Source organism: Cloeon dipterum, chromosome 4, assembly GCF_949628265.1.
Source record: "Cloeon dipterum chromosome 4, ieCloDipt1.1, whole genome shotgun sequence".
Taxonomy (NCBI): domain Eukaryota; kingdom Metazoa; phylum Arthropoda; class Insecta; order Ephemeroptera; family Baetidae; genus Cloeon; species Cloeon dipterum.
This window is the reverse complement of record NC_088789.1, coordinates 35,934,115-36,213,462: the sequence shown is the minus strand read 5'-3', so window position 1 is coordinate 36,213,462 and position 279,348 is coordinate 35,934,115. Positions and strand designations below refer to the sequence as shown.

The 279,348-nt window shown below is 39.3% G+C and overlaps 27 protein-coding genes, 5 long non-coding RNA genes and 1 other non-coding gene across 44 annotated transcripts; 19 read left to right on the top strand and 14 right to left on the bottom strand.

Moving 5' to 3' along the window:
• Positions 1-51,075: 51,075 nt before the first annotated feature.
• On the bottom strand, positions 51,076-56,246 carry LOC135943904 (spore coat protein SP96-like). Its single transcript, XM_065490574.1, has 3 exons — positions 56,194-56,246; positions 55,760-55,881; positions 51,076-51,533 (listed from the first exon to the last, which is right to left on the bottom strand). The coding sequence occupies exons 1-3, from the start codon at positions 56,244-56,246 to the stop codon at positions 51,076-51,078; spliced, it is 633 nt and encodes a 210-aa protein (XP_065346646.1).
• A 16,614-nt stretch (positions 56,247-72,860) lies between these two features.
• Positions 72,861-75,080, bottom strand: prtp (pretaporter). The gene is made up of 7 exons (XM_065491411.1): positions 74,837-75,080; positions 74,637-74,777; positions 74,476-74,578; positions 74,273-74,410; positions 74,049-74,204; positions 73,137-73,469; positions 72,861-73,082 (listed from the first exon to the last, which is right to left on the bottom strand). The coding sequence occupies exons 1-7, from the start codon at positions 74,974-74,976 to the stop codon at positions 72,948-72,950; spliced, it is 1,146 nt and encodes a 381-aa protein (XP_065347483.1). The 5' UTR covers positions 74,977-75,080; the 3' UTR covers positions 72,861-72,947.
• Positions 75,081-75,671: 591 nt separating this feature from the next.
• On the top strand, positions 75,672-80,505 carry LOC135944440 (rho GTPase-activating protein 44-like). Of its 2 annotated transcripts, none has more exons than XM_065491406.1 (14): positions 75,672-76,019; positions 76,119-76,269; positions 76,340-76,413; positions 76,466-76,654; positions 76,720-76,822; positions 77,198-77,348; positions 77,403-77,552; positions 77,885-78,062; positions 78,118-78,321; positions 78,482-78,561; positions 78,621-78,888; positions 79,048-79,381; positions 79,506-79,767; positions 79,829-80,505. In XM_065491406.1, the coding sequence occupies exons 1-14, from the start codon at positions 75,967-75,969 to the stop codon at positions 79,924-79,926; spliced, it is 2,295 nt and encodes a 764-aa protein (XP_065347478.1). In that variant the 5' UTR covers positions 75,672-75,966; the 3' UTR covers positions 79,927-80,505. The 2 variants fall into 2 exon arrangements, with proteins under 2 accessions (XP_065347478.1, XP_065347479.1); XM_065491407.1 differs by having other exon boundaries at positions 75,673-76,019; positions 78,621-78,855.
• A 20-nt stretch (positions 80,506-80,525) lies between these two features.
• Positions 80,526-83,047, bottom strand: LOC135944441 (FAD-dependent oxidoreductase domain-containing protein 1-like). Of its 3 annotated transcripts, none has more exons than XM_065491409.1 (8): positions 82,834-83,047; positions 82,580-82,773; positions 82,241-82,520; positions 81,837-82,066; positions 81,504-81,783; positions 81,151-81,296; positions 81,013-81,099; positions 80,526-80,947 (listed from the first exon to the last, which is right to left on the bottom strand). In XM_065491409.1, the coding sequence occupies exons 2-8, from the start codon at positions 82,678-82,680 to the stop codon at positions 80,536-80,538; spliced, it is 1,536 nt and encodes a 511-aa protein (XP_065347481.1). In that variant the 5' UTR covers positions 82,681-82,773; positions 82,834-83,047; the 3' UTR covers positions 80,526-80,535. The 3 variants fall into 3 exon arrangements, with proteins under 3 accessions (XP_065347481.1, XP_065347480.1, XP_065347482.1); XM_065491408.1 differs by having other exon boundaries at positions 82,846-83,047; XM_065491410.1 differs by having other exon boundaries at positions 82,580-82,681; positions 82,846-83,047.
• Positions 83,048-83,251: 204 nt separating this feature from the next.
• Positions 83,252-90,011, top strand: cnn (centrosomin). Of its 3 annotated transcripts, none has more exons than XM_065491405.1 (8): positions 83,252-83,415; positions 85,103-85,164; positions 85,654-85,862; positions 85,918-86,304; positions 86,719-86,934; positions 87,003-87,434; positions 88,135-88,459; positions 88,911-90,011. In XM_065491405.1, the coding sequence occupies exons 1-8, from the start codon at positions 83,363-83,365 to the stop codon at positions 89,834-89,836; spliced, it is 2,610 nt and encodes an 869-aa protein (XP_065347477.1). In that variant the 5' UTR covers positions 83,252-83,362; the 3' UTR covers positions 89,837-90,011. The 3 variants fall into 3 exon arrangements, with proteins under 3 accessions (XP_065347477.1, XP_065347475.1, XP_065347476.1); XM_065491403.1 differs by lacking the exon at positions 83,252-83,415 and adding an exon at positions 83,785-84,054; XM_065491404.1 differs by lacking the exon at positions 83,252-83,415 and adding an exon at positions 83,786-84,054 and having other exon boundaries at positions 88,926-90,011.
• Positions 90,012-90,377: 366 nt separating this feature from the next.
• Positions 90,378-139,819, top strand: LOC135943903 (zinc finger protein ush-like). Its single transcript, XM_065490573.1, has 17 exons — positions 90,378-90,662; positions 129,527-129,799; positions 130,015-130,362; positions 131,533-131,954; positions 132,070-132,372; positions 133,181-133,483; positions 133,876-134,406; positions 134,640-135,116; positions 137,079-137,174; positions 137,259-137,348; positions 137,403-137,482; positions 137,701-137,867; positions 137,918-138,360; positions 138,742-139,254; positions 139,310-139,502; positions 139,556-139,617; positions 139,671-139,819. Exons 1-17 carry the CDS (start codon positions 90,623-90,625, stop codon positions 139,722-139,724), a joined length of 4,395 nt encoding a protein of 1,464 aa, XP_065346645.1. The 5' UTR covers positions 90,378-90,622; the 3' UTR covers positions 139,725-139,819.
• Positions 139,820-140,089: 270 nt separating this feature from the next.
• Positions 140,090-146,325, top strand: LOC135944499 (angiomotin-like). Of its 3 annotated transcripts, none has more exons than XM_065491492.1 (9): positions 140,090-140,278; positions 140,344-140,489; positions 140,545-140,675; positions 140,736-141,264; positions 141,316-141,465; positions 142,612-142,975; positions 143,038-143,547; positions 143,641-143,852; positions 144,989-146,325. In XM_065491492.1, the coding sequence occupies exons 1-9, from the start codon at positions 140,236-140,238 to the stop codon at positions 145,448-145,450; spliced, it is 2,547 nt and encodes an 848-aa protein (XP_065347564.1). In that variant the 5' UTR covers positions 140,090-140,235; the 3' UTR covers positions 145,451-146,325. The 3 variants fall into 3 exon arrangements, with proteins under 3 accessions (XP_065347564.1, XP_065347565.1, XP_065347566.1); XM_065491493.1 differs by having other exon boundaries at positions 140,091-140,278; positions 140,347-140,489; XM_065491494.1 differs by having other exon boundaries at positions 140,092-140,278; positions 145,011-145,206.
• Positions 146,326-146,785: 460 nt separating this feature from the next.
• On the top strand, positions 146,786-147,618 carry LOC135942587 (anaphase-promoting complex subunit 15-like). 2 transcript variants are annotated; one of them, XM_065488770.1, is made up of 5 exons: positions 146,786-146,941; positions 146,995-147,094; positions 147,147-147,206; positions 147,263-147,403; positions 147,460-147,618. In XM_065488770.1, the coding sequence occupies exons 1-5, from the start codon at positions 146,916-146,918 to the stop codon at positions 147,469-147,471; spliced, it is 339 nt and encodes a 112-aa protein (XP_065344842.1). In that variant the 5' UTR covers positions 146,786-146,915; the 3' UTR covers positions 147,472-147,618. The 2 variants fall into 2 exon arrangements, with proteins under 2 accessions (XP_065344842.1, XP_065344841.1); XM_065488769.1 differs by having other exon boundaries at positions 147,260-147,403.
• Positions 147,619-148,171: 553 nt separating this feature from the next.
• On the top strand, positions 148,172-152,867 carry APC7 (anaphase-promoting complex subunit 7). Its single transcript, XM_065487545.1, has 8 exons — positions 148,172-148,318; positions 148,383-148,599; positions 148,669-148,850; positions 150,055-150,560; positions 151,001-151,304; positions 151,476-151,750; positions 151,814-151,991; positions 152,069-152,867. Exons 1-8 carry the CDS (start codon positions 148,250-148,252, stop codon positions 152,108-152,110), a joined length of 1,773 nt encoding a protein of 590 aa, XP_065343617.1. The 5' UTR covers positions 148,172-148,249; the 3' UTR covers positions 152,111-152,867.
• On the bottom strand, positions 152,245-156,006 carry LOC135941811 (uncharacterized). The gene is made up of 4 exons (XM_065487548.1): positions 155,827-156,006; positions 154,952-155,179; positions 153,836-154,128; positions 152,245-152,572 (listed from the first exon to the last, which is right to left on the bottom strand). Exons 1-4 carry the CDS (start codon positions 155,866-155,868, stop codon positions 152,245-152,247), a joined length of 891 nt encoding a protein of 296 aa, XP_065343620.1. The 5' UTR covers positions 155,869-156,006.
• Positions 156,007-156,833: 827 nt separating this feature from the next.
• On the top strand, positions 156,834-165,145 carry AdSL (adenylosuccinate lyase). The gene is made up of 9 exons (XM_065487546.1): positions 156,834-157,067; positions 162,361-162,564; positions 162,622-162,746; positions 163,633-163,790; positions 163,845-163,996; positions 164,054-164,271; positions 164,445-164,625; positions 164,684-164,860; positions 164,925-165,145. The coding sequence occupies exons 1-9, from the start codon at positions 156,942-156,944 to the stop codon at positions 165,012-165,014; spliced, it is 1,431 nt and encodes a 476-aa protein (XP_065343618.1). The 5' UTR covers positions 156,834-156,941; the 3' UTR covers positions 165,015-165,145.
• LOC135941813 (uncharacterized) lies at positions 157,312-158,442 on the bottom strand. Its single transcript, XM_065487550.1, has 3 exons — positions 158,291-158,442; positions 157,800-157,970; positions 157,312-157,679 (listed from the first exon to the last, which is right to left on the bottom strand). Exons 1-3 carry the CDS (start codon positions 158,357-158,359, stop codon positions 157,434-157,436), a joined length of 486 nt encoding a protein of 161 aa, XP_065343622.1. The 5' UTR covers positions 158,360-158,442; the 3' UTR covers positions 157,312-157,433.
• LOC135941812 (uncharacterized) lies at positions 158,522-159,944 on the bottom strand. Its single transcript, XM_065487549.1, has 4 exons — positions 159,689-159,944; positions 159,566-159,632; positions 159,345-159,515; positions 158,522-158,877 (listed from the first exon to the last, which is right to left on the bottom strand). Exons 1-4 carry the CDS (start codon positions 159,802-159,804, stop codon positions 158,554-158,556), a joined length of 678 nt encoding a protein of 225 aa, XP_065343621.1. The 5' UTR covers positions 159,805-159,944; the 3' UTR covers positions 158,522-158,553.
• Positions 160,277-161,779, bottom strand: LOC135941814 (uncharacterized). The gene is made up of 4 exons (XM_065487551.1): positions 161,652-161,779; positions 160,972-161,048; positions 160,747-160,905; positions 160,277-160,557 (listed from the first exon to the last, which is right to left on the bottom strand). Exons 1-4 carry the CDS (start codon positions 161,668-161,670, stop codon positions 160,381-160,383), a joined length of 432 nt encoding a protein of 143 aa, XP_065343623.1. The 5' UTR covers positions 161,671-161,779; the 3' UTR covers positions 160,277-160,380.
• A 2,506-nt stretch (positions 165,146-167,651) lies between the features above and the next one.
• Positions 167,652-172,436, top strand: LOC135942229 (uncharacterized). Its single transcript, XM_065488241.1, has 10 exons — positions 167,652-167,678; positions 167,736-167,814; positions 167,874-168,079; positions 168,143-168,324; positions 168,382-168,517; positions 168,581-168,806; positions 168,860-169,116; positions 169,172-169,380; positions 169,451-169,514; positions 169,577-172,436. The coding sequence occupies exons 1-10, from the start codon at positions 167,657-167,659 to the stop codon at positions 172,393-172,395; spliced, it is 4,200 nt and encodes a 1,399-aa protein (XP_065344313.1). The 5' UTR covers positions 167,652-167,656; the 3' UTR covers positions 172,396-172,436.
• Positions 172,437-175,541: 3,105 nt separating this feature from the next.
• LOC135942228 (uncharacterized) lies at positions 175,542-182,358 on the top strand. Its single transcript, XM_065488240.1, has 9 exons — positions 175,542-175,714; positions 175,772-176,010; positions 176,065-176,243; positions 176,300-176,438; positions 176,492-176,723; positions 176,773-177,026; positions 177,075-177,298; positions 177,348-177,432; positions 177,493-182,358. The coding sequence occupies exons 1-9, from the start codon at positions 175,551-175,553 to the stop codon at positions 182,184-182,186; spliced, it is 6,210 nt and encodes a 2,069-aa protein (XP_065344312.1). The 5' UTR covers positions 175,542-175,550; the 3' UTR covers positions 182,187-182,358.
• Positions 182,359-183,452: 1,094 nt separating this feature from the next.
• Positions 183,453-183,853, top strand: LOC135941919 (uncharacterized). Its single transcript, XR_010575029.1, has 3 exons — positions 183,453-183,544; positions 183,596-183,723; positions 183,792-183,853. It is a non-coding gene; the product is annotated as an uncharacterized LOC135941919 (long non-coding RNA).
• Positions 183,854-184,503: 650 nt separating this feature from the next.
• LOC135943914 (uncharacterized) lies at positions 184,504-185,696 on the top strand. Its single transcript, XM_065490584.1, has 5 exons — positions 184,504-184,707; positions 184,766-185,043; positions 185,099-185,132; positions 185,190-185,254; positions 185,304-185,696. Exons 1-5 carry the CDS (start codon positions 184,650-184,652, stop codon positions 185,442-185,444), a joined length of 576 nt encoding a protein of 191 aa, XP_065346656.1. The 5' UTR covers positions 184,504-184,649; the 3' UTR covers positions 185,445-185,696.
• A 1,064-nt stretch (positions 185,697-186,760) lies between these two features.
• LOC135943438 (uncharacterized) lies at positions 186,761-188,243 on the top strand. The gene is made up of 8 exons (XM_065489968.1): positions 186,761-186,823; positions 186,880-187,000; positions 187,055-187,164; positions 187,217-187,291; positions 187,347-187,383; positions 187,444-187,511; positions 187,577-187,673; positions 187,869-188,243. The coding sequence occupies exons 2-8, from the start codon at positions 186,913-186,915 to the stop codon at positions 188,141-188,143; spliced, it is 750 nt and encodes a 249-aa protein (XP_065346040.1). The 5' UTR covers positions 186,761-186,823; positions 186,880-186,912; the 3' UTR covers positions 188,144-188,243.
• A 3,159-nt stretch (positions 188,244-191,402) lies between these two features.
• Positions 191,403-191,877, top strand: LOC135942496 (uncharacterized). The gene is made up of 3 exons (XR_010575098.1): positions 191,403-191,529; positions 191,581-191,708; positions 191,778-191,877. It is a non-coding gene; the product is annotated as an uncharacterized LOC135942496 (long non-coding RNA).
• Positions 191,878-191,934: 57 nt separating this feature from the next.
• LOC135942067 (uncharacterized) lies at positions 191,935-192,482 on the top strand. Its single transcript, XR_010575044.1, has 3 exons — positions 191,935-192,296; positions 192,358-192,405; positions 192,455-192,482. It is a non-coding gene; the product is annotated as an uncharacterized LOC135942067 (long non-coding RNA).
• A 961-nt stretch (positions 192,483-193,443) lies between these two features.
• LOC135943204 (uncharacterized) lies at positions 193,444-196,240 on the top strand. Its single transcript, XM_065489660.1, has 14 exons — positions 193,444-193,742; positions 193,870-193,935; positions 193,993-194,026; positions 194,083-194,150; positions 194,198-194,300; positions 194,352-194,648; positions 194,706-194,770; positions 194,820-194,855; positions 194,912-195,032; positions 195,087-195,324; positions 195,380-195,416; positions 195,481-195,548; positions 195,614-195,710; positions 195,907-196,240. The coding sequence occupies exons 4-10, from the start codon at positions 194,148-194,150 to the stop codon at positions 195,239-195,241; spliced, it is 780 nt and encodes a 259-aa protein (XP_065345732.1). The 5' UTR covers positions 193,444-193,742; positions 193,870-193,935; positions 193,993-194,026; positions 194,083-194,147; the 3' UTR covers positions 195,242-195,324; positions 195,380-195,416; positions 195,481-195,548; positions 195,614-195,710; positions 195,907-196,240.
• A 5,610-nt stretch (positions 196,241-201,850) lies between these two features.
• On the bottom strand, positions 201,851-205,229 carry LOC135943370 (uncharacterized). Its single transcript, XM_065489867.1, has 3 exons — positions 202,962-205,229; positions 202,566-202,776; positions 201,851-202,396 (listed from the first exon to the last, which is right to left on the bottom strand). The coding sequence occupies exon 1, from the start codon at positions 205,059-205,061 to the stop codon at positions 202,965-202,967; it is 2,097 nt and encodes a 698-aa protein (XP_065345939.1). The 5' UTR covers positions 205,062-205,229; the 3' UTR covers positions 201,851-202,396; positions 202,566-202,776; positions 202,962-202,964.
• LOC135943902 (uncharacterized) lies at positions 205,189-208,734 on the bottom strand. The gene is made up of 9 exons (XM_065490571.1): positions 208,542-208,734; positions 207,525-207,804; positions 207,049-207,228; positions 206,752-206,985; positions 206,599-206,694; positions 206,301-206,542; positions 206,059-206,245; positions 205,604-205,739; positions 205,189-205,234 (listed from the first exon to the last, which is right to left on the bottom strand). Exons 2-9 carry the CDS (start codon positions 207,787-207,789, stop codon positions 205,189-205,191), a joined length of 1,386 nt encoding a protein of 461 aa, XP_065346643.1. The 5' UTR covers positions 207,790-207,804; positions 208,542-208,734.
• A 1,913-nt stretch (positions 208,735-210,647) lies between these two features.
• On the top strand, positions 210,648-211,317 carry LOC135943901 (histidine-rich glycoprotein-like; the record flags this gene model as incomplete). Its single annotated transcript, XM_065490570.1, has 2 exons — positions 210,648-211,115; positions 211,176-211,317. A coding segment is annotated over one exon (393 nt), but the record flags the coding sequence as incomplete, so codon positions are not given.
• A 663-nt stretch (positions 211,318-211,980) lies between these two features.
• Positions 211,981-220,305, bottom strand: LOC135942249 (uncharacterized). 2 transcript variants are annotated; one of them, XM_065488270.1, is made up of 11 exons: positions 220,183-220,305; positions 215,402-215,636; positions 215,266-215,356; positions 215,010-215,215; positions 214,790-214,962; positions 214,593-214,728; positions 214,305-214,533; positions 214,000-214,250; positions 213,700-213,935; positions 213,556-213,643; positions 211,981-213,506 (listed from the first exon to the last, which is right to left on the bottom strand). In XM_065488270.1, the coding sequence occupies exons 2-11, from the start codon at positions 215,421-215,423 to the stop codon at positions 212,338-212,340; spliced, it is 2,601 nt and encodes an 866-aa protein (XP_065344342.1). In that variant the 5' UTR covers positions 215,424-215,636; positions 220,183-220,305; the 3' UTR covers positions 211,981-212,337. The 2 variants fall into 2 exon arrangements, with proteins under 2 accessions (XP_065344342.1, XP_065344341.1); XM_065488269.1 differs by lacking the exon at positions 220,183-220,305 and having other exon boundaries at positions 215,402-216,067.
• LOC135943900 (uncharacterized) lies at positions 216,831-277,910 on the top strand. The gene is made up of 6 exons (XM_065490569.1): positions 216,831-216,860; positions 217,648-217,826; positions 218,612-218,660; positions 225,174-225,207; positions 252,869-252,902; positions 277,825-277,910. Exons 1-6 carry the CDS (start codon positions 216,831-216,833, stop codon positions 277,889-277,891), a joined length of 393 nt encoding a protein of 130 aa, XP_065346641.1. The 3' UTR covers positions 277,892-277,910.
• On the bottom strand, positions 226,602-230,792 carry LOC135942227 (uncharacterized). Its single transcript, XM_065488239.1, has 7 exons — positions 230,647-230,792; positions 230,453-230,588; positions 230,171-230,396; positions 229,861-230,120; positions 229,589-229,806; positions 229,455-229,533; positions 226,602-229,393 (listed from the first exon to the last, which is right to left on the bottom strand). The coding sequence occupies exons 2-7, from the start codon at positions 230,487-230,489 to the stop codon at positions 226,602-226,604; spliced, it is 3,612 nt and encodes a 1,203-aa protein (XP_065344311.1). The 5' UTR covers positions 230,490-230,588; positions 230,647-230,792.
• Positions 230,961-239,978, bottom strand: LOC135944329 (uncharacterized). Of its 2 annotated transcripts, none has more exons than XR_010575314.1 (5): positions 239,890-239,978; positions 231,814-231,906; positions 231,271-231,334; positions 231,139-231,217; positions 230,961-231,089 (listed from the first exon to the last, which is right to left on the bottom strand). It is a non-coding gene; the product is annotated as an uncharacterized LOC135944329 (long non-coding RNA). The 2 variants fall into 2 exon arrangements; XR_010575313.1 differs by lacking the exon at positions 239,890-239,978 and adding an exon at positions 232,977-233,502.
• On the top strand, positions 240,344-240,462 carry LOC135944824 (5S ribosomal RNA). Its single transcript, XR_010575370.1, has one exon. It is a non-coding gene; the product is annotated as a 5S ribosomal RNA (ribosomal RNA).
• On the top strand, positions 241,450-243,415 carry LOC135943624 (uncharacterized). Of its 2 annotated transcripts, none has more exons than XM_065490266.1 (5): positions 241,450-241,656; positions 241,992-242,075; positions 242,132-242,257; positions 242,667-242,852; positions 243,082-243,415. In XM_065490266.1, the coding sequence occupies exons 3-5, from the start codon at positions 242,204-242,206 to the stop codon at positions 243,202-243,204; spliced, it is 363 nt and encodes a 120-aa protein (XP_065346338.1). In that variant the 5' UTR covers positions 241,450-241,656; positions 241,992-242,075; positions 242,132-242,203; the 3' UTR covers positions 243,205-243,415. The 2 variants fall into 2 exon arrangements, with proteins under 2 accessions (XP_065346338.1, XP_065346337.1); XM_065490265.1 differs by having other exon boundaries at positions 242,667-242,903.
• On the bottom strand, positions 243,767-246,067 carry LOC135942252 (uncharacterized). The gene is made up of 3 exons (XR_010575066.1): positions 244,920-246,067; positions 244,681-244,859; positions 243,767-244,279 (listed from the first exon to the last, which is right to left on the bottom strand). It is a non-coding gene; the product is annotated as an uncharacterized LOC135942252 (long non-coding RNA).
• Positions 258,089-258,758, bottom strand: LOC135942226 (uncharacterized; the record flags this gene model as incomplete). The annotated part of the gene is made up of 3 exons (XM_065488238.1): positions 258,089-258,318; positions 258,382-258,517; positions 258,576-258,758. Coding segments are annotated over 3 exons (549 nt in total), but the record flags the coding sequence as incomplete, so codon positions are not given.
• Positions 277,911-279,348: the final 1,438 nt, after the last annotated feature.

Genomic DNA, 279,348 nt, shown 5'->3' with positions numbered 1-279,348 from the left:
AATAATTAAAGTGAATTTAAAAGTGGAGACGCGACAAAATCCTGAGAAAATACATTTTAATTAATAATTTAAAAAAAGTTAAATTAATTAATGAATAAATAAATTATTTAATTAATTAATAAATAAATAATTATTAAATAAATATTCCATGAAGTGAATTAAAGAGTGAAGACGCGACAAAACCCTGAGAAAATACATTTTAATTAATAATTTAAAAAAAGTTAAATAAATAAATGAATAAATAAATTATTTAATTAATTAATAAATAAATAATTATTAAATAAATATTCCATGAAGTGAATTAAAGAGTGACGACGCCACAAAACCCTGAGAAAATACTTTTTTATTAATATTTTTAAAAAATTAATAAATATATTAATTAATTAATAAATATTTAAATTAATCAATAAATTATTAAATAAAGAAATGAATAAATAAACAATCCATGAAGTGAATTTATTAATATTATAATAAATAAATAAATATTTAATAAAAATATATAAATATATGAATAAATATATAAATAATTAAATTAAAAAATTAATTAATTAATAAACATATAAATAAATAAATATTCTATGAAGTGAATTAAATAGAGAAGACGCGATAAAACCCTGACAAAATACTTTTTTAATAATAATTTTAATAATTAAATTATTTTCAGTCGTCCTCTAAGTGAATTAAAGAGAGAAGACGCGACAAAACCCTGAGAAAATACTTTTTAATTAATAATTTTAATAAATTTATGAATTGCAGTCGTCCTTGAAGTGAATTAAAGTGTGAAGACGCAACAAAACCCTGAGAAATACATTTTTACTTATATTAAAAAAAAAATAAATAAATAAATGTATAAATTAATAAATAAATAAATAAATTAATTAATAATTAATAAATAAATATTCCATGAAGTGAATTAAAGAGAGAAGACGCGACAAAACGCTGAGAAAATATTTTTTAACTAATATTTATAAAAACAAATAAATTATTTAATTAATTAATAAATAAATAATTATTTAATAAATATTCCATGAAGTGAATTAAAGAGAGAATACGCGACAAAACGTTGAGAAAATACTTTTTACCTAATATTTTTAAAAAACAAATCAAATTTAAAGCGTCCTTGAAGTGAATTAAAGAGTGAAGAAGCGACAAAACCCTGAGAAAATACTTTTTAATTAGCAATTTTAATAAATTTATGAATTTCAGTCGTCCTTGAAGTGAATTTAAGAGTGAAGACGCGACAAAACCCTGAGAAAATAAATTTTAACACTTGAGTTCCGCTAATTTCAAAATTCTAATTTTTATTATTTTAATTTTTGAGGATCCTAATTGGTTCAAATTTGCTATAGACTGACAAAATAATATTAAGAATAATAACAAAAAAACGTTGAGAAAATACTTTTTACCTAATATTTTTAAAAAACAAATCAAATTTAAAGCGTCCTTGAAGTGAATTAAAGAGTGAAGACGCGACAAAACCCTGAGAAAATACTTTTTAATTAGCAATTTTAATAAATTTGAATTTCAGTCGTCCTTGAAGTGAATTTAAGAGTGAAGACGCGACAAAACCCTGAGAAAATACATTTTAACTAATATTTTAAAAAAATTTTATAAATGAATGAATGAATGAATTAATTAATTAATTAATAAATAAATAAATAATTAAATAAATAAATATATAAATAAAAAAAGTGAATTAAAGAGTGAAGACGTGACAAAACCATGAGAAAATACTTTTTAATTAATAATTTTCATAAATTTATGAACTGCAGTCGTCCTTGAAGTGAATTAAAGAGTGAAGACGCGACAAAACCCTGAGAAAATACATTTTAATTAATAATTTAAAAAAAGTTAAATAAACAAATGAAGAAATAAATTATTTAATTAATTAATAAATAAATAATTATTAAATAAATATTCCATGAAGTGCATTAAAGAGTGACGACGCGACAAAACCCTGAGAAAATACTTTTTTATTAATATTTTTAAAAAATTAATAAATATATTAATTAATTAATAAATATGTAAATTAATCAATAAATTAATAAATAAATAAATAAAAATTCCATGAGTGGAATTAATTAATATTATAAAAAATAAATAAATAAATATTTAATAAAAATATATAAATAAATGAATAAATATATGAATAATTAAATTAAAAAATTAATTAATTAATAAACATATAAATAAATAAATAAATAAATATTCCATGAAGTGAATTAAAGAGTGACGACGCGACAAAACCCTGACAAAATAATCTTTAATTAATAATTTTAATAAATAAATTAATTTTCAGTCGTCCATGAAGTGAATTAAAGAGTGAAGACGACAACACCCTGGAAAATAGATTTTAACTAATATTTAAAAAAATAAATGAATAGATAATTAAATTAATTAATTAATTAATTAATAAATAATAAATAAATATTCCATGAAGTGAATTAAAGAGATAAGACGCGACTAAACCCTGAGAAAATACATTTTATTTAATATTTCAAAAAAAAAATAAATAAATAAATGAAAAAATAAATAAATAAATTAATTTTGAAATATTTTATAAATAAATTAATTAATTAAATAAATAAATATTCCTTGAAGTGAATTAAAGAGTGAAGACGCGATAAAACCCTTAGAAAATACATTTTGACTTATACTTAAAAATAAATGAATAAATAAATAAATAAATTAATTAATTAATTAATAATTAATAAATAAATATTCCATGAAGTGAATTAAAGAGAGAAGACGCAACAATACGCTGAGAAAATACTTTTTATTTAATAATTTTAATAAATTTATGAATTTCAGTTGTCCTTGAAGTGAATTAAAGAGTGAAGACGCAACAAAACCTTGAGAAAATACATTTTGACTTATAATTAAAAAAAATAAATAAATGAATAAATAAATCAATAAATTAATTAATTAATTAATTAATAAATATTCCATGAAGTGAATTAAAGAGAGAAGACGCGACAAAACGGTGAGAAAATACTTTTTAATTAATCTTTTACAAAAACAAATCAAATTTCAAGAGTCCTTGAAGTGAATTAATGAGTGAAGACGCGACAAAACCCTTAAAAAATACATTTTAATTAATAACTATTATAAATTTATTAATTGCAATCGTTCTTAAAGTGAATTAAAGAGTGAAGACGCGACAAAACCTTGAGAAAATACTTTTTAATTAATTATTTTAATAAATTTTTGAATTGTAGTCGTCCTTGAAGTGAATTAAAGATTGAAGATGCTACAAAACCCTGAAAAAATACATTTTAACTAATATTTAAAAATAAATAAATAAATTAATGAATAAATAAATAAATTAATAAACATAAATAAATAAAAAAATAAATTAATTAATTAATTAATCAATAAATAAATAATAAATAAATATTCAATGAAGTGAATTAAAGAAGGACGCGACAAAACCCTGAGAAAATACTTTTTTATTAATTTTTTTAAAAAATAAATTAATAAATAAATAAATTATAATCCAGGAAGTGAATTAAAGAGAGAAGTCGCGACAAAACCCTGAGAAAATACTTTTTTTATTAATTTTTTAAAAAATAAATTAATAAATAAATAAATTAATAATCCAGGAAGTGAATTAAAGAGAGAAGTCGCGACAAAACCCTGAGAAAATACTTTTTTATTAATTTTTTTAAAAAATAAATAAATAAATAAATAAATTAATTAATAATCCAGGAAGTGAATTAAAGAGAGAAGTCGCGACAAAACCCTGAGAAAATACTTTTTTATTAATTTTTTTAAAAAATAAATAAATAAATAAATAAATTAATTAATAATCCAGGAAGTGAATTAAAGAGAGAAGTCGCGACAAAACCCTGAGAAAATACTTTTTTATTAATTTTTTTAAAAAATAAATTAATAAATAAATAAATTAATAATCCAGGAAGTGAATTAAAGAGAGAAGTCGCGACAAAACCCTGAAAAAATACTTTTTTATTAATTATTTAAAAAATAAATTAATAAATAAATAAATTAATAATCCAGGAAGTGAATTAAAGAGAGAAGTCGCGACAAAATCCTGAGAAAATACTTTTCTATTAATTTTTTAAAAAATAAATTAATAAATAAATAAATTAATAATCCAGGAAGTGAATGAAAGAGAGAAGTCGCGACAAAACCCTGAGAAAATACATTTTAATTTATAATTTTAATAAATTTATGAATTTCATTCGTCCTTGAAGTGAATTAAAGAGTGAACTCGCGACAAAACCCTGAAAAAATAATTTAAACTAAGATTTTAAAAATAAATAAATAAATTAATAAAAATAAATAAATAAATAAATTAATAAATAAATAAATAAATAAAATAATTAATTATAAATAAATAATTAATAAATAAATATTCAATGAAGTGAATTAAAGAAGGACGCGACAAAACCCTGAGAAAATACTTTTTTATTAATTTTTTTAAAAAATAAATTAATAAATAAATAAATTAATAATCCAGGAAGTGAATTAAAGAGAGAAGTCGCGACAAAACCCTGAGAAAATACTTTTATATTAATTTTAAAAAAAATAAATTAATAAATAAATAAATTAATAATCCAGGAAGTGAATTAAAGAGTAAAACGCGACAAAACCCATTTGAAAAAATACATTTTAACTAATATTAAAAATATAAAAATAAAAATAATGAATTTATAAATAAATTAATAAAAATAAATAAATAAATAAATAAATAAATTAATTAATGAATAAATAATTAATAAATAAATATTCAATGAAGTGAATTAAAGAAGGACGCGACAAAACCCTGAGAAAATACTTTTTTATTAATTTTTTTAAAAAATAAATTAATAAATAAATAAATTAATAATCCAGGAAGTGAATTAAAGAGAGAAGTCGCGACAAAATCCTGAGAAAATACTTTTCTATTAATTTTTTAAAAAATAAATTAATAAATAAATAAATTAATAATCCAGGAAGTGAATGAAAGAGAGAAGTCGCGACAAAACCCTGAGAAAATACATTTTAATTTATAATTTTAATAAATTTATGAATTTCATTCGTCCTTGAAGTGAATTAAAGAGTGAAGTCGCGACAAAATAATTTTACCTAAGATTTTAAAAATAAATAAATTAATAAAAATAAATAAATTAATAAATAAATAAATAAATAAAATAATAATTTATAAATAAATAATTAATAAATAAATATTCAATGAAGTGAATTAAAGAAGGACGCGACAAAACCCTGAGAAAATACTTTTTTATTAATTTTTTTTAAAAAATAAATTAATAAATAAATAAATTATAATCCAGGAAGTGAATTAAAGAGAGAAGTCGCGACAAAACCCTGAGAAAATACTTTTTTTATTAATTTTTTAAAAAATAAATTAATAAATAAATAAATTAATAATCCAGGAAGTGAATTAAAGAGAGAAGTCGCGACAAAACCCTGAGAAAATACTTTTTTATTAATTTTTTTAAAAAATAAATAAATAAATAAATAAATTAATTAATAATCCAGGAAGTGAATTAAAGAGAGAAGTCGCGACAAAACCCTGAGAAAATACTTTTTTATTAATTTTTTTAAAAAATAAATTAATAAATAAATAAATTAATAATCCAGGAAGTGAATTAAAGAGAGAAGTCGCGACAAAACCCTGAAAAAATACTTTTTTATTAATTATTTAAAAAATAAATTAATAAATAAATAAATTAATAATCCAGGAAGTGAATTAAAGAGAGAAGTCGCGACAAAATCCTGAGAAAATACTTTTCTATTAATTTTTTAAAAAATAAATTAATAAATAAATAAATTAATAATCCAGGAAGTGAATGAAAGAGAGAAGTCGCGACAAAACCCTGAGAAAATACATTTTAATTTATAATTTTAATAAATTTATGAATTTCATTCGTCCTTGAAGTGAATTAAAGAGTGAACTCGCGACAAAACCCTGAAAAAATAATTTAAACTAAGATTTTAAAAATAAATAAATAAATTAATAAAAATAAATAAATAAATAAATTAATAAATAAATAAATAAATAAAATAATTAATTATAAATAAATAATTAATAAATAAATATTCAATGAAGTGAATTAAAGAAGGACGCGACAAAACCCTGAGAAAATACTTTTTTATTAATTTTTTTAAAAAATAAATTAATAAATAAATAAATTAATAATCCAGGAAGTGAATTAAAGAGAGAAGTCGCGACAAAACCCTGAGAAAATACTTTTATATTAATTTTAAAAAAAATAAATTAATAAATAAATAAATTAATAATCCAGGAAGTGAATTAAAGAGTAAAACGCGACAAAACCCATTTGAAAAAATACATTTTAACTAATATTAAAAATATAAAAATAAAAATAATGAATTTATAAATAAATTAATAAAAATAAATAAATAAATAAATAAATAAATTAATTAATGAATAAATAATTAATAAATAAATATTCAATGAAGTGAATTAAAGAAGGACGCGACAAAACCCTGAGAAAATACTTTTTTATTAATTTTTTTAAAAAATAAATTAATAAATAAATAAATTAATAATCCAGGAAGTGAATTAAAGAGAGAAGTCGCGACAAAATCCTGAGAAAATACTTTTCTATTAATTTTTTAAAAAATAAATTAATAAATAAATAAATTAATAATCCAGGAAGTGAATGAAAGAGAGAAGTCGCGACAAAACCCTGAGAAAATACATTTTAATTTATAATTTTAATAAATTTATGAATTTCATTCGTCCTTGAAGTGAATTAAAGAGTGAAGTCGCGACAAAATAATTTTACCTAAGATTTTAAAAATAAATAAATTAATAAAAATAAATAAATTAATAAATAAATAAATAAATAAAATAATTAATTATAAATAAATAATTAATAAATAAATATTCAATGAAGTGAATTAAAGAAGGACGCGACAAAACCCTGAGAAAATACTTTTTTATTAATTTTTTTTAAAAAATAAATTAATAAATAAATAAATTATAATCCAGGAAGTGAATTAAAGAGAGAAGTCGCGACAAAACCCTGAGAAAATACTTTTTTATTAATTTTTATAAAAATAAATTAATAAATAAATAAATTAATAAACCAGGAAGTGAATTAAAGAGAGAAGTCGCGACAAAACCCTGAGATAATACTTTTTTATTAATTTTTTTAAAAAATAAATTAATAAATAAATAAATTAATAATCCAGGAAGTGAATTAAAGAGAGAAGTCGCGACAAAACCCTGAAAAAATACTTTTTTATTAATTTTTTTAAAAAATAAATTAATAAATAAATAAATTAATAATCCAGGAAGTGAATTAAAGAGAGAAGTCGCGACAAAACCCTGAGAAAATGCTTTTTTAATTATTTTTTTAAAAAATAAATTAATAAATAAATAAATTAATAATCCAGGAAGTGAATTTTAGAGAGAAGTCGCGACAAAACCCTGAGAAAATGCTTTTTTAATTATTTTTTTAAAAAATAAATTAATAAATAAATAAATTAATAATCCAGGAAGTGAATTTTAGAGAGAAGTCGCGACAAAACCCTGAGAAAATACTTTTTTATTAATTTTTTTAAAAAATAAATTAATAAATAAATAAAAATAATAATCCAGGAAGTAAATTAAAGAGAGAAGTCGCGACAAAACCCTGAGAAAATACTTTTTTATTAATTTTTTTAAAAAATAAATTAATAAAAAAATAAATTAATAATCCAGGAAGTGAATTAAAGAGAGAAGTCGCGACAAAACCCTGAAAAAATACTTTTATATTAATTTTTTTAAAAATAAATTAATAAATAAATAAATTAATAATCCAGGAAGTGAATTAAAGAGAGAAGTCGCGACAAAACCCTGAGATAATACTTTTTTTATTAATTTTTTTAAAAATAAATTAATAAATAAATAAATTAATAATCCAGGAAGTGAATTAAAGAGAGAAGTCGCGACAAAACCCTGAGATAATACTTTTTTATTAATTTTTTTAAAAAATAAATTAATAAATAAATAAATTAATAATCCAGGAAGTGAATTAAAGAGAGAAGTCGCGACAAAACCCTGAGAAAATACTTTTTTATTAATTTTTTAAAAAATAAATTAATAAATAAATAAATTAATAATCCAGGCAGTGAATTAAAGAGAGAAGTCGCGAAAAAACCCTGTGAAAATACTTTTTTATTAATTTTTTTAAAAAGAAATTAATAAATAAATAAATTAATATTCCAGGAAGCGAATTAAAGAGTGAAGTCGCGACAAAACCCTGAAAAAATACATTTTAACTAATATTTTAAAAATAAATCAATAAATTAATAAAAAATAAATAAATAAATAAATAAATAAATTAATTAATAAATAAATAAATAAAATAATTAATTATAAATAAATAAATAATAAATAAATAATCAATGAAGTGAATTAAAGAAGGACGCGACAAAACCCTGAGAAAATACTTTTTTATTAATTTTTTTAAAAAATAAATAAATAAATAAATAAATTAATAATCCAGAAAGTGAATTAAAGAGTGAAGACGCGACAAAACCCTGAGAAAATACATTTTAATTTATAATTTTAATAAATTTATGAATTTCATTCGTCCTTGAAGTGAATTAAAGAGTGAAATCACGACAAAACCCTGAAAAAATACATTTTAACTAATATTTTAAAAATAAATAAATAAATTAATGAATAAATAAATAAATTAATAAAAATAAATAAATAAATAAATTAATTAATTAATAAATAAATAATTAATAAATGAATATTCAATGAAGTGAATTAAAGAAGGACGCGACAAAACCCTGAGAAAATACTTTTTTATTAATTTTTTTAAAAAATAAATTAATAAATAAATAAATTAATAATCCAGGAAGTGAATTAAAGAGAGAAGTCGCGACAAAACCCTGAGAAAATACATTTTAATTTATAATTTTAATAAATTTATGAATTTCATTCGTCCTTGAAGTGAATTAAAGAGTGAAGTCGCGACAAAATAATTTTACCTAAGATTTTAAAAATAAATAAATTAATAAAAATAAATAAATTAATAAATAAATAAATAAATAAAATAATTAATTATAAATAAATAATTAATAAATAAATATTCAATGAAGTGAATTAAAGAAGGACGCGACAAAACCCTGAGAAAATACTTTTTTATTAATTTTTTTTAAAAAATAAATTAATAAATAAATAAATTATAATCCAGGAAGTGAATTAAAGAGAGAAGTCGCGACAAAACCCTGAGAAAATACTTTTTTATTAATTTTTATAAAAATAAATTAATAAATAAATAAATTAATAAACCAGGAAGTGAATTAAAGAGAGAAGTCGCGACAAAACCCTGAGATAATACTTTTTTATTAATTTTTTTAAAAAATAAATTAATAAATAAATAAATTAATAATCCAGGAAGTGAATTAAAGAGAGAAGTCGCGACAAAACCCTGAAAAAATACTTTTTTATTAATTTTTTTAAAAAATAAATTAATAAATAAATAAATTAATAATCCAGGAAGTGAATTAAAGAGAGAAGTCGCGACAAAACCCTGAGAAAATGCTTTTTTAATTATTTTCCTACTATATATTAAAAAAACAAGGAAATCTCGGAAATCGAACTCGGGATGACGACGGGGCGAGGTCGGGGAGGTCGCGGCGAGCCTTTTCTCAAATGGGCGCGGGGGCGCCGGACGCCCCCGAGGGGGCGGAAACCGCCCCCGAAGAAACTTTCGTCTACCGATCCGGACGAAATTCGGCACGCGGGTCCGGGGCAACCCCCGGAGGCCGCCGCGCGGGCGCGTTCGCCCCGCAAAAGTCCGCGGGGCGCCCGGGAGCCCCGCGAAGGAGGCGCACCCGCGGGGCGGGTCGGCGGATCGGCGCGAGATTCTCGGGGGCGACGGAGGCGGCCGAGGCGAGCCGGACGAGCATACGGACCCGGGGTCGCCGGGCGCGGGATGGGGGCGCGGCGGGGCCCCGAAGTCGCCGCACCCGGGGGTGGCCGCGGAACGGCCGCGCCGATCGGGCCGAAATTCTGTGGGTACGTTCGGCGGCCGCCCCGGAGGCCGCCGCGCGGGCGCGTTCGCCCCGCGAAAGTCCGCGGGGCGCCCGGGAGCCCCGCGAACGAGGGGCGCCCGCGGGGAGGGTCGGCGGATCGGCGCGAAATTCGCGGGGGTGGAAGAGGCGGCCGAGCCGAGCAAGACGAGCATAGGGACCCGGGGTCGCCGGGCGCGGGATGGGGGCGCGGCGGTGCCCCGAAGTCGGCGCCCCCGGATGTGGCTTTGGAAAGGCCGCGCCGATCGGGCCGAAATTTGCGCGGGCCGCGGCGCGCGGGTCGCGGAGTCGGGCGCCGTCGTCGCGGAAGCCCGTGAAAGCCTGATGGCGCTCGGGAGCCCCGCGAACGAGGGGCAACCGCGGCGAGGGTCACCGGATCAAGGCGAGTTTCGCGAAGGTGGCGGAGGCGGCCGAGGCGAGCACGGAGAACCGGAGTCGGAAATTGCGGGAAAGGGGCGCGGCGGGGCCCCGAAGTCGCCGCTCCCGGGGGTGGCTTCGGGAACGGCCGCGCCGATAGGGTTGCCATAACCCCAGAGTTTGCCAATAAGTTTTGTCTGGCACCCGAGTCGGGCGGCCGCATCCTCGTAGCTACCCCCAACTGGAGTCAGTTGCCCCCCTAGGGTTGCCACTCTCCCATCAGACGCCTAACACTTAAGTCTGCCACGCCTCCTAGGGTTGCCACATGTCATAGAGGTTGCCAAAACTCAATGTGGCCGCCAACCCTAGGGTTGCCGCACGCCGTAGAGACTGCCCAAACTCAAGGCGGCCGACCACTATAGGGTTGCCACACGCTGTAGGGACTCCCAAAAATCAAGGCGGCCGCCCACCCTAGGGTTGCCACTCTCCCGTCAGACGCCTAACACTTAAGTCTTCCACGCCTCTTAGGGTTGCCAGACAACATCGGGACGACCAAAACTAAAGGCGGTCGCGTACTCTAGCGTTGCCAGACACCACAGGACCGGCCACAACTTAAGTCGGCCGCGCTTCATAGGGTTGCCACACGCTATAGTGACGGCCAAACTCAATGCGGCAAAGACTCCTAGGGTTGCCACACGCCATAGGGACGGCCCAAACCCCAAGCAGCCGTGAACCCTAGGGTTGCCACACGCCGTAGAGACTGCCCGAACTCAAGGCGGCCGACCACTCTAGGGTTGCCAGACACCACACGACCGGCCCCAACTTTAGTCAGCCGCCCTTCCTAGGGTTGCCGCACGCCGTAGTGACGGCAAAAACTCAAGGCGGCCGCGCACTCTAGGGTTGCCAGACACAACACGGCCGGACCCAACTTAAGTCGGCCGCGCTCCCAAAGGTTGCCGCACGCCACGGGGACGGCCTGAACTTATGGCGGTCTCGCTCCCTAGGGTTGCCGCACGCAGTGGGGACCACTCGAAGTCGAGGCGGCCGCGCACCCTAGGGTTGCCACCTGTCACGGGGACGCCCCGAACTCGAGGTGGCCTCGCTCCCTAGGGTTGCCGCACGTCACGGGGACGCCCGCAACTCGAGGCGGCCGTGCACCCCGGAGTTGCCGGGGGGCGAATCCTCGGTCGCGCGGAAAAAGTCGAGACGTATAGGGGATGTGAAATTACCATATTCTAGTTTTAAAAAATAAATTAATAAATAAATAAATTAATAATCCAGGAAGTGAATTTTAGAGAGAAGTCGCGACAAAACCCTGAGAAAATGCTTTTTTAATTATTTTTTTAAAAAATAAATTAATAAATAAATAAATTAATAATCCAGGAAGTGAATTTTAGAGAGAAGTCGCGACAAAACCCTGAGAAAATACTTTTTTATTAATTTTTTTAAAAAATAAATTAATAAATAAATAAAAATAATAATCCAGGAAGTAAATTAAAGAGAGAAGTCGCGACAAAACCCTGAGAAAATACTTTTTTATTAATTTTTTTAAAAAATAAATTAATAAAAAAATAAATTAATAATCCAGGAAGTGAATTAAAGAGAGAAGTCGCGACAAAACCCTGAAAAAATACTTTTATATTAATTTTTTTAAAAATAAATTAATAAATAAATAAATTAATAATCCAGGAAGTGAATTAAAGAGAGAAGTCGCGACAAAACCCTGAGATAATACTTTTTTTATTAATTTTTTTAAAAATAAATTAATAAATAAATAAATTAATAATCCAGGAAGTGAATTAAAGAGAGAAGTCGCGACAAAACCCTGAGATAATACTTTTTTATTAATTTTTTTAAAAAATAAATTAATAAATAAATAAATTAATAATCCAGGAAGTGAATTAAAGAGAGAAGTCGCGACAAAACCCTGAGAAAATACTTTTTTATTAATTTTTTAAAAAATAAATTAATAAATAAATAAATTAATAATCCAGGCAGTGAATTAAAGAGAGAAGTCGCGAAAAAACCCTGTGAAAATACTTTTTTATTAATTTTTTTAAAAAGAAATTAATAAATAAATAAATTAATATTCCAGGAAGCGAATTAAAGAGTGAAGTCGCGACAAAACCCTGAAAAAATACATTTTAACTAATATTTTAAAAATAAATCAATAAATTAATAAAAAATAAATAAATAAATAAATAAATAAATTAATTAATAAATAAATAAATAAAATAATTAATTATAAATAAATAAATAATAAATAAATAATCAATGAAGTGAATTAAAGAAGGACGCGACAAAACCCTGAGAAAATACTTTTTTATTAATTTTTTTAAAAAATAAATAAATAAATAAATAAATTAATAATCCAGAAAGTGAATTAAAGAGTGAAGACGCGACAAAACCCTGAGAAAATACATTTTAATTTATAATTTTAATAAATTTATGAATTTCATTCGTCCTTGAAGTGAATTAAAGAGTGAAATCACGACAAAACCCTGAAAAAATACATTTTAACTAATATTTTAAAAATAAATAAATAAATTAATGAATAAATAAATAAATTAATAAAAATAAATAAATAAATAAATTAATTAATTAATAAATAAATAATTAATAAATGAATATTCAATGAAGTGAATTAAAGAAGGACGCGACAAAACCCTGAGAAAATACTTTTTTATTAATTTTTTTAAAAAATAAATTAATAAATAAATAAATTAATAATCCAGGAAGTGAATTAAAGAGAGAAGTCGCGACAAAACCCTGAAAAAATACTTTTATATTAATTTTTTAAAAAATAAATTAATAAAAAAATAAATTAATATTCCAGGAAGTGAATTAAAGAGAGAAGTCGCGACAAAACCCTGAGAAAATACTTTTTTATTAATTTTTTTAAAAAATAAATTAATTAATAAATAAATTAATAATCCAGGAAGTGAATGAAAGAGAGAAGTCGCGACAAAACCCTGAGAAAATACTTTTTTATTTAATTGTTAAAAAATATATTAATAAATAAATAAATTAATAATCCAGGAAGTGAATTAAAGAGAGAAGTCGCGACAAAACCCTGAGAAAATGCTTTTTTAATTATTTTTTTAAAAAATAAATTAATAAATAAATAAATTAATAATCTAGGAAGTGAATTTAAGAGAGAAGTCGCGACAAAACCCTGAGATAATACTTTTTTATAAATTTTTTTAAAAAATAAATTAATAAATAAATAAATTAATAATCCAGGAAGTAAATTAAATAGAGAAGTCGCGACAAAACCCTGGGAAAATACTTTTTTATTTAAATTTTAAAAAATAAATTAATAAATAAATAAATTAATATTCCAGGAAGTGAATTAAAGAGTGAAGACGCGACAAAACCCTGAGAAAATACATTTTGATTTATAATTTTAATAAATTTATGAATTTCATTCGTCCTTGAAGTGAATTAAAGAGTGAAGTCACGACAAAACCCTGAAAAAATACATTTTAACTAATATTTTAAAAATAAATAAATAAATTAATGAATAAATAAATAAATTAATAAAAATAAATAAATAAATAAATAAATAAATAAATAAATAAATTAATTAATTAATATATAAATAATTAATAAATAAATATTCAATGAAGTGAATTAAAGAAGGACGTGACAAAACCCTAAGAAAATACTTTTTTATAAATTTTTTTAAAAAATAAATTAATAAATAAATAAATTATAATCCAGGAAGTGAATTAAAGAGAGAAGTCGCAACAAAACCCTGAGAAAATACTTTTTTATTAATTTTTTAAAAAATAAATTAATAAATAAATAAATTAATAATCCAGGAAGTGAATTAAAGAGAGAAGTCGCAACAAAACCCTGAAAAAATACTTTTTTATTAATTTTTTTAAAAAATAAATTAATAAATAAATTAATTAATAATCCAGGAAGTGAATTAAAGAGAGAAGTCGCGACAAAACCCTGAGAAAATACTTTTCTATTAATTTTTTAAAAAATAAATTAATAAATAAATAAATTAATAATCCAGGAAGTGAATTAAAGTGAGAAGTCGCGACAAAACCCTGAGAAAATACTTTTTTATTAATTTTTTAAAAAATTAATTAAAAAATAAATAAATTAATAATCCAGGAAGTGAATTAAAGAGAGAAGTCGCGACAAAACCCTGAGAAAATACTTTTTTATTAATTTTTTAAAAAATAAATTAATAAATAAATAAATTAATAATCCAGGAAGTGAATTAAAGAGAGAAGTCGCGACAAAACCCTGAGATAATACTTTTTTATTAATTTTTTTAAAAAATAAATTAATAAATAAATAAATTAATAATCCAGGAAGTAAATTAAAGAGAGAAGTCGCGACAAAACCCTGAGAAAATACTTTTTTATTTAATTTTTAAAAAATAAATTAATAAATAAATAAATTAATATTCCAGGAAGTGAATTAAAGAGTGAAGACGCGACAAAACCCTGAGAAAATACATTTTAATTTATAATTTTAATAAATTTATGAATTTCATTCGTCCTTGAAGTGAATTAAAGAGTGAAGTCACGACAAAACCCTGAAAAAATACATTTTAACTAATATTTTAAAAATAAATAAATAAATTAATGAATAAATAAATAAATTAATAAAAATAAATAAATAAATAAATAAATAAATAAATAAATTAATTATTTAATATATAAATAATTAATAAATAAATATTCAAATGAAGTGAATTAAAGAAGGACGTGACAAAACCCTGAGAAAATACTTTTTTATTAATTTTTTTAAAAAATAAATTAATAAATAAATAAATTATAATCCAGGAAGTGAATTAAAGAGAGAAGTCGCAACAAAACCCTGAGAAAATACTTTTTTATTAATTTTTTAAAAAATAAATTAATAAATAAATAAATTAATAATCCAGGAAGTGAATTAAAGAGAGAAGTCGCGACAAAACCCTGAAAAAATACTTTTTTATTAATTTTTTTAAAAATAAATTAATAAATAAATAAATTAATAATCCTGGAAGTGAATTAAAGAGAGAAGTCGAAACAAAACCCTGAGAAAATACTTTTTTATTTAATTTTTAAAATATATATTAATAAATAAATAAATTAATAATCCAGGAAGTGAATTAAATAGAGAAGTCGCGACAAAACCCTGAGAAAATACTTTTCTATTAATTTTTTAAAAAATAAATTAATAAATAAATAAATTAATAATCCAGGAAGTGAATTAAAGTGAGAAGTCGCGACAAAACCCTGAGAAAATACTTTTTTATTAATTTTTTAAAAAATTAATTAAAAAATAAATAAATTAATAATCCAGGAAGTGAATTAAAGAGAGAAGTCGCGACAAAACCCTGAGAAAATACTTTTTTATTAATTTTTAAAAAAATAAATTAATAAATAAATAAATTAATAATCCAGGAAGTGAATTAAAGAGAGAAGTCGCGACAAAACCCTGAGAAAATACTTTTTTATTAATTTTTTAAAAAATAAATTAAAAAATAAATAAATTAATAATCCAGGAAGTGAATTAAAGAGAGAAGTCGCGACAAAACCCTGAGAAAATACTTTTTTATTTAATTTTTAAAAAATAAATTAATAAATAAATAAATTAATATTCCAGGAAGTGAATTAAAGAGTGAAGACGCGACAAAACCCTGAAAAAATACATTTTAACTAATATTTTAAAAATAAATAAATAAATTAATGAATAAATAAATAAATTAATAAAAATAAATAAATAAATAAATTAATTAATTAATAAATAAATAATTAATAAATGAATATTCAATGAAGTGAATTAAAGAAGGACGCGACAAAACCCTGAGAAAATACTTTTTTATTAATTTTTTTAAAAAATAAATTAATAAATAAATAAATTAATAATCCAGGAAGTGAATTAAAGAGAGAAGTCGCGACAAAACCCTGAAAAAATACTTTTATATTAATTTTTTAAAAAATAAATTAATAAAAAAATAAATTAATATTCCAGGAAGTGAATTAAAGAGAGAAGTCGCGACAAAATCCTGAAAAAATGCTTTTTTATTAATTTTTTTAAAAAATAAATTAATAAATAAATAAATTAATAATCCAGGAAGTGAATTAAAGAGAGAAGTCGCGACAAAACCCTGAGAAAATACATTTTAATTTATAATTTTAATAAATTTATGAATTTCATTCGTCCTTGAAGTGAATTAAAGAGTGAAGTCACGACAAAACCCTGAAAAAATACATTTTAACTTATATTTTAAAAATAAATAAATAAATTAATGAATAAAAAAATAAATTAATAAAAATAAATAAATAAATAAATAAATTAATTAATTAATATAGAAATAATTAATAAATAAATATTCAATGAAGTGAATTAAAGAAGGACGTGACAAAACCCTGAGAAAATACTTTTTTATTAATTTTTTTAAAAAATAAATAAATTAATAAATAAATTAATAATCCAGGAAGTGAATTAAAGAGAGAAGTCGCGACAAAACCCTGAGAAAATACTTTTTTATTAATTTTTTAAAAAATAAATTAATAAATAAATAAATTAATAATCCAGGAAGTGAATTAAAGAGAGAAGTCGCGACAAAACCCTGAGAAAATACTTTTTTATTTAATTTTTAAAATATATATTAATAAATAAATAAATTAATAATCCAGGAAGTGAATTAAATAGAGAAGTCGCGACAAAACCCTGAGAAAATACTTTTCTATTAATTTTTTAAAAAATAAATTAATAAATAAATAAATTAATAATCCAGGAAGTGAATTAAAGTGAGAAGTCGCGACAAAACCCTGAGAAAATACATTTTAATTTATAATTTTAATAAATTTATGAATTTCATTCGTCCTTGAAGTGAATTAAAGAGTGAAGTCACGACAAAACCCTGAAAAAATACATTTTAACTAATATTTTAAAAATAAATAAATAAATTAATGAATAAATAAATAAATTAATCAAAATAAATAAATAAATAAATAAATAAATAAATAAATAAATTAATTAATTAATATATAAATAATTAATAAATAAATATTCAATGAAGTGAATTAAAGAAAGACGTGACAAAACCCTGAGAAAATACTTTTTTATTAATTTTTTTAAAAAATAAATTAATAAATAAATAAATTATAATCCAGGAAGTGAATTAAAGAGAGAAGTCGCAACAAAACCCTGAGAAAATACTTTTTTATTAATTTTTTTAAAAAATAAATAAATTAATAAATAAATTAATAATCCAGGAAGTGAATTAAAGAGAGAAGTCGCGACAAAACCCTGAGACAATACTTTTTTATTAATTTTTTTAAAAAATAAATTAATAAATAAATAAATTAATAATCCAGGAAGTGAATTAAAGAGAGAAGTCGCGACAAAACCCTGAGAAAATACTTTTTTATTAATTTTTTTAAAAAATAAATAAATAAATTAATAATCCAGGAAGTGAATTAAAGAGAGAAGTCGCAACAAAACCCTGAGAAAATACTTTTTTATTAATTTTTTAAAAAATAAATTAATCAATAAATAAATTAATAATCCAGGAAGTGAATTAAAGAGAGAAGTCGCGAAAAAACCATGTGAAAATACTTTTTTATTAATTTTTTTAAAAAGAAATTAATAAATAAATAAATTAATATTCCAGGAAGCGAATTAAAGAGTGAAGTCGCGACAAAACCCTGAAAAAATACATTTTAACTAATATTTTAAAAATAAATCATTAAATTAATAAAAAATAAATAAATAAATAAATAAATTAATTAATTAATAAATAAATAAATAAAATAATAAATTATAAATAAATAAATAATAAATAAATAATCAATGAAGTGAATTAAAGAAGGACGCGACAAAACCCTGAGAAAATACTTTTTTATTAATTTTTTTTAAAAATAAATAAATAAATAAATAAATTAATAATCCAGAAAGTGAATTAAAGAGTGAAGACGCGACAAACCCTGATAAAATACTTTTTAATTAATAATTTTAATAAATTTATTAATTTCAGTCGTCCTTGAAATGAATTAAAGAGTGAAGACGCGAAAAAACCCTGAGAAAATACAATTTAATTTATAATTTTAATAAATTTATTAATTTCAGTCGTCCTTGAAGTGAATTAAAGAGTGAAACGCGACAAAACCCTGAGAAAATACATTTTAACTAATATATTTAAAAAACATAAATCAATAAATGAATAAATAAATATATAAATAAATTAATAAATTAATAAATAAATGATAAATAAATATTCCATGAAGTGAATTAAAGAGAGAAGACGCGACTAAACCCTGAGAAAATACATATTTACTAATATTTAAAAAAATAAATAAATAAATAAATAAATAAATAAATTAATTAATTAATTCATTAATAATTAAATAATAAATAAATATTCCTTGAAGTGAATTAAAGAGTGAAGACGTGACAAAACCCTGAGAAAATACATTTTAACTAATATTTTAAAAAAATATAAATAAATGAATAAAATAATTAATAATAAATTAATTAATTAATAAATAAATAAATAAATAAATAAATAATAAATAAATATTCCTTGAAGTGAATTAAAGAGAGAAGAAGCGACAAAACCCTGAGAAAAAACATTTTAACTAATATTTATAAAAAATAAATAAATGAATAAATTAATTAATTAATAAATAAATAACTAAATAAATAAATATTCCATGAAGTGAATTAAAGAGAGAAGACGCGACAAAACCCTGGAAAATACATTTTAACTAATATTTAAAAAATGAATAAATAAATAATTTATTTAATAAATAAATAAATAAATAAATAAATAATAAATTATTGTTCCATGAAGTGAATTAAAGAGAGAAGACGCGACAAAACCCTGAGAAAATATATTTTAACTAATATATTTAAAAAACATAAATCAATAAATGAATAAATAACTAAATAAATTAATTAATTAATTAATAAATTAATTAATTAATAATTAATTAAAAAAATAAATATTCCATGAAGTGAATTAAAGAGTGAAAACGCGACAATACGCTGAGAAAATACTTTTTAATTAATAATTTTAATAAATTTATGAATTTCAGTCGTCCTTGAAGTGAATTAAAGAGTAAAGACGTGACAAAACCATGGAAAATACATTTTAACTAATATTTAAAAAAATAAATGAATAAATAAATAAATCAATAAATTAATTAATTGATTAAATAATAAATAAATAATAAATAAATATTCCTTGAAGTGAATTAAAGAGTGAAGACGCGACAAAACCCTGGAAAATACTTTTTTATTAATTTTTTAAAAAATAAATTAATCAATAAATAAATTAATAATCCAGGAAGTGAATTAAAGAGAGAAGTCGCAACAAAACCCTGAGAAAATACTTTTTTATTAATTTTTTAAAAAATAAATTAATCAATAAATAAATTAATAATCCAGGAAGTGAATTAAAGAGAGAAGTCGCGAAAAAACCATGTGAAAATACTTTTTTATTAATTTTTTTAAAAAGAAATTAATAAATAAATAAATTAATATTCCAGGAAGCGAATTAAAGAGTGAAGTCGCGACAAAACCCTGAAAAAATACATTTTAACTAATATTTTAAAAATAAATCATTAAATTAATAAAAAATAAATAAATAAATAAATAAATTAATTAATTAATAAATAAATAAATAAAATAATAAATTATAAATAAATAAATAATAAATAAATAATCAATGAAGTGAATTAAAGAAGGACGCGACAAAACCCTGAGAAAATACTTTTTTATTAATTTTTTTTAAAAATAAATAAATAAATAAATAAATTAATAATCCAGAAAGTGAATTAAAGAGTGAAGACGCGACAAACCCTGATAAAATACTTTTTAATTAATAATTTTAATAAATTTATTAATTTCAGTCGTCCTTGAAATGAATTAAAGAGTGAAGACGCGAAAAAACCCTGAGAAAATACAATTTAATTTATAATTTTAATAAATTTATTAATTTCAGTCGTCCTTGAAGTGAATTAAAGAGTGAAACGCGACAAAACCCTGAGAAAATACATTTTAACTAATATATTTAAAAAACATAAATCAATAAATGAATAAATAAATATATAAATAAATTAATAAATTAATAAATAAATGATAAATAAATATTCCATGAAGTGAATTAAAGAGAGAAGACGCGACTAAACCCTGAGAAAATACATATTTACTAATATTTAAAAAAATAAATAAATAAATAAATAAATAAATAAATTAATTAATTAATTCATTAATAATTAAATAATAAATAAATATTCCTTGAAGTGAATTAAAGAGTGAAGACGTGACAAAACCCTGAGAAAATACATTTTAACTAATATTTTAAAAAAATATAAATAAATGAATAAAATAATTAATAATAAATTAATTAATTAATAAATAAATAAATAAATAAATAAATAATAAATAAATATTCCTTGAAGTGAATTAAAGAGAGAAGAAGCGACAAAACCCTGAGAAAAAACATTTTAACTAATATTTATAAAAAATAAATAAATGAATAAATTAATTAATTAATAAATAAATAACTAAATAAATAAATATTCCATGAAGTGAATTAAAGAGAGAAGACGCGACAAAACCCTGGAAAATACATTTTAACTTATATTTAAAAAATGAATAAATAAATAATTTATTTAATAAATAAATAAATAAATAAATAAATAATAAATTATTGTTCCATGAAGTGAATTAAAGAGAGATGACGCGACAAAACCCTGAGAAAATATATTTTAACTAATATATTTAAAAAACATAAATCAATAAATGAATAAATAACTAAATAAATTAATTAATTAATTAATAAATTAATTAATTAATAATTAATTAAAAAAATAAATATTCCATGAAGTGAATTAAAGAGTGAAAACGCGACAATACGCTGAGAAAATACTTTTTAATTAATAATTTTAATAAATTTATGAATTTCAGTCGTCCTTGAAGTGAATTAAAGAGTAAAGACGTGACAAAACCATGGAAAATACATTTTAACTAATATTTAAAAAAATAAATGAATAAATAAATAAATCAATAAATTAATTAATTGATTAAATAATAAATAAATAATAAATAAATATTCCTTGAAGTGAATTAAAGAGTGAAGACGCGACAAAACCCTGGAAAATACATTTTAACTAATATTTAAAAAAATAAATGAAAAAATAAATAAATCAATAAATTAATTAATTGATTAATTAATAAATAAATAATAAATAAATATTCCATGAAGTGAATTAAAGAGAGAAGACGCGACAAAACCCTGAGAAAATACATTTTAATGAATAATTTTAATAAATTTATTAATTTCAGTCGTCCTTCAAGTGAATTAAAGAGTGAAGACGCGACAAACCCCTGAGAAAATACATTTTGACTAATATTTTTTAAAAAAAATAAATAAATGAATAAATCATTTAATTAATTAATTAATAAATTAATAAATTAATTAATAAATAAATAATTAGTAAATAAATATTACCTGAAGTGAATTAATGAGAGAAGACGCGACAATACGCTGAGAAAATACTTTTTAATTAATAATTTTAATAAATTAATTATTTTCAGTCGTCCATGAAGTGAATTAAAGATTGAAGACGCGAAAAAACCCTGAGAAAATACATTTTAATTAATAATTTTAATAAATTTATTAATTTCAGTCGTCCTTGAAGTGAATTAAAGAGTGAAACGCGACAAAACCCTGAGAAAATACATTTTAACTAATATATTTAAAAAACATAAATCAATAAATGAATAAATAAATATATAAATAAATTAATAAATTAATAAATTAATAAATAAATAATAAACAAATATTCCATGAAGTGAATTAAAGAGAGAAGACGCGACAAAACCCTGAGAAAATACATTTTAAATAATATTTAAAAAAAATATAAATAAATGAATAAATAATTAAATTAATTAATTAATTAATAAATAATTAATGAATTAAATAAATAAATATTCCATGAAGTGAATTTAAGAGAGAAGACGCGTCAAAACCCTGAGAAAATACATTTTAACAAATATATTTAAAAAACATAAATCAATTAATGAATAAATAAATATATAAATAAATTAATTAATTAATAAATTAATAAATAAATGATAAATAATTATTCCATGAAGTGAATTAAAGAGAGAAGACGCGACTAAACCCTGAGAAAATACATATTTACTAATATTTAAAAAAATAAATGAATAAATAAATAAATAAATAAATTAATTAATTAATTAATTAATAATTAAATAATAAATAAATATTCCTTGAAGTGAATTAAAGAGTGAAGACGCGACAAAACCCTGAGAAAATACATTTTAACTAATATTTAAAAATAATAAATAAATGAATAAATTAATTAATTAATAAATAAATAATTAACTAATAAATATTACATGAAGTGAATTAATGAGAGAAGACGCGACAATACGCTGAGAAAATACTTTTTAATTGATAATTTTAATAAATTTATGATTTTCAGTTGTTTTTGAAGTGAATTAAAGAGTGAAGACGCGACAAAACCCTGACAAAATACTTTTTAATTAATAATTTCAATAAATTAATTATTTTCAGTCGTCCATGAAGTGAATTAAAGATTGAAGACGCGACAAAACCCTGAGAAAATACATTTTAACTAATATTTAAAAAACATAAATCAATAAAAGAATAAATAATTATATAAATTAATTAATTAATTAATTAATTAAGAAATAAATAATAAATAAATATTCCTTGAAGTGAATTAAAGAGTGAAGAGGGGACAAAACCCTGAGAAAATACATATTTACTAATATTTAAAAAAATTAATGAATAAATAATTAATTAAATTAATTAATTAATTAATAAATCAATAAATAAATAAATAAATAAATAATAAATTAATATTCCATGAAGTGAATTAAAGAGAGAAGACGCGACTAAACCCTGAGAAAATACATATTTACTAATATTTAAAAAAATAAATGAATAAATACATAAATAAATTAATTAATTAATAAATAAATAATAAATAAATATTCTTTGAAGTGAATTAAAGAGTGAAGACGCGACAAAACTCTGGAAAATACATTTTAACTAATATTTAAAAATAAATAAATAAATAAATTAATTAATTAATTAATTAATAAATAAATATTACCTGAAATGAATTAATGAGAGAAGACGCGACAAAACCCTGAGAAAATACATTTTAACTAATATTTAAAAAAAATAAATAAATGAATAAATTAATTAATTAATAAATTAATAAATTAATTAATAAATAAATAATTAGTAAATAAATATTACCTGAAGTGAATTAATGAGAGAAGACGCGACAATACGCTGAGAAAATACTTTTTAATTAATAATTTTAATAAATTTATGAATTTCAGTTGTCCTTGGAATGAATTAAAGAGTGAAGACGCGACAAAACCCTGACAAAATTAATGAATAAATAATTAATTAAATTAATTAATTAATTAATAAATCAATAAATAAATAAATAATAAATTAATATTCCATGAAGTGAATTAAAGAGAGAAGACGCGACTAAACCCTGAGAAAATACATATTTACTAATATTTAAAAAAATAAATGAATAAATACATAAATAAATTAATTAATTAATAAATAAATAATAAATAAATATTCTTTGAAGTGAATTAAAGAGTGAAGACGCGACAAAACTCTGGAAAATACATTTTAACTAATATTTAAAAATAAATAAATAAATAAATTAATTAATTAATTAATTAATAAATAAATATTACCTGAAATGAATTAATGAGAGAAGACGCGACAAAACCCTGAGAAAATACATTTTAATGAATAATTTTAATAAATTTATTAATTTCAGTCGTCCTTCAAGTGAATTAAAGAGTGAAGACGCGACAAACCCCTGAGAAAATACATTTTGACTAATATTTTTTAAAAAAAATAAATAAATGATTAAATCATTTAATTAATTAATTAATAAATTAATAAATTAATTAATAAATAAATAATTAGTAAATAAATATTACCTGAAGTGAATTAATGAGAGAAGACGCGACAATACGCTGAGAAAATACTTTTTAATTAATAATTTTAATAAATTAATTATTTTCAGTCGTCCATGAAGTGAATTAAAGATTGAAGACGCGAAAAAACCCTGAGAAAATACATTTTAATTAATAATTTTAATAAATTTATTAATTTCAGTCGTCCTTGAAGTGAATTAAAGAGTGAAACGCGACAAAACCCTGAGAAAATACATTTTAACTAATATATTTAAAAAACATAAATCAATAAATGAATAAATAAATATATAAATAAATTAATAAATTAATAAATTAATAAATAAATAATAAACAAATATTCCATGAAGTGAATTAAAGAGAGAAGACGCGACAAAACCCTGAGAAAATACATTTTAAATAATATTTAAAAAAAATATAAATAAATGAATAAATAATTAAATTAATTAATTAATTAATAAATAATTAATGAATTAAATAAATAAATATTCCATGAAGTGAATTTAAGAGAGAAGACGCGTCAAAACCCTGAGAAAATACATTTTAACAAATATATTTAAAAAACATAAATCAATTAATGAATAAATAAATATATAAATAAATTAATTAATTAATAAATTAATAAATAAATGATAAATAATTATTCCATGAAGTGAATTAAAGAGAGAAGACGCGACTAAACCCTGAGAAAATACATATTTACTAATATTTAAAAAAATAAATGAATAAATAAATAAATAAATAAATTAATTAATTAATTAATTAATAATTAAATAATAAATAAATATTCCTTGAAGTGAATTAAAGAGTGAAGACGCGACAAAACCCTGAGAAAATACATTTTAACTAATATTTAAAAATAATAAATAAATGAATAAATTAATTAATTAATAAATAAATAATTAACTAATAAATATTACATGAAGTGAATTAATGAGAGAAGACGCGACAATACGCTGAGAAAATACTTTTTAATTGATAATTTTAATAAATTTATGATTTTCAGTTGTTTTTGAAGTGAATTAAAGAGTGAAGACGCGACAAAACCCTGACAAAATACTTTTTAATTAATAATTTCAATAAATTAATTATTTTCAGTCGTCCATGAAGTGAATTAAAGATTGAAGACGCGACAAAACCCTGAGAAAATACATTTTAACTAATATTTAAAAAACATAAATCAATAAAAGAATAAATAATTATATAAATTAATTAATTAATTAATTAATTAAGAAATAAATAATAAATAAATATTCCTTGAAGTGAATTAAAGAGTGAAGACGCGACAAAACCCTGAGAAAATACATTTTAACTAATATTTAAAAATAATAAATAAATGAATAAATTAATTAATTAATAAATAAATAATTAACTAATAAATATTACATGAAGTGAATTAATGAGAGAAGACGCGACAATACGCTGAGAAAATACTTTTTAATTGATAATTTTAATAAATTTATGATTTTCAGTTGTTTTTGAAGTGAATTAAAGAGTGAAGACGCGACAAAACCCTGACAAAATACTTTTTAATTAATAATTTCAATAAATTAATTATTTTCAGTCGTCCATGAAGTGAATTAAAGATTGAAGACGCGACAAAACCCTGAGAAAATACATTTTAACTAATATTTAAAAAACATAAATCAATAAAAGAATAAATAATTATATAAATTAATTAATTAATTAATTAATTAAGAAATAAATAATAAATAAATATTCCTTGAAGTGAATTAAAGAGTGAAGAGGGGACAAAACCCTGAGAAAATACATATTTACTAATATTTAAAAAAATTAATGAATAAATAATTAATTAAATTAATTAATTAATTAATAAATCAATAAATAAATAAATAAATAAATAATAAATTAATATTCCATGAAGTGAATTAAAGAGAGAAGACGCGACTAAACCCTGAGAAAATACATATTTACTAATATTTAAAAAAATAAATGAATAAATACATAAATAAATTAATTAATTAATAAATAAATAATAAATAAATATTCTTTGAAGTGAATTAAAGAGTGAAGACGCGACAAAACTCTGGAAAATACATTTTAACTAATATTTAAAAATAAATAAATAAATAAATTAATTAATTAATTAATTAATAAATAAATATTACCTGAAATGAATTAATGAGAGAAGACGCGACAAAACCCTGAGAAAATACATTTTAACTAATATTTAAAAAAAATAAATAAATGAATAAATTAATTAATTAATAAATTAATAAATTAATTAATAAATAAATAATTAGTAAATAAATATTACCTGAAGTGAATTAATGAGAGAAGACGCGACAATACGCTGAGAAAATACTTTTTAATTAATAATTTTAATAAATTTATGAATTTCAGTTGTCCTTGGAATGAATTAAAGAGTGAAGACGCGACAAAACCCTGACAAAATACATTTTAACTAATATTTAAAAAAAAATAAATAAAAGAATAAATTAATTATTTAATTAATTAATTAATTAATTAATAAATAATTAATAAATGAATATTCCTTGAAGTGAATTAAAGAGTGAAGACGCGACAAAACCCTGAGAAAATACATTTTAACTAATATTTAAAAAAAAAAAATAAATGAATAAATTAATTAATTAATTTATTTATTTATTAATTAATTAAAAAATAATTAATAAATAAATATTACATGAAATGAATTAATGAGCGAAGACGCGACAATACGCTGAGAAAATACTTTTTAATTAATAATTTTAATAAATTTATGAATTTCAGCTGTCCTTGAAGTGAATTAAAGAGTGAAGACGCGACGAAACCCTGAGAAAATACATTATTTTAACTAATATAAAAAAAAAATAAATAAATGAATAAATAAATTAATTAATTAATTAATAAATTAATTATTTAATTAATTAAAAAATAATTAATAAATAAATATTACATGAAGTGAATTAATGAGAGAAGACGCGACAATACGCTGAGAAAATACTTTTTAATTAATAATTTTAATAAATTTATGAATTTCAGTTGTCCTTGGAATGAATTAAAGAGTGAAGACGTGACAAAACCCTGACAAAATACATTTTAACTAATATTTAAAAAAAAATAAATAAAAGAATAAATTAATTATTTAATTAATTAATTAATTAATTAATTAATAATTAATAAATGAATATTGCTTGAAGTGAATTAAAGAGTGAAGACGCGACAAAATCCTGAGAAAATACATTTTAACTAATATTTAAAAAAAAATAAATAAATGAATAAATTAATTAATTAATTTATTAATTAATTAAAAAATAATTAATAAATAAATATTACATGAAGTGAATTAATGAGCGAAGACGCGACAATACGCTGAAAAAATACTTTTTAATTAATAATTTTAATAAATTTATGAATTCGAGTTGTCCTTAAAGTGAATTAAAGAGTGAAGACGCGACAAAACCCTGAGAAAATACATTTTAACTAATATTTTTAAAAAAAAAATAAATAAATGAATAAATTAATTAATTAATTAATTATTAATTAATTTATAAATTAATTAATTAATTAATTAATTAAGTAATTAATTAATTAATAAATAATAAAAAAATATTACATGAAGTGAATTAAAGAGTGAAGACGCGACAAAACCCTGAGAAAATACATTTTAACTAATATATTTAAAAAACATAAATCAATAAATGAATAAATAAATATATAAATAAATTAATTAATTAATAAATTAATAAATAAATGATAAATAAATATTAAATGAAGTGAATTAAAGAGAGAAGACGCGACTAAACCCTGAGAAACTACATATTTACTAATATTTAAAAAAATAAATGATGAAATAAATTAATTAATTAATTAATAAATAAATAAATAAATAATAAATAAATATTCCATGAAGTGAATTAAAGAGTGAAGACGCGACAAAACCCTGGAAAATACATTTTAACCAATATTTAAAAAATGAATAAATAAATTAATTAATTAATTAATTAATTAATTAATTAATAAATAAATAAATAGTAAATAAATATTCCATGAAGTGAATTAAAGAGAGAAGACGCGACAAAACCCTGAGAAAATACATTTTAACTAATATTTAAAAAAAAATAAATAAAAGAATAAATTAATTAATTAATTAAATAATAAATTAATTAATTAATTAATTAAAAAATAATTAATAAATAAATATTACATGAAGTGAATTAATGAGAGAAGACGCGACAATACGCTGAGAAAATACTTTCTAATTAATAATTTTAATAAATTTATGAATTTCAGTTGTCCTTGAAGTGAATTAAAGAGTGAAGACGCGACAAAACCCTGACAAAATACATTTTAACTAATATATTTAAAAAACATAAATCAATAAATGAATAAATAAATATATAAATAAATTAATAAATTAATAAATAAATGATAAATAAATATTCCATGAAGTGAATTAAAGAGAGAAGACGCGACTAAACCCTGAGAAAATACATATTTACTAATATTTAAAAAAATAAATAAATAAATAAATAAATAAATTAATTAATTAATTAATAATTAAATAATAAATAAATATTCCTTGAAGTGAATTAAAGAGTGAAGACGTGACAAAACCCTGAGAAAATACATTTTAACTAATATTTTAAAAAAATATAAATAAATGAATAAAATAATTAATAATAAATTAATTAATTAATTAACAAATAAATAAATAAATAATAAATAAATATTCCTTGAAGTGAATTAAAGAGAGAAGACGCGACAAAACCCTGAGAAAAAACATTTTAACTAATATTAATAAAAAATAAATAAATGAATAAATTAATTAATTAATAAATAAATAATTAAATAAATAAATATTCCATGAAGTGAATTAAAGAGAGAAGACGCGACAAAACCCTGAGAAAATATATTTTAACTAATATATTTAAAAAACATAAATCAATAAATGAATAAATAACTAAATAAATTAATTAATTAATTAATTAATTAATAATTAATTAAAAAAATAAATATTCCATGAAGTGAATTAAAGAGTGAAAACGCGACAATACGCTGAGAAAATACTTTTTAATTAATAATTTTAATAAATTTATGAATTTCTGTCGTCCTTGAAGTGAATTAAAGAGTGAAGACGTGACAAAACCCTGGAAAATACATTTTAACTAATATTTAAAAAAATAAATGAATAAATAAATATATAAATAAATTAATAAATAAATGAAAAATAAATATTCCATGAAGTGAATTAAAGAGAGAAGACGCGACTAAACCCTGAGAAAATACATATTTACTAATATTTAAAAAAATAAATGAATAAATAAATAAATAAATAAATTAATTAATTAATAAATTAATAATTAAATAATAAATAAATATTGCTTGAAGTGAATTAAAGAGTGAAGACGCGACAAAACCCTGAGAAAATACATTTTAACTAATATAAAAAAAAAATAAATAAATGAATAAATAAATTAATTTATTAATTAATAAATTAATTAATTAATTAATTAAAAAATAATTAATAAATAAATATTACATGAAGTGAATTAATGAGAGAAGACGCGACAATACGCTGAGAAAATACTTTTTAATTAAAAATTTTAATAAATTTATGAATTTCAGTTGTCCTTGAAGTGAATTAAAGAGTGAAGACGCGACAAAACCCTGAGAAAATACATTTTAACTAATATTTTTAAAAAAAAAAATAAATAAATGAATAAATTAATTAATTAATAAATAAATAATTAAATAAATAAATATTCCATGAAGTGAATTAAAGAGAGAAGACGCGACAAAACCCTGGAAAATACATTTTAACTAATATTTAAAAAATGAATAAATAAATAATTTATTTAATAAATAAATAAATAAATAAATAATAAATTATTATTCCATGAAGTGAATTAAAGAGAGAAGACGCGACAAAACCCTGAGAAAATATATTTTAACTAATATATTTAAAAAACATAAATCAATAAATGAATAAATAACTAAATAAATTAATTAATTAATTAATAATTAATTAAAAAAATAAATATTGCATGAAGTGAATTAAAGAGTGAAAACGCGACAATACGCTGAGAAAATACTTTTTAATTAATAATTTTAATAAATTTATGAATTTCAGTCGTCCTTGAAGTGAATTAAAGAGTGAAGACGTGACAAAACCCTGGAAAATACATTTTAACTAATATTTAAAAAAATAAATGAATAAATAAATAAATCAATAAATTAATTAATTGATTAATTAATAATTAAATAATAAATAAATATTCCTTGAAGTGAATTAAAGAGTGAAGACGTGACAAAACCCTGAGAAAATACATTTTAACTAATATTTAAAAAAAAAATAAATAAATGAATAAAATAATTAATAAAAAATTAATTAATTAATTAATAAATAAATAAATAAATAAATAATAAATATTCCTTGAAGTGAATTAAAGAGAGAAGACGCGAGAAAACCCTGAGAAAAAACATTTTAACTAATATTTATAAAAAATAAATAAATGAATAAATTAATTAATTAATAAATAAATAATTAAATAAATAAATATTCCATGAAGTGAATTAAAGAGAGAAGACGCGACAAAACCCTGGAATATACATTTTAACTAATATTTAAAAAATAGATAAATAAATAAATTAATTAATTAATTATTAAATAAATAATAAATAAATATTCCATGAAGTGAATTAAAGAGAGAAGACTCGACAAAACCCTGAGAAAATACATTTTAATGAATAATTTTAATAAATTTATTAATTTCAGTCGTCCTTGAAATGAATTAAAGAGTGAAGACGCGAAAAAACCCTGAGAAAATACATTTTAATTAATAATTTCAATAAATTTATTAATTTCAGTCTTCCTTGAAGTGAATTAAAGAGTGAAACGCGACAAAACCCTGAGAAAATACATTTTAACTAATATATTTAAAAAACATAAATCAATAAATGAATAAATAAATATATAAATAAATTAATTAATTAATAAATTAATAAATAAATGATAAATAAATATTCCATGAAGTGAATTAAAGAGATAAAGACGCGACTAAACCCTGAGAAAATACATATTTACTAATATTTAAAAAAAAAAATAAATGAATAAATTAATTAATTAATAAATTAATTAATTAATTAATTAATAAATAATTAATAAATAAATATTACATGAAGTTAATTAATGAGAGAAGACGCGACAATACGCTGAGAAAATACTTTATAATTAATAATTTTAATAAATTTATGAATTTCAGTTGTCCTTGGAATGAATTAAAGAGTGAAGACGCGACAAAACCCTGACAAAATACTTTTTAATTAATAATTTCAATAAATTAATTATTTTCAGTCGTCCATGAAGTGAGTTAAAGAGTCAAGATGCGACAAAACCCTGAGAAAATGCTTTTTAATTAAAAATTTTAATAAATGAATTAATTTCAGTCATCCTTGAAGTGAATTAAAGAGTGAAGACGCGACAAAAACCTGAGAAAATAGTCTATAATTATTAATTTTAATAAATTTATTAATTTCAGTCGTCCTTGAAGTGAATTAAAGAGTGAAGACCCGACAAAACGCTGAGAAAACACATTTTAACTAATATTTAAAAAAAAATAAATGAATAAATTAATTAATTAATTATTAAATAAATAATTAATAAATAAATATTACCTGAAGTGAATTAATGAGAGAAGACGCGACAATACGCTGAGAAAATACTTTTTAATTAATAATTTCAATAAATTAATTATTTTCAATCGTCCATGAAGTGAATTAAAGATTGAAGACGCGACAAAACCCTGGAAAATATATTTTAACTAATATTTAAAAAATAAATAAATTAATTAATTAATTTATTAATTAATAAATGAATAAATAAATAATAAATTAATATTCCATGAAGTGAATTAAAAAGAGAAGACTTGACAAAACCCTGAGAAAATACATTTTAATGAATAATTTTAATAAATTTATTAATTTCAGTCGTCCTTCAAGTGAATTAAAGAGTGAAGACGTGACAAAACCCTGAGAAAATACATTTTAATTAATAATTTTAATAAATTTATGAATTTCAGTCGTCCTTGAAGTGAATTAAAGAGAGAAGACGCGTCAAAACCCTGAGAAAATACTTTTTAATTAATATTTAAAAAAAATAAATAAATGAATCAATAAATTAATTATTCAATAAATAAATAATTAATAAATAAATATTACATGAAGTGAATTAATGAGAGAAGACGCGACAATACGCTGAGAAAATACTTTCTAATTAATAATTTTAATAAATTTAAGAATTTCAGTTGTCCTTGAAGTGAATTAAAGAGTGAAGACGTGACAAAACCCTGGAAAATACATTTTAACCAATATTTAAAAAAATAAATGAATAAATAAATAAATCAATAAATTAATTAATTGATTAATTAATAAATAAATAATAAATAAATATTCCTTGAAGTGAATTAAAGAGTGAAGACGCGACAAAACCCTAAAAAAATACATTATTTTAACTAATATTTAAAAAATAGATAAATAAATAAATTAATTAATTAATTAACAAATAAATAAATAAATAATAAATAAATATTCCTTGAAGTGAATTAAAGAGAGAAGACGCGACAAAACCCTGAGAAAAAACATTTTAACTAATATTTATAAAAAATAAATAAATGAATAAATTAATTAATTAATAAATAAATAATTAAATAAATAAATATTCCATGAAGTGAATTAAAGAGAGAAGACGCGACAAAACCCTGGAAAATACATTTTAACTAATATTTAAAAAATGAATAAATAAATAATTTATTTAATAAATAAATAAATAAATAAATAATAAATTATTATTCCATGAAGTGAATTAAAGAGAGAAGACGCGACAAAACCCTGAGAAAATATATTTTAACTAATATTTAAAAAACATAAATCAATAAATAAATTAATTAATTAATAAATTAATAAATTAATTAATAAATAAATAATTAGTAAATAAATATTACCTGAAGTGAATTAATGAGAGAAGACGCGACAATACGCTGAGAAAATACTTTTTAATTAATAATTTTAATAAATTTATGAATTTCAGTTGTCCTTGGAATGAATTAAAGAGTGAAGACGCGACAAAACCCTGACAAAATTAATGAATAAATAATTAATTAAATTAATTAATTAATTAATAAATCAATAAATAAATAAATAAATAAATAATAAATTAATATTCCATGAAGTGAATTAAAGAGAGAAGACGCGACTAAACCCTGAGAAAATACATATTTACTAATATTTAAAAAAATAAATGAATAAATACATAAATAAATTAATTAATTAATAAATAAATAATAAATAAATATTCTTTGAAGTGAATTAAAGAGTGAAGACGCGACAAAACTCTGGAAAATACATTTTAACTAATATTTAAAAATAAATAAATAAATAAATTAATTAATTAATTAATTAATAAATAAATATTACCTGAAATGAATTAATGAGAGAAGACGCGACAAAACCCTGAGAAAATACATTTTAACTAATATTTAAAAAAAATAAATAAATGAATAAATTAATTAATTAATAAATTAATAAATTAATTAATAAATAAATAATTAGTAAATAAATACTACCTGAAGTGAATTAATGAGAGAAGACGCGACAATACGCTGAGAAAATACTTTTTAATTAATAATTTTAATAAATTTATGAATTTCAGTTGTCCTTGGAATGAATTAAAGAGTGAAGACGCGACAAAACCCTGACAAAATACATTTTAACTAATATTTAAAAAAAAATAAATAAAAGAATAAATTAATTATTTAATTAATTAATTAATTAATTAATAAATAATTAATAAATGAATATTCCTTGAAGTGAATTAAAGAGTGAAGACGTGACAAAACCCTGGAAAATACATTTTAACCAATATTTAAAAAAATAAATGAATAAATAAATAAATCAATAAATTAATTAATTGATTAATTAATAAATAAATAATAAATAAATATTCCTTGAAGTGAATTAAAGAGTGAAGACGCGACAAAACCCTGGAAAATACATTTTAACTAATATTTAAAAAATAGATAAATAAATAAATTAATTAATTAATTATTAAATAAATAATAAATAAATATTCCATGAAGTAAATTAAAGAGAGAAGACGCGACAAAACCATGGAAAATACATTTTAACTAATATTTAAAAAAATAAATGAATAAATAAATAAATCAATAAATTAATTAATTGATTAATTAATAAATAAATAATAAATAAATATTCCTTGAAGTGAATTAAAGAGTGAAGACGCGACAAAACCCTGGAAAATACATTTTAACTAATATTTAAAAAAATAAATGAATAAATAAATAAATCAATAAATAAATTAATTAATTAATTATTAATTAAATAATAAATAAATATTCCATGAAGTGAATTAAAGAGAGAAGACGCGACAAAACCCTGAGAAAATACATTTTAATGAATAATTTTAATAAATTTATTAATTTCAGTCGTCCTTCAAGTGAATTAAAGAGTGAAGACGCGACAAAACCCTGAGAAAATACATTTTGACTAATATTTTTTTAAAAAAAATAAATAAATGAATAAATTAATGAATTAATAAATTAATTAATAAATAAATAATTAGTAAATAAATATTACCTGAAGTGAATTAATGAGAGAAGACGCGACAATACGCTGAGAAAATACTTTTTAATTAATAATTTTAATAAATTAATTATTTTCAGTCGTCCATGAAGTGAATTAAAGATTGAAGACGCGAAAAAACCCTGAGAAAATACATTTTAATTAATAATTTTAATAAATTTATTAATTTCAGTCGTCCTTGAAGTGAATTAAAGAGTGAAACGCGACAAAACCCTGAGAAAATACATTTTAACTAATATATTTAAAAATAGATAAATAAATAAATTAATTAATTAATTATTTAATAAATAATAAACAAATATTCCATGAAGTGAATTAAAGAGAGAAGACGCGACAAAACCCTGAGAAAATACATTTTAATGAATAATTTTAATAAATTTATTAATTTCAGTCGTCCTTCAAGTGAATTAAAGAGTGAAGACGCGACAAAACCTTGAGAAAATACATATTACCTAATATATTTAAAAAACATAAATCAATAAATGAATAAATAAATAAATTAATTAATTAATTAATTTTTAAATAATTTAATAAATAAATAAATAAATATTCCTTGAAGTGAATTAAAGAGTGAAGTAGCGACAAAACCCTGAGAAAATACATTTTAACTCATATTTAAAAAAAATATAAATAAATGAATAAATAAATAAATAAATTAATTAATTAATTAATTAATAAATAATTAATGAATTAAATAAATAAATATTCCATGAAGTGAATTTAAGAGAGAAGACGCGTCAAAACCCTGAGAAAATACTTTTTAATTAATAATTTTAATAAATTTATGAATTTCAGTCTACCTTGAAGTGAATTAAAGAGTGAAGACTTGACAAAACCCTGAGAAAATACATTTTAACAAATATATTTAAAAAACATAAATCAATAAAAGAATAAATTAATTATTTAATTAATTAATTAATTAATTAATAAATAATTAATAAATGAATGTTCCTTGAAGTGAATTAAAGAGTGAAGACGCGAAAAACCCCTGAGAAAATACATTTTAACTAATATTTAAAAAAAAAATAAATAAATGAATAAATTAATTAATTAATTAATTTATTAATTAATTAAAAAATAATTAATAAATAAATATTACATGAAGTGAATTAATGAGCGAAGACGCGACAATACGCTGAGAAAATACTTTTTAATTAATAATTTTAATAAATTTATGAAATCGAGTTGTCCTTGAAGTGAATTAAAGAGTGAAGACGCGACAAAACCCTGAGAAAATACATTTTAACTAATATATTTAAAAAACATAAATCAATAAATGAATAAATAAATATATAAATAAATTAATAAATAAATGATAAATAATTATTCCATGAAGTGAATTAAAGAGAGAAGACGCGACTAAACCCTGAGAAAATACATATTTACTAATATTTAAAAAAATAAATGAATAAATAAATAAATAAATAAATTAATTAATTAATTAATTAATAATTAAATAATAAATAAATATTCCTTGAAGTGAATTAAAGAGTGAAGACGCGACAAAACCCTGAGAAAATACATTTTAACTAATATTTAAAAAAAATAAATAAATGAATAAATTAATTAATTAATTAAGTAATTAATTAATAAATAATTAATAAATAAATATTACATGAAGTGAATTAATGAGAGAAGACGCGACAATACGCTGAGAAAATACTTTTTAATTTTAATAAATTTATGAATTTCAGTTATCCTTGACGTGAATTAAAGAGTGAAGACGCGACAAAACCCTGACAAAATATTTTTATTTAATAATTTCAATAAATTAATTATTTTCAGTCGTCCATGAAGTGAATTAAAGATTGAAGACGCGACAAAACCCTGAGAAAATACATTTTAACTAATATATTTAAAAAACATAAATCAATAAATGAATAAATAAATATATAAATAAATTAATTAATTAATAAATTAATAATTAAATGATATATAAATATTCCATGGAGTGAATTAAAGAGAGAAGACGCGACTAAACCCAGAGAAAATACATATTTACTAATATTTAAAAAAAAATGAATAAATAAATAAATAATTAATTAATAAATAAATAAATAAATAATAAATAAATATTCCTTGAAGTGAATTAAAGAGTGAAGACGCTACAAAACCCTGAGAAAATACATTTTAACTAATATTTAAAAAAAAATAAATGAATAAATAAATTAATTAATTAATTAATTAAGAAATAAATAATAAATAAATATTCCTTGAAGTGAATTAAAGAGTGAAGAGGGGACAAAACCCTGAGAAAATACATATTTACTAATATTTAAAAAAATTAATGAATAAATAAATAATTAAATTAATTAATTAATTAATTAATAAATCAATAAATAAATAAATATATAATAAATTAATATTCCATGAAGTGAATTAAAGAGTGAAGACGAGACAAAACGCTGAAAAAATACAATTTAATTAATAATTTTAACAAATTTATTAATTTCAGTCGTCCTTGAAGTGAGTTTAAGAGTCAAGATGCGACAAAACCCTGAGAAAATACTTTTTAATTAAAAATTTTAATAAATGAATTAATTTCAGTCGTCCTTGAAGTGAATTAAAGAGTGAAGACCCGACAAAACGCTGAGAAAACACATTTTAACTAATATTTAAAAAGAATTAATAAATGACCCGACAAAACCCTGAGAAAATACATTTTAATTTATATTTAAAATAATAAATAAATGAATAAATAAATTAATTAAAAATTAATAAATTTATTAATTATTTCATTAATAGTAAACTAACTTATTAATTAATTAATAAATAAATAAATTAAATAACTAATTAATAAATAAATAACAAATTAATTAAATAAATATATAAATAAATATTCCATGAAGTGAATTAAAGTGAAAAAACGCGACAAAACGCTAAGAAAATACATTTAACTAATATTTAAAAAAAATTAATAAATTAATGAATAAATAAATAAATTAGTTAATTAATAAATTAATAAATAAATCATTAATTAATTAAATAAATAAATATATATAAATATTCCATGAAGGGAATTAAAGTGAGAAAACGCGACAAAACGCTAATAAAATACATTTTAAGTAATGATTTTAATAAATTTATTAATTTTCAGTCGTCCATGAATTGAATTAAAGAGTGAGGATGCGACAAAACCCTGAGAAAATACTTTTTAATTAACAATTTTAATTAATTTATTAATTTCAGTCGTCCTTGAAGTGAATTAAAGAGTGAAGACCCGACAAAACGCTGAGAAAACACATTTTAACTAATATTTAAAAAAAATTAATAAATAAATGAATAAATACATAAATTAATTAATAAATAAATGAATAAATTAATGAATTAATTAATAAATAAATATTTAATTAATTAATTAAAATAATAAATAAATATTCCTTGAAGTGAATTAAAGAGTGAAGACGCGACAAAACCCTGGAAAATACATTTTAACTAATATTTATAAAATGAATAAATTAATTAATTAATTAATAAATAAATAATAAATAAATATTACATGAAGTGAATTATTGAGAGGAGACGCGACAATACGCTTAGAAAATACTTTTTAGTTAATAATTTTAATAAATTTATGAATTTCAGCTGTCCTTGAAGTGAATTAAAGAGTGAAGACGCTACAAAACCCTGAGAAAATACATTTTAACTAATATTTAAAAAAAAATAAATGAATAAATTAATTAATTAATTAATTAATTAAGAAATAAATAATAAATAAATATTCCTTGAAGTGAATTAAAGAGTGAAGAGGGGACAAAACCCTGAGAAAATACATATTTACTAATATTTAAAAAAATTAATGAATAAATAAATAATTAAATTAATTAATTAATTAATTAATTAATTAATAAATCAATAAATAAATAAATATATAATAAATTAATATTCCATGAAGTGAATTAAAGAGTGAAGACGAGACAAAACGCTGAAAAAATACAATTTAATTAATAATTTTAACAAATTTATTAATTTCAGTCGTCCTTGAAGTGAGTTTAAGAGTCAAGATGCGACAAAACCCTGAGAAAATACTTTTTAATTAAAAATTTTAATAAATGAATTAATTTCAGTCATCCTTGAAGTGAATTAAAGAGTGAAGACGCGACAAAACCCTGAGAAAATAGTCTGTAATTAATAATTTTAATAAATTTATTAATTTCAGTCGTCCTTGAAGTGAATTAAAGAGTGAAGACCCAACAAAACGCTGAGAAAACACATTTTAACTAATATTTAAAAAAAATTAATAAATGACCCGACAAAACCCTGAGAAAATACATTTTAATTTATATTTAAAAAAAATAAATAAATAATAAATAAATTAATTAAAAATTAATAAATTTATTAATCATTTCATTAATAGTAAACTAACTTATTAATTAATTAATAAATAAATAAATTAAATAAATAATTAATAAATAAATAACAAATTATATAAATAAATATATAAATAAATATTCCATGAAGTGAATTAAAGTGAGAAAACGTGACAAAACGCTAATAAAATACATTTTAAGTAATGATTTTAATAAATTTATTAATTTTCAGTCGTCCATGAATTGAATTGAATAGTGAGGATGCGACAAAACCCTGAGAAAATACTTTTTAATTAATAATTTTAATATATTTATTAATTTCAGTCGTCCTTGAAGTGAATTAAAGAGTGAAGACCCGACAAAACGCTGAGAAAACACATTTTAACTAATATTTAAAAAAAAATTAATAAATAAATGAATAAATACATAAATTAATTAATAAATATGAATAAATTAATGAATTAATTAATAAATAAATGAATAAATTAATGAATTAATTAATAAATAAATATTTAATTAATTAATTAAAATAATAAATAAATATTCCATGAAGTGAATTAAAGTGAGAAAACGCGACAAAACGCTAAGAAAATACATTTAACTAATATTAAAAAAAAAAATAATAAATGAATGATTAAATAAATAAATTAATTAATAAATAAATAAATAATTAATTAATTAAATAAATAAATATTCCATGAAGTGAAATAAAGACGCGACAAAACGCTGGTAAAATACATTTTAATTAATAATTTTAAAAAAAATTTTAATTTCAGTCGTCCTTGAAGTAAATTAAAGAGTGAAGACGTGACAAAATCCTGAGAAAATAAATTTTAACTAATATTTAAAAAAAATTAAATAAATGAATAAATAAATAAATAAATTAATTAATTAATAAATAATTAAATAATTCATTATTAAAATTAATATATAAATAAATATTTCATGAAGTGAATTAAATAGAGAAGACGCAACAAAACGCTGACAAAATACTCTTTAATTAAAAATTTTAATAAATTTAATAATTTCAGTCGTCCTTGAAGTGAATTAAAGAGTGAAGATGCGACAAAACCATCAGAAAATACTCTTTAATTAAGAATTTTAATAAATTTATTAATTTCAGTCGTCCTTGAAGTGAATTAAAGAGTGAAGACCCGACAAAACGCTGAGAAAATACATTTTAACTAATATTTAAAAAAAATTAATAAATTAATGAATAAATAAATAAATTAGTTAATTAATAAATTAATAAATAAATCATTAATTAATTAAATAAATAAATATATATAAATATTCCATGAAGGGAATTAAAGTGAGAAAACGCGACAAAACGCTAATAAAATACATTTTAAGTAATGATTTTAATAAATTTATTAATTTTCAGTCGTCCATGAATTGAATTAAAGAGTGAGGATGCGACAAAACCCTGAGAAAATACTTTTTAATTAATAATTTTAATTAATTTATTAATTTCAGTCGTCTTTGAAGTGAAGTAAAGAGTGAAGACCCGACAAAACGCTGAGAAAACACATTTTAACAAATATTTAAAAAAAATTAATAAATAAATGAATAAATACATAAATTAATTAATAAATAAATGAATAAATTAATGAATTAATTAATAAATAAATATTTAATTAATTAATTAAAATAATAAATAAATATTCCATGAAGTGAATTAAAGTGAGAAAACGCGACAAAACGCTGAGAAAATACATTTAACTAATATTTAAAAAAAAATAATAAATAAATGATTAAATAAATAAATTAATTAATAAATAAATAAATAATTAATTAATTAAATAAATAAATATTCCATGAAGTGAAATAAAGACGCGACAAAACGCTGGGAAAATACATTTTAATTAATAATTTTAAAAAAATTTTAATTTCAGTCGTCCTTGAAGTAAATTAAAGAGTGAAGACGCGACAAAATCCTGAGAAAATAAATTTTAACTAATATTTAAAAAAAATTAATAAATTAATGAATAAATAAATAAATTAGTTAATTAATAAATTAATAAATAAATCATTAATTAATTAAATAAATAAATATATATAAATATTCCATGAAGGGAATTAAAGTGAGAAAACGCGACAAAACGCTAATAAAATACATTTTAAGTAATGATTTTAATAAATTTATTAATTTTCAGTCGTCCATGAATTGAATTAAAGAGTGAGGATGCGACAAAACCCTGAGAAAATACTTTTTAATTAATAATTTTAATTAATTTATTAATTTCAGTCGTCTTTGAAGTGAATTAAAGAGTGAAGACCCGACAAAACGCTGAGAAAACACATTTTAACTAATATTTCAAAAAAAATTAAAAAATAAATGAATAAATACATAAATTAATTAATAAATAAATGAATAAATAAATTAATTAATTAATAAATAAATATTTAATTAATTAATTAAAATAATAAATAAATATTCCATGAAGTGAATTAAAGTGAGAAGACCCGACAAAACCCTGAGAAAATACATTTTAATTTATATTTAAAAAAAATAAATAAATGAATAAATAAATTAATTAAAAATTAATAAATTTATTAATTATTTCATTAATAGTAAACTAACTTATTAATTAATTAATAAATAAATAAATTAAATAAATAATTAATAAATAAATAACAAATTAATTAAATAAATATATCAATAAATATTCCATGAAGTGAATTAAAGTGAAAAAACGCGACAAAACGCTAAGAAAATACATTTTAAGTAATGATTTTAATAAATTTATTAATTTTCAGTCGTCCATGAATTGAATTAAAGAGTGAGGATGCGACAAAACCCTGAGAAAATACTTTTTAATTAATAATTTTAATATATTTATTAATTTCAGTCGTCCTTGAAGTGAATTAAAGAGTGAAGACCCGACAAAACGCTGAGAAAACACATTTTAACTAATATTTAAAAAAAAATTAATAAATAAATGAATAAATACATAAATTAATAATAAATATGAATAAATTAATGAATTAATTAATAAATAAATGAATAAATTAATGAATTAATTAATAAATAAATATTTAATTAATTAATTAAAATAATAAATAAATATTCCATGAAGTGAATTAAAGTGAGAAAACGCGACAAAACGCTAAGAAAATACATTTAACTAATATTTAAAAAAAAAATAATAAATAAATGATTAAATAAATAAATTAATTAATAAATAAATAAATAATTAATTAATTAAATAAATAAATATTCCATGAAGTGAAATACAGACGCGACAAAACGCTGGTAAAATACATTTTAATTAATAATTTTAAAAAAATTTATTTTTCAGTCGTCATTGAAGTAAATTAAAGAGTGAAGACGTGACAAAATCCTGAGAAAATACATTTAACTAATATTTAAAAAAAATTAAATAAATGAATAAATAAATAAATAAATTAATTAATTAATAAATAATTAAATAATTCATTATTAAAATTAATATATAAATAAATATTTCATGAAGTGAATTAAATAGAGAAGACGCAACAAAACGCTGACAAAATACTCTTTAATTAAAAATTTTAATAAATTTAATAATTTCAGTCGTCCTTGAAGTGAATTAAAGAGTGAAGATGCGACAAAACCATCAGAAAATACTCTTTAATTAAGAATTTTAATAAATTTATTAATTTCAGTCGTCCTTGAAGTGAATTAAAGAGTGAAGACCCGACAAAACGCTGAGAAAATACATTTTAACTAATATTTAAAAAAATTAATAAATTAATGAATAAATAAATAAATTAGTTAATAAATAAATAAATAATTAATTAATTAAATAAATATATATTCCATGAAGTGAAATAAAGACGCGACAAAACGCTGGGAAAATACATTTTAATTAATAATTTTAAAAAAAATTTAATTTCAGTCGTCCTTGAAGTAAATTAAAGAGTGTAGACGCGACAAAATTCTGAGAAAATAAATTTTAACTAATATTTAAAAAAAAATTAAATAAATGAATAAATAAATAAATAAATTAATTAATAAATAAATAATTCATTATTAAAATTAAAATATAAATAAATATTCCATGAAGTGAATTAAATAGAGAAGACGCAACAAAACGCTGAGAAAACACTCTTTAATTAAAAATTTTAATAAATTTAATAATTTCAGTCGTCCTTGAAGTGAATTAAAGAGTGAAGACCCGACAAAACGCTGAGAAAATACATTTTAACTAATATTTAAAAAAAAATTAATTAATAAATGAATAAATAAATAATTAATTAATTCATTAAATGAATAAATAAACATTCTAAGAAGTGAATAAAACTGAGAAAATGCGACAAAACGCTGAGAAAATACATTTAACTAATATTTAAAAAAAAATAATAAATTAATGAATAAATAAATAAATTAGTTAATTAATAAATTAATAAATAAATCATTAATTAATTAAATAAATAAATATATATAAATATTCCATGAAGGGAAATAAAGTGAGAAAACGTGACAAAACGCTAATAAAATACATTTTAAGTAATGATTTTAATAAATTTATTAATTTTCAGTCGTCCATGAATTGAATTAAAGAGTGAGGATGCGACAAAACCCTGAGAAAATACTTTTTAATTAATAATTTTAATATATTTATTAATTTCAGTCGTCCTTGAAGTGAATTAAAGAGTGAAGACCCGACAAAACGCTGAGAAAACACATTTTAACTAATATTTAAAAAAAAATTAATAAATAAATGAATAAATACATAAATTAATAATAAATATGAATTAATTAATAAATAAATGAATAAATTAATGAATTAATTAATAAATAAATATTTAATTAATTAATTAAAATAATAAATAAATATTCCATGAAGTGAATTAAAGTGAGAAAACGCGACAAAACGCTAAGAAAATACATTTAACTAATATTAAAAAAAAAATAATAAATAAATGATTAAATAAATAAATTAATTAATAAATAAATAAATAATTAATTAATTAAATAAATAAATATTCCATGAAGTGAAATAAAGACGCGACAAAACGCTGGTAAAATACATTTTAATTAATAATTTTAAAAAAAATTTATTTTTCAGTCGTCCTTGAAGTAAATTAAAGAGTGAAGACGTGACAAAATCCTGAGAAAATACATTTAACTAATATTTAAAAAAAATTAAATAAATGAATAAATAAATAAATAAATTAATTAATTAATAAATAATTAAATAATTCATTATTAAAATTAATATATAAATAAATATTTCATGAAGTGAATTAAATAGAGAAGACGCAACAAAACGCTGACAAAATACTCTTTAATTAAAAATTTTAATAAATTTAATAATTTCAGTCGTCCTTGAAGTGAATTAAAGAGTGAAGATGCGACAAAACCATCAGAAAATACTCTTTAATTAAGAATTTTAATAAATTTATTAATTTCAGTCGTCCTTGAAGTGAATTAAAGAGTGAAGACCCGACAAAACGCTGAGAAAATACATTTTAACTAATATTTAAAAAAAATTAATAAATTAATGAATAAATAAATAAATTAGCTAATAAATAAATAAATAATTCATTAATTAAATAAATATATATTCCATGAAGTGAAATAAAGACGCGACAAAACGCTGGGAAAATACATTTTAATTAATAATTTTAAAAAAATTTTAATTTCAGTCGTCCTTGAAGTAAATTAAAGAGTGTAGACGCGACAAAATTCTGAAAAAAATTTTAACTAATATTTAAAAAAAAAATTAAATAAATGAATAAATAAATAAATAAATTAATTAATAAATAAATAATTCATTATTAAAATTAAAATATAAATAAATATTCCATGAAGTGAATTAAATAGAGAAGACGCAACAAAACGCTGAGAAAACACTCTTTAATTAAAAATTTTAATAAATTTAATAATTTCAGTCGTCCTTGAAGTGAATTAAAGAGTGAAGACCCGACAAAACGCTGAGAAAATACATTTTAACTAATATTTAAAAAAAAATTAATTAATAAATGAATAAATAAATAATTAATTAATTCATTAAATGAATAAATAAACATTCTAAGAAGTGAATAAAACTGAGAAAATGCGACAAAACGCTGAGAAAATACATTTAACTAATATTTAAAAAAAAATAATAAATTAATGAATAAATAAATAAATTAGTTAATTAATAAATTAATAAATAAATCATTAATTAATTAAATAAATAAATATATATAAATATTCCATGAAGGGAATTAAAGTGAGAAAACGTGACAAAACGCTAATAAAATACATTTTAAGTAATGATTTTAATAAATTTATTAATTTTCAGTCGTCCATGAATTGAATTAAAGAGTGAGGATGCGACAAAACCCTGAGAAAATACTTTTTAATTAATAATTTTAATATATTTATTAATTTCAGTCGTCCTTGAAGTGAATTAAAGAGTGAAGACCCGACAAAACGCTGAGAAAACACATTTTAACTAATATTTAAAAAAAAATTAATAAATAAATGAATAAATACATAAATTAATAATAAATATGAATAAATTAATGAATTAATTAATAAATAAATGAATAAATTAATGAATTAATTAATAAATAAATATTTAATTAATTAATTAAAATAATAAATAAATATTCCATGAAGTGAATTAAAGTGAGAAAACGCGACAAAACGCTAAGAAAATACATTTAACTAATATTTAAAAAAAAAATAATAAATAAATGATTAAATAAATAAATTAATTAATAAATAAATAAATAATTAATTAATTAAATAAATAAATATTCCATGAAGTGAAATAAAGACGCGACAAAACGCTGGTAAAATACATTTTAATTAATAATTTTAAAAAAAATTTATTTTTCAGTCGTCCTTGAAGTAAATTAAAGAGTGAAGACGTGACAAAATCCTGAGAAAATAAATTTTAACTAATATTTAAAAAAAATTAAATAAATGAATAAATAAATAAATAAATTAATTAATTAATAAATAATTAAATAATTCATTATTAAAATTAATATATAAATAAATATTTCATGAAGTGAATTAAATAGAGAAGACGCAACAAAACGCTGACAAAATACTCTTTAATTAAAAATTTTAATAAATTTAATAATTTCAGTCGTCCTTGAAGTGAATTAAAGAGTGAAGATGCGACAAAACCATCAGAAAATACTCTTTAATTAAGAATTTTAATAAATTTATTAATTTCAGTCGTCCTTGAAGTGAATTAAAGAGTGAAGACCCGACAAAACGCTGAGAAAATACATTTTAACTAATATTTAAAAAAAATTAATAAATTAATGAATAAATAAATAAATTAGTTAATAAATAAATAAATAATTAATTAATTAAATAAATATATATTCCATGAAGTGAAATAAAGACGCGACAAAACGCTGGGAAAATACATTTTAATTAATAATTTTAAAAAAATTTTAATTTCAGTCGTCCTTGAAGTAAATTAAAGAGTGTAGACGCGACAAAATTCTGAGAAAATAAATTTTAACTAATATTTAAAAAAAAATTAAATAAATGAATAAATAAATAAATAAATTAATTAATAAATAAATAATTCATTATTAAAATTAAAATATAAATAAATATTCCATGAAGTGAATTAAATAGAGAAGACGCAACAAAACGCTGAGAAAACACTCTTTAATTAAAAATTTTAATAAATTTAATAATTTCAGTCGTCCTTGAAGTGAATTAAAGAGTGAAGACCCGACAAAACGCTGAGAAAATACATTTTAACTAATATTTAAAAAAAAATTAATTAATAAATGAATAAATAAATAATTAATTAATTCATTAAATGAATAAATAAACATTCTAAGAAGTGAATAAAACTGAGAAAATGCGACAAAACGCTGAGAAAATACATTTAACTAATATTTAAAAAAAATAATAAATTAATGAATAAATAAATAAATTAGTTAATTAATAAATTAATAAATAAATCATTAATTAATTAAATAAATAAATATATATAAATATTCCATGAAGGGAATTAAAGTGAGAAAACGTGACAAAACGCTAATAAAATACATTTTAAGTAATGATTTTAATAAATTTATTAATTTTCAGTCGTCCATGAATTGAATTAAAGAGTGAGGATGCGACAAAACCCTGAGAAAATACTTTTTAATTAATAATTTTAATATATTTATTAATTTCAGTCGTCCTTGAAGTGAATTAAAGAGTGAAGACCCGACAAAACGCTGAGAAAATACATTTTAACTAATATTTAAAAAAAAATTAAATAAATGAATAAATAAATAAATAAATTAATTAATAAATAAATAATTCATTATTAAAATTAAAATATAAATAAATATTCCATGAAGTGAATTAAATAGAGAAGACGCAACAAAACGCTGAGAAAACACTCTTTAATTAAAAATTTTAATAAATTTAATAATTTCAGTCGTCCTTGAAGTGAATTAAAGAGTGAAGACCCGACAAAACGCTGAGAAAATACATTTTAACTAATATTTAAAAAAAAATTAATAAATAAATGAATAAATACATAAATTAATTAATAAATATGAATAAATTAATGAATTAAATAATAAATAAATGAATAAATTAATGAATTAATTATTAAATAAATATTTAATTAATTAATTAAAATAATAAATAAATATTCCATGAAGTGAATTAAAGTGAGAAAACGCGACAAAACGCTAAGAAAATACATTTAACTAATATTTAAAAAAAAATAATAAATAAATGATTAAATAAATAAATTAATTAATAAATAAATAAATAATTAATTAATTAAATAAATAAATATTCCATGAAGTGAAATAAAGACGCGACAAAACGCTGGTAAAATACATTTTAATTAATAATTTTAAAAAAAATTTATTTTTCAGTCGTCCTTGAAGTAAATTAAAGAGTGAAGACGTGACAAAATCCTGAGAAAATACATTTAACTAATATTTAAAAAAAATTAAATAAATGAATAAATAAATAAATAAATTAATTAATTAATAAATAATTAAATAATTCATTATTAAAATTAATATATAAATAAATATTTCATGAAGTGAATTAAATAGAGAAGACGCAACAAAACGCTGACAAAATACTCTTTAATTAAAAATTTTAATAAATTTAATAATTTCAGTCGTCCTTGAAGTGAATTAAAGAGTGAAGATGCGACAAAACCATCAGAAAATACTCTTTAATTAAGAATTTTAATAAATTTATTAATTTCAGTCGTCCTTGAAGTGAATTAAAGAGTGAAGACCCGACAAAACGCTGAGAAAATACATTTTAACTAATATTTAAAAAAAATTAATAAATTAATGAATAAATACATAAATTAATTAATAAATAAATGAATAAATTAATGAATTAATTAATAAATAAATATTTAATTAATTAATTAAAATAATAAATAAATATTCCATGAAGTGAATTAAAGTGAGAAAACGCGACAAAACGCTGAGAAAATACATTTAACTAATATTTAAAAAAAATTAATAAATAAATGATTAAATAAATTAATTAATTAATAAATAAATAATTAATTAATTAATTAAATAAATAAATATTCCATGAAGTGAAATAAAGACGCGACAAAACGCTGGGAAAATACATTTTAATTAATAATTTTAAAAAAATTTTAATTTCAGTCGTCCTTGAAGTAAATTAAAGAGTGAAGACGCGACAAAATCCTGAGAAAATAAATTTTAACTAATATTTAAAAAAAATTAATAAATTAATGAATAAATAAATAAATTAGTTAATTAATAAATTAATAAATAAATCATTAATTAATTAAATAAATAAATATATATAAATATTCCATGAAGGGAATTAAAGTGAGAAAACGCGACAAAACGCTAATAAAATACATTTTAAGTAATGATTTTAATAAATTTATTAATTTTCAGTCGTCCATGAATTGAATTAAAGAGTGAGGATGCTACAAAACCCTGAGAAAATACTTTTTAATTAATAATTTTAATTAATTTATTAATTTCAGTCGTCTTTGAAGTGAATTAAAGAGTGAAGACCCGACAAAACGCTGAGAAAACACATTTTAACTAATATTTAAAAAAAATTAATAAATAAATGAATAAATACATAAATTAATTAATAAATAAATGAATAAATTAATGAATTAATTAATAAATAAATATTTAATTAATTAATTAAAATAATAAATAAATATTCCATGAAGTCAATTAAAGTGGGAAGACCCGAAAAAACCCTGAGAAAATACATTTTTATCATATTTAAAAAAAATAAAAAATAAATAAATAAATGAATAAATAAATAAATAAATAAATTAAAAATTAATAAATTTATTAATTATTTCATTAATATTAAATTAACGAATTAATTAATTAATAAATAAATAAATAATTAATTAAATAAATATATAAATAAATATTCCATGAAGTGAATGAAAGTGAGAAAACGCGACAAAACGCTGAGAAAATACATTTAACTAATATTTAAAATTAATAAATTAATGATTAAATAAATAAATTATTTAATAAATAAATTATTAAATAAATCATTAATTAATTAAATAAATAAAAATATATAAATATTCCATGAATGGAATTAAAGGGAGAAAACGCGACAAAACGCTAATAAAATTCATTTTAATTAATGATTTTAATAAATTAATTAATTTTCAGTCGTCCATGAATTGAATTAAAGAGTGAAGATGCGACAAAACCCTGGGAAAATACTTTTTAATTAATATTTTTAAAAATATATTAATTTTCAGTCGTATAGTAAGTGAATAAAAGAGTGAAGGCGCGATAAAAACCAAAGAAAATACTTTTTAATTAATTTTTTTAATAAATTAATTAATTTTAAGAGATCCAATAAGTGAATTAAAGAGCGAAGACGCGACAAAAACCTGGGAAAATACTTTTTAATTGATATTTTTAAAATTAAATTTATTTTCAGTCGGCCTTGAACTGAATTAAATAGTGAAAACGCGAAGAAACCCAAAGAAAATACTTTTTAAATAATATTTTTAGTATATAAATTCATTTTCAGTCGGCCTTGAAGTGAATTAAAGAGTTAAGACGCGAAGAAACCCTAAGAAAATAATTTTTAAATAATATTTTTAATAAATAAATTTATTTTCAGTAGTCCATGAAGTGAACTAAAGAGCGAAGGCGCGACAAAACACTTTTCGTGATTTGGAAAGTAATAAAATGTCATAACCGGAGATTTCAGATGAAATGAGATGTTGAAAAGAATTTAAAGTGATATGGAGCATTCTATGTGCGATTACGGCGAAGAGATGATGAAGTGAAAATTGCACTTGACAGAAACACCAAAAAAATTTCAACAGAACTATAATTTTCCGAATTTTTATTAACATTAACCTTATTTTTTAAAATATATTTTATTTATTAATGAATTTTTATTTGTATTATATTAATTTTGAAAATAATTATTTTTATTTATTAAATTTCAGCTTAATAAGATTCATGCCTTAGAAATTAAATATATTGAGTTTAAAGTAAATTTAATCGCTTCAAATGGTTATAAGAATTAGATAAATATTTTTTAGTGCGATTTATTGATTAGTTCCGAAATTATTAACAGCTATTGATTTTAATTTAATTAAACACATTTTAAAGTTTTTAAATTTAAATTTCTTTACTTTAAGATAAAATTTAACAGGTTTTTCGTGGTTTAAAAAAAATTTTAAAACGAATTTGAATGTAATGAAAAATATAATCTAATTTATGGTTATTTTTATGATTCGTTGAAAAGATTTGTAAACCAGATGAAGATGTTGGGCTAAATGAATAAAAAGAGCTGCTCTCCCATAGGCTATGATGGATCTGGAGGACTTGGAGGACGCGAGGGACTGGACTGGCGGACTGGTGGACTGAAGGAAGGAGAGGAATAGGAGCAGCGAAGACGGACCCGAAGACCACGGAGACGGAAGGAGCGGATCAACAAGGCGCAGCAGGCTCTGGCGAAGACCAGGTCGGACGCCGGCGAGCAGCTGCCGAGCGCGGCGGCGGCGGTGGAGGCGGCGGCGGATGCGGAGGGAGCGGTGGTGGAGGCGGTGGTGGAGGTGGCCGTGGAGGTGGCCGTGGAGGCGGTCGAGGAGGCGGCCGAGGTGTTGGCGGCGAAGACGGTGGCGGAGAGAGCGGCGGAGGGAGCGGTGTTGGAGGCGGGGGTGGCGGAGAGGGCAGTCTGAGGCGTTGGGAGAGGTGAGGTGGTGACGGCTGCTTGTGGCAGGCGTAGAGTCGCGTGAGCAGCGAGGAAGGAAGCTGCTGAAGCTGTGTCGCGTGCGGCAGCGTTAAAGTTACAATTAAAAGATAGGCCATTGGAAACGCTGCTTGCGCACCTGCATCGATTTTATTATTGTTTTTCCCTCTGGTGCTGGTAAGATTGATGCGAAAAAATTATCAAAAATAAATATCTCATCGAAAATTTGCCTTTTTGTTCGTTTCGAAAAAGGTTTGCCCAACCAAAATGATAAAAGGATAAAATACAAATAAAAAAAAACTATGAAATGTGCATGAATAGCAAACAAATCCAATTCCCTTTTGTTTTCTTTGCTGTTAAAAAAGGAGAATCATTGGAAATATCGCATTATATTTCTAGCGCTTGGAAATTTTTCTTTTCTTAATAAATATTAATGCGGTTAAACTAAATATTTTACGCAAAGAAATGTAAACTGTCATTCACGTCAGGAAAATGCTCCATTTCTGGTAGACTCGCTCATCATTGCTCTCTCGTCGGTTCCAAATATTTTGCAATGAAAAAAACTGCAAACTAAATAGAGCACGGAATAAAGTTTGCAGAAGCGTTGGCCGAAGTCGCAACTCGGTGTCGGCTGACCGACGGGAAAGAGAGTTTGCCTGCAGCGCGTTTATACGCAGCGCACGACACAAAATCGGCTTCTGCTATTATAAATCAAAATAGAGCAATAGATTTGGGCCAAACAATCAATTCTGTTCGAGGTGTAGCAGTCGTTCGTGCAAAGGTTTGGCGGCGATTTCAGCGGCGAAGGCAAATCCGAGGAGCAGGAAGGCGAAGGCGCCGGCTACTTCTCGTCGGCGACGGCGCGGTAGTCGGCCATGTCGCCGAATTTGCGCACGTCTCGCGCCTGCCACTGCTGCCACAACGCAAACGACGCAATTCCCCGCTCGTGGCTCGCTGCAGCGGCATTCCGGTCGAAGGGAAACAGATTCAAATTTAATTTAAATTATATATCTTTAATTTTATGATCCCTTGTCTTCATTACAAACTCTAGATAGTATTCAGGTTTGCTTTTTAATTTGATGCCTCGTTTCATTGGCACTAATTATTCTAAACTGGTTCTAATTTAAGCAAACGCAAAAAAAATCTTGATAATTTGGTGTGCGTTAATAGATATCGTGAAAGAGAAGAGAAAAGAAAATGTTTCGACGAGCAGGTCATCTTTAAATTGAAAATCCTTCCACGGTCCAGCAATGTTCAGTCCGAGATGAATATCTTTGCTCATTAAGTAGCGGACCGAAACTGACAACTGCCTTGCTGCAAGAGCTTAGAGCGCAAGGTGGAAGAGAGTCCAGAGCACGTGTCTCTATTTTTAACGTGCGACAGCGACAAGAGAAACACGACGCAGTCTCCCGCCGAGGCAAAACTGACGCGTGTTATGCAACCGGCGAAACACGCGTGCTGCCCGGCACAACAAACAACTCGCTCTTCACATTCGTGCACATTCATATTCAGCGCTGACAAACTAAAATTTATCCCGCTTACCCTCATTTGTTGTCAGTGACGTCACAATCACAACAATAAAAAGGAGCTGCGTGTCTATTTATCTCAAACACCCAAAAATGCAGTCAACAAACCAACAATTAATCTGTTTCATAGTCACCGCGAACTTGAGTGTTCGTTTGTTGGCAGAAAGAATTTTAGAATTCGGTCTGTACGTTTCAACGCGCCGACTTCCTACGCTTCCCCGGCGCCCCTGAAGGACAGTTTGGCCTCCGTGGGCGTGACGTCGGGCGTTAGGGATCGAGCCCGCTGACGAATCAGGTCAGGAGAGTTTTAAACCGCTTCTTTAACTTCTTTCTCGCGCTCTTCGTACCTCGCGTGACTCGATTTAACGCTAATTTTGCGTTATGCTCTCATTGGTTCGGTGCCAATCTGGTATTCGTAATAATCTTCGTCAATGTCAATAAAAGAATATTTAATCATTGAGGATTAAATAGTTGCGGATTATTATTAAAAATTTCTTTCCTCTCCTTGAAAATACTGTAAAAGCACATTTTAAACAAATTTTTAATTGCCGATGATAAGATGAACACAAACAAGCGGCGCGGCCGCGACTCGCAATGATTAGCAAGCGCCCCGCGGCGCTGCTTCGGCCTTTGCCTCCCGAGCGAGCGTGAACGCCGAAATTCGGCGCCGCCGCTGATATTCACCGCATGTGTCAGTTCAAATGCGTGCAACAAATACAATGTGTCGGTGCCGCCGCCACTCCAGCTGATCACAATCTCGAAAAATCATTTGTCACTGTCGTGTTTGGACGAGTCGTGTGATTTAGCAACACACCAAACCGGTAAAATTGCGCAACGTTCAACAAACAGCCAAATTTTCATTGTCGAATTGATTGTTGACCTTTTCTTGCAACAAGGAAATTCGCGTTTGGTTGTTGAAAGTTGCGCAATTTTACCGGGACCAGGACGTAACATTTTTTTTTACACTAAAAAGTCTCTTGCGGAATTAGCTCTCTTTTTAAGTAAAAAAAACGTCAAATAATATATTCACAGCTCTATCGTCAACATTAGAATCATTAATAATCACTACTATATACAGAAGAATTTTCATATCTGCTAACAAAGGTATTTGTTTTCGGCATTATGTGATGCTAAAAATTAGTAAAACCGCAAAGTAACTGCAAGTTAATTAATACTATTTAGTTAATTTATCACCACAAATTTAATTAAGATGATTTAGGTCCGCAAACTTAGAGCATATTTTCAAATAAATTGCTGGCCGCGCGATTTAAAGAAAAACATAATTTTTCACGATATACTTGTACAGCCAATTTCATTTTGGAGGCCGTGTGTGCAGCGGTGGCGGTCAATCAGCGAGGAAGCAGGCGCTTCTTTTTAATTAATTTTGGCAATAAATTGAATTGGCGCGGAGTGAAAATGCTCCGGTTTTATGGCCGCTGATTGCGAGAGCGGAGCGAAAACGAAATTTCAGCCTCGCCTCAGCGCAAGGTGAGCGCGCCGCCGAGGCGTCAAGTGAGAAAAAAAGCAGCTAGCTGACCAGGCCCGTTATTATATGTAAATCCTCCCCGGCCCATTCACAATCGAAAACGCACTTTATAAAGCGAGAAAAAAGTTTTGTACAGGAATGAATTAAATTTAGGATGCATCCTTTCCACTATCCAGACCGCAAAACTGAAGCCGTTTCATTTTGGAAAACACCCGTGGGAATAATAAAGAGCTGCCCACGCGGGTGCGTGTGTATTTTATTTTATTATTTTTTTCTTTTAACGCGGCGCACGCGAGTGAGTGTGTTTTGCGCCGATAGCAGAAAAGTAATTAACCGTGCGAGCAAAAGCAACAGAAGCCGAGACTCACTCCCACGCCAAAACAAGTGGAAACACACTCGAAACGCGCCTTCGAAAACTCAACAAGTGACACCGCAGTGCATGCCCGCTTGCAGATAAAATCAAAATTAATTGAAAAGCCCTTTCAACGTTTAAACCCAGATTTATTTTGCTGTTCATTTGAGTTAAAACAAGTGTCAATTTAAATCGGTAGAAATAATTTAAATAATTCGCAAAAATGCGCTCTTAACGAGGGAAAACGAACGAAATTTGCATTTGATTAAAAATAATCAAAAAGCAGAGGAGCAGTAAAGAAGGCTATTTATTGGTGTGTCGTGCTAGATGCAATTTAATTAAATTGTTTGTGAATTTGGACGGGCGGAAAGCGTTGACACCTTGCGAAAAGAGCGGCTGTTTGCTGCTGCTGCTGCACACGTGGCACGCACACGCACTTATTATATACTTAATTGCCCCGACAAGCCTTTTCTTTCATCGCATATTTAAACATATTTATTTCTTTACTCCTACTCTTTTTATGATAAATTGTTTCGTAACAAATTGAGCGTCTCCAGGAGTAAGTAATTTACATGAGACACGGTGTGGCGGCAAATTGACAGCTCTGAGAGCACGCGAAGTAATTGAGCAGCGCGCGAGTGAGCGCTTATTGCACTGAATTTACTCTCCTTACTGCCAGCAGAGTGCCAAGTGCTAACAATAAGTGCCAGTCGCCAACAAAACGCATTTGTGCCAGCCGACAAAGAATATCTCGTCGGCTGGACTGTAATTTTAACAAAACAATTTAATTAAAATTAACCTCGAGATAAAAATTATGTCATCCCAATTATTTTAATATCTTTTTTGCCAGCTGCCTCCGGCTGCACTCGCAGCTAATCCCGGCTCTTCTTGTCGAACAGATCAAGGAGCTAGCAGGTTAACAGGTCCAGTTACATGGCACCATGTGGCGATTCGCAGAGTCCTTGCGCGCGCCTTCGCCAGCTGCTGCACCTTCATCCTCGTCCTGCTTGCCGACTTGCTCGGGGCATTGTGGTCTTGAGGGCGCATCGCTCCAGCTAACAAGCAAGCGATCTTCGCGTGGAGCAGTTGGACGAGCAGGGCGCGAGTTGCAGGTGATGCTGCACGCCACCTCGCTCGCTCAGCTCCGCCTCCAGCTGCCGCTCCGCCTCCGCGCCTCGCTCTGCCGCACTGCAACGTGCTCGCTGTGATTCCCGAGCTCCTTCAGCCGACCGGCTGCTCCACGGCGACCCACCTGGCCTTCGCCAGGGCGCTCATCTCGGCCAGGCTGCGCCTCGTTGATCTGCTCCGTCGCGTGCTGCCGCTGCTCCACTCATTCCTTCTAATCCAAAACTCGTCCTCCAGGTCACCTCTGCGATCCTCTCCGGTCCCTCGTCTCGTCGTCCAAGTCCTCCAGATCCATGCCAGCATACAAGAAAGCAGCTCTATTTATTAATTTAGCCCGATATCTTAATCTAGTTCATGAATCCATTAAAAATACAAAAAATACGTTGCAAAACAAGAATTTTACCTTTATATTCAAACTCTTAAAAATTATTTCAAGGAAATTGCGGTTAAATTGAAATAAATAGTAAAAATAATAAATTAGCAGTATTAAAATCGAATATAATTTAATAAAATTAACTGCAGTAAATTTATTCGGAACTAAACATTAATTAGAACCAAAAATTATTTATTTAATTCTCGCATGACCATTTAAAACAATGTAATTTTCTTTCAATTCAATCAATTTTAATCCTAATACATCTATATTATTCAGCTTAAATTTAATAAATAAAAACATAAATGTTCAATATTAATATTAATAGATAAAAAATTCATTAATATACTAAATAAATATTTAAATATATTATGTTTACTATTATAACTAATATTATGAAAACTTGAGATCCTTTGTTAATTTTATTAATTTTAAGCGCAATTTTTATTTTACTAACTATTTGTCGTAATTGCACCAAAAGTGCTCTACGGTACCATTTTAAATTTTTGCATCATCAACTTTCATCCGAAACTAAAGTTACATAATTTTATTACCTATAGGCTAAAATACGTTTGTCTCCATTTTGAAAGCTCCAAATGATCAAAACAATAACAACGTCTAAAACCCATATGTAGTCCAGAGGAGATTGAGAACAGTCTAGCAGTGGATAGATCTTGAAATTCTGATTGTTAAAACCTGAAACTAGGAATTGCTAAAATCACCAAAAATGAAAAAATGGATTTCTTTCTCGCGTTTTTCGTAATTTTGAACCTCCAAATCTCGGGTTGTGAGCATTTCAATTGCAAAATATACCTACCAATGGACTCGCCTCAATCTCCCCTGAGCAGCAGAAGGGTTAAGGAGATGCTAACGCTCATAATGCATTTCAACCCCATTGCTTCAATATCGTTAATAAGCGACAACCGCTCACTGTTGCATCTTTAATGCTGTATGACAACTTGTGGATGGAGAGCACACACACCCCTAAATCCTTCAGCTACTTAGAGATGGTAGAGGCGAGTGCAACGATGGCTGGTTTCTGCAATTCTGATACCCGGAACCCGAGATTTGGAAGCATTAAGTTAATAAAACGCGCGAAAATCAAGCAATTGTGTAGTTTTCGTGATTTTGGCAACTTCAGATATTAACAATCATAATTTAAAAAACTGTCGACCGCTAAACTGCTCTGAATTTCCTTTGGAGCACAGCTTAGTGGTGTGTTTTGGCGTTGTAATTAATATTGTCCAAACAATTTGGAGCTTTCAATATGGAGACAAATGTAATTTCACCTGAGTAATAAAATTTTAAATTTTGAGTTTCGGATGAAAATGGACCCAGAAAAAATTATAAATGATGCCAAAGCACATTTTTATGCAATTATGGCGAAGAGCTAATAAAAAATTGCTCTCATAAGAAACTCCAAAATATGTTTCAACAGGATTATCTTATTTCTAATTAATATTAACATTCAACATTTATTTAAAGATAATTTTATTTTTATAATTTTTTTTAAATTAATATTAATGTAGAACACATTTATTTTCTTTATTTAATTTCATATAAATAATAATCATGCCTTAGAATTTAAATATATATTGAATTCTAATAAATTTAATTATTTCAAATGGTTATGAGCAATGTATAAATATTTTTTTCAACGATTTAGTGGTTAGTTCCGATATAATTAACAGCTATTGATTTAAATTTATTAATCGACATTTACACATTTTTTAATTTGAATTTCTTTATTAAAGAATAAAATTTAACAGGTTTTCTTTGTTAATTAAAATTTTTAAAGCGAATTTGAATGGAATGAAAAATTTTATTTAATTTAGCGTAATTGTTATGATTTGTTGAGAAGATTTGTGAACTAGATGAAGATGTCGGGCTAAATGAATAAAAGGAGCTGCTTTCCCATAGGCTAGTATGGATCTGGAGGACGCGAGGGACTGGACTGGAGGTGGAGGACTGGCGGACTGAAGGAAGGACAGGAGCAACGAAGAGACCGACCCGAAGACCCCGGAGACGGACGGAGCGGATCAACGAGGCGCAGCAGGCTCTGGCGAAGACCAGGTCGGACGCCGCCGAGCAGCCGTCGAGCGTGGCGGCGGTGGAGGCGGCGGCGGCGTTGGAAGCGGAGGCGGAGGGAGCGATGGTGGCGGCGGAGGGAGCAGTGGAGGCGGCGGTGGTTGCGGCGGTTTCGGCGGCGGCGGAGGGTGCGGCGGTTTCGGCGGCGGCGGAGGGTGCGGCGGTTTCGGCGGTGGCGGAGGTGGCGGCGGCGGAGGTGGCGGCTGCGGTGGAGATGGCGGCTGCGGTGGAGATGGCGGCGGCGGTGGCGGAAGTGGCGGAAGTGGCGGCGGATGGTGCGACAGTTTCGGCGGCGTCGGAGGCGGCGGAGATGGCGGCGGCGGAGGGTGCGGCAGTTTCGGCGGCGCCGGAAATGACGGCGGAGGTGGCGGCAGCGGGCCACGAACGGCAGCTGGAGGCAGTAACGGCGTGCCGCGTGCGGCACCTTTGCGTTTTTAATTAAAAAGCAGGCCGATCGAGACGCTGCTTGCACACCAGCATCGATTTTGCACCGATTTTTATTAATTTTTTCCCTCTGGTGCATATGTAAGATTCCGGCGGAAATATGAATAAAAATAAATATCTCATCGAAAATTTGCCTTTTGGTTTGGTTCGAAAAAGGTTTGCCCAACCAAAATGATACAAGGATAAAATACAAATAAATAAAACTATGAAATGTGCATGAATAGCAAACAAATCCAATTCCCTTTTGTTTTCTTTGCTGTTAAAAAAGGAGAATCATTGGAAATATCGCATTATACGCTCGTTACTTTGTAAGCCCTCCCCGGCCCATTGACAGTCGAAAACGCACTTAATAAAAGGGGAAAAAGATTTTTGTAAAGGAATTAATTCAATTTAGGTACATCCAGACCGCACAACTGGAGCCGTTTCATTTTATTTACGAGGAGTTATAATTCGTGACATCGGGCGCGCGCTTTCGAGAGATAATGAAAAGAGGAAAACACCCGTGGGAATAATCAAGAGCTGCCTACGCGAGTGCGTGTGTATTTTATTTTTTCTTTTAACGCGGCGCACGCGAGTGTGTCTTGCGCTAGCAGAAAAGTGATAACTGTGCGAGTAAAAGCAAAAAAAGCCGAGACTCGCTCTCACGCCAAAACAAGTAGAAACACACTCGAAACGCGCCTTCGAACACTCAACAAGTGACATCAGTGAATGACCACTTGCAGATGAAATCAAAATTAATTGAAAAGCCCTTTCAACGTTCAAACCCAGATTTATTTTGCTGTTCATTTGTATTAGAAACAAAATATCAATTTAAATCGTGAGAAATAATTTAAATAATTCGCAAAAATACGGATGCTGGACGCTCTTAACGAGGGAAAACGGACCAAATTTCCATTTGATTAAAAAGATTAAAAAACAGAGGAGCAGTAAAGGCCATTTATTGGTGTGTCGTGCCAGATGGAATTTAATTAAGCTTTTTGTGAATTTGGACGGGCGGTTAATTATGAAAATGCGAAAAGAGCGGCTGCCTGGTGCTGCACGCGTGGGACGCACACACTTATATATTTCTTAATTGCCCCGAAGTCGCTTCCCTCTTTCGCGAACCGAGAAAATATCGTGCTTCCACACGACTTAATTTCACATCAGACGACGCCAATTAATGTGAAAGTGACAGATTAAAGCAAATTAAATGCATTTTTCAACTTGAAAATATTAATTTGCAGTGACTGCGAAAGTTTGAATTAAAAATGATTCATCAAGGGTCCGCCACGATGAATATTTTTGATTAAATTTGTTCTGTGGAACGAACAAACAATTGTAACGAGAGGAGTTGGAAAGCCGTTCAATAATTGGTGGGAACGTTTCATGAATGGTTCTCGTTGAAAACTGAAAGTAGCGTTGTTTGGCAAAATGCATCATCTTGGCGCGCGCACTTCGGATTTCGCCAGCTCATGCAATGCAAAATGGTTACCACCCGCCCGCGCCAGCATTTTGCGCTAAGCGAGACCTCTGCGCCAGTGCACGGCTGCGTCCAAAGGGCAACCCCATTTCCTGACCTTTTCCGCACTCGAATCGAACCGAGACGACGATTGCGATTCGTGAAAATTGTTCTGTCCAGAGTGACGCAGAAGAGAGCCGGCTGAAGTACACGGCCCTGGCCATATTTCTAAAAAGCCGCAGGTTGCTGCCATTTTGCACAATTTTCTACCTGGAAAAGCAATAGAAAATCGAAATTAAACACACTGCGGCAACTGCATGGCGAGAGAAGAAAAAACTTGTTAATTAAAAGACTCACACGGCTTTAATCATCCAGCATTAATTATTATGCGCGAGAGGGCCTCTCGAATACAACAAATAAGTAATTGCGCGGTCACTGCAACTCGCGTGTGTGCATTTTAAGTACTCGCACGACACGCCCACGTGCCGATTTTAATTTTAAAACTGGCTGCAACGCCTTTTGAAAATCCGCTCATATGCTGCAACAGGTTTCCGTGGGCGAGATTAGAAAGTGCAAAAATCAAAAAAATAAAATAAAATTGAATATTTTCTCGCGTTTTTGGAAAATTTACTTATTTTTGGACTCGCCTCAATTTCCCCTTAAGAGCAGAAGGGTTTAGTGGATGCTAACACTCATCCCTTTCATGCCATTGTCACAATTTCGATAATAAGCGACTACCGTTCCTGGCGCCGCTCACTGTTGCATCTTTAAAACTGTATGCCAACTTGTGGATATGGAGAGCAAACACCCCTTAACCCGCTAGCTACTTAGAGGTGGTCGAGGTGAGTGCAACGGTGGATGGTTTCTAATATTCTGATGCTTACAACTCGAGATTTGGAGGTGGACATATTAAAAAAATCGATTTTTAATTTTAAATTTCGTAATTTTTCATACTCCAAAACTCGGGTTTTAAGGATCAGAATATAAAAAACTAAAGACCGTTGCACTCGTCTTGAATTGCTCTAACCAACAGATTGGTTTTAGGGAGCTTGCTCTCAACACATAAGATGTCACACAGCTCGAAATATGCAAAACAAGGAGCGGCGACAGGAGCGGCGGTCGCTTATTATTAAAAATGTGGCATTGGGGTTGAGGGATGAGTTTGAGCGCCTTTTAAACCCTCCTACGGGTCAGTGGAGACTGATAGATGACTCCAACGGAAGTAAGATTTGGCAATTAAGATGCTCAGATCCCGAGATTTAGAGGTTCAAAGTTTAAACAAAACGCTCAAAAATCAAGCAATTTATTTAACTTTCCGTGATTTTTACAATTCCTAATCTCGGGTTTTAAAAACCAGAATTTCAAAAACTACCCACCACCAGGCTGTTCTCAATCTCCTCTGGAGCGCAGATGTGTTTTTTGACGTTATAATTAATCTTGTTTTAATAACTTGGAGATTTCAAATTTCATGGAGACGAACGTAATTTCGCCTAAGGTAATAACATGTCTTACCCGGCGATTTCAGATGAAATAAGATATTTAAAAAAAATTAAAGTCACATAGAGCACTTTTAATGCGATTACGGCAAAGGGTTAATAAACTTAAAATTGCACTTAACAGAAACACTGAAAAAGATTCCAACAGGATTATAATTTTTTCAAATTAATATTAATATTAAACATTTTATTTGAAAATATTTTTTATTTCTTAATGAATTTTTTATCTATTTATATTAATATTGGAGAAATTTTATTTATTTAAAAAATTTCAGCAATATATTAATTAAGCCTCAGAATTTAAGTAAATTTAGTTCAAAGGAAATTTAATTGTTTCAAATTGTTATCAGAAATGAATAAATATTTTTTTGTTCGCTTTAATATTTAGTTCCTAAATTATTAACAACTATAGATTTTAATATTTTTACGAAATTTAAAAATTTTTAATTGAAATTTCTTTACTTTATAATAAAATTTAACAAGATTTTCTTTGTTTTAAAAATTTTTTGAAGCGAATTTGCATTTAATGAAAAATTTATTCTAATTTATTGTAATTGTTATGATTGTTTGAATCAATTTGTGAACTAGATGAAGATGTCGGGCTAAATGAATAAAAGGAGCTGCTTTCCCATAGGCTAGAATGGAACTGGATCTGGAGGACTTGGAGGACGCGAGGGACTGGACCGGCCTGGAGGTGGAGGTGGAGGTGGAGGACTGGCGGACTGAAGGAGGAACAGGAGCAACGAAGACGGACGGGAAGACCCTGGAGGTGGACCGAGCAGATCAACAAGGGAACAAGGTCGGACGCGGCTGAGCAGCTGTCGAGCGCGGCGGCGACGAGTTCGTGGCAGCTGGCGGCGGCGGTGGCGGCGGTTGCTGCGGTGGCGGCGGTTGCTGCGGTGGCGGCGGTTGCTGCGGTGGCGGCGGTGGCGGCGGTTGCTGCGGTGGCGGTGGTTGCTGCGGCGGCGGCGGCGGCGGCGGTGGCGGTGGCGGTGGCGGTGGCGGCGGCGGCGGCGGTGGCGGTGGCGGTGGCGGTGGCGGCGGCGGCGGTGGCGGCGGCGGTGGCGGTTGCTGCGGTGGCGGTGGCGGCGGTTGCTGCGTTGGCGGCGGTTGCTGCGGTGGCGGTGGTTGCGGCGGCGGTTGCTGCGGCGGCGGCGGTTGCGAGGGCGGCGGCGGCGATTAATTGATTCGGCTTTTGCGTTTGGCGGAAGGACGAAAGAGGCGAGTGAATGGAGCTGTGTCACACTTGGCCTCTGTCGGTCGAGTGGCGACTGGCGATCTTCCAATGGCGGGAGCAGGTGCTCAACGGCCGCGCCGCGCAGACACGACCGCTTATCTCGACGCATTGATCGCGCGCGCACCAGACGACTTTGTTTCTTCTGTCTGGTTTCCCGTGGCCCCCGCCTGCGATGCCCAGCTAATTTTTTCGCGCAATTTGCGATCCAACGACGACGTCGCTCTTAGAACTTGGCCTGAACAAAAGCATTTCATTATTTCGTTGCTCGCGCAGATTAAATGGAATGAAAGGGATCGGTAGCGCGCGACACAATGAACGTGATGAATTCAAAGTGAAATTGTGTGCGACGGCCCCGAGGGAGCGCATCTGCCGGCATTACCAGTCGTCGGCACACGCCTTTTTGCGATAGCCAAATTAAATCGGCGGCCGGCCGGCGGATTTTGTCAGCGCGCAGGTGTAGGGCACGCGTGAAACCTGATGATGCGGCCGGCGGACGGGCGAGCGAATTGCCATTTAAATAGGCCTCTTTGGGGCAAAAGGTAGCGCTGGAGCTCTGCGTGACAAATCGCTCCTCCGGCCTCGGCCATCGGCGCCCATTGGCATAATGCAGCAGAGACACGACGAGCCGATAAAAATGGCTGATACGCCATGCCCACCGCGCGCGCACATGCTCTCGATGGCTCCTCTCCGCTCCGCTTCGTCCGTTATACCGCACATACGCTTTGCAATAAAGTGTAATTTAGAGGAAGAGTAAAAAATAGGCTAATGCGGTGATTGCGAGGAAGCATCTTTTTGTACTTAAACTACAGGTTTTATTGATCGACGGTCGGTAATTTCCAAAAATAAAACAGATGTGAGAAATATAAATTACGGCAAAGATATTTTTTGCTCGTGAAATTGGGCCATAGCGCGAGGTTGGGCGCTCGGATTTCCTAAAAATGAACAGGGCCTTGACAGCGCCATATCAGCGTTCGCTGTCGATATAAATATACAACTGAGTGAGTGAAACACGAGCCGACGAAAAGCCATGCTGCGCCAATTGGATCTAAAAATCGCTGCCTTGCAAATAAAGTCAGAAAAGGACATTTGTAAAGCAAGCGTTTAGCCAGCGCCAAAATTAATTTCTTTTTCTTTTGCAATTTATGCACCGAATTTGATTTTTAATAATGAGCTCAATGTCAGTGAACAGCGCCGGTGGAATTGATCATTGATTGGATATTTACAGGACATCAATGATCATAGCAACCGTAATTATTATTTTTGGCCGTAGCTATAGCAGTCCACTGAATTTATTGTTTTTGGAATCTAGAAAAAATTCAACTCCACAATATGTATTACAATAAAATCTAGACCAAAGTGACAATAAAATTTCCAATTTCTCGTCGTTGTCCAACGGTGTACAAATTATGAGCTATAAATTCTGTAAAAGGCGATGAAACAGATGATTTCTCTATAGAGCTCACCCCGCTTGAATAAATTATTGCTGAAAATTTTAACAGCACTCATCCAGACAAATTTTAGTTCTACCAAATAAAAAGATCGTGATTAGTAAACGTTGGAATGGTTATAATGCAATATTGGCTCCAGCCGGCAACGTATTGCTGGTCGGCGGCGGCTTCAAAGGGCTTGCGGTTTTGCATGTTGCGACACGCACGCACTCTGGCGCGTTTGACAGTCGGGCCTCGTTTTGCACTCCCGGTCCCAGGCAGAGGGCTCGGCAAATGCAGTTCCCACGCACTGAAAACACCATTAAATTATTCCTTATATTCATTTCTAACCTTCAAACAAATTTGAACCAATTTGCATTATCCAAAATCAAAATATTAAAAATTAGAATTTTGAAAATAGCCGAACTCGAAAATTTAAAATTCTTAGGGCAATTACTGGATTAGAGTCATGCTTGCAAACTGTATTAAATTATTTTAAATATTATTTTCTAACATTCCAGCAAATTTGAACCTATTTGCGTGCTCAAAAAATAAAAATATTAAAAATTAGAATTTTGAAATCGGCCGAACTCGAAAATTTAAAATTGTTAAGGCAATTACTGGATTAGAGACATGCTTGCAAACTCTATTAAATTATTTCTAATATTAATTTCTAAGTTTCCAGCAAATTTGAACCTATTTGCGTGCTCCGAAATAAAAATATTCAAAATTAGAATTTTGAAATCGGCCAAACTCGAAAATTAAAAATTCTTAAGGCAATTACTGGATTAGAGACATGCTTGCAAACTCTATTAAATTATTTCTAATATTAATTTCTAAGTTTCCAGCAAATTTGAACCTATTTGCGTGCTCCAAAATAAAAATATTAAAAATTTGAATTTTGAAATCGCTCGAACTCGAAAATTTAAAATTCTTAAGGCAATTACTGGATTAAATAATTTCTTGCAAACTCTGATTAGTTATTCCCTATATTAATTTCTAACTTTTCAGCAAATTTGAACCTATTTGCGTGCTCCAAAATAAAAATATTAAAAATTTGAATTTTGAAATCAGCCGAACTCGAAAATTTAAAATTGTTAAGGCAATTACTGGATTAGAGACATGCTTGCCAACTTTATTAAATTATTTCTAATATTAATTTCTAACTTTCCAGCGAATTTGATCCAATTTGCATGCTTCAAAATAAAAATATTAAAATTAGAATTTTGAAATCAGCCGAACTCGAAAATTTAAAATTGTTAAGGCAATTACTGGATAAAAGACATGCTTGCAAACTTTATTAAATTATTTCTAATATTAATTTCTAAGTTTCCAGCAAATTTGAACCTCTTTGCGTGCTCCAAAATAAAAATATTAAAAATTTGAATTTTGAAATCAGCCGAACTCGAAAATTTAAAATTGTTAAGGCAATTACTGGATTAGAGACATGCTTGCAAACTCTATTAAATTATTTCTAATATTAATTTCTACGTTTCCAGCAAATTTGAACCTATTTGCGTGCTCCAAAATAAAAATATTAAAAATTAGAATTTTGAAATCAGCCGAACTCGAAAATTTAAAATTCTTAGGGCAATTACTGGATTAGAGTAATTCTTTCAAACAGTATTAAATCATTTTAAATACCAATTTCTACGTTTCCAGCAAATTTAAACCTATTTGCGTGCTCCAAAACAAAAATATTAAAAATTGGAATTTTGAAATCAGCCGAACTCGAAAATTTAAAATTCTTAAGGCAATTACTGGATTAAATAATTTCTTGCAAACTCTGATTAGTTATTCCCTATATTAATTTCTAACTTTTCAGCAAATTTGAACCTATTTGCGTGCTCCAAAATAAAAATATTAAAAATTTGAATTTTGAAATCAGCCGAACTCGAAAATTTAAAATTGTTAAGGATATTACTGGATTAGAGACATGCTTGCAAACTCTATTAAATTATTTCTAATATTAATTTCTAAGTTTCCAGCAAATTTGAACCTATTTGCGTGCTCCAAAATAAAAATATTAAAAATTGGAATTTTGAAATCAGCCAAACTCGAAAATTTAAAATTGTTAAGGCAATTACTGGATTAGAGACATGCTTGCCAACTTTATTAAATTATTTCGAATATTAATTTCTAACTTTCCAGCGAATTTGATCCAATTTGCATGCTTCAAAATAAAAATATTAAAATTAGAATTTTGAAATCAGCCGAACTCGAAAATTTAAAATTGTTAAGGCAATTACTGGATTAAATAATTTCTTGCAAACTCTATTAAATTATTTCTAATATTAATTTCTACGTTTCCAGCAAATTTGAACCTATTTGCGTGCTCCAAAATAAAAATATTAAAAATTTGAATTTTGAAATCAGCCGAACTCGAAAATTTAAAATTGTTAAGACAATTACTGGATTAGAGACATGCTTGCAAACTCTATTAAATTATTTCTAATATTAATTTCTAAGTTTCCAGCAAATTTGAACCTATTTGCGTGCTCCAAAATAAAAATATTAAAAATTGGAATTTTGAAATCGGCCAAACTCGAAAATTTAAAATTGTTAAGGCAATTACTGGATTAGAGACATGCTTGCCAACTTTATTAAATTATTTCGAATATTAATTTCTAACTTTCCAGCGAATTTGATCCAATTTGCATGCTTCAAAATAAAAATATTAAAATTAGAATTTTGAAATCAGCCGAACTCGAAAATTTAAAATTGTTAAGGCAATTACTGGATAAAAGACATGCTTGCAAACTTTATTAAATTATTTCTAATATTAATTTCTAAGTTTCCAGCAAATTTGAACCTATTTGCGTGCTCCAAAATAAAAATATTAAAAATTTGAATTTTGAAATCAGCCGAACTCGAAAATTTAAAATTGTTAAGACAATTACTGGATTAGAGACATGCTTGCAAACTCTATTAAATTATTTCTAATATTAATTTATACGTTTCCAGAAAATTTGAACCTATTTGCGTGCTCCAAAATAAAAATATTAAAAATTAGAATTTTGAAATTGGCCGAACTCGAAAATTTAAAATTCTTAGGGCAATTACTGGATTAGAGTAATTCTTTCAAACAGTATTAAATCATTTTAAATACCAATTTCTACGTTTCCAGCAAATTTAAACCTATTTGCGTGCTCCAAAACAAAAATATTAAAAATTGGAATTTTGAAATCGCTCGAACTCGAAAATTTAAAATTCTTAAGGCAATTACTGGATTAAATAATTTCTTGCAAACTCTGATTAGTTATTCCCTATATTAATTTCTAACTTTTCAGCAAATTTGAACCTATTTGCGTGCTCCAAAATAAAAATATTAAAAATTTGAATTTTGAAATCAGCCGAACTCGAAAATTTAAAATTGTTAAGGCAATTACTGGATTAGAGACATGCTTGCAAACTCTATTAAATTATTTCTAATATTAATTTCTACGTTTACAGCAAATTTGAACCTATTTGCGTGCTCCAAAATAAAAATATTAAAAATTTGAATTTTGAAATCAGCCGAACTCGAAAATTTAAAATTGTTAAGGCAATTACTGGATTAGAGACATGCTTGCAAACTCTATTAAATTATTTCTAATATTAATTTCTAACTTTCCAGCAAATTTGAACCTATTTGCGTGCTCCAAAATAAAAATATTCAAAATTAGAATTTTGAAATCGGCCGAACTCGAAAATTAAAAATTCTTAAGGCAATTACTGGATTAGAGACATGATTGCAAACTCTATTAAATTATTTCTAATATTAATTTCTACGTTTCCAGCAAATTTGAACCTATTTGCGTGCTCCAAAATAAAAATATTCAAAATTAGAATTTTGAAATCGGCCAAACTCGAAAATTAAAAATTCTTAAGGCAATTACTGGATTAGAGACATGCTTGCAAACTCTATTAAAATATTTCTAATATTAATTTCTAACTTTCCAGCGAATTTGATCCAATTTGCATGCTTCAAAATAAAAATATTCAAAATTTGAATTTTGAAATCAGCCGAACTCGAAAATTTAAAATTGTTAAGGCAATTACTGGATTAGAGACATGCTTGTAAACTCTATTAAATTATTTCTAATATTAATTTCTACGTTTCCAGCAAATTTGAACCTATTTGCGTGCTCCAAAATAAAAATATTAAAAATTTGAATTTTGAAATCAGCCGAACTCGAAAATTTAAAATTGTTAAGGCAATTACTGGATTAGAGACATGCTTGCAAACTCTATTAAATTATTTCTAATATTAATTTCTAACTTTCCAGCAAATTTGAACCTATTTGCGTGCTCCAAAATAAAAATATTCAAAATTAGAATTTTGAAATCGGCCGAACTCGAAAATTTAAAATTCTTAAGGCAATTACTGGATTAAATAATTTCTTGCAAACTCTGATTAGTTATTCCTTATATTAATTTCTAACTTTTCAGCAAATTTGAACCTATTTGCGTGCTCCAAAATAAAAATATTAAAAATTGGAATTTTGAAATCAGCCGAACTCGAAAATTTAAAATTGTTAAGGCAATTACTGGATTAGAGACATGCTTGCCAACTTTATTAAATTATTTCTAATATTAATTTCTAACTTTCCAGCGAATTTGATCCAATTTGCATGCTTCAAAATAAAAATATTAAAATTAGAATTTTGAAATTGGCCGAACTCGAAAATTTAAAATTCTTAGAGCAATTACTGGATTAGAGTAATTCTTTCAAACAGTATTAAATCATTTTAAATACCAATTTTTACGTTTCCAGCAAATTTAAACCTATTTGCGTGCTCCAAAACAAAAATATTAAAAATTGGAATTTTGAAATCGCTCGAACTCGAAAATTTAAAATTCTTAAGGCAATTACTGGATTAAATAATTTCTTGCAAACTCTGATTAGTTATTCCCTATATTAATTTCTAACTTTTCAGCAAATTTGAACCTATTTGCGTGCTCCAAAATAAAAATATTAAAAATTTGAATTTTGAAATCAGCCGAACTCGAAAATTTAAAATTGTTAAGGCAATTACTGGATTAGAGACATGCTTGCAAACTCTATTAAATTATTTCTAATATTAATTTCTACGTTTCCAGCAAATTTGAACCTATTTGCTTGCTCCAAAATAAAAATATTAAAAAATAGAATTTTGAAATTGGCCGAACTCGAAAATTTAAAATTCTTAAGGCAATTACTGGATTAGAGACATGCTTGCAAACTCTATTAAATTATTTCTAATATTAATTTCTAACTTTCCAGCAAATTTGAACCTATTTGCGTGCTCCAAAATAAAAATATTCAAAATTAGAATTTTGAAATCGGCCGAACTCGAAAATTAAAAATTCTTAAGGCAATTACTGGATTAGAGACATGATTGCAAACTCTATTAAATTATTTCTAATATTAATTTCTACGTTTCCAGCAAATTTGAACCTATTTGCGTGCTCCAAAATAAAAATATTAAAAATTGGAATTTTGAAATCAGCCGAACTTGAAAATTTAAAATTGTTAAGGCAATTACTGGATTAGAGACATGCTTGCAAACTCTATTAAAATATTTCTAATATTAATTTCTAAGTTTCCAGCAAATTTGAACCTATTTGCGTGCTCCAAAATAAAAATATTCAAAATTAGAATTTTGAAATCGGCCGAACTCGAAAATTAAAAATTCTTAAGGCAATTACTGGATTAGAGACATGATTGCAAACTCTATTAAATTATTTCTAATATTAATTTCTAAGTTTCCAGCAAATTTGAACCTATTTGCGTGCTCCAAAATAAAAATATTAAAAATTTGAATTTTGAAATCAGCCGAACTCGAAAATTTAAAATTGTTAAGGCAATTACTGGATTAGAGACATGATTGCAAACTCTATTAAATTATTTCTAATATTAATGTCTAAGTTTCCAGCAAATTTGAACCTATTTGCGTGCTCCAAAATAAAAATATTAAAAATTGAAATTTTGAAATCGGCCGAACTTGAAAATTCAAAATTCTTAGGGCAATTACTGGATTAGAGTAATTCTTTCAAACAGTATTAAATTATTTTAAATACCAATTTCTACGTTTCCAGCAAATTTAAACCTATTTGCGTGCTCCAAAACAAAAATATTAAAAATTGGAATTTTGAAATCGCTCGAACTCGAAAATTTAAAATTCTTAAGGCAATTACTGGATTAAATAATTTCTTGCAAACTCTGATTAGTTATTCCTTATATTAATTTCTAACTTTTCAGCAAATTTGAACCTATTTGCGTGCTCCAAAATAAAAATATTAAAAATTGGAATTTTGAAATCAGCCGAACTCGAAAATTTAAAATTGTTAAGGCAATTACTGGATTAGAGACATGCTTGCAAACTCTATTAAATTATTTCTAATATTAATTTCTACGTTTCCAGCAAATTTGAACCTAGTTGCGTGCTCCAAAATAAAAATATTAAAAATTGGAATTTTGAAATCGGCCGATTTTGGAAATTTAAAATTCTTAGGGCAATTACTGGATTAGAGTTATTCTTTCAAACAGTATTAAATTATTTTAAATACCAATTTCTACGATTCCAGCAAATTTAAACCTATTTGCGTGCTCCAAAACAAAAATATTAAAAATTAGAATTTTGAAATCGCTCGAACTCGAGAATTTAAAATTCTTAAGGCAATTAAGAGAGAGCAAAAAAAAAATTACTGGATTAAAGTCATGCTCGCGAACTCTATTAAATTATTTCTTTAATTTTTTTCTAACTTCCCAGCGAATTTGAACCAATTTGCGTGCTCCAAAATCAAAATATGAAAAATTAGAATTTTGAAATCGGTCGAAGTCGTAAATTTAAAATTCTTAGGGCACTTATTGGATTAGAGTCAAGCTTGGAAACATTATTAAATTATTTTAAATACTAATTTCTAACTTTCAAGCAAGTTTGGACCAATTTACATGCTCAAAAATCAAAATCTTAAAAATTAGAATTTTGAAAAAGGCCGAACTCGAAAATTTAAAATTGTTAGGGCAATTACTGGATTAGAGACATGCTTGCAAACTCTATTAAATTATTTTAAATACCAATTTCTACGTTTCCAGCAAATTTGAAACAATTTTCATGCTCCAAAATAAAAATATTAAATATTTGAATTTTGAAATCGGCCGATTTTGGAAATTTAAAATTCTTAGGGCAATTACTGGATTAGAGTATTTCTTTCAAACAGTATTAAATTATTTTAAATACCAATTTCTTCGTTTCCAGCAAATTTGAACCTATTTGCGTGCTCCAAAATAAAAATATTAAAAATTAAAATTTTGAAATCAGTCGAACTCGAAAATTTTAAATTCTTAAGGCAATTACTGGATTAAAGTCATGCTTGCAAACTCTATTAAATTATTTCTTATAATAATTTCTAACTTTCCAGCGAATTTGAACCAATTTGCATGCTTCAAATTCAAAAAATTAAAAATTAGAATTTTGAAATTGTTTAAAGTTTAAGGACAATACTGGATTTAAACCGTGCTTGGAAACGCTATCAACGCATTCTAAATATTAATTTCTAAAATTCCAGCAAATTTGAACCATTTGAACCGGCCCTTAATTGTGGAAAGAGCGACCTTAAACACGGAGAGCGGAAAGGGTTGCAGTCGGTGGAGGTGTTGGTCCGCGGTGAGCTGACACAGGGTGCTGGGTGCGTGTCGGTGGCCGCGTGGCGGGGCAGCCCGTCCTACACCACACCAGCTGCTCGGAGGAAACGGCCAGGCCGAACGGCTCGAAGAAGCCTTTGTCCAGCCGGTGCTTGCTGTTGTACTCGGCCGGCGGCCACTCGAGCCCTGCCCAGCGCTGCACAGCAAACCAACAGCAGCAGACACGCAGCCATCTTAATGCGCTTTTCAATTCGCTGCGAGAATAATGTGTAACAAAAAATACACCTGAGATGTTCTGCCAGCGGTGGCTGGCCGGCCGGCAGTGCACTGACACTAAGGCGCAAGAATAAAAACCGGTCGTGTCTTTCCTGAAAAATGTCATTGTATGTGCTATACATTATCCCAGGCACGGACTGCCGCTAGCAGTGCACAATTTTTTAATCTTATATAAATATAGCTTTTTTGGCATCAATGTTGAGATTAATGATTGCCGATAGATTAGTAAATTCGAATCTTCCAATTTTATTTTTACACCTTTATTTTTGCAGTCACAAGTGCGACAGCGTCCGCCAAAAAAGACGGAGCGAGTGTGGACCAGTCCGGCCCTGCCTACTGTTTGTGATTCATGTGAAAACTAATATTCAGGCTGAACCGAGAAATAAAAAAGCAGGGAATGGCGCAATTTATAAATGCTGCAATGATTAAGGGTGCATCACATTTAGACGCCAAAATTATCTGTCCTCGTTCTTTGTCTTCAACGTGTCCGATTCGGTTTGAAAAGATCAAAAGCCGAGACATAAAAAGAGCACAGAAAAAAAACCGATTTATTCAGTTTGGAAAAGAAAACATCACAAAAATCAGCACTCGAATGTCTGCGCTTGAAGTTACAGCTCGTCTTTTTGCTTTGCGCTGGCGTGTTTGGTTACGAAGTTGTACAAATCGTCAAGCGACCTCGAGCCATTGTACTCTTCTACCTTGTCGCCGTCCTTGTAAATGAACACGGTGGGAAAGCCGTTGACCTGTCGACAAAATTTTTAGCCTACACGAATCGTGTGGAAAGAAAGGTCGCTCACCTTCTGAGCGGAACACAGGTCCTTGTTCTCGTCGAGGGTGCAGTCGACCTTGGCGATGCGGACGTCAGGCTTGTCCCTGAACTTGGCGGCCAGCTCGTCCCAGGTGGGCGCCAGGCGCTTGCAGTGTCCGCACCACGGCGCGAAGAACTTGACGAGCGCCACGCCGGACGCGACGCCAGCCTCGAACGACTCGCCCGAGAGGCTGGCCACCGGCGACGCCTCCTCGGTTGCCGCCTCCGCTCCCGCGCCTTCCGCCTCCGCGCCGCTCGCGGCCCGCTGCAGCACGAACTGACGCAGCTCCTCCAGCGTACGCGCCCCCTGGTACTTTTCAGTCTGTCCGAAACATTCGGGACGCACGCACGGCATTAGATTACATTCATATTTATTATTTGAGCATGCTTTGCACGGCCGGATTGCCAAACGATCAGACCCGTTGCGTTTGTAAATATCCCCTTTTTTATGATCCGCATGCCAAAGTTAGGATAATTGAGGCTAAATTATATCTGCGCATGCGTCATGTGTCGTGTTTTGTAGCAGAGCAACGCGTCGACCAATCACATGCGCCGGCTCTCTAGCGAGCATCACTAGAGTGTAAGGAAAGGAGAGTAGATACTATCAGGCGACGATGGCATCAGAGCTGATACTCTACTAGTCCTTTCCTTACACTCCTCTTTTTAGAGTGATGCTCGTTATAAGGGGGCCTAGAGAGCATCTGATTGGTCGCCGCGCTGCTCTACTACAAAACACGACACTTGACGTATGCGCAGTATTAATTTAGCCTCAATTAGCCTTAACTAACGCAACGGGTCTAATCTTGTCACCACTATCATTATCGTGTAGCTAAAAACGATCAGCATTAACATGAACTATCAAAACGTAAAAAGGAGCAGTGCAAATCAGGGTGCTTGGTACCTTTTTGCCGTCCTCGATCCACAGCATGGTGGGGTAGCCCTTGACCTCGAACTCGATGCAGACGTCGCGGAGGATGGTGCAGTCAACCTTTCCGACGGTCACGGCCAGCGACTCGTCGAGGCTCTGCGCCAGCTCCTCCCAGGTCGGCGCCAGTTTCTGCCCGCGCGAGCATTTTATTAGTTTTCAAACGGGGCGGGAAGCAAGGGTGTTGGACGGAGGCTAACCTGGCAGTGGCCGCACCACGGCGCGAAGAACTTGACAAAGTGCTTGCCTGAGCGGACGCGCTGGTGGAACGTGTCCTTGGTGTAGTCGACGAGCCGCTCCTGCTGGCCGCCGCCCGGCGCAGCCTGCTCCTCCTCCTCCTGCAACCCACCACCACTTTCTCTTTATTTCTCTTTTCTCAACACCCTGATTCGCGAATCCTCACCGTGCGGCCGATCTGCTCGAAGACGAAAGACCTGAGCGAGCTCAGGTCTCTGGAGCCGCGGAACTTGAGCCCGTCGGTCTCGCCCTTCTTGAAGAACTTGAGCCTTGCAATGCATTCCGTGTTAATTCGATTTTTTCCAAATTGTAAGGGTATGCACTCACGTGGGGTAGCCGGTGACGTCGTTCTCGGAGCACAGGGCCGTCTCCAGGGTGCAGTCGACCTTGGCCACGACGGCCTCCTCGGCGCTCAGCTTGGCCGCCAGCTCGTTCCAGGCCGGCGCAAGGCGCTTGCAGTGCTCGCACCTTTCCAAATTTTCCCAAAAAAGTTGCCGGCATTCGAAAATCAAAAAATAAATAGTCACCAGGGCGCGAAGAACATGACGAAGTGGTTCGCCTTGGGCACCTCCTTCTTGAACGCGTCAGTCGTGTACGAGACCGACTCGCCGGCGGCCACAACGGCCACGGCCGCCCACAAGCACACGCACGCCAGGCCACGCATCATTGCTGGAAAAGATTCGCGGCCGCCGCTTCCACTCGCACTCGAGACAAGTCAATCGCAATCGTGCCTGCAGCCCCGCCAGCTGATCGGATCGGCCATGCCGGTCAATTCGACCGCCTGCCGTGCTAACCGGTTTTTTAGAATCACAAAGAGATCAATAATTATCATTTAACTGATTCGTTTTGCTTTTCTCGTAATCGAAACAGTGCTGTCACTCATTTCTGTGATTCAATTTGTGGGAATAATACGCCAAATTACAAATTAAAATAGAAGTTAACACACAAAATGTACCGGTATTCGAAGCAAACAACTGACTGATTCATTTTATTTCACTGTTCATTGCAATAATCTGCGCAGAGCCGCAGAATGATCAAAACGGACAAGGCTTTAGGTACAGACATGAAATTCAAATCTTGCTAAAAAAAAAATGAAAAAAATCACGCAAGAGCCTCTCGCTATCAGCGCGTCTCCTCTTTCCAGCGACGACGTTTGGTCGTGAGCAGGTCGTGAGTCAGTGCCAGTGCTGCCACCACCAGGGATGGGCAGCATGCGTCACCTCTCGGAATGAGCACCACCGACACCGGTTGAGCGTATCAGCGTACCGGTTTGGTGTTTGGGCGATTAGCCTGGCAGCAGGTGGTGCCGCTTGTCCCGGTTATTGAAATGAACCGGTTGTTGACGGCCAGGGCAGTGAGCACCGCAACAGCAGCTGGCTGGCTGTTGTCTGGCACTAAGCACCGTTCGTTTCGTTTTTCGTGCTGCACCACTCGAGCAGCAGTTTGTTTTCGTTTGGGCCGGCCGCCGCAGTGGTCGGAGGGAGGCAGGAGCGCGCCCCCCGCAGGCCCCGAGACCCCAGGCCGCCCCCTGAGCCGCCGATTCGCTCGGTCTCGGCCCGATTTTGCCGCCTTTCCATGAGTGTCGACGCGGAGCGAATCTCCATTGCTGTTTGTCGGACGCAAGGTCGCTGCTGACTCGACTGCTCTCGCCACTAACATGAAGAAGCAATTCTTCCGCGTCAAGCAGCTCGCCGACCAGACCTTCTCCAGGTGAATATAATTTTTTTTGCGTCCCTGGAGGCTCTGCCAGCAGGAATTTGGGGGACCTAAAATGAAATTTGACTATAATCGTGGGCGTGGTGTTTGCAGGGCGGGCAAGACGGAACTGCTGTCGGACGATCTGCAGGAGATCGACAAGCACGTCGAGTTCCTGAAGAACGCGTGCATCAACTACAGCAAGAAGCTGAGCGCCTACCTGCTCGGCCAGGGCGCCGACGACGCCTCCAAGGAAAAGAGACTGGTACGTGTCCACTTGCTCGCGCAGCCGCTTTTGATTACATTAATTCATATTTTGTATTTTGTGTTGACAGAAAAAATGCCCCGAGTACCAGCTGGGCCAGGCGATGAAGGAGAGCGCCGCCTGCGACGACGCCTTCATGCTCAAGTATTTCCATTCAATTTAATTGTAATTTGAAATTTTAATGCGCGCGGCGCAGAAACATTTTGGAAAAGTGCGGCGCGATCGAGGTGACGCTGGCGCACACGTACGTCGAAATGGACCTGCAGGTGGAGCAGAGCGTGGTCAACCCTCTGCAGGGCGTGATCGACAACGACATTCCCAGCATCGTCAAGCACAAACGCAACCTGGCCAAGCTGGTGCTCGACATGGACGCCGCCAGAACCAGGTTTCGTTGAGCCGAAACGCGGCCGGTTCGAGTTGTCAAATAAAATCTGCTTGCAATTTGCACAGGTACCAGACGGCCGTGAAGCACAGCAACAACATGCCCGGCGCCAAAATCGAGTCGATGCGCGAGGAAATGGAGGAGGCGCAGTCCAAAGTCGACCAGTGCCGGGTCAGCGAAATAATTTTTCTTTTTCCGCTCTAATTTCGATAATAACCAACAAGTGATGACGTACTTTCCCCCTTTTTTTTAAATAAAATTTTGCAGTGGCAAAGATTTCCTTGTTCCTTGAAATTAATTTGCTCTGCTATTTGGAGATCGAGACCAGGCCGCCACTTATCAAATTATAGATTATTTCTTGATAATTGGAATAAAATAGCACGGAAATTGCACCCAATCCTTATCAGTTGGCGCTTGGAATTTTTGACGTTTTTTCCTCTGAAATAATCGACGGTTTTTAGAGCAGAAATATTGGTTTTAGATGGTTTCTGTTTTTCGAACCAACGCAGAGAAATAAAAAAATTAATTGCAATGCAATTTGGTCAGGACCTGCTGGCGACTGAGATGTACCAGTTGATCTCGAAAGAGGCGGAAATCACGAAATACATCGCCGAGCACATCAACATCCAGAAGGCCTACCACGAGCGGGCGCTGCGCTACCTGGAGGAGGCCACCTCCGTGCTCGAGGGAGACCTGGGTTCGCAAATTGTCCTCCCAGAGGCGACAAAGAAATAAAATTGTCGGTTGGCAGGCGACAACGTGATGCGGCCCGTGTTCGGCGAGGCGCTCGAGGAGCATTTGCGCGTCAACAAACGCAAAATCGCGTGGCCCATCGAGCTCTGCGTCTGCTCCCTGCTCATCCTCGGCATGGAGGAGGAGGGACTCTTCAGGGTCGCTGGAGGTCAGTTTTTACCTATTCATTGCAGCTAATTTTTGATGAATTTAATGCAGAAATTTACAATTTTTTTTTTAAAATGTTTCTTCAAACCAAATTGCGTTAAAATTCCACGAAGCATTTCCAGAACCAATTAAAACGCCTCCAGTTCACTCGCTAGTTTTTTCTCGACCTTTAATTTCCCATCTATCATCAAAACTAAATTAGAGACCACAGAAAATCCAACAAAAATTCGTATGAAATAAAGACGACGGGGTATTTTCAAGAAAAAACCGTACAGAAAGCAGCTGTCACCATTATTTTGACAGTTAAAAGATAAAAATAAATTGGGAACGCAGGCGCGTCGAAGGTGCGTCGGATGCGGATGAGCCTGGACGCGAACCTGCTTTCTCTGGAGGGTAGTCTGAGCTACAACGACCCTGCGGTGGTGGCTGGCGCACTCAAGTCGTACCTCCGGGAGCTGCCAGAGCCGCTGATGACCTTCAAGCTGTACACCAACTGGCTCAACGCATCCAAGTGCGTGCTCTCGGCCTCAAAATTTGCATTTAATCGATACAATTAAATTTGAAAGGGTGCCGGTGGCGGAGGAACGCGTGCGGGCCCTCAAGGAGGTGGTGGAGCTGCTTCCCGAGGCCAACAGGGACAACCTCACCTACCTGATCAAGTTCCTGGCAACGCTGTGCAAGAACCAGGAGGTCAACAAGATGAATCCGCAGAACGTGGCCATCGTGCTGGCGCCGAACCTCATCTGGAGCCAGCAGGACGCCGGCAACGGGTACGATTTTCAACCAGTTTCGATTCGTGCAGGCATTGCCGGAGGACTCATTTTTTATTCAGCCAGTTTATTTTTTAACTCACCAGAAAATGGCTTATAAAAAATTGAGGCTAAACGAAACCTATTGTAGGGAAAACCTGAATTTGCTTGTCATTCGCAGGCTGAACATGAGCACGGCCAACGTGCACAGCTTCATCGTGGACCAGCTAGTCAGTCACGCCGAAGACTTATTCCCTGGAGGCGAGTGTCCTGTCCTTTGCGCTGCTCGTAATTTGAAATTGATAATTTTGCTGATTCAGAAATGGATTTCTTCGTGACGATCGCTAAGCCGGAGCCGCTTGATATGAGCGTGGCGCCAGGCGGCGGCCGGCAGACCAACGGCAGCGGCTCCAAGTCGTCGTCCTCGGACCAGGGCCACTCGCGCAACAGCAGCGCCGACACGCTGCTCATCACGAGCACGCCAGACCCGGCCGCCGTGGCGGCCGCCGCCATCAAACGCGCCCACTCCAACAGCAGCCTCACCGACCACAGCAGGTCCCGCTTCAAAAATCTCGACGCCACCTCACCGTACAGTTTTTTCAGTTTTTTTTTTCTTTTGTCGGGTGAATAGGGGAATTTGTGTCTTTTCTCATGTTTTTTTTCTCAAGTGCGACGGTGCTGGTGTATCTCTGTTCTTTCTACTCTTTATTTTTGTTTTGAGCCTGGATTTAATGTGTTTGGATGCAGTCCGCCGGCGAGTCCGAAGCCGCTGCTGCGTCGGAAGAACAAGCAGGCGCCGGTGCCGCCGACGCCGACACCGGGGGCGGCGACGCAGGCGGCCAAGGCAGAGAAGGCAGAGCGGCCGCCGCGGCCCGCGCAGGCGCCCACGCCCAAGGAGAAGCCCAAGGAGAAGGCCAAGAGCGTGGAGGAGCGGCCGCCGCTCAAGGAAATCTGCCCGCCCAAGCCGACGCAGCGCCACAGCGCCGAGCTCGGCGCCGACAACAACGAGAAGCCCGCCGTCGCCCAAAAGCCCCGCTTCCCCATCGCCGCGCCCAGGACCATCCTCAACGACGATGAAAAGGTGCGTTTTAAATAAACCAGGGCATTCGTTTAAATTAAATTAGTGGCACGAAAATTAATTGAAAGTTGTAGCTCTATTTTATTTGTTAATTTAAGTTAAAACAGCAAGCGTGTGTATGTCGCAGGTGCGGCCGGTGATTGCTGAGAGACCTGCGATTCCTGAGCGGCCGGCGTCGCTGCGGGAGTCGTTCCGCGCCAAGAGCTCGGAGCCGGTGGACGACGCGCCTTCTCCGATCTCGCAAGGCGCCGCCCGCTTCTCGCCACCCGCGACTGATCCTCCCTGCCTTGCAGAGGGAAAGGGCGCGGACTTGGAGGCGCGCAGGCATAGCGACAACCACCTGTCCGCCTCCGAGTCGACCGACGACGAGATCCTCGAGCCCGAAAGAGGTATTTTCGTTTCATCGTAAAATTAAATTTGTGGCTTATGCGTTGATTGTTGTTGGGACAGGCAAGGGCGGGTCGTTCCGCGTAAGCAAAATCGCCCGTCCGACGCCGCCACCGCCGCCGCCGCCGAGCAAGACGGCGGCCGACAGCACCGACTTGTAGCGAAAAGTGCCTCTCAGCGCCGGAACAAAAACGACTTGTGATCAACTCTTGCTTTCAGTGATGGAGTCAGTCGTCACGGTTTCAGTTTTCCTTCCAACGATCGGTACAACAATAATTTTTGAATCGGATTTTTTGTGCCTTACGAGAGAGTGAGAGAGAAAGAGAGAGGAGCTTTCCTTGGTTCTTGCACAAAACCCTCCTGACACACACGCGAAACAAAGAAACGAGAGCAGAATCTTGTGTGATAATTCCTAAGTTGCGCTTGGCAAAGTTTAACGCTGTTGTAAGAGTGCAGAAATTTATAAATAAATAAGTATATTCATATTTAGATTGTAATAGAAGCTAGTGCCTAATCAAAAAGACAAGAAATTTGCTGGCAAACGAAAAGAAACTGCCTTGGAAGAAGCGTATTCGTATTTTTAGTCTTGTTGAGTCGCTTAACATATCCTAATAATTTATGTTTCTCCTCCGCGCGTCCGACTGCCTCAAATCCACAGCATTTTAACCTTTGTAAAATAATTAATTCCTCGACTTGCACCAGACGAAATAAAATAAAACACGCCGCGTTTATTATCACGACTGAGCCTTTTATTTTTTGCTGCTGCTGCGTCACACTATGTTGTGCTCGAGCACTCGCTCGTCCAGCAGCACGCGGTCGAACGCGAACCGCGACAAATCGATCGTGCTGAGCTTGCCTTCGATCAGCATCTCCATCACGGCCTGGCCCACGGCCGGCGCCTGCTGCAGACCGTGTCCGCTGAATCCGGTGGCGAAGGTGAGGTTGTAGTAGTAGGGGTGCGGGCCGACGATGCCGTTCTGGTCGAAGGTGTTGTAGTCGTAGTGGCCGGCCCACGCGCTCTTCACCTTGAGCTTCTGCATGGCCGGGATGCGGTGCGCCAGCTGCGGCCACACGTGCGCCTCGAAGAACTCTGGGTCCACGTCAAAGTCGGCCGTCGACGGCTCGGGCACGCCCTCCGGAGGCGAACGGCCGCAAATGTAGTGCCCGCCGTAGCCCTCGCGCCTGCGACGGGACATTTGGTTCATTCTTGACTGACACTCAAGGCGAAAAAATAAACCTTGTTTTACCTGACGTAGGTGCCGGTGGGGTCGATGACGAAGGGCAGGTCGACGCCAGGGCCGTCAGGGCAGTGCACGTTGAACACGTACCGCTTCCTGACAACAAATTAATCAGAGTTGCGGAGGGTGAAAGGGCGGCCAACTGACCTGGGCACGACGGGCAGGGGGAAGGCGAGCATGTCGTCGCCGCTGCCGATGTTGGCCATGGCGGCGATCTCGCCAGAGCTGGCGCCGCTCGCCAGCACGCAGTGTCCGAAGCTGATGGTGCGCCTCTCGCTGTCTGCCAGCCGCACCTGCCAATTTTTTTTATTTTTAATTTAAGGAAGGAAAGAAATTGGCAAACAATTTTGACGAAACTTGGTTCGCACACAAAATGTGATGGCGGGATTTGTAATTTTTTATTATTTCTAGTGTTCGTTTTCACTCCTTGTGTCAGAAATAAGAAATCTGTTTATTCGTTATCAAAAATTTTGCCAAAGTAATAAAGGCTCGACACTGACGACGAGTTTGTCGAGGCGCTGGTAGGGTTTGGAGTTGTCGGCGCCGGCGATGAGCACGTCCGGCTGCTCGCGCGTCTCGAAGCCGACGGCCTCGCCCTGCACGTAGTGGGCGCCGAGCGCGATGGCCTTGGTCCTGAGCGCGTTGAGCAGCGACCACGGGTCGAACCAGCCCTCGTTCTCCAGGCCGAGGCAGCCCAGCGCCACGTCACTCGTGTTCAGCCAGGGAAAACGCGCCTTCAGCTGCTCGCGCGTCAGCAGCACGTTCTTCACGCCCAGATCCCTGCCGAAACAAATTATTATTTTCCCACAGAATACAAATTAAAACACAATTACAGCTGGAGGTCGTGGTTGGCGGCGAGCTGCTCGGCGCCCTCTTCGGTGGCGAGGAAAAGGTAGCCCGTCGGATGGAACTGCACGTCAGGCGGGTCGAGGCCCTCGACGGCGCACCGCTTCGGCAGCTGCCGCAGAAACTCGGCGCCGAACCGAGACATCTGCACGTTCTCCGCCAGCGAAAACTGCTGCCGCAATCCGCCGCACGACAACGTCGTCGCCGCCCTCTTGTACTAAAAATATTTTATTTAATTTTTAAAGGAATAACGCAGGCACTCGTTTTCGGCTCATCAATTTGATTTCATTTGAACGAAACAAATTAAACCATATTTCAGGTCAGTTTCCTCTTGTGTTTTCGTAGCTAGACAAAGATATAATTATAAAATTGAAATGCGAGCAGCGCGTACCGTGGGGTCCTTTTCGAGGATGGTGACGTTCATGGAGCCGGGGAAGTTCTCGAGCAGAAAAAATGCGATTGAGCAGCCGACGACGCCGCCGCCGATGATGAGGACGTCGCAGTGCGACTGCCACGAATAAAAGTGGTGCGGCTCGTCGATGTCCCTGGTCGGCGACGTGAAAAGCGGCTCCAAGCCGAAAAAGTCGCCGATCTGCTTGCGCAGCCGCACGATGTCCCTCTTCAGCACGCTGGCCGCCCGCTTCACAGGGTCGAAGCCATCCTCGCCCGGCCTGCCGACCAAAAATGCATCAAAACGCCATGTTCGATCAAAGTTGCGCGTCGTTCTCACAGGTTGGTGGCGTAGGCCTTCCTCAGGGAGGCCGGCTGCCGCGCCTCGAGCAGCTTTCTGCCCTTCAGCACGGCCTGGAAGGTGCCCCTGCTCAGCCGCATCCTTTGCAATAGAATAATAGCGGTTAAAAGAGGTCCTCCGCAACGGACACGAACTGATTGGCTCAATTAGCGGTCATTCGGGTCACCACTCCTCTGAAATTGCCCATCCAGGATCAATAAAATCAAATTCGTTTGGTGCAAAACATTTATTACATATGTATCTACTTTCGATTTTTCGGCGATTGACGGTGCTGTACGCTGTAAATCGGCGCTGATCACCCTTTATTGCAGTGCTCGCGAGTAATGTGCACGAATTTTCTTAATTTATAGTTACGTAGTAGACTCCTCTCATCACAGTTTTTAAATTAATAAAAAAAATACTACGCATTTAAAGGGACGACCATGTGTTTTTGTTGTTGTTGCGAGTACTGTCACGCCCTTTTTCATCTCTTCGAGGATTGAATCCCTCTAGCGAGTAGATGAATAACTAAAAACAGCTGTGCCTGTTGCGCACTCCGCAAGAAGAAGAGTAAACAGAAGCTGGTGCTGCCTCCAGCGGCGGCAAGAGTTTTCACTGTCAACTCATGCTCCACGACGCGCGCGAATTTCAAACGAGCGGCTCCCGTTGCGAGTTGCGAGTGCGAGCGAAGCCTGTAACCGACCGCCCGGCCGACCCGCTGATTTTCGCCCATTTATCGTTATTTTTGAATGGAGTAAGGTGTGAGGAGGACCAAATAGCACCATGGAAGCTATCGCCGAGGAGGTCGAGCTCAATTCCTTCTTGGAAGCCGACAGGTGAGCCTCTTTTTCCCTTTTCCGCTGCGGCCACCTGATAAAGGTCGCCGCCCCTGTTGATTTCGGTTTTGATTTTCCGTGAAATTTGGTCGAAATTATTTGTGTATCCGATGATTAATTATTTATTAATCTAATTTAGTTAATTTTACAGCGTTAAACTGAGTACGGACTGTTTTTTTCTAGCTATGTACATTTTCCCATCGCGTTGTATCGTTATTTATTGTACGTGTTGACACTGGTCTCGGATATCTCGTTTCTCGTTTGCGCTGCTGCTCACGGGAGCTGGCAGCTGTCGTTGGCGGGGTTGGAGGGGTTGTGGGTCGTCGAGGGGCGCATGCGCAGGGCGGCTGGTGGCGCAGCAGATTCATCTCGCAGTGGAGCGGACGGATGCTCGGCGAGCGGCAGCATTCAGCCTCGTCGTGTCGTCCATCAGACTGCGTGTGTTTGTGCGTCGGTAAGAAAGACTAAAGGGATGCAGCAGCCGCGTCTCGGGGGCGCGTTGTGACGGGGTGCTCGCGGCCAGGGGATGGCGATGGCCAGTAGACGCAGTTTGTCGCCGCCGGCGCGCCGCAGCCTCGCGCCCTTTCTCAAGCGCAGCCCCTCGATGGACCCGCAGCACAAGCCCCTGCTGCCCTACTGGTGAGCCACCCTCCAACCCCCAACCCGTGACGTCACTAGGGAAAACCTGCCCCCGCTTGTAAACATTATTGGGATCGCTTGCAACACGCGCGCCGCTTTTGGCTTTTGGCGCCGTCTCACACGATCTGACCTTTCGCGTTGCTCTTTCTATTTCCTTTTATTTATTTATTTACTTCTTGGCAAACACAAGGCACGCGCGCGTTTTCGTTTCTCGCCGGCTCTATTAATTGGGCAATTAATTGGGGCGCGCCGCGCCCTCGGGCCTGTCGCGGCTCATTAATCCGCTGGATGATTTAGGCAGCGCCCTTTGCCATTGTTTCCGCTCGGATAATTGAAATAATTTTGAGATTATTCTGGGAGCGGGCCTTTTGCCAAGGTGCACCCTGCGCCCGTCCGCCCGCTTGCGACCCCGACGCTGCTCTTTGCCTCTGCTGTGTCGGAGTGACGTCATTACGCGAATCAAGTGCGTCCTTGCTGCCCATTGACGAGGCAACTAACAAGCGCGGCTCCTTCTTCCCGGCCGCGCAGCAGCAGCAGCAGCAGCCAGCGAAACGCGTCAAACACTAATTTGCCGTGTTTGAGCCGAAAGCAGCAGCAAACAAGATAAGAGCCGCAGCCAGCGAGCTCGCGCGCGGCGCAGGAAATTTAATTTGGACGCGTGACAGAAAAGAAGAAAAGGGTCCGACACCGAAATAAACGCGCGGCGCTATCAAAAATAGCAGCCATCCTCTTTTCTCTCGATTTCCATTCCATTTCCACATCCACCCACGTGTTTCTATTATAATTAGTGCCATGTCGAAGACGAGCAGCTGCTGCTTCCGCTGTCGGCTCGATTTCTCTTCTCCTCTTCTTCTACTCAAGGGTGTTTTTCCAAGTAAATCTGCGCCGCGAAAGAATGCAATTGGGTTGAATGAAAAGAAGCGCCCGCCACGCTGGTGTAGTTTTACTCTGTGTTGTTTTTGCAAGGCCGATTCGCACGATTCTCTTACTCTCGGCAATAAAGCAAAGCGAAACTCAACGCCGCGCGCAATTTGTTGTCTTGTTGCAGCACCAGCCCGAGCCAGCTCGAGAGCATCGTCTTCGACGCAGAGGAAACTTCAGACAGCCCGCGTCAGTTGCTCAATTCAGTTTTTATTCTACGCACTCTTATTTTACAACTCGCCTCAATACGTTTACCTGGCTTTTTTATAATTATTTCAAGAAAGAAAAAATGGAAAATACCTGAGTTAAATCCATTTTATTTATTATTGCTTTTTCTGGATTTTCATGAAAATTTAAATTAATCTGTATTAATCTGTAAATTAAATCTGTATATCAATTTTATGGCTCCAAATTAATGCAGTTAAAGAGATAACATCAATTTTGGCACCATTTTCACTGCATTAATGTTTTTTATAATTTCTGGCAATCTAAAGAAAATTGCAATATTTTATATTTTTGTTTTTCACGAATCACGTGTTGCTTTGTGCCACATTTTGGCAAAGTGTCTTGACTGATTATGCGACTCGAAATTCGATCTGCTGCATCGATCGGGATGCCGTAGGAATTTCGAGCTGTTTACTCGGGGATTAACGCGAACAATATTATGCAAACACGCAGTGTCGGAGCTGCTGCAGAGTCGCCAGGCGGGGCCCAGCGGCGGCATGAGCGGCCGCACCGTCAAGCAGTACGAGGAGGAGATGCGCGTGCTCAAGAAGGACAACTTCAACCTCAAGCTGCGCATCTACTTCCTCGAGGAGCGCATGCAGAAGCTCGGCAGGCCGCTCGGCGACGCCGACGGCGCCGAGAAGAAGCTCATCGAGCTCAAGGTGCGCGCCGAAAAGACTAATTTAAAAAAAAATAATTAATTCGAATCGGGTGCAGGTGCAAATGGAAACGCTGCGTCGCGAGATGCAGGCGAAGCAGGCGTTGCTGGCGCAGGCGGGCAAGGCCATCGAGATGATGGAGGAGCAGCACAAGGCCGAGCTGCACAAGCTGCGCCGAGAGCTGGCCGCCGCCGCCGCCGCGCCCAAGCCCGCCGAGAACTCGATGGCGCTCTACGCCGACGCCTTCGACCTGCCGGCCTCCTTCCTCATGCCGCCCCCGCCGCCTCCGCCCGCGGCCGCCCCCAGGACCAGGCCGCACGAAGCCGAACTCGCCGAGCTGCAGCAGCGCCTGCAAGACCTCGCGCAACAACTCGACGCTAGCCAGGAGCGCGAGCGCCGCCTCAACGACGCCCTCGACTCCAGGACGCCCGAGATTCAGATCAAGGTCGGCCCTCTTACCCTTCAAACTAATTTTCATTTGTTCGAAACTATTAAAAAAAAAATCTTGAACGTCTGCTAAAAATCATTTTAATGGAAATATTCTGGTTCTACGATATAGTTTGTATTTTTCGCTTAAAATAGGAATAGTCAAGGCAGGTTTTGTTTAATCATTATGACATTTGTTGCATTACACCTTATTTATCTTCAGGAAAAACACCTATTTTTTATTCTTTACTGCCTGGAAATGTGAGCTATTATTTTGTCTAAATTTTCTGAATTGATTTTCCTCCATTTACGTTATAAAATACTCTTAATCAATTTATATCATCCTATTTTAAAAGTGTCAAATAAAAAGCTTCCGCAAATTGTGTTGATTCTGCTGCTAAAAAAAACAAACCTGTAAAAATGTTGTTTTTAGATCGAGGAGCTGTGTCAGAAGGACAAACTCCTGGAGGACCAGCGGAAGATCATCGTCGAGATCCAGATAAAGCTGGACGAAAAGCAGAAGGAGCTGGAGGAGCTGCGGCAGTCGCTGGACACGCAGCACTCGGCCGTGGACAGGCTGGAGGCGGACAAACAGCAGCTGCAGCAGCGGCTCCTCGAGGCCGACGAGAAGCTGGAAAAGTCGGTCAAGGTACGCGCCTCCTTTAAAGTTGCCGTTTTCGCCGTTTGACATTGGAATTGGGAATTGGGGTGTTGCAGGTGGTGCAGACGCTGGTGTCGCGCAACCAAGAGCTGGCGGCGCGCGCGGCGGGCGCCGACCAAATCGGCGCCATGCAGCACGACGAGACGGAGCACCTGTGGCGCGAACTGGACGAACGCCGGCGCCAGGTGGAGCAGCTGAGCCGCGAGAAGGCGGCCCTGGAGGCGAGGAGGGAGCGGCTGCCCCCGGAGGTGGGCCTCATGCTGGCCCGCCTCGACGAGCTGGCCGCCTTCCTGGCCGCCCTGCTGCGCCGGCCGCACCTGATCGCCAGCTTTTCGGCCGCCAACCGCTCCTCCCTCCTCCAGCTGCTCGACCAGAGCCGCTCCCTCGACGCCTCCGCCTTGTCCGCCTCCGCCGCCCCCGACGACTCGCTCCTCGACCATATCCACAAGTTCCTCGACGCGCCGGAACACTCGGAATTCATTCACGAGGCAAGTTTCATCATACTAAATTGAGAACGGAGGCTTTATCACTGCAAAATGTCTTCAGAAATTCAACTTTCGCATCCTCTTTGAACTTTGAATAGATTAAAGGCAAAATCAAGCTGAATAAAACGAAATTCTAGGCCGAAACGCGCGAAAATCTGATTTTTGGGATTGAAACTAGGTTTTGCTGCGCTCGTTGAGTGGAATCGGACGATAAAAAATCTGGCTGCGTGAACTATTGGTTAGAATTCAATCCAACGGTTTCTCCAAAGCAATTTTTCGTGAATTGTTCAAACATACGGAGCACCATTTCAATTTCTATTTCAAAAATTGCCAATTTCGTGTCCAAAGGCGGCAACCGATGGCAGATGGCACCAAAGTAAATTTGAAGTTTTCTGCTCTCAATTTGCACAGCAAATACTGATTCATTTCTTCTCTGCATTCTTTGTGTAAAAATATTTATTGATTCAGCCAGTTGTAGCAGAAATTTTAAAGAACAGTCTACCAAGACAAAAGTATCGTGGTTTTGCTTTACCGATTTCGGTTTTCAGCACGTTGGTTTTCAATTTTATACGTTTCAAATGCTTATAGAAGTATGTAGTGTTATTTCCTCTAAATTGTCCAACAAGTGTATTTTTTTCTGAGCCACTGATTCCACTGTAGATTCCTAGCATTATTTATTAATGATTGAATGAATGAATTGCAGATGGAGAGCCAGTTGGAGCGGACGACGACGGATTTGTGCGCGGTGAGCGTGAGCGAGGAGCTGGACTCTGGCAAGGAAATGGAGCTGGCGCGGTGGAGCCTGGAGAAGGGCCGAACGTCGAACAAACCGCCGCGGCCGCCGCGCAAGCACGAGCTGGAGCAGGAGGAGGAGGAGCAGCCCAATCTGTCAGAGTCAGAGGCCTGGTCCGAGCCGGACCGCACCGTCTCGCTCGCGCGCATCGGCCTGCCCGAGAACAAGACGCCCGTCAACCAGACCGTCTCGTCGCCAAACTCCTCCGAGCTTGAGCACTCGCCCCGCACCCCAGGTATTTGCAACGCTGATACTATAAGAGAGCTTCAACTTGTTTGGCCTCTACTTGCAGCTTAAAGTTGTTTTATCGCGTTAAAATTGCGAATAAGAAGGCACAACTCGGAGAAAACAGTTCAATTCTTTGCTCCAGCGCAAATTTAATGTTACTGCGATTTTGAATCGATAGATTATCTCTCTAGCTGCAAGTAGGAACATAATAGAGGGCGATACGGTTCCAACACTCATCTCTCCTTGCTCCTTAAAGTCTCTACTCTTAATTCAAAGAAATTTAATATCATCTGCCGATCACACAATGTTTGCACCAATTTCTGAACTTTTTACTAACCACTTCCAAATCAAATGAAATATGGAGTTTTCCCGTAAAATTCAGGAAATATTGAACAAAGAGTGTAGAAAAAGTGGACTCGCTGATCGAAAATAATGTAAACCCCTGTTTTTACTAATAGAAATGGTGGTTGCAGGCAAGAAAGCGTCGTACAAGAAGCTGGTGCAGCGGCTGCACGCGACGGAGCAGATCATCGAGGCGCTGCAGGCCGAGCTGAGCGCGCACAAGGCCCTGGCCAAGACCGAGCAGCCGGTGGGGCAGGAGGCGGCGCTGGAATCGCAGCGGGCGCGACTGGAAGTGGTGGTGCGGCAGAGCGAGGCGACGCGGCAGCAGCTGGAGGCGGCGGCGAGGGGCGAGGCGGGCGCCGACGCCGAGCGGCAGCTGGCGGAGGCGGAGGGCCGCGTGCGGCAGCTCGAGGCCGAGCTGAGCGAGCGGGACGGCGTGCAGCGCCACCTGCAGCTCGTGCAGCTCGAGACGCAGGAGGCGCTGGCCACCATGGAGGCGGCCAGGGCGGCCATGCACGACGAACTGGTGCACACGAGGCTCGCCTGCCAGCAGCTGGAGCGACGCGCGCTCGACGCCACCGGCAAGTGCCAACGGCTGGAGCAAGCCTCCAAGCAGGACATGCAGCGCTGCCAGCAGCTGGCCAAGCAGGTCGAGGAGGCGGAGGTGCAGTGCCGCGCGCTGACGCAGCAGGTGCAGCAGCTCGAGGCGGCGCGCGCCTCCGACAGCGACGAGCACTCTGCCAGCCGGCACACGCTGTCTTCGCCGGACCTGGGCATAGAGAGCGACACCGGCCGCAGCGGCGGCGGAGGTGGAGGCGGCGGCGGCGGCGACGAGCGCAGCCGACTCAATCAGGAGAACTGGCAGCTCAAGCAGAAGCTGGCCGAGAGCCAACGCATCATGGAACGCTGCCTCGAGGCGCTCAACAAAAAGAACCGCGACCGGCTGCGCGTGCAGGCCTCCATGGAGAAGCAGCTGCTGCGCACAGAGGAGGTGCTTCTCAAGGCCTCGCACAACCTCAAACTGCTGCCCAAGTCGCCCTGACCCCGACCGCCGCCACCACGTTTTCAATTTGTGATAATAAGCAAAGAGACAATATTTGCCGCCAACAGACTTTGTGTATATAGAATGTATTTCGACTTTCACCTTGCGTGTGTGTATCAGTAAAAACTGGTTTTTAACGAAATAGCAACCTTTTTCTAGTATTTTGCCACCCAAATCGTGCATTTTAATTTCTACTAGCCTTCCAGCAGTGACACTGCATCATTTTTATCGATCAAAATTGCCATAAACTATCGCTAGAATCCGCGAATTTCTCGAAATCTCGTGTCTGCTGCCCCTGCCCACACATTGGGAGAACCGAAAAGATAAACAAAAGTGCCACACCCCCTTGATCGCGACCTTTGTTTACGTCTCACGCCAAGAATTTTAACTTTGGTGACGAGTCGGGGAATTCGACGCCGCGATCGGCTTCGAATCAACTCGAGAGAGAAAAAGAATCATCGAAATCCTCCTTATCAGATCATTTAGCGGCAAAATTCCTCGCGAATTCGCTCTCATTGAGCGAAATCGGTAAAGTGGGCGTGCCGCTTGGCGACTGGGAGCGCTCGGTGGCGGCGCCAGCGGCAGTAGCGTGAAGCACGGAGCGGACGGAGTGTCGCGGATGAGAAAGGCCAGTCGGCGGCTGGCGGAGCGCGAGGACAGCAGCCGCAGCAGCGCTGACACACTCAGCTGGGCGCCGCACGCGTGTTCTTGTGTCCCGTCGGACGACGACGACAGCGATGCGGCAGCGATAAGCCCCGAGACACGGCCACCACCCGACACGGCGACATGTCCCGCCGCAAGCAGAGCAACCCCAAGCCCCTCAAGAGTGAGTACTCGTGTCTTTTAATTTTCCATTTTTAATTAATTTCGTCCGCGCGTATTCACACATTCACTGACAACGACAACGATTGGATTGTTTTTTTTTCTCTCTCTCTCTCTCTCTTTCTCGGGAAAGAGAGATAGAGATTACGCGATTGTTTGCAGCTGGAGGTTGTTATATAAAATAATGCGAACGCACTGGTTGCGTTGCACCCACACTGCGATGCGATAAAGTGTCCGGCCGGCCGGCCTGCCGCGCCGTGGGTGATAAGCGCCGGGCCGATTGGCGGCGATAAGCACTGGCAGGAAGTGAGCCGCAGATTAGGACAAGGCGCAAGAGTCGACATTTAATTTATCGCGCGCTGCCTCGAGATTGGGAATCGGGCGTCTCGCACTCACATCCCTTTCCGTCCCTCTTCCGTTCTCACGACGCACGCTGAGCTTTTTTTCCGATACGGCTCCGGAAAATTCACGCATTGTTGGCCAATTTGCATTATTGTTGCTTATCGCTGGCTGTGGTAATTAACGCCGAGATAAGTTTAGTTGCGACGCGCAGCAGAAAGAGGAAACTGAAGGAGCGCGCGCGTGATAACAATATTTGCCTCGTCGCAGCCGCAAGGCGCTTATCAGATTGTATGCATAATTTTTTTTCCGCGTGTTAATTGAGTCCTTTTTCGAGTTTGTTTCTCGGTGTGACTGGGCTGCGGGGTCGAGGCCTGGGAGCCGTGCAGCAGGCGAAAGAGGCGAATAATTAATTTGAGCCGCGCGCGCGGAGCGAGCTTAATCTTCGGATCTGGAAAGCAGCTTTTCGAGAGAGAAACGAAACTTGTCACTTTGAACGAACACGGCGACTGGCTCATATCTCATCTTGATTCATTAAACGCGGCGCGGCAATATATTATGTCCACCTTTACTTTACCACGCCACGCCACGCATAATCACGCGGCCATCGATGATTTCACACACACACTCTCAAAAGCTGGCACTCGAACCGAGCAAAATAAAAACGCCGGGCAGACAACTGTAAAGTCGCGGAATGCAAACGAGAAACACCTTTTTCCACAAAGCCAATCGCCAGCAAACACACACACACACACACACACTCTCGCTCCCCGTAATTATCGCGATCGAGCTGCCTGCGAAGTGTCATTCAAACTGCATCTCCGGCAAATGCACATTTTTTAGTAAAAATGTGCATTTTATTCAAATCTAGATCGTCCAACCGGAGGAATTTCGTGAAGTGCGAATTGAACTCTATAATTATTTCAAAAGATTATGCAAGTCTGATTGCCGACACACTTCTTGTCTTGCTGCTGCTCCGAAGACGCGATTTCAGCGATTTGACGCTGGCGAGCTCGTTCGATTTTGAATTTGCGGCGATTTGGTCGACGGGGATTGTTCGGAGAAATTGTTGTCGCGGTTGTGTGGGCAGTGCGAAAGAAAGAAATCAAGATTGGGCCGAGCGAGGACAAGCTGCGAATGAATTTATCTGCTCTCTTATTCTTTTCTCTCGCTGGCTCGCTCGTCTGCTTTTAATCGAAAATGGAGCGAGTCAATTTGTCAGCCGCGCGAAGATTGCGGATTAAAAAAGGCTGGCTCGGCACGCTATTAACTACTTAATCACTTAGAATTTATCTGCGGACACAGTTCGTCCATTAATTTGCGCCCGATTTTCGCAACAAATTAATCCGCGCGCCGGCCGGCCGGGGCGAAATTTCAAATCGAATCGAATCCGAATCGAACGAAGCGAAAGGCACAGGGAGGGAGTGGGAAGCGGAGGAGTGTCCTGGCCCTGGCTGCTGTTCCCAGGTCTCAGGTGCTGCGATACGATCGGCCTGCAATAAATAAAGGTGGCAAGTGCACGGTAGTTGCAGCGATGACATCGAGAGGCGGTGTTTGTGCATTTGCGTGTCACAGCTTGGGCGGAGTTTCCTCCGAGCGCACATCTCGCGCGCCCACTCCCCTGCACCACACAGCCTCCGCCGCGCGCGATCAAATAAATAAATTCGCTTCGCACTTTGATACCGAATCATGCATTCTAGGGTTGCATGTCCTTTTACCACTGGCAGGGCAGGCCAGGCCAGGCCAGACGAAAGTCTCATCAATTTGAGGTCGGAGGCGACAACAAGTAACGGATAATTACATCAAATAACCCCGATACTGTTTGTTTTAACTTTGCTTTTTCCAACCTGCAGCAGGATGAAACAAATTTCTCGCTCGGCAATCGCGTCGATAAGGATTTGCATGGGGGCTGCTTGCGGATAATTTCGCAAGCGCGCGGCGTGTCATGTGGGCTGCGCTCGCGATAACCACCGCCGAGACTCGCTTCCTTTCGCAAGTCAAAACAAAAAGTGCGAAAATGCAGCCTCGATTATCGGCTCGCTCGCTCGGTCAGCCGCCGCGCGTTGCGAGAGAAGCGAATTCCTGCGCCGTGTGTCACTCGCCGCAATTATTGCGCCTCTCTCTTTCTCTCTTATCCTCTTATCCTCTCTCCTTACAATAAACCGATATTGTGTGTACTATATTTATTATTTTACTTGCCCGCAAAGTGCATCTGGGGCGAGAAACGGCGGTGGTTGTGCGCAATTCGATTCGTGCCACCTGTTGCTCTCGCTGCTCTCGTCGTCGCCGCGCTGCTTTCGGCGCGACCGCCGCGCCCAAATTACCGATTAACCGGAAGCGATTTCGTCTTCGCACCGCGGCCTGATTGTTTTCCAAACGGCCCGCCGACGCAGACAAAACTGCAATTTCTTGCGAGCAAATTATTTTTCCGATGCGCGCGCGCGCGAAAGGTCAATTTATTTCGAAATTACCTTTTAACCTGTTTGAAAGCTGCGCTCTATCGCAGTTGAACGATCGCTGCAATCGACACGCGATTTAATATGCGCGTGTATCTAAGAAAAGGCAATTAATGAGCGAGCGCGGAGGGGATCGAAAAAGCGACCTTTGGACGTGTCCGATAAGCGCGCGCCATCCGAGAACCCTGATGGCCACGACGAAGTGACCAGCGCGACCTTTCCGCACGCACCTGCGCCTTTTTCTTTCTTTGTTTCTTTTTTTTCAACCGAGCCCAGATATTGACTCACCGCGCGCGATGCTAATCACGCAAACAACTCCTGTGTTTACGCTCGACATTCAAACTAATCGCGGCACTCGAATTTGTTCAGCTTAACCTTTCAATGTCCCACCTGAAGCTTTTTGCTGCTCTTTGCAGTTTTAAAAAAAGGTAAATTAATTTAAAAAATAAACCAAAGCTAAAATTGTCAAGTATCCTGATTTATATTTCGCAAAATCTCTTTATTTATGAAATAATAAGTTAAATTGAAAAATTTAAGTCCCGCCGGCATCGCAAGTCAAGAGAGAAAGCCAATAACGTGATGGAAAGGTTTTTTCTCTCTTCGTTGTTTTTGGCGTTGCGGAGGAAAAGTGTCTTTCTTTCTTTCTCTCGTCTCGCATGTGTGTGTTATTTGCATGTGCGCGGGGAATCGATCGCGCGCGCGGCGTGGAAATTGCTTGTTTATTGTCGTGTCGAGAGAGCAGCGAGTGTGTGTGTGTGTTTGCTTTTTTCTCCTTTCTTTGTGCAGGCTCGATCCATTCGGCTCGAACGGAGCATGGGCGTATTTTGCATCTCGATAGCGTACTTAGCATTGCGTTGAAATTATCGCTTCATTCTCGTCTCTTATAGCCAAAGCTTTGAATGGCGCGGCCGAGAGCGAGAGAGAGAAAGAAAGAGAGAGAGAAAACTATTCATCATGCGTCCGCGCCCACCGACAAACGCGCGCGCGCGCGCATCTTGATCACACGCCAACAATGCACACACACACATACAACAATCAACGGCCACCATTTCTCTTTTCTCGCTGCTCGCCACGGGAAAACAAATAAAAACTACTTTTCACACCTCCTTAAAGGCCGCAATAAACACGAAATAAATAAATGTTGGCTCCTTGCCAAAACTGCGTCCGTTGAAATAATATATAAACGTATATAGTTTGCCTTAATAATAATCACAATTTTATCAGGACCGGATTCACGTGTTTTCGAGGCAGATTCTCCTCAAAAAATGTTCAGATTTTGATTGATTCTTTAGTTTTGATCAATTCGATCTGAATTTGTCAATAGGTAATGATAAAAAATTAAAAAAAAGATCCGATCGATGACAAGCACCTTAACAAATTTGTTAAAATATTATTGGCTAAAAAAAGGTTGCCGGACTGATTTAATTTATGCTTTTTGCAATTGTCTTCTGTACCAGTTTCGATTTGATCTGGGTTAAGTTTTACAAATAGTGATCCGTTTGCAACACGCGCTTGCTGGGCTGCGCTGGAGGCGGCGACGGAGAGGAGGCTGCCGGCGGCCGGCGTTTGTGATTCACGCCGCGTGTTGCGCCGCGCGCATTTACATAAACACATTGTCAGCTATGAGAGCGCGTGGAGAGTGGAGAGAGAGTGCGGAGAGTATGCTTGGAATTGCGAACACGCGTTTAACGCGCTCTCGGATCCCATTTCCTCCGACTTCCTCCTCTATTTTCCCATTTTCGCATTTCTCTTTCTGACATCGCGTCGAATCAAATGATTATTAAAAGCCGGCGCGCACAATGTGCATGCGAGTCTTTTCCGGAATTGCTCGCTCGCAACGACAGATAATAAATAAATAAATAAATAAATATGAGAATACAAAACGCGCGCAGCCCCTGCTCTGCTCCCCAACGACGACGACGACGACGGCGCCGACGACGACGCGTTTATCAATTCTCCAAAGCGAGCAGCGGCGCACAATGCGCGCATTCAATCCGCACAGCCATCTCAAAATTAGCGAACGAATCGATTTTGACTCGCTCTCGCGACCATAACTTGAAATTTATACTTTTTGCTTTTCAAATTTTAGAGGAATTTGGGACACCCTTTACAATAAAAAAGATCAGAAAAGAAAATAATTATTTCTTTGCAGTGCTTTTCGTCCTGAATTAATTATAAAAAATTGGCGCTTTGAAATTGTTCAAAATAAATCATGTAGATAATAAACCTTTGCCGGATCTGAAACTTGTCCGACATCGACTTCAATTCTTTAAGCCCCGAAGCGGTTGATTTATATACTTGAAATTTATATACAAAAAATCATTGACGGATTTGTCAGGTGTCGGAAATAGAGAACGTCGAAAAGGATATTTTTTTCAATTTTTGAAGTTCCTTTTCAGTCCACTAATTAAAAATGATTTTCAGCCAAATCTATATTGGAGTTCGTCAATTTCCGATCCAATTCCAATTTAATTTAACATTTTTAAAAACTTGGTGAAGCACAGACACGCGTGCTTTGTGTTTTCCCATTTCCACGATAACCGTCCGTTTTATTATGCTGGTGTGTCACTTAATATTTTGACCAGGCACTCGTGGGGAAACATTAAGGGATGCGGAGTTCATTTTGAATGTATCTCGATTGTGAGGAGGCCGGCGGCCGGGGTGATGGATGACCGCGTGTCTTCCCTCATTTCCTGGGTGATGCCGAGAGCAGAAATAAGAGAGTCGAACGGAATTGTGGGCTGCTTTCAATAAAGCGAGTGCACGCCGAATCGAGATTATTTATTTTATTAATTTCGGCGGCGCAGGGGTCAACTAGCTGGGCTGTGTAGCCGCGCGCTCGCTCGGCAATAAATTCAGGGCTCCTCCTTTTCTCGATTTTGTTTGCTGATAAGCGCGCAGCACTCACGTGAACTCATATTTCAGCGATTCCTCTTCTCGGCTCTCGGCTCTGAGCAGCGTCGTTAAACGACGAGAGAAATCGCAGTTTAATGCCCGGATCGGGTTTGTCCGAAATTAATTAGAAACACAAAAACAAAATATCGGGTTTCCTGCAATTCCTGCGCCGCTCGGCCCTTCGCAAATTACAATTCAAACTTTAATTTCCTTACCGCGACTCATTGCCCGCGAGGCAAATGTACGTACTTTTCGCAATTTTTATTTATATTCGCCTGGCAACCGGCAAGGGCGTCTCTGCAGTGCGACCTTTGGCCGGCGTCGCGTTTAGTTTAGGTGTGTCGGCGTCGGCGTCGGCTGGTTGAATGCGAGAGCCGAGAGAAACGAAATAATTTGTGCATAAATCTGCGCGGCGGTGCACTCGAGGTGAAAGATCACGATGCAAACGGTCATTTGTATTCACGCTCGCGCCTCTGCGGCGGCGAATTAATATCCGAACGCCATTTTTCATCTGTCACTGCGCAGCACACACACACACATTATCGAGAGTGCCGACGAGACGACTCTCGGCGAGAATGTGTGCGAAAGCCAGCCGAGCGAGCCGATCGGCCCGTGTTTCGAATAAATTTGCATGCCGAAAAACAAACCCCGTTATCGCACGCGCGCGCCTCTCGCCCTCGCGCGCAAAAAGGAAATGAAACAGCACAAAGCATGGCACACAGAAAAGCATCTTTCTCGCCTGCCTGCCTGCGCGCTGACAACTCCAAACTTATTTTGCTCTTTGTCGCAAACGCAGATCACGAAACAATGTTTCTCCTCGCGTCTATCCGCGACAAAACTTTTGATATTTATGCGCCAAGCATTTCTTCAATTCTAATTTTAACTCTTTGCATAAGATTTGTGTAGCTCATGGCTTTTCTAAAATGCTATCTTAATCGGTTAGGAAATTAGAAAAATTCAGAGATAGAATTAGGGGTTTGAAATTTTTAATATTTGGAGCAAACAATTGCAACTCTTTTGATTTGAACCTGGTTTTTTTCTAAATAAATTAGGCGAAGCCGAAATTTGCGAAAAAAATATTCGATAGTCCTTTTTGATTTTTGACTGCTGCAGTAGGCTAAAAGCGATAAAAGACATTCAACATGCGAAAGTTGTTTTTTTATTAGCCTATAGCAAAAAAATCGTGCTTGGCTTTTTGCGTACTTAATTATTTGAGAAGTTAATTTAAGTGCTTGAATTTTAATTTAGAGCATTCCGAATTTGTCGCAGAACACAAAAGCGCCAAAACTGTTCGATTTTTCGTGAATCAAGATTTATAAGAATGATTAATTAATTGAGTCGAATCATTTATAAACGTATTCTTGCCTGTTTTAATTCTTAAATCGTGTGAATGAGCGCAGTTGTGTGCTAATAGGGAAAGAAGCGAGCGGTCAGCAAAACTGGGGAAATGCGATCGCGAGCGGGATTAATTGATTGGCCGTTTTGCGGGCGCAGGTGTGTTTTCCGTAATTAGAACGGCGTTGAGAATCGCGGGCACTGATCTGCAGGGAGAGAGAATAAGAGAGAGGCCAAGATTAATGTGAAAGAGTGCTCGACGCGCGGCTTATCGCGCCGAAATCGCGGAGAGCCAATGTGCAGAAAAACAATCCGCGCAGAGCAGCGCTGCTCTCACAAAAGTAATGATGTATCTCGAAATTGTATCTGACGCGCGTTTGTGTGTGTGTGTGTGTGTGTTTGCCCCGGCCGTCGAAATGAGACTGAAAAAGGCGCATTGTTTCGGCGCGCAGCCATAAAACGATCAATCAGCCGCGCGCGATCGGCTAATGGGCGCGCGAATCAAATCGCCTGCCAACTGCCAAACGCTCGTTAATTGGCCAAAAGTGCCAACTCACCCCGAGCCAAAATCAAGGCCTCGCGCCCGCGTGTTTATTCAAATTTGACACTTCCCAAGCAATTAGAACGCGCATTGACGCAAAGGAATTAATTAATAATCTTTTTCCGCGCAGATTTGCCGCGCAAACGAGTGAAATAAAATTGTCCAGTTCATTAACACTAAAACTTTAATGTCGGCCAAAAATGCGCAGAAAGTTTGTTATTTATTTTAAATTTAAAAAATGCACAAACGACACGTCTCTTGAAAAGTATCCATCGGAATATTTGCAGAAAAGTTTGAATTTCGGGTGGAGAGGAAATGTGTTTATCCCGGAAAATTATTGCAATGGGTTTGATTGCATGTCAAATTCTGAATTTTGAGGTTTTGGCGAATACAAATTTTGGAAAAAATCACCGAGCCAAAATAATTGGAAAATATCCAAATGTCCGAACACCGGAGGGGTTCCAACTAAAGAAATTCCATTTTATAAACGGCGAGCGAGATACAAATTGAACGTTCAAAAGTTGAGTTATTACCTCTGTGGACCGATGCAATTTATATTAATTTGAATAAAAGGAATACATAAAAGCGATGGCATCATTTCTCGCTGGATCGGAATGCGGAGCGAAGAAAAATGGAAAAGGGCATAATTGAATGTGTCGGTGCTGGGTTGTGCGCGCGTTGATTTTCGAATTGATGAGCTGTTGAAGCGGGCGCGACGTGTGCACGTGTGAAGCGCGTAATGGGCCGGCCGGCAGCCGCAGGTGGTCCGACGCCCCGCTCGCCTCGCCGCCACCTGATTGATGGCTCGTACCGTCGGGAGTCGGGACACTGCGCCAAAATCGGACAGCACGCGACTCGGGACCAAATTATTCAAATAAGCCGCGTCACACACGAGCCAACCGACGTTTACTTTTTTATTGCACAAAGTTCGCGGAAAGCCGAATTCGGAGCGGCTGTCACGCGATCTCGCCGTGCTCAATTTCGCATTCAAACAACCCCTTTGACTCAGTTGCTTACAAATTATTGGGGGTAATTGCGACGTAAAGTCTTTATTATTTTAAGGGCTGCCAGTTTTTCTCGTAGTTGCGCGGGCCATAAATGCGACGCCCGAATTAAACTCGATATTCGAAACGCCATTTTTTCCAAGTTTTCGGACAGATTTGACGTCGCTCCGACTTTGACGCGAATTGGAGGGTTGGGTCGATGGTTGCGCGCGGTTGGAATCGGCGCGTCGGACAATAAATTAGAGCCTTTTTATCTTTTAATAGGTGTTTGCGGCTAGGGAAAAAAGCGGGCTGGCGGTCAGTTTGCAGTGTTCAGAGTGTGTTCAGTGCAGTGGAGAGCGAAGATAGAAGAGCGAGGCTGGCGCACGAACGATTAGCCGAAAAGAATGAGTGGCCGGCGCATCACCTCTCGCCGCGATAACACGCGCGAATAATGGAGTCAAAAATATAATGCCGCCCTCACATATTCATTCATCTGGCGCCTATCGCGCGCGCACCACCACCGCCACCACCGCACCGACTTTGCTCTTTTTCCGCCTCAATTAATCTGCTAAGACCGCCGATAGATGCGCGCCCGATTGGACCGCGGCCAGTATCCGCTCTCGTCCCTTTTTTTCGCCACAAACACACGCGGGCCCGAAAAAAACGCTCACCCTTATCGCCCTCGCATCCCAAATCATGGCCAACTCGGCTAAAAAAAATGAGAATAAATTGCTTCAATGGAGCTCGTCAAAACATTTTAATATTTTTAAACAAATTAGAGGAGTCGTTGCTTTTTGTTGGATATATATAAGTCCAAAAATAAAAAAGTCTTATGACAAATATCTCTTTGAATGATGTTAAAAAGGTATTTTTAAATATAGGCTGCTGAATGCAAACCCTAAAGAAGAAAAGCAATATTTAATATACTGTCAGTTTTGAAAAGGGACAGAATAAATATATCAGTTTAAAAAGATTATTTTTCAACCCTAAAATTTTGAGCAAATTTAAAATGATTTATACATGAATATTGATTTTATATTTTTTCCAGAAAAAAATGTGTTGGACACACAGTCATGCGCTGGACTTGCTGTGTAGTGATACAAAAATTTATATCTTTAAAAAAAGATTCGGGATTTTTAAAGTCCCACTGAAATTTGTACAGGTTTTGGCCTTCATTGAAATATATTCCTGATCTCCTCGCGCATTTTGATTCTAAAGATAAGAAAATTTTGTGTAGTTAAACTCCTGTAAAAATAATAGGGCATTGTTTCAATTGTAGAATTATTTAAATTTGCTAAAATGTGAAAGTAAATTGTGAGCAGCAACCAAAATTGAAGCTTAGAGTCGGCTGTGCATGCTTCTCGATGTTTGAAAAGATGTGTCCTCGAATTTAATCTCTGCTCGATCAAAACATTAAGTTTTATTTTGAAGAGCACGAGAGGCCGCGCATGCATTAATTTAAACTGGAAGACAATTTTCGATTTGGAAATTCGTGCCGCGCGGCTGTATTGGAGTTTTGATAAAGCAGTCGAAGCAGAGGATGCGGAGGCTTGAAACACATGAATTAAAAGACGAATCGGATCGATTGCATTTAAATTTTGTGTCGCGCGCGCGAGAGAGAAGAGAAGAGAGAGAGAGAGAGAGAGAGAGAGAGAGAGAGAGAGAGAGCTAATGGAGCGCGATAAATAAATCGGGTGGCCGCGTGGTTATCGCCGCTTTTATATTTTAAAGCGGCTTTTTGTCCAGCGCGCAGTAAATTTATTCATTTTGCGGCCGGCAAACTTTGGAATAATTAGCGCGCCGGCCGCCTTGAGACTCTCGCTTATCGGGCGCCTATCTTTTGTATTTTCCCTGCACCGCGCGCGTACAGCTGTTTACTGCCGACCTACGGACGGCCGGCCGGCCGGCCGGGGGTGTCTTATCGCTCGCCCCGCCGCATATGCATACGCCGTCACGCAGCACCCCCGATCCGCGACCGATTACCGTGCGCGCAAATAATGCCTCGGCCGGTGTGCAGTACTTCTTGTCGATTATTATTTTTTCTGTAAAGTCTCTCTGTCTTATTGTTTTAATTATTCACACGGCATTTTATTTTCTAATCTCTGCTTAAAAATCTTTCGATATTAAAAATCTGGCTTCTCGGCGAGTCCAATTGTGTCGAAAACTCACTCACTCTGCGCTGACAATGCGAAACGGTTAATTTTTTTTATTCCGAGTTTCAATCCAATTTTGCGCTTGCGAGAATTTGAATAATCTGCTCTCTGGGGAAACGCTAATTAATTACGGAGAAATTATAATATGCAAATGCGCGGTGTGAGAAAGCAGGAAGTCGTGGGAGACTCGGCCGGCGTCAACCGGCACATTTTTCATAATTTTTGTACAAATAAAAAGAGCAAACACACGGACGCTGCTACGGGAACTGGCGCTGAGCAAAAAGTCAGGGTCAAATAATTTCATCGAAGAAGCTAATTGAAAGCAATTAAGCGCAAATTGATTTTGAAACTTTGTCTCGACATGCAACGTCTTTTGGCTCTCTCGTCGCTCTTTGTGGAAAAGGCAGATCGCATCTCTCACAGAGATCTGTTGGCGCTCAGCTCAGCACACCGAATCGAACACGCAAATTCCGCGCGCGCTCTCGCGATGATTTATTAACGCTTTATTCGCTCGCTCGGCGCGCGGGCATAAATTTTTCAATAAAAAGATGGCCGCTCGGCGTTGCGCTGCAGAAAAGAGCGAGCGAGCGCATCTATCTTGTAAATCGGCCGGCGAAAAGCAGCAAGAAAATCAAAAAAGCTTTTCAATGCGCGCATTATCGTGGCAAACTTTCAGCGCGCGCTTCCGACGATTTTTCACCCGCGCGCACACCCAGCACCGATACAAACTTTTCTTTCTTCCTTCGCCTAGCTCTCTTTCTCAGGTGCGGCAAACTCCGCCGCTTCATCCTGCGAAACGGCCCTCCCTCTAACTGCAATATTAAGATCGCAAAACCAACTTACCTTTAAATCATTCCGTTCGTAATTCTGCCGATCAAGTTTAAAAATGGACTACAAAATGACCTTTAAACAGTCGTTAAATTGTTTGTTGGATCAAACAATAGGGATATATATGGCAGAGATTAATATAGGATACGAAAACCACAGATTCTGTTACCCTTATTTTTGAGTTGCATTAACTATACCAAGCAATATGGAATATATTCTGTATAAATTGACTGAACAATCACTCAGCGGGAAATTTAAAAATAATCTTTCTGCTGTTGAGCAATAATGAAAAATTACAATAATTCAAACCGCCGACGATTGGTGGCTGCCAACAAAAAGCTCCTATGCCGCTACATTAATAGTCTGGGGGTCATAAAATAGAAGTTTGGAAAGCCAAAATAAAATTAACTGGACCGACTTTGAATCGCCGTAATTAATCCAGCACATTGGTGTTGCACTATAGTATACGGTGCTGAGCGTTTGTGCTCCAGATCAACCGCATATTAGTTGTCAACCAACAAAAATAAAATATTTTGCCAAACTATATTCCTCTGTTGCACGGGAATTGTCGAACGCATTGTTCGCAGACAAGGGCAAATGGAAAAGAGCGTGAAAAATGCAACAGAGCGCGTTTGAAATTATTTTTGGTCTGAAATTTACATGACTTTTTACTCATTTTTGTCTTTGAATTGAAATTATGGAAACTCAATCGCGAACGAATATAACCCTTGTCAACTGAGGCAAACCTTGTTTTTTGTTAATTACTTGAGCGCAGAATTCGGCGTTTCTTGTTCTTTCGCGTGCGGGCCCTACGCGGACGCGGTTACTGCTTCACATCCGCAGAATTTTTCAATTTTCAGCTCATTTTGCCGGCCAAGGGGAAGATCTCTAGATACTTCCTCACTCCACACATAGGATTGAGTAGTGGCTCTCAGGCGAAATTATTGCGGCCGCTGACACAAACGGGGATAAAACTCGCAAAATTCTTCAAGCTGGCGCGATGCGGTTCATTGTTGACTGGGGCTGATGACTATGCATACGAAAATTCTTGCGCTCAAACGGTTATTACCTTTAATTGTCTCGTTGTAGCTCATCAGCATTGTTGCAGGTTTGAATTTCGGCCTAGTTTAACCCGAAAAATTATTGAACAGAGCTTGCTGGTGTCCGGCGAATTCTCATCTTGAAATCTTGAAATTGGCTTGGCTGCGTTACGGTCTCGTGTCACCAATTTGCGGGATGAGAGAATTGAAATGCTATGAAGACCGATGAATGCGCTACTAAACTAAACGGCTCACGTCAGCACCGAGTGGCTGACAGGCGAAAACTGAATTCCTATTTGAAAATCGTCTTTCTGCTGTTAAGCGCAATAATGCAAAATTTCAATAATAATTCAAACCGCAGACAATTGTTGGCTCGCAACAAAAAGCAGGACCGCGCTCCTTTATCGCGCTACAGATCAAAATAAAAATGATTTCTAAAAACTCAAATTTTGAATTATTCTATAGAAGAATATTTGGACTTGATGCGCCCTTTGTTGGTTTTTAGCTCTTTGTTGGAAACGTCAAAAAATTATTCTTCAGCAATTAAAGAGGATTGACATTGCAAAATCCTGGAAAATGCTTGTTGGGAATGCACGAACTCATCCCTTTTAGGATTCAGTTGAAGCCGAAATTGAGCTAAATATTTTTCAGAAAAGTAGCTGCATGCTTTTCGAATGGCCAGGACTCTGTCTCCCTTTACTGAAATCTTATTTTTTTTCACAACAAAGAGTTTCCCTAATTACGCTGTTTGAGAGACGAAGCGAAATGTGTCAGGAAAATGTGGCCGAGCGCTGGAAATTTTGAATTTTTACCTAGCAAAAAAGGTCCTGTTGAAACGAGAGAATGAAATCGGTGCAGATTGAGTTTGCGCGGCGATGCAGAATTGAGCGAATTAATTATTGTCGTTTTGCATATTGCGTCGGCGGCGTCGGAGGCAAAAGGAAAAAGCAGGAGAGGCAAGGCGAAGGAGCTGCCGCGCGGTCTGCGGCGCGGCGATAAGCAGCGATAAGCGTGTGTTCTTATTAGGTCGGCACGGCCCGAGTATTAATCTGCGCGGCCACCCCTGCCAGCGCTGCTGCAACCCCCTTTCCTCCGCTCGCTCAGCCAAGACGCGCCGCATCTGATAAGCCGCGACTCTGTTTGCTTTGCCTTTCGCCTTTCGCCTTTTGCCCGCCGCGACCACCGCCGAGCTCAACACGCAAATTCCGCACCGCTACCGGCCGCTTCCTGCCAAAATGCAACAAATTATCAAGCACTTAGCTAAATAGACACCAAAATTTAATTTATTCCGAAATTGCTTAGAACATTTAGAGGAGAATTTTACCTTGAAGTAAATTGATACAGGGCAAAAAATTAGTTCTGCAATTTGCAACAATAAAAAATAAGACATTGCTCCAGCACAAATTCAAAATTTTCAAAATTTGCTCTAAAATTTCCAGCGTAACCCATTTGAAAAAAATGCTAACTTTGCAGTGACTTTCCTAAAAAATTTACATTGCTGCTTTGGTCCATTTTGGCCTAAACTGAATCCTACAAGGGATCATGCATTTCTAACAAGCATTTTCCAGGATTTTGCTGCACAATCATCCCTCTTTAAATCAAATCAAATGAAAGTGGGAACGCCTTCTCTCTGTTGAAATGTTTAAAAATATTTTGTCACGGAAAAACTAAAAATCATTGCTTGATTATTTGTGTGATAACTTTGAAAGAACAAAAGTCCTTTTTTTGTGTGGATCGCGGCGACGTTGAGTGACGTATCGGCCGAGACAATTAACGTGATTAGCGCAGAATTGATGCTTTGACGCGACACAAAGAATGCAATGGCGAAAGAGCGGCGCGCATTGTTGTTTGTAAATAAATAAAAAGTACGTGCGAGCGATTGGATCGGGCGCACAATGCGCGCAAATATTAATAAATCGCTGACCGACCGACCGACCGAGCGACCGGTTTTCTTCTCATACATTTTCATTCGCGGCGCGAAAAGTTTGGAAATAATAATTTGCGAATTGGACCGGACAAATTCGAGAACCGGTTTGTTTGTTTTACCTGTAGATGAATTATGTGACAAGCGCCGGGGCTGCGATTTCGACAATCCGCCCACTTTGTGATTATTATTATTATTATTCTTGGAGCCAAGAGCAGCGAGGAGAGACGAGAAAGGTTAACTGATGATCCGCTGCGAGATGCCTATCTCCGGCCCAAAAGACCACACAGCGACGCGCGCGCTTTTAACACTCGCCTCCCTTCCTCCCACCCACCCACCCACCCACCCAGCAGACTGAGGTTCCGTTTTCAATAATATTCATTCACGGCCCGAATATATCGAGAGAGGGAGATAGATAACAAAAGCAAAGATCCCAACCATTGTTTGCTCGCTTTTCGCCCACTCAAATTTATTTATTTATTTTTCCTCCGCTCGCACGATCAGGACGAGCGCCTAATAACCAGGTCCGTAATTTCTAAACGATATAATTTCCCGGCCCATTGTTTCCTCTCGGACAGAAAAGCAACAATCGATGCCTCGTCGGGCTTTTCGAGGAAAAACGCAAAATAAATCGAGATTTGAATATACAGATGCATTGTTTAGATTTAATAATCTCGACAAATTTTATAGGTAATTATTGTAAAAAACTGCCCAGTCGATGAAAAAGATATATACTGTTAATTCATCTCGTGCCGTTGCTAATTTAACAACTAATTTTTCAGGATCTAATTAAAGCCAAATTGTTCCTATTTTGACTTCACAAAGTTAGCCCTTGTCTTCCTATTTGAAAACTTTAATTATAACAAAAAATCAGACTTAAAAATTGGCCAAGCAATTTAAATGTGGAATATATCTGCTTTTTACGGCGAGCGGTATTTGAGCTGCTTTGACTGCCAGTTGCAGCCAACAGCGTAAATCACTTTATTTCTTCGGAAAATAGTCAGTTTCGTGGAAAAATTCCCGCAGGATGTGTTGTAATTTTAATTCATTTCAGTCATGTGACGGCCAGATCATCCAAAAGGGGCCTGCACATAAAATAATAGGTCCTTTGAATACCCCTGAATTAATTGACAGTAATTTAGCAAAAGATGTAATGCGATAATTTTTCCGCCCTGATCGTGGCGTGGGTGGGAGGGGAGAGGGGAGGCAAAAATGCGGTTGCGACCTTTGCTCGCGCGCGTCGGCGTGGAGGGCGTGTGTTTTGGTCGCCGGGGTGGCTGCGTCTCATTAAGCTCTCATATTCCGAGAAATGTGGACGCATAAAATTTGAATGCATAATTTGCTTCTCGAGATGCGATCTCTCTCTCTCTCTCTCTCTCTCTCTCTCTCATTCTCTGTGCCGCTCTCTCTCTCTCCTCTGTCTCCCTGGTTGGCGCGTCTGCTTGGCTGCTTGGGATTTTTTGCTCGCGCCCGGCCGCGTCGTGTTAATGTTTAATTAATTAAGCTGGAACACGGTGTTTGCGCCCGGTGGTCTTGTGAATAATTTATACTTTTGCACGTGGCTCGTTTCGCCTCTAATTGCTTTACACCCGGCCTTCCTTAACAATGCGCCTGCCGCGCCGCGCCGCGCCGCGCGCAATCTGCTTTTCTTGTCTTTCCACGCTCGCGGAATTTCAATCGATTGAGACACGTACACAGCCGAAACGGGTTTTCTTCCATTCAAATCCAACAGATTTCGCCTCTTTTTTGTTTTTATCTCCGCGCCTGTATATACAGATGTTTCGCTCTGATTAACGCGATTCTAATCTCCGCAATTTAAAATCGGCAATTTAAAACGTGCGCGCGCGTTGACGATTTTATTTTTGTTTAAATTTTGAGCAAGGAAAAGCAGAGACTGATGGGGCTGGTGGTTGTCGACGGGGCCACACACGCGGCTTTCTCATTTTAATCTGGTTTTATTTATTGGCCTTTGTGCTGACATTCCGTCTCGAGGCGAATTTACGGCGAAAAGATGATCGCGCGCGCGCGAGACGACCAGAGAGCCGACCAGATCAAATCAAGCGTGCATATCTTTTCGCTGCTTTGCTTTTCGTTCGTTCCCTCGGCGCCGAGCAGTCAGCAGAGAATAGAAGAGAAGAGGAGCAACAAATTCGATTTTCGCCGCTTTTATGCGCGTCGTCGTCGAATTTCCGGCGCTGCACCGACGATACCGCAAACAGACAGCTGTCACTCTCTCGCGCAGAAAAACGCAGATTGCATTTTTCGCAGCCCAAATCCGGAAGAATATAACACTCGACGAGAGGCCAGCCAAGAAAATTCAATTTCGGCGCAGGCAAAATCAAAGTTGCGAACGGATTCCATAGTTTTTTGTTGAAACGGTGCAAAATTCAAACTAAATTGATGCAAGATTACAATTTATTGTTATATAGAATTAAAAAAGAAATGATTGAGAGTTTTTGGCTTTTGGTGCTTGGTGCTTGGTGGCAGCGCGCAGACAAGCGGCGGCGCGAGTTGAGTTGATGATGGTCTCGAGATTGGAGAGATTTTTGCCGGGGCCAATTTGGAGATGCGCGGCGCGAAGGCCGCTGGAAAAGGACAAAGGATGCTGCGCCGAGAAACAATGTATAACGAGATAAGATGGCAGAAATTAGGCGCGCGCGTTTTGCAATTAACGAGCCTGCGCCGATCGCGCTGATAGAGCAGAATCGTTCAAACCGGGAATTGATCGCTTATCGGCCACTTTTTTGTTTTATTCCGCGCATCCATCCATCCATCCTCCGAAGATATAATGGGCCCATTGTTTCTTTCGTCATCCCAAGGGTCCTCTCTCTTTCGCCCCGAGTCGGTCCGTCCCGTCGCTCCGCTCGGAGCAGCAGAACTGAAAAGAGCTGCTAGCACTCAATCCATCTTATCGTTAGCGCGGCCGTAATTGTCGCTCTCTCTCTCTCTCTCTTTCTCTCGATCCGCTTTTGCCGTGTGTGTGACACTCGGTCCATTTGCTTATCGGCGGACGCGCGGACGCCGCATTAAGCGACGCGACAGAGATTTTCAAAATCGTCTCTCGCGCGGTGCTGGTGCTGGTGCTGGTGCGCGCGAGATGAGCGCGACTAATCACCGTGGGCATCTCTAATGGGAAACCCGTGTCACCGCTGATTGCACACTCGAGTCGACGCGCGGCGCCAAAATGGAAAAACCAACAAGCGATTTCGAATTTCGGGAAAGAGTGCGCGGCGCGCAGGAAAAGACGGAGAGCGATAAGGCTTAACAGATCTCGCGTTGGCGCTGGAATGTCTCGCTCGAGACGAGCCAGCGAGAACTCGATTCCCACGTGTGCTTATCTTTATGGCAAGAAATATTTCAGAGATAAGCTGGCTTCTCCCGGCCGCGCGCTCGGCACTCAGACGCCCGACAGATAACGCCGCCGCGCGCACCAGACAGCCCAGCATGCACTCTATTTTTAAACTTTTCTAATCGCGCACTTTCAAACTTGCGCCTTTCTGGCTCGTCTCTCTCTATCTCTTTCTCTCTCTCAAAACACACTCGACAAGCGCGCAGATAACAAAACTATTCTCGAATCGATCCGCCGATTTCAGCCTCGCATCTTGATTGTGCTGGACGAAGGCCGAGTCGTCTCTATATTTTAGATCCAAAGCCAAACAAATCATTTACACCGTTTGGTTCGCAACACTGCAGTCTTACATTCGATTGAAGGAGTGCAGTTTTTCGTTAAAATATACAGCTCAAAATTCGAATAAATAATTTAAAATTGGAGTGTAACTATTTTTTAATTCGACAATTTGGATAGAATTATTTGAAAAGTTCAATACAAGCGAGTAAGAAATCAGAAAAAATTAATTTTGGTTTAATCTAATCTTATCTGTGTCTTTCTAAAAATTTAAATCAGTCACTCATGGAATGTGTATTTCCTCGTTAACTAGAATTCAGATCTATATTGTATTTCCTCGTTGCCGTTACAAAGAGCATCGATCTCGAATTTGATATGAAAAGTATTGACAAGTTCCGGGATTCCGATTAATTTTATCAATATGTGTTTTCATCAAAATTTGGAAATTCTTTTGATTTGCCTCATCCTCTGGAAGATAAGAGAGTAGACAATAAACAATCGGAGGAATTTTATTTCTGTTTGATGACGGTTCCGATAACTTGAAACTGAGACAAACCCCGATTTGTGTAGAAATCACTGCGGACAATTTCAGAATCATGCGGTTTCGGAGTAGAGATAGGAGTGCTGGCGGATAACATAACTGCGAATTAAACAACTTAAAATATATTGCTTTGCGGGCGAAAAGAAGAAATAATTGACTATAAAAGACAAAGATCAAAAACGTTAAATTAATCGCGGGCAGTCTGCAAAGGTCGAGGAATTCACTTAAGATTGTCGGACGGATTTGCTGGAGGAGTGTTGCTTGGGCGAATTAAAGGAGGAAAAGAAAGAGTGACGGCCGAATAAATAGCATTAGCGTGTGTGTTGTCACTGCTGCGAGTGTGTGTGTGTGTGTGTTTTTATCGCGTCTGCATCGCGCGCGGCAGGAAAAGGCCGAGAGTCGAGGCTCTCGCGGCGAGATTAACGCGCGGATAAAAGCGTCTTGCTCCACTGCGTCCGCCTCTGAATATTGAGATAAAAATGAGCCTTTTCACACCATCCGACGAGAGCGAGAGAGAGAGAGAGAGGCCTTCCATCCACACACTCGATCCTCGCTTCTTAATTGGCCACGACCAATCCTCGCCAATTTTCTCTCTCTCTCTCTCTCTCTCTCTCTCTCTCTCTCTCTCTCTCTCTCTCTCTCTCTCTCTCTCTCTCTCTCTCTCTCTTTCTCTCTCTCCGCGCGCCAAACAATCCGAAAACGCGATTGTTGAATCTTCGACACCGAAGCAGTGACGTCACCGCCGATTGATTGCCACTTTTCCTACAGTCCAATCATTAAACGTAAAAAAATTTGCAGACAATTTTAAATTTTGGTTTGGCGTTAGAGAAAAGGGAGCGTGCGAGTCACGTGCATTGTCGCACCTGTTTGCCGGCGTTTGCGATTAGTTGCATTGTTGCGGTGGCGGTATTGTTGGTCTCGAGTGTACGCTTGGCATCGCGCACACCATCAACAGGATACACACACACTCACTCACTCACTCACACAGGCCATTGATCAGAGATGCCGATAACGGCCCGGTCCGAGCGAGAGAGAGAGAGAGAGAGCTCCTTAGTCAGACGGGGCTTTTTCTTTCTCTCTTCTCTTCTCTTCTCTTGGCTGTGTGGTGTGGTGTGGTGTGTCGTGGCGAGCGCTGCTCTTTTCCATTATGATTGCGGTCTAACGCCGTCGACACCCAACGCGCAAAACAAGCATATGAATGAAAAGCTGCTGCACCGATAACACCACACCACACCGCGCGCTCTCTCTCTCTCTCTCTCTCTCTCTCTCTCTCTTTCTCTCTCTCTCGCTCGCGCCTGTTTATTTAATAGCTGGCCCTTGTTGCTCCCACCAAGCCTAACACACAAATCCGACGACGACCGAGTCTCTCCCGCCCTTCCTGCACGTCCAAACAAATATAAATCACACTGTCCGCGCGCACCGTCCATCACCGCATCTACACTTTTCTAGATTAATTATTTCAAGGTTGTGCAGTGCACTCTCTTCAAACAAATTAATTTTAAATCCGTTTTGTTGATTATTATTTTATTTAATTATTTGTTTCTCGCACATTAATATATGTTTAACAGGATTTGACGGAGAAAAATGGCTTGTACCGATTGGAATGCGAGTAATATTTTTATTTAGCGCGATGGGTTTGTAATTTGAGCGTTGGCTCGAACGCGGCAATCAGATGTTGCGCTCAATTTTATAAATATCCGATTGCGCGGCTGCGGCTTCGGCGGCGGCGGCGGCGGATCGGCTCGCGATAAATGCAATTGCTGTTCTCGCGTCGATCGCGGAGTCGAGTGGAGCGTGCCAAATCCAAATGCGCCGCTCTCGCCGTCTTATCGCCCTCTTAAAGCGAAACCGAAACCATCGCTCGCATCGTTTTGCCGACAAACGCGCCTTTCCCGGCCGAAACGCCGAAATAATCGCACCTTTCGGCTGCGCGATCGCCGGCCGATTAGCCTTTCAAGCCGGCGCCGCGCCTCAAGTGCCTCCGACGCCCAGCCGCCAAACGACAAAAAAACACACTTTTTTCTGCCACTTGTGCTCACTCTCGGCGCTCACAATCACTTCCTAATTTACCACTCAATTTTCTGCGTTTCTTTAATTTATGGAGATCGAAAAATTGATTGCATTAAAATTTTAGAAAACTCGTCAAATATATTTAAAAGATCTGCAAATCCATCCGTCTTTTTCCCCTGAAAATCAAAAGCCCTGAGCGAAGCGGAAATGTTTGCTCTGTTGTCGGAAATGTTTGTTGTGTGTGTCTTTTGCGTGGTTGGCGCGGCGGGGGGACGGAATATAAGAATTTATCTGGTGGTGGTCGCGCAGAGAGTGTTTGAGCAGCGGACGTGTTTCGTTCGAGTGTGTGTTTTATCCTGGCAGGAATCGATGAGTGCTGGGATCGTGACCGCCGAGCGAAAAGCAGAGCTCGAATAAAAGCCGCTTGAGTGCTTTTAAATATTTCGCTAATCTGCGAGCGCGGCAACGGCGGCTAATATACCGACGCCGGGAATAAGAGAGCGCATGCAGGATTGGATTGAGAGACAGAGAGCAGAATAAGAGACAGAGAGACGCACTCGCGAGGCGCGATGGCAACGCGACAAGGCACATTACCTCGCGATAACCCTTTCTTTCCCCACGTGCAAACTTGCAGAATCCGAAGCGCGCACGACAACTATGGCTTTTCGCCCGCCACTCGCGCGCGCCACACTCCAAATCCACGATTGCATTCCGCGCGCACTTGTGTCTTTCTATTGTTTCCTCACCGAAAATCTAGCAACCTGCACCCTCGCAGCGGAAGCACCCTTATCTCCGCTGACAAAATGCGCTCAATTGAATATAGAGAGGGTGCAAAACGCAAAGCATCCATTTTTACTGCCAATGATACTCTCAAGACTATATCAAATGTCAAACAATCAATAAAGGTCTTCAGAATAAATTTTTAAAATAAATCTCAAAGGTTTCCAAAAATTATACAGGGTGTGACGATAGGAGCCCAAAGTGAAAAAAGCATCTTTTTCTTTAATTGTTATTTGGTCCTATATATTAGCGTTTGCAGATTTTTATTTCGAAGATTAAGAGTAGGACTAAAATCAATCAGGTAGAGGAGCGCGGTCCTGCTTTTTTTTTGGCGGCCAACAATTGTCGGCGGTTTCAATTATTGTAATTTTTCATTATTGATTAACTTTGAAAATGCAACAACGAAAACAGCGCGTTTGAAATTATTATTGTCTGAAATTTAAACGACTTTGTTTATCAGCAGAAAGGAAAATTCTTGGGTGGAACATTTTTGTCTTTGAATTTAAATAATGGAAACTCAATCACGACCGAATTTAACCCATGTCAAATGAGGCAAACCTTTTTGTTGATTAGTTGAGCAGAACTATAGGCGTTTCTTGTTCTTTCGCGTGCGGGCCCTACGCGGACGCGCGCAGTTACTCAGAATTTTTCATTTTCTGCTCATTTTGCCGGCCAAGGGAAGATCTCCGCAGACTTCCTCACTCCACACAGAAGGGTGGCTCTGAGGCGAAATTATTGCGACCGCTGACGCGAACGGAGATAAAGTTCAAAAAATTCTTCTTATTGTTACTCTTTTGCAACATTTCATTGTTGACAGTTGTATCCGAAAAATTCTTGAACAGAGCTTGCTGGTGTCCGGCGAATTCTCATCTTGAAATCTTGAAATTGGCTTGGCTGCGTTACGGTGTCGTGTCGGGTGGTGACCAATTTGCCGGATGAGAGAATTGAAATGATGAAGACCGCGATGAATGCGCTACTAAACGCGCGGCTCACTTCAGCACCGAGTGGCTGACGGGCGAAAACTGAATTCTTATTTGGAAATCGTCTTTCTGCTGTTGAGCGCAATAATGCAAAATTTCAATAATAATTCAAACCGCAGACAATTGTTGGCTCGCAACAAAAAGCAGGGCCGCGCTCCTTTACCGCTACAAGTATAGGATTTAATAATAATTTTTGGTACATTTAGTAACAAACATTTTTGAACGAATAAAAATGTTCTTATCCCCAAACAACAATATCCATTAATCGTTTACAAAAAATATTTATCAACAACAAATCAGTATTAATACATAATAAATCTCAAATTTGCTTAACCCCGATTGCGCGAGTCTATCCATTATTAAAATGCTGCTTCTTTTCCTCGCACTGATTTTCCTGTCTGGAGATGGCCATCTGGTCGATCTCGAGGTGTGTAAGAATCAGTGCTAAGGTGAGTATATAGATGAGAGAGTCTTATACTCTCCTTATTACGCGCTTATCGCACAGGGCCCTCCGCACCGATTTGGGAGAAAATTAATAAGTGCAGCGGAGACCGCCCCTAATCTGCTTTTTAATTTTTTTTTTAAATTTAGCATTCATATCTAGCGGAGTGCAACGTCTCCTTACGTCAGTATTCGCAAACCGTGGGATGGACTATAAAGGAATCAAATAAATCAAGCCAAATTATATTGGAACAAATCTAGAAATCAGGAAAAATAATAAAATGTATTGCTCCTCGGCTCTGATTTGATTTTTTTAACTAATGACTGCCTGCTATCGAGCCGAGAATGCAAAGAGTTGTCTTTTATCTATATATTATAGTAAACCTTTCCACTGAAACCGGCCGTATTTAATATATTTCCCAGGGCATCCTGAGACCCTGTCCCTATGCACACCCTAATTTAAAAAAAATCCCTCGACCTGTCCCTGTACTACTCTTTCAGGAATAATTGAAAAGACAATATATTTAAGAGAGAGGCGAGAACTGAGTTGAATTTTGGTTTGGCGGGGGTGCATCTGAGTTGTGAGAAGGTGTGAAGCTCTGTCGGTGCGCGTTCGTTGTTTTTATCTGGTGGTCGCTTGTCGCGCAGAGACAAAGAAATAAATAAATAAATAAATAAAAGCGGTAGTGCGTGGGCAGGGGCGTGTCGAGGTGAAAGGGTGTCTGCGCGCGCCGTGTGTGGCTCGCTCTCAGGTCTCAGGTGTCACCTGCGCGCGGCCTTGACACCCCTTTTCCCCCGCGTGCATCGCCTCTTTTATTTCAAATTATACATAAATTTATATACATATATGTATTTATTAATGCACCGCGCAGACGGGCCGATGGGCGTGTCTTATTGATTTTTTCCATTCATCTCTCTCTGTTCATTCTAATAAATTAGCGTCTCGCGCGGCTGTCAGATGCGGCGCGATTCAATTTTGATTCCACTCGCTCTCTCGCTGCGTGTCTGAATCTCATTATCTCCTCCCGACCCTGAGAACCGGCAATAGCCACCCTGAACCTTTGCGCCGATAAATAATAACGGGCCGCGCGATTATAAATTAATTTTAATCGGTGGCCGGCAGCGCGCATGCAAGGAAATTTGCCGTTTTTTTAATTTTATTTTTAAAAGCGCGTCGGTGCAAACGATGAAAAGTTGAGAGAGCAGATTGCCATTCTAATTTTTTACCGCTGCTCGCGTCGGTGTCATAGATAATTTTGCATAATAAATCAGTGTCTGTCTTTTCGCCCTCGTTCTCCGCCCCCGCCCCGCCACGCACCCCATTAGTTTATCTGCGCGCGCGAATTCCATTTTCCTAAATCACTGCTCGCTCTTTCGTTGGCGACGGTGCATGCGGCAGGCAGCGCGAAAATCGACTTAATTTCCAGACACTGCTCTTTCTCTCGCTCTTTCTTATTGGAATCAATCACGCGCGGGCCGCGATAAAAGATGACGCGCTCAAAGGAAAGAGAAAAAAATAGCGTGGAAACGAGGAGGAAAGACGTTCGCGGACGCCATGCGCAGATCGCAATCGCGCCGCGCACCAAGCGTAATTTTACATTCGAATCGTAATTTATTATTTTATCTCGTCGGCGTCATCCTGCCCGCCGCGCAAACGCTGCAAACGCGAAAATGGAAATCTTTTCGCCTTTTAATCCGTACACACACATGTACACATGTACACACATCCACCTTTCAACTTTTCAACGCGGCCTCTCAACTCCAGCAAAAAATAAAATAAAAGCCGCGCGCTCTCCTCGCTTTCAAATCGGAAATTTAATATCATATTTATGCTAAAGAGCTTGGATATTACAGCCAATTGATTTTTATTTTATTTTCCTCGGCAGTTCCTTGATTTATTCAATGAATTGTCTAAAGCGTCTTTTTACCATCCCCGATTTATGGGACCAAAACTCGTTTTTATTTAGAAATAAAAGAGTCAAAAACCCGGAGGTTGTTTTGAACAGAGCAGTTCTATTCGATGTCATAATTTTATATTGTGGTAATTTTAAAAAGAGTAAAAAAAGAGCAATGTTTTAAATAAATGCCGTATTTCCACTTAAACGATCGAAATAATTGCTTTTAAAATTGTCAGCATTTAATTTGTTAGTTAAATTGTGGTCCGAAAGCCGTAGGAGCTACAGAAAATAATAATCGACTATATCATCAGAGTTTTACAAATACCTATCAATAATTGTGAGAAAAATAATCAGCAACGATACAATATCAATTTTATTGCCACAATTAATTGCAGGGCATGAAAGTACTTTAATTATCCACATTCTAAAAATTATCTCGCATACATTTTCAATTAATTAGAAAAACAAATAATTAAATAAAAAACTTAAAGATTATTATAAATAAAATTAGAATTTAACTAACAGAAAAATGTATTTTTAAATAATTCATTTCTAACCATTTTTCCAGAAATTGGTCCATTTTAATTAAAACTGTGTTCTGAATATAAATGAGTAAATCGCGGTTGTTTTTGGCATGAAAGCAGAGTGTTTTCCCAGTGGTTCAGCGGGCGCAGAGAATGACGTTTGTGAAAAGGCGTCGAGCAAAAAGTTTGGTTTAATTTGCGGCTTTGAATTCTTGGGCCGGCGCTGAATGTGGAGCGCGGGTGCAAACTGTTGATTAGGCCAAGAACGCGGCGGGCGCGTGGCTGGCGCCGCGAGATAACCGCGCGCACCCCCTGCCACCCCCGGCCGACGCGCAGACAAGGAGCAATAATTGCGCGCGCGTCGAACGCAGTTATTTGTACACCTGCTGCTGCGAACTGTCTCTTTTCGCCTCTTTCGCAGCTTTCGCAGCCGCGGCGTGTTATCGGCCGGGTTCAGGGGTTGCGAGCGCGCGCGCGTTCGAGGGGGTGGTATCAGCCCTCGGCAGCCGCCGCTCGGCCAGCCGTGTGGAAAAATGATACCGAACATGCGGGCGGGCGAGCGCTCTTGCCTGCCATCCACCCGTCCGTCGAATTCCAAGGCTTTTCCCCGCACCCCCGCCCCCGCCCCAACCCCCCCGACTCCCGACTCGTGCACCGCGTTTTGTTATGATTTCCGCGAGCAACTTTTTTGTTTATTCCATTTATTTGCTCGACAATGGCCTGCGCTCTGCTTTGTTGCCTCATCCGATCAATTGTTTGCAAAAATTCATTAAATGGGGCGACAAAGAAAGAAATTTATTTTTGGATTTTTCGGGGACAGTGACAAATATTATATTTTGCATTTGGTGGTTCGTCACTAAATTTCCCAAAGTCAAATCTGTGTCGGGAAACAAATAAATTTTCCACGATTTTGTGCTGCAGCTCCGGATGAAACGCGATTTTTTGAAGGCAAATTTGCAAGTGAACCATAAAACAGATATTTATTTCACTTGTGTAGTGTCAATTGGATTTAAGAGGCGCGCGGGTGGGGCGGGGGAGGCAGGGAGGGTAAATGGAATGTGAGTGCGTGTTTATCAGATGGGGCCGAGATGAAACAATAAAAAGGCTGGCGAGGCGCGCGCATTCATTAGCATAATTCCGCCGCCGCCGCCACCGCCGCCGCCACCGCGCCGGCCGAACGTGATTTAGCCATCGACTCGCGCGCGCCCAATGTTTCAATTCGAAAAGAGCCGAATGGAAACGACCACTTCTTATATAGCAGCAGAGGGGTGCAAAATTTATTAATCGTGTTTGCCTCTTCAGTCATCTCTTTTTTTAATCTCGTCGTAATTTTTAATGGTGCCGAGAAAAAGGTTATCATTTTTGGGACAAAGTGTCTGAGATGGAGGGCGGTGCATGTGCGTCGGAATACGACGCCGGGCTTAACTTTTGCTTTGGTTTTCTTGCCCGGCCTGTTATCGCTTTGACGGATCTGCGCGGCGCTGCGAAATATACGGCGGGCATTAGGCCGGCCTAATATTTCCTTAATACGCGAAAATGGCTGTGCTTGTCTCGTGAGCGCGCTCGCGTTTCTTTTCTCGTTGTCTGGGCCGAATCTGCGCGCGCGAAAGAGCTAGTATTGTGTCCACAGAATTATTGTTATCGCGCCTTCATCTCGGCTGCTGCTCTTTATTCATGCGTCCTATCTCTTTCTGGCTGCGCGTCTCCCTTCTTGCTCCGCGCAACTTGGCTCTTCTCTTGATAAATCTCTCATTTTTTTTTCTCTCTCTCTCTCTTTCTCTCTCGGCACGGCGCTATCTCTAATGTGCGGTAAGCACCGCGAAAAGTAAGAAAAAAGAATCATCTTTTATTTTTTAAAAGCACCCGCGCACGATCTATCTCTGCGCTCGTCTTTTCTATATTTTTTGTACGCATGCAAAGCTGAAAGCAAGTGACAGCCAGCGCTAAAAATGAGCCGGCTGATAAGGAAAACGCCCAGCACCACCGCCTCTTATCTGCTCATTTTTTACTCTCCCATTCTCCGCTCCCATTCCGAAGAAAGAGAAAAGCAACCCTTTGGGCCGACGGCACCCTACCCTGACGGCCCTCCCTCGGAGGCAGGCAAAGTTCAGCCGTTCAAGTCTCCGGCGGCGGAAAAGGATCCAAGGATCGGGTTGACCCGCAGCCGGAAACCAACCCGACAAAGGCGAAAAGCCAGGCCCCGCCGCGACGGGTGGTCCCGCGCCGGGGGCACGCGCCCTTCACCCTTTCCGAGGGCCCTTGATGCTCTAAATTCGAGCTTTTATTTTGCATAGAGGAGTATCAGGTTTTAATCGTTTCCGCGACGCGAACAAAAAAGGCTCAGCTGACACCTGGAGCTAAAATCTATTTTCCACAACAAAAATGCCAATCGGAAAATAAATTATAACAAATTTCACGCCTTGGAAAAAAATTGAAGAAGGTTCAGAACAAATAAACGTTTTATTTTATTTATTTGGCTGTTTCGATGATGAATCATTAAATTAAATAGAAATTAAAAAAGAAGATTAATTGAAAAGGACATTTTCTATATTACTAATCCGCAGTTTGGCAAATAGTTTAAAAATTCGACCTGTTAAAATGTTATTGTTTTGATCAGAATGCGGTTTTCAATTATTTTGGCCCCTTTTCACCGCATCAGGCGCGAGTCAGCTATAAATGGCTTTTTATGTTTTTTGTCGTTTGTTGTTTGGTGTCGGCGAGATGACATCATTTTTTCAGTGAGTGTGAGTGTGTACATATTGATTCGGATTGGAAAAGTTGACCGGGGATGCGGGTGGGCGGGTTGGCGGGCGGGCGGGCGGCGAGGCTTTTCTCAATGCAAAGTGTGCGGCGGTCAGATAAGGGCAGGCCAGGCCAGGCACAGAGACATCCAAAGTGACGAGCGTGATCCCTAGCTGCCTGCCTGCCTGCCTGCGAATATTTGAAAGAGCGAGATGCAATTGGCTTTTATCGGCGGTGCTGCAGCCGCTCGCTCACTCGCCTGGCTTCTTGCTTTTCGCGAGCGAGCGCCGAGTGTTGCCCAGGAGCGCGGCGAGAGAAAAGATAGCGGCCATAAAAACAGACGTACACACACCTATAGCTCGGCGACGCCGTAAAAATATGCATTCACGCGGCCGCCCTCGGCCGGAAATGAGATTGTCCACGCGGCCTTTGATTCGCGCGCTTATCGGCCCCGCAGCCACACCGGCCCATCTCCGCGCGCGATTTTATATTTTCTCCCGCAGCCCACGCGCACAAACCAAAATTGTGATGGAAAAGCCACACAATATGCACTCCTTAGGGGATCGGGAACACTCTTATACATGCTCGACACAAACATGATTATTTTTTGTAACAAGAGTTTTAGTTTATTTTTATGATAACTATTATATCGCTTAGGACAGTTTCCAAACTGCTTAAATAAATAAATAATTTTTGTACTTCCAGCAGCACTTAAAATTTAAACGCAAATTTTTGTGGGAAATATTCCCTGCTCTTGAATGTGCGGGGAGACATAAAAAATAATCAATTTTCTTTGCAGGATTTTTTGGAAGACAAAAATATTTTATTGGCCGAATTGAAAAAGGCAAAGCAACGCGGAAATGGTCGAAACCCTTCCCTAGAGTGCGCATTGTTGTCCTTGGTGTCCACCTCATTGGCATTTTTTGAGACTCTCGATGCGAGGGAGCGGAGGCTGCGTGGCGCCGAGAGTGGGCCGGCAGGCATATCTGCGCTCTGTGTCGTTGGTGTGTTTTATTGTAAAAATTATTCGGTGGAAGCGTCGGCAGTCGGCAGTGCGGCACCTTTTGATAAGCTAATGAGATAAAGAGCGGTGGCGCGCGCGACGTCGCTCTGCTCCACTCCACTCCACTCGCTCGCTCGGCCCGTTTTATTTCGCCCTTATCACGGCTCACACGTTTATATTTCGAAAAAAGAGAGTATGCGCCGCGATAAAGCCTGCACCGCAGCCACCAGCCAGCCAGCCACTAGCTACCAGCATGGCAATATGTTAAACGTGCGCCGAGAAAAGACACATATTCGGCGCGGCCTAGCTGCGCGCTATTTAAAATTAAAACAAAACTTAATCTTGATTGCATAAAAAGGAGCCGTGCACCACACACGGCCGGCGCAATCAGCCGCACGCGAGAACGGAACAAAAATTGACTTCTATTTGCATATTTGCTCTTTATTCCAGCAGGCGCCGATAAAAGTCTAATCTCCCACTCGTATGAGACGCGGAAAACTAACTAACAATAAGCCGCAGCCAAACCAACGAATCGCATTTCTCAAGATCAGAAAAATTGCCAAGAGTGCGATAGGTCAATTATGTAAAATAATGTTTTTCCTGGGGTTTCTTAAAATTGCGCAAATGGAAGGATAGCTGAGAGCTCAGGAATTAATTAAACATCGTAAAAAGATGCATTTTGAGCCAAAATCGAATTGGCGGGAAATTCAAACATCAATGAATACTAATTTAATTTAAATCGTATGTTATACTGAGTGCAGAGTCACCAGAAATATAACTTCCCCCTTTTTCTCTGTGACGTTTCAGGCGTAAAGTTAAAAAATTGTTATCTAGGCAAAGGAAGCATATAGGCTTGTTTTGAATCGCACTCTCGATCAAAATACAACTCGCTAAACAAATAGGCGTAAGGCGAGGGCCCGCGGAAAGAGGCAAGCGCATTCTTTTCGTTTTTGGGAGCGAGTTTGAGGGCAAATAAATAAATAAAAGATGCGGCACAAGTGCGTGCTTTGTGCGCGGCGATGGGGAGGGAGGGAGGGTAGGGGGGAGGGAGGGAGGGAATAAGGCGAAAGGGTTGTCTCCTGCGTTTGGATTTTTCTCGACTAATGAATGCCGGTGCCGGTGTTTTCGTTATCTGCGAGCGCGCCGCGGCGTTTTATCTACGCGGCGGCCGCGAGGGGAGGGCCGAAGGGGAGGCTTATCAGGGACAAACACAGATAAGCGCACGCGGCCCGGCCAAAACGGGCGAACGGGCGGCACGGCAGTTGGCTGGCTCGGACGCCGCCGCCATGGTGCTCAAATTCGGACGCAGGTTCATCCCCGGTGAGTTTTCTCTCGTTTTGATGGATCGCATTTCCTCACTGCTCTCTCATAACTCACTGTCCGCCGGCCGCTCGTTGAATCCGAAATCGATTCGCAAAAGAAAAGAAAGAAAGCAGGGGAACCTGTGGATTCCCCAAAATAGCATTCTCTTATCAGCGAGCAAACTGCGCCGCTCGCTATTTTTGTCTCAGCCGCAATTTCTCCACTTGTTTTGCAATTTACCAGTTTCATTTCACATTTAATCCTTAATCGTAAAAATTATTTCGAGGTGCTCAACACCTAAAACACGGATTTTGGTTTCCAGCATGACAAATTAATTATTTTTAAGCTTTTTAGTGTACGCAGTGCAAGTGACCGAGAATTGTAAATTAACCCTGGCGCCCTCTGCTGGTGGCTTTTCTAATTTTAAATTTATCTCGTCGTTTTTATTTTTTTTTTTAAATTTAAGAATTTGGGTTGGGAGCCGCAATCTGAAGATAATGCTTGAGAAAATCTTTACGACGGGGAATTTCCTGGCGAGCGCTGCGTCGATGTCGCTCTCTCGATCAAAAATACAAACGCAATCTTATCTGCTGGGGAAAAGCGGCTGTATATTTTTAGCCGTTATCTGTTATGGGAATCGATCTGAGCAGCAGTGTGAGTGTGTGTGTCGTGCAGGCGAGCTTTCGATTCAATCTCTTTCAATCAGACGGCCGTAAATATGAAATTCAGATGAAACAATACGTGCGTTTTTATCGCTTTGCATCTGCTGGCAACTCGGGAGCAAGGGCGAAAGGGAAGAAATCTGGACGGACCGAGGAAGGCTGGGCTGGAGGAATCGAGTTTATGGTGCGCTGGCTGGCTGGCTGCAATGGATGTTATCGCGCGCGCGTCTATACAGTGGAGGCGCTCGCTCGCTCGCTCGCTCGTCGTCGTCGTCGTCGTGTGTATGGAGGCGTTATCGCGACTTTGCAGCTTTTGTGAGGGGGTGGACGGGGGTGGCTGCGGCTTATCTGCTCGCCGGCCGCCCTTATCGCCCGCCCGCCGCCTCCACCGACAAGAAGGCAGCCTCCATTTTCGTCGAGCTCCTTGCGCGCGGAGCCTGCAATGCTCTCGCTCCTTTTCTCGCTCGGACCTCGTCGGACACACACTCACTCACTCACTCACTCACCTTATTGATTTTTATTCCATAGCCGCGCTCGCACGAATTATAATTTTATGCCTTTTTAAATAAGCTCTCTTTTCCCGGGCTGCTTTGCTATCAGATGCATGGCTAATGAGCTCTCGCGGCAATCTTATCGCCCGCTCGCCCGCCCGCCCGCTCCCGTAACGTGCATGCCGCAATGTGTATATCGACCAAGACTCTTTATTCCGGCTTCTTTTCTCCAGTGCTTCGCGCCCCCAAAGTCCAACAGAAATTCGTCCCGATTTAATTAATCCGCTTTTTCAAATTAAAAATCTTCAGCTGAATGTTTTCCCATCAAATTGTGGTTAAGGGCTGTGAAATTTACAAGGTCGCGCTGGTAAATTTCAATTACATTATCGTTTTTATTTCGATTTCACTATCAGAAAATTTTTATTGAAATAATCAATAATTGTTTTTGTTATGCGGAGTCTCTGATGGCCATAAGGCCCGAGCTTACCTCTGAAAATCATACAAATTATTTAAATAAAAAACTATTTTTTCTCAGGATGATTCTAGAATACAGTAACTTAATTTTGGGTATTTTGATTTTTCCCAAAAATAATAAAGATTCTTTTACTGCCAGTTGGAAATTATCAGGCAAATTTTGTGCAAAAATAGTAAATTTGGGAATAATTTACTTTGATGGGAAAAAGCTGAAAATTTAATCAGCTTTCTCCATATGGGCAGTTTTTGACGCTATTATCAACTGGTGAATTTTAATCAGGCCAAGCACAGACCCCTTTCGAAAATCTGCAAAAATAAAAAAAACTTTCAAGACTCAAAAGCACTATTTTTATCTTCTCACAGCTAAATTTCCATAATTTTTCTCACCCCGGAAGCTAAGAAAAGAGGGCGTAACCATTTAAGTTCGAAAAATTGGATTTTGGGCCCTCTTGGTCACAAGTTTATGAAAAAAATTGGTCGGTTTGGCTTAAATTTTTTGTCGAATCATATTTACATAAAATCACCATCATTCCGCATTAATCAGTGTTTGTTTCTGTGATCTAACTTAATAATTTGAGAAACTGAAAGGGTGTGTTAAATTTTCCCTTAGCTGTTGGGGGGGGATATTATTTTTATTTAGAAAAAACCTGAAAAAATGTCAGGAAATTTTTTCTCAGCTTTGCAAACGTTGGACTTTTATCGGTCGATCTTTAAGGCTAAAAACGTCCTTTGATTGAAAGTGCGTGTACGCATGCCAGCCGTCGACCTTTTTGCCGAGTGAAAGGCCAGGCGTTTTTTTTTTTTATTTATTTTTTATTATTTTGTGCTGCGAATTTAGGGAAAATAAAACGTGCGTGTGTGCGTCGGTGGGTTGCTTTTGAATGGGCGCCGAGGAAAATGTGCGTGTGCGGTGCGTAGAGGCTTTTATCTGGCCGCTTTTATTGCGGCCATGTGTGCGTATTAAACATGATGGAAAAGTATCGGCTGGCTTTCTATGGAAAAGTTGCACAGCTTTGAGGCTGGCTGGCTGGCTGGCTGCGTGGATGGGTGGATGGGTGCGTGTGCGTCGGCCGATAAGGAGCGGCGCGGGCGGGCGATAACGCGCCTGCCTTGCGCTCGCTCGCTTTTTCCATCCCGGCTCTATGCCTTCCGACGAGAAAGCAGCGCGCAATCTGCAATTACGATCGGCGCGGCCTGGAAAAGCGAGATAGCGCAGCCAGCAGACTGCGATGCCAATCGGCCCGACCGACCGACCGACCGACCCACGAGAAGCCGCGCAGACGAATTTCCCTGCTCGCATCTTATCGCACTAGCTCTCAAGGACAACGCCGCAGGAAAATAAGATAACGAAAAACGCAATTAAAAAGTGTGTGCTGCGTCGCCAGATAATTAACGTAATTAGCAGGAAGCGGCCCGAATCCGCGAATTTATGCAAAAACTGGAACTGACATGGGAACCGAAATATAAAACGAAACCGTGCGCAGGCCCCTTTTTAATTTACATACACGGAAAAATAAGGAAACCTTATCGCCGCCGTCTGACGGAAAAATAAAAGCCTTTTGATAACGGAGAAACGAGTCCAAGGGTCGCTTCAAGAAATATTACCTTTGCTGCCACACTCGAAAATAAATGGTGTTCATGCGCAATCGCGATTAAAAGATAAACAAAAATGCTGGCGGAAGTGTAAATTCTTTTTTGTCCAAATGATTTGCCTTCGATTTTATTTAGAGGCCAATCTGTTGAATTTTCTAAAATAATTTGGTAAATGTGGTTTGTGTCGCCGAGCAACTCTGTCAATGACGTGCAAAATGCGAATAAACTGTTTAATCTGCAAATGGCAACATCAATCATGCGTGACGCACATGGAAACAGGTTTTCGTCTCGGCGGCACCAACATTATTAAATACGCATTCATACAGTCGAGTGAAAGACTTTTGATTTGGAACAAAGCGCGTTTTTGTTTTGGATATATCGGAAAAGGCCCGACTGACTGGCCGGGTCGGGTGAGTTTGTTATTATGAAAATCGGAGATAAAGGGCTGGCTGGGCTGCGAGAGAGTGAGATTGGTGGGCGATAAGGGCGCCGGCGATAGTTGCGAGCGATAAGCTGGCTCGCTAGGAGGAGACGCGCGGCGGCAACCAAGCCAGGCCAGGGCCGAGCCGAGCGGTGCTGGAGCTGAAGATGAATTGGCCGATAAGCGTCGACCGCTGCCGCTGCGATAAGGGAAATGAGAAACAGCGCGTCTCCCCCCGCCCACCCCTCGCGCTGCTTTATCTCTCGCTCTCAGTGCCTGTGCCTGTGCCTGCCTGCCTGCCTGCCTGCCTGCCTGCCTGTGTATAAATGTGTCGGTTGCTCCGCGCAGCCAGCCAGTGTGTGTGTGTAAAGATGGGATAGGAAGCGCGCGGCGTTGGAGCCGCGCTTATCGCCCAGATGCCATCGCCGCGATAACAAACTCAAAACTCGACTCACTCGATTCGATCGTTCCTCCGCACTCCGCGCAACAGCACGCCATCTCCCGGCACGACATCCAAACCGAAATCGATGCCGTTTCCCGCCGAAACCAACGCCCACTCCACCCTGCGCATGCGCACTAGATAATTTTCTAAATTAAATCTTAAATACCGTTTTTGACGACACGTTTCTGAGCGCACAAATAGATTCTCGAGGGTTGAATTAGGTAAAGTGGATATTTTTCACTCCAAAAAGTGCAGCGCGACGAGCAAACTTTTTTCCCGCCAAAACAATATGAATGCGATAACTGCGCACGCGTCAGAGCTGACAAAGAAGTCATTCGTGCAGCTGCGGTCTCTCTGCAAGCGCGCAAACCAGCTGTGACGCATGCGGGAAAAAAGTTTTCGAATTTTTTATCGAAAAAAAAATATCCGCTTACTTAGCCCTCAAAAATCGGTTAGTGTGCTCTGAAACTTCGTCATAGACGGTCATTAAATTAACTTCGATATTGTTTTCTCTCAAAATCGCAATGAAAGGAATAAAATTGAAATAGCTCGTAATAAATCTCCAGGATTAGAGCGGTGGTCAACAGTGTGGCTTCAAAGAAAAACTATTTTAAATTATTTGTACTAAGCTGAGTGCAGAATATTCGCCATTTTAAGCCGTTAACAGTTCATTTGCATTATTCCTGGTGTTTTCAGATTCGGTCTGTGCCTTTTTAAACGCAAGAAATTTCAAAACCAAACTCGGTTCAGCCAATTGCGACAGAAACGTTAAAAACACTTTTCTTTGAAGCTTTAAAAACCGTTGCTGTTGGTTTTCTGCACGTCAAATTAATTTGCAGTTCCCGAAAAAAGGTTTAATTGAACTGTGGCGTCATCTGTTGGCTGCTCCGAACACGAAGGACTTTCCAAATAATTTAATTTGTATATGATGCTTTAGATTTTCAGCGTTTATTTTGTCTCTTTAGGATCGGAAAATTGACTGAATGCCCGAAAAGAATCATCCACAGCAATATTTTGTGCCTTTCCTTGTCCTAAAAGTCATTTAATGCTAAAAGAATCGCTTTATTTTAAGCCCAACACTGGATAATGTATTTAAAAAAAGTGGCGATTAAAAGAAAGAAAGGAGAGGCGAGTGTTTGCTTGCTTTACACGCGCGAGAACTACTTAATTTTTAATTGAACTCTCGCGGCCGTTTGTGCAGCGTGGCTCGTTTGTTTTTAATCTGCAACACGCGGCGAGAGTTGTCTCGTTGTCGCCGCGCGGCCGCGTAAATTGCTGCCGTTTCGTTCGGTTTGGCAGCGAAACGAGTCTCAATTTTGCTTCTTTATTATATTGTTGTTATTATTTGGCTCGCTGTTCTCTTCTCGGCGTCTCGGCATCGACACTTTTGGATCTGCAGGGACAGCACGGCGCTCGCTCGTTTTAATTAACTTGCAATTTGATCGGCAAGTGGCGATTCGAGAGAGTAAGGCGTTAAATATTGTTTTCCGCCGCGCGCGCACACCCTGCAGATAAGCCCGCAGACAGCCACGCACTTAATTGCCTGAGAAACACATAAATAACTCGAGCCGCAGTGCCAATCCGCCAAAATTGAGACCAACAAATCAAGATTTCTCCGAATGGAACAGATTTGTAACTCAACCTAGACGCTTTCTCCGTTTAAATCAAATGAGAAACCTCTTAAAATGTGACAAAATTTACTTAAGTTTCAGTTCATTTGCAATTTTAAGTAATCTTCGTTTTGTTGTGATATCAAAAATATATTAGTATTGGTTTTTTGCACTAGAAGAAGTTTACCTGGCCTCTTTAAAGCCGAAGAAGCTGTCTTTGGGTAGAAAATCCCTGCAAATAAAAGGGCACACTGAACTGTGCGGATTTTTCGCGGTTGATTTGTCAGTGAGATTTCGGAGACACCTGCGCCGCTTTTACAAAGGTTGGCAGTAACTCAGTCAGCGCTCGCGGCATTTTATCTGTTGCATTCTACTCGTCCGTTGGACAATATTTCGTGCGCGCATTTTTATCGGCGTGTGTGCATTCATTATTTGTTTTCGCCGTGCGGCCGGCCAGCAGTGTTTACCTTTGCTCATTTTTCTTGTCGTATCAAAGCACCGAGCTGGCTGCTGGCTGCTGGCTGTGCTATCTGTCGGCGCGCGCGTTCGTTTTAAAAACGTGTAATTTTTCTCGGCGCGCGTTATCTCACCCCCGCGCACCCCCTTGGATACTCGCCCCTCCGCCGCGCGCGCTTATCGCGCACCTTGGGAATTGCCGCCGCCGCTTTTATTTCCATTCCATTGCTTGTCACTTTTCCATCACTTTTGCCGATTTTTTTTCGGCCCTCGCCCGACGCCAGAGAGATGCGCGCGCGTTATTTAAGCCATTACCCGCGGCCGGCGCTGCTTTTTCCTCGCTAGCTCGCTGCAATTTATCTCGCGCTTTTTCCGCCGCTCGGCTGCACCGCGATAACGACGGCCAAAAAACACGACCACCGCGAAAACTTTTGTGTAGCACCAATCCGCCGACTCCATCTTTTATTTGCCCAGCGCCCAATTCACTTTGACACTCACTTGACAGCCCCCAAAATCCACCCTTGCCTTGCAGAGTCGACAGTCTTTCCTTTTTAAAATCGCCGACAGATCATTAAAACAAAATTTTATTCCTGAATCGAATATTAAATTAAAATATGATTTTTCTCACGCTGGCATCTTAAAAATAACTCCAGGAATCGAATATCTTAAAAGAATGGAGAAGAATGAAATTCATTTAAAGTATTTATTAATTTAAATTTGCAAAAAATATATAAAAACACAAGAGTATTAAAAATTAGTTTTGAGCTACAAAAATTATAACAAGAAAAAATATTATTTCACCGTAAATTAATTATTTTCAGTATTTTGAGAGAATAATACAATTTAAAATCGTTTCTTGCACAATCACGTTTCCTCCGAAGTTTTAAAAATTCAAGAAGTAAAACTATATAATTTTATAAATTATTTTTCGCAAAGTTATCCTCAAGAAAAGTAAAGCAACACTTTCAAACAAGTTGAAACCCGATTTTTTATATTCCCAGAGTTTCCGGTGTAAAATAAATATAAAAATAATATATGCTGCCGTTTTCGGATGTCAGTTGATATAAATGAAAATAGATATCTGTGGGGGCAATCAGGAAAACAATATTTTTACATTTTATCTGGCAGCGTTTGTGTGCACCAGAAAGATAAGCTATCAGCTGGAAAGAAGGAGCTGTTTTGTTTTATTCGGAACGAAAATCCGGCTGCCTAGCTTTTCTCGAGAGATAAGCGCGAAAGAGTAATGTGCGCTGATTGCGACGCGCCGAGACATAATTTAATTCTGCTCTCTATTTTTTAATAAGGGCGTCGCGCGAATGGCTTTGGTCCAGAAGCGAGAGCAGACATCGAGCAAGCGAGTGTCACGCGGCGCGGCTAATTAAGCCGAATAAGCGGCCATTTTTGCGGCGCGCCGCGTCGAATCGGCCGTGCGGCCGAGGGAAAGAATTGAAATGATGCTCGTTGTGTAATGTATAATTAGGCGATGAGTATCGCAAACTCCGCCCTCGGAGGCTCGGCTGACTCCGCCTCGTGTTGGTTTAACTCCCTCTTTCAAATTACTGCACACACACGGCATGAGAGAGAAAAATTGATTAATTATCGGGCTCGACCCGACGTGTATAATAACATTGTTCCCAGCCAATTGATCTTTTTCCTGCTCTCATCGCGCGCGTCTTATTGAAAATAATAATAAGAGGCCAGCTTTTGCTGCGCTTATCGGCCGGGCGAGATCTCCACCGGTGGTCCCACACACACACGAATGTATTTTAATGCGCATTAACTAAAATTTCAGATGCGTATCGCGAGAACGGCCTCTCTCGTCTCTCTGCTCGCAGCGAGGCTGGGCCCCGAGAGCGCGATAGCATCGCTTGGCAAATACAATTCCGACCTTATATCGCCTGGCGCACGTGAAAAACACTCGATCCTCTCTCTCTCTCTTCTTAATATTTGTCCTTATCGATTAACAACAACCGATAAAACTTAATGGAAAATCCAATTCGGACGCGCGAGACACGCCAAATCCGCAGCGTCAGACCTTTTTTCTACATTAAATATTCCTCATGCCAGGATACAATCAGGAGAAATCAAACACACTCCCTACCAACATTTTAAATAAATAATGCACGTCGAATAGATTTAAATAAAATTAATAGGCATCGGTTAAAGTCGCGCTGCAACATTTAAAAAACGTCACCTTTGTCGCTTTTTCTTCGAGACAAAAAAAATCAGAGAAGTTTCCTGATTGGTCTTGAGGTCGAGACAGCAGCGCCACGGCCGATCAGATAACCACGCTCCCTCTCTGATTGGTCCGTTTATTTTGCAAAAACGCGCCAAAGAAATGAAACAAATAAAAATAAAATGTTGTGGTTGTTTCAGGAGACGAATTCTGGAACGAGGGCGACGGCAGCGAGAACGGTGGCGGCGAGCGAAGTCCCGCGGCGCCGGCGAGCGAGGCCCTGGGCGCCGACACGAAGCCGTCGCCGCCGCCGGCGGACGAGGACGAGCCCAAGCTGAAGGTGAACGCCAGCCTGGCCACCGACCCTGCCCTCAGGGAGTCGCCAGCCGCCCCCGCCGCCGCCGCAGACACGTCTTCCCCTGTCGACGCTCTCAGGTTCAAACCTGATGCCGGCCTTCCCCTCTTCCCCTCAGGTGACTCACATTTTTACATATTAACGTTTATTTATCAAACGGACAAAAACATGTCCTTGATTTGGTTCCCGCCGCGCAGAAAAATAAAAAATGGCCACTGTCAGCGTCTGGCCGACCAAACAGGGTTTCCTGCTACTAAAAATTTCGCTAAATCGCCAGGTCATTTCGCGTCAAGAGCCAAATATTAAAATTTTGGATGTTTTGTGTGATTTCAGGGTCGTCGGCGGGCATCTTCTGTCTTCCAGCAGTGCCAGAGGCGAGCGTCCCGAGGGCTGTGAAACAAGAGAATCTCGAGGCGGTGGTGGTTGCGGTGCCGCCGCCGCCACCGCCCGTGCCGGCGCCGCGGCAGGGCAAGCGTCCGTTCGGCGCCGGCGGCGTGGAGCCGCTGGGTGGGCCCGCGGGCGGCGCCGCCGCCGTCGCCGCGATCAGCTGCTTCACGTGCCTGCCGTGCAACATCAAGTTCAGCTCGCGCAGCACCCTCGAAGCCCACCAAACCTACTACTGCTCGCACAGGGCCTCCGCCGCCCCGCCCAGGCCCTCTTCGCCCGCCACCCCACTCACAGGTCAGTCTCAAAAACTTCCCCTACCCTGAAAATAATTAAAAACTGATAATTTGCCAAATTTGTAGCCCCGAAAATGTTTTTATCCTTTAAAAATAATTTTGTAAGGTTGGGTTCTTTACCCTGGATTATTTCAAGACATCTCGGGAAATCACGGGACTACAAATTTCGAATTTTCCGATTTTAAATATAGCAAAAGACATTTATGACGTAGAAGACGATTTTCAAGAAATAAAAAATTGTATTACGACGATCCTCAATAACGAAAACATCTTCATTCGCAAACCAGGTTATTTCGCTCATGATCTTTAATTAAAAGCCTCGGAAATCCCTCTCTGCTAAAATCACTGCTTCTCATAATCTCGTCACTGTTATTTTTGCTCGTTTATTGAACGCATTTTTTCTTTTAATCGCATTTTTCGGACATAACGGTGACGGCAATTGGACTGCCACTTAAATAAAAGAGTGCGTGGAAGCGAATTTTGTGAAAAAGCAATTAAGAAACGGCTCGATTTATCGGATCACACAACGGCTGGCCCTTCATAAAAACGCACGTGAAATGGAGATAATGATGATGACTTGTCAGTTTTTTCCTCGCATTGCTTTCTTATTTTTAATCCGAGGCAAAAAGTCTCGCCATATTTTTAGCTTATTCACGGCCGATTAGATAATAATTAGTAAACAAAGTGGGTTTTGGGTACATCAGGGTGGCTTCCAAAGGGTGAAACTGCATACATTCTGAAAGCTCGACCTGGTCGATCCATCGGTGTGCAGATCTCACAATTGGAGCCAACACAGAGCCCGCCAGGCGTCGTTAAAGTGGCCACACACGCAACTTTATTGATATTTTTATCGTTTGAGGGCTGACCTGACGCCAGGGTTCGGTTTTTTACCTGTTCTGATGGTCTTGTCCGACCTCAGGAGTGACCCGAAGCATCTTCCGAGGGAAAAATCAAACGATCGTGCAATTCTGATATATTCTCACTGTTTTCCCTAGAAAGAAACACCCGCTTTCCAACCTTTAACCTTTTGTCTCTCAAAAACAAAATATTCCAAAATGCACTTCATCAAATTGAAAGTGTTTTAGAATGATTAGAATTAATTAAAGCCGATAGTTAAAAAAAATAGAAAATAAATCGTTAATGAGTGTTTTTTGTCAATGTGGTTTTGCAGGGAAGGAGGGCAGCAGCGACACGGAGCCGGGGAGTCCGGGCGGGGGCGAGGGGGCGGAGGAGTCGGCGCCGCCGGCGGCGAAGGTGGCGCGTCGTCAGTACGCGTGTCCGCACTGCTCGTACAGCGCCGACAAGAAGGTGAGCCTGAATCGGCACATGCGCATGCACGCGGCCGCCCCCGTGTCGCCCGCCGCCCCCGCCACCCCCGCCTCCTCCGACCAGGAGCAGCCCCCGGACGCGGAGGCGCTGGCGGCGGCGGCCGCGGGGGCGGCGCTGCCCCCGCCGGCGCTCGACCGCTACTGCGCCAACTGCGACATCCGCTTCTCCAACGTGCGCACCTACAAGGCCCACAAGGCCCACTACTGCGACACCAGGCACGTCGTCAAGCCCAACGCGCCCTCCTCGCCGGCCAACGCCAGCCAGGTGCGTACCTGAAAATTTTATTAGCCAAAATTAAACCTCCTAGACTTCCGAATTTAAATTAAAAAAAAAGATTTTTGCCATCTTTTACGAGTTTAAAAATTTGTGCGATTTGCAGGCGTCGTCCGGCGCCGATCTGTCGAGAGTAGGTTCTGCGGCGTCTCCCGAGGCGTCGCCGGCGCCGCCTCAGGCGTACCTGGCGCTGCCGACGACGCCAGTGCTGCTGGTGCCGTACCATTTGGTGCAGGCGGCCAGTCTGGTGACGGCGCCGCCGCTGCCAGCCGGCGCCGCACACCCCAGCAGCGCCTGCCTCGTGCTGCTCAACGGCGCCGTCCAGCCCCTCGAGCTGCCCCCCGAACGGCCGCCCACGCCGCCTCCGCCGCCCCCCAGACGACCCGAAAAACACCACAGGCCTTCGCAGGTAAGAAAATTTTAAATTATTTATTTTAAACTCCTGATATTTTCCCGTGTAATAAAATCGGCAAAATCGCGAATTTTGGCGCAAAACCAAATTTTTGGGGGCATCGGCAGCGGCAGAAATAGGACCTGAAAGTCGCAGAATTTCACGGCGAGCCTGATTTTTATTCTACGACCCATAGAAGCCGAGTTATTAATTTTGTAAGTCCAAAAAACGCGAAATGTTACATTTAAAATTGTTATTTTCGGGACCCAGGCGGGGCCCTGTGGGTCCAAGGGTGCCTATTCCAAAACCAATCGACGCCCTTTGGTGAATAATGTCCGCCCATATATAGTTTTCTAAAATCGGACCATTTGTCGATTTTTTACGAATTTTTTCCGGCCGCATTTTGGAAAAAGTCAAAATTTTTCAAAAAATTGTTTTATTTTTATTTAAATTCGACTGTTGGTCCGATCGTTGACCACGAATCCTCATCGGACACGTCTCGGAAAGGGCTTTGACCCGCGGTACTCAAACGACCTTTTTCAGGGTACCGCGACCTGAGATCAGCTCCGAGGCCGGTTTTTAATGAGTTTTTTTTAGTAATTTCGAGTCCATTTGACTATAATCGGTAGCGATTTTACATCCCCGCTTGTCGTCGATCTTTCTCAGGTCGCACAACCTTAATATTTGAGTCTTTTGGTCAATTTCGCCTCCTCGACGGATATTTTTAATTAGGTTTTTAAGAAAAATAAATTTAACAAGAATTTGAGTAGTCGCAATAAAAATTAATTAAATTAGAAAATAATAAATTGATGGTAAAATTGTGCAGGCGTCGTCGGAGGTGTGCGTGAACGGCGGCACCTTCCCTTTGGACCTGAGTTTGCCACGGTCAGGCTCAGGGTGCGGCTCCGACCCTGAGGACGAGAAGGAGAACCGCGGGCTGAACACATCGTCGCCGTCGCAGGGCTCATCGCGTGCGTCGTCGCCGGCGTCGGCGTCACCCCGGCCGCACCACAGGCTCAACGGCGCCGCCGCCCCCGCCAAGAAGCAGCCGGAGCCGCCGCCCACGCCACCGGAGGCCCTCCGCAAGACGCCGACCACCCTCCTCCCGCCACACCTCAAACTACCAAAGGTAGGTTGTTGCATTTTTCTCTACAGTTGCTCGATTTTGTTAATTTTTTTCCAAAAAAAAGGTAAAAATCGTTACAAAAAAATATTTTACGTGTTTTTAAATGACTTGCTACGTCATTTTTTAGTAAGAATTCAACTGTTTCACTTAATTTAATATTTTTTGAATGTTCTACATTGAGGAAAGCAATTTTCCTGCTGGAATTTTGGTCTTGAACTAAAACAGGACGTTAATTGCCAGCGTTGAAATCTCCAATCGGTTTATTTTATTTTTTGTTGTCATTAGTTTTCATAATTAAATAAATCGTTTAATATTGAGCACAATTTAAAATGTGTTTATTTGCACTCGGTTGCAATTACTATAATTTATTTGACTTAAATTGAATTTTGGCGCAGCAGCTGTTGGTTCCGGAGCTGCTGGGTCCGCTGCTGGGATCGCAGTTGGCGCTGCTGCAGCGGCCGCTGCTGGGCGCGGAGGCGTTCCAGGCGGCGGTGGGGGCGGCGGGGGTGGCGAGCCCTGGGGCGGCGGGGCCGCAGATCCTGGTGAAGCAGGGCACGGCCAAGTGCGAGAGCTGCAACATCGTCTTCTGCAAGCTGGAGAACTTCGAGGTGCACAAGCAGTACTACTGCCAGGGCCGCAGCCGCCCCGACGCCGCCTCCGCCGCCGCCTCCGACGCGGCCCCGGCCGCCACGCCGTCGCCGCCGGCCGCCGTGCAGCCGCAGCAGCCGCAGCAGCAGCCGCAAACGCAGGCCAAGCTGCTGCAGCAGTTCATCTGCGGCAACTGCGGCATCAAGTTCACCTCGCTGAACAACCTCAAGGCCCACCAGACCTACTACTGCCGCGACAGCCACCTCCAGCCGGCCAACAACTGCACCAACAATAACGACCCTCCGCCGCAGGACAAGAAAAAGTGCCCCAAGTGCAAGGTAAATTTATTTCGGAGATTTTAATGAACGATAATTACGATTTTGAAACAAATATTTTATTAAAGGCACTAAAAATCCATTAATTGGGTTAAATTGCCTCGTCACAGTCAAATCAGGAACTTAAAAATGAGAAAAAATCGTAAAAATATTCATTTCGTTGACAACCACACACTTGACCCCCTCTCGAATACCGGAAGTCACTGCTAATTTATGTTTCTTTCGCTTGATTCCAGGTGAGCGTCGGCTGCGAGGAGGCGCACGAGTGCGTGGTGGGGGCGGCGGGGGCGGTTACCTCGGTGCTGTCGTCGAGCGGGTGGCGGTGTCCGTGCTGCAGGTCGCACCTTCCGACGGCGACCGCCGCGCAGAAGCACCTGGAGGAGCAGCACGCGGGGCTGCTGCGCGGCTTCCGCTGCACCATCTGCAGCTACCGGGGCAACACCCTGCGCGGCATGCGCACCCACATCAGGGCGCACCTGGTGCAGCCGCCGCCGGTCGCCGCCGCGCACGCGCAGGACAAGCAAGGTGACGTCAAGGAGGAGGACTTCATCGCGTGCGTGCTGCACGACGAGCTCGACGCCGCGGCCGCCGCCGCCACCAGCCAGGCGGCCGCGGACGAGCGGCCACCGGCGGCCACGCCCCCCGCCGAGTGCAGCGAATGCGACTCGCACGCCACGCCTAGTCCGCGGCCGCCGGCCGAAGCAGCCGCCACATGATCAATTTCAGAGTCTCAGCCCCTCCCCCTCTTCCTCCCACTACTTTTTCCTACCCTCGCCTGGCAATAACCGCGCCTGTGCGCCTTTCCCCGCTCTCGCAGCCACAATAAAGAGAAAAAAAACAGGCAGTGCGATTATCCGAAAAACCGCCATTTTTCTGTTCTTTCCGCTGGAAAAAGCAGATCAAAGGCGCGAATTTTCTCCTGGAAACACGCTGCTCGCTCAAACTCGAAAATATTTCCCTCGCCGGTGAATCGAAGAGACTGTGAATTCGCCAAATTGCGACTTTGAAGGGGAAAGGAGAAGCACAGCCGCGGCTCATTTTGATATTTGGCAGATCTCAATGAATTGAATTTGAGAGTTTTGCCGCCGCGCTCGACTTGGACTAATCAATTTATATTAATGGTGCGTCAGATCTGAGTATTTGAGACAAAAATAAATAAAGAAACAAACAAATAAATAAAGCCACGTACGTACGCATTCGATCTGAAAATGGATCCAAATGAATGGAGGGAACACGGTGCCGCCACGACGATCTCTCGTGTTTTACAATTTATATACGACTAATCAGAAGAAGAAAATAATGTTTACGATTAATTGAAATGGAAACACTGCTGCGACACTGAAAAAGTGATACACTTGTAACAGCTGTTTGCTAGTCTCTTTGGAGGAAAATGAAAATGAAAAAACTGTGTGCAATCGCGGAACTCGGCGCAGTGATGGAATCAAAGCAGGGCAAATTGGCAGAGAACCTTTTTTAGTACGTAACGATTATATACATGTACACACACACTCTCTCTCCCTCTCTCTCGTAAGAACAATTGTAATAAGCAGAAGCGCCAAGGAAAGCAGTGTGTTTAGCGATTAAAGAACCATTTTATTGAATGTTAACTAAGTGTCTGCGCCGCCGCCGCCGCGCGCCTGCATGCATGTAAAATAATTTTATCCCGCGCATTTATACCAACTAATCATTTTTGTATCTCTCTCACTCTCACTCTCTCGTCTCAAAACCGAACTCGAACTCGAACTCGAATCAGCACACAAACACATATCTGCGCAGTTTGTTTTTACTTTTGCAACATTTTATTTTGATTAAATTATTTGAAACACAAACACGGCTGATTAAAGAGAGTAGATTCGCGCCAGTAAACGCCCGTTTCTTGTGTTGTGCGGGAAAATCTACTTGCGAAAATGTGTAGCTGTTCATTATGTGATGCGTGTAAATAAATAATTATTGTCGCGGAAAAAGAGCAGAGAAGGATTAATTGGACCCTTTCGATGTTTACTCAGCTTGTGACTGCGAGAAAAGTCAGCATATACGTAATAAAAATCAACTTTCTTGAACATAGAGAAATAAATGTTACGTAAATTATTAAAATAATTGGCTTTTTATTTGTAAATCCTCTATATAGGCGAACGATGTCTAGGAGAATCATGTAAATCAATTATTAATTGCGTTTAAAATAATCAGTTTAATTAATTTATGAGTAAAGTTGCTGGATTAGTACAGAGCTTGGTCATTTTAATAAGCGTGAGGTAAGAAGTGGTTCGCGCAATTCTTATTTGAAAAAACCGGTGGGATTTATGAATCAATACCGGTTTTAATAACGGTTATTCCCGGTTTCTCCTTTAAAAACAATAAAAAGAAAAAATAATGTATGCTGTTTGCGCTTTTGCAACTTATGTTTTTAATTAAAAAACTTTAAATGTGGAAAATCGACGAAAACCTGAAGAGAGTTTTAAAAAAATACCGGTAGAAATCGTAAAGCTGACGTCATGCTCGATTCTCGCTTTTGATTGGTCGTCCGACCGATGTTAACCGAAGTTTTCCGCCTTTTTCGTCGCGAACATCCGAGTTGGTGAGTTCACGCAGGAGAAGAGCAAACAAAACACTAGACGGCATTTCAGGAATCCCGCTCACGTCGAAACACGCCGAAAGACGAGGAATTCGCATGAGAGAGTGGAGTGGAGGGCAGTCTTGTTTTGAGTGTAAGTCCAGGTTCATGTGGTAGCCCGATCTGGGCCGAGACACAGGCGAGAATGGGCGGTTTGAAGGTAAAATTGGTCCGCCATGGAGTCTGCATGCCGGCCGACGACACTGACGGAGGCAAACAATGAAAACGCTGGCTGTTTTTTCAGATTAGCGTCAGGATGGCGGACAGAAAAGAGTTCAAAGTCGGCGACCGGGTGTTCGCCAAGGTTCGCGGCTACCCCTCGTGGCCGGCCAGGGTAAGCAACCTGCCGACTTGCCGAATACCGAGGCTGAACCCTTTCTTTTCGCAGGTGAAGAGCATCATCACCGACGCGGCGGCCAACGGCAAAAACACCAAGATCGAAGTCTTCTTCTTCGGCACCTACGAAACGTAATTTGCATGTTTTCCTTTGTTAACCTCAGGGCCGAGATATTGACCTGAGTGCTGAAGCTTGAACTCAGGTCACTGATAAGCCCGACAGCAAACCTAGAAGCGTATGCCGACAGCTCGAACCTAGAGCCTAAGCTTGCTGTGCGATTTACGTTTCACATTCAAAAAGAAAAAATAAAATAGTCGAGGGTTGGATTTATTTTAATTTGTTTCTGCAGAGCTGTGTGCCGTCCTGAGGAGGTCTGCGACTACGAGAGCAACAAGGAGAAGCTTGGCAAAATGCAGAAGCGAAAGTTCTTCAAAGAGGCGCTGCACGAGATCGAGAATGAGCCCAACACCGAGGGCCCCCAACGCATCTTCGAGCCTCCAACCGACTTCCAGAAAGGTAGCTTTTTATTTCTAAACGAATTCAAATTAATAAAAGAATATTATAAGACGAAGACGCCATGTCGGAGGTGAGCGTGTCGTCGTCCAAGCCGTCGCGGCGGCAGTCGGTGGCGAAGAAGCGCGAGTCCGTGGAGGCGGCGGAGGAGGAGCCGCGGAAGAAGGCGAAGCGGGCCGACGACAGTCCCTCAGAGGGCGCCGAGCCGGAGCGCGTGAGCCGCAGCGGCCGCAAAATCAAGCCGAAACGCTTCCTGGACGAGGAGGAGCACGAAGAGGAGCGCAGGACGAGCGGCGCCGAGGACACGCCAAGGGCCAGGAGCAGGCCGGCGGCCGCCGACGAGGCCAGCAGGAAGGTGGCCGCCGTCGCCCCGATCGACCCCAAGCCCCGCGCCCACCCGGCCCCTCCGACCCCCACTTCCGCCCCCGCCGGCGCCACGCTGGAGACTAGGAGGAATGAAAAGCAGCCGCACTCGGTATGTGGCATCAAAATAACGGTATTTTTATCTTTTATTTCTAGGTGTTGGACAGGTTTGGTGCGAAATTTTCTAATCAGCAGTTTCGAGACAATATCCTGCGTGAAAATAAAATTAAAATTCTAAAAATGGTCCGATTTTGGAAAACTGCACACGGGTGGACATGCCCCACCGAGGGGCATCAACTGGTGCTGAAATCAGCCCCGTGCGGCCCACAGGGCCCTGCCTGGGCCGCGAAATTAAAATTTTCAAATGCCGCAATGGGATTTTTCCGACTTGTTGCCACGCGTCGATTGCTCGGGTTTTGCGGGGAAATTCGCGGTTTTGGCGATTTTTTCACACATGTAAATCGGCAAGGGTTGTTTTGTAATTGTGCTAATTTTTATTTTCAACGATTCTCAGGTGTCGAAGGGTGGAAAAGTAAAGGGTGGCGACGAGTTTGCGCCGCCAACGGCGACGGTGAGTCCGATGGTGTCTGGGAAAAAGCAGCAGACGCCGCTGCAGCAGGCAGAGGCGAGGAAGATGAAGGTGACGTTCACGCAGCAGCAGGCGCAGCAGGTGCTGGACAGCGACAAGACGCCGGACAAGGTGAAGGAGCAGCTGAGCAAGGAGATGGCCCTGAAGGCCAAGGAGCGCGAGGAGAGCGCGCGCTGCAAGAAGGCCGAGAAGCGGCGCACGCGGCTGCTCTTCCTGCGGATCGAGGTGCGCCTCCTGCAGATCGACACCATCATCAAGGCCAACCTGAGCCTCGACAAGGCCGAGACCAAGCCCGTGCTGCAGGTGCTCGACGAGCTCAAGAACCTCAAACTCAACCCGATCATGCTCAAGAAGCACCCGGACATCGTCTTCACTATCAAGAAGCTGCGCAGGTACGTCGGAAACACCAAGCAGTGGAACCACACCGACGCCGAGAAGGTAAATTTACTTACCCTGAAATTTCCTCCAAATAATAACCCTGATTTAATGTCAGGAGGAGTTTTCCAAGAAGGCTGGTGAAATCAGGCAGAAGGCGGGCCAAATTTTCGAGTACTTCAGGTTTGTGCTGCTCGGCTCGAAAGACGCGACGGACGTGAGTGCAAAGTTTCTCAAGCAGATCAGCGAGCTGCGGGAAAAGACCAAAAACCTGACGCCCGTCCGCCTGGCCGCCCTCGCCAAGGACCCAAGTAAATCCACAATATATTTCCCTTTTTTAATTAAATTAATTCTGGAATTTCAGCCGTCGCTACGAATTCTGAGCAGAGCGACGACACGGACAAGGACCAGAAGGAGGAGCGCAAGGTTTGACAATTCTTAGATTTATTAGAACGCAAGGCAAATTACTTAATTAAAAGGAAATTGGTGGTGACGGGAAGAGCGGCGAGAAAGAAGCAAGCTGCTCGGCTTAATAGATTGGAGGAACCGCGTCGTCTTCTGCGTGTGTACATTGATTAGAGCTGTAATTCTATTTGAATAAAGATGTTCGCTGTGCGTTACGAGGCTATTCAGAATTTTTTAGATGAATACACTTTGCGCCTAAATGCTACTATAATGGTGATAAATTCGGAGATTTACAAAAGATTATTTGATGTACTGGGCTGTCCACAGATAGCGTCAACGTTCATTTTAGGACCAGAAAGTACTTTTTAACTCTTGTTAAATCTGTTTCCATATGTTTAAATTGGTTCCGGAAACAATTTAGCTTATGAATTTAAAAACCGGTACATATCAGAATCGGAATTCGCAAACGGAGTGGGCGTGGGCGGCAACGTCCGACGTGGGAAGTTTGGCAACGCTGTGTGACTAACACGCATGAGAGCGACGGGCAGCAGAAATACGATTTTTCGGCAAGCGGAGGCGACGGCTTGCGAATCGGCCTGAGCGAGCCGCCCCCGCCCGGAGGCCGCCGATGCCAGGGCGATGCTGCCCGCGCAAGCCAAGGCGCCGGCCAAACCTGCCGCAGGTGCCATTTCCCTCGCGAATTCGCACAGAATTTTGCATTGTTATGGGTATGTATTTGTGTCCCAGCAGCCGACAAACCCACGTCCAAAAAGACGAGTCTGAGCGGCTCCGAGACGGACGTGTCCACCTCGACCGAGAACCTGAGCCAGGAGGAGCGCTATGTCATCAAGCACACCGCCCGCCAGGAGCCTCAGGGACAGGAAAAGCAGGAGGTCTGCGTTTTTTACATAACCGTGCGTGTTTCGACAATTTTACGCAATTTTGCAGCCTGCCGACGGCCTGGCGCCTCACCCTGGCCGCCAGCTGAGCCTGGACAACGCGTCCAGCTACAACACCCTCATCATCCACGCGAATGGTGAGGAGGGACTCGAACCTTGGGCCTCGCTCTCGCCCAACAGGTGCTCTAGCTCGTTTCCTTCGCCTTTCTAATTAATTTCTCCCCAAATTTGTGTGTGCAGATTGTCCAGTCTGCGCGACAGCTACATTTCCGCGGCGTCGAGCCACTCGAAGGCGAGTCTGCCGTCGTCTTCGGCGTCGTCGTCACCGACTCTGTGCGGCGGCGGCGGGCTGGGCGGTCTGCAGGGCGAAACGCGCGAGATCAACGAGATTCCGGCCGACTACCTGAGCAAGTCGCGCGTCCTCAAGCACCTGGCCAAGGAGATGAAGCAGGACGCGAAAGGAGGCGGCGGGGGCGGCGCCCGCCGGCTGCTGGTGCTCGACGTCTCGCCCGAGCGACACGCGCGCCTCCTGGCGCACAGGTACTCGACGCCGGTGCAGCGGTCGCCGCCGCCGGCGCCGCTGCAGGGTCGGCTGGCGCTCAGCAGGTCGCAGCCCGACCTGACGCAGCAGCAGGAGCAGGCCAAGCCGCGACGCCGCCTCGAACTCGTGCTGCCCGAGTCCGAAATGGTGCAGCTGCTGGTCAACGAGACCGCCTACCTCAAGGCAGAGCTCGAGATGTGCCTCAGGAAGGTCGCCAAGAGCCAAAAGGTCAGTCCCGAATTAGTCTGCGGCCTCTGGCATTGATAATTTTGTCTGCAGTTGGAGGAAGAAGTGGCGAACATTCACAGATCTCACCAGGAGCTGATGCAGTCGTCGGAGCGGCGCGAAAAACTCGAACGCGCGGCAAGACAGCGGCTGCAAGAGGACAATCGCCTCCTCAGGCAGCAGTATGAGCTCCTTCTTGCCCAGGTACTCGTTCAATCTTGACTTCTCGATCGTATATATATATTTTTTAATTAAAAAATTTATTTTTTTTTCTTGAAAAATTCAACTTTAAATAGAACAAGTAGCCTTAAACAGTGCAATCTGAGCTTAGGAATGGTGTGAATAGTCCTGAAAATGACTAATAAGTCGGCTTGATTAATTAATTTAGTGGAAAAACGCGTTAAACCTCATTGCGCATGCGTGTGTTGGTCTCATCTCCGCCGCCATATTGATATTATAGTTCGCGGGAGCTGTTGACGACGTGCCCATTTGCGATGAGGGTATTTTGAGCGGAAAATTTGCTGGAAATCGTAACAGAAGATAGAAATTCGCAGACCCGGCGGGAAAAAGATAATGCTAGCGCCAAAATTTTGTTTTGATGACGTAACACGGCACAACACAAGCGCAATCATTGATGCGCATGCGTGACTCGTTGGTCTGATCGCCGCCATATTGTTATTAGAGTTCGCGGGAAACAGACGATGCTAGCGCCACTCGGGTGACGTAATACTGTGCAACATTCTTGAGCTGGAGCAACGTGCAGCACCATTAATGCACATGTCCGCCGCAATATTGCCAATTTTAAAAAATTCTTGCCACTTTCTGGCAATTGGAGGAATTCTAGCCGCGTTAAATCTAATTTTTGTGTGGCAGTGGTCTTCTAGTTGATTTTCCCGCCCGCGAGAATAAATATTTCGCGACCAATCAGCGCTAAAATCTGAGACGAAAAAGAGAGTCTAGGCAAGGTTTCGTGACCTGTGGAGGTCCAGGGACGCAAGGTAGGCGATATTATTTTACTAGAGCAGCGAGCGAGTTTATTTTAGCTGGAAAGGGCGGTGATCCGACTTGAATTTTGGAGATTTAAGCGATTCTTTGCGTTTTATTAACTCTTGCCCGTGCGGAAGTAGTGGTTTGGCCAGCGCGGACACGATTTGAATTGATTTAATTTATCTTCGAAAATCAAAAGAATCAGAACTGAGGCCTGCAAGTAATTTTCGGACGTAAAAAATCGAATTTTCCGTACATATATTTGTAGCCGCGCCTTACCCTTACCCTTTATTACCGGCAAAAACTCCTCCCTCTAAGAATGAATATTAATTAACAGCGGAGGAATTGCAAATGAATGTTCAGGTGGAGCGCGGTCCTGAGGCGTCGGCGGCGGCCGAGGTGGCGGTGCTAAAGTGCGAGCTGGCGAAGCGCGAGTCTGCGTTGGCGGCCGCGTCCGCGCAGACCAAGGAGCTGCTGGCGTGCCGCGAACGGCAGGAATTGGAGCTGGCGGCGCAGCGGGCCACTCTGCACGAGCAGCGCAAGCACATGCACATCCTGGAGACGGCGCTCAACAACGCTCAGGCCACCGTGCTCAGGCTGGAGCACGAGTGCAGGAAGCGGCAGCTGCACGAGCAGCGCCTCCTCCACCTGCAGACCAGCCTCGACACGCAGCTCGCCGCCAACGACAAACTCGAGGCCCAGCTTGACGCTCTCCGAAGGGACAAAGGTATTTATTCAAACAAAATTCGATTGAATAAAACATTCCGTCCTTTCGGGAATTTTTTCTAGGCGAGAAGGGCGACGAGAGCGAGTTGCGGCAGCTGCTGAGGGAACGAGAGGAGCGGGTGTTGTCCCTGGAGAAGGAGGTGGCGCAGTGGCAGCAGTGGTATGTGGACGAGAGCGCCTTCCGGCAGGCGGTCATCGAGGCGGCCAGCATGCCCAAGGAGGGCAAGATGGCGGCGGCGGCGCAAGCGGCCCTCGACAAGTCGCAGCAGCAGCAGCAACAGCAGTCGGAGCGGCGCATCTGCGAGGACAAAATCCGGCAGCTGGACCAGCTGCACGCCGCGCAGCGCCGACTCGCCGACGTCGAGGCCACCGCGCAGCAGCTCGAGTCCAAGGTGGCCGAGAAGGACGCGATGATCAAGGTGCTGCAGCAGTCGATGCGCGCCTCGCCGCACCACCACCTCCACCGGCAGCCCAGTCCGTCGCCCATCGGCAGCATGATGCTGTCCAACGCGTCCAGCACCACGCTCGCGTCCTACCCGCGCGCCCTCTCCGCCGCCAGGGCTTCCAGCGCCGGTAAGTATACTGTAAAATTCACTCCAAGGGGCGTGGCACGCAATCAAAAAACGCGGGAAATTTTAATTAACGCGTAATCGTGTTTGATTTCAGGTTTGGCGTTCCAGCGCTCTCCCTCGGTCGCGGCCGATTACGGAGGCTCGTCAGGGGCGGCGTCGACGACCTCGTCAAGCGCTCATTTAGTGTCTTCGGCAGCGAAAACGACGGCTGCAGGCGGCGGCTCGACTCTGGGCCGCAGCTTCAGCGACGACGCGCACAGCCTGGACGAGCAGTTGCACACGCTCGACTCGCAGGTCCTTGGCGGGGTGAGTTATAACCGAAAACTGTCCCGAAACCAACCCCTAACCAGGCATGCGGCCCCGTTTGAGAGTGCAGTGTCGCTAACTACCCCCTTTTAAATTCTTTCGGCTTTCTAACTCGGTTCAAACCACTCTTTCTTGATTTTTATTACTTATTTCGAATAATTAAATCAATTAAATACATAAACCTTTAATATTTCCCTCGTAATTTGAATAAATAATCAGGGAAGAAGGATTTCGCCGAGTTCTAACCCGCGTTGGTAGCGTTTGCGAAAGGACGAGATGTTTTATTCGATCGATTTTCTACTTAAAAACATTCGGCCTTCATTGCGTGGAAGAAAAAGCGTTGAATTAGTGTCCGAATTCTAGTAATTAACGCTCACCATCGCGATCCGAAGGATGAAAAATAAGCTTTTATGCTGAAAATTCTTGAGGAAGATCGCATCATCAGGACTTAAATGGTGTAAGCGCGTCAGTTTAAACAGATAAATGGATTTACTTTACCTTTTTGAATCGGAAAATGTCCTAGCCAGGTAGCCAGATCCTCACGGGTTTTACAATAATTCTTTGCGAAAATCGGTTATCAGTACATAATGGCGGGTAAGAAATTCTTAGACCTGTGGGGGGGGGAGTGCTTCTAGTAGTCTACAACGACGCATGCGCCATTCAAGGTGAACTAACTGCTTCGGACTGATTGTGAGTGGTAGGGGAAGAAGAACGTAGCCATTAGCAATTAGTGCAATTAGTGACGTCAGATTATTATTATTAGATCTCCAGGAGGCGCTGGCATCGTCGTTTTTTCAATCAAAGAATTTATTCTCCGCCATTTTTATTTTCATTTCTGCTATAGAAATTCGGCGTTACCGCTTCAGTGAGCAAGAAATTAAGCTAGAATTAACGTTAGAAACCTAATTTAACATATATCCAGTTTGAATTTTGTTTGGATTTTAAACTAATGGGGAAAATCGATGGAATAAAAAATATGTTGGGTCCTTTGTGTGCGACTAACGCGTGAGTCGATGTCGGTGAGCAGAAAATAAAGCGTTCTGTGTCCTTTCTCTCTGTCTCGGGCGGCGCTGCACTCTCTTCTCCTGCGATCCGTGGTTGTGGTTGCGGTGGTGGTTGGTCGCCGACTCAAGCAGAGGGTGCTGTGCTGCTTTTCAGGGCTCTATAATCGGGGCGTTGCAGCAAGAAAAGAAGGCCTTTCCCAGCCACTACTGGCTGGTGTGAAGCGCCGCCCGCCCGCCGGAATCGGCGCCCTCGGCGGCGGCGGCGGCGGCTCGCTGCCCCCGACGCCGCCGCCGCCGCTGCAGGGCGGCGCGGCGCCGCGGGCGTCGTCGCTGCACGAGCGCTCGGACATCCTGATCCTGGAGAAGCAGGGCCGCGCCTCGCAGCGCCAGCGCCGCAGCTCGGCCGGCTCGCAGAGCTCCGACTCGGCCTCCGGCCTCGCCAGGCCGCCGGCCGCCCCCGCGGCCCCCGCCAGCGCCGGCTACCACCGGCTGGACCGCTCCTCCAGCAAGGAGAGCCTCCACTCGTCCTCCAGGCTGAGGCACTCGGCCTGCAGACTCGCCCACCAGCCGCCAAACTACCGCATCCAGCTCTAGACACACGGAAGAAGTCGAAATTTACGCAAACCAACCGTCCATTTGTCTGCAAAAGTAAGTTTTTAAGGCCTTCAGATGCGCAGGCGCGCGGACGTTCGAAAATTGGCGGGAAAGGAGCAAGCATTTTGATTCTGGCGTCTCTGAATCCCGGATTCCGTGGCTGTAAATTTAAAAGCAACCCTTTTGTGTTTATTCTTGAAAGCCCTAAATAACCAGGAGAATTCTACTTTTGATGCATTTCACTCGATAAAATTTAATCTTTCCCATTTGGTCGAGGAATGAAATTATGGCACCGTCTTTTATTTTTGGCGCTAGTCTAAAATTCGAATTTTTATTTTGGCCGTGAAATTAAACCAAAAGAATGATTTGGTTCCATGGGAACCAAATCTCCGTCTCTTTACAAAAGAGAGTGCCTTTCAAATTTGTAAAAAAAAGTGCCTTGACACCCACCAAAAACGCCAAAAACAGTCTAATTCGAATTTCAGGGTTTGGAAGGGTGACAAATAAAAAGTAATTTCAATTTGTAAGTTTTGGTTTGAACTTTGTCGCCTAAGTAATATCTTCCCCCGAAATAGGACTAATTATCTTTAATTAAAATAATGCGACTAGCTCTTTTGACGCGGACACCACGATATTACAATGTGCGGCGTTTTGGACGAAACCAAAAGCCGCTGCTTACTTAGGTTCCTTTTATGTTCGAAAGATCTTTTCTAGCGTGGTATTAGTCATTTTTTATTTGCTCTCAAACTGAACATTTAGTTTTATTCGTAAACCTACAAATTTAATTTACACGAAAATACATGTCATACAATTATAATATATTGACAAGAACGAGTGTTAGAGAATAAAATTAACATTTACTCACTGATATAATATTTCCTGGATTTCATTTTTTGACCTGAACCAAACCTTCGTGTATCACAAAGTCATTTCCAATGAAAGACCGAGCTCAACAGGTAAAAAATAAACGTGCTGCGTGAGACGGCAGCGATGTCACGCGGATTGCATGCATTTCACGTGATTCGTTCACTCGAGATGGCTGTGAGAAAAGGAGAAGAATTCCCGAGTACATCAAACCTGGCAAAATGCCTCCGAGAACTGTAAATTGGTCAAATTTTGGAAAAATATCCAAATTTTATTTGTTTTCTTGCTAAAAACAAATATATCATTATCAAAATAATACGTAATTAGTCAAAATAGTCCAAACGCGCATAGCTCCTTTCCTTACACGCTACGAGCAGTGCAGGCGAACGAGTGAAGAGGAGCAGTGTTAGCGCCATCTTGGTTAGACCTGTTCGCATCGGCCGTCAAGTAAGTTCAAAAATTCGCGGGTCTTAATTCCTCTAGATCGCATCTTTGGAGAATTATTTAATTTGATCATTGTTTGTTTACATCCTGCCAGCTCCCAAAAGAATTTACCGATTGCGAGGCCGCTTTTTCGGCAGATCTGAACGCTGAGCCGAAAATGGACCTCTTTCCCATCAAATTAAGGTTTGAATTCGGTTCGCAGGCATGCGATTTAACTAATTTTTGCCCGTGAACAGTTTGAAGCCGCGGCTGGTGGACCCGCTGTGGTTCAGCGTTGACAAACCGTGCGACGAAGAGGCTGAAATATTCGCCATGGAGCAGGAGCTGTCAACCACGGTCGGTTTATCTATATTTATTACTGAAGTTTGGATAAATTTGTGCTCTGCAGCTGGAATCGATTGCGAACAAGGACAGCGACGCGCCCGTCTTCGGCAAGAGCAACTCGGAAGTGAGTTTTTGCTTCTCTTTCCTTTCCCGCTGTACTGTTTTTTGTTTCTGAAGCAGATGGAGGAGATCGAGGAGGATGAAGAGGAGGAGGAGGAAGAGGACAACGATTCGGACAGCCGCGGCGAAGACGAGGAGGAGGAGGACCTCGACCTGGACCACGACCACATGGACTTGACCTACGAGCACGCCGACTCGCCGGTCTGGTGACCGATATCGCAATTGTGGCGCCAATTCCTCATCTCTTCTCTTTGCAGGAGGAAACCTGAGCAGCCGAGCACACTTTTTCTGTGTTTATTTCAAGACTGCCGCGCTCTTCTGCTTTTTTCTGAATTTATTGTACATTTATCATCTTGATAGCCAAAAATTGGCGTTTCTCATGGGATTGTATTTAAAATAAAATATTATCACTTTGCGAGTCAAGGCTGGAAAGGCCCAATTTGAGTCATGCAAATGGAATTTTTCTTGTATAATCGGTATTTTTTTTCGTTTACATAAGAAAAAATAGAGATCGAGTGAAGAAGCGCCAAAAATGGTGGCCTGGCTGATAATTCTTACCACCCCTCAATTGTTATTCTGCCTTATCCGTATTTAAAATATTGTTTGACGCGAATTATTGCACTCTTTTAGCGAACATTCGCAAGAAAATGTTCGAGAACTCATATTCAGGCCAGTGGCGACTTTTTAAACATTTAAAATTTGCCGCCTCTTTTAACCTGTTGTTTAAAAACGCCGGTTCTTCAATCTTGAAATACCGGTAATCTGTTAAAATCAAGAACTTATACAATTTGCAAGAATTATTGCTTTCTATAACATTTTCAAGTGCAGAAGGCAAAGATTGAGTAAGAAAATGTTGGAAATGTATGGAAATATATGAATTATAATCGGTATAAAGTACCGGTTTTATTTTTTCGGTAATATTTTACACCGCGTCTCAGCTGACGGTACCAGAGCGGAGACGGAGACGAATCGCAAGTAGTAAGTAGTGCAGTGCGCGAATCGTGTTTACAAACAGAAAGGTGTTCTTCCGCAGAGCGAGGAGCAACAATGACGGGCCTGGCCGAGCAGATTAAGCATTTGTACGACGCCAAATTGTACTCGAACGTGGTGGCGCTGGTAATGGCCGGATTAATCCGCGCGTGCAGAGCAGCAAAGAATGAGAAATTGTGGTTGATTTCAGTGCAACATCGCGGTGCCGGCGTGCGACAACAACCCGGAGGTGCTGGGCATTCCGCACCAGCGGGCGCAGACGCTCGTGGTGTACGGAGACTCGCTGCTGCGCACCGGACACCCGCGCAAGGCCGAGAGCGTGCTGGAGAAGGCGCTGCTGCTGCGCAAGTGCATCCTCAAGCCCAAGGGCGCAACCCTCGGCGACTACGAGGTCCTCCTCGACGTCGGTGCGTCCGCAATTCTCCTCCTCCTCGCTCTTCACATTATTAATTTTCTATTTTAAAATATATTGACAGACATCAAGTATTTGATACACGAGTGCCGCGTTTGCCAGCACGACGGCGCCGGGGCGATTTCCATTCTCGAGACCGTGTCCGCCAAGGCCCGCAATCCGCGCGTCAACATGGCCCTCGGCAAGCTCTACGCCGCCCGCGGCCTCGAGAGGTCCGCCATAACAGCCTACAAGGAGGTCCTCAAGGTTCGTAGCACGCCAATTTTTATTTTAATGACCACTAGAAGCGCCCATAATTATTCTTCTTTAAAAAATATTTCGCCTTGATTGAGAAAATTAATTTTGTTCATTAATTTGAGCAGAAAACGAATTGTTTGGTGCCAAATTCAGTCTTAAGAGTTGGTTTAAACCGATTTGATTACGAAATATTACGCAAATCGGATAAAAATTATTGGAATTCCTTGTTAAAACCGCTTAGCATTCTGTTGTCATCAAGATTAATATCTCCATTCAGTAAATTCACATTAAAAGTTGATTTGCGCGGATTTAAATGAGAACGTAAACAAGGAAATCAGAGTAAGCAGCAAGAATTCCTTGCTGGAAGAACCCTTGACGCTGATTGGCCAGATTGGCTGAACGCTACGCACGTGTCAACAGTACGTAGTTGGGAGCTGCTGACATGCGCGTTGCGTCCAGCCAATCAGCGTTGAGGGTTATTCCAGCAACGGCAAATAATAAAAAATAATTCTTGACATCCTATTATGCCCCAGATTTTGCATGCCACAATAGCGGGAAATTTAAACGACTTTACATGAAATGAAAATTCTTAGTCAGCGTATTTTTAACGCTCTTTTTTGGGTAAGGAGAGACAAAGTAGCGATTTAGATCTCTAAATGTCGGTATTAACATAGTTCCATCTCAAAATTACTCTTTTCAAATACAATTTCCTATTAACCCTGATTTGCATGTTTGAAATCGTAACGTAGGATAGTAATTCGCCAACCAGGCGGGAAAAAAAGTCTATGCTAGCGCCAAAACATTGTTTGGATGACGCAACACAGCGCAACACTCTCGCGACCATTTATGCGCATGCGTGTGTTGGTCAAATCTCCGCCGCCATATTGTTATTAGAGTTCGCGGTAACAGACGATGCTAGCGCCACTCGGGTGACGCAATACAGTGCAACATTCTTGAGCTCAAGGAGCACCATTAATGCACACATCCGTCGCCATATTGCCATTTTAAAAAATTCATGCAATTTTTCTGGTAATTAGAGCAATTCTAGCCGCCATTTCCATTAATTGCAACTGCTTAAAATTCGAACACAGCTGTTCAACCTCTTATTGAGGTGCGAATTTGGCGATTCCGGCATTTGAGAGGGGGTCAAGTGTGTGTTTTTTATTTTAACCATTTTTCCTATTGCTCTCTTTTTAATAAATTGTGTGATTAGGAGGCGCCGCTAGCGATCGAGGCGGCGGAGCAGCTGCTGCGTCTGGGCGTGAGCGGCGCCGAGGTGATGACGCTGATGGTGAACGGCTACTGCCGGCTGCGCGGCCTCGACTGGGTGCAGATGTGGATGCGCGCGCTGGGCCACCTGCACCAGGGCGAGTACTCGGACGTCATCACGGCGCTCAAGTCGCTCGACAACAAAATCATTTTGCGCGGCTGCTCGCAGCTGACGCTCACCATCGGACGCGCCTACTACCTCAAGGGCGACTACGCCAGCGCCATCGACGCCCTTCAGAAGGTCCAAATATTCGATCCGACGGTGAGCGCGGGGCTGGACGTGCGCGCGCACTGCCTCTACCGCGAGAAACGCACCAAGGAACTCGAGAAGCTGGTGGCGCCGCTCGCGGACAGCGTTTCGGCGCCAATGGTGTCGCCGTGCAACCGCTCCCTGCTCAGCGAGGCCACTCTCGGCGTCCACGGCCCTGAGGTCTGGGTCGCCGTCGGTTGGTGAGTCTCTTTCTCTTTTTTTTCAGCCATTTCTGACCCTATTTTTATGATCCCATGCGAAAGTAAGAAATAATTGAAACTGCGCATGCGTCAAGTCGTATTTTGTAACAAAGCAGCGCCATCTCGGCCCCCTAGCGAGCATTCCTCTAAAAAGAGGAGCGTAAGGAAAGGAGTAGTAGAGTATCAGCTCTGATGCCATTGTTGCCTGCTAGTATCTACTCTCCTTTCCTTACGCTCTAGTGTGGGAGTGGTCGTCGCGGGCAAAGAGCTCCTCTCTTTACAGTGATGCTCGCTAGGGGGCCTAGAAAGCGCTGCATTGCTAAACAAACACGACACTTGACGCATGCGCAGTTTTAATTTAGCCTCAATTATCCCTAATTTTCGCATGTTATCGTAAAAATAGTTTTTTTACAACCGCAACGGGTGTATCGTGTGTCCAGGTACGCCCTTGCGCGCAGCCAGCCCGTCCGAGCGAACCACCTGGCGGCACGCGCCAAGAACCTGTGCCTCCGCGACTCGAGCGTGGAGGCGCTGCTGCTGCGCGGCGCCGCTCAGCGCCAGTTGAAGAGGCTCGACGCCGCCATTGCGTGCTACCGCGACGTGCTGAACGTTGCGCCGAAAATGTTTGAGGCCTACGAGGGCCTCATCAACTGCTACCTGGCGGCGCCCAACCGCAAACGCGAGGCCTTCACCCTGGCTGCCACAGCCTGCCGCAAGCTCAACCACGCCCCACGCGCTCTCACGGTGAGTTTGGCAACTGCGCATGCGTAATTTATCTTATAATGAATGGCCTAATGTTTTTACGCATCCTCAAAGGTATATTCAGATAAAAAATTTAATTGCGCAAGCGTAGCAAAGTTCTAGGCTTTCTGCGCATGCGTGACAACTGAAATTGAGCTCCAATTTGGGTTGCAGCTGTACGCGCAGGTGCTGATGAACGAGCCAGGGTTGTCGTCGAAGGCAAAAAGCGCCTTGGAGAAGGCGCTGAACCAGGACGCACACTTCCTGCCGGCCGCTTACCTTTTGGCCGAGATGCTGGAGAAGGAGCACAAGTACGACCACGCCATCGCGCTGCTGCAGCGCCACATCGACGCCACGCCCAACGCCAAGCTGCACTCGATGATCGGCGACCTTCACAGCCGCGTCGGCAACGTCGACAAAGCGCTAAGCCACTTCACGCTAGCTTTAAAGTTAGTCAACATTCCGAGCATTCTTCCAGGAGGCTGATTTTGATTTTATTTTGTCTTGCGCAGTTTTGATCCTAAAAACCGAGTGGCGCAGGCGGGCATCGACAATATTGACTGCGCAGGCGCTAATCCCGCAGGCGGAGCCAGCAAGCCGTCGCCGTGTTTTCTGTCGACGCCCGGCGCCGATGATGCCGACATGAGCCTGGACGTCGAAGAAGCCATCGACAACAGCGACACGGACGAGGTAACAAAAAACAACCTGGTGTTACTTCAATTATGGCCCTATCCTCAGGTAAAATATTTTCCTTATCGTAATTTCAGTTGGACGAAGGCGAGGGTGCGAACTGGCCCGAAATCTCGTGAATTCGATTTACACTTGGACGCAAAAGTGAAGAAAGCGCGATGGAAATAAGTTAGAATCTCTGTTTTATTGAAAAGACTTATTACAGTGTAAAAATGGCAGCTGTGGTGGGGGCGTGTGAGGGGGCGTGGCTGCTCTAGGCGGCGGGAAGGTGTTCGTGGCGGCGCTGCCTGCGCAGCCACTTGTGCAGCACGTGCGTGTTGATGACCTGCGCCTTGGGGCCCTCGGTGCGGATGTCGAGGTGCGCCGTCGGCTCGAATTCCATCTCCGAGTCGCCAGCGTCGGCCGTGTCGAGGCCGCGGCCGCCCTCGACGCCGCCGCTGTGGCCGCCCTTGGGCCAGCCCTGCGCCGTCCGCATCACGTAGCCGCCCCTCGACGGCCCCCAGCCTGCATCCCGGCCCCCGCCGCCGCTCTCCAGCCACTTGGGACGCGTCTGCTCGGCCATCGGGTCCATCGAGTTCACCCTGCGAAGCACAAAAAGTGATTCAAAGCTTTGGCGCTGGTGTCGCGGAAAAGGCGGGATTTTCTTTTTCTTTTTGGCATTCCGACGAAAATTTGCGGTAAATTTGAATGTGTGTGTGAGTGCAAGTTCTAAAAGTTCTTATGTTTCCCTGTTCTCTAGTTAAAAGCAATTATTTACCACCAAGCGATGGCGCCAAAATCACTCTTATGTAACTGAATTTTTGACTTCAGAGATGTACATTAATTTATTTCTTGTAACTCTCTTTACAAATAAAATTTACGACTATTTCTAGCGGATGTAATTATTTGTTTTATTTACCAAAACAGCTGATCCACCAAACAGAATAATCAAATCTCCTAGTTTGTTCAGCGACAAAGATATACCTCCTGCTATAGCCTGCTGTCCTAATACAAAATGCGTATTTTGCTACGTAAAAAGCGTTAAAATGGCTCATTCGTATCAGGTTAGCAGGCAACGAAAAGAGGTACGCAGAATTCTCCTTAAGATACCTCCTACCATCGCATGCAGACCGCGTACTAAAACCCGATTTTATCGCTAGGATACGTAGCTTTACGTTAAATTAAAAGTTGACCATTTTGTATCCAGTCAACAGAAGACGGTAGAAGGTATCAAAAGATGCATTCTGTGTACCTCCGTCTGTCGCATGCGAACCGCGTAAAAAATGCCGATTTTAACGCTGCATATTCTCGCTTGAAGCTAAATTAAATAATGACCATTTTGTATCCAGTGAGCAGAAGACGGCAGAAGGTAAGAAAAGAACAATTCTGCGTACCTCCTTTTGTTGCATGCGAACCCGGTATTAAAAGCCGATTTTAACGCTAAACAGGCTTGCCGTTAAATTAAATATTGACTATTTTGTATCCAGTCAGCAGAAGACGGTAGGAGGTATCGCGAGAAGAATTTTGCGAGCATGCTTTTGTCACGTGCGAAACAGACTATAACAGCAGGTATCGTTTTGTGGTGCTCCTCTAAATAAAAAAAAATACATAAAATACTATCCAATATTGTTTATTCTTGCAAAAATTAAATAATAATAAACATGGCAAATAACAAAATAAATACGCGTTTAATTGTACATTTCTGCCTGTCCTAACCTCAAAACTGGCGAAATGTGATAAATTAGCTCAAAAATATCTGCCTAAACTGCTAATAATTTACAATAAAATCCCATTAGGTCAGTCACAACCAAACAAACCTCTCCTAGTAATGACTAAAAATAGAACATTTTGATGGAAAATCTCACCTGTAAACGGTTTTTGGGGGCGCATGCGAGGCGAACATGGGCTCCGGGGGGTAAGGCGGCGGCGAGAACGTGGTCTGCGTGGCGGCGACGGCCCTGCGGAGGAGCGGCGCCCGTTTGCGTCTGCGCGACGCCAGCAGCAGGTCGGCGAGGAAGAGCAGCGCCGTGAGCAGCGCGATCACGCCCAGTCCCGCCGCGTGTCCAATCAGCTGGTGCGGAATCTGGTCGATCGACGCCAGGATCAGCGCCCCGGCGGCGCCGAACATCAAAGCACCAACAAATAAAAAGAAAGTTTCCTGAAAATCACGAAATAATAGTGAATTAAAATTAATAATAAACGATTTTTTTCCTATACTTCCTCTAAACCCTGATTTTTTGTCTATGAATCACTGAGAAATCAAAGAAAAACTTTTAACAATGGCGTATATTTGCAGCTAAAGAGTTTGTTATTCGATTTTGAACAGTAAAAAGGCATTAAAAGTGGATTTAATTGCAAATAAAAGCAATGAAATCAAAGGAAGCAGCAAGAATTCTTTGAGAGCAGAATCCTCGACGCTGATTGGCTGACGCAAAACGCTCCCGCGCAATTTGAGAGGCAACCGTGAGAACAGTTGACAATCGTGATGCGCCAGCCAATCAGCGCCGAGTATTTTTTGGGCAAAGAATTTTTAACTGAAGAAAGCGCATAAAGAATAATTCTTTGCTGGAATCATCCTCAACGCTGATTGGCTGAACGCATTGCGCATGTCAACAGAATAACAGATGTCGCGGTTACCTAGCAACGCTCACACATTGAAACTACGCGGCAGCTGCTGTCACGCGCGTTGCGTCCAGCCAATCAGCGTCGAGCAAAGAATCTTTGCTATTTTCTCCGTTTTGCGCGCAATTAAATCTGTTTAAATCCACATTCGGAGTGTTTCTGCAATTAAATATCGCCTGGCCAACTCTTTAGCTGCTGATTGGAACAAACAAATCGGTTTTCCACTCGTCAGGAGCACAATTTAATAATTATAAAAATTTAATTACAGGTTTTTTACTAATATTAATTTTTTTGATAAATTCCCAGGCAGCAACATTTAATTATTTGTTAGCTATTTATAAAAAGGAAAATTTGCGAACCATTGCGCTTTTTCGGCGCAGCTCTCCCGCAGCGGCGGCGACGACGAGTCCAGCGGTGATGATGATGAAGCCGCCGAAGGTGATGTCGACGAAGGCGGCGCCGTGCTCGTCCCAGGTGACGTTGGTCAGCAGCGGCCACTCGTACGACAGCTTCTCCAGCAGGAAAAACAGCCGGCTCGCGTCGTAGTCCGTCACCTTCTTCACCAGCATGCACACCACGCTCATGATCTGCGAGCGAAATAATTACAAATTCAGCATGCATTTTAATAATAATAAATAAATAAATTCAATCCCCAGAAATTTCTTTTAAATATTTATTTATATTTTTCCGGTCGATAAAATAAGTGTGCCAGAAGAAAAACGGGAAAATAACCGTTTTCGGGGCTGCCAGGTCGGCGAAAGGCGGAAGAGCGAGCGGAAAAGTGGGCCGCGCGCGCGCGATAGCAGCCCTGGCTTATCTAATCTACCCTTTTGCGGCGAAAGGTGAGACAGAAAGCAGAATATTCCGGCCTCGTCGCACAAATTGCACACAAACAAGTGCTCTTTGTCCGCCTGCTCGCCGTGGGAAACTTGCCACATTTTTCTCTCCGAATGGCCCTCATTTTTACACACGCGCGCGCGCAAGGCTCTTAATTAGATCGTTTCTCTCTTTTTTTCTAAAAAAAAACCAGCAAGAAATGTATTTAAGCCTGCAAAATAAAATAAAAAATAAATAAATATCTGCAGTTAAAGAAGTTTGTGTTTGAAAAATCCAAACAGCATTATTTTAAAATAAACAATTCAGTTTTGGGGAATTTACTTATTAAATAAAAATATAAAACAGTTCGAAGAATGTAAATAAATAAATAAATAAATAAGAAAAGGCAAGTACTCACGAAAAGGAGAACTTTGATGGAAATCCAGGCGTCGCAGGCCATGTCTACGTCGCAGGAAGGAAAGGTGCGTGCGTCAGGTCGGAGGCAGTTCGCTCGGTCGACTCAGTCAGTCAGGGCCCTGGCTGCCACTTGCCACACCGCCAGCGCCAGGTGAACAAAGCGCCGCCTTTTGTTCCCTCGTGCGCGCGCTGCCAACAAAAAGCAAATCGACAAGTTCGCGTTAATCACTAGCTTTCTCGCCACCTCCGAAAACAAAATAGTAAACCCCATCAAAAGAACAAAACGAGGCCATTAATTTTTAAAAAATGGTAAAATTCACTTTCATTTTTCGTCAATTAATCTTGTGAGGAAAGTAGCAATTTATCAGCTGCGTCAATTTATTGTGGAATAAAGAGTTGGCGGCACAGCAGAAGAGTTGTTTTTCTCCTGCACTCGCTTGTTATCGAAACAGAAAGCAGATTATAATTTAGATTTGCGTCATCGCAGACAATGAGGCCGACTTGTTCCAGTTCCCGCGGCCGCGATTTCCGCGCGTACTGCATCGACGGGGCGAGTTTATCAAAGGAGCCAAAGACTTTGACAGGTACTCAATGCTCATCAGCTGGTAAATACGCCTAATTTTTATATTTTAATATTAAATAGTATCTAATTATTTATTTTTAATTGATTTGAAACATTTAAACCATTTTAAACCAAAATTTTGAACCATTATTCTCAACTCCTTTGCCGTAACCCCATCTGGCTACCAGCTGAATTCATTAAAACCGGCACAGATTGCTCTTTTCATTAAGAAACCGGTTTTCTTTAAAATAATTTAGCATACCTTTCAAATTTTCAATTATTTTTAACGTCTATTTCTTAAAAATACAATCAATAATTGTCCGTGATTTGTAATTCAACCATTTTCAAGGAATTTTCTTCAAATATTCTTAATATTTTCCATTTTTAATTAAAAAAACCGGTACAATTCTTGCATTTTTTCGGTCACTTGTCTCGTGAGTTGCCGGTGTTGTTGTTGTTGCGACAAGCGACACGAGTGACTTTTGCCTCATCTTGGGAGGTCAGTACTTGGTGTTGTCCGCGAGTGTCAGTCGTCGTTCGCCTCTGAGCCGAAGATGGAGGGCTACAAGTCTCCGTTGTCCACGCGTTACTGCTCCTCCGAGATGCAGTTTCTGTTCAGCGAGCAGAACAAATTCCGCACCTGGCGCACCCTGTGGATCAACCTGGCCACCGCGCAGAAGGTCAGCCACCCACCCACCCGCGCGGTGTCACGAGTTGTCCACGAACGCGTGACCCGCCTTGTTTGTTTGCTCCACTTATCGCCCTCATTAATCCTCATTATTTCTCAATTAATTAACATTATCATCTGTATTCATGCGTTTAATTAAAATTAAAACCAAGTACCTTTAAATTAAAGACGTTAAAGAGTCGCCATATTTTTTTTTAAATCGGGAAAGAAGAAATTTTTCTAAAATCGAGTGCTACAATAATTTTTCGAATTTAATAAAATAATTGACAATAGATACAGGTCGTTGAATACTATTTAACACACATTAACGGAGCCAACACACTCCCAAGAGTCCGTCTCTTTTCGAGAAAAGGGCTTTTCACACGGGCCTCGGGCATCTCAGGGCGACGACGACCTGCGCCAGGGCAGTGACAGCGGCGCCGACAGCGAGAAAGCCGGCGGCGGCCAGGTTGTTGATGTTGAGAAAGCCGACGGTGTGGACGCCGGGCAGCACGAAGTGCGTCGCCACGGTGCTGTTGTCGTTGAGCAGCTGGCCCCACGCCGACAGCAGCACGCCGCCGCCACCTGACAGCAGCGCCGCGCTCACCACGTCGAAAGAGGCCTCCTAAATCGAGCAAAAATCAAAATTTCAAGATTAAATATGGCGGCTCGTCGGGTCCTTTAATGGAAATAAGTCGGCCATATTGCATTTTTGAACTCGTGATGGCGCATTGAATCAACTTACGAGCAGAAGCGGCAGTGGCTGCAGCAAGAGGTGGCCAACGGCGGCCATTGAAGCGAGGGCGGCGGCCACCCCGCCGGCCACGTGCACCAGGAGCACGTGGTGGTGGCCGCCAACGTCGAACACCCAAGGATACACCTGCGTGTGAAGGCCCAGAACGCTGCCCACCAGAGCCTGCTTACAAAAATCGAAATAATCACGAAAGGATGAGTGCGCATGCGCGGTTGGCGCTAAATTTAAAATGGCTGCGAATGCGTCGTCAAGTCCTTAGAAGCTGCGCAGTTGGAACGATTAGGATTCAGTTTTTGTAGGCCAGGAAGGCGGGAAATTTAAAATTGGGGGCGTGACCTATTTAAACACTTGAAAGTCCTGAGAAGACTCCCCAAAGGCGCCATTTTGGATCAGAAAATTCAAATTTGGTGGGTTTAAAAGCGATTGGAAGATTCTGCACATCCCGAAACTGATAAAACACATTAAAAGGATTGAATACGCACCAAAAAGACGAGTTTTCCGACGAGGAGCGGCCGCTTGAGGGCGGCCAGCGTGGCCCGCCGACCGGCCATCTCTGCATGCGTGAGTCGAATCGATATATTCGCCGCTTATCTGTCGCGCTCGCTGATAAACGCCCGAGATTAGCACAGGTGACACACGTTTGACGCAATCCGAAAGCTGTTTACTCGCAAAATTATCTCTCAAAAAGGTTTCAAACAAAAATTCCAGCAAAATGTGTGTCGTAATAAATATATTAAATTTATTGTCAGAAAAAGGACAAAGAGGGGGGCAGGGTGGAGGCGGGGATGTGCCGCAGGATGGCGTACTTGAGGGTGAGCAGCAGGTCGCCGAGGAAGATGGCCGCGGTGGGCGTGGCGATCATGCAGTAGAGCAGCAGGCGGTCGGCGGCGAGCCGGGGGTCGGGGTCCGCCCCCGTCGCCTCCAGCAGCTTCTGCAAATCCTCCAGCTCCAAGATGGGCGTGGCGCCGTCCAGCTCGTCCAGCAGCAACGCCAAGTCCGACCAGAACACCCCAGTCGTGATCGCCGCGAAGATAAAGTAGACAGAGCCCAATGCCGCCATGCACGCCATCTGCCGAGATTTTTAGGAAACTCAGATTCGTCATGCGCATGCGCAGAGACAAGTCGGACTAATTTGAGTGAATTGCGCATGTGTAGAATGCATGGGAAACTACTGCGCAGGCTGTTTATGTCCAGAGCACGCGCAGTAGCGTCCTAACGGTATATTAGATGCGCAGTAGCTTCCTAATCGTTCATTACATGCGCAGTACCTTCCAAACTGTTAAATATACCTTCCTAAATTAATAATACATGCGCAGTAGTTTCTCAATGGTAAAATTCATGCGCAGTGGCGTTAATTGCACTGTACACATGCGCAGAGTCACGAAATAAGCTTTAAATTCAACTGGGGGATTGCCACTGACCGAAAACCTGAATTTCAATCACCCTTACATAGAAATCCTCCCCTTTTCTAGTATTTCCAGAAGAGTTGGGGTTAAATTTAACCGGAATATTGAGGAACTAAAATTGGAGACTGACCAGGAAGGGCGTGGGAGGTCGGTTGAGGGCGTACGAGATGAGCAGCAGGGGGCAGTAGACGACGAAGGTTGCCCCTGCGATGACTGGCTGCAGAGCCAGGTGCACGTTGCCCCTGATCACCATGGCCTGCCAGTTTTCCCTGCCCACCACCAGGCACACGATGCAAAACGCCTGCAACACGTCATTTTCGCGCCAATTTTGAATAAAAAATTTGAACGTACGCATTCGACGAACTTGAAGGCGACGTAGGGGCGGCTCTGCTTGCTGACGCGCGGCTGCGGCTTGCTCCTGCGAACGAGATGAGAGAGTGGAGGGGCGTGGCTGGAGGCAGTGGACGCACTCACCGCACGGGGGCCACCTCGACGGCGGCGACGGCGGCGGTGGCGGCGGCCGCGCTGGGCCCCGCGACCGCCTCTGCTGGGCCCTGCTCGATGCCGCCGAAACTCGTCTCCTTGAGCATAATAATAAATGTCTCTGCCGGTGGCTCGCCCTCGAGCCCGTCCGTCCGCCGCTTTATCTTATCTCGCGCCCGGCAAACGCACTTGCGCCGAGACTCGATCGCACCAAATATCCCACTCGCCAACTGCTAAATCCGCGGCGCAGAGTCGTTTTAAATGCGTCACGTATAAATATATAATGTGTCATTATTTATATTTATATGAATCGGTTTAAACTACAAAAATCAAGATAACAATGAATTGTCTTACTGGCGTGGACTTTACTTTATTAGTTTTGTCAAAAACCGATAACAACTGATAATCTGTTGACTAATATTGAACGAATTCTTTCCAAATGGGATGACGCAGTGCAAAGATAAGCTCAAGGACCAGAGTGCGGTGACGCCAGCGAATGTGCCAGTCTGGGATTGATGAGCACCGATTCAGCGATTAGATAATACCTCCTACAAATTCTGTTCGTGGAAATAAAATGAACGTTTTTTTTTATAGAAACTCAACAGTTGAACGTTTTATTGTTTGTGGACGGAAGGGCGGTGGAGGGGGCCGCTTCGAGGGAGGGGAGGGGAGGGGCGGGAGGGTCACACGAATTTGAAGGTGTAGCCTGTGTCGCCGAAGTAGACGAGCGACAGGATGATGCTCAGGATCCCGGCGCCGAGCGTCAGGTCGTTCTGGAGCTTGAAGTTCACCCAGGACTCGATCATCAGGGCGCCGGCCGTCACGAAGAGCAACCCTGCGCCCGCGGTCAGCACCATGCTCTAAGGAATTCAGGAATTAGTCAAGGACGGACATGAAATAGACTGAATGGAGCCAACTGCGCAGGCCCCGGGGAGGTCGGAGCATGCGCAGTAGCTCCCTAATTGTAAAATACATGCGCAGTAGCGTTAGGGGTGACCTACGCATGCGCAGTAACTCTTTTCTGATAGAAGAAAACGTTTTGCACTGACCATTCGCTTGGAGAGGGCCTCTTCGAGCAGCAGGCCCGTGATGAGGATCGTATTGACGATGATAAAGGCGAACGGCGTGCCGAAGGCGACGAAGCACTTGGGAATGTTGGCGATGAAGCCGCCCTCGCTGAGCAGCGCGATCACGATGATGTTGATGATCTGCGCGGGATAAATAAAAAGAATAATCCGAATGGGATTTTGGATTTTTTTTTTTCGAGTACTCACCAGCTGGGCCACCTTTAGCCAGAAGGCGATCGACTTGACTTGCGTGAGCGCGTTCGAGGCCATGTCTTTTTCGCCGACTGCAACACAGATAATATTGCCGCTGACTAAATTATTCTGTTCGCGCGCGCCACTCGTGCTACCGCCGCGATAACTTTTATCAGCGCGCGGCTTTGGGCTATCAGTGATTCACTCTCCTCCCACGAACCAACCTTTCTCCCCGCGCACTTGACTCGACTAAAACTCATCTCAAAGGAATTTATCGCTGATTACGCGCTATTTATTGCTTCGACAGTATCAGTCACGGCAATTAACTTATTTTTATCTGAGAAATTTTGAAAATATATTTTTTATAAAAAAATTAATAGTCGTGTTTTTTACTTTGTGCTTGGTAATTAAAATTAGGGGAGTAAAATATAATTAAAATCCCTCTCGATCTAAATTCTCAGAGCAAAAACATTGGCATGTAGCAAAAAAATCGGTGCGAGTACGTGTATTAATTTGATTGGAAAAAGGAGAGTGAGTTGTGCGGCTTCTTCGCGTGAAAATCGATGCCACAATGCGCTCGGAATTTTTAAAAAATAACCCTTTCCTAGCCAATCCCGGAGATGTGAATCGGGCTTTTTCAAATGCAAGGGACAAACCGTAGAAAGGGTTGAATGGAAACGGATCTGGGAACGAACCTGCGTAAGTCTCGGGCATTTTGGCTGCGTGTGTCGAGGGTTCGGCTGCACTTGTCGAGAATCACTGACGGACTGCGCGGCCGGCAAACACCGCGCTCGCCTTTACGTCGCGCCGCCGAAGCCGATAAACAACCAACCGCTCTGTTTTCCATTCAACATTTTCCTTGCCTCTAAAATTGGGGAAAATGACTTTGGTTTTCGCGTCCAAATAGATTAAACCGTTTGAAAATTTTCTCATTAGCCTCTTTAGGTAATATTGTAGATTCTGATCAGATTTGAGAATTTAAATTAAAAAAATTAACTGTCTGAAGGAGCTTTTTAATTATCTTATTATTCTTGTCGTCAGGTAATAACACATTTTAAAGCGTTATTAACTGAAAAAAATGGAAAAACAGCAGTTCCTGATAAACACTACTAAATTAACCATAAAAAGGCTATTTTTAATTAAATGAAACCACCAAATCTTATTTTAACACATTTAATATTGCTAAAGAACGAAACAATTCAAACAAAAGGGTTTTCTTTACTCGCCTTATCATTTTGGAAGTGTGCATCTTAATCCTCTCGATTATGCAGCCACACAAACACAAACAGGCGCTTATCGCCAGACCTCCAACCGACCAAAGGCTTAAGGCGACCAAAATTTAATTCCGATCAGCTGTTATCTCCGCATCTCGTTCTCATTAAAAATATCTATATATTTTTTTAGGAATTGGGTTTGGACATCTCCGACGAGCAGTTGGACGAGATGCGGCGAAACGTGGCGCAGATCGACTTCACGCATGCGCAGGAGGAGGAGCGACGCGTGCGCCACGACGTGATGGCGCACGTGCACACGTTCGCCCGCTGCTGCCCTCTGGCGGCGCCGATCATCCACCTCGGCGCCACCTCCTGCTACGTCACCGACAACACGGTTCGAATATTTTCTCGTGTTCTGCGCATGCGCACTTGATTTACTCACGCGTTGCAGGACCTGTTGGTGATCCGTTCGGCGCTGGAGCTGCTGTTGGTGCGCGTCGCCGGCTGCGTCCAGCGTTTGGCGCGCTTTGCGCAACAGCACCGCGACACGCCCACCCTCGGATTCACGCACTTCCAGTTAGTTTTTGCTCGATAATAATAATAATAATACAGTAAAGGGAAGTGCGGGGCACTAATTTGTCCTCTGAGCCAAAAAATGCTGCAAATCCGGCCCCTTGACCGACCCTGTTCACTATTTTCCCGTGCGAAAAAATCGACAAAGGTGCGAATTTTGGCGCAAAATTGGAGCCATTGACGCGTTTTGATGCGGGAAGGCTGATTTTTAAGTCAGAAATCGAATCCGACCCGTAGGTGAATTTATGAAAATAATATTAAACCCAGAAATATATAAAGCGCAAATTTTCCGGGCTTTTCCGGCGGCGGTAATCGGGCAAAAAAACGCAGAATTTCACGGCAAGTCTAAAAAACTTTGGTTTTCCACTCTGCGACCCATAGGAGCCGAGTTATTAATTTTAAAAGTCCAAAACACATGATTTGCGACATTTCAAACTTTTGTTTTCAGGGCCCAGGCGCCGATTCGGGTACCAATCGAAGCCCCTCAGTGGGACACGTCCCCAGTATTCGGTTTTCCAAAATCGGACAATTTTTGGAATTATACTAATTTTTTTCTGCTAAATTTTTAAACGCATGGTTTTATTTTTATTAAAATTCGACCGTTCATCCGATCGTTGACTACGACCCCTCATCGGACATGTCTTAGATTGGAATTTTAATTGGGTTACCCTGACGACCTTTTTCAGGGTATCGCGACCTGAGATCCGCTCCTAAGCCGGTTTTTAATGCTTTTTTTCAGCATTTCGATTACATTTGGCGATTTTTCATCCTTGCTTGTCACCGACCTTTCTCAGGTCACGTGACCTGAGATCAAGCCCCAGAATGTTTTCGCGGTTTTACCGTCGTTCATGATTCTCTGATTTCCATTTTGTGCTTTTGCTTTGATTAGGCCTGCGCAGATGACGACGGTGGGGAAGAGGGCGTGTCTGTGGCTGCAGGACCTGCTGATGGACGAGCGGGCGTTGCGTCGCGTCCACTCGGAGCTGCGTTTCCGCGGCGTCAAGGGCACCACCGGCACGCAAGCCTCCTTCCTCCAGCTGTTCGACGGTACTTTGAGCTCACAAAAATAAAAATAAATTTATACCGAATTGGTGCGTTCAGGTGACGGCGAGAAGGTGAAGCAGCTGGACAGGCGCGTGTGCCAACTGTCCGGCTTCGAACGCAGCTTCCTCGTGTGCGGACAGACGTACACGCGCAAGCAGGACACGGAGGTGGTCAACGCGCTCGCCTCGCTCGGCGCCTCCGTCCACAAGGCACCGAAAATGCTTCAACCCACGTCGGTTAAAAAATAATTTTCGGTTTGCGTGCAGATGTGCACGGACGTGCGGCTGTTGGCCAGCCTGAAGGAGGTGGAGGAGCCGTTCGAAAAGGACCAGATCGGCTCGTCGGCCATGGCGTACAAACGCAACCCGATGCGCAGCGAGCGTTGCTGCGCGCTTTCCCGCCACCTGATGGCGCTGCCTGCCAACACGCTGCACACGCACGCCACCCAGTGGCTCGAACGCACACTCGACGACAGCGCCAACAGGTCACGACTGCCAACATTACCAATTTTTTATTTGCCGCGGAAATTTGGCCGATCGCTGGATCATTAGGCAGAGGTCTAACTTCACACTGATGTAAAAGTGGGCGGGGCGAAGGATCGGCCAAATTTCCGCGGCACTAACGAAAATGAAGCATTCTTTGTGTGTGTGTGTGCAGGCGGCTGACGCTGTCGGAGGCGTTTTTGACCGCGGACGCCGTGCTGCTGACCCTGCTGAACGTGACGCAGGGTTTGGTGGTCTACCCGAAGGTCATCGAGCGGCACATCAGCCAGGAACTGCCCTTCATGGCCACCGAGAACCTCATCATGGCCATGGTGCGCAAGGGTGCCGACAGACAGGTGTGCGGAAATGCCCATTTGAATTGAAAATAAAATAAATTATTGTTTTTTTTGCCAGGAGTGCCACGAGAAGATCAGGGTGCTGTCGCACGAGGCGGCCGCCCAGGTGAAGGAGCACGGAAAGGACAACGACCTGGTGGCCAGGGTGGAGGCCGACGCCTACTTCGCGCCCATCCTGCCGCACCTGCAGCAACTGCTCGACCCTGCCACCTTCGTCGGACGCGCTCCTCAGCAGGTACGAAACATCGGAGAAAGGGTTTCTGGACTTTAAATATTGACGAGATGAATTAAATTTCCAGGTGACCGAGTTCCTGCAGGAAGAAGTGCAGCCGGTGCTCGACCTTTACCAGGGCAAGCTGGACAACCTGAGCGCGGAGCTCTCAGTCTAAAATGGGGATCCAGATTTTTATCTTGAAGCTTTGGCAAAATCTGAATCTTATATTTCCTTTTTAAAATGCAAGTGCACGTTTATGTGCTTTGAATAAAGGAGAAAATCGGGGATTTTTAGCTGTTTAAATAATGCTCGAGTTTTATTCCATTTCCCATGAGGCTATTATGATTTTAAATTTATTTTGAGGCACCAATAATTATTTTGTAAAATAAAAAAGTGCAGCTTTGCATTTTTCTGCGCAGGGAAAACCCAATTTTCACCACCCAGCTTGGTCTGGTTTTTGGTTTTCTGTCCAGCAAACGAACGACTGCCCACATTTTTGTGCGACAATTAATTCACGTTCATTGCTTTCGTCCAGGTTGACTTTCGATTCCTTCAGCGAACTACTTCCAAGTGAACGACCACGATTAATGAATTTTCACGGCACAACTCGATGAGGATGCCCGAAAGGCGAGAGGCGCCGGCAGCAGGCCACTTTGCGCTGCTGCTCGTTTTTTGTGAGACGGGAGAGTGAATTCGGGTGACATCTGGTGCACGATCGAAACACCATCGCCGCGCTCTCTTTCGAGGGAGAGATAAAACGTCAGCGCACCCACTCCATTCTACATTGATAATTTTTATCAGAGCTACAAAACTGACCTAAAAAATGTATTATCTTGTAGACATCACCAGCCAAGTGAGTGCGAATAAAGAGCGATTTTTTAAGCCAGCGAAATTATTTAAGCCATTCTATAATATACTTGAATACTGAATTTTTAGCAATTTTATAAGTCGGCGATCCAATTTGATCTGTAAAATATTTTGTTAGGAAAAGGCTTGAGTGCCTTGAGTGCTGGAGGAAAAATTTAAATCTTATTCACTACGAGGCCGGGACGTTGAATTTACAAATCGAGGTCAAAAAGCTCGGAAAATGATTAGTTTGACGGATTCTTGGCAGCGAATTTAATGAGGCGATTTAGAGAGAGTTCTAATCGGGAATTTAAAATTTTACGTTGGAATTTCCATGGTTGTAAATGTTTTTTGAAATTTTCCGTCGTCAAATGGTAGGGATAAAGATATAAGATAAATTAAAGGGTTTCATCGGTCAGCCAAAAACACGACATTGTGGAAAATAATATTAAACTTTTTAATTAATTTTTATAACTGATTTACTTCTGCCCCAAAGTAAGTGTACGCAATAGAGATGTGCGAGAGATTGCTGTAATCTAAGATTGACATTTTCAAGAGGAAGATTAAGAAGATTGATGTCGTGTGCAACTCAAAAAGTGCATACGCACCGCCAGATTGAGGTTCCTTTCTGGGAGCGAACTTTGCTCGTTTCAAGTGAGCTCGGTTTTTATCTATCATTTTGTGGCCCATAAAAACGCACGTCTTGTGCGTAGCGTGACTTTCTCGCTTCTCTCACCGACTACAACGCTCGCACCCGGTTAGTCTCTTGCCACGCCCGTGTCGTCTTGCCCTGATACTAATTGGCCGATTAGTTTCTCTAAGGTCAAGAAAAAAGGCCCGCTTGGAGCCGGGCTACGGCGTCGTAGAGGTCGCAGTGACCTACCAGGTCAACTCGCGGTCACACCGAGGGCGGAAAAAGCACCCACTCGACGGGAGCAACACGCAGAACTCTTCCACGCCAATGCGAATGCCTGATTGTGAGTGGTAAGTGCATTATTCGTGAGTCAAGTCGCGCGCTCTATCAATCCACGAATCCACCATTCTTGTTCCCAATTTAATACTCTACTAATAATTAACACACTGCCTGATTTTTTTGCACCATTTTTTAACAAAAATATCGTTCGTCCGTTTCCATCGGTATCAATCGCAGCCTTGTTTGTCCGAATACCTGAGTTCTAAACTCGCACAATTTAACAATCCTCGAAAAGCTAAAAGCAACGACGCGACTTTTTTACAGTTGTTCATTTTTTTCGTGAATCGTAGCCAATAACGAGAGTCAGTTCGCCTGGAAAGAAAACTGGAGCACGATGCAGACATTATCTCCTCGTTATCGCTCGACGCAAACTTTAATCTTTCTAATTCTAATTAATCTACCGCGCATGGGTGGTCGTAAAAGAGACCTGCCGCCCCGCAGCAACAGCAAATAGAGCTCGGCCATCGCAGCACATTAAATTTGCCACTGACTATTACTTCTTCTAATATGCGTGACATGTGGGGTTACAGATCAAATTCTGAAGTAAATCACGAAATTAAAAAATCACTAGCGCGCGAAACGTTGTTTTGTTGCTGTGTGCAGCTCCCGAGCGAGAACGGAAAGTCGTACTGATTTCGTTTTTGTTGCGTTGTGTCGAGGAAGAGGGTAGCTTGGTAATGATGCTAAATTCATGCAAGTGCCGACACCCAGCCGACCAATAATAAAGGATTTGACACCTTTAAACTCATTAGCCGAAAGTATCCGTGGCTGACGTCACAGCCGGCAAAAATGTGAAATTACGTGTGTCAAGGGGCAGTCATTCTTTAATAGATGATTCCACGACGTTCCGCGCCGTTTCAAAAGGTTGAACAAAGACCACCCTTGACCATTTAACTATTACAAACACCGTTCTTAAAATTGAATGAACCATTTTATTGCATGTTTGCAATTTGTTTAATAATTAAAATTCACGTCACAGAAAACGAAGAATTATGGAGATGGAGGAGATTTTAAAACGAGGTAATTTTCATCTCAGGCTCGGTACAAAATTTTACAAACAAATCACCCATTTTCCAGGTGAGACTCAAGGTCGTCCAACAGGTCCAGCGAATCTTGGTTTCTTTCAGTCTGAATCAGGAAAACAAAACGCAGAAAAGTAAATTTTCTTATCTATTAATTGAACGCCATTTTGTTTTAAACGAAAGTAAATCACAGCGTGTTTGTTCTTGTCGTCCATTACGATTTCAAAAACCATGGGCAAAAATTTCGTAACTGTGACGCACCAGACGTGGAAAAACTGGAAACAACCTTTGGAAAAGACCGAAACTGTAATTTCCGCGGCCTTTTTAGACCAAAAAAGGAAATTCTGCTCGATCTTCTCGGCAACCAGGAAAAGCTCTTGCGATTTTTCGCCTCAAAAGGTATGCAATGATCGAATTTACAAATCATCCCCTCTGGCTTGAATTATTTCCATTTCAATCAAGACAAGATCCCGTCGGTTTTCGTGCTGTTTTTCCTCTCTCACGGAAACGAAAATGGAGTGATCGGCACCGATTACTGGAACGAGCAAGAGAATGATTTTATTTCCTTCACGACAGAAGAGGTTTTTGACTCCCTGAAAAATCTGCATGGATTCGAGCAATGTTTGAAACTTGTCAACTTTGGTGTAAGTTATAGCTAGCGTTGCTAAAATGCAAAAAATCAAAGTAAAAAAATTCAACAGCCATGTAGGGGAAAACTAGAAGATGCAAAATTCGACCGAAAAAAGGATTACAAAGACTACGAAAACAAAAACTCTTGCCGAATCACGATGGCTCCTGATATGCCCAACACAGTCATCATTTACTCGACAGTTGAGAGTATTAAAATTTCATTGCGTTATTTATTCACAAAATTAGCATTTGAATTATCTCGTGTTACAGCAACCATGGCAAACACAAGTGAACGCGGTTCCTGGTTCGTGAGCATCATGTGCGATGTTTTGAACCGAATCAGCGAGGATAAGCTTTTGTTGTTATTCCTCACGTCAGTCCAGCACAAAATGCACAAAGCGTCTATCGCTGGACCAGACTTCGCAACAAACCTTCATCTTGGACAGACGCCAGAGGTCAAAATGTTCCCCTTAGACAGGAATTTTTCCTTCTCAAGGTAATATTGGGTTTTTTTACCGAAAATTTAATAAAATTCGAATTGCTTTCCAGGGCATTGACTGCTGCAAAAACTGTTTCAAGAACTGATTCGCGCATGGAAAAAGCAGCAACAATCACGTCAACGTCTGAATTTTTTTCGTGGAAGTCAGACGACGGTAAAAACATCAGAGGTCGACGCGCCTTCATCTTTTACGAACAGCAAACGTTAGAAGTTGAAGAAACGGAAAAAGCTCTGAGGCAAAACTTGGATTTTGATACAAGACTTTGGAAGTTGAAAAAAGAATCTTTGGACGATTATTACAAACAAGGTAATGTAAGAAGAACCAAAAGAGATGCATTATTAATAAAAGTTCGGCTTCGTAGTCAACCATGACGTTGGCTGCGTTTTGACTTGCATTTTCGGCCAAGTGAGCGAAAAGGAAAGGACAAGAGAAGTTTGCGTGCTTGTGAACGGAGAAGAAAAACCAATCGCTGATATTTTACACGGATTTATCGGCCCGAAAAATGAAAGATTGATCGGAAAGCCCAAAATCTTTTTCATCATTGACCAAAAGGCGCAGGAATGTGACTCTGTGAGAATCTTTGTTATTTTTTATTCCATATCTTTTATTCTTGGTTCTAATTTAGCACTCTCCATTCAAGAGCAAATTTGAAGTCTCGTCAACGAACCACAGCGGCTGGCTTGTCATGATTTTGAAAGAAAAAGGTATAGTGCCACATTCGTTAGTTATTTTTTAACGGCTACTCCAACTTGCTGTTGTTTTCCAGAATTTCTTCAGCGCTTAATCGGAATCTTAAAAGGTGATGAGCTGAAAAAGGGAAGAAGCTTGCAAGAGCTTTTAGAGCCCCTTCTCACAACTGGAGCTAAAAAAGAATTTACTCTGCTTAACTCGACGCTTCAGTACTTAATTGATTTTCCCGACTGGCCGAGGACTTTCGTGAAACCAGATTTCAAGTTGAAAGGCTACAGGAAAAAGATTGGCTTCGATGATTTGATCAAAGAGGCGAAAAGGTTGCGAGAAAACCAGGTTTGGCTTTTGAGTTCGGTTGCCGGCGCCGGAAAAACGACCGTTCTCAAAGAAATCGCTTTTCAACTAGGAAAATCCGATCAAGATGCCAAAATTCTTAATATCTCGTTAAAGAAACACTTCGTTTACATATTGAGCATTTCTCGAGTGGATGTAGTCCAATTTCTTGTCGAAACCACAGGGTATTCTGCTGAAGACATACAAAGTTGGATTGCTCACATAAGAATCGTAGTCTTCCTGGATGGATTCGACGAAGTTTGTCCGCACAGCAGGGAAAAAGTTCTCAAAATAGTGAGGGCTTTGAGAGAAAGAGGAATTCCACTTTGCGTAGCAACGAGACCTCACGAGGCGAAAGTGATCGAGAAAGCAGTTGTCAACGTAAAACTTCTCGAAATAGAGCCACTCGATGAAGAGAAGCAAAAAGAGTTTCTGCAGTCCGTTTTCGGTAAGGATGAAGAAGAAATCAAAAGAGTGTTTCACGCTATCAAACAAATAAGCTTTTCAAACTCTGATGATCAACCTTATAAGGATAAAAATCGGGACAATGTCCTGGTCAACCCCCTGCTCCTGTTGTTAGTAGCTCAGAGCAGCGGCGAAGGAAACTTATACTTAATTTACGACAAAGTGGTGAGGAAGAAGGTAGAAATGTGTTTGGTCAGGGAAAATGGCTACAATAAAGTGGCATCGGAGAAGATTGAAATCGCCCTGAACCTTCTGCGGTTGATCGCGTTTCGCTTCATAAAAAACAAGCCGCTTGACGGAGGTGGCGTGACGAGAGAGGACTTGGCGAAGATGAACGACTACGGAGTAGCAACCGTGGAGCAAGAAACGGTCACTTTCCTCCACCGGACATTTGCTGAATTCCTTGCTGCCCAACACTTTTTGAAAAACGTGGAAGAGTCGAGCACTTTTGACATGGAATTTATTAGCAAATGGAATATGGAGCAGGTCAGAAAATTTGTCGATCTTTTCTACTCGACTTTAGAAAAGGAAAAAGATATCGAGTTTCACACGCAAATGATTGTGTTCAGTTTAACTAGATACAACGAACCTCAGTTTCTGATGATTCAAGTTTGCAGAGAAAATCTCAAACAGATATTTAGAATGGTGAGGCCACACATGAATATTTGTGACGAACAAACATTAGAATTTTCTAATATCATGAATCTTTCGCCAGATATTGCTGAAAATGATGTTATTCATTGTGGAAAACATCGTTCTTTCATTTGCGTGAAATACGCCATAAAATTGCTGGTCGTTTCGATAAGAAGCGAAGAAATCGCAATCGAGCTGTTGAAAATGAACGTCATCGATTCACGAACCTTGGAAAAATACATGGATGAGGTTCTAGAAGAAATTGCCAAGTTTAACGCGATCTCCGTGTTCAACCAGCTAAAAGAGACTTTCCCTAACAAATTCATCAAGCTGCTCCAAAAATTCAAATGCGGCGCTGGTTGCACAGCGGTTGAGAGGGACAACGATGAAATTCTAGAACTGTTCCTTGAAAACGGATTCAACGTGAATAGTACAAAGTACCATTCCTATGAAAACGCACTTTTCCTTGCTTGCTACCGGGGGAGACTCAAGTGCGTTCAAATTCTCCTCAAACACGGAGCGAAACTAGCCATTACAGATGCATGTTGTGACAATCAAGTATTTATAGGCAAAATCATTTGGGACCCTTTGAATGTGGCTGTGAGATTCGGCCACCTAGATATTGTCAAGCTTATTTTGGAGGAAGGAACCAGCGGATTGGCCAGAGATACGGTGACGCTTGAGGCAAATATTTTTGTGTTTTACGACGAGAAACCGAAAAGTGATTACATTGCCACGTTCAGAGACGAGTTCAACGCTTTCCAATATGCCATCTTTTACAGAAAAATGGAAATAGCGGAATACCTGCTCTCAAAAAGTCCAGCCTTGAAACACATCAAGACAGGAAATGGGATGAGTCCTTTGCAGCTGGCAGTAGACTGCAGACATGGAGAATTCCTGGTCTGGCTGACAAGAGAAGTCGGCGATGACCTGACTTCTTTGATTCCGAGCGGCGAGCGACAAGATTGGACCGAAGACGATCACTTCATCTACGACCACTTCCTGCTGCTGCGAGGCGACCTGACGAAAACGGACGAGCGAGGCAAAACCCTTCTCCACGTCGCCGCCCAGCACAGGCATTTGCAGCTCGTCCGCGATTTTATTGAGAAAGGCACCGACGTGGCTGCCAAAGACGCCGACGGATGGAACGCCTTGCACTTCGCCTGCACCTTCACCGATTTCATCAATTACCACGACAATTCAGAAGTGGTCAAACTGCTGCACTTAACTAACCCTCGACTGGTGAAAGAAACGACAAATAACGGAGAAACTGTACTGCACATTTTGGTGAACAACAGCTACTGCAACCAATACGAAGAAAAGATATCGTTTAGCAGAGAAACTTTTCGGTTCCTTGTGGACGAAGCAGGGGTGGACTTGGAAGCCAAGGACAGAAAAGGCCGCACGGCCAAGGACGTGGCTGATGATGATAAGCCTAAACTGTGGAATGTGCTTAATCAGTAAAAAATAAATTATCTATTTACAGTCTTAAACATAAAATTGGATTTAAGAAAATAATTTTGTTTCTTTTATTGTTAAACGAGAAGAGTGATACTCAACTGTTCCACGTGCCATAAACGATACAAAAATGTGTCCACCCTTCAAATTCGCTTTTCAGATAAAAGGTCAATCTAAATTTTGGGATTTTGTTAGTTCTAATTTTAATTCGGCCACGATTTCTGCCCTTTCATATTCTAATTGGCGAACAGTGATGCGAAACCGAGTTTGAGCTCTCTACGGCCCATAGGCGATTTATTGCGATTTTTTTTAATATATAGCATTTTCTCTCTTGGCACCAAGCAGCGACAATAGGCAAAAAAGGGCGCCGCTGCTTATCTAATCTGGACAACCTTCTTTTCATTCATTTTTGCGATTTAATTACACCCGGGGAGTTCAATGACACCCAAATCTCGAGTTTTTAGCCGATCAGGTGAATCAGGTGATTGAGACCCTGAAACCGGACCCTGGGCTTTGCACCCGTGTGCTGCTATGCTAATCGAAGTGGTGCGAAGGTGTTCCACCCGTCGGAGGGAAATCGGTCGGCGTTCAACGGCATCACCGTGACCTGCCCTGACCTTCCTCAGGTTGCTTGTACCCTGATTTCAGTTTCCACGCTATTTTTGCACTTTTTTCGGCTTGAAGAATAATTTTCTAAGCCTCTGGCGCTGCTTCGTTCTTCCTCAGGTCATCCATCCTGAGTTTCATATTTCAGTTGTTTATCTGTTTTCGATATTTTGGCTCGTTTCACTAATTGTAAATTATAAATTAAATAAATTAAAAATTCGATGTCTGTGTGGATATAAAGTACGCGGCACCGGTTATAATTTATTGAGGCTCTAAAAGTACATCTTGATCAAATTGAGCTGCCCCATTGGAGGCTTATTTTAAGAGAAAAAATAATTTTAAAAAGTGTGAACACTCACCGTCACGCGGGTTTCCTGGGATTCCAGCACTGGAACGACGTCTCCGCAGCTGAAAACAGAAAATCACACCGTGTCACAACACTATCACCATAATTTTCAACGCATTCACGAAAATATCAAAATAAATCAATTAAACACTAATTATTATTAATATGTCTACGACATAAACTTTGTGCACGGTCAGAGCGTCAAATATTGTGCTCTTTTCTCGCACAACTCAACGCGTAAAGGCAAGAGGCAGCAGGCCACTTTGCGGCTGCTCATTTTTTCTTGAGACCAGAGAGTGAATTCGGCTGACATCTAGTGCAAGATTCAAACACTATCTGGGCGCTCGATCTCTAGAAATAAAATGCCTGCGCACCCACTCTATTCTACATTGATAATTTTTATCACGACTATTTTTTACTGTACAAAAAATTAGACTTTTTATCCCGCTGACGTCGCAGACTTTGGGGGAACGAATTTTGCTCGTTTAAGGTGAGATTGGGTCCTATATCCATTATTCAGAAACACGCACGCGAGAAGCACGCGTCCTCTAGTGTGCCTCTGTCGCAACTCATCCAGCGCACTGCTCGCGTCCGGCTATTCTCTTGCACGAGGTTTTTTACGTAAGGTTGGCATGCTGGGCGAAACCCGTGTCGTCTTGCCCTTTTATTAGTTGGTTATTTATAGGTGAACCACCAGCAGGGCTGATTAGTGCCCCTAACAATAAGTCAAGAAAAAACGCCCGGTTGGATCCCGCCTACGGCCTCGTAGTGGTCAGTGACCTACCGGGTCAACTCGCGGTCTCACTAAGGGCGGAAAACAACCTTCAGGTTGCGCTTCGACGAGAGGAAACACATAAGTACCCATCCACGCAAACGCGAATGCCAGATTGTGAGTGGTAAGTACATTTTTCGTGAGTCAATTCGTGCTCTAAATCAATCCAATATTCTTGTTCTAAATTAAATATTCTGTTAATTGAACCCTTATTTTGAGCCTTATATTTTTTACCATTTTTCCAAAAAATATCGTTCGTCGGTTTCCATCCGTATGTTATCACAGCAATATTTTTTCTCTTTGTCCGACTACCTGAGATTTTAATCCATTCCCAGTAAATTAATTTTGAGACCCTTTGCCTCGGAGAACTCTTAAGAATTCCAGTAATTAATTTATTTTGCTCTGTTCTCACATACTTGAAATTATCGTATTTATCCTCTGCTCTATCTGGCATCTCAATTTTGATTGTTCTAAACTCGCACAATTAAACAATCCTCGAAAGGCGAAGAGCACCGACACCAGACCCCTTTGCAGCTGTACATTTTTTCATGAATCGGAGCCAACAATTATTGGACTTTCCAGCGTAGACGGCAAAAGCCGATAATTTTTGCAAAGCCAGCACACGCTTACTTCCGCTATTATTATCAGCCGCAAGCAATATTGAACTAAGTTGAACATTTCTCGCTATTAACAAACGAACTAATCCGATTGGTTTACATGCAACCAAACTTTTTATAATTTAAATATGTACAAGGGGGAAATAAAATCCTTCCGATTTCCCCACATCAAGCCTCTGTGCGATTAAAAGGCTAACTAACAACCGACTTCCGCGCCCGATATTATGTATTTATGCAGACGGACGAGCGTGTTGTGGCGGCGGCCTGCGCTTTGTGGCGTCACTTCTGCAGAGGCGCTCGGCGCGGAAACACTCGCGGATCAAATACCAACTCCTCTCTCCGTATGCTGGTGAGTAAACGATTGAGAACTCTGTATGCAATTGTAACGAGTATTTGAACTTATTTGAGATAGATATTTCACCGTCATCTTAAATCAGCACACTGATAGACGGTCCATTTAATCAAATACATACTACGAGTGTCCGAATACTCGTTAAACAATAATCATTTCTTATTGGGGATGCATAAACAAGCAATGCCTTGTTTTTGTTTATTGCTTTGATAGCGCTTGCTTATTTCTCTTCAAATATAACGATAAACCTCTGAGTGAACTCTAGCTACTTTATCGCCGCTAAATTAACCACACTTCCCGAAAGAGGAAAACGGACGTTTCGTTGCCAACGATGATTTCGCTTCCGCACTCGTTATCAGATACGGAAATGCTTTAACAAGCCTTTTAACAAGTAGTTTTAACGATAAAGATATTTATGGACGTAAAGAAATTGAACCAACGACATTTTTCAGCCAACGAAGGTCGAAAATGGCCGACAATGAGTGCAGAGGCAACAGCTGCGTTTTTAATAATTTCCCGGGCAAGGAGACGCCCAAAATGGAAGATTCGTTAATTAAGAAAAAAGACTCGGCAGGTCTGGGGTTCTTCCAGTACACCCAGAACGGGGAAATTGTAGTTAAAAAGGCTGACAGGTAAGATTTCAGCTCAATTTAGAAAATCAATTAATTTGGAACGGGATTATTCCGCAGCGTTTGGGTCCTTGTCGTTCATTACACCTTCGAACGCAAAGAAAACCTTCCTGAACACCTCGCAAAACACTACGAGGGAATTGCTCGGAATGGCGACGCCGAGGACGTGCAAAACCTGAGACATTCCTTCCAAGTGAAAAGAAATTGCAACTTCCGGGATCTCTTATCTCCAGAGAAAGACTTTCTGCTTCGATTGCTCAGTGACAGACAGCAGCTCTTAAAATATTTCGATTGCAAAGGTACAAAAGAACATAATTAATTATAAATAAAATTTAAATCTACTCTTGACTTAGACGATCCGACTGTTTTCCTGCTGTTCTTTCTCTCTCACGGAACTGAAGAGGGCGTTATTTCCACCGACCACTGGAGCGAAGAAATAAACAATTTCGTTTGCTTTAACACAGAGGACATCTTCCAGTCACTGAAAAAGCTGGAAAATTTTGACAAATGTCTCAAACTCGTCAACTTTGGCGTAAGCTTAAAAAATTTATTAGATCTATAAATAATTTTTAATTAAAAATTATTCAGTCTTGTCGCGGATTGCTGGCCGACGTGAGATTCACGAAATCAAACCATTTCGACGAAAAGTACGAGAACAGAAATTCGTGCCGCATCACATTCCAACCGAAAATGCACAACCTTGTCGTTTTCTACTCGACAGTCGAGAGTAAGCCTCCGTAAAAATTGATATTCCTCTCGATTTGATTGATTTTTTTTTAGCGACAATGGCGAATCGGAACGAAAAATCCGGCTCCTGGTTCGTGAGGGCCTTCTGCAACGTGCTCGACTCGATCGACGAGGACTGCCCGCTGCTCAAGCTCCTCACGATGGTCCAGTGGAAAGTGCACATCGAGTCTCAGGGCATCCACCTGAGCGCGAAAAGAAAGGGCTTGGCCGGCCAAACACCAGAAGCGAAACTCTTCTCGCAGGACGCCCTCTTTTTCTTCTCCAAGTGCGTTTCCGGTTTTTTTATACCACCAAATTAATTTAATAATTTCCAGAGCCGAGACTCCGGAAATTCCTTGTAGCCAGCACGATGCGATTGGAAACACGGAAGAGACTCCAAAAAACCCAGAGTTTTACTCGTGGGAGTCGGACGCTGGACGAAACATCAGAGGTCGCCACGCTTTCCTCGTGTATAATCATCTCAGTGAAGAAACGCAAGAAATTAAAAAAACTCTGATGCACAGTTTGAATTTTGAAACAAGCGAATGGCAACTCGGCAGAGACGCGTTCAAACTGTTGTTTGACAAAGGTAGCACTTTAAGGGATTATTTATTCGCAAAATTAATTTGAAATTCAGCTTCTGAGTTGGAGCATGACATTGGCTGCGTTTTGACCTGCATATTTGGCAGAGTGAAGGAAAACGAGAGGAAAGAAATCTGCGTGCTCGTGCAGAATGAAGAAAAACCAATCACGGACATTTTGCACTACTTCATCGGTCCGAAGAACGAGAAGTGGATCGGAAAACCCAAAATCCTGTTCCTAATCGATATCAGCGACGAGGAGGAGCTATTACACGACGATGTAAGCTGCACTCAATTAATTAAAAATTAAAATAAAATTAAATTTACAGTTTTCGGCCGCTGAAAATGAATTTGAATTCAAAGTATCGGCTACGAACCACAGTGGCTGGTTCGTTCTAATATTGAGAGACAAAGGTATGCAATAAGTATTCTAATACACCTGTGAAACTTAATATTTAAACTCTTTTTCGACAGGTGATTTCAAAAAGTTGGTCGATATCTTAAAAGGTGACGAGCTCAAAAGGGGAAAATGCTTGCAAGACTTACTCCCGCCGCTCCTTATCTCAAAACCCGGAACAGAAGTAAATGTTTTTCTAAACTCAACGCTGCAATACCTGCTCGACTTTCCAGACTGGCCGAGGTCCTTCGTCAAACCGAATTTCACGCTTGCAAGCTCTGAAGAACAACCTAAAATTAATTTGGATTTCGACAAGTTGATGGAAGAAATAAACAACTCTGTGAAAGAAAGCAAATTTTGGCTTTTGAGTGCACTTGCTGGAGCGGGAAAAACGACTGTGCTCAAGGAAATTGCTTTCCAACTCGCGAAATGCTATCCGCACACCAAAATTTTGCGCGTTTCGCTGGAGAAACACACTAAATTCTTCTCAGACAAATACGAAGTAGACGAGATAGAGTTCCTGGCAAATACCACTCAAAACAGGCCGAAAGAAATCGAAAATTGGATTGAACAGAAGAAGGTGATCGTTGTCCTCGACAGTTTTGACGAAATATGCACGAATCACCAAATGGAAGTTCTCGAATTGATCAGAGCTTTGAATGCGAGGGGGACAACACTGCTGATCGGAACCAGGCCTCACGAAGTGGAGATGATCAAAGGAAGCGCGCAAACAGCACTGCTCCTCGACATCCAGCCCCTGAACAAAGCAAAGCAACTCAACTTCTTGCAGTGTGTAGCAGGGAAGGAAAAGGACGAAAGCGAGCGCCTGCTCAGCGTCTTCAAGAACCAGGACGTTCTCGGGAACCCTCTGCACCTCTCTCTGCTCGCCCAGACCGACGGCGACGGCAACCTGTACCAAATTTATGACAAAGTGATGCAGTTGAAAGTGCAATCGTACTTGGTGAATGACGGATACGACAAGACTCACCCAAAGTTCGTTTGCAGAGTAGAAAATTGTTTGAAAACCCTTCGACTGATTGCATTTCGGGTCGTCAAAGGACTCGATCCCGTCGGACCGGGAGTGAAAAGGAAAGACGTGGACGAGATGAACTGCATTGGAGTGGCCAACGTTGTGAACGAAAAAGTCACTTTTTTACATCAGACTTTCGCAGAGTTCCTCGCCACGCAGCACTTGTTGAAGGCGAATGGCCCTTTGGACTCTGAATTGTTTCTCAAGAGCAACATGCGGCAGTGCACAATGTTCCTGGACATGTTCTACTCCACTGTGGACAGCGAGGAAGACATCAAGTCTCACACAAAGAGACTCTTGAGCTCCGCACAGTCACTTTCGACACAAAGTCTAATTGCTCTAATCTTAGAGGGCAATCTGAAACAGGTTTTCCAGATGGTGAAAACCAGTATTTCCTTTTCTGAGGAGCAAAGTGCCTCCGTTGACGTGTTGATCAAGTCGGTTGAGCGTGAAGAAATCGCCATCGAACTGTTGGAATTGGGAATATTCGACAAAGCAAGCGTCGAGATTATGCTGCCAGAATTGATGCAACAAATCGAGAACAATAACGCGTGCAAGTTTTTTGATCGGCTGCTGGTGACGTTTTCACATTTGCCAGAGTTGATCAGTAAAATAAGACTGGGATTGAATGCGGTGCGAAGGGGCCACTTTGAAATTCTCGACTTGCTGTTGCAAAAAGGAATCTTATCTTTTGCTGATTTCGATGAAATGAAAATACTACTTCGCCTGGCTTGCAAATTCGGAAGTGTAAAGTGCCTTGAGGTTCTGCTCAAACACGGAGGAAAAAAGGAAATATGCGAAGACCCTCTGCATTGGGCCGTGGAATTCGGACAAATGGAGATTGTGAAATTTCTTTTAGAAGAAAAGGTCAGCGGATTGAATCGTGATGACGAGACTTTCGTAATTGATGGGATGCTGGATGAAGACTGGAATGCTTTCCATCATTCAATTAACCACGGAAGAATAGAACCAGCAGAATATTTGATTTCAAAAAGTAAAACTTTGATAGAAATCAAAACCAAAGACGGAAAGAGTCCTTTGCAACTAGCTGCCGGCAAGAGAAAGTGGGAAATGCTGCTTTGGCTGCGAGATAAAAACGCCAACTTGAACACTCTTATTCCGAGTGCCGTGAGGAAATTTTGGACGGAACGTGATCGCACCGAATACGAGCATTTCTTGATGCTTCAAAGTGACGTCACGAAGAAGGACGAGGAAGGGAAAAGTCCTCTCCACTGCGCCGCCAAACACGGATACTACCACTTGGTCCGCGAGCTAATCGCTGCCGGTGCTGAAGTCGCAGCCAGAGACGAAAACGGGTGGAATGCCATGCACTTCGCCTGTCACTCACCCCGAGGCATCAAGACAATCAAACTGTTGCACAGCGAAAACCCTTCCTTGGCGACAGAAAAGACGAGCGAGGGGAAAACTCCGTTGCATCTTTTGCTCGAGAATGGCGACGATCAGGGCGATATCACTCGTTTTCTGGTCCAGCACGCTGGAGTCGATGTCAACGTTCAGGACTGCCGAGGTAGCTCAGCCGTCAGCATCGTTCAAGAGAGATTCTTCCCCGATTCGATCAAAACATTAATTTTGGATAGGTACTTTAACCCCTCCATCAGGGTTAGCCTTCCCGACCAACCTGACCAGGTCGATGCGATGTATAAGAAGAGCAACGAAGCCCTGGAAAACGAGAACAGGCTCTTGCATGCGTGCCAATCGAAAAAATGGGACGAGGTGCGAGAATTGCTATCAAAGCACTTCAATGTGAACGTGCAAAGCATGGACGGAAGAACTGCATTGCACCACGTGGCTGAATCAGGAAGTTTGACCTTGGGGCAAGAGCTGCTCAGCCTGGGAGCTGACGTCAATTCCAAAGATCGCAACGGCACGACAGCTCTGCTTGAAGCCACTCATAGAAATTGCCAAGAACTGCTTCAAACTCTGCTCGATCATGGCACCGAAACCAATCTAGAAAACGAACACAGAGTGACCGCTCTCCACGTTGCCGCTTACAATGGTTATTCTGAGTCGGTGCAAAAGCTCCTGAATTCAGGAGCCAAAGTGGATTTGCAGTGCGAGTACGGATGGACCGCTTTGCATCTGGCCGCGAGTCGAAATAACGCTGACTTGGTACAAATTCTTATCGCTCACGGCGCTGACGTCACCATCAAAGACCGGAAGGGCTTGACAGCCATGGATTACGCCGTAAGAGGGAATTGTTTAGAGTCAGTGAAGAGGCTGATCGAGCTAGATCCCGACAGATTCTGGACCAAAATACTCAAACGGACCAGCGTGCAAGTATTTGAGGGAGAAAATTGTCCAGCCATGAGCGGCGATGAAGACGACGTGGACTCGAGCTCAAGAATTCCTCTACCCGTGACCGCAGGTTGTCGCAAATTATTGGAAAAGCTACTCGAGCTTGGCGCTGACGTGAATTTAAAAACAACAGAAGGATTCAAAGCGTTGTTTTTCGCCGTGAAAGAAAATGATTTGGAATTGATGCTGAAGCTGCTCGAGCACGGCGCCGACGTCAATCAACAGGAAAAAGACGGATCGACCGCTCTGCACCTAGCAGTCTCTAAAAATCAGCACGAGTGCGTGCAATTGCTGCTTGACTATGGAGCCGATGTAAATTTGAAGAACAACAAAGGAATGATCCCTCTAGACCTAACCAAAGAGATGAATTGTCCAGATATAACGGAGATGCTTCTCAGCCACAGCCAAGAAGAAACCAATTTGAAACAATCCGGATGGTCGAGCCTTTTGCAAGAGGCGATAAAATCTCTTGACATTCAAGCAGAAACCAGTTCTCTCCATCTTGCCGTCCTTGAGAACAATCCAGAGTTGTTGCAAACTCTTTTGGACCAAGGCTTTGATGCGAATTCGAAAACGAGCCAAGGATGGACCGCTCTGCATGTCGCCGTGTGGTCTAACAACTTGCAAATGGTGCGAAAATTAATTGAGAACGGCGCCCAATTGTTTCTGGATGACGAAAGAGAAATCAATATTTTGCAACATGCTCTGGAGAACTTGGAAATGATCAGGTTCCTCCACGGCGAAGACAAAGATGTCACCTCTTTGCACCTGGCAGTGAAAAACAGTGAACATCCGCTCAACACGATTGTTGCTCTGGTTGAGGAATTCAACGACGTCAATCAAAACGGCGAATCAGCAATCCTCCGTGCCTGCAGGCGAGGAAAGTGGAACATTGTTGATATCCTGTTGACCAAGAAACTGAACGTCAGCATCAAAGACCGCGACGGGAAAACTGCTCTGCACTATGCCGCACGTTCGGGAAAATTGGATTTGGTGAAGGAGCTTGTCGAGCGAGGGGCCGACTTGACTGTGAAGGACGACAAGGGATTGAACGTGCTGCAACATGCCCTGAAACACTTTGAAACGGTTTTCTTCCTTCACGAATTGAATGGGGAGCTGATCAAGGAAGAGTTGAAAGACGGAAGCACCAGTTTGCACGTGGCCATTACTCGAGGTTCACTCCAAGTGATTCGTTTTCTGGTCGACGAAATAAAAATCGATCTGGACAAAAGCAACGACAGCGGATTGACTGGCCTCGTGCTTGCCTGTCGGAGGAAAATGTGGGTGGTGGTTGAGCTTTTGCTGGACAACAACGTGGACGTCAGCAAAGCGGACCGAGCAGGCAAAACGGCTCTGCAATACGCAATGGAATCGCAACGGTTGGACTTGCTGCACAAAATTGCACCATTCGAGGCTTTCAAATGATATCATTGTTATATTTTATCTAATTTAATTTTATAAAAAATAATCTGGACAGCAAGAATTGGGTTTTTAAATCTACTTATTGGGTTAAAAAATAATAAGAATTTCAAGTGCTCAGAAAATCATAAATTTTAAATTATAGGACCAATTGTTTCATGTACCAATTCCAAATAAAGTTGAGACTGTTAAAATGTGATAACTTTAGTTTTAATTCAAATAATTTTCCAAACTAATAAAATAAGAATCTACCTTGCTTTTCGTTAAGTAATTTTACCAATAAAAATGTCACTTTTGGACATGACGAAAATACCTGCTAGATATCCTTGGTATAATCAGCGGGGGTCAAATTCGTGCGACGCGTAGATATAGCGTCAGGTGGATAAAAAACGGTCAAGTGAAAATTTGCGAAAAGAAGCAAGTTTTGGTTAATCTTGTGACGTATAATTTCCATTACTTGTACTTATTGTGTCTTTTGAATAATAAAAACAAACTTTTCAAACTCGTACGGCAATCCAAAGAGAGCTTTTTGCTTCCCACATTCGCACGCCATCTTGGATCTGCGCAGTGAGAACCAATTTTATCGCACAGCTGGCTCCTGCTGGGTATATTTCAAATTTTATCAAAATTACGTGGCGTGCAGCAATGCCGAGCATCAATTCCGAAACGCGGTCACAGCGACAGGAAAAACTCGGAGCGCGCTCAAGGCCGCAACAATACTAACCAAGATACAGGATGCAGGGCATGCGAATAAAATTGAATTCGCTAGCAAATTTCAAAATGCGCTATTTTAAAACTAAAAGCAGTATTGTAACAAATGTGCCAAAGAAAATTTAGAACATTATTGGGCTGGCTTTGAGAAGGCCTTTAGAAAAAACGACACCTTTGAATTCCAAAAGAACTCGGTGAATTTTAAAATTTGAATCTTACACACGAGTTTAAAAAGCAAAAGAATAAATTATTTTACATGAATTTACCACTTATGATTCTCCTATAGCTTTTCTAAATTAAAAAATCAATTTTGGTCGAAAAAGGCGAATAAAATAATGTTTGAAAAATAATAAAGCGAAATTATTATACGTAGAATTGATGAGAGGAAATGCGTCACTCGAATGTGGAGGTATAGAGGCTGAAAAAGGATGCTATGCCCTGCTGGCAGTCCACTTTCGAAACTCTTCTCGAATGCAATGAAGCTCGGCATTTGGAGCTTGATTTTGATTCCGCTGCTGATTAGGCTCGACCAAGCTACACCCCAAGTGAATGCGCCTATTTTAACGCTATGAAATTCTTAATCAAAGCTTTTTCTTTCCAACAGGAGGGCAAAGCGAGATCGCTCAAGATAACCATTTACGGCGGAAATGCAGGTTAATATTCACGTCAGCCTGTAGAAAATCCAACTAAAATGAATTTCATAGCTCCAATCACGATTCATTTGCCGAAACAATTGCGGAGGAAATACATCGTCAAATGTTGCGGATTTAAAAAGTGTCTGCCACCAAAAGTTAACGCCACAACCAAAATAACGTCTACAACTACGCCAAAGGTAAGCATCGAAATTTCAATTATTCGTAATTGACGTTTTATACGTTGACTTTGGCGTTGAATTTTAAGCGCAAAAGCGAGCCCGCAACGGTAACAACGATTCGAGCCACCGTTTCGACAGGAAGCGAGCCTGATGAGTCAAAAATTATTGACGTCAGCACTTTACCTGGTAATAATTAGTATTTAAAATTCCTAGAAATGAAAACAAAATTTCCTACAGCTCCAGAGCAGACGAGTTCCAGAAGCACCGTCGGAGGAACAGAAAAAGAAAAGAGCATTATTGCCACAGCAGGATCTCCAACCGATTCGCCGCCACCACCACCACCAGCAGACACGACGGCGGAAGCTAAAACTAATGCATCTCCCGACAAATCAGAAGAGCCAACAATGGCGTCCTCGTCAGCGGTGGCTTCAACTGAAATTGAAGCTGTCACGTCGACGACAACAACAACAACCACAGCTAAAACCAGCACCTCAACCTCAACCACGACTACAACAGCCACCACCACCACCACCACAACAACAACAACAACGGTTTGTAGTGCACCTTATGGAATTATAAGATTAAATATTATCGGGAAAATATTGAATTTAGCCAACACCATGCAGTTTGTCTTGCTCAAACTTCAACACATTTCTTAAGGTATTTTAAATAAATTCGTGAAAGACAATTTTAATTCTTTTTCTAAAAAGGACACACCCACATCAAAACCATCACCAAGTAGGTTCAAGAGTTTAACTTATTACGTTAATTAAAAATTGCGTGTTTCTTTAGACGAGGGTTCCATGCAATCGTCGAACTGCAGACTAGAATATTTCGTTTCAACAATAAATGCAAGTATTCAAACAGTTTCATAAAATTGAGAGTAAAGAACGCGTGAAAAGGTGACGCGGAATGAGGCTGCATTGCGATGCAAGGCCCTGAACATGACTCTTCTCACCGTCACCTCCCTGGAAGGCCTGCGGTGCATCAGCAATTTCAAGGGTTGCACCCTTTTTTTATTCCTGAGACGCCCCTAAAACAATTTAAATAACGTGTTTAGCCGGCACTTACTGGACGAGCGGCTCGAACGAGGACCTCAACTGCGACTCTGAGAAAAAGTACGCGTGGTGTTCGACGGGCTTTGCCTTGTCCTCGGCTCTGCTCGCTCTCAACGAATTTTGGCTGCCGACCAACACCACCCCGACCGCCCTCGACCGCTGTCTGGCCGTCGCCATATCGAGCACCCCCAGAAGGGGAGTCGAGCACAGGGGGTGCGACCAAACCCTGCCTTTCATCTGTCAGTACAACGTCGACTGTCCGAAACTCTGCGTCAAAAACGTTCGCTTGAACCGCGGTTTAAATATTAAATAGATTCAAATAAAATGTTTTTAAGGACTCGCTGTTCGACTCTGTTGGAAACTTGATGAGTATTGGTCAAAATCAGGTCCAATCAATTAACTCCAACGTGTCGCTCTTTTTTTCAGACAAAGCCGCTTACGGAATTTGGTACAACATCGGCAACTTGACGTATCTCTTGGGAAACAAGCCGGTTTGTCTCTAACTCACGAAAAATCTATGTCTCAACTGTGGGTGGGCAGGTGACTTGGGCTGGCAACTACCAGCAGTGCTGCGCTCTGGGGATGGAAGCCCTCAACATTGACAATGCGGCCGAGCAAACGGGACTAAAAAGATTCACGATCGTCAACATAGGTTTAACGCAGGTTAAGACGAAGAAATAATTCAAATTCGAGTTGATTTAAGCAAACTGGAGTGCAAACTTCAACTACTGGACTTCCGGTACGTGGAAGGGGGCACCGGTGGGCAAGTGGGCGTGGTGCGAGCCCAATGGGCCAACCGTTTTCACCCAGGATCTCGATTGGGAGGACAGACAGCCAGACAACAAAGGGGGAAACGAGAGCTGCGTCCACTTCCGCTTCGTTTTAAACTACACAGGCACTGTCTTGACCGACAGGAACTGCTCCAACAAATATATTTTCACTTGCAAGGTGAAATTAAAAAGTATTCTCTAATTTAGCCAATGACTTTATAATGTAAAATTGAACCTTACATCACTTTAAGACATTTTAATTTTTAGTATTAGAGATAGTAAATAGCTAATAAATACGTTCCAGGGTCAACTGAGCACAACTTCGAAGCCGTGCGTTGCTCCCTGTCCACAAACCACCTGCACGAGAGACGTAAAAACATAATAAAGAATTAATCTTTATCCAAATTACTGCTTTATTCTTTTATAGTACAGCCTTTTCAACACAGAACAAATCCTCTATAGTAAGCACTTAATGCATATACATCAGGCATAATAAATTTTGATCCAAATTCACAGACTATTTTTCGTACGGCAACTGGTACGATGCTTGCGGCAGAAATTTTCTAATTTACAGAAAGAACATGGTATGGATACCTTTAATAAAGGTCTTGGCAATAATTGTTTTCCTCAGTCAACGTGGGAGACTGCCCGGACTCATTGCTGCAGGGTTGGTTTGACCCTGGCCTCGATGGAGTCGACGGGAAAAGCGAATTGTTTTTCCAAAATCGTCTCCAGTAAGAATTGAACCGAACTAAAAAATCTTTTATTTTTATGAATTTTTAAAGAGTTTGCTCCCGTGACCTTTGGCGACTTCTGGCTTTCCGGCACGGACCTGGACTGCGATTCGAACTTCCGGTGGTGCTCGATGAACCGTGCCTTCGAGGAGACTGAGCTCAGGTGGAAGGGTGGTCACCCCGTCAAAGGCCTGGACTGCGTTTACCTCGAAGTGAGAAACGAATCTTTGCTTCTGGCCACAGCCGACTGCGCCGAAAAGAAAGACTTTTTGTGCGAGGTGCGCAAGAAGGCCACCTCTCAAAAGGCCATGCAAACAGAGTGCGCAGAAATCTGGAACATCACCTCAGGTATATGCGAATCTATGAAACAAATTAAAGTGTTTAATCTAATCATTCACGAAACAGAGCAAATCGACCTGCTTTTGAACGCGAGCGCCTTCCTTGCGACCTCTTTCTCTCTCGATCTCAAGGTTTTTTTAAATTTTCTTTTTGATCTTTGGTTAATAATTTTATTTTACAGTGCTTTTTGAAATGCATCGGAGTCGAAGTTGGATTGGTAAACAGTTGAATTTAGACACCTTAAATTTAAAATTTAAATCTTGTGAATTCAAGTTTGACATCGGGAGCGGTTTGAACAGCATCAAAATGTTGCGGGAAATAGAACTCGTGTCGCAGGAGGAGCCAACGAGGCTTCAACAGGGATTTGTCGCGCACGACGAATGCAGTGGAAAAAGTCTGTTTCACATTTTAAACTGATTATCTATTTATGAATTCGATTTGCGTTCAGAACTTGACGACGAATGCGTGACTGCGTACGAAACGTTCAAGTGCGGCCAGGAGAAGGAGCCCGCGTTGCTCTCGAAAATCGTGCAAAATAATTTCGGCAATAGCACCATTGTTCGCATAGAAATTATTGTAAAGATGAGATTTTAGCAAAGTAAAATTTCAGTTCAAACCACCGACTCCGTGCGTTCCTCCGCCCCGGACTTGTTGGATCTCGAATGCATACCCTTGCGTAAAAAATGTAGGCCATTCGGCATTTTAGGTTTTTTTTTAGTTTAAATGATTTAATGTTGCAGCAAACTGCCACCGATCTTATAAACAAAACTCGTTATGGTAAAAAAGCACTGATTGCTCTTTACACTTAAATTAACTTTAACAAATACGTATTTATAGATGGCAATGGGACTTTGATGACAAATAACAATATGACGGTCTACGTCTCAAATATGGTTGCATCTCTGGTAAGATATAAAATTTCCAGCAAACCGGTGGGGCAAATATTTTGTTAATTCTCGCCATATTGCAGAATCCGATTGATGCGTACAAACACTGCTGCTCAATTGGAATGAAGATGCTGGAGCCCGAAACCAGGGCAGAATCTAACTTTATCATGTCAACCTTTTGTAAGTTGAAATGCTTAGGTTCTGAAAAATGTTGAACAGTTCAAATGACTACAGAGTTCCAACCTGTTCATTGTAACTCAAAATTTTTATAAATTTAAAAATCCCCACGAGAATATAACGCGCATTATGTATCTATTATGTTATGCAGAATAATCTCTTCGAGCGTATAAATTAACAATTTTTTCTTCTGCGCAGCGAGTAATCATTACGCACTGGTGGGTGAAACGGAGTTCATCAACCAGTCGCACGAGGTGTGGTGCCAAAGCCGCAAAGTCTTGCCGGACAACATGTACTACGACCTACAATCCAGGTACCCATGCGCGCCGTCGATCCTCACAGCGGATCACTTCAGTAGAGGTTTTATGTCTGTGACCATGGCTGGCTCTGACATCGTGGATTATTTCTTATACCCGGAGAAGTACAACTTCACTTACACTGGATTGAATAAATTCCTCTGCGTTGAAACCTAGCGACAAGACGCAAATCAAAATTGTCGTTTTTTCGAGAGATTGAGTTTTATGTTCACAACTTTGTCTTTTGTTTTGTTTTGTTTTATACGCACGTTTGAATAAAAGCGTTCTAATTAAAATTTGCATATTGTACCTGATTTCCAATGTATTAGACCATTTTTACGAAAGTTGTTTCTTTTCCTTTAGCTTATCAAGATTTATAAAAATAAATTTGTGTTATTGAAGCGAGACTGAATATCAGACGCTCTTATCGTTGTCCACCGACAATTTCCGCTCCATCTGTTAAGAGGCAGGCGTGGAAGTTAATTTTATTGTTAAATACACGCGTGACATAACTACGAAACATTTTATTTATCAAATTATCAAAATTATCAAAAAGGACTCAAAAGAAACTATCATCCTTTCATGACAACTACTTTTGACTTTTGATCTGCTTGAAGAGAGAAGCTTCGTTTCCCTTCGTTCGTTAATTTAATATTGGAGAGTTTGTGCCTGCTCCTGTTCAGTCAACATGACCGAAAACGCGGTCACGCAGCGACAGGAAGATGGAAGAGTCACTCAATGCCACAATTACGAATACCAACGGCTTTTTATTTGTGACCGTGTGAAAACGCGGTCTTAAAAAAGTCCTGGCCATCGTGCCTGGTCAATATAATTTACGCTTCCCATCACTTCTGAACAATAATTCGAACCTTGGATTTGAGCTAACGCCGATTTAAACACTTTAAATTTTTTACCCGCGCGCGTTTTTTGTGCATTTGCGGCTACTTTAGATCTTGGTTGAAAATTAAATTATTCAATTTCGACGAAATAGTTTTTTTAGTTGATTTTTAAAAGTGGCCCGTGTTTGCTGCCGCCTAAATGGAGCAAATTGAGCTATAGATGAGTTGAAAAATTTGCTTTTTATTTTAAAGATGGCTAAATTTAGAATAGCTTTTTCTCCAATTACAGCTTCAACCGATTATGCGGGGATATGACTGAAATTGAGGATTGAATTTAAAAATATTTATAGATCTGGCCGCATTTTCTACAAAACTGAAATGCTGAATATGACCGGTCAATCGTGTACATTTTAAATTTAATCTCAAACCGGCAAGAGCAGAGAATCGCGCGCAATTTGTTTTAGCAGCCGAATTTTCGAGAGAGGGAGAGCGAGCCCGGAGATGCTGCGCCGCAGATGCCACGCGAATTGACTCTCTCGTCTCGCGAAAAATGCGCAGCCGCAACGCAAAGCGGCCTGCCTGCTGCCTCTTGCCTTTCCGCGTCGATTTTGACGCTCTGGCCGGGCAAAGTGCCGCACCGAACACGAGCTGCGACAAATTGTTGGTTTGGTTGAGTAAATCAACGACGTCAAACAAAACAGCGAATCAGAACTCCTCCGTGCCAGCGAGCGAGGAAAGTGGAGCATCGTTGATATCCTGTTGACCAAGAAACTAAACGTCAGCATCAAAGACCGCGACGGGAAAACTGCTCTGCACTATGCCGCACGTTCGGGAAAATTGGATTTGGTGAAGGAGCTTATCGAGCGAGGGGCCGATTTGACTGTGAAGGACGACAAGGGATTGAACGTGCTGCACCATGCCCTGAAACACTTTGAAACGGTTTTCTTCCTTCACGAATTGAATGGAGAGCTGATCAAGGAAGAGTTGAAAGACGGAAGCACCAGTTTGCACGTGGCCATTACTCGAGGTTCACTCCAAGTGATTCGTTTTCTGGTCGACGAAATAAAAATCGATCTGGACAAAAGCAACGAAAGCGGATTGACTGGCCTCGTGCTTGCCTGTCGGAGGAAAATGTGGGTGGTGGTTGAGCTTTTGCTGGACAACAACGTGGACGTCAGCAAAGCGGACCGAGCAGGCAAAACGGCTCTGCAATACGCAATGGAATCGCAACGGTTGGACTTGCTGCACAAAATTGCACCATTCGAGGATTTCAAATGATATAATTATTGTATTTTATTCATTTTAATATTAATATAAATATTTTGGACAGGAGGAGTTGGGTTTTTTAAATTAATTTATTGAAATCAAACAATAAGAATTTCAAGTGCTCAGAAAATCATAGATTATAAATTGTAGGAACAATTGATTCATGTACCAATTCCAAATAAATTTGAGAATGTTAAAATGTGATTACTTTTTTATTTAAAATAATTTTCCAAACTGATAAAATTAGAATCTACCTTGCTTTTAGTTTAGCAATTTCATCAATAAAAATGTATCTTTAAATATGGCTCAAATTCCTGCAAGAAATCCTTGACATTGTAAGACATCGAGGTACCCGCGTAATGGAAAAACGTCTTTTGACTTGAATCGTCTTTTAATTATTGTAAAAGTTAGTAGTGGTACAAGACTGTAATACAAATTAATCACAATCACAAATTTTGCAAATTAAATAATTAATTGTTCACAACGAAAATAATGTATCACAAGTTATGTCTTACCCCGAATGCGGATGTTGCTGCTTCAATAATTATATTTCCTCGCACGGAATTTAGTATTTGTAGTGGGAGGTTCAGTGCAAGTAACGTGCTTGTCGCACAGTTACAATGCCCTCTACCGGTTCGGGAGAGTATGAGCCTGACTTGCGCCGCCAGTAAGTGGTGGGGACCGCCACAGTATAATTCAATATTTTAATATCAAAAATTCGTAGCGTGCAGCAATGCCGAGCATCGATTCCAAAATGCGGTCACAGCAACAGGGAAAGCTCGCAGCGCGCTCAAGGCTGCAACAATACAAACCACGATACAGGATGCAGAGCATACGAATAAAATTGAATTCGCTAGCAAATTTCAAAATGCGCTGTTCTCAATCTCACAGAAGTCTATTATACAACAAATGTGCCAAAGAAAATTTAGAACATTATTGGCCAGGCTTTGAGAAGGCCTGTAGAAAAAACGACACCTTTGAATTCCAAAAGAACTCGGTGAATTTTAAAATTTGAATCTTAATCTTACACACGAGTTTAAAAAGCAAAAGAATAAATTAATTTATATGAATTTACATCTTGTTTCTCCTAGCTTTTCTCGATTAAAAATTCAATTTTGATCAAAAAAGGTAAATAAAATAATATTTGAAAAAATAAAAGAGCGAAATTATTATACGTAGATGTGAAGAGAGGAAATGCGTCACTCGAATGATGGCTGCCTGAAAAAAGGATGCTATATACGCCCCGCTGGCAGTCCACTTTCGAAACTCTTCTCGAATGCAATGAAGCTCGGCATTTGGAGCTTGATTTTGATTCCGCTGCTGATTAGGCTCGACCAAGCTACACCCCAAGTGAATGCGCCTATTTTAACGCTATGAAATTCTTAATCAAAGCTTTTTCTTTCCAACAGGAGGGCAAAGCGAAATCGCTCAAGATAACCATTTACAGCGGGAATGCAGGTAACTATTCACGTCAGCCTGTAAGAAATCGAACTAAAACGAATTTCATAGCTCCAATCACGATTCATTTGCCGAAAAAAATGCGGAGAAAATACATCGTCAAATGTTGCGGATTTAAAACGTGTCTGCCACCACCAGTTAACGCCACAACTAAAATAACTTCTACAACCGCACCCAAGGTAAGCAACGAAATTTCAATTTTTCGTAATTGAAGTTTTATGCGTTTCAATTTGGCGTTGATTTTTTAGCGCAAAAGCGAACCCGTAAAGGTACTAACGATTCGAGCGACCGTTTCGACAGGAAGCGAGCCTGATGAGTCGAAAATTATTGACGTCAGCACTTTACCTGGTAATAATAAGAGTTTAGAGTTCCTAGAAATGAAAAAAAAATTTCCTACACCTCCAGAGCAGACGAGTTCCAGCAGCACCGTCGGAGGAACAGAAAAAGAAAAGAGCATTATTTCCAAAGCAGGATCTCCAACCGATTCGCCAACACCTCCACCAGCACCAGCAGACACGACGGCGGAAGCTGGAACTAATGCATCTCCGGACAAATCAGAAGAGCCAACAATGGCGTCCTCGTCAGCGGTGGCTTTAACTGGAAGTGTTGCTGCCACATCGACAACAACAACAACCACAGCTAAAACCAGAACCTCAACCGCGACCACAACAACCACCACAACAACAACCACCACCACAACAACCACCATCACCACCACCACGAAAACAACAACCACCACCACCTCCACAACAACAACAACAACAACGGTTTGTCGTGAACCTTTTGGAATACCGAAATTAAATATCCAAGGGAAAATATTGAATTTAGCCAACACCATGCAGTTTGTCTTGCTCAAACTTCAACACATTTCTTAAGGTGTTTTGTTGAAATTCGTAAAAGACACTTTTAATTCTTTTTTTAAAAGGACACTCCCACATCAAAACCGAGACCAAGTAGGTTCAAGAGTTATTATTACACGTTAATAAAAATTGCGTGTTTATTTAGACGAGGGTTCCATGCAGTCGTCGAGTTGCAGACTGGAATATTTCGTTTCAACAATAAATGCAAGTATTCAAACAGTTTAATAAAATTGAGAGTAAAGAACGCGTGTAAAGGTGACGCGGAATGAGGCTGCATTGCGATGCAAGGCCCTGAACATGACTCTTCTCACCGTCACCTCCATGGAAGGCCTGCGGTGCATCAGCAACTTCAAAGGTTTCACCCTTTTTTTCCTGAGATGCCCCTAAAACAATTTAAATAACGTGTATAGCCGGCACTTACTGGACGAGCGGCTCGAACGAGGACCTCAACTGCGACTCTGAGAACAAGTACGCGTGGTGTTCGACGGGCTTTGCCTTGTCCTCGGCTCTGCTCGCTCTCAACGAATTTTGGCTGCCGACCAACACCATCCCGACCACCCTCGACCGCTGTCTGGCCGTCACCATATCGAGCACCCCTAGAAGGGGAATCGAGCACAGGGGGTGCAACCAAACCCTGCCTTTCATCTGTCAGTACAACGTCGACTGTCCGAAACTCTGCGTCAAAAACGTTCGCTTGAACAAGCTTATATTTAAATTGATTCAAATAAAATGTTTTTAAGGACTCGCTGTTCAATGCAGTTGGAAACTTGATGAGTATTGGTCAAAATTAGGTCCAATCAATTTACTCCAACGTGTCGCTCTTTTTTTCAGACAAAGCCGCTTACGGAATTTGGTACAACATCGGAAACTTGACGTATCTCTTGGGAAACAAGCCGGTTTGTCTCTAATTCATTTAAAATCCATGCCTCAACTCTCGGTGGGCAGGTGACTTGGGCTGGCAACTACCAGCAGTGCTGCGCTCTGGGGATGGAAGCCCTCAACATTGACAACGCGGCCGAGCAATTGGGACTAACAAGATTCACGATCGTCAACATAGGTTTAACGCAGGTTAAGACGAAGAAATAATACAAATTCGAGTTGATTTAAGCCAACTGGAGTGCAAACTTCAACTACTGGACTTCCGGTACGTGGCAGGGGGCACCGGTGGGCAAGTGGGCGTGGTGCGAGCCCAATGGGCCCACCGTTTTCACCCAGGATCTTGATTGGGAGGACAGACAGCCAGACAACAAAGGGGGAAACGAGAGCTGCGTCCACTTCCGCTTCGTTTTAAACTACACAGGCGCTGTCTTGACTGACAGGAACTGCTCCAACAAATATATTTTCGCTTGCAAGGTGAAATTTAAAAAGTATTCTCTTATTTAGCCCCTGATTTTATAATGTAAAATTGAACCTTACATCACTTTAAGACATTTTGATTTTTAGTATTAGAGATAGTAAATAGCTAATAAATACGTTCCAGGGTCAACTGAGCACAACTTCGAAGCCGTGCGTTGCTCCCTGTCCACAAACCATCTGCCAAAGAGACGTAAAAACATAATAAAGAATTAATCTTAATCCAAATTACTGCTTTCTTCTTTTGTAGTATAGCCTTTTCGACACAGAACAAATCCTCTATAGTAAGCACTTAATGCATATACATTAAGGGATAATAAATTTTGATCCAAATTCACAGACTATTTTTCGTACGGCAACTGGTACGATGCTTGCGGCAGAAATTTTCTAATTTACAGAAAGAACATGGTATGGATACCTTTAATAAAGGTTTATGCAATAATTGTTGTCCTCAGTCAACGTGGGAGACTGCCCGGACTCATTGCTGCAGTGTTGGTTTGACCCTGGCCTCGATGGAGTCGACGGGAAAAGCGAATTGTTTTTCCAAAATCGTCTCCAGTAAGAATTGAACCGAACTAAAAAATCTTTTATTTTTATGAATTTTTAAAGAGTTTGCTCCCGTGACCTTTGGCGACTTCTGGCTTTCCGGCACGGACCTGGACTGCGATTCGAACTTCCGGTGGTGCTCGATGAACCGTGCCTTCGAGGAGGCTGAGCTCAGGTGGAAGGTTGGTCACCCTGTAAAAGGCCTGGATTGCGTTTACCTCGAAGTGAGAAACGAATCTTTGCTTTTGGCCACTGCCGACTGCGCCGAAAAGAAAGACTTTTTGTGCGAGGTGCGCAAGAAGGCCACCTCTCAAAAGGCCATGCAAACAGAGTGCGCAGAAATCTGGAACATCACCTCACGTATATGAGAATCTATGAAACAAATTAAAGTGTTTAATCTAATCATTCACGAAACAGAGCAAATCGACCTGCTTTTGAACGCGAGCGCCTTCCTAGCGACCTCTTTCTCACTCAATCTCAAGGTTATTAAAATTTTCTATTTGATCTTTGGTTAATAATTTTATTTTACAGTGCTTTTTGAAATGCATCGGAGTCGAAGTTGGATCGGTAAACAGTTGAATGTAGACACCTTAAATTTAAAATTTAAATCTTGTGAATTCAAGTTTGACATCGGGAGCGGTTTGAACAGCATCAAAATGTTGCGGGAAATAGAACTCGTGTCGCAGGAGGAGCCGACGAGGCTTCAACAGGGATTTGTCGCGCACGACGAATGCAGTGGAAAAAGTTTGTTTCACATTTTAAACTGTTTATCCATTTATAAATTCGATTTGCGTTCAGAACTTGACGACGAATGCGTGACTGCGTACGAGACGTTCAAGTGCGGCCAGGAGAAGGAGCCCGCGTTGCTCTCAGAAATCGTGCAAAATAATTTCGGCAATAGCACCATAGTTCGCATAGAAATTATTTCAAAGTTGAAGATTTTAGCAGAGTAAAATTTCAGTTCAAACCACCGACTCCTCGCGTTCCTCCGCCCCGGACTTGTTGGATCTCGAATGCATTCCCTTGCGTGAAAAATGTAGGCCATTTGGCATTTTAGGTTATTATTCGGTTTAAATGATTTAATGTTGCAGCAAACTGCCACCGATCTTTTAAACAAAACTCGTTATGGTAAAAGAAAAAGCACTAATCTCTCTTTACACTTAAATTAACTTTAACAAATACGTATTTATAGATGGCAATGGAACCTTGATGACGAATAACAATATGACGGTCTACGTCTCAAATATGGTTGCATCTCTGGTAAGATATAAAATTTCCAGCAAACCGGTGGGGCAAATATTTTGTTAATTCTCGCCATATTGCAGAATCCGATTGATGCGTACAAACACTGCTGCTCAATTGGAATGAAGATGCTGGAGCCCGAAACCAGGGCAGAATCTAACTTTATCATGTCAACCTTTTGTAAGTTGAAATGCTTAGGTTCTGAAAAATTTTGAACAGTTCAAATGACTACAGGGTCCCAACCTGTTCATTGTAACTCCAAATTTTAATAAATTTAAAAATCCTTGCGAGAATATAGCGCGCGTTATGTATCTGTTATGTTATGCAGAATAATCTCTTCGAGCGTATAAATTAACAATTTTTTTCTTCTGCGCAGCGAGTAATCATTACGCACTGGTGGGTGAAACGGAGTTCATCAACCAGTCGCACGAGGTGTGGTGCCAAAGCCGCAAAGTCTTGCCGGACAACATGTACTACGACCTACAATCCAGGTACCCAAGCGCGCCGTCGATCCTCACAGCGGATCACTTCAGTAGAGGTTTTATGTCTGTGACCATGGCTGGCTCTGACATCGTCGATTATTTCTTATACCCGGAGAAGTACAACTTCACTTACACTGGATTGAATAAATTCCTCTGCGTTGAAACCTAGCGAAAAGACGCAAAAATCAAGATTGTCTAGGTTTTTCGAGAGATTGAGTTTTATTTGCACAACTTATGTCTTATGTTTTGTTTTATACGCACGTTTGAATAAAAGCGTTCTAAATAAATTTTGCATATTGTACCTGATTTCCAATGTATTAGGCCGTTTTAACGAAAATTGTTTCTTTTCCTTTTGCTTATCAAGATTTATAAAAATAAATTTGTGTAATTGAAGCGAGACTGAATATCAGACGCTCTTATCGTTGTCCACCGACAATTTCCGCTCCATCTGTTAGAGGCAGGCGTGGAAGTTAATTTTATTTCTAAATACACGCGACATAACTACGAAACATTTTATTTGAGTTAGTTTTTAAAGTTTAGAAAGACGAACACGTCTTTTTGATGTTCTCGTTTGCACAGCATCGCTTTATTTCGTTTTTAGCTCAACCACAACAAGCCGAACGATAGCAGATTGATGAAGCATAGTTTTGAGATGACACCGACTGTAGTCTGTACTTACATCTATGATTTTTTTGTAATATTTCCTGATTGAAAAAAATCAACCTGTATATATGTATCTGGATTAATTAAAAGTGCGGTGAGCCAGCCTTGTTTTCAACCGCTTTAATATCGGGACGCGTAATGCTTTCAACAAAACTAGAGCTTTAATTTGTTGGGCGAAGCAAATACCTTTTTTCCTTTGCAATTTATTAAAAAGCCTCAAAATCTAACTCCATAGAAACTATCATCGCTATCATCCTTCCATGCGATTTTTTAAATTTTCTGCAGATCGCATTTCGCATCTGCTTTGTTTCCCTTCGTTCGTTAATTTAATATTGGATAGTTTGTGCCTGCTCCTGGTCAGCCAACATGATCGAAAACGCGGTCACGCAGCGACAGGAAGATGGAAGAGTCACTCAAGGCCACAAAACCAAACCAAAACAACGGAAACCAACAGCAAAAATGCAGCTACATTTCTCAAAAAATTCTCAATTCTCTGTCAGTTTTGAATTATACCGCTCACATTTACTAAAGGAAATTTGGAATTGTTGCATCCCTTGAATTCATCTAAAGGGGTGTGTGACTCATTCTTTTCCTCCCTGAGAGGGTCAGTGTTCACCCTCGCATTTCACAGCAAGCGTTTTAATAGTTCTATGAAATTTTTTGACGATTTATCTAAATTTCTGCGTTTGAGTTTATTTCTAAAAACAATTTTTGAAAATTTAACATCAATTTTTTTAAATCATTTTGCAGTTAAATAGTTTTGACCCGTACAAAAGATATCAAAATTATGATTAACTTCTCTATGTTCAACAAGCTCGATTTTTTCCCTTTGAGAAATTAACGCAGATTTATATATTAACAGGAAATTACTTTATCTCCCAAAATAGAAATTTTCACACCATTTCCTCAAAATCATGTATTTTTCAGCCTAGATCTGAAAAGGAAAAAAATTCTCAAAGAAAAACTCGCGGCTAATAAAATGAAAGTGTTGAAAGTGGCCTAGCTAAATTACGCGACGCTGGTTCCAATTCTTTTTCAGAGCTGATGGGAAACGCGTTTAATATTTATATTGATCAGGGACGAAGCCAAGGACCCCCTTAAGACCGGTTTAACACAAATACAAATTAAAAAGGAATAAAAATAAATTTTCAACACTCACCGGTCCGGTTTTCCTGGAATTTCGGCTCCGAAGTCCAAATTCTCATCCCCGTAGCTGAAAAAATAAAACACGACATCATGAAACATTATTTTTTACATTTTAAGGAGCAGATATTCAAGCGAAAAAAAAATATAAAATTATTTTAAAATAGCTAGAAAATGTTGAGCGTGATTTTTTAATTTAATTGAAAGTTTTTAATGTCAACTCTTTGAAAAATATTCATGATTTCCAGATGAAAAAGGGCAAACATACTAAAAATGACACCAAAAACACTCCAATCAGACAAGAAGCTTAGCAGAAATATGCAAAAAATCTCGCTGACAGCACGAACATCACAAAATTGAAACCAGCTTCCAAATATCTCATTCTTACAACAATAAATCTCAACAAAAAGGCCAAATTTCAGCAATCCGCCTTCCTGGCCATCGGCCGCGGGTCGGCCGTGGTCCTTGGAGACCACAGGCCGCCTCCCAGGCCATAGGATTCCGGCCGCCGTGTGCCGAGCACCTTCGTTTACTCAAAATTCAGTGCATGGCGCATGCGCATACGCGCTCGCCGCTTTCATCACCAAGAAATTTCTCAAATCGCCAAATTTCGGCCCGAAAATGGTCGCAAAATGACGGCCGTGCTCTTGCGAGTCAGAAACAGTTTGATTTTCGAAAATGCATTGAAAAGTTTCCGAGATAAGAGCGAAAAACGAGAGCCAAAGAATTTTCCATTTGATTAACACGCGTTGCCGTAAGAACGCGTGTTAAAATGGCCGCAATGCCAATCATGACGCGACCTGGCGAGGCCACCTCTTTGTAATGGGCCGTGGCAGTGCTCGGGAGGCCGGCAGAGTGGCCGCAGTCGGCGGCCAGAGGCCATCAGTCGCGCAGAGATAAGTGTCAACCCTCACCTGTCCGCGGCTTTTCCTGGAATTTCTTCTGCGAAAGCACGTCCCCGGCGCCACAAACTGGACACAACACTCACACTGAACATTTTCAGCACTTAATCGGCACTCACGCACTCGCGAATTAACCTCACTATCCGTTTAAAATCAGAATAATGTCACTCGCGAACTCAAACAAAGCGGCGGTCTGCTGGCAGAGCGTGAAAGTAAACAATCGCACGAACTGGCCAATCGCGTCGTCTGGCAAAATTCTTGGACCAATCACGTGAGCTCTCCAGAGTGTGGCGCGAATTCAAATGGACGCGCCTAGCCTGGTGACGTCATAAAGCTCAATGAGGCTAGATGTTAATATTTAATAGGATAAAATCGAATCAAATCAATTGATAGAATGATAAGTTAATTAATAAAAAAGCGAACTATATTGCAGACTTTTTATTATTCTATGATCTAAAATACAACATTTTTACCACATTAGTGTAATTTTCCACATTTTTTAGAACAAACAACATTACAAAAAATTATCTTTAAATGTGTCTCAAAACAAAAAATATTATAAAAAATGTTCAATTCTTTTTTTATAAATTCAACTGTGTAATTTCAATGCCAATTTTTTTAGTTTAGAAAAATAATTTAGACATCTTGTTTTCCTTCACAATTAAAATAATTATGAACTTGCTACACCTAATACCTAGCTGCTAGCTCAGATGGCTAGGCAGTATAAAAGATAATATTATTATTATATCCAGGAAAAATCTGGGTTGAGGTCAAATAATTTCGACATTTTCCCAAATTCGGCCCGCAAAAATATCGTGAAAATTCGAATTTGGAAAATCGCACATTGGCAGACGCCCCTTAACAAGAGGCATCGATTGGAAAACAAATTGGCACTTTCCGGTCCATAGGGCCCCGCCTGTGCACCGAAAACAAAAGTTTGCAATGTCACAAATTTAGTTTTTCGGACTTAGATCGGCTCCTACGAGTCACAGAGTTAAAAACCAAAGTTAATTAGACTCGCCGTGAAATTCTGCGTCTTTTAAATCCTTTGGCTGCCCCCAAAACCTGCGCTATTTTTAAGTGTTTGTTATTTTTTTAGTTTTTTATTAAGTTCCTTCTGTTGTTGACTTAAAAATACGAAAAATAAAAAAGTAAGAGTCGAATCAAAGACCTGTCCGATGAGGGTTCATGGTCGATGGTCAGACGAGCGGCGGAATTTTATTGATTTAATATTTATTTTTCATATTTTTTCTTTTTGGTTTCGTTATATTTAAATAATTTTTTGTTATCCAAAATTTCAGCTACAATTAAGAATAAATGCAAGCGAGAATATTCCGTTCAAGTGAGAAGTTCGCAACTGGCACCTCTTTTAAACGCCGCGGGTTGCATACTTTCTTTTAATTGTGCACTTTATACAAGAAATTTAAATTATTCTACTCTGAGAAAAGCGAGAAAACAAGAAAAATGGTCAACTGTCCTCGCGGTTCCACGTTGCAGTTGTCTGGCATCTTTAATCTGGTCACTCAATTGGAATTTAAACTTGACGCACAGCCGTGGATTTCCCAATGATTAGTTTTATTTTGTTTAATACCAAAAGTTCAAATAAATATATATTGGAAATAACTCCTCGTTGTTTATTTATGTTCAACAAACCTCAAGTGGTCGCTTATTTCAAAAATGTATTATTGTCTGATGAATAAAATTGTTATTGTTTATGAAATTGCTGTCAATGTCAAGGTTGTTATCTTTTCAAATGAATTATTAAAATTGTTTATAGTGAAAAGCCAATTTTTGTGAAAATAACAGAGACCACAAATTATGTAAGATATATTATTAAATTACAAAATATTGTTCATTAATCACGCGTAATTATGTGACGCTGAGAGAACTCTAACTAAGTAGCGATGACGATGACTCAAAAATATTTTTAAGGTGGCGATCAATTAGTTAACGCAGATCCAACATTGGTTTAACTTTTGAGATCGTTCTACTAGCAAAAGGTTCCAAAGATTTCCAAGCGGCACTAGTCTTACATTTTAAGAGGACATACAGAATAAATTAATTATCTGTAAATCATTTATTTGTTGGAACCGTCCGAAACGAAATATTTAATTAGGGTAGAGCTGTGAAAACACATTTTTTTATAAATGTTTAAGAATAATGTTTACAGAAATTGGCAACAAATTAATATGAATAGTAAAAAAGGGTCATCGCCTTGACCTTCGTCCTTGTCCTCGCGGCTCAGCTATGTCATTTACAATTTTTTCATATGTTTAAAATTAATTTTACGAATATCATTTAAAGCTTTTCAAATTCAGTAATATGATACACCTTTTTTGCATATTTTCCGCCCTTGCCTAATTTCCCGAAAAACTATTTACAATTTGAAATGGCCTAAAAGGAGCTGTGTATCATGACAGCCAATTAAGAAAATATTAAAACTCCATCATGCATTCGATTTTCCCAGAAACCCCTTTTAAGAAAACTTATTAATTTACAATTTAATTAGTTCTATTGACATCATTATGTTGTAATTTGTATTTATTTAAGCTCTAGTATGTATTTAGGAGACTTAATTTCCATTGGTAGCGGTGATTTGAAAAGCCTACAAATTCGATCATATCAGCTCTCAGTATAATATTTAACCCCTTTGAAAGCTAATTGAATTTGCATCAGTTTGGAATAGTTTTAGAATGGTGTTAACCCGGAAGGTTGCTGTTCGTAAAGCATTTAGCAAAAAAGTCAGTTTTCATCATGATTGAACTTTAGCAGAAAAAAAATATATATTGCTAGAAATCTGAAAGAGTGCCCTAGAAAATGCAATGCTACTATTTATTCATGAAGCATTCGCTAGCGAACCTGCCCAGCGAGCAAATTGTGTTCGTTTAATGTTCTAGAACATTCCACTGATGTTTGGGGAACATTCAAGCGGAATGTTACTGACACACGAAAATGTGACGCTTTTTAAACGTTAGGGAACATTCCGATTGAATATTACTTTAAGTTTGTTTTATGTTCTGTGAATGTTCCGAGAATATTCCTTGAAGCTCTTTTAATATTCAATGAATGTTTATATAATATTCGTTTGATGGCCGATGAATGTTAAGCAGCATAAATGAAACACATGGAATATTTTTAAATTGTATTATTTCAGTGAAGTTTTATTGCATCAATATAAATTAAATGGGTGTCCAATGAATCCAGTTATTCATTTTGCTTTTAAATTAAAAACATTCAACGCTTAACCGCGCACTTCTACCTTAAAATATTTGAAAATAAAACAAAACTTAACGATTTTTGCAGTGATTAAATAATGATAAATAGAAGAACGCGACTATTTAAAACTATATATGTATATGAGAATCATTTTGGTTAAATCATTTGCTTATCAGGCTTCCAATAAATACCGTCCTTTCATGAATTACTACAAATAGAAATTACACAAAATAATGATCATATATGCCTGCGCATGTCGGTTCAGACTTGAAGACGTGTTGAGTGAAGTCTTCTCAGCCGCTGGCACGAAGCTGCGGTGTTGATTTTTGTATTGGCCTGAGGCTGCAGAGGTGGCTGCTTGTCAACAGAGGCGCGCAAAAATATCAGGAGATGCCCACTGAATGAATTTCGGCGTACGTTGGCTTCGAAGACGGCGCTGGCTCGGTCCTCGTCTCAGACCCTGCCAAATCACCATTCATAAATAAATTAGTATTAAATCGCTAAACTAGACACTTTCAAGGAGTACAATCAAGATAAATTTTTGTGCCACTCTTTGAGACAGCAATTCAGGCACCTCCTTAAGGTTTGAATATAACTGAATAAAAATAAATGGAAAAGAGATTTTGAACCTTTGGTTTGAAGAGTTTTGTGGCAAATGTCCCTCTCTCAGCATTTTCTCTGCCGCTGGCACGAAGCTGCGGTGTTGATTTTTGTATTGGCCTGAGGCTGCAGAGGTGGCTGCTTGTCAACAGAGGCGCGCAAAAATATCAGGAGATGCCCACTGAATGAATTTCGGCGTACGTTGGCTTCGAAGACAGCGTCTTGAACAGCGCTTAGGTTCTGGAATGAAATGAATGGATTTTATCAATGAAAAATCGCATTTTTGTGTGCGTTAAGTTGACTAATCAAATTAAAATTAACAGATGGACAAGCAATATGTTTGTTAAATGGCAAAAATAATTATTTACGGTAATCTGATCAATAGCAGAATAATGTGGTTACCAATTAAGGGTAAAATTTTGAACCTTTTAAGGAATCGTATGCAGAAGAGGCAGGCTCACCAGTCTTCCTTCAGATGGAACAACCATGGCTTTACAAATGAACTCTGTGATTGGCAGCTCCTTAGTCTCTTCAGTAAATTTTACATACATCATTCCAATGAATGCAGAGTTACAGACATGATTGTTAAAATAGGGTTCATGAGAACTTAAACAAATGCAATGCACACGACACGGAGATATCCTATGATTTACAGATACTGCTTTGAAAATTTGTTTCCGTTCGTTCACGAGAAAAGAGTCTCCTAGAGAATCTAACTTAAAGAAGAACTTTCGGAACCAAACTTTTACAATTATGCCTTGTCTGTCAAATTCAAAACGTGGCTCTAAATACAACTTCTGTTCAAGACAGTCAGACTCATTAACAGGTATTGAAAGTGTTTCAGACCTGCGCCTGATGATTTGGGAAACCACATTTGGGCCAGCTTTTAAATGCCGTTTGAGCATTCTCAATGCATCTTCTGTGCTGTAGCTAGAAAAGTAATCCAACGGTTTCTTGATGTGATCCACGACGTCGGGAAGATGCATGATGGTGTGAATATTATAAATCCTGTGGCTCTCACCGAAAACATCTTCAAACTTCTCGACGAATGATTTCAAAAGTTTTCGGGCTTCTTCAACTTTTTCCGGAATTGTACATAGCTTTCCATTCCTTAAAATGCGTACCGAAACAAAGAGACGCACGAAAAGATCCTCAGTGTCTTCGGAGATAAGATCCTTGAAGAGGATTAACAGGAGGTAGGTATCAATAAGCCTGTACATACAGGCTTTCCAGCCGTGAATCTTGCGAAGAGGTGTTAACTTTCTATTAAAGTCACTGGGAATAAAGGGCATCACTTCGTCGATTCGGTTGTTCACTATTCGCACCTTTTCGGCTTGCAGTCTTTGGCCGCCTCTTGCCTCCGTTAGAAGGTGAAATAGAAGCCGCTTCATCACTCCTTCGTCTAGAAGGTGCATGGGATCCAGAGCAAAATCGTTAATCATGTCAATGGATACGACTGTTTCAAAGCATGAGTCGTATCTGTGATGGTCTTCGTCTGCCCGAGAAACAAAGGTTTGGTGTGTACGCAATTCAAAGTCAGTGTTGGAGGGATAATGCATTCGGTGGTTTAAACGAGATGCTGGAGCTACACATCGCTCACAACCTTTGGTAGCATTGTGCCCCACACAGCCTTTCATGAAGGATCTTGCCGGCGTATCCGCAGTCAAATAGAAGAGCTTGAATACACAGTCAACATCACAAATTTTAACTGTCTTTCCAATCAGGCTGGACAATTCAGAGCAAAACTCGTGAAAAAAGTCAGTGTGGGAGGGCTTCTTTTCACCACAATACACCTTTACCAAAATTGGCTTGGTCTTGAACAGTCTGAAATGGATTTCCGCCAGGAGTGGCCAGCACGTACACTGCTTCAAGGGACCCTCAAATGGCTCAAAACCGTCGGTTGAAAAGCTGACCAACAGCTTCTTTTCTATCTGCAATGCTTTCAAGATGTCAATGTTACGAGAGGCCTCTTCACGAATGGAGTTCAATATTCCAAAGTAGTAGCTCGTGCCATCACCCTCTTCTTCACCATTTGCTGAAACGCGTCCCTTGCTTTGCACATCTGTTTCGAAGATGGTAACATATCGAGTTGGCAAATCATTCAATTCTTCGGGAAATACCGATTTCAGGCTTCTGGCAAGATCCTCAAACAAGGATAGAGTCGTTGTTGGATACTTGAGGTGCAAATTTTTAAATATAGTAATAACTTTTTCAGTGCTAGAGTCAAAGTCTTGTTCTGAGTTTGAAAAATTGTTCAGCGATTCACAAGATGACGGCAGGGAATCACTAACACACATAGATGACGAGCTTGTATCATGTAAATGATGCGGACTGGATAAACATTCTGCTGTTTCTCCGTCTTGTTCAACATGAGTTGCACCATCAGGCGAGTCTGGTGGTAAATCAAAAGTCAACCGATGATCTTCGGGTAAAAAATCAATATCAGACGAGTTGCTATCGTCTTCTTCCAAGGCAGTCAAAAACTTCCTTCGCCCGCGATGCTTTCTCATGCGTTTAGTGCTCATTTGCCAAGAGAATACTGACTCCCAGAGCACGAATCTTCAGTGTTCGATGAATCACTTCCTTCTTCTTCTTGATCACTTTCTGACAGTGAATACTGTCCTAAGAGATCTTCCAAATCAGCCTTTTCTCTCAGGTCTGCAGCTCTCCCTCCTTGGCTAACGCCCTTTGATTTTTTCTGAAAAAAATAAAACAATGACAATAAATATAAATAAAAATGCAAATACTCGGTATTATGTAGTGGTGAATATTAACATTACTTTAAATTAATTGACACAAATTGAAGCATTTTCTCATTGCATTAAATTAATTTGTTAAGTTTTCAATTATGAATGATACAAATAAATTCAATCAAAATTACTGTGCCAACTAATGATGTGTTAACACACAACTATTGAAGCTTAAGACTTTTTGCTGAGTTAAAAATGATTAGAAATGAAGCGGCGCACATCGGAAAAAATTTGTGTGGTTCATTCACAATATTTATTAATTGCTATGCTTTATTAGATTAAAAATTTTATTAGATGCATTTAAAACCTTTTTTAACTTGCGCTGCGTAGCACCTTTGGACGAGTCTGGTCGGCCTTTTCCGCCTGCTGTTAGGTAACGGCTGATCAAATAGTTGATGGACGAGTTGCCTTGGTACTTGACTTGGCCGTGATGGCAAACTTGCTTGATGGCAGCTGGAAACAAATTGGAAACAAATTTATGATGAAATTTAATTTTTCAAACTAGGCAAGGTTGTTTCGTGTTGAGAAAAAATGATAACAGGCTTCATCCTCGTTGTTTTCATTTTCTTCAATTTGATTCTCGACTAGTTTCGACATCATCTACTGCCTCATGAATATGACGTATTTGATGACGTCCAAACTGGCAAGGAATTAAAAACACGAGGTTGAAGCCTAGTTTATTTTTTTAACATAAAATTTAACTCTCGATAAAACTCCTTTTATAATATATTCATAAACGTTCATCACGAGCTCACATTATTTTGCAGCTTACCAATAAGAATTTTGCACACCATGCTCTTCTTAATTGGGATTTTTATCAAGCTTGGCTTGGTGGGACACTTCTTGGGCTTGGCGAACACCAAGAGCATAGAAATGCTCTCGTCTAAAAGAGTCCTGAGAGCAGAAGTAACAATTTCCTTGAGATCTCCTCCAGACGAGCAATCAATAAGGATATTGTACTACAAAAATCATTTCTTAACATTGATACTTTCAAAAAGATAATAAAAATATTACGAGTGATAATTGCTTGTCTCTATCTCCTTTCAAAAGCTCATTCAAATCGTTGAAGGGTTTTGCAGTTCCATCGGTACTCTCGAGTGGCAGGCCAAATTCATCAGTGTATTCTTTAGTCGGTGCCAGACCCTTTTTAGAACACGCTTGGTGCAGCATGGATACTTGCTTAGCCACCTGGGTGAGCTTGTCCATATATTCCTTGTGGAACGTTTTCTGGTTTACTACCAATTCTGAGAGGACATCTGAGCATAATGGACGATCTAAGTTCTGACATTAATTTGATAATATTTTATCTTACTCTCAAATTTGGTCAGGTCAAATGAAGTGGCAGCTCGACTTTGGGTTTCTACGCTCGAAGACTTTGCATTTTCAAACTCCAATGTTTGATCTTGATCTGAAATACATTAGGAATCCATTGTTTTAAGTTAATTAAATAAAAATGAGTCAGAACCTGGGGGGGACAGATCCAGCAGCTGATCACACTCGGTTTCAAAATCTAAGTTTGAATCTGGCTGACAGTGAGGGCTCAAGTCTTCATCATCAGCGTTTGTTTCATCAATGAAGCCAGAGAGTCCTAAGAGATCAAAACCATCTGTGTTGCTTGTCGACTTTCTCGAGTCCATGCGCAAAGCTTGCGTACTTGGTGCGCCCTCCCCTACCTGCTCAGCAGCACACTTGCCGCTACCTATGTAAATTAAAATATCAAATAATATTGTACGTTATAATTAATGAGTTATTGTACGTTTACTTGTCTTCTGCGAACTTTTGGATTTGGCCTTCTTCGCCGCTACTGGACCCTCACCAATTGCGTTGTACCGCTTATTGGGGATTTGTCGTCTTCGGCCATTCTCCTCTTCGCTTGTGGCCAATGGCTTGATGCCAGTCCTCACCAGAACATTTTTGTTCTGTTGTGATCGTTCGTAGGAGTCTAAAACATTCAATCTTTTAATAGAGAGAACCAAATAAATGGAAAAAGTGTATATTTATGCTGTGATTATATATAATTTCATTCTTTAATTAATAATTATTAAACGTAAGGAAAACTTGGATTGAAATCCCTCAAACATTCCGTTTTTACTGCGAAAACACTTTTCAGAAATTTTATTTTAATGGGATCCATTGTACATTATTTTGATATAAAATTTCCATTAGGGTATACACAACATGCATTATTATATGTTAGTGTGTGATAAGTGGAAAACCATAATCTAAATAAAATCTTACTGCTAAATCCTTCGATGGTTCCCTCACATGCAAGTGCGCTACTAGCATGCACTCTCCCACATTTGATTTTGAGGGATATAATTGAGTCTGGACTAATGAGGTCTGGGTTGGGATATTCAAAGTGTACTTTTCCATCCTTAGATTTTGGGAACTCATTAGCCCAATAACAGGGGATGGTTTCAACATCGCCAGCTTTCCTGCCATTGGGCTGTACTTCATCTCCATATCTAACGATCATGTATTTTTTTAATTTGGACCGATCCATTTCAAGAGCCTTTTTCTGAAAATTAAGTTTGACAAAATATATTACAGGAAAGAACATTTTTTGCAAGCTCATTTAGAAGTGGCATGCAAAGTTTCTCCATGCGCATAAATTTCGCGTTAAAAAATGCTTCACTAATCATGCATGCATTATTATTATAATTTTGAATTAAAAATGTGCAGCTAAAAATTGACAGCATTTATAATTCTAATATATTTAGGCAGAAGCATGTAAAATTACAATATGTGTATGTATGTATCTGAGAAATTTAAGAGGCATCATTTTCACAATCCAGAACATAAATTTTATTGTGAGGGATTCTTGTTCATATTGTATAGCATTCGTTTATAAAATGAATTTGAAAATTCCTCGGATTGCATGTAAACATTATGTAAATTTGAATGAATAAACAAAAAATATACGTCCCAGATCCCAGACAGGATTCTAACAAAATTATCAGATTGAGCATGAAAAATGGATAGGATATTATATGCATGAGCAGTGTGCGCGTACAATACATACACATATAAGTGAGAGGAAAATAATTTAAATTATGAAAAAAATGCCGAATAATGCACACACACAATTCATCTCGTTACACACCTGAACGAACCACTGATGCAGCATATAATTTATGGATTAGTATAAATACTCATAAATATGCATCAATAATTTTTAATAGTTTTTGCGTTGTGTGGTGCTGCATTTTTAATTACATACATAGATACATACATGCACGACAAGATTATACTTACATAATCGAACTGAAACGCTTAATGTCTCGATCTTCTCAGCACTTCCGCTATATCTCAGAGGAATCTGGACAGGATGCAAATTATCAGGGTATGTGTAGCTCGAGATGGCTTTCCTTTTGGCAACATGCGGCGGGAGACCACCAGCACCCGTTGCACATCACAGTCACAGGTCACTGAACTTTCAAGGCTGGGACTTGCGGTGTGAGCAGTGAGCGCTTCCGCGCATTGTCAGCTGCTTGCACTCATTCAAATCTCCACCTAGTGTTTCCCTACCAAAAGTTAAGAGCTGGGTGAGAGGAAGTTGCGCGCGAAAATTTTAAATATAATTATATTGACATGAGACCGAGACCACCTGAAAATTCAAAATTCGCAGATTCATTTTCATGCCTGATACGCGCGTAGGCAACGCGTGAATTCGGGACACATGACGCTGAAATTTTCTTTGGATTCGAGTTATATTCGCACTTATGGTAGACTCACACTTCTCGCTAGAATAGGGCGCATTACATATTAATTTATTCTTCGATCCCATCAGACAACGAGAATTAAGTGTGCGTGAGCGGAAAGTGTGAGTCCCCCATATACTTAACTTAATTTTTATTTCCCACGTACTTGCTGATTGAGATCAATTATGTTGAGACACACACACTATCTTGCAAGAGGCCTTGTGAATTCGGCGATTTTTCAATTAAGTCGGCAAGAGCGACGCAGAGGGACGCGCGCGAAGCTGATTGAGTGCTGCAAATTCGCAGCAGCAGCAGCCTAATCGGCTTTGTTTTGGTTTTTGAGCAATTACTAAAATGGCGCATGACCAGTTTTTAAATTAACGCATGCGCGTAATTAATGTTCTATGCATGTTCCCTGAACATTCAAAGAACATAAAACCATTTTTTAATTTTTGAGTCGATTTAATATCTTAACGGAACATTCAGCTACATTCTATTTATGTTCATGTTCCTCGAATATAAATGAATATTCATCGAATATAGAACATAGAGATAATGTTTTAACCTGAATATTAAATGAACACAACATTACTTCCACACAAAAGGAATGTTCTTTTAATGTCAAAATATTACTTGAACAAATTTTGCTCGCTGGGTGATGTCACTTGCAAATAAGCAATCAATTGTTCTTATCGACAGGAGAAAACTCCTAGAATAGTGAACTTGACCTAGAAGATGTATGTTGTGCAAAACTAATGCCGAGTGAGAAGGTTGCCTCCACGGAAATAAATTTGTCAAGCGCGAAAATAAGTGTTTGGCCACTAACTAAATGCAAAAATACAAACTTATTCGTCCTATAAAATTTAAATCAATTAGAAGTAAATTTGTAATTCGTGAAGGATTAATGTATTCTGAAGTAGACATTAGTTCTCATTAAGTTGATTTTACTCTTAATTGAATAGCAATCAGATAGAATATAAATTACGCTGAACTGATGTCACATCTATTCATTTACCAGTAGGACACCCGTAACGAAACACTTTCCTAGCACCTCTTTTCAACTTCCAAGATGTCAATCGTTGATTTATCCTACATTGTAAGTAATTAACTTTAAATATTTCAGCTGCGTGTTAGAGAGTGGGCACTCCAAAGGGGTGTAGGTCAATTTTGATTAATTGATAGGTTGGAAACCTAATTAAATTTAGATTCCATGATCTAAATAATTGAAATTGCTTTCCCAACTAGTTTTTTGAGGTTACTCTAATTTCTTTCATTTCTGTTAGACGGAAGAGGGAGGGAAGAAACACCAAAAATCGAGGCCAACGTGCAGGTATAATGTGACACTAGAACATTTTAATAACGCAAAATCCAATCAAATGAAACATTTTTTCAGTTTATGCATCCGCTTCACTCTCATTGCCCTTTTGATAATTTTGCTGGTCGTTGCGACCACCACCACCATTTTCTTTTTGCTAGACAGCGCTGGTAAGTTAATTGGATGCATAATATATCCTATATGACATCTGCATTTTACAGAGACCCATCATGACGAGAAAGGCAACAATACCACCACACCACTACCACAGACAACAGCAACCACACCACGACCAACAACCACCACCACTACACCACGCCCAACAACAACGACTACCACCACCACACCAAGACCCACCACAACCACAACCACCACCACACCACGACCTACAACAACAACCACACCACGACCAACAACCACGACCACCACAACCACCACACAAAGACCAACCACAACCACCACTACACCACGACCAACAACAACTACAACCACCACCACACCACGACCAACAACCACGACCACCACAACTACCACACCAAGACCCACCACCACCACCACACCACGACCAACAACAACAACAACAACCACACCACGCCCAACAACAACGACTACCACCACCACACCAAGACCAACCACAACCACAACCACCACACCACGACCAACAACAACAACCACCACCACCACAACCACCACCAAACCCCCACCACCACCAACATTTACCGTCATGATTTCCATTAACAACGACGAGAGGTATTGTGGTGGATCCCTGATTAAGAAAGACAGAGTGCTGACTACTCAGAAATGCTGCATTGGGTGAGTTGTGGGTTCTGGCCGCAGAATGTAGGAATTGACAAACTTATCTCATCATTTCAGAGCGGAAACATTCAGCATCTTCATTGGCGGTATTGACGAACCCAGACGGCCGATCGGCAAGTCCAGTAAATGCAAAAATCACGATAGTAGTAACATCGACGACGGTGTCTGCGTTATTCACCTGGACGCTCCAGTTTCTGGCGAGCGCTTCACAACCATCCGTTTGCCGTGGAGCTATCAGTGCTCAGAAACCTTCGAAGGATACAAAGCGACCATCACTGCCTGGGGACGCACTTCGAACGGTACCAAAATTCCCTTTGGTGTTTGCCAGGGGACAAATTTTTAATTCCCAACTTGCTTGTTTAGATGACGCCGCCTCCGACACTCGGCTTATCCACTCTGACGTCATCGTCAACGAAAAAAAGTTGTGCAAATTTGTTTACCCTAAGCTGAGCACCGAAGGGACAATGTGCACGCGTGACACAAAAGAACCCGACGATTGCGGTGTACGTTTCATTCGCTTTTTTGCTCCTTAAAATTTATTTACAAATTTTGCCCACAGGGATACGCTGGCGACCCCCTCACCATCACTGATTTTGACGGAGAGGAGACCCAAATTGGAATCGCCAGCTTTGGTCCTCACACAAAAGCAGACTGCAACAGAGAAACTGGTTCTCCTGACGGCTTCGTCAGAATCACATCTTACCAATACTTGATCAATATTTGGAGTGATTGAGATATCCGCCCTTGAAGCTCTGTCGAGGATCGTTTTGTAATAAATCAATTTATCCAAGTTTCAAACTTTTGAAATATCTTTTGGCCAACCCTTGCATCGGCTTTTTAACTTATAAAATCGGCAGCTTTCCTCTATACCTAGAGCGAGTATCTTTTAAACTAAATTCCCTTTAGATTTGCAAAGTCCCGTATATTTTATCATCTATAGATGAATTAAAATGAGAAAAATATATAAATTCATTAACAAAAATTTGGTAATTTGTGATTATAAGTTATTTTATTAATTTTTTCCTTTTTGAAAACAAGTAATAATCCTAAAGGGTTTGTTACGTTCTGTGTTTGTGTAGATGGACTATTTTTTCTCTATGTTTTTGTGTTCTTCCTTTTTATTGATGTGTTTGTGTACCTATTTACTAGCAAATAATAACACTTTGCTTGTTAACATAGACAATAATTGATGGATCTAAAAAATAATATTTTTACTGTTTCATCGAGCTTGAAATAAGTCGACGAATGTTCTGCTCTGCTGAAACTCACTGCTTTCGAACATTGGTACATCAGAAGCGCCATCTTGCTCCAAATCAATTAAATATTTCTGCGCGGCGAGAAAATCTGCGAAGGTGGAGCACGAAAAATAGACCTTTTGGTCCTGATAGGTGGCCACGCCGAAGTCGTTCAGCCTCCGCAACTCCTCCGTTCTCACTCCTTCGGCAGGAATCGCGGTTTTTTCGAGGAACTGCGCTGCCACCAAGCGGTGAAGCTCCAAAATTGATTTAATTCTCTCCTCCGCGACCTTGTTGTATCCATTTTCCTTCAGCAAACGCCTTTCCACTTTGTGCCAGATTAATTTTTCGCAAATTTCGTACAAGTTGCATTCACCGTCGCGGTCGAGCAGGAAGGAAAGGTGCAAAGGATTTTCCAGAATATCCTTCTGTTCGAACCTTTTCAAAAATTCCTCATTTTTCTTGCCCATTAACTGCACGAATTCGATTTGCTTTGCTTCGTCGAAAGGTTTGATCTCGACTGAAACAGCATTTGCAAACAAATTCCCCTCGTGAGGCCTCGTTGCTATGCAGCATTTTACTTCCTTTTCTTGCAAAGCTTTCACATAAGTCAGGACCAAGTCGCGGACCTTTGGACGAACCTCATCGAATCCGTCCAAAATGACGAAGACCTGTTTCTTTTCAATCCAAATTTTGATTTCTGTTGTAGAATAGTGAGTCGCGTCTGCGAGGAATTGAATTTCGTTGTACGCAAAGTTCCGGCGGATGCTTGGAAGCGAGATGTACAAAGCTTTGACGTCCGATTTCCTCAGTTCCGACGCAAGTTCTTGAAGTACCGTGGTTTTCCCTGATCCGGCGTCCGAACTCAGGAGCCAAATTTGAGATTCTTTTGACTGTTTCGTCTGTTGCACCAGCTCATCAAAGTTCACTTCTCTAATTGAGGAGTCTGCTGCATTTTTCAGCTGAAAATCTGGTTTGACAAACGTTGGCTGCCAATCAGGGAAGTCGAGGAGGTACTGAAGCGTCGAGTTGAGGAAACTTTTGTCCCCGCTAGAGGATTCGGTCGTCAGGACATGCGAAAGCAGTTCTTGCAGACTCTTCCCCTTTTTAAGGTCGCTTCCTCCGAGGATTTCCAGCAGCTTTTCGTACTTTCCTGCGATAAATTAGATTTTATTCAAGACAAAATCAGGAAGGACTTATACTTCTGCTGTTAAGCACGAGGACGAGCCAGCCACTGTGGCTTGTAGCTGTTAAATCAAATTCAGACTCGACGTTCACTTGAAAAACAAACTGCAACAAAAACCACCAATGAGTTAAATCGCGGTGGCATTTTATTTATTTTTTACCTTTTCATACGTAGTACCGACCGGTTCGAAAGTCTGGTTGATGACGAAAAAGATTTTGGGCTTGCCGATCCACCTGTCATTTCGCGAACCGACGAAATTGTGCAGAATCTCCTTCATCGATTCAAAATAATCTTTCACCAAAACGTAAACTTCGTTAGAATGTTCAGTTGCCCTGATTTCACAGAAGAGACAGGTCAAAATGCACCCAACTCCTTCATCGATCTCAAACTCTTGAACTGCAAGACCAGGATTTTTATCAGTTTAAGGTAAATCTATGTCGACAATTCATATAATATGTACCTTGTTTCAAATATTCTCTCAAGTCATTCAAGTTTCTTGCGCTCGACTCGAAGCCCAAATTCTCGGTGAGAGCTCTTTCCATTTCCTCGACATGCTCGTTCCGATTTTCGAACAAAATAAACGCCCTGCGGCCTCGCAGATCCCGTCCCGCGTCAGACTTCCAGGTGAAAAACTCGGACACCGGTTTAACTGTCGCTCCTTTCGCTTTTCTTGAGTCGGTCAAAGACGGGCGGATTGTTTGCTTCGAAATTCTATAGAAATCGACAAATTAACTCTAGGAAATTTTAACTTTATCTCTAATCCACCTCGAGAAGAAAAACCTGTTGTCCTGAGGGAACATCTTGACCTCGGGCGTCTGTCCCTGAGGTTCGTTCGTCGAGAAGTCGGTGAAAACCCTCGACGTTTCGTGAATTTGCCGCTGAACAGACGTCAGGACGTGAATCAGCGATTTGTCTTCGCTCAGCGAGTTCAAAACGTGGCACAATTTTTCCACGAACCAAGAGCCTCTTTTCTCGTCGCGATTCGCCTTTGTAGCTGAAAGGAAATCAATTAAGAAGTTATTTTGAGAGGAGAAGGAGATCTACTGTTCTTACTTTCGACCGTGGAGTAGAATATGACCAAATTGTGCATTTCCGGCGAGAATGTGATGCAACACGAATTCCTATTTTCGTTTCCCTTGTAGAAATTCTTTGAGCTAAATTTCGGGTCTTTCAAATCTCCTCGGCATGGCTGGTCAATTATTTAATTTATGTAGCATAATCGAGATGATGGGCATATTGAACAAACTCACTCCAAAATTAACAAGTTTCAGGCAATTTCCAAGGTCGGTCAGCTTTTTCAGGGACTTGAACACCTCCGCCGTCGAAATTTCGATATGACTCCCGCTCTGGTGGTGATCGGTGAATATTTTATTATCCTCTCCACCGTGCGAGAGGAAGAAAAGGACCAAGACTGAAGGTAAATCTATGCAGGAAAATTGTTTATTAGAAAAAGATAATGAAAATTTTCACCTTTGGAGGAGAAAAAACGCAGCAGATTTTCCTGGTCAGAAAGGAGTTTGAGCAAACTTCCTTTTTCCGGCGACTGGAGACTGCGGAAGTTGCACCGCCTGTTTTCTGCAAAGGTCTTCCGCAGGTTCTCAACGTCTTCGGCGTCTCCTTCTCGAAAAGACTCGGGCTCGTTTCGGAAATCGTAGTGCACGACAAGCACGAAAACACTTCAAAAACATACTTTTTGTAGAGTGTGTTAAAAATATAAAATACTCACTTGTCTGCGTTTTGCCGATTGACTTCTCCATCTTGATCCGACTCAAAGAACCCGAGACCCGCTGGTCCGTCAGGTCGACCCTGAGCCTCACCTGACTCAAAATCAGTTGCAGCCAAAATATTAATTAATATTTTACCTTTGCTTTCAATATTTCCCATATTTTCCTCTAAAAATTAAATTTACAGGAAATGAGCTTCGCGCAGTCCAATCTTAACTGCTGAGAAGGAGCACACGAACTGAATCGAGAGAAGACAGCGGCGGCGGCGGCGGCGGCGGCGGCAGCAAAAAGAGGAAACCCCTACTCCCCGCTCACACTTGGTGGGAAATTCAATCGGCGTCTTCTTCTCCCAGCCCGCTCTCTTCTAAAATCTCTATAAGCACAACTTTTTAATATTCTCAGTAAAAATTGTTGACTCTAGCAATTGCTCAAATATATTTAAATTAAAAAAATATTAAACAAATTTAAAATTATCAGAAAATAATTAATGCATGTCAAAGAAATTTCAAACGCCATCCAAAAAAATTAATTCAAATTTTGTATTATTATTTAAAGGCGAGAATTGGAGAGGTGACATCAGCGCAGCCTTGGCATTGAACTTGTTTTCGCTCTTTGCGTTCAGACAAGTCAAGTATAAATGTACACTCGTGCCAAAAAGAACAGAGCACTGCATCCAGCTTAATTCCGCTTCTTTGGCCCGATGTGCGTTTGTAAACCTTTTAGCACTCCGAATGTTTATTTTTAATCTTCAAACGCGTAGCATGTCCATTTAGAATTGTATTTTTATATCTACAAAAGGCCCAGAATTTCGTGTAAATTTTTCCGGCAAAAAGTGGAATAAAGGCGCGAAACAGGTATAATTCAAGTCTCGCGTTTGAATTAAGTCAATCGGGCCTAATTTGTTAAAAATAATACCGATTTTTCATTTTTGCGCTTCCCCGGATTTCCAATTGAAATTTCTCTTTAAAAGAGTAGAAAATATAATAAGTGCATCTGAATAAGTCCCCAGGCGCAATGCTTGCGTTCGTTTAGCGCCAGAACCGAGACGACTGTTCGGATAGGCCGCATAATCGCCTGCTGCGTTCGCGAGCAAAATAGTTGTACGTTGGTTTAAATTTTCCAGGGTGGTTAACCTTTACCCTGGGGGTCCTTACGTGGACTTTTATCCTTTTGTCATTTGAATTTAGAAAAGAAAATTAACTCTAAAAATCCCAGAAATCGATGAAAAATCACCGACATGATTTTTTGTCATTTTTACCCCCTAAAATGACGACCCCCAATTTTTAATGCAGGTTAATTTTTTCCAGGATGATAATCCGCTACCCTGAGCTTCATTTCGCAGGGTTTCAGCGTTATTATTTTGGATATTTAAAGAGAGGAGACTTTTTAAAATCCGTGAAAAGTGAGCAAATCAGCATTTTAATTTACAGGAAATCCATAATTAAATAAATACTTTTTTATTTCTAGGTTTGTCTGATCAAAACGAGCTAATTCAAATTGAATCAGAGGAAAATTAAACACAACTTTGAGTCCTGAGTGAGAGAAACCTTAATGGAAACATTTTCAGATGACAAGTACGGACTGTCAGGGTGTCAGGGTTGGTGACGATAAAATCAAGGCTCTTACAAACGCCTGGTGCTTTCGTACGTTAAGCGTCAGCGGGAGTTTAAAACTTATTTTTCCCTTCAATTCAACCCATGACGCGGCCTGCCGTGCAGAAGTTGCTCAGCCCCGAAGAGCACCGAGCCAAACCACGAAGCAAAAAAGACCAAATTTGCAGCAAAACTCCACATTCTGCTTCCACGTGAACTGAAAATTCTTGATTAAATAAATGCATTTCTGATATTTTAATTTATTTACATGGGATTCGGACCAAAAGGTAAATTTCCACAGGCTAAAATCTATTTTCCGTCTTTTAAAAATTAATTCCACAAGTTTATTTTATTTCCTGCAACTAAATTTACTAGTTATATTAAAAATAAAATCGATATGAGTTGGCAAAATCTCTTTTTTACAAGCGCAACTTAAAATTTGCCGCATCTTGAATAAAATAATTTTTTAAAATTAATTATTTTCTCAATCCGAATTTTTAACATTATTAATTTAAAGGCCTATTTTTGACGCATTTTAGAAAATATTTTCAGTTTTACAATAACAATTATGTTTTATATTAATTTTATTACTCAATTTTACTGATTACCAGTTAAAATTTCGCTATGAAAGAGTAGAAAACTAATTGAGCGAATTATCTGAAGTGACCAGGCGCAATGTTGCCATTCATTTGGCGCCAGTTTGGAGACGGCTCACGTGATTGGTCAATCGGTTCACCGGCTGATCGCAGCGGCCAATCATTATGCAGCTGTTTTCCCTGCTTACATTTTTAGTCTTGCTTTCTGTGTGCGCGGACCTTGATTGTTTTTGGACGGATTTTCAGGTGTTTTTCGCGAGTGCGGTGCCGAAAAAATACTAAAAAGGTGCAGTGCGAGTGTTGTGTCGTCGGACTCTCCGGTTTGCGGCGCCGGGGACGTGACTTCGGAGCAGAAATTCCAGAAAAACCGGACCGGTGCGTGTTGACACTTTTTATGTAAATTAAATTGCGATCACCTTGCCAGCATTCACGCGTGTTTTGAAATTTGAGCCAGGCCAAAATCCAATTTTTCAATTTTTAGCCACTATTTTGTGCGATCAGTTTGTTTTGCGGTCGTTTTATTTAGCGAATCGTGATCTGACGCAGCTTTTTGCGTTTTTGTTATCAATGAATGAGGTGCCAATTGGCATGTTTTGTCAATTGATTGGGCTTAATCGGTAAGGTTTCCTGGATGTGGCAGGTTTTTTCGTCGTCCTATAGAATTTTTCTATTTTTCCCGGCCATTCACCGCGCCGGAATAAAATATTTCGCCTGAAATTTGGCTCCTTCCTGCCAGATGAAACATTTATTTTATTTTAAAATTTATTCCTTCAAGTCAGATGAATAAAATTTTATGGTTCGCAAACAAATTGGCACAGTTTTTGTGATTGAGGAAACTTGAAGCCAAAGAACGAGGCAGATTTCGGCGCAGGGCGACCTGGGCTCTCCTTTGCTCCACACCTGCGAAAGGTCGCTGTGTCGTGCCATCAGCCTTGCTTGTTGACGCTGCTGACCAGCAGCTGCGATTTTTTTTTAAATAAATAATGATTTTACGAGGGTATCAAACTCCCATTTGAAGCCATCGTGAAGGCAAACGCGTTCTGATTGAATAATTTATATTTTTTATGCTTAAAAGTGTAAAATAAACAATTCTAAGACGCGTTGGAGGATGAAAAGAAAGGTGATATAAGTGCTGTGACAAAATTATTTCCTGTTTTCAGCTGCGGAGGCGTCGTTTCGGTGCCGGAAACCCAGGAAAGCCGCATGCCGGTGAGTGTTCACACTTTTTTTTTAAAAAAATTCTTAAAATCGACCTGCAATGAGGCTTGTCAATTAAATATGGTCCATTTCTAAGCAGGAAAGTCCAATAATCGTTGCATGTTCCCGCGTCGCAATTAAAAAAGAGTGTAGAAAATAAAGAGCAAAAAAATGGCTTTCAATTGATTCGCGGCTCAATTTGGGAGCAAAAAATGGACTGATTCCACTTCTCAGCCACTTCGAGAGGAGAAGTAAAGCTGCAATCAAACTTATTTAAATCTCCGCACAGGCAAAAATATTTATCACAATTTGCATAATTTAATTTGAGGAAATAATATTGATAAGAAATTTACTTAATTTAAAAATCTCCATTTGCTTGCGTAATTTTACGTAAATCTGCGGCCGGGCCACGACCTGCGACAGAAAAAGGTGAAAATATTTCAATGAAAAAATGTAGCTGGACGAACTTTTAAAGCGAAACACAAGAAAGACAATTAGCCAAATGTAATTCTCAAATTTTTGGCAGGAGACACACAGGAATTTAAATAAATTTAAATCATAATTCAAGACACATCATGCAAATTAAATAATCAAAACTGCTCAAAATATTCAAAGGCCGAGTGCGCCGAGTGACAATTTACTGTCAATGTAGTAAAGAAATTCCAATTTTGACACTAACCTGAAAATGCGTTATCAAATGAGAGCCAATGGCCTGGTAATTATTCAGGAAAAATATCCTCTGACGTGCATTGCGAGGGAAGCGTCTGTTTCTAATCCGATCAATTTTCAACACCAAGAAATAGAAATTGAAATCTCTTTTCAGAGTTGGCTGATGGCAAAACAGGTGGTGGTTTTTTAGATCTCAGGAATTTTAAATGGAGTAAATTTCAGCTCAAAATTAGCGCATCAAAATTTTTACGTGCGATTAATATGTTTGGCATCGCAGATTTAAATTAATTTCAATATTGTAGCAGTACAAAACGCCTCTTGGAGTGGTTGAAAAGCGGAATCAGCTCGTATTTTGCTCCTCAAATTGAGCCGCGAATCAAATGAATTATTTTTTAAACGCGACGCAACAACATCCAAATAATGGTAGACTTTCCTGCGCGGTGATGTCACGGCCGGATGATGAATTCCAAGGCCAGCTCTATCAGCTGAGCCTTTTTGCTAGTCGGATTTTTTTCGATTTGGAATGTCCAATTAATTGCGATGGAAATAATTAAAAATTCTAGTTATGTTTTAAAAATGTAGAAAAATTGAGAATGTGAGACTTTTCGCCATTATTTGCAAAAAGTAGATTAATTGGTAATAAATAAATTATTTGCCGCAATAAATAATTTCCGAAATAAAATTATTTTTAAATAAAACTACGCTTTTAAAAATCACACGGCTTCAGAAAAACCTTATTTATATCTTGGCCGAAATTTTGTTTAAATTGCACGTATTAAAAATGCAATCCTTTCGGTGCTTTCTGGCTGTGCGCAATTAAAAATAATTCGGATTTGGCAAGGGGATATGAGTGCTGGAAACTTACTAAATAATGTTCAAGTGCGAAGAGTTTGGCTCTTTCCTTCTTTTCTTTGGCTCTCGCGCTCGCGACTGATGTTGCGCGTCGCTGCCTCCTTTTCTCTCTCGCTCTGACTGACTGCAGTGTAGCGCCTCGTCTCAATAAAAAACTCGACACACAAGCCGCGGTTGATGCCCTCGCAGCCGCACGCTGCTTCTCATTTCCGCAAATTAACTCATCGGCTCAACCTCTGAAGCTGCCTTTTGACTACGACTACAATTTGACCTTTTTTCAATCCCCATCAGTTGCTTTTTTCAATTATTCCGCTGCGACGAACCTTTTTTCAACAAACTCTGGTTTTAACTAAAAATAAAAAGCGGCCAGATAAAATCAATAAAATAAAAGGCCCAAATTGATGCACCCATTCCCGATTCTCTTTTCTTTTCTTGCTGAAAAGCAGGGGAACGTCCGCCAAATTTGGCTTGAGAAAAATAATTTGGTTTTCCTCCGCCCGCACGACCTCGGATCTGGCCGCATTTTGTGTAAATTGAACTGCTGATTGTGATCGGTCAAAGTACATATTTTCAACCCTACTGTTAACAAAAAGTTATTCTCAGTCGGCAAGTGCAGCGGGAAGTGTTTTTCCAATTTTCGTGCGAGAGCAAAGAAAAAAAAGGATTCTCTCTAATTGAATTACGTTGGGGCATCAAGCACGCCGTCAGCCGCGCTCCTAAATTAAAACGTTTTTAGCAATTTACACCTGCTTTTAAAATTAAGATTTGGTTTGAAGGCTAGAATGGGCGTATTTATTAATTTTAAATTAATTTAAAAGGTTGCTTGTTAATTGTCCTCGTGAATTAAATTTTGTTCTCACCTTGCCAGCAGTTATTTGAAATTTGAGCCAGGCCGAAATCCACTGGTAAAATTTGTTATCAGTTTTGTGCGACCAGTTCGGTTCGCGATCATTTTATTTTGCGAAACGTGATCTGATCCGACGCACAGCTTTTTGCCCTTTTTATAAGAAAATGAAAAAGGTGTTGTCCATTAATTCGAGCTTACTCGATAAGATGACCTTCTGGATGTGGCAGGTTTTTTCCTATTTTTCTCGGCCATTCACCGCGCCGGAATAAAATATTTCGCCTAAAATTTGGCACCTACCTGCGGCAGCTGGAATATTTATTTTATTTTCAATTAATTCTTCTTCAAGTTTGATAAATAAATTATTTATTAGGCTTCGCAAAAAATTTTGCACAGTTTTTGTGATTGAGGAAAAATTGCTGCCAAAATAACGAGGCAGATTTCGACGCAAGGCGAGCTGGGCTCTCCTTTCCTCCACATCTGAGAAAGCCACAAAAATGATAAATTGAATAATCTGCCGATCATTTTCACTCTCCTTGAGCCATCGATGTCTGCTTTTTAATTGCGTTTAGCACAATTTCTTAATTCGCGAGTTAATTATTAGATAAAATAAATTGTAAATATGAGCCTTGAGGTGAGAATAAACATACAAACCGCTGGGAAATCCGAAAAATAAAAATTTGATCGCATTTATTACATTTTACTAAATCATAATTAATGTTAATGTGCCGTAAACTGCGCAGCATGAAAAAATAGCATCAACCTACACAAAATTCCCTATTTTTTCCAATTTTTTATGCAACAAATAATGCTTGAGATTTGCGGGTTTTGAGTTGTTCGGCGAAAACGGTGATGCCGCGCGTGCAAGGCAAGTGTTAGTTTGCTTCTTTCTCTCGCGCTTTGCCTCTGCTCTTAATGCGCGGAGCCGCAGTGGTCTTTTTTGAACTGATGCCGGGCTCGGAAGGGCCATTCTGTGCTTAATTTTAAGTAGTTCCATTCCCAATTTAGTGAATATTTGCCATCTAATTGTTCTAATCACGCTGCGATAATAATTTATTTTGTTTTTACTTTGCCACCATTGCTAACTGGGGAAAACAAAATAGAGCTAAATTTGAATTTTTTCTAATTCGTTAGCTCAGAGCTCAGTGATCAGTGATATATATCGTTTAATTCAAAACACATCCACCCTAATTTATTTATTATTGGCCCAGCCTGGCATAAAATTAGCTCGCCGTCATTGTAACGGCAGTGACCCAGACGTAGACTTTTAATAAAGTCTAGCTTTTTTATGTTGCCAAGCCAGAAGCCCTCACGGCCGCGTTTATTTTTTTTCCTTGCAGAAAATAACCACCACTATAAAGAGGAATTTCCCTTTTTCCGGTCTTCTTTACTGCTCATAAGTTGATTGATTCGCCGCCATTTCAAAATAATATTCGTGATACATGTTATCATTCAACTAAAAGAGGGGCTGATGGCAATACAGGTGGTAAAAATGAAAGTTTTTTTAATTCGGAATTTTTAAATTAAGTAATTTCAGATCAAAATTAATGCCTGAAACATTTGTACGTGAGTAACATTTTCGCCATCGCAGATTTAAATTAATTTCATTATTGTAGCAGCGCAAATGCTCCTCTTGAAGTGATTGAAAAGAAAAATCAGTTCTTATTTTTGTTCCTCATCAAATTGAGCCGCGAATCAAATGAATGCTTGCCTCTTTCTTTTCTGCACCCCTTTTCCTGCGCTGATGTCACGGGGGCAGATCATAAATTCCAAAGCCAGCACGCGCTGCTCTTTCTATATCAGCCCAGCAATTTTAAGTCCGACTTTTCTCGATATCTAAATTCTAAATAATTCCAATGCAAATATTTTTAAATACAAGTAAAAGGTTTTAAAAATGTAAAAACTGGTGAAAAATTGAGAATGTGAAACTTTTCACCTTTTGTAAAAGTAGCTTCAGCAGGATAAACGGCACTTAAAATAATGAGTGGCAGCAATAAATTAAAAAAATAATTAACGGTTTTAAAAATTGCATTGCTTCAGAAAATAAATACAAATCTTTTCAGGAATTTAAAATTTAATCCTTTTAGTGCTTTCTGGCTGAGCGTAATTACAGATAATTTTAATCCGGCAAAGAGATGAGTGTTGGAAAACTTACAAAAAGTGCCGAGGGAGAGTAGTGAGAATAAGGGTGCAGCTCGTCTGCCTTTCCCTCTGGTTTGGCTCTCGCTCGCGAATTATGTGCCTCCTTTTCTCCCTTGCTCTCAGCGAAGAGTGAGACATTTTACCGCTGCCTGCATGATGCGAGTTTATCTATTAAACAGGCTGGGCGTTTTTGTGCAGTGGCCGAGCAGCTTCTTTCCCTCTCTCGGCGCCTCGTCAAAATAAAAAACACAAAATCCGCGGTGCAAATGCGAATCATCAATTTATTATTCTTCTTCCTTGCAATACAAAAATGGGACAAAAACTGGTGCACGTCCCAGTTGAGCAAATAAATATTCCTCCTTACTCAAACACAACCTTCTGCGTGCAAATTACGTTAATAATTGAAAAATATTCTCAGCAGCGAATCGTGCTCCAAGTGCTTTTGCAGCCATGTGTTTTTCCAATTTTCTTCGCCTTTCCGCGTCGAGTAGTGACGCTTCTGGCCGCACCGAACACGACCTGAGACGAAAAAGAAGAAATATTCGTATAAAGAAAATATGCAAGTTGGAGCAACTCTTCAAACGAGACAAAATTAATTCTCAAATGATATTTTCTGTTAGATTAATCTAGCTGTGTAGCAATTCATTTAGCCATCTATAGACAATAGAGACCTGCAGGGATTAAATTTTTGCTAATTGTGTTTCGACGACTCTAACCAAATATAAGTTGCATAAATCGTGCCGGTTGGAAGGCGATGAATCTCTAAAAATCGAGAGAGGCCGCACACACAATTAAATAGATTGAATATCGCGACAAACTTATAACTTCAATATCACAATTTATTTCTTCTTCGAGTTTGAACAATATTATTTAGGCTACGCAAACAAATTGGCACAGTTTTTGTGATTGAGGCGCAGGTGTTTGAGGGAATCTGCGCCATTCCTGTCGAGAACGCAGGGCTCTCGATCCTCTCCGCACCTTCGAAAGGTCGCTGTGTCGGGGCACCAGCCTTTTACCTGTTGACGCTGTCCACTCCAATGTTGGTGCCCGCGAGTTCCAAATGTCGCCACCAGGCCAACCAGAAGCTGCGATTTTTTAAATAAATAATGATTTTACGGGGATACCAAACTCTCATTTGAAGTAATCGTGAAGGTAACACGTTCTGATCGAGTAATTTTTATTTTTTATGCTTGACAGAGTAAAATAAATAATCCTAGCTTGCGCGCAGGGATTAAAATCCAAATTATCGACCCTTGCATGCGAGCATTTCCTTTCTGATTTTTAATTAAAATTTTTTGAGGGTTGGTGAACATGAGCTTGACGGCACTTCCTGTTCGCTTGGACCTTTCGAAGCGAGATTAAAATTTAATGCTACACTTTCCTCCTTAAACAAATTTATTATTATTATTTTTTATACATTCCTCTTTCGCTCGGCTTTTTTTCATTCATTTTGTCAATTTTCAATCAGTAGTTGGAACTTGGAAACGAAGTTGCTATTCATTGATTAATTATTAATTCAGAATTACGAGGAAATGAGAAGACCAAAAGAAAAGCGGATGAAATTGCGGCCAGAAGGAGATTCTTTTCTCTCGTGCGGTGAGAGTGGAAAAAGCAAAAAGGCTCGCGCGCTCTTCTTTGCGAGCTCAAAAAACGGAGAAATAATGTTTCCTCCTGTCGGATTTTCAAAGAAATTTGAAAACCGAGTGTCCAGCTAGTTAATTGCTGCAAAAGGATTTATAAATTTGCATAATGAACAAAAAATCGCACAATTTTTTGTACAATTATATTTTTATTTATAAAATTAATATATGAATGACAGGAAGGCTTATCAAATAAATTCTGGTACAATTATTCGGTAAAATTACATGAAACGAAGCTTATCAGTTTTAATTACATTTTACTATTAGTCCTATAATCAATTTCAACAGTTAATTTAATTTTTACATCTTTTCGCGAATGCGGTGCCTGTGAAGCGATGCAAAGTATTTTGTTTTGATAAGGTTATTTCTTGTTTTCAGCCGCGGAGACGTCGTTTCGGAGCCATAATTCCAGGTGAGTGTTTACCTATTTTAAATATTCTGTTTTTTAGTTACAATCGGCCTCCAACGGGGCTATTCAATCGAACCGAAATGTGCTTGGAGCCTCCACAGATTTAAAATCGTGCAGAAAAATCGTCTTTTTTATTTCGTAATGTGCGGTACAACGAGCCAAAATCGTGAAAATTCTTATAAAAACAGCCTAAATAGGAAGCTCAGGGCATTCGACCTTAGCAAGGAAGGCCGAAGGAGATTTAAAATAAAGTTATGGAAGAGAGAAGTTGAAAAATGTGCTGCAATTGCGACGACAAATTAGTGGCTGCGGTTTCTGTCGTTTCGCGGGTGGAGGCATTGTCGAGGGAAAGGGGGCGTGGCCTCTGGCGACGCCACGCCCACATGCCCCGCCATCCAGTTGTCCTTACTCAGTCCTAAAAAAACACTCAATTTCGAACGCCAAGCCGAACCACAAATGAAAAAGACCCGAATTTCAGCAAAACTGCACGCTCTCTGCTTCCAATGTGCCCTGGAATGTGTAATTTTCCTTCATTCGAGCCAAACGTGTCGATGCAGCTCTCCGCAAGGGCGAAATGCGCACAAGATGAGAGCGTTTTGGAACTCGGAGGAGCTGGAAAAATCCTCAGGGAGTGCGACCTGAGGAAGGACGGTGACAGATGAGGCTGAAGTAAATACGATCACTGAAAAAGCATTAAAATGCGGCCTGGGAAAGGATGCCAGGTTGGGGCACCCTGATAAAGGTCGGTAGGGTGGCCCAGGTAAAAGGTCGATTCCAACACCTGTCCAATCAGGAGGCCATCCGACAAACGACCGAATTTTAGCTGAAAGAACGGCCGGGCGTTCACGTTGCACATCTCTAAGAGTGCAAAACCGGAAAAACCTCGTAAGTCATTAACATTTTTAAAATTGACAGAAACAAGAAGTGGGAGAAATCTTTGTTTTCCGAAATGAGTAAAGTCTGTCAAGGAAAAAGTTTGTCATCGACTTAGTGGCAAAGGTGACGAGCGGCGGCGGCCAGGGCGTGTCGCTTCAAAGCGCAGAAGCCGCCGCCACGGCAGGCTTTTCCGTCTGCTTCGAAACCACATTGGCGCGGAGGTTTAGTTTTGAACCTTTTGAAAGCATTCCGGCAAGAGGCCCGAAATAGGGAAATTGAAAATTCTCGCAAGCATTAAATGATCACAAGTTTGATTGCATTTTTGTGGCCTGCTATGCTAAATTCTATTTCTTTTTAATTTTAAGAAGCCGCATTTGATGATCAAATCCCTGACATAAAATATAATTGGAAATAACGGATAGGGAAACGCCAGAATAAAAAACCTGAAAACAAACTTTTTATGAAATAAATGAATTTATTATTTTTTCCGTGATAATATTATGATATTTCATTTGATTAACTCATTTATAGATACTGAATTCCCATGTTTCTCCTATCCTAAACCTTCGACTTCTGCCTGAAATATCTTCTTCACTTAAATGTTCCCAATAAACAGCACACTCTTTATCATCGGCCACGTCCTCTGCCGTGCGGCCTTTGCTGTCCCTGGCTTCCAAGTCCACCCCTGCTTCATACACAAGGAAACGGAAAGGTTTTCTGCCTGACCATCTAGTACTGTTGAAAGATAAGCGTTCGAAGTTGTTGTTCACCAAAATGTGCAGTGCAGTTTCTCCTTTATTTGTCGTTTCCTTCACCAGTTGAGGGTTAGTGAAGTGCAGGAGTTTGACCACTTCCGAATTGTCGTGCCAGTTAATGAAATCGGTGAAGGTGCAAGCATAGTGCAGGGCGTTCCATCCTCTGGCGTCTTTGGCAGCCACGTCGGCGCCTTTCGCGATGATCTCGCGGACGAGCTGCAAATTTCCGTGCTGGGCGGCCAAGTGGAGAAGGGTTTTACCTCGCTCGTCCGTTTTCGTCAGGTCGCCTCGCAGCAGCAGGAAGTGGTCGTAGATGAAGTGATCGTGTTCGGTCCAACTTTGTGTCTCGCCTCTTGGAATGAAAGAACTCAGGTCATCGCCGATTTCTCTCGCCAGCCAGAACACGAATTCTCCGAATCGGCGGTCCGCAGCCAGCTGCAAAGGACTCTTCCCCTCTCCTGTCTTGATGTGTTTCAAATCTGGACTCTTTGAGAGCAGGTACTCAGCTATTTCCTTTTCTCTGTAATAGACCGCATAGTGGAAAGCGTTGAAATCGCCATTGTACTCCTTCACTGTCTGAAAAATATTTGCCTCAAGCGTCACCTTATCTCGGGCCAATCCGCTAATTTCTTCCTCCACGAAAAGCTTGACAATATCCAGGTGGCCGTACTTCACAGCTACGTTCAGAGGATCCCAAATGCTTTTGTCATAATAAATGGCTTGTTTGGCGCCGTGTTTGAGGAGAATTTTAACGCACTTCAGTTTCCCCTCTCTGCAAGCACGGTTGAGGGTGCGTCCATATATAAAATGTTCTAAAAAATCTTTGCCGAATCCGTTTTCCAGCAACAATTCGAGAATCTCATCGTTTCCATTAGCTACCGCTGTGCAACCGGCGCCGGCGTTGGAACTTGATTTTCTGAGCAGCTCGACGAAGTTGGGGAAAGTCTCTTTTAGCTGGTTGAACACGGAGATCGCGTTGTAACAGGCGATTTCTATGAGTACATCATACATATTATTTTCCAAGGTTCGTGAATCGATGGCGTTCATTTCCAACAGCTCGGTGAAGATTTCTTCGCTTCTTATCGCTATGCCCAGCAATTTAATAGCGTAATTAACGCAAATGGAAGAACGGTGTTTTGTACAACCAAGTTCTCTATCATCCCGGTAAAAGGAATATTTTTCCATTTGCTCGTCACAAAAAGTAATGTGTGGCTTCAGCACTTTAAAAATATGCTTGAGGTTTTTCTCGCAAACGTGATCCAGAAACAGAGCAGATTCGTTTGAAATTTCCTCGGGCACTTTTATTTGCGTGAAAATCTCGATCTCTTCTTCGTTTTCCAAAGTCGAGTAGAAAAGATCGACAAACTTGCTGACCTCTTCCATATTCCGTTTGCCAATAAATTCAAAATCAAAATTGCCTGACTCTTCCACGTTTTTCAAAAAGTGTTGGGCGGCGAGAAATTCTGCAAATGTCTGGTGGAGGAAAGTAACCGTTTCTTCCTCCACGATTGCGACTCCATAGTTGTTCATCTTCGCCAAATCCTTTTTCGTCACTTCAGGTCCGACAAGTTCCTCGTTTTTCATGAAGCGGAAAGCGATCAACCGCAGAAGGTTCAGGGCGATGTCAATCTTCCTCTGTGCCACTTTATTTCCGTCATTTTCCCTTTCCAAACACAGTTGTACCTTCTTCCTCACCACCTTGTCGTAAATTTGGAATAAATTTCCTTCGCCGCTGCACTGAGCAACTAACGACAGGTGCAGGGGGTTGACCAGAATCGTGTCCTCATCTCTACGACTTGAAAGGCCTATTTGTTGGACGGCGTGAAGAACTCTTTTGATTTCTTCCTTGTTGTTGTTGGTCTCTAACCGCAGAAACTCGATTTGCTTTGCTTCATCGAATGGCTCTATTTCAACAAGTGTAGCGTTGCCAACCGTTTTCTCGATCACTTTCGCTTCGTGAGGTCTCGTTGCCACGCAGAGTGGAACTCTTTTTTCTTTCAAAGCCCTCACTATTCCGAGAGCTTTGTCCCTGCTGTGCGGACAAATTTCGTCGAAACCGTCCAGGAAGACGACTACTTTTTTCTGAGCAATCCAATTGTTTATGTCTTCAGAGGAATTCCCCGTGGTTTTTGCTAGAAATTCGACTGCATCCACTCGACGTTTTGTTAATGTTTTAAAGTTTTTATTTAAGGAAATATTCAAAATTTTGGCATTTTGATCTGATTTACCGACTTGAAAAGCGATTTCTTTGAGAACTGTCGATTTTCCTGCGCCAGCCACCGAACTCAACAGCCAAACCTGGTTTTCTCGCAACATTTTCGCCTCTCCGATCAAATCCTCGAAGCAAATCTTTTTCCTGTTGCCTCCCAGCTTGAAATCTGGTTTCACGAAAGTCCTCGGCCAGTCGGGAAAATCAAGTAAGTACTGAAGCGTCGAGTTAAGCAGAGTTAGCTCTTTTTTAGTTCCAGTTGAAAGCAGGGGCACTAAAAGCTCTTGCAAACTTCTCCCTTTTTTCAGCTCATCTCCTTTGAAGATTCCGATCAATTGCTCCAGCAAGTCTGCGAAATAAACCGTGTTGGATTAACCTTTAAGTTAAAAAATGAACGAATTGGGCGCTACCTTTGTCCTTCAAAATCATGACAAGCCAGCCGCTGTGTTTCGTTGAGGACACCTCAAATTTGCTCTTTGATGAATTGTGCTAAAATCGAACCAAGAATAAAAAATATTGAACAAAAGAGAACAATGGAGCTCACAGAGTCGCATTCCATCGCCTTTTGGTCAACGATGAAAAAGATTTTCGGCTTTCCGATCAGTTTGTCATTTTTCGGACCGATAAATCCGTGTAAAATGTCGGCGATTGGTTTTTCTTTTCCGTCCACAATCAAACAAACTTCTTTTGTCCTTTCTTTTTCACTCACTTGGCCGAAAATGCAAGTCAAAACGCAGCCGACGTCATGCTCCATCTCGCGAACTACGAAGTCAAACGTTTACAAGTGTGCATCTTTTTTGGTTCTTGTTATACTACCTTGATTGAAATAAACGTCCAAAGATTCTTTTTTCCACTTCCAAAGTCTTGTATCAAAATCCAAGTTTTGCCGCAGAGCTTTTTCCGTTTCTTCAACTTCTCTTGTTTGCTGTTCATAAAAGATGAAGGCTCGCCGCCCTCGGATGTTTTGTCCTTCGTCTGACTTCCAAGAGAAAAATTCAGACGTTGACGTGATTGTTGCTGCTTTTTCCATGCGCGAATCAGTTCTTGAAACAGATGTTGCAGCAGTCAGCATTGACCTGGAAACCAAAACGTTTATTAATTAATAATTGGAAGGGAATCAAATCACCTTGAGAAGGAAAAACTTGTGTCTGAAGAGAACATTTTGACCTCTGGCGTCTGACCAAGAGGAAGGTTTGTTACTAAGTCCATCATTGCGAGCGACGCTTTGTGCATTTTGTGTTGGACTGACGTGAGAGCTAACAACAAAGGCTTGTCCTCGCTGATCTGGCTCAAGACATCGCACATGCTGTTCACGAACGAGGAACCGCGTTCACTTGTGTTAGCCATGGTTGCTGAAAGACGATATCATATAAATGCTATTTATTTAGTGATTTCCATGAAATTTTACTCTCGACTGTTGAATAAACGATGACTGTGTTGGGCATTTCCGGAGCCGACGTGATTCTGCAAGAGTTTTTGTTTTCGTAGTCTTTGTAATCCTTTTTTCGGTCGAATTTTGCGTCATCTAGTTCTCCCCTACACGGCTGAGGAATTTTTACTTTTATTATTTGCATTTTGTAGCAATGCTAGCCGAAAACATACGCCAAAGTTGACAAGTTTCAAGCTTTTCTCGAATCCATGCAGTTTTTTCAGGGAGTCGAAAACGTCTTCTGTAGTGAAGGAAATAAAATCATTGAGTGTCTCGCTCCAGTAATCAGTGTCGATGACTCCATTTTCGTTGCCGTGAGACAGGAAAAAGAGCACGAAAACTGACGGGATATCTGAATGACAAAAACAATATTTGAAACCGGACGTTACTATTTTCAAATTCCTTTTATTTACCTTTGGAAGAGAAAAATCGCAAGAGCTTTTCCTGGCTGCTGATGAGATCGACCAAATTTTCCTTTTCTGGTCTATAAAGGCTGCGGAAATTGCAGTTTCGGTTCTTTCCAAATGTCGCTTCCAGGTTCTCTACGTCTCGCGCATCACAGTTTCGTAATTTCGTCGTGTTTTTGAAATCGTAATGGACGACAAGAACAAACACGCTGTAAAGAATAATGTGTTTAAAGCGAAATGGCTTTTATTAAAATTTACTTGTTTGCATTTTGTTTGCCTGATTCGAACTGAAAGAAACCAAGATTCGCTGGACCTTTTGGATGACCTTGAGCCTCACCTGGAAAATGGGTGATTTGCCGTTAGGTTCAAAATTAGTTAGGAAAAAATTACCTTGTCTTAAAATCTCCTCCATCTCATCCGTAGTTTGATGTTTATCCAAAATCTAAGTCCTTTTCTGTGAAGTGAATTTTGGACGTTAAATAAATTCCAAATGAAATGGCTAATTCATTTTTAAGAACGGCACTTGTTGCAATTTGAAAAGGCCCGGTTAGTCTTTGAATGTGGCCGCTTTTTCTGACTTTTTACGCCTGAATACTTAAAATACTACTCAGTTCAAAATGATTAAACCCTGGCTCGTTCTTTTCGCTCTTGTAAAAACGTTTTTCTAACCTTCATTTTTGTATGTACACATGCTGTCAAACAATGACAATCTTTAATACACACAACAGTCACATCTCATTGTTAGACGATTAAAAATAATATTATCAAGAAAAAGGACACGAAAAAATTAAAATGGATGAGGATTCATGCAGCCGCCGAGTCGATGTGACGTGCGTCGTCATCGAGGGAGACGAATTGGTTTCTGTCCCTAATTTTGTGTAGGTCGTTCATTGAAACTTACCGTTTTAACGAAAATTAAAATTTCACAGTTACCTTCGCCATCTGGATCTGGAGTGAGCCTCTTTCTTTTGATTCGCGGAAGCATACAACACGACAGCCTCTCCAAAATTAAAGCTGCAGCTCAATCTGAAAAAAAAACATTCAAAATAGGAGAATTGTTTGTACCCAAGAGGCCTGACGGGGCATTGCTACTCCGCGTTCAAAGGCATATCTCAGGGGTAGTTGGCCATAGGTCGGGTGGAATTTTTTTCCTTGGTTTCAGGGTATAGGAGAAACTCCGAGCGGATGGTCGAAAAATTGAAACTCTTATTAAATCCTATATGGGACACAAAGTTTGATTCAAATATCCAAAAATTGCCTTAAAAATCAAGCTGCTCGCCTCCTGTTTTTTATTTTATTTTATTTATTAAAACACATTTTTTTCTCTAAAAATTGGTGAAGCCGGGGTATGTGCGTCTGGTGCATTATCTTCCGGGGTCTAATAGACGTGTTTTTGGCCGAAATCGCTAGCAAGATTAATAAACCAAAAAACTAGATTTTTTGCTGACTTTTCGGCACCAATGAAACCCAAATGTTCGGAGCCAAAGTGGTCTAAATCGCCCCCCAGTTGTGAATGACGTCACAAACGGCACGCGCCCTGTGTGAGGCGAGAGTGCGACAGAGGAGTTAAGTGCTGTGAACCTACGGCCGGCTTGGTTTCGGTGACCTCTGCACCTGAACCTGAACCTTGGGCCGAGTGCTGGCAGCCCCTCAGATTAGGTTAAATCGAAACAGCAACTCAATTCTAAAAAGAGCAAGGCTTGATTTGAACCGCTTTTAGAGAAAAATATTTAATCTTAAATATTAATTTTGATTCGTTGATGTGAGAGTCGCGACGGGCACGTGGCAGCGATTGCTCCAATTGACATCACTGCAACCAACAAAAAGTCCTACTTGATTATTTCAAGTTGGGCGTGTTTGTGATTAAGGCAGCGGGCGCAAATAGGTCGACTGCGAGTGCAAAAACCGAGGAAAATGGATGAATTTTAACCCTTTCGGCGCAAATCTGCCTTTTCTAATTATTATTATTTTTTTTTAACTGCGGACTCTGCAAAAACAGTGGATTTTAATATTGGGACTAGCGTATAGTTTGTCGGCGACGCCTTACGATTAGACAAAAGTCTTAATCATTATGACTCTCATAATATAATAGTTACCAGTGTAGAATGGAGGGGGTGCGCTGGCGTCCTCTCTCGAGGGAGCGCGGGATGCCACGCGAATTCACTCACTCGGCTCTGACTCACGAAAAATGAGCAGCCGCAACGCAAAGTGGCCTGCTGCCTTTCGCGGATCCGCCCTGAGTTGTGACGCTCTGCGGCCGGGCAAAGTGCGGCACCGAACGCAACCTAATTTTAAGACAGAAAAAGGCGAAATGGTTTAATAAAGTAAAAAAATGCAGTTCAGAAGAATTTGTAAAGTTAAGCATTGGAGAGATAACGAGCCAAAATAACCTTAAGAATTGTATTTTTAGTCAGAATTAATTAGAGTCTTCTTTTATTCCTAAAAAAGAGACCTGGAAATTTAATGTTGATCGTATTTCGACTTTTCTAACAAATTATAAATCGCACAGTTCGTGCCGATTGGAAGACTTGCAAGGAGAGAAAATATATATTCTGGTGTGGTAACAACTTTACTGAAACTCTTTCTTAGAGAGGCAAGCTGATGGCAAAACAGGCAATTGAATAATTTATTTAATCGCATACAAATTACCCTCGGTATTTTTAAAATACATATAATTTTTTTGCTCTTTTTATCCGTGTCGTCGGATCGGGAAGGGCGCGCACTGCACTCTGGCACGAATGCTGAATTCCGAGTGCGAATATCACCGCGAACGGATATTATTAGCGCACCAGGCCGCACGCAGGGACGCAGCCCACTCGAGGGCCACTTGCCTCCGCACCGAGGACTTTTTTTTTGAAACGCTAGACATTCGTGTCCCGTGAAGCCAAATCACAAAAGTGCTGGAAAGGTGCAAAGCAGCCCGTTGAGAAATTCGAGAATTTCAAGTCACTAAACTAACCACTTTTTGCCATCTCTGACGCATTGGGTAGCCAGAATTAGATCTCCCAACTGCTCAAATACCTCCCGTTGCTTTGACACTCCCGAGAATGCCGCTGAAGAATGCGAGCCAACGGGCTGGTTTTATCAATATTATTACTTGAAATTGTTCCAACACATAGAATACAGGATCGGTTCACGCTTTGGGGCCCGACAGGGGCGGGGGGTTTGGGAGGGGGATGTCTGCCAGTGCCAATGCTGCGACGGCTTCGACACTCGTCAAAATTCCGTAACTTTGCGAGCCAACGGGCTGGTTCAAGATCTACAAAGGCGCTGGAGGCCCTAGTGCTTCAAACCTTGAACCTGCTCTGGTTTTCGATTAAAAATAATTAATTGGTAAGCGAAGGAGCAAAAGAAGAAGTAGAAGAAAGAAAACTCTATTTTCTGGCCAGCTTTTGAAAGGTTTCAACTATAAAATTGTCAGCAGGCCCACTTGGGTTTCGGTTAAATTTCAAAACTGATGACTGAAAAATAATTTTCCTTGAAACGCACGCTTAATTAAAGCACTTTTTGATCTATATATTGGCAGAACAATAATAAACTGAAAAATGTGCCGATTATTCACTCTCCTCGAGCCATCAATGCCTGCTGTTGGTCGGCGAAACCGGTGACGCCGCGCGTGCAAGGAAAGTGTTAGTTGCTTCATTCTCTCGCGCTTTGCCTCTCTGCTCTTAATGCGCGGTGCCAGTGGTCTTTTTTGAACTGATGCGGGCTCGGAAGGGCCATTCTGTGCTTCATTTTAAGTAGTTCCATTCCAAATTTAGGCCATCTAATTGTTTTAATCACGCCGCGACAATCATTTATTTTATTTTTACTTTTGCCATTGCTAAAAAGAGTCAAAAGCTGCGGAAAATTAAATACACTTTTTTTAATACGTTAGCTCACATCAGTGATATCGTTTAATTTATAACACACTGACCTTAATTTTATTTGCTGGCCCAGTCCGACATAAAAATAGCTCGCCGTTATTGTAATGGCATTGACCCAGACCTAGACTTTTAGCAAAGTCTAGCTTTTGCTCTGTTGCCAAGCCAGAAGCCCTCACGGCTGCGTTTATTTTTTTTCCTTGCAGAAAAAAAATATAACCACCGCATTACAAAGAGGATTTTCGGCCTTCTCTAATGCTCATAAATTGATTGAAAATTTTTGAACGTCTCAAGTTTTACGTCACGAAATATTTGCCTGGTCCTTTTATCGAAAACAAGTTATTGGGCGACTGACTGTCTTTGGTGCGAGAGGTCGCAACCCTTTCCTCGTGGCAGTCTCTCCGGCACTCTTTTCCATTTTGCTGCACTATTTTACACTCGTAGTTCGCGCGGCGCGAATTATTAAAAACAAATAAATAAATGGACCAGGTGAAGGGGATAATATCCATGTTATGGGAATCACAATTATTGCCTAATTTACAACAAATTCATTAAACCTTTGTTTCCCAAAGTGCGCAGGGAGAGGCAAGCTGACAGCAAAACATGCATTATATATCAGTGGCCGCGAATAAAAATTAATTTATTTGCAGCGCGACGCAAAATAGCATCCAAATGTTAGACTTTCCTGCGCGGCGATGTCACGGCGGGATAATAAATTCCAAGGCCAGCTCTATCAGACGGACAATTTTGCAAGTCGGACCCAATATATGAAAAGTGTAACACATTTTTTGGGAAAAAAACAATAAATTGGTTCCGTCCGAACACTATTTAAAAATCAAGCGACTTATGTGCGCGTGCCCCCTTTGTTCTCTTGCTTTTATTTGATATATAGCAACGAGTCAGACTTTTTATCGCTGCCTACGTTTGTCCGCATCAATTGTTTCGTGGCCGAGCAACTTCCCTCTCGCGGCGACTCGTCTCAATAAAAAACCAAGCCGCCGGAATAAAAAGCACTCGCATTTTTTTTTAATTATTCCGCTGGGACAGTCTTAACCTCTTTAAAAGAGCGTCCCTTTGCCTGTTTCCATCCGAACTCTGCGGTTCTAAGTGAAACATAAAAAGTGGCCGATTTTTGTGATAGGCCAAACAATTTTCAACTCTATTTTTTACATTTTAAAGTTCATCTCAGGTGGCAAGAGCAGCAAAGGGTGTATGGAGCCATTTTTTTAAGAGAGGAGAGAAGTGATAAAAGCGTGTTGCAGTCGGATTTTGGCGGATTGCGCGAGTGAATTACCCGCTGTGTCGATTGATATATAACAAGCATTTCTCACAGATGAAATTAAATGTGCTCTCCTTGCTTAAAAATAACATACAGACAAGTGCAAATATTGCGAGGAAGGCAAAAACTTGACGCGGCACAAATTGCAAAGACAAAAAACTCTCCATGTGGAAGCGAACAGCTGCGGCTTCGCGATAATTTCTCCGCGAAGGAGCTGCAGGAGAGCCGGAAACCGAGACCAATTCGGTGCGAGCCAAATAGACAAACGTAGAGTTGCTTGATTTCTTTCTAAATTTGTCAACCCTCCCGGTGAACCCCAGTTTGCAATTAATAATTTGTGAAGAGCCAAAAATATTCACGAGCTGATTTTCTTGGCCAGGGGCTGAAAAGTGTCGTGAAAAACAGGATTGTTGGTGCCACTCGGCCGGCCTTATTGTTCCTCCACAATTAAAATTCCAAATGTATGCATCGATTCCTTTTTTCTTTTCTTTTCTCCGCACGTCCGCCGAAAATGGCTCTAAAGGAAATATATGGCTGTGGCCGCGTTTTTTCCAAACTGATTGTGTTCGGTCAAATAATTTTCAACTCGATTATTCGCATTTTAAAATTTAATTTCAGCAAGCAACGGCAAAGATTCGTGCTAAAAGCGTTTCTGCAGCCGAATTTTGTAGAGATAAAGCGGATCAATTTGATGTTAAACAATAATTAATGAGAGGCGAAGCGCGGACACGGCGGCGATTGCTCCAATTGACGTCACAGCAGCGATCAAACTTTATTTATTTATTTCTGACTGTGTGACGGAGCGAATAAGTCGACTGCGAGTGCAAATCTGGCTGCATTTCTAATTCTTTTTCTTTCCAGCTGTGTCAATGAGAACGCAATGGTCGCGGCGGCCAACGGGAAAGCAAAAGCACTCCCCGTTTTTTTTTAATTTTAGGTCGAACTCTGACTTGGCGAAGAGGCTCTGTTGGCCGGCTTTTGAAAGGTTTTTGTCAGGAATTTCAAATCTGAAGGCTGGAAAATGATTTTCCTTGTTAATTAAAGAACTTTTTAACCTCATTTTGGCAGAATAAATGTAAATTTAAAAATCTGCCGATCGCTTGCCTCTCCTTGAACATGGACGCGTGCTTTTTAATTACACATTCTGCACAATTTCAGTATGCGCGAGTTAATTTTTAGAGAAAAGAAATTGTTGATCAAGCAACACTTATAATTGGAATGAAAATAGTCTCAGTTTCCAATTTGCTCGCGATTTGCAAGAGGAAGAGCAGAGCAGACGAGAGGCCCCGCAAGGAAAGTGTTGCTTCTCTCTCGTGCGCTTTTCGCCTCTCTTAAATGCGGTGCCGGTGGATGCTTTTTTTAGAACGGCGCGGATGCAAAAGGCTACTCTGCGCTTAATTTCGTTTCGCATATAATATCAATATTGGCCATCTAATTCTTTTAATTATACTGATAATATTTTGATGTAAAACACAGTCTGCTTAATTTATTTGTTGGCCCAGCCTGACAAAAAATAACTAACATTCAAATGGCGCTGGCAGTGACCCAGACGTAGACTTTTTCCTCTGTTGCCAAGCATATTCTCAGAGGCCCTCTCACTTTTTTCCATGCAGAAAATAACCACCACTATAAAGAGGATTTGCGCTCTTCTTAACTGCTCATAAATGGATTAATTCAAAATAATATCATTCTTTGCCTGTTTAACCCTTTGGTTTAACGCGTGGTGCAATAAATATTTCTGCTCGCTCTCAAACACAACCTTTTGTGTATCGAAACTAAGCTTAGACCAATTGAATTATAAAAATCACGCATAAAATATAATTAAAGCAGGCAAATGAGTCTCTCTTCAGTTCGAACGTGCGGACGGGCTCTGAGAGAAAACGTTTCTCCGGCTGCACGGACTAAAAGGGCAATTTTTAAGTTTATTTGAATGTGGCCGAAATAATTGCGCTTACATAAAATTCATTATTTTACGTCTCAAGTTTAGTTTTTAAATTAGAAATTGATTTTCTTGGGGTACTTTTAATCTCTTAAGAGATTAAAAGAGAAAATCCTAATGAGGAGCCAATGCCACACAAAGAATATCAAAAGAGCTTTAATATAGTACATTGTTGCCTCAAATTTTTTAAACTTATTTAGAAACCTGGTGAAAAGTTGAGAATGTGAAACTTTTTTCTTCTTTAGCAAAGATTTTATTTTCAGTAGGTTAATTGGTGAGATAAATTAATTAATTAATGGCTGAAATAAGTTCTCAAATTATTTTTTTTTCACACAAATTTCCTGTTTTGTAAATAAAACGGTATTAAGGAATCACACAGCTTCGGAAAATATATTTAGCCACCATTTTTTTCATGTGCAGGAATTTAAAATTTGCTTTTTTTGGTGCTTCCTGATCCGGCAAGTAGTTGAGTAGCGAGTGTTGGAAAACTTACCAAAAGAGTGAAAAAGGTCCGTCCTTCCTTCTGGTTTGGCTAATTTTTTGCTCTGATCGCTTTTGACTTACGCGTGCGCCTGCCTCCTTATCTCTCTTGCTTTTTATCGCTGCTCGCGTTTGTCCGTCGAGTGGCAAACAGTCGCTGCGCGCGAGTGTGCTCTAGCAAAAAGCAGCTTCTTTCCCTCTCGCGGCGCCTCGCACAAATAAAAAACACGACCCGGAAAGAACTCGCAGCCACACGCGCGCCCTCTCATTTTTGCAAACCAACTCATGCCTAAAGCTTTTTGCAAATTTGCAAAACAGGCTTGTAACAAGGCTAAAGAACTCTAATTTTAGCATTTTTATCCATCCACATCTGGCCCTTTTTTGTAATGTATGGCGCACGTCACAATTGAGCAAATAAATATTTCTGTTGACCCACAAACACAAACCTTCTGCATCCAAAACTAAGCTTATACCAATTGAATAATAAAAATCAGCAATAAAAATGTAATTAAATTGCCTTTTCTTGTTGCATGTGTGGTTCGAGAGGAAATTAATTAGCTTTTCCTCCACTCGCACGGCTTCAGCTCTGGTCGCATTATTTTTACAAATTCATTTTTAGCAATTTACACCTCCGAGTTGCCGTAAAAGCAATATAAAAATTTTACGCGTCAAGGTGAGACTCTTTAAAAAGTCTTAATTTCGGTAAAACTCGATTAATCTCCAAAATAGATTTTCTTTTCGCTCCGAACTGAATCGGAAAAATTCACCGATGTCGAGAATTTAGCTCCTCTACGTTTAAAGGGCGATTAATTATTATTTTTCACTTACTTTTGATCGCGGCTGCGGCACCCAAACGCTATCAGTGTCTGTCGATGAGTGAGAAGTGAGACTTTCAACGCCTGCTGCTCACGAGCATTAATAGTTAGACTTTCGCAGCGAGTTGACGTCACCAAATGTTTTTGACTATCGATATAAATCGATATATATCGTCTGAAAAATATCGATGTTAAAATATCGTCCTAGGGGCGGATCACGGCAACGCAACCTTGAGAAAAAATGGCAACGCTGGGCATAAGGCTTGCATTGCACAGCGTTTCAAGGTCGAGCTAAAAAACGGTGCCGTGATCCGCCCCCTATATAACCAATGTAAAGCTACAAAAAATCGATAAATGTCGTCTGAAAAAACATCGATATTAAAAATCGATTTTTATTTGACCATTTCTACGGCCCAGACTCGCGCTACATGGTTATGCAACTTGACATTACATAGGAACTTAAATATCAGGTCGGCAATTTGCCTCTGAATACAAAAATAACTCGATGTCACGCGGGACTCACTTCACCCCGCGCCATGCGGCTGACGCCGCCGCACTTTGGGGGCCTTTTTCGGGGTTTTTGGGTGGCGACAGGGGGAGCGCTGGGTGTTTTACCACAATTCAGAACCCTACCTGCTACTGGGACTGCATTTCGGGCGTCAGGGCACTCCTTTTCGAACTTTAATCTGGCACTACTTTCTTGAAGATGTGGTCCACCTCGCCGGCTGGCGTGACTGCCTCTTTTGTTTTTTTGCACACGGTGAATTTCCCGCGTCTGGCTAGATGGCGTCGGAGCTTGCCAGGCGCGGGAAACGCGGTCGTGCAATCGCAGCCGAACGCGACCTCTCATTTCCACAAATCAACTCAACTTAAAAATATTCGAAAATTTGGTACGCTTATTGTGGCTACAAATTTTTATTCATCCCCTTAAGTTTTAATTATTCCGCTCTGATTTAAAAAGGAGCAGTAATAATTGTTATTGCTGTGGTGCCCGCGCTTTACGATTCTCCTGCCACCTATCGGTTAATCAAGAAATATAATCTCAAGAAATTATTACATATATAGCTTTTCTTATCTTGGTTGTTGTGTCTACGACCACATCACGTTGAAAACACCGGTTCTCGTCCGATCACCGAAGTTAAGCAACATTGAGTGCAGTCAGTACTTGGATGGGTGACCGCCTGGGAACACTGCATGTCGTAGACGCATTTCACTTTTTGCTAATCGGCATTTTAAAATTTAATTTTCATCTTAAAAATTCGTTTTATTTATTTTTAGGTGCAATTCAAAGCTTTCAGGAGGTTTATTAAAATTAATTATTTATCAAATAGCGAGATTTATTTTTTATCCTCAAGCACAAAAGACACTCACGCAGTCACTCTCGGACAAAGAAAAATAAACAAAATTGCTCATCGACGCAACGATTCCGTCCGGAGTCGGGAAAAGTGCTTTTAAATCGGGTTTGCCCTGCTCGTTCTTCATCCCCTGCATCAGCACCCCGTTCGGAGTCTACAAATTGATGATTTTTGTTGATTTTCGGACTGCCAGCCAGCTGTCCGAATTTGTTTAAATTTATTTATCCCGACAGTGCGCAATAATGGCCTTTTTTCGTCTCTCCTCTCGTCTTTTTATTCCAGCTGCCGCTTCATTTTTCTCTCTCCTGCCAAATGCCAATCTCCACTCGGAGCACACAAATAAGCGAGATAAGGCAAAAGCGGCCTTGGCGCTTACTCAACTTCTTTCCAATCAACGTCAAACATTTAGCGGGTAATTTTTATTTCGCATCAAAATAATTGGATCAAATATCAAGTTTCCTCATCTCCGATAATCGCTTCCCAGTCCATTCAAAAATTATTACCATCTCTCACTCAGCAAAGCCCATTTTCATTCAGGAAAATTTGTGTAATTTTTTATTTACTTTGAAAGTTGCATGGTTCGATTCTTGCCTTTTTTATTTAATTTTTACGACCGCTCCTTTAACTTCTCGTCTTCTTATTGTTAGAAAATGACGCGATCGACACGAACATGACACCTTCTCCATTGAAAACAAACGTGGTCTTCGCGCCCAAAGTGTTCGAATTGCATGACGTCACAGTTCTTGCCAAGCTGCAGGAAACTCTGGCAGTTGCCACGCGAGGGCAGCACCTCTCACCCACACGGCCACACCCACTGCTCTATTTTCTTCTTCACGGCCAGCAGAGCAGCTGATTTAGCCCGTGTTTGTGTTTACGTCTCGCGTTTTGCACAGGATCGGCGGCGATGCAGCGGCTGTTGCAGTCGTCGGCGCCGCTGTCGGCGCCGCCGGACAAGGCCACGCTCTGCAAGCTGCGGGAAAAGAGCGCCGACACGTTGAGCAAGTGCGAGAAGGCGCTCGAGAACTGCGCCAATGACAACGCCAAGGTATTAAAAAAACCTTAAATTCGCACCTGCGGAAATTTAAAGGGCCCTTCGACCCTTCAGGGCGCACCTTCAAACTGATTCAGGGCTGGGTGAAATTTTTATTATCTGCGGTGTGGTTAGAATTTAAAAATTGTGGATTTCAAGGGGGACATTTTTTTAAATTTAATTCCGCTTCCTTGATATCTATTTAAATTTTGTTAATTTTAACATTTATAAGCAAAGGAATGATTATTTTTAAATGAATGGAAAATTTGAGAACCATTACAATTTTTACCAGGTTTAAATCTCAAAGGAATTTAATTTTTCCATAAAATAATTACCTTTTGACCTTTCAGGTGGTACCTTGAGGACCGCGAGCAATACCCGCCGGTGATCAGCGGCTCTCCCTGGCGGTGCAAGGTCTTTTAAGAATAAAAAAGGTGCGTTTTAGCCTAACCCTGAATTTCCACATTTTAATTTTTGAAATAAAATTCAGGTTCGCGGAGAGTATTATTTGTGCTCGGTGAATAATTCCGCTGGCGAGGAGACGGTGCAGGTGGCGCCGACAATGCCGCCAGCCCCAGCATCAGGTCGTCGACGTCAGAAAGGCGGCCGTGTTCAGGTGAGAACAGTTCCATTAAATTTAAATTATAATAAAAAAAATGTCGATCTTGGCATTTTAAAATTTATATTTTAATTAAATAAACGTATTTGGCTGGTTTAAAATCATTTTAACCAGGTATCAGGGTGAAATTAAACCACCTTTCAAAATATCAGACCTCTCTTTTTCTCAGGGACCCTTTTATAAGGGTTTAAAAACGCTAATTTGATTGATTTCGAGGCCAAAAAATATTTCAAATTTTAACTGAATTAAATTTTTTTCATAGCCTTTTTTGATCTGAAACCTTTTGGGGTTAAATATCAGGGTGTTTTTTTCTCCAGCTGATCGAAATCTCGATTTATCAGGTGTTAAAATTGCCAAAACAAAGTAAATTAAATAATGACCCTGAAAAAGAATTGTTTATTTACAGACACGTGAGCGTAGCCATTGCGTGAGGAGGTCGCTGGTTGGATTGGAGGTTGCCGTTGTTTGGTGTGGAGAAATGGACACCCTGGGCAGCGACTCGGAGGTGGAGCAGCAGCACCGCGACTCCTCGTCGTCGTCCGAGACGTCAGTGTCGAGCGGCCGCAAGTCGTACCCTTCGCTGAAGGGTCAGGTGCGCACCTCCAGCCACTACAAGCTAACAATTCCCCGACCTGGCATCAGGGTAAAGACCTGAGAGTTTTTAAATTGTTCAAAATTTGATTTGTAGCTCTTTTTATTTAATTATTTTTGCAAACGAATCCTCTATATTCCCTGAGTCAGGGTAGGATGTTTTTATCGGCATCTATGGCCTCACCTGGTTTGAGGGTGGTTTCGATTTTAATTCTGGACTCGTGTTGCAGTGTCTTGGCGTCGAAGCGGGCGTCGGGCCGCTTCTCCGACTCGCAGCTGAAAGCCGAGCGCCACTTCGCCTCTCACCTCGACAGGGACACCACCTTCCAAACCAACGTCCGGCCATTGTCTGAGATTCGCTACCCCCTCCCGTACTTAAATAAAATTTTTTACTGACAAAAATCTCGAATTTTCTTTATTTTATCAACCGAATTAACCCGCTATTCTTTTAATTAATAATAATCAAACATCTCGGCTGCGCTGCTGCAACACTCCCTCTCGCAGCTGCTTCAGTTTTGGGATTGTTTTATACGAATTTTTAGAATTTGGAATAAAATTTGAGAATCGTAGCACACAAACTGAAAAGGTTTACCAGGCGGAGGAATCGTTTCGGCACATCAGTTGGCGAATAAAGCGAATTTTAGTCTTTCTCTTCCGCGGCAAAGGTGCAGCCGCAACCTACACATTCGCCTGACATTTGGCATTTTTTATAATCAAGATTTATTTTAAAAACTTAAATTTGACCTATTTAATTTTAAATTGCCTCAAATCTTAGAAATTGGCACAGCATAGTTTTATTTTGAAAGAGACTCAAAGAGGAAAATTAAATTCAGTTACCTCTAACTTTGAAGTGTTTATTTTTTTATTAATTAAAAATCATGCTATGTTCCCATTGAAAGTGTCGATGGTAATTAATTAAGCGTTTATCTAAATTCTTTAATACACACGTATTTATTTGTATTGATCAATTTAACAACCGGATTTTAGCTGTAATTTGTGATTTCCTTCCTTGAAACATGACAAACTTGCATTTTTAGCTGGAAAATTATCTAAAATTTAATTACGTGTGTAATCAAAGAGATCTCAAATCTAAAAACACCAATTTTAAAAATAAATTTAAGAAATAGCCAAAAAAATTGATATACTGACGACCTTTGACAGGTTACCGCACCCTGAGATCGATTCCAGTGAAACTTTTCGCGATTTGTTCAACATCCGCTCACGGTTTTTTCGACATAATTCAAAAGAAGCGAAGCAAAAACGCGTGCGGCGCGAATGTCTCGACGAGGCGCCCGCCGGACCGGAGGTCTGTCTGCTGAGGACGTGTCGAGCCGGATCGGAGGGCCCAAAGGCTGCTTCCTGCTTCTGCCGATCAGGGTCAACCCTCGACAGGTCAGCGAGCTCCTCACGCAACAGCTAACCACGTGTCTGCAAATAAATAAAAACATTAAGGGATGATTTTGAATTTTCTTTCCAAATTGCGCTATTTTGGCAAATTTAACACCTTAAAAATCCAGTTCTCGGTTACTTAGAAAGATGTAAATTATTTTTGCAAAATAAAAACACCCTGGGATGAAACTCGTAAGGTTTCAAACCTGTCAGGTTGTTGTAAAAAATTTTATTCACAGTTGAATATTGTGAAAAATTAAATTTTTTGCTTTCACTCGAACCAAATGTGTTTTTAAACCCTTATCAAAGGGTCTGTTAGAAAAAGCTATGGTCTTAAATATTTTAGAATGGTTAAATGCACCCTGATATCAGGTTATTAAACCAACTAGATTTAAATACTAATTTAAAAATTGCCAAAAATGACATTTTTTTATTTTTACCAAAAAATATTGTCACCTGAACGTCCTGAACACGGCCGCCTCTCCGACGTCGATAACCTGGTGCTGAGGCTGGACACGTGGGTCGACCCTGTACTCAGCGCCACCTGCAATTTTAACGTCTCCTCGCCAGCCGAATTTTTCACCCAGCACAAATATTTTCCGCGATCCTCCAGACAAACCTGAAAGTGAATTTTATTTTTTAAAATTAAAAGGAAATTCAGGGTCAGGGTAAAACGCACCTTTGAGATTCTTAAAAGACCTGGCGCCACCAGGGAGAACCGCTGATCACCGCGGCAGCAATTGCTCGCGGTCGTCAGGGTACCAACTGAAAGGTAAAAAAGAAATTATTTTAAGGAAAATTAAATGCCCTGAGAAAAAAATAGATGGATAGAGAATTTGTTGGCAGGTGGCAAGACCCAAGAGTCGTGTGTGAAGTGTTTCCGCAGCCGAATTTTGCCAAATTTCCAGTTCTAATAAAAATTATTCACTGCTAAAAATTGGCCAATTACACGCGGGAACTTTTCAGCTGCGGTCGTCGCTCAGCTTAATTTGTTGCAGCCTCAATTTGGCGATTTTCACCTGGACGTTGTTGGCCCTTGACCGGCCTCAGCACCAGGTCGTTGATGTCGGAAAGGCGGCCGTCTTCAGGTGAGAAAATTTTTATTTAAATAAGGAAGAATTAAACAATTTTAAAATGTTGGTTTGAAATAATATTAACCTGATATCAGGGTGCATTTTAACCTTTCTACGACATTTTAGACCTCGAATTATCTACGGGCCTCTTTTGTAAGGGTTTAAAATTTAGTAACGCTCGTTTTTTTCATGTCGAGGTGAAAAAAAATTATTTTTTATAAATTAAATACTGAATTAAAATTTTCTTAACAACCTAGGTGACAGATCTGAAATCTTTTGGGTTTAATCTCAGGGTGTTTTTATCCAGCAAAGCAAGTTTTAAACTTTCTGAGTAATCAAAAAACCGGATGGATAAGGCAAGTTGGAAAGAAAATAAAAAATTGGCCCTGAAAAAATATTTATTTGCGCGAGGAGGTCGCCGACCTGACGAGGGTTGCCGTTGATTGGCAGAAAAGCAGGAGGTAAAGCAAGGTGCAGAGAAAAGAACAACCTGGGCAGCGCGCGATTCGGAGGCGACTCCACCACGTCCTCCGAGGCGTCGGTGTCGAGCGGCCGCAAGCCGTACCCTTCGCGCAAGCACAAGCCAAAGGGCCAGGTCGCCGCCAAGCACCAGGTGTGCACCTCCAGCGACTACAAGCTAACAATTCCCCGACTTCATCAGGGTTAAGACCCTGAGTTTGTTAATTGTTCAGAATTTTATATCTATTCTTTTTTTTAAATATTCCTTAAAATGCTCTGAGTCCGGTTAGGCTGTTTTTAAAAATTTCGTTTGTAGTTGGTTTCGGTTAAAATTTTTGACTCGTGTTTCAGTGCTGTGGCATGCGCGCGGGTACAGCAGTGGCGTCGTGCCGCTTCTCCGACTCGCGCCACGAGCTGAGAGCCGAGCGAGGCCGAGTGCCACCTTCAGGGACACCACCTTCCAAAGCAACGTCTAGCCATTGTCTGCGATTTGCCGCCCTTACCGACCCCTAATTCATTTTATTAATTCACTTTATTTAATTTGGACGAGAAAATAATCAAACAGCATAGGTTCTCGGCTGCTCTGCTTCTCTTGTTGCAGCAGCTTTTAAAAATTAACCCAAGGGTTTTTTTGAAAAATCTTAAAAATACAAACATCAATTTAAAAATGAATTTAAGAACAAGCTAAAAAAATTGAAATACTGACGACCTTTGAGATCGATTTTAGTGCAACTTTTCGCAATTTTTCAACATCCGCTCAAATTGTGTTCTACCAATCAAAACAGCGAATCAATATTAAGAAAATTTAGCAATCCTTTCACCTTAAAGATTGCTTTAAAAACTATTATTTGGCATTTATTAATTTCAAGAATTCAAAGCGTGTGGTTGAGACTTTTTATAAATGGAAAAAAAATGGTAAAACTCGATTATTCTCCAAAATAGTTTTTTTTTCGTTAATCAGGAACACGCGATGCCTTGATTTTTGCTCCTCTAGGTTTAAAAGGCGATTGATTCTTAATTTCTCAATTACTTAATGATCGCGGCTGCGGCACTCGAACGCTTAACATAGTGCGACACTCACTTCCGCGGCAATTGACGTCAGCGGCCTTTTTTATTGCAATCACTGAGTGGCAGCCAGCCGCTCAGATTATTGGCTCTATCAACCGAAAGAGCGACTCAATTTAAAGAAAATATTAATTTTACTTCTGCCTTAAAAAGGCCAAAAGCTAGCTTTTTACCGCCTGAATAGATAAATCGTGCTAAATTGGTTGAATTTCATCTTAAATAATATTTATGCAGTCCCTAAATATGCGCAACGAGAGGAACAAATTTTTAAATAGTGTAAATTCTCAAATTAAATTACCCACTCAAGCCAATATTTCGAATATTTTAATAAACATTCACGGAGGAAGAAAACCCTGGTGCACAAAATCAACTGATCTATTATTAATTAATTGTTTGCCTATTACGCTAAAGTAATTGAACACAAATTTTTATATTAATAAATTTTATAGAAAAATATTGATGACAAAAAATGCTTTGATGATGGCAGTGCACATTCTCTTTGGGAAAATTGGTTTTCTCGAAATTTTCTCATGTGGCCAGAGGTGGAGGGAAAAAAGGAAGCCCATTCCTTGCGACATCCTTTTGCGACACCGCGAGTGCTCTTTTGCAATCGAAACTCGCAAACTCATTAGCTTGCTGCTGCAATTTTCCAACTGCAGGCTGATGGAACAAGCAAAAGGCGATTCTCAGCCAAAACCCTACTGAGTTTTGTTTTCCTAGAGAAACTTTTTTAAAGATGATGGCAAAACCGGCAATAAATTAAAGTTTTTTCAATCGCAAAAATTCTCCACTGGATTTAGAAAATATGTTAATTTTTACTAACGTTAGTATGTGATAAATATTTTTGTAATCGCGAATTTCAAGCGGCTGATTGTGAGAAACGGAATCAGTTTATTTATTTTGCTCGCCAAATTGAGCCTCGAATAAAATAAATTTATTTCCAGCGCGACGCGATAACATTAAAATTCCTGCTGTCGTGTCGAGGGCCGATAATAATTTCGAAGGCCGATCTTTTCCTCAGCCTACAATTTCGTAGCTCACATCGACTATTCTCCATATGAAATGGTCTCATTAATTCCGTTGGGAATAATTCAATAAATTCTTTCAATAAATTTTGTAGTCATAATTTCTGGATATTCCTTTTCAGTACTAAAGCGCTTTTGAAAATGAGACACGGCTTCGGGAAATAAATTTGGGCTGAAATTTTGTTTCAATTTCTGGAATAATATTTAAAAAATCAATCCTTTTGGTGCTTTGAGGCTGTGCGTAATTAAAAATAATTCAGTTTTGCTGGAAAACTTACCAAAAGTGCCGAGTGCGAAGGGTGCAGCTCGACCCGTCTTTGCTTCTGACTTGTTTTCGCCTGCCTTCTTTTCTCTCTTGCTCTCAGCGAAGAGTCTGAGACTTTTTATCGCTTCCTGCGTTTGTCTATTCAACAGGCTGCTCGTGAGTGCGTGTGGTTTTCGATTAGCTTCCCTCTCTCGGCGCCTCGTCTAAATAAAAAAAAACCTCCTAGCCGAACGCGACCTCTCATTTTCGCTAATGAACTCAACCCCGCTGAACATGAAGCTTTTTCTACATTTCTCAGGCTTCAACTCCAATTTGAGCTTTTTTATCCATCCCCGTGAGTTCCTTTTTCTAACTATTCTGCTGCGACTGTGTTAATAATTGAAAAATAATAATAAAATAAATAAAAATGCTCCAAATTGGAGAATCGATCGTAACAATTTATTTATTTTGAGCAAGGGTGAGAATTTTTATAAATTAATTTGATTTTGGTAAAACTTGAATAATCTGTAAAATAGAATTATTTCTTTTCGATGCGAATTGAATGTGGAAGACTCACCGATGCCTTGAATTTAGTTCCTCTTAAGTTAAAATTGCGATAAATCTCACTTATGATGGCGGCAAACGCTATTTCAGTGTCCGATTGTGAATTTGAGATTTTCTGCGCCTGCTGCTCACAATGTTGTGCGACTTTCGCGGCGAGTGGACGTCAGCGCACTTTTTTAGTGCAAACAACAAGTGGCAGCCGCTCGAAGGCTAGCTTTTTACCGCCTTTGAAGGTAAAGCATGCCAAAATAATTAAATAATAATTACTGACTGACTGCACTCAATGCTTCTTAGCCACGGTAATTTCGCCATCAGCATTTCCAGTTTTAAATTTTTACAATATTTTCTATGAATATTTTGATAAAATTGTTAAAAATTCACGTCTTTTCGAATGTTTCCAAGACTTTGGCTGGTTTGAAAGATATTTTAAAACACTAAAAAATCGCTCTGATTTGGCACTAGCTTGGCCGCCGACGCCTAATTGTGAGTCGGACAAAAAGTATTGCTTTGTAATCAATTTCCAGTGTCGCGAACGAAGCGTCTCTCGTTTTCAATCGGGAGAGAGAGAGCGAGCGCGGAGATGCGGTGTTTGGATGCTGCAGCAGATGCGAGCCGAATTGCCTCTCGTCTCACGAAAAATGAGCAGCGGCAACGCAAAGTGGCTTGCTTCGCCTTTCCGCGTCGAGTAGTGATAATACATGTATGTATGTGAGCAGGAGTCTAACTGAAATACAGCCGCGCCTAAATTAATGTGGTTTCTGAATTCTGAACAAAAATACTCCGAATTCGACAGTGATTGTTATTTTTAGCAATTTATGCCTTCTTTTGCAACGAGGATTGCCTTTTAGTGATGTGTATTATAGTTTTAATTTTTTTAAATGGAATAGAGACTTAATTTTATGGTGAAACTGGATTAATCACCAAAAAAGGTTCTCTTTTCGACGCGAATAGAGTCGGGGAAACTGGCCGATGCCTTGAATTTTGCTCGTCTAGGTGGAAACGCGATTAATTTGTGTTTTGTCACTTACTTTTGATGGCGGCAGCCCGCGCACCCAAATCCCAAACGCCTTCTGTTCAGCTGTGAGCAAAATAGTTTGACTTCCGCGGACTTTTTTACTGCAGGAAACGAGGGGCAGCTGGTCAGATTACGATCTAGCTATCAAATCGGTGACTCAATTTTAAAAAAAATCAACCGCCCCCTGCTTATGTCGAAATGGTTGAATTTCAGCTTAAATATTAATTATTTTATATGCAGTCCGTAAACGCACAATGAACGGAAAATAATTAAAGAAGCGGTGATTCCATAACTGAATGCACTCAAACTTACTTAACTTGGAAAATTTTGCCTTAAGCACTCTCAAAATTTAAAATTTCGAACCCAACTGGGTCGCCAGCTTTACGAAAATTGTCAAAAATGCCAGTCTAATAAAATGTTTTTATAATTTCGTTGGTTTGAAGATACAGTTTAAAATATGTAGTAAAAAATTGCTCTTTATTGGCACTGGTTTGGTCGGTCGCCTAATTGTAAGTGAGACAAAAAGTCTACAAGTTTTCCAACAGCCTTGCTTTGTAATAAATTGCCAGTGTCGAATGAAGTGAATGCGCACCAACTTTTTGTCTCTCCCTCTTTTAATCAAGAGAATGAGAGAGCGCGGAGATGGTGTTTTTGGATCGGGCACCAGATGTCAGCCGAATTCACGACAAAAAAGCAGCCGCAACGATGTCGAGTTAAAAGCACAACTTGAGACGCTCCGGCCGGGCAAAGTGCCGCACCGAGCACGACAGCAAAAAAGGTGTAGATGTAAAGAGAAACATTTCTTTAAACAAAAAGACATAACAGAGACAATTAGCCAAAATCAATTCTTACAATGATATTTTTTGTGGTTAGATTAAATAGAGTCTTGGTATGTAATTGTTTATTTTAGTAAATTATTTTGATCCATCTCAAATTTACGATATCTTGCGCGTGGCACGATATTTTGGCTTGCACTTTGCTACATCACCCTGTTTTTAGGAATTAATTTAAAAAAACCTTTTTTCCTTCAATTCAACCCTGGCAGGCGATGACAAATTTGTGGCTGCAGTTTCTCTCTATACATTTGCTGGCGGAGTTTAGCTCTTGGGGGTTGGCGTCTTCGAGGGGTAGGGGGTTGCACCACGCCCACCTGCCGCAGCCGCCCGTGGCGCGCGGCCCGCCGTCCAGAATTAGTTGCAGTGGGCGTTGCTCGCGGCCCTGAAAAGCGCTCAAACTCGGACGCAGAGCCAAAAAGCAAGGGGAAAAAAATTGCATCAAAACTGCACGCTTTACTCCTACGATCCCTGGAAATACCTACCTTAGGTTTTTTAATTTAATTACGAGCAATTTTGAGAAAGGTTAAATTCTTCCCGCGGGCTGCGATCCGCTTTTCCTACTTCAAAATTCCGTTCTCGTCCATTAATGAAAGATTGGAAATTGGGATCTCAGTAATTTTGCATTTTGCTCTTAGATTTGTCATCCCGGCCTCTTATTAAAGTGTTTAAAAGGTTGTCATTTTTCCTGCATCACTCGAACCATTATTTCCATTTTTATTTTGCCACATTTTCTGTATTTTACAAACCCAATTGGATCGCCAAGTATAAAAAATTCAGAAAAAGCAACGTGCTAAAGTCTAGTTAAATGTTATTAATAATTTCGCATATTAAGAAAAGTACGTACTTTGAAATATTAAAAAATCGGTTTGTATTTTGTCCCTAGTTTGGTCGGTGAGGCCAAAGTGAGGCAAAAAGTCGAAAATTTTGAACAGTATAACTCTCAAATTATTACCAGTGTATTGAATGGAGTTACGCGCGTGCCGGCTTTTGCTCTCTCGCTTTGAGAGTGAGCGAGCGCCGAGATGCTGTTTGGATGGGTACCAAAAAAGATGCGAGGTGAATCGACATTTGGTCCTCTATAGACAATCGAGACCTGCAGCGGTTAAATTTTTGCTAATTGCGTTTCGACGACTCTAGCCAAATATAAGTTGCATAAATCGTGCCGGTTGGAAGGCGATTAATCTCTAAAAATCGAAGAGAGGCCGCACACAATTAAATAGATTGAATATCGCGACAAACTTATAACTTCAATATCACAATTTATTTCTTCTTCGAGTTTGAAGAATATTATTTAGGATACGCAAACAAATTTGCACAGTTTTTGTGACTGAGGCGCCGGTGTTTGAGGGAATCTGCGCCATTCCTGTCGAGAACGCAGGGCTCTCGATCCTCTCCACACCTTCGAAAGGTCGCTGTGTCTGGGCACCAGCCTTACCTGTTGACGCTGTCCACTCCAATGTTGGTGCCCGCGAGGTCCAATTGTCGCCACCAGGCCAACCAGAAGCTGCGATTTTTTAAATGAATAATGATTTTACGGAGATTTGAAGCCATCGTGAAGGCAACACGTTCTGATTGAGTAATTTATATTTTTTATGCTTGACAGTGTAAAATAAATAATTTAATCTTGCGCGCAGGGATTAAAATCGAAATTATCAACCCCTGCATGTGAGCATTGCCTTTCTGATTTTTAATTAAAATGTTTTGAGGGTTGGTGAACATGAGCTTGACGGCACTTCCTGTTCGCTTGGACCTTTCGAAGCGAGATTAAAATTTAATGCTACACTTTCCTCCTTAAACAAATTTATTATTTTTTTTGTACATTCCTCTTTCGCTCGGCTTTTTCATTCATTTTGTCAATTTTCAATCACTAGTTAGTACTCAGAAACAAAGTTGCTATTCATTGATTAATTATTAATTCAGAATTACGAGGAAATGAGAAGGCCAAAAGAAAAGCGGATGAAATTGCGGCCAGAAAGAGATTCTTTTCTCTCGTGCGGTGAGAGTGCAAAAAGGCTCGCGCGCTCTTCTTTGCGAGCTCAAAAAACGGAGAAATGTTTCCTCCTGTGGGATTTTCATGCAAATTTGAAAACCGAATGACCAGCTAGTTGGACGCTGCAAAAGGATTTCTAAATTTGCATAATGAACAAAAAATCGCACATTTTTTTTAAATTATATTTTTATTTATAAAATTAATATTTGAATGACAGGGAGGCATATAAAATAAATTCTGGTACAATTATTCGGCAAAATTACATGAAACGAAGCTTATCAGTTTTAATTAAATTTTAGTATTAGTCCTGGTTAATTTCAACAGTTAATTTAATTTTTACGTCTTTCTTGTTTTCAGCCGCGGAGACGTCGTTTCGGAGCCATAACTCCAGGTGAGTGTTTACCTATTTTAAATATTCTGTTTTTTACTTACAATCGGCCTCCAACGGCGATGGCCAAATTGATCGAAATGTGCTTGGAGCCTCCACAGATTTAAAATCGTGCAGAAAAATCGTCTTTTTTATTTCGTTATGTGCGGTACAACGAGCAAAAACCGTGAAAATTCTTATAAAAACAGCCTAAATAAGAAGCTCAGGGCATTCGACCTTAGCAAGGAAGGCCGAAGGAGATTTAAAATAAAGTTATGGAAGAGAGAAGTTGAAAAATGTGCTGCAATTGCGACGACAAATTAGCGGCTGCAGTTTCTGTCGATTCGCAGGTGCAGGCATTGGCGAGGGAAAGGGGGCGTGGCCTCGGGCGACACCACGCCCACCTGCCCCGCCATCCAGTTGTCCTTGCTCAGCCCTGAAAAACACTCAATTTCGAACGCCAAGCCAAACCACAAGGGAAAAAGATCAAAATTGCAGCAAAAAAGTTAATTCTTCCCGCACTTTCCCAACTTTTCGCCGCCTTTTAAAAATCCGTTAATGAAGACTTAAAATCACATAAGCCCAGTAATTTTTATTCGTATCAATAAAAATAATAATTACGCACATTTTTCGCGCTCTTCAAAGCCGAGCACGAGTTTTTGTACAAGCCCTCGCTTGCCTGGATAAAATTTTGAATTTCAACCTGTTTGAAAATAAGAAAATGGCTAATAACTCGCCCAAAAGAATGGAAGTTTCAAGGCGAAGGTACAAATTGGCTGAAAAGGCCAAAGCTTTTTGAGCTACTTTCCCGCTAATTCTCTGCTGAATCGACAAATCGAGGTCGGTATTTTTCCCGCATCTCGCGAAAAAGCAGTGCTCAGGAGGTGCGACCTGAGGAAGGATGGTGACAGGTGAGGCTGACGAAAAAGCATTAAAATGCGGCCTGGGAAAGGATGCGAGGTCGGGGTACCCTGATAAAGGTCGGTAGGGTGTCCCAGGTAAAAGGTTGATTCCAACACCTGTCCAATCAGGAGGCCATCCGACAAACGACCGAATTTTAACTGAAAGAACGGACGGGCGTTCACGTTGCACATCTCCGCGAGTGCAAAACCGAAAAGCCTCCAATTTGTTCACAGCAATCTTTAGGATTTAAAATTTATAGAAACAAAAGAAGTGGAAAGAATCTATGTTTTCTGAAATGAGTCGAATCTGTCAAGGAAAAAGATTGTCATCGACGTAGTGGCAAAGGTGACGAGCGGCGGCAGCCAGGGCGTGTCGCTTCAAAGCGCAGAAGCCGCCGCCACAGCAGGCTTTTCTTTCTGCTTCGAAACCACATTGGCGCGGAGGTTTAGTTTTGAACCTTTTGAAAGCATTCTGGCAAGAGGCCCGAAATAGGAAAATTGAAAATTGTCGCAAGCATTAAATGATCATTAGTTTGATTGCATTTTTGTGGCCTGCTATGCTAAATTCTATTTCTTTTCAATTTTAAGAAAAATTGCCATTTGATTAAATCACTGACTTAAAATATAATGGTAAATAATGGATAAAGTAACGCCAGAATTAAAAAACGTGAAAGCACAAATTTTTTGATGAAATTAGTGAATTTATTATTTTTTTCCGTGATAATATATGATATTTCCTTTAATTGACTCATTAAGAGCTCAAGTATTCAAAATTTTTTGCTACCCTATACCTACAAATTCTGCCTGAATTATCTTCACTTAAATGTCCCCAATAAACACGCTTTATATCATTGGCCACGTCCTCTGCCGTGCGGCCTTTGCTGTCCCTGGCTTCCAAGTCCACCCCTGCTTCATACACAAGGAAACGGAAAGGTTTTCTGCTAAACGATGTCTCTTCTTCGTAATGGTCTGAGTAGCTGTTGCTCATCAAAATGTGCAGTACAGTTTCTCCGTTATTTGTCGTTTCCTTCACCAGTCGAGGGTTAGTTAAGTGCAGGAGTTTGACCACTTCTGAATTGTCGTGCTCGTTGATGAAATTGGTGTAACTGCAGGCGAAGTGCAGGGCATTCCATCCTCTGGCGTCTTTGGCAGCCACGTCGGCGTCTTTCGCGATGAACTCGCGGACGAGTTGCAAATTTCCGTGCTGGGCGGCCAAGTGGAGAAGAGTTTTACCTTGCTCGTCCGTTTTCGTCAGGTCGCCTTGCAGCAGCAGAAAGTGGTCGTAGATGAAGTGATCAAGTTCGGTCCAATCTTGTCGCTTGCCCTTCGGAATCAAAGAACTCAGGTCATCGCCGACTTCTCTCGCCAGCCAAGCCAGGATTTCTCCGTGTCTGCGGTCCACAGCCAGCTGCAAAGGACTCTTCCCCTCTCCTGTCCTGATGTGTTTCAAGGTTGGACTCTTTGAGAGCAGGTACTCAGCTATTTCCTTTCGTCTGAAAAAGACGGCATAGTGGAAAGCGTTGAAATCGCCATAGTACTCCTTCGCTGTCTGAAAAATATTTGCCTCAAGCGTCACCTTATCTCGGGGAAAACCGCTGATTTCTTCCTCCACGAAAAGCTTGACAATGTCCAGGTGGCCGTGCGTCACAGCTACGTTCAAAGGATCCCAAATTTTAAAGCCATCAAAGGCTTGTTTGGCGCCGTGTTTGAGGAGAATTTTAACGTACTTGAGTTTCCCCTCTCTGCAAGCACGGTAAAGGGTGCGTCCATACATAAAACGTTCTAAAAATTCTTTGCCGAATCCGTTTTCCAGGAACAATTCGAGAATCTCATCGTTTCCATTAGCTACCGCTGTGCAACCGGCGCCGGCGTTGGAACTTGATTTTCTGAGCAGCTCGACGAAGTTTGGGAAAGTCTCTTTTAGCTGGTTGAATACGGAGATCGCGTTGTAACAGGCGATTTCTATGAGGACATCATCCATATTATTTTCTAAGGTTCGTGAATCGACGACTTCCATTTTCAACAGCTCGGTGAAGATTTCTTCGCTTCTTATCGCTTTGACCAGAAATTTAATAGCGTAATTAACGCAAATGGAAGAACGGTGTTTTCTACAACCAAGTTCTCTACTGTCCCGGTAAAATGAATATTTTTCCATTTGCTCGTCACAAAAAGTAATGTGTGGCTTCAGCACTTTAAAAATATGCTTGAGGTTTTCCTCGCAAACATGAATCAGAAACGGAGAAGATTTAGTTGAAATTTCCTGGGACCCTATTTTTTGCGCGTGAAACTCGAAATCTTTCTCCATTTCTAAAGTCGAGTAGAAAAGATCAACAAACTTTCTGACCTCTACATTATTCCATTTGCCAATAAATTCAAAATCAAAATTGCCTGACTCTTCCACGTTTTTCAAAAAGTGTTGGGCGGCGAGGAATTCTGCAAATGTCTGGTGGAGGAAAGTGACCGTTTCTTCCTCCACGATTGCGACTCCATAGTTGTTCATCTTCGCCAAATCCTCTTTCGTCACTCCAGGTCCGACAAGCGGCTCTTTTGTCATGAAGCGAAACGCGATCAACCGCAGAATGTTCAGGGCGATTTCAATCTTCCAGCCTGCTACTTCTTTATCGTCGTTTTCCCTTTCCAAACACAGTTGTACCTTCTTCCTCACAACCGTAGCGTAAATTTGGAATAAATTTCCCTCACCGCTGCACTGAGCAACTAACAACAGGTGCAGGGGGTTGACCAGAATCGTGTTCTTATTTTCTCTTCTATGACTTGGAAGGCCTATTTGTTTGACGGCGTGAAGCACTCTATTGATTTCTTCCTCGTTCTTGTCGGTCACGGACTGCAGAAACTCGATTTGCTTTGCTTCATCAAGTGGCTCTATTTCAACAAGTGTAGCGTTTTTAATCGTTTCCTCGATCACTTTTGCTTCGTGAGGTCTCGTTGCCACGCAAAATGGAACTCTTCTCTCTTTCAGAGCTCTCAGTATTTCGAGAACTTTGTCCCTGCTGTGCGGACAAACTTCGTCGAAACCATCCACGAAGACGACCAATTTTTTCTGAGCAATCCAGTTTTGTATGTCTTCAGTGGAATTCCCAGTGGTTTTCGCTAGAAATTCGACTACGTCCACTCGAGAAATGCTCAAAATGTAAATTAAGTTTTTCGTCAACGAGATATTAAAAATTTTAGCATCTTGATTTGATTTTCCGAGTTGAAAAGCGATTTCTTTGAGAACAGTCGTTTTTCCGGCGCCGGCAACCGAACTCAACAACCAAACCTGGTTTTCTCGCAACATTTTTGCCTCTTTGATCAGATCCTCGAAGCAAATCTTTTTCCTGTTGTCTCTAAACTTGAAATCTGGTTTCACGAAAGTCCTCGACCAGTCGGGAAAATCAAGTAAGTACTGAAGCGTCGAGTTTAGCAGAGTTAATTCTTTTTTTGTACCAGTTGTAAGCAGTGACTCTAAAAGCTCCTGCAAACTTTTCCCTTTTTTCAGTTCATCTCCTTTAAGGATTCTGATCAATTGGTCCAGCAAGTCTGCAAAAAAAATATCGTGTTACATTAAAACATTATAAATATAAATTAACGAATTGGGCGCTACCTTTGCCCTTCAAAATCTTGACAAGCCAGCCGCTGTGATTCGTTGACGAGACCTCAAATTGGCTCTTTGCTGGAGAGTGCTAAAATCGAACCAAGAATAAAAAATATGGAATAAAAAATAGCAACGGAACTCACATAGTCACATTCCTGCGCCTTTTGGTCAACGACGAAAAAGATTTTCGGCTGTCCGATCAATCTGTCATTTTTCGGGCCGACAAATCCATGCAAAATTTCCGTTATTGGAATTTCTCTTCCGTCCACAAGCACGCAAACTTCTTTTGTCCTTTCTTTTTCACTCACTTGGCCGAAAAAGCAAGTTAAAACGCAACCTACGTCATGCTCCATCTCGCGAACTATGAACGCAAACGCTTAGAGAGCATATTAATTGAGTTCTTTTGTTTTACCTTTTATGAAATAATCTTCTAAAGACCTATTTTTCAATTTCCAAAGTCTGGTGTCAAAATCCAAGTTTTGACGCAGAGCTTTTTCTGTTTCTTCAATTTTTTTGGTTAGCTGTTCGTAAAAGATGAAGGCTCGCCGACCTCTGATGTTTTTTCCTTCGTCAGACTTCCAAGAAAAAAATTCAGACGTTGACGTGATTGTTGCTGCTTTTTTCATGCGCGAATCAGTTCTTGAAACAGATTTTTCAGGAGTCAATGACCTGGAAACCAACACATTTTTATTTATACACTTTTGAGAAGAATCAAATTACCTGGACAAGAAAAAGCTTCTGTCTAAAGAGAACATTTTGATCTCTGGCGTCTGACCAAGATGAAGGTTTGTTGCGAAGTCCGGTCCAGCGATAGACGTTTTGTGCACTTTGTGCTGGACTGACGTGAGGAATAATAACAAAGGCTTATCCTCGTTGATCTGGCTCAAAACATCACAGAGACTGTTCACAAACCAGGAACCGAGTTCACTTGTGTTTGCCATGGTTGCTAAAGAACAAAAATCGTATAATTGCAATTTTTTAGTGAATAAATAACACTGAGAAATTTTACTCTCGACTGTCGAATAAACGATGACTGTGTTTGGCATTTCAGGAGCCGACGTGATTCTGCAAGAATTTTTGTTTTCGTAGTCCTTGTAATCATTTTTTCGGTCGAATTTTGCGTCATCTAGTTCTCCCCTACACGGCTGAGGAATTTTTACTTTTATTATTTGAATTTTGTAGCAATGCTAGCCGAAAACTTACGCCAAAATTGACAATCTTCAAACATTTCTCGAATCCATCCAATTTTTTCAGGGAGTTGAAAACGTCTTCTGTCGTGAAGGAAATGAAATCATTGAGTTGTTCGCTCCAGTAATCAGTGTCGATGACTCCATTTTCGTTGCCGTGAGAGAGGAAAAACAGGACGAAAACTGATGGGATGTCTGAATGACAATCAAAATAATAGAAACAGGACTTGACTTTTTACAAATTCCTTTACGTTTTGAGGAGAAAAATCGCAAGAGCTTTTCCTGGTTGCCAAGTATTTCGATCAAAATTTCCTTTTTCGGTCTAAAAAGGCTGCGGAAATTACAGTTTCGGTCCTTTCCAAAGGTCGTTTCCAGTTTCTTCACGTCTGGTGCGTCACAGTTTCGAAATTTCGACGTATTTTTGAAATCGTAATGGACGACAAGAACGAACACGCTGTAAAGAAATTTCGTTTAAAACGAAATGGGATTAAAGATAATGTATACTTGTCTGCGTTTTGATTGCCTGATCCGAACTGAAAGAAACCAAGATTCGCTGGAAATGTTTTACGACCTTGACCCTGACCTAGAAAATCGTCGGTTTGCCGTTAGGTAAAAGAAACTCAATTATGTATGCAGCATAGATCACCTCGCTTTAAAATTTCCTCCATCTCCATCGTTGGATGTCGCTCTTTCTTCGTTTACTGTGAAGGGGATTTTAAACGTTAATTAAAGCGCATATCTAATTAAATTGTTAGATTATTTTTAAGAACAGCGTAGGTAACAGTATTTCTACCATGAGCGGCTTTTTCAATTATTTTAATAGACCTGGGAAAGTCCTAGCCTCTTTTCTGTTCCTGTGACGCGTGACACTTAAAATTCAACTCTGGTCAAAACAATGATGCGCCCGTTGGTTAGATCCCCGAACCGATTCCAGGGGTGAATTAAAAAATGTAGACATTTCTGGAGAAAATTGTAAAGAATTGGAGACTTTTCGTCTAGTTTGAAACGTCTATCTTCATTAGAGGTTAACCATCGATTAAGATTTTAGATTGGCCGCAAATAAAAATTTCAGAAATAGAATTCCATTTGAATAACTCTTTTAAAAAAACACTCTAAGCGTCGGAAAAAAGTTGGGCAGAAATTCGTTTCGATTGCTGAAAAAATCAATCCTTTTGGTGCTTTCTGGCTGTGAGTAATTACAAATAATTCTAATCCGGATAGTTTTTACGAGCGATTGAATGGAAAACTTGAAAAAGGTGTAGTTCTGGCTTCTGGTTTTTTGCTCTCGCTCGCGACTGACGTGCGCCTGCCTTTTTTCTCTCTTGCTCTAGCAATCAGTAAGACTTTTCGTCGCTGGCTACCCACATGGTGACAAACAGGCTGCGCGTGAGCCGACCCCAGCTTTCTTTTCGTCCAAAAATAACTCAAGCCTCTCGTTTCCGCTAACCAGCTCATCCGCTCAACCTAAAGCTATATGTTTTGTTAAAGGCTAGATCTCCAATTTGAAAACTGTTATCCATCACTGTTTGTTCCTTTTCTTAATTAATTATTCCACTGCGACGATCCTGACCTCTTTAAAAAGAGCATCTCTTTGCCCGTTGAACCCTTGGTTTGCCGTGGCGCACGTCACAATTCAGCAAATAAATATTTCTGCTGACTCACAAACACAACCTTCTGCATCCAAATGTAACGCGCGTGTCTAGGGAACTTTGTGCTACGCGTTACTATCTGGCGCGGCTTGAAGAGCCGGCGCCCAGATCTAGCCTGTTCTGCTTTTGGGCTACGGGAACTCTCTCGTGGGAGTTCCCGCGATTAAACTGAATTTGGACTCTTTCGGCCGGTCTGCGGCACCCAGAGCCGGACACTCGCCTTGGTCGATCTCGTGGTCGACAGGCGGTGTCCTCGAACTCCGTCACTGTCAGACGGACAGTGCACAAATATGGAGATTTACGTTATTCCAATGAATTGCTTTAAGTCAACTTACTCTCCTTCAGGTGATCTCAAGCAATCAAACAACTCCTCTTATCATTTGAGCACTTGAGTTTTTATTATCCGAAACCAACGACCGCCGCCCGCGACGGCCTAGCCTACATTGACCTCCTCCCCGCTCGCTAGCGCACAGAGGGGTCGCCTTATACAGGTGCTAGTGGGGGGTAAGGTAGTCGCTACACAAAGAAAGCTTATTGAAAAGTAAAAATCAGCAATAAAATTTAATCGAAGGTTCTGATTGCCTTTTCTTGTTGCATGTGTGGTTCGAGAGGAAATTAATTAGCTTTGCCTCGCCCGCACGACTTCTGCTCTGGTCCCGAATTTTATACAAACTCATTTTTAGCAATTTAAATTTCTTTTACAATAAGAATTAGAATTGCCATGAAAGCAATATATATTAATTTAAAAAATTTACGCGTCATGGTGAGACTGTTTAAAAAGTCTTAATTTCGGTGAAACTTGATTAATCTCCAAAATAGATTTTCTTTTCGCTCCGAATTGAATCGGAAAAATTCACCAATGTCGAGAATTTAGCTCCTCTACGTTTAAAGGGCGATTAATTATTATTTTCTCACTTACTTTTGATCGCGGCTGCGGCACCCAAAACCCAAACGCTATCAGTGTCTGTCGGTGAGTGAGAAGTGAGACTTTCAGCGCTTGCTGCTCGCGAGCATAATAATAGTTCGTTCGCAGCGAGTTGACGTCAGTGGACTTTTTAGTGCAAGGACTGAGAGTGCTGGCAGCCGCTCAGATTAGGCTCTACCAATCGAAATAGCGACTCAATTCCAAGCCCTGCGTTTTAAAATGGCAAGGCTTTTAGGGAAAAATATTTCATCTCAAATATTAATTTTGCTTCACTGATGTGAGAGTCGCGACGCGCGGGCGGGCACGCGGCAGCGATTGCTCCAATTGACATCATTGCAGCCAAGAAAAAGTCCTACTTAATTATTTCAAGTTGGGCATGTTTGTGATTAAGGCGGCGGGCGCAAATAGGTCGACTGCGAGTGCTCAAACCGAGGAAAATGGATGAATTTTAACCCTTTAGGCGAAAATCTTCCTTTTTTAATTATTATTTTTTTTAACCGCAGACTCTGCAAAAACAGTGGATTTTAATATTGGGACTGGCGTATAGTTAGTCGGCGACGCCTTACGATTAGACAAAAGTCGAAACTTTTAATCATTATGACTCTCATATATAATAGTTACCAGTGTAGAATGGAGTGGGTGCGCTGGCGTCCTCTCTCGAGGGAGCGCGGGATGCCACGCGAATTCACTCACTCGTCTCTGACTCACGAAAAATGAGCAGCCGCAACGCAAAGTGGCCTGCTGCCTTTCGCGGATCCGCCCTGAGTTGTGACGCTCCCAGTCGGGCAAAGTGCGGCACCGACGCAACCTAATTGTAAGACAGAAAAAGGCGAAATGGATTATTAAAGTAAAAAAATGCAGTTCAGAAGAATTTGTAAAGTTAAGCATTGGAGAGATAACGAGCCAAAATAACCCTAAGAATTGTATTTTTAGTCAGAATTAATTAGGGTCAAGAGACCTGGAAAATTAATGTTGATCATGTTTCGAGTCTTCTAAAAAATTATAAATCGCATAGTTCGTGCCGATTGGAAGACTTGCAAGGAGAGAAAATATATTCTGGTGTGATAACAACTTTACTGAAACTCTCTCTTAGAGAGGCAAGCTTGTAACGAGTAATTGTATATCACTCGTTGAATTTTGTGTATGATTGATATATTTCGCCATCTAAAGGATATATTTGGAAATCTTTGTAATTCACTATTAGAATGTTTGTGAGCCGGCAAGAGCGAGTGCTCAAGCCTGGCATTAGGAGTGCGTGTCTGGCCGAGTGCAGCACGTAGCTCATTGAAGGTGGAATGGCCACGACGGGCCATGTCCACGAATGACGCACGCTTTGATGCGGATCTGCGTACCTTTGTAATTTGAACTGATGTTCAAATTAATTTTTGTGAGTATTTTCTTATTGTGAATTTGTTTCCAAACTATTGTCATTCTTTTGTGAATTGTAAATTTATTATGGCGAAATATGTATGTTATAAAGGCAACCTGGCCGATAGGCTGTAGCGTGGACATGGACCAGCTACTATTGTTAGTTGAGGACGAATCAACAGGATGTTTAATACTCGGATCGGATTTGTACGAAGATGAGATTGACTCCGTTGAAGATCTTTAGTTGAAGATCAATTTGTATATTTGTTGAGTATGATTGTAAAGGACTAACCATTGAACTGAAAGTTATGATTTAATTGCCACTCGTCACTTAGAATTAAATCTGACGGTTTTTAATTGTTTTAAACAAAACATTCAGTCTATTTCTCCTCTCGCCCCAAAGAAACTTCTATTCGTTAGATGGCATCCCTTATGGTGTTGTGTAGAGTGTTGCGGTTGCAAGCTGCTCTAATCTGTGTTGGATGGTTCCCTGAGAACGCCTGTCCCGTTGATATCGCGCAAGAGTCGGATTGAGAACGGGCAGGGTTTCAAATCGCATCAACCAGATGACGAGAGTTGGGCCGAACATTAAAAGAGCACGAATTTGCTTTTTGAGATTTTAAATTAGTTGATCAAAATTTCGGCGTTGAACTGATGTGACACAGTAATAATTTTCTGTGAAAATTATTTTTCTCGGGGGAGGAGTGTAACGAGTAATTGTATATCACTCGTTGAATTTTGTGTATGATTGATATGATGGCAAAACAGGCAATTGAATAATTTATTTAATCGCATACAAATTACCCTCGGTAGTTTTAAAATATTATATTTTTCTTTCCTCTTTTCATCCCTGTCCTCTCGGAGCGGGAAGGGCGCTCATTGCATTAGCACGAATGCTGCAATCCGAGTGCGAATAACACCGCGAACGGATTGAATGGGCGCACCAGGCCGCACGCAGGACCCAGCCCTGCACTGAAGGGCCACTTGCCTCCGCACCGAGGACTGCATTGAAACGCTAGACATTCGTCCCGTGAAGCCAAATCACGCATGCTGCAAAGGTGCAAACCAGCAAGTAGCGAGTCGCCTCCCAGCCCGTTGAGCAATTTGAGCAATTCGAGTCACTAAACTGACCACTTTTTGCCCTCTCTGACGCATTGGGTAGCAAGTATTAGATCTCCCAACTGCTCAATTTGTGCCTGTTTAGTAAAATGCAGTAAATAAAGTTACGCGGATAGGCAGGGGGCCGACTCTGGATTGCTAAAGATATTTTAATAAAAATGAACGTTCAAAATTATGCAAAGCATACATAGAATCAAAAGAAATGCTAAGTCTAGCCAGGTATATTTCTTTCAGTCAAGTCCACGAAGAATGTTTGTTATTTATTTTTATTAAATATAACTTAAGACTGTATTTATTTTATTGCTTAATAATTTCCCCACTTATCGTAATTAATTTAGTATTTGCTTAATGAAATATTTAGAGTGAGTCTAGAAACAGAAGTACTCGTGATTGGCCCACAAAATTAAAATCGGCCTATCAATGTCATTGTTTACATTTTCAAGATTCAATTTCAGCTGGTGCGAACTCTATTTATTTTTTCACGCTGGGGATTTTAGTCGGGTTTTGAGCAGGTTTTTTTCAAGTGAGTGTTCCTCGAACGGCCCAAATGTCTGCCAATGCTGCGACGGCTTCGACACTCGTGAAAATTCCGTAACATTGCGAGCCAACGGGCTGGTTCGAGATCTACAAAGGCGGTGGAGGCCCTAGTGCTTCAAACCTTGAACCTGCTCTGATTTTCGCTTAAAAATAATTCATTGGCAAGTGAAGGAGCAAAAGACGGAGTAGAAGAAAAATCGAATTTCTGGCTGGCTTTTGAAAGGTTTCAACTATAAAATTGTCAGCAGGCCCACTTCGGCTTAGCTAAATTTCAAAACTGATGACTGGAATATATTTTTCCTTGAAACGCACGCTTAATTCAAGCAATTTTTGATCTATATATTGGCAGAACAATGATAAACTGAAAAATCTGCCGATTATTCACTTTATTCGAGCCATCAATGCCTATGCTTTTTAATTACATTCAGCACAATTTTCTATTAGAAAAAATGCATTGTAAATAATGCGGCCCAAGGTGAGAATAAACATATAAACCGCTGAAAATTTCGAAAAATAAAAATTTGATCGCATTTGTTACATTTTACTAATTCATAATTAATGTTTATGTGCCGTAAACTGTGCAGCATGAAAAAATAGCATCAACCTACACTAAATTCCCGGTTTTTTCCAATTTCTTATGCAACAAATCATGTTTGAGATTTGCGGGTTTTCATTTGGTCGGCGAAACCGGTGATGCCGCGCGTGCAAGGCAAGTGTTAGTTTGCTTCTTTCTCTCGCGCTTTGCCTCTGCTCTTAATGCGCGGTGCCAGTGGTCTGTTTTGAACTGATGCGGGCTCAGCGATTATAGCAGACGGAAAGGACCATTATGTGCTCAATTTTAAGTAGTTCGATTCCCAATTTAGGCCATCTAATTGTTTTAATCACGCTGCGATAATCATTTATTTTATTTTTACTTTGCCATTGCTAAAAAGGGTCAAAAACTGCGGGAAATTAAATACAGCTAAATTTGATTTTTTTTTTCTAATTCGTTAGCTCAGAGCTCAGTGATATATATTGTTTAATTTAAAACACATCCACCCTAATTTATTTATCGGCCCAGCCTAGCATAAAAATAGCTCGCCGTCATTGTAATGGCAGTGACCCAGACCTAGACTTTCTACAAAGTCTAGCTTTTCCTCTGTTGCCAAGCCAGAAGCCCTCACGCCCGCGTTTAATTTTTTTCCTCGCATAAAAAACCCAGCGCATTATAAAAAGAGGATTTTCGGCCTTCTACTGTTCATAAATTGATTGAAAATTTTTGAACGTCTGAAGTTTAGTTTTTAAATTTGGGTTTCATTTTCTTCAGGCACAATTTTGTAATTTTGGACAAAATATTTGCCGGGTCCTTTTATCGAAAAAAGTTATTGGGCGACTGACTGTCTTTGGTGCGAGAGGTCGCAACCCTTTCCTCATGGCACACATATTTCGCTCGCAGCTCAGGCGTGGCAGTCTCTCCGGCACTCTTTTCCTTTTTGCTGCACTCTGCACGCACTATTTTACACTCGCAGTTCGCGCGGCGCGAGTTATTAAAAACAAATAAATAAATGGACAAGGGGATAATATCAACGTTATGGGAATCACAATTATTGCCTAATTTACAACAAATTCATTAAATCTTTGTTTCCCAAAGTGCGCAGAAAAACTAATTGGCGAGTGCTTAATTAATAATTACTGCAATTCTCGATCTCCCACTGCTTTGACTCTATTTATCAATGCGAGAGGAAAAGATATCATCTGCGGCGTGCATTGCGAGGGACTTTCTATTGCGATGAAATTTCAACACCAAGCTATTAAAATATCTTTTCAGAGTTAATAATAAATAGAGATTTACATATATTTTATTCAAGTCTTTCTAATAGAGGGAGCCGATGGCAAAACAGGATTTTTTTTATCTTTTTATCCGTGTCGTCGGAGCGGGAAGGGCGCGCACTGCACTAGCACGAATGCTGAATTCCGAGTGCCAATAACACCGCGAACGGATAACATGGGCGCACCAGGCCGCACATTTCAGGGACCCAGCCCATTCAAGGGCCACTTGCCTCCGCACCGAGGACTGCATTGAAACGCTAGACATTCGTGTCCCGTGAAGCCAAATCACGCATGCTGGAAAGGTGCAAACCAGCCTGTTGAGCAATTTGGGCATTTCGAGTCACTAAACTAACCACCTTTTGCCATCTCTGACATTGGGTAGCCAGAATTAGATCTCGGAACTGCTCAAATACCTCACATTGCTTTGACACTCCTGAGAAATGCCGCTGAACAATGCGAGCCAACGGGCTGGTTTTTTAAATCTCGGGATTTCAAATCAAGTAAATTTTAGATCAACACTTAACATCATTTTGCCTCAAATTATTTGAACGTGATTAATATTTTTGCCATCGTAGATTGAAATTAATTTAGGTATCTAACACTCCTGTTCAAGGGGTTGAAAAGCGAAATCAGTTCATATTTTTGCTCCTCAAATTGAGCCGCGAATCAAATGAATTCTTTTTTAAACACGACGAGATAACATGCCAATTTTAGACTTTCCTATTTGCTGATGTCACGGGCGGATCATAAATTCCAAGGCCAGCAAACGCCGCTCTTTCTATCAGCCCAGCAATTCCTCGATATAAAAAGTCTTACTGATTCCGATAAAAATCATTTAACATACAAGTAAAAGATTTTAAATATTGTAAAAATCTTTGGTGAAAAATTGAGATTGTGAAGCTTTTCACCTTTTGTGAAAAGTCGCTTCAGCAGGATAAAAGGCACTGAAAATAATGAGTGGCAGCAATTAATTAAAAAAAAATAATTGAACGGTTTTAAAAATTGCACTGCTTCAGAAAATAAATACAAAATTTTTCAGGAATTTAAAATTTAATCCTTTTAGTGCTTCCTGGCTGTAGTAGTAAATGGGTAATGACTATCATGACCATGAGTCTCTCGTCATTTTTTGATAAAAATGAATCATTTTTATAATTGAAGGTCGCATTCTAACTTTGGCGCTGCCTCTGGTGGAGGCCATGATCAAACCTCCAACCCGCGGCGTGTTGGCTCTTAATTTCCGGTTAAAAATAATTAAATGGCAGTAGAAGGAGCTAAATAAAGGCGTAGCGGGTGAAAGAAACTTCAAGTGTCTGGCCAGCAAATGCGCGTTGTTGTTTTCAAGCTTTTGTACACTGCAAGTCAGCGGTGAGAAAATCTCACCCCGCCGCATGTTACTGCTGCATTGTGCGAAAAATTCACCTTTGACACCCCAGACATTATGACATGCGGCGGGGTGAGATTTTCTCACCGCTGACTTGCAGTGTAACTTAAAATGAACTAATCGGATTATTTATTAATTAATCGTTTGATAATAGCGAGAAAAGTCCAAGTTAATACAAAAACGCTCGGCCGATAAGAGCGGCAGGAAGGGCGCGGCGTAAGAGCAAATAATGCTGGCCATTGAAATCACCGCAGTCACCGCATTTGGATTTATCGCGTCGCGAAGAGGTGCGGCGAATAAAGAGGAAGGCATTCATTCGATTTTGAGAGGAGAAGTACAGCTGCAGTGAAATTACTCTAAATAAGTGATGGCAAATGTGATGCGTGTAGACTCACTGCATGAGCTACATTTTTATAATTCATTTTATGCTCTTTCAAGCACCAGCCCCCCTTTTGCTCCAGCCCCCCTGTTTGCGTGCATTTTCATAACGCCTGTGAAGGAAGGTCCATTTTTATACCAGTCAAAATCACCACATAGCGTGACGTCACTTTTGCCAACCACAACTTGCGAATTACTAAAATCAATCTTGTGATCGCTCACTCACGGAGCCGAGCCAACCGAGTAGATACAAGAGCGATTGCCTAAAAGCGAGCAAGCGACACGGCTGACAGAGGTGCATCGCTGCACGTGCCATCGGGCACGGACAACGACCTCTCTCGACGCCATCGTAGCTGTCAGACATGATGAAGAGCGGGTCATTTCAAGGTGGCGAGGGCCACCTCCCATTAAATCATGTCAGTCGTCCCCCTCCGAAAAGAGGCGTTGATGTCGCAATCATAGACAAAAAAACAGTAGCAAATGGACCAAAACGTCAAAAACCCGCCTGAGTTATGGGGCGTCATGTCTAGACACGCGTGCACACGGGCGGGACTTGGGTATAAAGAGGGGGGATCCCGACGCCTCGGGGCTCTTGTTCTACACCCGCTACACGAAGCAGCAGGTTGTTTCTCTCGTCACCCCGTGACATGTATATTGGCCGCGACATAAATCTGTCATTTTGAGAAACCGAACACCAGCCGACTTGGGCGCTGAGCACCCCTCAGCGCTGCTTTCTCACCCTAATTCGCTGACAACCGAGACACACATGGAATCCATTATCCTCCTTGTTCTCTTGTAAGTACACTCACATTTCGATTAGTTCCCCCTGACAAGACATTCACGTCATATTACCCAAGTTTTATTGCCATTTCGACCCAACAAGTCAGGCGTCAAGTTTCTTTCACAAACATTAGAATACTCGACGTATTTTAATTAATTCAGAAATTTCCGTTGATTTTCCGTTAAGTTCCGTCTGTTCCGAGAATTCATATCACACTCAAACGCATTAATATTCCAAAGTGCCTACCTCAATATTTATCTCAATAATTGTCCACAACCCTTTCCATAATTGCCATTTCTCAGTTGTCTAGTTTTGCATATTCTTAAAACATTGCTGTATCGCTCGAATAGTTTGTGTGAAATAAACCATGTTTCCAAAGTTCGTAAACTCTTAATTCGTTCGTTTCTGTCCCGCCGATATATCTCCATTCTGCTCAAATTTGGAATTAAACGAAATTGATAAGTTTAACGTAAATGTGTTTTCCCATTTAATGCGTGGAAGACTAGTGCTGAAGTCTCACAGGACGGCCAATTTAAAGTAAAAGTGCTTTCCCATTCAGGCGAGGAAAGTTAATCGGCCAAAAGAGAGTTATCAGAATCAGAAAGAAATATTCTAAAGACACCCGCTGAGAGAGTAGCGAGAGTTCATATCTCCGCACCAAGGAAGAAAGGGAGAGCCGTGCCGTCAGCACACCCCTCGGGCCTGGCCTGTCGAAGCTGCCGCGCTGAGCGAGTGACCGCCGAGTCCAGCCGAACCGATTTCGGGACACACACGCACACACGGTGAGTTGCTTTCTTCTCTCCCTTGTTCGCCAGTCCTTCCAGTACACCCCGAACTCAAACTCAAAATCTGCTGTGTAATTTATTCGCTCTATCAACACCTTGAGCGAGGCTACAATGCGAAGTTGGACTTTTCACGTATTGCTCGCAAAAAACGACAGCGCTCTCTCCATTTGTCCGAGTAATTTTGCAAATTTGCCAATTTCAATTTTCGCCATATCTTTTATGAATATTTAATAAACCCAATTGGATCGCCTTTTCCGAGAGAAAATAAAACTGAAGGCGATGTTTAGTTCGTGCATTAGATGCCAGGCGAATTGACCCTCTCATATCTGCTCTTGATTCACGAAAAAATGAGCAGCCGCAAAGTGGCCTCTTGTCTTTCGGGGTTTTTCTTAATTTAGTTTAAATTAAATTTGTGAGTTTAAAGCATTCAATAGAGGGATAAGAGACCAGAGGACGATTATTTTAATCTCAAATATGCGTCTAACAGAGAAAAATTAATTTATGTCTGGAATTTTCAAGGGCTCATAGAGGCTAAGGGTCTCCTCTATTTGAATTTTTATTTTCAAAATTAACTTTCTAGGAAAATGGATTATTAGCTAAGTAACGGGACAAAAAGAAAATAAAACTGAATAGATAACGATGGAAAGAGACGAACGATGGCTCAAAAAATTGGGCTGTGTGTGTATTATTCACGCAAAATGCACTTACCACTCAAAATCAGGCACTCGCGTTGACGTCGATGGTTGCTCCGTGTTTCCTCCCTCGGTGTGACCGCGAGTTGACCTCTGGTGGGTCACTGCGACCTCTACGACGCCGTATCCGGGCTCGAAGCGGGTGTTTTGGCTTCAATTAGGGTAAAATAACCGGCCCTGCTGGTGGTTCACCAATAAATGGCCAATTGATAAAAGAGCAAGAGATAAACCGGGTGCGAGCGGTGTGCTCGACGAGAGAAGCGCGAGAGGCACACTAAAAGACGTGTGCGTCTCGCGTGAGTGATAGCCGAAAATTGATAAGGATTTGAACGCGCAAAACTGACTCCCCCAAAAGGCACCTTTATCTGGCGCTACAATGTTCGAGTTGCACACACTAATCTCTCGTATATTTGTGTATAAGCAGCCCTAAACCCTTCAGCAGGCCAGGGAATGTCCAGACGAGTCTATCGGTGGGAAGTTTTTGCAATTATGGTTGGCACAACCCAGGATTTTGAGTTGAAAAATTAACGAAATGTAAAAAATGTGCATTTTTCTGTTTTTTGTATTTTTCCCGCGAGCACAGAAAATGGGCAAGTCACAACTTTGAAAGGGCACAACTTCAAGAGGCCTGAGGCTCTCGAAAAGTTCAGAAAATTGTTTTATTTAGCCAAAATAATTTGTTGATATCTTCAAATTTTTCAATCGAAAGGGCGCAGGGTTATTTTTATCCAGTTTTTCAGCCTTCGAAGCTGAATATCCGTAAGAACGATGCACTTTCAATTGAGAGTAAGCGGCGGCCCGGCGGGCCCCACGAAAAAAAATAATTGATCAAACCGCGTTTTTTGGATTTTAAAAATTAATAACTAGTTTGCTATGGGTTCCACGGTGAAAAACCAAACCTAGATTTGCCCTAAATTTCTGCGCATCAAAGGATTTTTGCCGCCCTCGCCCGAAAGAGAGAGAGAGAGGGGAGGGGGACGGACGGAGGGTGGGATTGGGTGGAGGTGGAGGGAGAAAAGTAAGCGGTAGCGGCTTGTTGGGCCGCTTTGAGTTTGGAGGTCCTGCTTTTACTCCGAAAAAGGAAACACGTAACGAGAGCGTGGGAGGGGATGATTGCGGCAAACGCGCTGGGACGGCCCAGCTCTTTTTTAAGCTGCAGCCACGGGGATTGATAAGAACGGACTTGAGATGTTTGTCGGTGCGAGCAAACAAAAGCGATAACGAGAAGATATTACGTTTGGATTGTGCACCACTTATTGCCTGGTGAATTGGCTCTTTTCTCATCAAAAAATGAGCAGCCGCGAAGTGACCTCTTGCTTTTCGGCAAAATCCCCCTCGGGGACCGATCTCAGGGTAAACCACCCTGAAAAAGGTCGCCATTGTGGGGCGGGCGGCCTTCGAAAACTTTTTAGGGAGGGGTCACGACTGATAATCCCTCGCCCCCGTCGAATTATTAGACAATAAAAACCGAGTTTCCCGGTTAGGCGATGGGTAAATTGCATTTAAAAATTGTCGTTGCGCGAATTTACGTACAATAATGTTATTCTGAATTAATTGCGAAAGCTGCAAAGAGTTGAAGCTCCGTGCTGCGCCGCACAGCGAAAATTAGATAAGAGTGTTGGCGGCGCGCGTTACAGCGCGAGTGCAAATTCTGCATTGAGAAACTCAAAAGAAGCAAAGGAACAAGCAGAACCGCACAAAGAGTCGTCAGGTAGCGCGACCTGAGGAAGGCCGGGGACAGGCGAGGTTGAAAAATCGTCGCCGTGTGTCGTCAACTTTGCCGGAATTCGTGAAAAAGCATTAACATTCGGCCTGGGAAAGGGTTTCAGGTCAGGGTAAGCTGAAAAAAGGTCGGTCGGGCAGGTCAGGTGAAAGCCCTTCCCGAGACGCGTCTGATGCGGGGTCGTGGTCAACGATGCGACTAACGGTCGAATTTTTGAAAAATTAAATTAATTAAATGCCGGCCGTAATCCTGTGTGCTCCGCGAGTGCGAAATTCACGTTAGATGAGCATTAAAATGAACCGAAAAGAAGCGTAAAGACAGTTCTCAGGTGGCGTGACCTGAGGAAGGTCAGTGGGGGCGAGGGTGAAAAATCGCCACCGAGGAATGTCACATGTGCTCTGGGAGAAGCATTAAAATTCTACTTGGGCAAGGATCTCAGGTCGAGGTACCCTGTGAAAGGTTGTTTGGGCAAACCAGGTCGACGCCCCCGCCGAGACTTGTCGAGTGAGGGGTCGTAGCCGACGATTGCACCAACAGTCGAATTTTCACAAAATTAAAACCATTTTCTTTGATGCCGCGGCCGACAGCATTTCACACACGCGCGTGTGTGAAACCAAAAAACCCGGTTAAAAATCAATTTTTGGCAAAGCAAAATTGCTGTAAATCTAGATTTTGGCTTTTTTCGACTTCCGAGAAGAATATTGGATATTGATTTGGCGCGCGAAAAATGTACTTACCACTGACGATCAGGCATTCGCGTTGGCGTGGAAGAGTTCTGCGTGTTGCTCCCGTCGAGTGGGGGGTTTTTTCCGCCCTCGGTGTGACCGCGAGTTGACCTGGTAGGTCACTGCGACCTCTACGACGCCGTAGCCCGGCTCCAAGCGGGCCTTTTTTCTTGACCTTAGAGAAACTAACCGGCCAATTAGTATCAGGGCAAGACGAGACGGGCGTGGCAAGAGACTAACCGGGTGCGAGCGTTGTAGTCGGTGAGAGAAGCGAGAAAGTCACGCTACGCACAAGATGTGCGTTTTTATAGGCGACAAAATGATAGATAAAAATCGAGCTCACTTGAAACGAGCAAAGTTCGCTCCCCGAAAGGAACCTCAACCTGCTGGTGCGTATGCACTTTTTGAGTTGCACACGACATCAATCTTGTTAATCTTCCTCTCGAAAATGTCAATCTTAGATTACAGCAATCTCTCGCACATCTCAATTGCGTACACTTACTTTGGGGCAGAAGTAAATCAGTTATAAAAATTAATTAAAAAGTCAATTATTATTTTCCACAATTTTCGTTTATTTGGCTGACCGATGAAACCCTTTAATTCATCTTATATCTTTACCCCTACCATTTGACGATGGAAAATTTAAAAAAACATTAACATCCATGCAAATTCCAACGTACAATTTTTATTCTCGATTGCAATTTGTTGTAAATCGGTATATAATTTCTAAATCACGAAGTTCTTCGCCTTCATCGTCCGTCAAACTCAATATTTTCCGAGCTTTTTCACCTCGATTTTGGATATTCAACGTCTCGGCCTCGTCGTGTACCTTATTATAATTTAGCCTGCAGCACTAAACCTTTTTGCCACATTTTTATAAAATTTTTATAAACTGTCAGAGGGGCGCGAAAGGAAGGCGAGCTCTCGCGAGGGCCCGGCGGCTTCCGTCAGGGTAAACCTACCCTGACAGAAAGGTTTTAGGAATTTTTCTGGCTAGAAAAATATTTAAAATTACTCAAAAATCGCTGTCTATTCGCACTTACTTGGCCGGTGATGTCTACCAGATAAAAAAAGTCTGATTTTTTTAACAGCATTATAGCTCTGATAAAAATTATCAGTTTACAATTGAGTGGGTGCGTTTTATCTCTCGAAAGAGGTGTTTTTGGATCGGGCACCAGATGTCAGCCGAATTCAATCTCGTGTCACGACAAAAATGAGCAGCCGCGCAAAGTGGCCTGCTGCCGGCGCCTCTCGCCTTTCTGCAATCCGCGTTGAGCTGAGCAAAATGCCACCCCGAACACGGAAAAACATTAAGATTGTGGAACTTTTAAACATATATGTGAGAGAGAGTGAGCCGATAATTATAATTAATTAATTATATAAATGTCATCGATGATTTTTGTTAGATAAAATGAAGACAAGAGACCTGGGATTAAAATTTGAGTTTGATTTGTCGAGGCAAATTTAATATTTAATTATAAAAAGGCTGCGCATATGAAATTAATAATAGAGCGAGTTAGAAGCGATAATTTTGTGTGTGTGTTAGGAGAGCTAAAGTTGCGACAAACACTCGCGGATGTCTGCGTTTGCGGCAATCTGTCTGACATGCCAAATATGGTAAATTGTTTGCCTCTTTCATTTGGGATTAACCAATAAATTTGCAAGAGTTGCCAGTAAAAAACTTATTAAATAAAAAGATAAATCAGAGACACTTTTTTATTTAATTTAAATGGTTTACTAGTTATTTTCGAACATAGTTCGTTAAAATGTCGCGAATAATGAGCACGGCATCGTGTTTTCCTGATTTCAGCGGTTGGGAGCGAGAGCTGTATGACTTTGCAGCCGAAATTCGAGGGTCAGGTTGGCCTTGCTCGGCTCTAAAAACACTCCATTGCGAATGCCGAGCTGAACCACAAAGCAAAACGACCCAAATTGCAAAAAACTGCACGCTTTGGTCCCACGTGAGGAGTTTTGAAAAAGCAAGTTTTTTTCCCGCGTGGCTGCAATCCACTTTCCGTACTTCAAAATTCCGTTCTCGTCGATTAATGAAAGATTGAAAATTGCGAGCAGAGTAATTTTGCATTTTGCTCTTCTATCTATTTTTCATCCCGGCGGCCTCTTGGTGTTAAAAATTGTAATTTTTCCTGCAGCACTCGAACCATTTCCAATTTTATTTTGCCATCTTTTCTTTATTTTATAAGACAAAATGGATCGCCAACTTTAAATATTGTTAAAAAATTCAGAAAAAGCAAAAAGCTGTTAATTAATTTCGCTCGGTTTGAAGATGCATTAAGATACTAAAAAATCGGCCTGTATTTTTTTACTAGTTTGGTTGGTGGCGCCAAAGTGAGACACACGGCAGAAATATTTCAACAGTACAACTCTCAAATTAATTACCGCATCGTGTGTAGAATGGAGCGCCGGCTCGCTCTCTCGCTTCGAGAGTGAAAGAGCGCTGAGATGCTGTTTGGATGATGCTCCAGATGCCATATTCAATCTCGTCTCACGCCAAAAATGAGCAGCCGCAACGCAAACTGGCATCTCTCTCATCGTCTTTCGGGCATCCGCGTTGAGTTGCGCGACGATAAAGTACAACTTTTGACGCTTCGGCCGTGCAAATTACTCTTTATTTGGTTCACTTCAAGGAATTCGTTGCTCAGTCGACGAGGAAATCAAAGTGAATACGTGGGTTGGCCGCTCTTGCGCTTGCGTGTCCCAGAAAAATGTGGGCGGTCGTTGATTTTTTGCTGGACAACAAACCGCACCGAGGTGGGAAAACAGTTTTGCCAAAGAATCACAACGCTTGGATTTGCTGCAAAAACTGCACAAAATTAATCTGAACTAAATTAAATGAATGTCTAATCATAAACTTATTTATTATTAAAATTATCATTGGTGCCTGTAAATAACATGAAAAATTAGTGAAAGCTTCAGTAAAATTATTTTCTTAATTAAAATTTGTTCAAACAATTTTGATGTTATGGCTGATTTTCCACACATTTTTGTAAAATATTTATTTGAGCAAGATACATTTTACTAATTATCTAAAATGGAAATGAAATTTGTCATCTTGAAAAGAGTAGAAAACATAATGAGCGCATCTGAAGTCAGCGCAGGCGCAATGCTTGCGTGTTCGTTTAGCGCCAAGAACTGAGACGGCTGATCGGATCATTTTCCAAAAATGGTTTTGTCGTGCATGCATTTTCAGATTTTCAGTCTTGCTTTCTGTGTGCGAGGACGTTGAGTGTTTTAAGACTGATTTTCAGGTGACATCCGAGTGTCCGGTTTGCGGCGCCGGTGACGAGCTTTTTGGAGCAGATAATCCAGGAAAGCCGGACCGGTGTGTGCGTTGACACTTTTACGTAAATTGTCCTCGTGAATTAAATTTTGTTCTCACCTTGCCAGCAGTTATTTGAAATTTGAGCCAGTGGTAAAATTTGTTACCAGTTTTGTGCGACCAGTTCGGTTCGCGATCATTTTATTTTGCGAAACGTGATCTGATCCGACGCACAGCTTTTTGCCCTTTTTATAAGAAAAAGAAATTTTGTGGTCCATTAATTCGAGCTTACTCGATATAAGATGACCTCCGCTGGATGTGGCAGGTTTTTTCCTATTGTTCTCGGCCATTCATAGCTGGAATAAAATATTTCGCCTAAAATTAGGCACCTACCTGCGGCAGCTGGAATATTTATTTAATTTTCAATTAATTCTTCTTCAAGTTTGATAAATAAATTATTTATTAGGCTTCGCAAACAATTTTGCACAGTTTTTGTGATTGAGAAAAAATTGCTGTCAAAATAACGAGGCAGATTTCGACGCAAGGCGAGCTGGGCTCTCCTTTCCTCCACACCTGAGAAAGGTCGCTGTGTCGGGGCGGGGCACCTGCCTTGCATGATGACGCTGTCGACTCCATTATGTTGGTGCCCCAGGTCCAATCTGTTTGGAATTTTTCCGTGTGTTTCGAAATCGCAATGGACGACAAGGACAAACACGCTGCAAAGTAAAGAAATGACGTTTAAAGCGAAATGGCATGTGTGAAAATGTACTTTTCTGCGTTTTGATTCGTGATTTTCCCGTCCGACTCGAACTGAAAGAAACCAAGATCCGCTGGACGTGTTTGACGACCTTGAGCCTCACCTGGAAAATCGGTGATTAGCTGTCACAATCAGTTAAAAAGCCTAAAAAATTAGCTCGTGCTAAAATCTCCTCCATTTCCATAGCTTGATGTCGCTTTTCTCCGTTTTCTGTGAAGTGAATTGTAATTATGAAACAAATTGGTTCATTCAGATTTAATTTGTAACAGTAATTTTATTGTGACAACATTTTGAATGGCCTGGAAAGTCCTCTTTTCTATTCCTAGTGACGCGTGTGATACTTAAAATTCATCTCTGTTCAAAACAATTACGCCCTGACTCGTTGGGCATTCATTTTCAATATTAGATCCCTAAACTGCTCAAATGTGTCCCAATGCTGCGATTCCTTCGACGCTCCTGAAAACACCGCGCGTAACATTGCGAGCTAACGGGCTGGTTGAATTATTCGGTTAAAAGATACTATTTTCTGGCGTGCATCATCCGTGTAAGAAACGTCTGATTCTAATCTTATTTTGCAACATTAGGAATCAAAATATGGTTTCTGTGTTATAGTTAAAAAATTAATAAGAAAGTCTTACTTAGAGAAACAGCTGACGGCAAAAACGGCAATTTTTAATTTTAAAAATTCTAAAAAAATGCGATGTTTGGATCGTGCACCGCAGATGCCACGCAAATTCACTCTCCTCTCTAAAAAAATGAGCAGCCGCAAAATGTTTATATTTATATTAAATTAATTGCTAGACAATCGAGACGTGGGAATTTAATGTTGCTCGTGATTTGACGCCTCTAGCAAATTGTAATTTGCATAAATCGTGTCAGGTAGAAGGCGAGAAAATATATTCAATTGCCTAAAATGGCCCTTTTTGCAGCAGTTTCTCCAAAAAGCCAGCAAAAAAAGGATTCTCTCGTCAGGACTGTTGGCTGATATTTAATTTTGTACGTCTGGATTTTTGTTTTTAATTTTAAGTCTGATTTCTTTGGGCGCATTTGTTCTCTGTAGAGAAAAAAGGAGGCAAGACCGTGCATACATAAAATTAAAAGCGTGTTTTAGGAGCTAAAACTGCGATAAACACTCGGATGTCTGCGGCTAGAGGAGACTTTAATTTCACCAGGCTGACAATGTATTTTTTCATCTGGAAATCACCAATGTTATTTTACTAGTTTTGGCCTTTCAAAAGGTGCTATTCAATAAAAAGAAAAAAAGCAAGCAAAAATGATTTTTGCTACATAGTTATTTTCAAATGACTAAAAATTGTTGAAAAAGTTGTGCACTGATATCGCTTTTTTTCCTGTTGTCAGCGGTGAGGATGACGAGCTGGACGATATGGAGCCGAAATTCAAGAGAAGCCGGACCGGTGAGTGTTGACCTTTTTACTTGTCTCAAAGGGCTCCTGTGTCTCGTCCCTGATCAATTAGATGAGCGTGCGTCAGTTTTAAACAATTCGAACCAGCGGCGCGTTTTTTATTAATTTTTCTACTTCACATCTGACTGAAAAATGATGCTTTCCAAGGAAAATTACGAAAATTTCCATTTTGGCATTCAAAATTGTTTTCTGTTAGTTAAAAAATATAGTAGAGTTAATTTTTAAAAGGAGTCCACGTATCAAAATTTGCTTTTTTTCTAAAATCTGATGAAATTTTAATTTATTTTTCGTTTATCGGATATTGTTCTGAACTTTTGAATTTTTGATAAAACGTGCAAACAAATTGCTCTCTAGTAATTAAATGATTCTTACACGATTCTAAAATATTTCTCCACATGAACACACTAATAAAATGCTAACTCCATGTGCCTCACGATCACTGGATCGCCAGCGCCAGCTTAAAAAATTCTGAAAAATACAGGAAATGCAAACAGGAAACTCTTTTTAATAATTTTGCTGGCTCGAAAGATGCATTAAAATGCTCTCAAATCGCTCTGAGTTTTGGCACTAATTTGGTTGGTGACGCCAGAGTGAGACAAACGGCATCAAATTATAAACAGAAAAACTCTCAAATTAATTAAAAAAAACCTGTGAAATCCTGTCGTTCTAAAAAAACGCCGTCAACTAAGGCTTGATCGCGATGCCAAATTTTTATTGAATTTGAGAAATCGCGAAAATGCTCTGTCCTCGCACTAAAAATCGGTTAGCTGACAGTAATTACAAAAGATCTTGGCGGGGAATAGTACCGAAATATCGATGGATGGTCGAGGACGTAAAATAGAATTGAACGAAAGTTTGATTTGCAAACGAGCAGGAGCAATAAAATTTTACTGCAGCCACTGCCACTGAACAACAAAAGAGGATAAAAAAGAGTTTTCAGTGTAACAGTGTTGGGATTGGAATTTTTTTTTGGGGGGGGGGGGCGTGTTTAAATATTGATCACTATTTTATCTGTTTCCACACAGCAACCCTCCTGTCGTACATACTTTTTAAAGCCGCATTAATCAAGTGAGGAATTTATTTAAAATAATTGCTGTCTGCAATTTATTTTTATTTAAATAAATATAATTTGATTTGGATCATGATACACTTGGGAATTAAATGTTGATTGTGTTTCGACACCTCTGACTAGCACCTGAAGAACTTGAAGGAATTCGTTGGCAAGTCGCAGAGGAAAAAACAACCTGGACTAAAGCAATGAACGTTGGGTTGACCGCTCTTGTGCTTTCTATTTATTAAATTTCTCAGGTAATTTAACATAATCATTTTAAACATTGCTATCTTTAAATAGAACGGAAAATCCACGTGAGCTCAATGTTATGAAATAAAACTCGAGTATTATTTTAAAATCTAAATTGCCACCTTTTCTCTTTTATTCAATGCATATTGACATACATTT

Coding starts and splice junctions, on each gene's coding strand:
- LOC135943904 (XM_065490574.1), bottom strand. CDS start 56,246: ATGGATCTGGAGGACTTGGACGACGAGACGAGGGACCGGAGAGGATCG. Junction 55,882..56,193: donor GACCGGAGAGGATCGCAGAG/GTGACCTGGAGG, acceptor CTTGCTTGTTAG/CTGGAGCGATGCGCCCTCAA. Junction 51,534..55,759: donor GAATCGCCACATGGTGCCAT/GTAACTGGACCT, acceptor CACGCGACACAG/CTTCAGCAGCTTCCTTCCTC.
- prtp (XM_065491411.1), bottom strand. CDS start 74,976: ATGATGCGTGGCCTGGCGTGCGTGTGCTTGTGGGCGGCCGTGGCCGTT. Junction 73,470..74,048: donor GGATCGAGGACGGCAAAAAG/GTACCAAGCACC, acceptor TGTTTCGGACAG/ACTGAAAAGTACCAGGGGGC. Junction 73,083..73,136: donor ACCTGTGTTCCGCTCAGAAG/GTGAGCGACCTT, acceptor TTTTGTCGACAG/GTCAACGGCTTTCCCACCGT.
- LOC135944440 (XM_065491406.1), top strand. CDS start 75,967: ATGAAGAAGCAATTCTTCCGCGTCAAGCAGCTCGCCGACCAGACCTTC. Junction 76,270..76,339: donor CCTCCAAGGAAAAGAGACTG/GTACGTGTCCAC, acceptor TTGTGTTGACAG/AAAAAATGCCCCGAGTACCA. Junction 76,414..76,465: donor GACGACGCCTTCATGCTCAA/GTATTTCCATTC, acceptor CGCGCGGCGCAG/AAACATTTTGGAAAAGTGCG.
- LOC135944441 (XM_065491409.1), bottom strand. CDS start 82,680: ATGCGGCTGAGCAGGGGCACCTTCCAGGCCGTGCTGAAGGGCAGAAAG. Junction 82,067..82,240: donor TCCTCGAAAAGGACCCCACG/GTACGCGCTGCT, acceptor AAATATTTTTAG/TACAAGAGGGCGGCGACGAC. Junction 81,784..81,836: donor GCCAACCACGACCTCCAGCT/GTAATTGTGTTT, acceptor TTGTTTCGGCAG/GGATCTGGGCGTGAAGAACG.
- cnn (XM_065491403.1), top strand. CDS start 83,942: ATGGCGATGGCCAGTAGACGCAGTTTGTCGCCGCCGGCGCGCCGCAGC. Junction 85,863..85,917: donor AGAAGCTCATCGAGCTCAAG/GTGCGCGCCGAA, acceptor AATCGGGTGCAG/GTGCAAATGGAAACGCTGCG. Junction 87,435..88,134: donor ACTCGGAATTCATTCACGAG/GCAAGTTTCATC, acceptor AATGAATTGCAG/ATGGAGAGCCAGTTGGAGCG.
- LOC135943903 (XM_065490573.1), top strand. CDS start 90,623: ATGTCCCGCCGCAAGCAGAGCAACCCCAAGCCCCTCAAGA. Junction 139,255..139,309: donor ACCACACCGACGCCGAGAAG/GTAAATTTACTT, acceptor ATTTAATGTCAG/GAGGAGTTTTCCAAGAAGGC. Junction 139,503..139,555: donor CGCCCTCGCCAAGGACCCAA/GTAAATCCACAA, acceptor CTGGAATTTCAG/CCGTCGCTACGAATTCTGAG.
- LOC135944499 (XM_065491492.1), top strand. CDS start 140,236: ATGCTGCCCGCGCAAGCCAAGGCGCCGGCCAAACCTGCCGCAG. Junction 140,676..140,735: donor GCCTCGCTCTCGCCCAACAG/GTGCTCTAGCTC, acceptor TTGTGTGTGCAG/ATTGTCCAGTCTGCGCGACA. Junction 141,466..142,611: donor ATGAGCTCCTTCTTGCCCAG/GTACTCGTTCAA, acceptor ATGAATGTTCAG/GTGGAGCGCGGTCCTGAGGC.
- LOC135942587 (XM_065488769.1), top strand. CDS start 146,916: ATGGACCTCTTTCCCATCAAATTAAG. Junction 146,942..146,994: donor CTCTTTCCCATCAAATTAAG/GTTTGAATTCGG, acceptor GCCCGTGAACAG/TTTGAAGCCGCGGCTGGTGG. Junction 147,095..147,146: donor AGCAGGAGCTGTCAACCACG/GTCGGTTTATCT, acceptor TGTGCTCTGCAG/CTGGAATCGATTGCGAACAA.
- APC7 (XM_065487545.1), top strand. CDS start 148,250: ATGACGGGCCTGGCCGAGCAGATTAAGCATTTGTACGACGCCAAATTG. Junction 150,561..151,000: donor GTCTGGGTCGCCGTCGGTTG/GTGAGTCTCTTT, acceptor TCGTGTGTCCAG/GTACGCCCTTGCGCGCAGCC. Junction 151,751..151,813: donor CACTTCACGCTAGCTTTAAA/GTTAGTCAACAT, acceptor TGTCTTGCGCAG/TTTTGATCCTAAAAACCGAG.
- LOC135941811 (XM_065487548.1), bottom strand. CDS start 155,868: ATGGCCTGCGACGCCTGGATTTCCATCAAAGTTCTCCTTTTC. Junction 154,129..154,951: donor TGCGCCGAAAAAGCGCAATG/GTTCGCAAATTT, acceptor CGTGATTTTCAG/GAAACTTTCTTTTTATTTGT. Junction 152,573..153,835: donor CCCCCAAAAACCGTTTACAG/GTGAGATTTTCC, acceptor TGTGCTTCGCAG/GGTGAACTCGATGGACCCGA.
- AdSL (XM_065487546.1), top strand. CDS start 156,942: ATGGAGGGCTACAAGTCTCCGTTGTCCACGCGTTACTGCTCCTCCGAG. Junction 162,565..162,621: donor GCTACGTCACCGACAACACG/GTTCGAATATTT, acceptor CACGCGTTGCAG/GACCTGTTGGTGATCCGTTC. Junction 164,626..164,683: donor GCAAGGGTGCCGACAGACAG/GTGTGCGGAAAT, acceptor TTTTTTTGCCAG/GAGTGCCACGAGAAGATCAG.
- LOC135941813 (XM_065487550.1), bottom strand. CDS start 158,359: ATGGCCGGTCGGCGGGCCACGCTGGCCGCCCTCAAGCGGCCGCTCCTC. Junction 157,971..158,290: donor TCGGAAAACTCGTCTTTTTG/GTGCGTATTCAA, acceptor TTTTGTAAGCAG/GCTCTGGTGGGCAGCGTTCT. Junction 157,680..157,799: donor AGCCACTGCCGCTTCTGCTC/GTAAGTTGATTC, acceptor TGCTCGATTTAG/GAGGCCTCTTTCGACGTGGT.
- LOC135941812 (XM_065487549.1), bottom strand. CDS start 159,804: ATGCTCAAGGAGACGAGTTTCGGCGGCATCGAGCAGGGCCCAGCAGAG. Junction 159,516..159,565: donor CCTTCAAGTTCGTCGAATGC/GTACGTTCAAAT, acceptor GACGTGTTGCAG/GCGTTTTGCATCGTGTGCCT. Junction 158,878..159,344: donor GACCTCCCACGCCCTTCCTG/GTCAGTCTCCAA, acceptor AAATCTCGGCAG/ATGGCGTGCATGGCGGCATT.
- LOC135941814 (XM_065487551.1), bottom strand. Junction 160,906..160,971: donor GGCTAAAGGTGGCCCAGCTG/GTGAGTACTCGA, acceptor TATCCCGCGCAG/ATCATCAACATCATCGTGAT. Junction 160,558..160,746: donor AGGCCCTCTCCAAGCGAATG/GTCAGTGCAAAA, acceptor TGAATTCCTTAG/AGCATGGTGCTGACCGCGGG.
- LOC135942229 (XM_065488241.1), top strand. CDS start 167,657: ATGGAGGAGATTTTAAAACGAG. Junction 169,381..169,450: donor AGGCGCAGGAATGTGACTCT/GTGAGAATCTTT, acceptor TCTCCATTCAAG/AGCAAATTTGAAGTCTCGTC. Junction 169,515..169,576: donor CATGATTTTGAAAGAAAAAG/GTATAGTGCCAC, acceptor GTTGTTTTCCAG/AATTTCTTCAGCGCTTAATC.
- LOC135942228 (XM_065488240.1), top strand. CDS start 175,551: ATGGCCGACAATGAGTGCAGAGGCAACAGCTGCGTTTTTAATAATTTC. Junction 176,244..176,299: donor TCAAACTCGTCAACTTTGGC/GTAAGCTTAAAA, acceptor AAAATTATTCAG/TCTTGTCGCGGATTGCTGGC. Junction 176,439..176,491: donor TTTCTACTCGACAGTCGAGA/GTAAGCCTCCGT, acceptor ATTTTTTTTTAG/CGACAATGGCGAATCGGAAC.
- LOC135943914 (XM_065490584.1), top strand. CDS start 184,650: ATGACTCTTCTCACCGTCACCTCCCTGGAAGGCCTGCGGTGCATCAGC. Junction 184,708..184,765: donor GTGCATCAGCAATTTCAAGG/GTTGCACCCTTT, acceptor TAACGTGTTTAG/CCGGCACTTACTGGACGAGC. Junction 185,133..185,189: donor CTCTGTTGGAAACTTGATGA/GTATTGGTCAAA, acceptor TCTTTTTTTCAG/ACAAAGCCGCTTACGGAATT.
- LOC135943438 (XM_065489968.1), top strand. CDS start 186,913: ATGTTGCGGGAAATAGAACTCGTGTCGCAGGAGGAGCCAACGAGGCTT. Junction 187,384..187,443: donor TATAAACAAAACTCGTTATG/GTAAAAAAGCAC, acceptor ACGTATTTATAG/ATGGCAATGGGACTTTGATG. Junction 187,674..187,868: donor CTTTATCATGTCAACCTTTT/GTAAGTTGAAAT, acceptor TCTTCTGCGCAG/CGAGTAATCATTACGCACTG.
- LOC135943204 (XM_065489660.1), top strand. Junction 194,649..194,705: donor AATCTGGAACATCACCTCAC/GTATATGAGAAT, acceptor TTCACGAAACAG/AGCAAATCGACCTGCTTTTG. Junction 195,033..195,086: donor CGACGAATGCAGTGGAAAAA/GTTTGTTTCACA, acceptor ATTTGCGTTCAG/AACTTGACGACGAATGCGTG.
- LOC135943370 (XM_065489867.1), bottom strand. CDS start 205,061: ATGAGCACTAAACGCATGAGAAAGCATCGCGGGCGAAGGAAGTTTTTG.
- LOC135943902 (XM_065490571.1), bottom strand. CDS start 207,789: ATGGATCGGTCCAAATTAAAAAAATACATGATCGTTAGATATGGAGAT. Junction 207,229..207,524: donor AACCATCGAAGGATTTAGCA/GTAAGATTTTAT, acceptor TGAATGTTTTAG/ACTCCTACGAACGATCACAA. Junction 206,246..206,300: donor GAGACAAGCAATTATCACTC/GTAATATTTTTA, acceptor TGATTTTTGTAG/TACAATATCCTTATTGATTG.
- LOC135942249 (XM_065488270.1), bottom strand. CDS start 215,423: ATGGGAAATATTGAAAGCAAAG. Junction 213,644..213,699: donor TCGGTACTACGTATGAAAAG/GTAAAAAATAAA, acceptor TTTTTGTTGCAG/TTTGTTTTTCAAGTGAACGT. Junction 213,507..213,555: donor CCTCGTGCTTAACAGCAGAA/GTATAAGTCCTT, acceptor AATTTATCGCAG/GAAAGTACGAAAAGCTGCTG.
- LOC135943900 (XM_065490569.1), top strand. CDS start 216,831: ATGACAAGTACGGACTGTCAGGGTGTCAGG. Junction 216,861..217,647: donor CGGACTGTCAGGGTGTCAGG/GTTGGTGACGAT, acceptor TTACATTTTTAG/TCTTGCTTTCTGTGTGCGCG. Junction 225,208..252,868: donor TTTCGGAGCCATAATTCCAG/GTGAGTGTTTAC, acceptor TCTTGTTTTCAG/CCGCGGAGACGTCGTTTCGG.
- LOC135942227 (XM_065488239.1), bottom strand. CDS start 230,489: ATGCCCAACACAGTCATCGTTTATTCAACAGTCGAGA. Junction 230,397..230,452: donor CGTTTATTCAACAGTCGAGA/GTAAAATTTCAT, acceptor ATCGTCTTTCAG/CAACCATGGCTAACACAAGT. Junction 230,121..230,170: donor ACAAGTTTTTCCTTCTCAAG/GTGATTTGATTC, acceptor TTTGGTTTCCAG/GTCAATGCTGACTGCTGCAA.
- LOC135943624 (XM_065490265.1), top strand. CDS start 242,204: ATGCCGCCAGCCCCAGCATCAGGTCGTCGACGTCAGAAAGGCGGCCGT. Junction 242,258..242,666: donor AGAAAGGCGGCCGTGTTCAG/GTGAGAACAGTT, acceptor GTTTATTTACAG/ACACGTGAGCGTAGCCATTG. Junction 242,904..243,081: donor TTCCCCGACCTGGCATCAGG/GTAAAGACCTGA, acceptor CTCGTGTTGCAG/TGTCTTGGCGTCGAAGCGGG.